The following is a 213,492-nucleotide window of genomic DNA, read 5'->3' on the forward strand; positions in this document are numbered from 1 at the left end:
GTGTACACAAATCTTACACACAAAGTGCCACGCATGCTCAGAATAAATTAAGAGACAAAAGCTATTGTCTACTGCCCCATTTATAGTCCCGACGTATGTGTTTTACGTCACCGCGTTCAGAACGATTGGATTTTCCAACAACTTTGTGTGACCGTGTGTATGCAAGACAAGTTTGAGCCAACATCCGTCGAAAAAAATCCATGGATTTTGTTGTCGGAATGTCTGATCAATATCCGACAGTGTGTACGGGGCATAAGACTAATCTATCTAACGCAGTAAAGCAAAAATTGATATACATACCTTTTCTGCAGCCAATTCGATCTGGTCCCATGCTGAGCTATCAGCGGTAGCTTCAGTGTGTAGGTGTGTGCAGGAGAGGCAGCTGAAAACAGAAGCCCCATAGTAAGTCTATTGGTGACGTCTCTTCCCAGCTGTTGTCGGTTTTCTCCTACACACAGCATCCACCACAGTGAATAAGGCAAGCCATAAAAGATACGATTTTCTTTCCTGCAACCATGGTTCAGTGTTGCTGGGGGAATTCCACCCGAAGAGCTATTGGTGGTGGTGGTGGCGGGGGGGTCACGAGGAGCTGCCTTGGCCAGAAGAACAGAGTAATTATTGCTAACAGCTATAGCCACTGGCAATAATTGCACGTAAAAGTCTGGCATGCTGGTTGTACCTAAGTTGATCGAAGGATCGACTTGGGTACAATCAACCTGCCCATAGATGGTTTGAATCTTGGCTGGTCCCTGCTGAACCAGCCGAGATTCGAACCATCTATAGATGGCTTAACAGTGTGGCTCCCAGTTGTCCCTCATTTGAAGGGACTGTTCCTCCTAAAACCAGAATCACTTTGTCCCTCTTTTTGGTCTGATATATACATTTTTATATAAAATGAAGTATTTTACTACCATAAGTGTTATGCTGCATTAAACTTTTTATCCAACTTCTAAATGACTGAATTTGTTATTTTGAAAGGCCAATATAAAGGAAAAATCGAAGTCAAAAAGCATTTGTGTGGTTTAGCGAATCAATTTTTGCATATTAGATCTTTGTGGTCCGTGTAACCAGGGGCCATGGTAGGAACGTGTCCCTTGACTATATACTGTGTGCTAAAACATGCCCCTCTTTGTCATTTCAAGAATTTGGGAGGTATGCAACAGTGTTATAATACTGGGCAGGCTGGAAGTGGAGAGACAACACAGGAAGCTGTAGAGGAAATCGTGGTGTCGCCTACTTGGCTATGCAGTATAGCAGGGGTCTATAAATCACAAGACTGGACAAACCAAATGATATATCTTGTGACCAGACCTCTGATTATACTCAGTATCTAATCACACATATATTGTAAGGGCCAAGTCTCTGTTAACCTCCCTGGCGGTATGATTATTTCGGATTTTAGGTGCTGAAAGCGGTACAATTATTTTGCATGGAAATTTGGCGTTTTATATTGTAGGTCTGTAAATCTTAACAATAACACACTTAAATCTGTCCAAACCAGAGTCTAGTAGATATCCCGGGTATGATAAAGTTTGAAACACAAAAACATAAATTATAATATAATAAATAAAAATAAATAATTAAAAAAAATTAAAAAAAATAGTAATAAAATAAATTTCCCCACAATTCACTATCGCTCAATTCTGCAAGTGTTCTAATTTACTATCGCTGTTTTCTAGCTGGTCTAAAGCCACTTTTGACGTAAAGGGACACTTTTTGGTTGCTATAGACAATCTCCAGTTTCCAGGCAGAAAGAACAGTGTATATCATGTAAAACTGCATGCAGGGCATGGGCCAGAGCACTGGGGACAAAAGGGATGTGAAATCATTTCATACAGTACTGTAATCTGTAAGATTACAGTACTGTATGTGTTATGATTTTTACTTTTTTTTTAATTTGCCGCCAGGCTCCACCCCCGTGCGTCGCGCCGCTCGCAGGGAACGGAGCCTGGCACGGAGAGGCTTCGGAGGAGGACGGAGCCCTCGGACACTGCGGGGGACATCGCAGGATCCCGGGGACAAGGTAAGTAACGCCGCCCCAGGATCCTGCAATGCGATCCCGAGTGTGGCTCGGGGTTACCGCTAATGGTACTGAATTTTAACCCCGAGCCACACTCGGGAAACCCGCCAGGGAGGCTACGGTCTGTCACCTTTAGCAGCCATTGCTTGGGAACACTATGGGATTGATTTACTAAAACTGGAGAGTGCAAAATCTGGTGCAACTGCACATGGTAGCCTATCAGCTTCTAACTTCACCTTGTTCAATTAGGCTGGGTTCATACTATTGCGAATTGGATGCGACGTTCTCTGCATCCAATTCGCATAGCAGGAGATTGCGACAGGCTCTCTATGGAGCTGGTTCACACATCTCCACAGTGGCTCCGATGCAAATTGCACAGGAGCCCTGTGCGTCTTTTGGTCTGTTTCAGGCCCAAATTCAGCCCAAAATTCAGGCTGAAATCGGACCTGATACAGTGAATGGAGATGCACTGGACTCCTGCTGAGTGTGTGAACCCAGCCTGAAGTTTTCACAAAAAACCTGTAAGCGGATTGGTTCCTATGCAGAGCTGCACCAGGTTTTGCACTCTCCAGTTTTAGTAAATCAACCCCTATATGTGCATTGCTGGTACTTGATGCCTCTAAGACTTAAGCACCAGAATCAGAAGGACCAATGAAGTTGAGCACTTTATTGAAGGTGACTGAAGCAGGTCATTGCCAGGGGTAACAAGAGATGAGTGTCTAAGCCACAGGTTTGAGCAGGGTTGTAATCAGTAACAAAGCTAAGGTCAGGGCAGAAGACTTTTAAGCTAGGTCAGGCAAGCGAGCAGTTAAATCCAGAGACATAGAGAACCAGACAGTAACCAGAAATAAAAAAGCAAACTGGGAGATGAGTACATGGGATGGAACTAAGCTATAATTGGAAAAGAAGAAACACTCTGGGAACAGTGGGGTTTATTTACTAAAAGCAAATCCACTTTGCACTACAAGTACACTGCAAGTGCACTTGGAAGCGCAGTCGCTGTAGATCTGAGGGGGACATGCAAGGGGAATAAAAAACAGCATTTTTGCTTGTACATGATTGGATGATAAAATCAGCAGAGCTGGTGGGGTCCTTTGACTCCCTGCCGCACTGGGGGTTGGGGTCTACTTAAAATGTCGCCTCTCTCTGGGGTTCAAGGGGAGGGGGGCGGGCCAGGGGGGAGGGGGACGGATAGGAGTGCAAATTTTTTGTGGAGTTTTTTCATCTCTCTCCCGCTGTTAGGTTATACAGGTTTGTGGTTCGCTCTAATGCCCCGTACACACGGTCGGATTTTCCGATGGAAAATGTCCGATCGGAGCGTGTTGTCGGAAATTCCGACCGTGTGTGGGCTCCATCGGACTTTTTCCATCGGATTTTCCGACACACGAAGTTTGAGAGCAGGCTATAAAATTTTCCGACAACAAAATCCGATCGCGTCAATTCCCACCGTGTGTGGCCTGTTCCGACGCACAAAATGCCACGCATGCTCAGAAGAAATTCCGACACGGAACAGCTCGGTCGGGTAAAATTAGCGTTCGGAATGGATACAGCACTTTCGTCACGCTGCAATGTTAAAAATGGTTTAATACGATAATGTGAGAAGAATTAAGTAGTTTTGCTGTTCATATTCACACAGACTTCTCACAAACTTATTTCTTTACTATTTATCGGGATTCCCTCAATATATTTGGATTTGTCACATCTGACAAAAATGTATTTATTTATTTTTTTTAAACGCATTTTTTTTTTAGATTTTAGGTTTGTATTTTTTCCAAGGATGATCTTTGTTTTATTTTATTTTTAGTTTTACTCCAGAATATTTTTGTGTGTTTTTTGTGTGTCAAGTTACCACAACACCATTATTATCTTGTATTATTTAATCTCAAGGAGATTGTTTGGTGTTGGTGTCTCTTGTTAATTTCACATTGTATTTTTGAAATGTACCTGAATCCTCACCAACAAACTGTCCTTTTTGAAGGAAAAAACACATAGGCAAGTATAATAGAAAACAAAAATCCTTTATTAAGGGCTCATAACCAAACAAAGAGGGAGGCAACACTGGATAAACAGCAGAAATTAGCGAAGCCTGGGACCCACAGGGCAGACATCAATTCTTTAACATCAAAATTGGTGGCCCGAGGAGTCCATATGTAAGGAAGTGCAGTCTGGTCCAGAAGTCCCAGAGATCCGGAAAGCAGCAGATGACATCTGTGTCCCCAGGCTGTGGTACCACAAGAGGCTGCATCTTTTGCCAGACCAGACTGGATCCAGGGTCATCACTTTCTGATCTTCCTTCTACGCTTCATTCCCAGCTGTGGCTCTGCTGTTCGAGATGTGGCAGGAAGAGGAGTAGGACCTGGAGGAGGAGGAGGACTAGTAGGACCTGGAGGAGGAGGAGGAGGAGAAGTAGAAGGACCTGGAGGAGGAGGACCATGTGTGAGGTCACAAATGTGGGTATCAGATGTTAGTTGGGGCCTCAACCCCTTATTGAGAGCTTCCAACATTAATGACTCACACATGAGTTGTTGGCCCTCCTCCATCTGCTGCATTTTACAGGCAATTATGGCAGCAAAGTCCTCCTCCACAGTGTGTGGTGCTCCCAGGGCCTCTGTAGCCTTCCAAAAGAGGCCTATGGCAGCCTCCTCTAGGGTACTCCTCTTCCTGCCACTTTCTCTTTGCAGGTGTAGGGGAGGGACCGGCATATCAGGCAGCCTGCTCGGCCCGGCCACCTCCTGGCTGAGACTTCCCTGTGTATGAAAAAGGGACATGGTTTTAGTTTTTGCATCATCAATCACAATCAGAAATTAATACTCCAAACTAACATCTAGTTAACATCATTGATTGGACAACCTGAACTATTTAGAGGAATGCTATACCTGGCTCAAGCTGGGCTCCTCCACATGTTGCTGCCTGGAAGGCCCATGTTGGGCGTCAGAAGCCTCAGCTGGGGGGGAAGGAAGCGTGGAAGGAAGACTGGAGAGTGATGACCTGGGTTCAGTCTGACCTGCCAGAAAATGCAGCCTGTCATAGTACCACATCCTGGGGATATAGATGTCATCTGCTGCTCCGGATCTCTGCCAATCCTGGACTTTCTGGCGCTCCCTTACATATGTACTCCTCAGGCCACCAATTAGGATCCTCAAATAGGTGATGTCTGCTGTGGGGATCACCTGCTTCACAATTTCCAACAATTGATCCAGTGCTGCCTTCCTCTTTGTTTGGTTCTTATAATGCGGGGGGTTGATCTCCCGCAGACAAGGCAGCTCCCTGAACATGTCAATGAAGATTGCCATGAAGTGGGTATCGTTCAAGATATCCATTTTCACTGCAAGACACAAGACAAACCCTAATGTCAGGCAAAACTCTCCTAATCTTGTTACAATATAGGCCTCAATGTAGAAGCAGTATAGGCCCAAGTTTGGCTCTTACCTTCGTTATCACGATCGGCGCCTCCGATACTCCTTCGTCCGCTCACAGATTGTACGTACTACGCACGCGTGTTACGTTTTATACACACTGCGCATGCGTGTAACTCCGCCCGCCCCTGACCTTCTTTCTAGTCTATTCCCCGCCCCTTTTCGTTCGGCGCAGTGGGTGAAGCGCACATGGCGGAGTCAGAGCAGGTGCGTGCTAAATATAGCAACGAGGAGGAGGAAAGCCCGGATCCGGAAACGTCCCGATCCAGAAGGAGACGATTTAAGGCCACAAATATGTCCTTTTGTCCTTTGGGGAGATGTTGGAGATGGTGGGTATCCTGAAGAAGGCCGACTATGACGGGAAGTATGGACCTTACCCCAACCCCAATATCAGAAAGGCCAAGATCATGGCGAAAGTGGTCAAAAGTCTGCACCGGCATTTCGGGGTACGACGATCGAAAGATCAGCTCAGGAAGCGGTGGTCGGACCTGAAATTAAGAGAGCCCGAGCAGTACAGAAAGATCCGGAGAGTGCTCCAAAAAAGTAAGTAGTTGTGCTGTGTTCCTATTCTTTTTGTCTTTATTACATTCGTGCTGCTCCATATGCTTTTCTTAAGTGTTGTACAGTTTAAAATGGCAACTTTAATGTTCATGGGCCCATTATTCGTTCGTATCAAACATTTTTCTTTCGGCCTATAAAAACACCATTGTTTAGGCCATATGCATTTTCCTACATTTTTTAGGGCCTACTTGTATGAAAAATATTTGGTTGTGTAGATGGGTTTGTTACTAGAATAAAATGCAAACTAGATTCTGTGTAAGGAGAGGACACTCAGCAGCTGTTTTCACATCTGGACGCTGGAGCACTAGTGTGGGACACAGAACACCCTTTTTATTAGGGGGCCCACACAGGTGTTCCAGTGTATACTATAGGGGGGTCTCCATCTGTGAAGCTTGTACAAAACAGGTAAAGTCTTGAAGCTTGACAAAGGACAATAAAAATGCTACATCTTGGAACTCTGCCCAAATAGACAATTGTACCCCACTTCCAAGCAATGTTTCATCGTTAGATTTCGGCCATTAAATATCTGTGTGCTAAGTATACCATTTTTGTTTTACATAGGGGAGAAAAGACTGGGAGGACACCCCTCATCCGAGGAGACCAGAGACCCCCCACCTCTGGAAGAAGGGGAAATACCCTCAACCCAAGCTGAGCAGGAGGAGGAAGAAGATGTGGTGGAAAATGTCACCACAACAGGTGAGTGTCTGCGACCACAGGCTCAGGTAAGAGATGGATGCCGGCAGATTTATACCTGTTTTTGTTTGGTTTCTCTCTTTTTAGGTGATCGTGAAGTTGTGGATCCAGATCCTTTCACATCAGAAAGTGCCCAGATCCTGATCAGGGAGATCATGGGGTGTAATTTGGAATTGGAAAACCTCAAGAAAAAAATAATAACATCATTGATGTTTTGGGGCGAATTTAAAACCCCTCAAAATCAATTTGTTTTTTTGTGTGCTACAATCTTAAAAATGTTTTAGCGATGTTTTGAAAAGCCAAATTTGGAGGATGCACACAGTGTGCCAACATGTGCTATCTGCCATCATGGGAGATCAATGGACGCGTTTTGGGGGTGCAACCCCTTCCTCAATAATAAAGTAGCTGTGAGGAAGGGGTTGCTCCCCCAAAACACGTCCCTTGATCCCCCGTGATGGCAGCTAGCACATGTTGACATTCGTAAATTGGTGTGCATCTTCCAAATTTGGCTTTTCGAGGGGTGACTTCACCCCATCTGAACGCAATATCAAACACAGTTCCTAAATACTCATGTCTGATATTGCCTTCAAGTTTTACCATATGTGAACTTTGTAAGTTCAAGATTTGTGTGTTTCTTGTTGGTTTTACACATGCCTGTTTTAACTTAAATGGACATTTCTATTTTTGATAATGCCACCCCAAAAATTGTTATACAACAAACATGTTGGTTTGTTTTAAAAACCTTTTCTAAATGCACATGTGATTGTGCAGGTATTAAAAAGATTGTTATCAAGAATGTGTGGATTATTGTCTCAACGCTACAACACTTTTGTGGTGATGTAATTGCTGTTTTCTGTGAAAACGGGGGTTATTTCCTAAGGGCAAATCCTCTTTGCACTACAAGTGCAGTTTCAAGTGCACTTGTAGTGCAAAGTGTCTACGCCTTTAGTAAATAACACCCAACAGTGCTTTGTATAAGGTTACACAATCACGCCATTTTCAGGACTACCCACACTGCTGTAAGGGTCAGCTAAAACAAACACAAGCAGTAAATGTCACCAAAGATTAGCTTTTTTTTATTTGATAAAGGCTTCACAAATTGTCTGGCATATTGATGGCCCCCCTACCCGCAAAGAACTCAAGGTATCTTAACCGGACATCACGGGCACTCAGGGAGGGCAAGCCAGGACGGCCACATTCAAGCGCCGTCAGGGTTGTTTCATGTAGAATTCCGGCCTCAGGCCCAACTGAGCCAGCATAGTTGGCAGAATGTTATGTAGAACACAGCACGCCAGGATTATATGATTAAGTTTATACTCCGCCATATGGATGGGTGTCAGAAATAGGAGGAACTGGCTGGCCATGATTCCAAATGTGTTCTCCACCACTCTTCTGGCTCTGGCCAGCCGGTAATTAAAAACCCTCTGTTCCGGGGTGAGGGTCCTCATCGGGAATGGCCACATAAGATGGTCCCCCGGCGCAAATGCTTCATCCGCAACGAAAACGAATGGGAGTCCTTCCACATTGTCTTCTGGAGGTGGCAAGTCCAAGCTGCCATTCTGGAGACGCCTGTAAAACTCTGTCTGGGCGATGACTCCACCATCGGACATCCGGCCATTCTTCCCCACGTCCACATACAGGAAGTCGTAATTAGCCGACACCACCGCCAACATCACAATACTATTGAACCCCTTGTAATTATAATAGTACGACCCCGAGTTGGGTGGTGGGACGATGTGGACGTGTTTCCCATCAATGGCCCCTCTGCAGTTAGGAAAGTCCCACCGCTGGGCAAAGTGGGAGGCCACAGTCTGCCATTCCTGTGGCGTGGAAGGAAACTGATAACATTTATTAACTGGGGAATTTTACAACACCAAAGTATAAGGTACACCTATCATATTCCCCCTCCCCCCTCTTATGGGCCATTTCTAACATTATAGGGGGGGGATTTTGGACAGGTAACCCTCTCCACTTCATTGAGAGATGAATGCCTAAATACAGGGTATTACTTGGAACAGCCCCTCCTTAGTTACACTATTGGCAGCCCACTGGACAGGTAAGAAGTGTCCTAATACAAAGATATAAATACACACTGTACACATTTGAGCACATTTGGACATTCTGCTATTACCTATCAAGATAATAAAAGTATCCAAAAACTTGAAACAGTACCATTTGAAAGTATACAGGCAGGCCCTTGCACTACATGCTTTGGGGAATTCATCCATACATCTGAGCACAAAAGAAATGGGTATAGTGTGTATCGGTTTGGCAAAGTCAGCAAATAGATGATTGAGGATAGATAGAGAATTGGGATCAGCTGACTTAGCAGTTGGGGGGAGGGAGGGTTAATAAAAATGATTTGGGGACACCACAAAAAAAAGCCTCTGGCACTCTGCCTGAATTTAAAGCACAAATCACATTTCAAAACATTTTAGGGGGTGTTTGGGGTAAAGCACTACTATGGAGCTGATAAAATACATTGTTAAGTGAATACGTGAGGTGAATATAGGGCAGGAGAGCATGCTGGGGAGGTAAGTGAAGGCAAATTTGTATGAAGGACTAAAAAAATAATTACATAAAAATCCAGCATGCATGAGAACAAAGGGGACATTCACAGCATATTTCAATCATGGTAATTTGGGAATGAGGAGACAAATACCATATATTAGCAAACATTCAATACAATAAAATGTGATATTAAAGGATAAAAATCTTACCTTCATATACTCCTTCTGCAGGACCTGTATGATGGCAGAACAGGTCTCCGGGATAATGATCCCCAGAGCCTGGGGGAGATGCCTGTCGAGAACTTCAAGTCCTGCAGACTTCTCCCTGTCGCCAAGTACCGCAGGGTAGCGACGAGCCTCTGCTCCGCAGTGATGGCTTGCCTCATGCAGGTATCCTGCCTGCTGATATAGGGGGTCAGCAAAGCCAGCAGATGGTGAAATACGGGGTCCGTCATCCGGAGAAAGTTCCTGAAATCATCAGGATTATTCTCACGGATCTCACGGAGCAAAGGCATATGAGAGAACTGGTCACGCTGAAGCAACCAATTCTTGGTCCATGAACTCCTCCCCACCCTGTTCATGGACTGGACTTGTGTCAAGGTCAGGACCCAACACCAAGCCCCCACACAGCACGAACTCTACGAGGAGTACGTATATGCAACATGGCTAGAAAACAGTCGGCTGCTCAGAACGAAGTAACAGAACGCACTGAAGAACAGCAAGGCCTGTGAAGAGCGACCTGAAAAACAGCAACGAGCGGGCAAGATCGCACAGAAAACTCCGATACGAACTGACTGCACGCACTGAAGAGCAGATACAAACCCACAAGCACAAACTGAACCGCAGAAAACGATCTGAAAGCCACAAGTCTGAAAAAGCGCAAATCGTCTCTCACCAAACTTTTACTAACACGAGATTAGTAAAAGGAGCCCAAAGGGTGCCGCGCTTGGTTCTGAACTGGCCTTTTCTAGTCTCGTCGGACGTGGTTGACGTCACCGCGTTGTTGGCGATCGGAAATTCCGACAACTTTGTGCGACCGTGTGTACGCAAAACAAGTTTGAGCCAACATCCGTCGGAAAAAATCCTAGGATTTTGTTGTCGGAATGTCCGATCAATGTCCGACCGTGTGTACGGGGCATAACAGTTACAGCCAGGAGGATTTCCTTTTGGCATCCTCCTTTCTTATAGTTATGTCATAATGGTGGCAGGGTAGAGGTGGCATCAGTGCACCTCCACTAGGAACCAAGTGCGCAGTTTTTGCCATTGGTTCTTTTACCGGTAGACCCAGGCATGGGACACCGGTCCTCTCAGGTTATGGGGGTAGGAAGGAGTTCCCCTTCCTACCCTGGGATATGGGGGGAGCCTAGGAGCTCCCTAATTTTTATGCAATGTTACTTGTGTTCGCAAATCTGTGTTATAATGAAGGTTGATATAACACTTGTATTTTCTCTCCTGCTCTCTTTCATCTCTTTTCACCCCCTCCCCCCCCCCCTCTTGATCTCACATGCTCACAGGTTCCGGGTCCGGCCTCGATCTCTCCTCCCAGGTCTTGACAAGATTACCTTACACACGCTTGATCGCATGGGCGCTCCGAACACCCGCCGGCTCGGTAAGATCGTTAACGCAATCCTGACCTCAACAACCTTATCTGATGGCTAATCCTCCCAAGGGGAGTATACCCTTAAGATCATTTCTCACAACACTCAGGGCCTCAACTCCCCCATCAAACTTTTTCAGCTCTACAAGCCCATGCACACAGATGTCCTCTTCCTGCAAGAGACTCACTTCCCCACATCTTACCAACCCCCGTTCCTCCATCATCAGTTTCCACAGTTTTTTCTCGCATCTGCAAATAACAAAACAAAGGGTGTCGCTATTTGCTTTGCTAAACTCATTAACATAGCTGACTCGGAAGCTGTGTTGGACCCCCTGGGCCGTTACATTTTAGTCTCGGGGACCATTGATGGGGAGTTATACACCATCGTCTCCTATTACGCTCCTAACAAGGGCCAGAAAGCTTTTTTTGACTCCCTGTTGCATAAGCTCCAACCACATCTTAAAGGCACAATTTTTATTGGTGGGGACTCCAACACGGCTTTTGATTTTGCATTAGACAGGACGGGCGCCGGTATCCCTAAGCCCAAACGCCCTTTCAAGCAAAGTGCTAAAATTGCGAAACTCCTTCACAACATGGGATTAATAGATATTTGGAGGGAAACTAATCCACATTCCAAAGATTATACCCATTACTCAGCTCCCCATTGCTCCTATGCCAGGATAGACCACATTTTTACCAAACCCTATACGATCCCGTTGGTTTTGAATTCCAAGATAGTGGACACCCCCCTTTCCGACCACTCGATGGTCACATTAGTCATTCAAAGAGCTTTGGAACGCTCTAACACCCCAAGATGGCGGCTACAGGAATCCATCTTAAGTGACCCCATACAGTGTTCCATCATAGAAGGAGCCATTAAGGAATACTTTGAAAAAAATTCCACGAACGAGGTTTCCCCCGAGACGATCTGGGCAGCTCACAAATCAGTAATACGGGGAAAACTAATCCAAATTTCAGCCCAGTTTCGGTTAGAACATAGAGCGGATAGGTTGAAACTCACAGCAGAATTTAAATCCCTCTCAAAAGCCCACAAACTAAACCCTTCACCTGAATTACTAGACAAACTGGATAAGGCATGGGCTCAGCTGAACCTGAATCTCACTACAACAGCAGAGAAACAACTTAGATGGTCGGGGGCTAAATTTTACTCCCAAAAGGACAAAATTGGTTCGAAACTCGCAGTTAAGCTTAGCCCTAAACCCAGATCCCTAGCTTTTCCAAAAGTGAAACTACAATCCGGGGAACTGTCCCAGAACCCCGTTAAAATAATGGAAGCTTTCCTCCAATACTATGCGGATCTATATAAACCACGACCACCGCACTTAGCAAAACCACAACAGGAATTCCTGAATTCCATTGTATTACCCTCTATCTCTAAGGAGCATAGTGATCTGCTGGAGAGCTCTTTCTCCCAGACAGAAGTTCTAGATACGATCAACTCTTTAAAATTAGGCTCAGCTCCAGGCCTGGATGGATTTTCCACGGGATACTATAAAAAGTTTGCCCCAACAGTAGCCCCACACTTTTCCAAGTTTTTTAACGCCCTTAGAGAAGGTTCTCCATTGGGTTCTGACCTAAATGCAGCCTATATCTCCATGATCCCTAAACCAGAGAAAGACCCCAGGGAGGTGGGAAATTATCGCCCAATATCGTTAATCAACAATGATATTAAGATCCTAACAAAAATCCTGGCGAACAGGATATCAAGCTTTATTTCCTCATATATTCATAGAGACCAGTGGGGTTTATCCCTGGACGGCAAGGTACAGATCAGATTAGAAGGACCATTGACATTATTTCACTTTTACAGTCTCATTGGGATGGAGGCCCCTCTCAAAACGGATTTCTCTTATCAATTGACCTGCATAAGGCTTTTGATTCTATAGACTGGACATACTTGTTTGACATCCTACAAAAATGGGGCTTTGGGCCTTACTGCCTAAATCTGATTCGTTCCCTGTACTCAAATCCGACGGCGCAGGTACACCTGATGGGTAGGTACTCCACTTCATTCCCTATAGGCAGGGGCACTAGACAAGGGTGTCCATTATCCCCCCTCCTATTTGCGATAGCTATAGAAACCCTAGCCATAGCTATTAGATCAAACCCAGACATTAAGGGGGTACAATGCGGAGGTCAGGAACACAAATGTGCTCTCTATGCAGATGACCTTATAATGTATATTACTTCCCCACTAATCTCTGTTCTGTGAATATATAAAGTACTCACCGCATTTAGTGCAGTTTCAGGTTTGAAGGTCAATATGGGTGAATCTACCGCGCTAAACATCTCAGTACCTGCCGACCTTCTCTCCCAACTTGCTAGCAACTTTGACTTCCCTTGGGCACAGAAGTCCATTCGATATCTTGGAGTTAATCTCACAGCGAACATCAGTAACCTCTTCAAAACAAATTATCCACCCATGTTATGTAAATGCAGGGGGGAGCTGGATAAATGGGCTAGGTGTGGTCTATCCTGACTGGAAAGGGTACACAATGTTAAAATGACACTTCTCCCACGCCTCCTGTATTTATTCCGCTCTCTCCCTATCCCAATCAAGAAAAGTTTCCTCCGCAAACTACAGTCGGATATTATACGCTTTGTTTGGGGAAAGAAGGGATATAGGTGCCCGTCCAACATCCTGTTGCACCTAAAATCCCAGGGCGGACTTGGACTACCTGATCTTTGGGGCTTTTACCAGGCAGCACAGCTAGCCCAATTATCAATGATCTTTTCTAAGGGTCCAAAACCGGACTGGCTCGCCATGGAAAGAAGAGCTGCACCTCATCACACCCTTGACTACCATTTATGGTGTGACCCCAAATTCAGACCAGCCATTATGGCTCCCACTCTTTCGCACTCCATATCACTCAGTACCAAAATATTCAGGCAAACTGCCCTGACCTCCCCTATGAAACCTCTTTCATATATTTTCCATAATCCCAAATTTCCCCCGGGAGTAGATATAAAAACATTTAAATGGTGGACTGATATAGGCCTCTACCGCATAGGACACTTCTTCACTCCAACAGGTCCAATAACTTTATCTTACTGTCGGAAGACTCTCGACATGCCGGACTCTGAAAAATTCAGATTCACACAAATTTCACATTTTCTACACATCATTTGGCGCAACAATTCGAATTCTCCTTCCATAACCCCCTACGAACACTGGTGCTCGAATATCCAGGACCAAAAAGGGGGCATTTCCCTGATCTACTCGGCGCTTATGACAAAATCGGACAAACCATTTTATACTAAGTCCTGGGAGGAGGATACAGGCCGGACGTGGACCTCAACAGAATGGTACAGATATTGGATTCGCTCATTTAAAGGTATCTGCAATATCTCTCTTATAGAAGCCAGCATAAAGGTTATCTCAAGGTGGTATTATGTCCCAACCAAGTTGGCTGTGATGTTCCCTGGATCATCCCCCCTATGCTTCAGGGATTGTGAGCTTGAGGGTTCAATGATTCACATTTGGTGGGCATTCCCTCGAATTAGAACCTTTTGGCAGAAAATTTTCCGAATTATCAGTATCTTATTTAAAACGCCTGTGTACCCCAACATACATTATGCTCTCCTCAATCAGAATATACCGGGTTTGCCTAAACAGGCACAAGTTCTCTCCTTTTTTATTTAGTTAGGAGCTAAGATCACCATTGCTAAGTTTTGGAAAAAACCCATGGTACCCCTCAAGAGTTGTATTAGGAAAATATCATGGATTATGTCTCAGGAGTATTTAGTATCTAAACTCAATGACAAAGTGGGGAGATTTATGTCCACCTGGGAGCCATGGGCTTCTTTTCAGATCATTAACCTCTTGCCGGGAATGACAGCAGGAGGAAACATTTACACCCTACCCCCCTGACCCAACCTCACCCTACTAACTCTCCCTACTTTCCCTCATCCTTTCTTCCTTTCCTACGTTTACTTTCTTCCTTCTTAGGGACTCTCTTGTCCCTAGCTTTCTGGTAATATACAGGGTTTTACAATTCTCCCTTAGGGGAAATCACTGGTAAACCTTACGTATCCGCTGGAGGCCCATTACCCCTCCCGCAACTAATAGTTATCCCCCACCCTTTGGATGGCACTGCAATTAGGATTGCACCACCTGTTTTGCCTTCCGCTATTTTTACAGCAACAATCTCTAAGGTCTGGGAAATGGACTTGGGGGGGGGTCTCCGCACACGCCTACAGAAAGTTCCCATTGGGGAGGCGTGGGCTTGACACCCTGGCTAATTCATCCCGGGATTTAGGGGGGCAGAGGAGGACCCCAAGCATAACTCATGCACCCACATAGGTTTTTTTTTCTTGTTTCCCTTTCTTTGGTTTAAGTTGAAAATTTTCAGTGAAGTGTTATAATCAAATATAGCTTGAAAATTTACTTCCACGCACCTTCTCAACTTCTCTTACGGTTTTGTTTGTTGTATATGATCTGTAAGATTGCTTTGTCTAAATAAACATGCTCATATACTGTACTTATTATAAAAACAATAAAAATATTTGAAAAAAAAAATCAGCAGAGCTTCTCCTCATTTCAGATCTTCCCCTAATTTCAGATCTTCCCCTCATTTCAGATCTAACGCGACTGAACTTCCAAGTGCAATTGCAGTGCAAAGTGGATTTGCCTTTAGTAAATCAACCCCAAATGTGTTCTCTGTTATATTTTTATTTCAAAGCACTGAAATGCAAAATTACTTTTTCATATGATATTGTTTTTTTGTTTGGAAAAAATATAGAAAACTAATAAAGCAATACATGAAATCTGAAATATGCCTTCTGCACCATTCACGGTTTTGTAGAGTCAGTTATGTTACAATAAATGGTGAAATTGCACCAGCGCACTGTTTAGGAGTGATTTTCATCCATTCCCCCCAGACATATTTCCCCAGGCTGTTCATGTTAGGTAAATTACATGTGCATACCATTCCAACTCCCATATGATATTTTAGATTTTGGTATGAAATCTCAGGGTTACATATTATGCCCCCTTTGCTCCTACCCCCCACCCCCACCCCTTCCCTCCCCTTACCCCATCCCGGCTCTGGCTGCTGTTTTCAGCTGCACCAATGCTGAAAGAATAATGACAAGTAGGATTTCTTTACAAATTTGTCATTACCTGAGATTTCAGTCAACCCTCATAAAACTTTTGTGATAAACTAAGTTCACTGTCAGAGTGGTCACATGATCGAAAACTAATCCTGCATGATAGCAATGTCTTCTCGGGACAAAAGCCATTTTCAGCAGCTCAGTCTTTGCACGCTCCTGGGACATAAACATTGCCCGCCCAGTGATGTATATGTAGGGCGTGTGAGCATTAAAGTACAGCTTTTTTGCTGCCGCACATGTGTTACTGCAGCGTAAAAGCTGAACTGTAAACAAGTATATAAAAGATAGAATAAATGCAGCTGTGTATTTATCGTTGCATAATCAAATTTATTGTTTACTGCAAGCAGTGTAAGTACTTGAATTTGGCTTGATATCATCCTCTAGCAGCCCCTGTTCAGCAGAACTGAGACTTGGAGAGGGAGAAGCAGCACATGAAGCCAATCAGGTCATGTGCTAACAAGGAACACGCTGTTGCTGATAAAAACTGACTGCGAAGTTCAATGTTTTGTTGCTTCTCTTTCACTGTCCAGTCAGAGAATGGGGAGGGACAAGGCCTGTGAATATTCCTTAAAGTGATTGTAATGCCCTGTACACGCAACCGGTTTTGCTGTCGTAATAAACTCTGAAGGTTTTTACGATGGAGTTCCGACGAAATTCCGCTCAAGCTGTCTTGCATACACACAGTCACACCAAATTCCGACCGCCCAGAACGCGGTGACGTACAACACGTACCACGGGACTAGAAAACAGAAGTTCAATAACCAGTAGCCAACAGCTTCCGTCTCGTACTTGCTTCAGAGCATGCGTTGTTATTGGTGCTTCGGAACAGCATAGAGACGAGCGTTTTTTCCGATAATATAGAACATATTCTCTATCTAAGTCCGTCTGAAATTTCGACATAAAAAGTCCGATGGGGCATACACACAGACGGAATATACAATGAAAAGCTCCCATCGGACTCTTTCTGGTGGAAATTCCGCTCGTGTGCACACTGCATTAGGGTTCTTTTTTTTTTTAAATAACCAACATATCATACTTACCTCCTCTGAGCAGCTCCTTTTGCACAGAGTGGCCCCGAACCTTGTCTTCTGAGGTCCCTCGGCAGCTCTTGCGGCTCCTCCCCACATCAGATAAACCCCTTGGAGAAGTGCTCTCCCGAGGGGGTTACCTTGCGGGTGCGCTCCCGAGTCCAGCATTCAGCGTCCATAGCCGCCAAATGTATAGCTCAGCCCCGCCCCCCACGTCATTGGTTTTGAGTGACAGCAGCGGGACCCAATGGTTGCGCTGCTATCAATCTATCCAATCAAGAGCAGAGAACCCCAGGCAGAGAGACAGCGCATCCCCGTCGGGTCAAGTTCCAGGGCTCAGGTAAGTAAAATGAAGGGGCTGGGGGGGGGGGGCGGTCACCGCCAGGTGTTTTTTCACCTTAATGCATAGGATGCATTAAGGTGAAAAAACACGAAGGTTTACTACCCCTTTAACTGAAGTAGAGAAGAAAAAATAGGTCTCCTGCCCTAGCAGACAGAGCTGTACTGTGTGGCAAAGCTGTTTAAATCTCAAAACTGGATGGACAGAAATACACATTTCTTGGCAGATAATACAGCTCCCATATATGTATTTCATCTGTATATTTAGCTGTTTGCCCGGAGTTCAGCTTAAATTTGTATTACTTTATATCTTTTTTGACATTATCTGTAATCTTCATTTTCACGGCTGACCTTTAGTTGTTCAACCTGAATAATAAGAATAATTTTTGGGAAAATGTCTCAGTTATTTTCGCAATTTAACTAGTTCCAAACCGCCCACTGTGGATATAAGTTGCTACGTTAAATACTGTTGTTATGGCAACAGCTAGCTGCCATAACCCCGGTATATTTATCCACAGCCAGCGATCCTCTTTCACATAAAAGTGGTCTCAGCAGCGGATTGGCCACAAGATCACTTTTATAGACGATGGAAGAGGCGGAAAATGATCGGATCCAATGGATGGATGGGCAGGAAGTCAAGTGAGGCAAGATGGCCCCCACTCGACTCTATGCCATTGGAGGACCGTCAAACGTCACTTCCGCCCTCCGACCTTAAAGGGTCCATTTTTTTTCTCTTATTGCTTTTAAGTGTAAATGTGAAATCTGAGGTCTTTTTGACCCCAGATCTCACATTAAAGAGGCCATGTCCTGCTTATTTCTATACAAGGAATGTTTACATTCTTTGTAATAGGAATAAAAGTGATCGTTTTTTTTTTTTTTAACCTTCCTGACGGTATGATTATGTCAGATTTTTGATGCTCAAATTCTCAAATTACACTGTTTTGCATGGAAATTTGGCGCTTTATTATTATTATTATTATACAGGATTTATATAGCGCCAACAGTTTACACAGCGCTTTACATGCTTTATATTGCAGGCCTGTAATTCTTAGGAATAACTCACTTAAATCTGTCCAAACAAGAGTCTAGTAGACATCTCGGGTGTGATAAAGTTTGAAACACAAAATCATAAATTATAATATAATAAATAACTATAAATAATTATAATAAATAATAATATAATAATAATAAAAATTATTCAATAATGTAATCAAATCAAAGACACTGAAATGTGCTCAGTTGCAGAATTGTCGCTATCATTACTTTCAGTGTTTGATGACTGATTTCCCCACAAATCACTATCGCTCAATTCTGCATGTGATTCTAATTTATTATCGCTGTTTTCTAGCTGGTCTAAAACCACTTTTGATGTAAAGGGACACTTTTTGGTTGCTATGGACAATCTCCAGTTTCCAGGCAGAAAGAACAGTATTTATAATATAAAACTGCATGCAGGACACAGGACAAACCACTAGGGACAAAAGGGATGTGAAATTATTTGATACAGTAATGTAATCTGTAAGATTACAGTGTACTGTATGTATTATGTGTATTTAACTTTATGAATTTGGCGCCGTGCTCCGTCCCCGTGCGCCACAGCGCTCGCAGGGAACAGAGCTCGGCACTGTGATAGATCCGGCGGAGGACACAGCTCGCACACACAGCGAGGAGACATCGCAGGATCCTGCGGACAAGGTAAGTAACTTTGCCTGGATCCTGCGATGCGATCCCAAGTGTATCTCGGGGTTACCGCTTTGGTACTGAAAATTCACCCCGAGCCACACTCAGGAATACCGCTAAGGAGGTTAAAGGGACAGTGTCAAAATAAAAAAGTAAAATAAATAAGGAAAAGAATAAAAAAATTGAAAGTGCCCCGTCCCTCCAAGCTCGCACGCAGAAGCGAACGCATACGCATGTCATGCCCACATATGTAAACAGGGTTCAAACCACATATGTGAGGTATCGCCGCGATCGTTATAGCGACAGCATTAATTGTAGCACTAGAACTCCTCTGTAACTCTAAACTGGTAACCTGTAGAAATTTTTAAAGCGTCACCTATGAAGATTTTTAGTACCGAAGTTTGTCACCATTCCACGAGCGTACGCAATTTTAAAGCATGACATGTTAGGTATCAATTTACTCGTCGTAACATCATCTTTCACATTATAAAAAAAAAATCGGGCTAACTTTGCGGTTTTTCTTTTTTTTTAATCTAAAAAAGTGTATCTTTTCCCCAAAAAATGAATTTGTAGGACCTCTGTGCAAATACTGTGTACTGTGTGACAAATTATTGCAACAATCTCCATTGTATTCTCTAGGATCTCTGCTAAAATATACATATATAATGTTTGGGGGTTCTAAGTAATTTTCTAGCAAAAAATACTGATTTTAACTTGTAAACAACAAGTGTCAGAAATAGGCTAGGTCCTTAAAGTGGTTGTAAACCCTTACAATCCACTTTTTACTACAGGTAAGCCTATAAGGCTTACCTATAGCTACCCCAGATATCTCCTAAAGCTGCGTGGTTTAGGAGATATCCCCTATATCAGCATGTGCCAATGTAATCGGCACATGTGTACTGAAGCAATGGCTCGTTCGTGCCGTTGCTTCAGTTAATGTGTTGTTACCTGCGGCTCCCACGCTGTGCATGCTACGGCCAATCACAGCGCCGGAGCCCGCGATACCCGGAAGAAACTCTGGGAGCGATGTCGCCGGCCGGAGCTGTGTACTGGGACCACTGCGGGGGCTTCAATCTAAGGTATTTCATAATGAGCTAGTATGCTACGCATACTAGCTCATTATGCCCTTGTTTTGCAGGGGTTTTTTTTGTGGGTTTACGATCCCTTTAAAGGGGTGTTGTTAACCCCTCGCCGTTTTTCACCTTAATGCATTCTATGCATTAAGGTGAAAATCCTCCCGTGCTGCAGCAGTGCCCCTGAGCCCCCCTTATACTTACCTGAGCCCTGTAATTCCCATGACGGGAACAAGCACACCAGCTCCGGCCGATGTCTCATGTTCTGATTGGATAGATTGATAGCAGTGCAGCTATTGGCTCCCGCTGCTGTCAATCACATCCAATGACGCAGGCGCCGGGGGCGGAGCCAAGTCCTGCTATCTGTGTCTACGGATGCAGCAGCAGGACACGGGAGCACGCCCGCACGGGTGTCCCATCAGAGAGCGCTTCTCTGACTAGACACTCGAGCCAGGTGCACCGCAGAGGGACCCCAGAAGAGGAGGATCCGGGCCAAAACCAACTGCACAGCGGAGGTAAGTATGACATATTTGTTTTTTTTAAACTGAACCTTTACAACCCCTTTAAGTAGTTAAAGTGTATTTTCACACAGCATACCTAAAAATAATATTTAAAAAAATATTTGTTTGGAACCGTCTTCTGGGCAGAGCTACTCTGAACAATTTCAAAGTGTGTCTCTTCCCAAAGACGGGGGATTCACTGAGCTTTTCCTCATTACTGTACAATACAAGAAGCCCAGCTTCTAGGTCTTTAACCCTTTGTTAGTACAGACAGTGATCAAATCTTGTTTTCAACTAATAATAGAATCCACTAGCACAGTAGAGACAGGGTTAATTATGATAAACATAAACTTCCTGATCCCTCATAACCATTACACAGAAAGGAAAAGTAAGCAGGATTTTCAGTCCTTGAGTTTTTGGAAAAGAGCATTTAGAAATGTGAACAATGAAATATTTTTTTTCAAGTGATGCTAAGGGCCCTTTCACACTGAGGCGGTTTGCATAATAGCGCCTGCAAACCGACCCGAAAGAGCCGCTGCTTTGTCTCCAGTGTGAAAGCCCCAAGGGCTTTCACACTGGAGCGGTGCGCTAGCAGGACGGGAAAAAAAGTCCTGCTAGCAGCATCTTTGGAGTGGTGAAGGAGCGGAGTGTATACCGCTCCTTCACCGCTCCTGCCCATTGAAATCAATGGGACAGCGCGGCTATACCGCTGGCAAAGTGCCTCTGCAGAGGTGCTTTGCGGTGGTTTTCAACCATTTCTCGGCCGCTAGCGGGGGTAAAACCGCCCCGCTAGCGGCCGAATACCGACGGTAAAGCGCCGCTTACAATAGCGGCGCTTTACCGCCAATGCCGCCCCAGTGTGAAAGGGCCTTAAGTGTTATCCTGATTTGGCTGCAAAAGGGGAAATGTAACCGAGTGATAATTTGTGAACATTCAAATAAAACAAAAACAAAAAATAACAAACATGTCATACTTACCGGCTTTGTGCAATGATTTTGCACAGAGCAGCACTAATCCTCCTCTTCACACGCTGGGCTCCTCTGCCCACCTGCCGACTGCCCCCATAGCATGCTGAGGAAGGGGACCAGTCCTCTGAAACGATTCAGTTGGTTTTGTCATCAGGTTGGACCTATGAGGTTGGAGGGCGGACTTCTGGTTTTTGAATTTATGATAAGCTATTATCCTATTTTGGTTTGCGAGTATAAATATTTCTGGACTAGCGACGTACTCGTACGTCACTGGACTTTAGATGGTTATACTGGGATGATGCCTGCAGCCATGGGCATCATCCTGGTACCATTTTTTAGAGCCGGCGGTCGGATCTCTTGTAAATGTAATACCAGTGGCTATCTAGCGGTTGGACTGCTTTTACAAGCAGTGGGAGAGGACGTCCTCTTCCACAGCTTGCTTGGGCTCTCCCATATGTTGGCTCTACGGAGAGCTGAACAAACCCAGAATCAGCTTAGATTGGCTCTCGCTATGGTAACCCAGAAGCGATGAACTGACATCACTTCCGGTTTACCCGGTTGTCAACGGTACCATTTAAAAAAAATCGAAAGCATTTAAAACCACAGATCTTGATGTTTTGAAAGCTTTTAAGGGCAGAGGAGCGATTTGGGGTCTTATAACCCCCAGACCTCTCCATAAAGATTACCTATCACATGCCTATTGCTGTCACAAGGATATTTACATTCCTTGTGACAGCAATACAGGTGAATACATACAAATGAAAACAACAGTTTGAAAAAATGAAAAAATAAAATAAATCAATAATTAAAAAGAAAATTTAAATTGCCGCCGTCCCCCCGTGCTCGCGCGCAAAAGAAGCATGTATTGGTCCCGCATGCTCGCAAACAGCGATCTTCCCACACATGTGAGGCATCACCACGAACATCAGGTCATGGGCAGTAATTCTAGCACTAGACCTCCCCTAACCATCTAAAGTGGTAACCTGTAAAGGATTTTAATGTTTTGCCTATGGATCGTAAAATGTATATAGTTTGTCACCGTTGCACGGGCATGCGCAATTTTAACGCATGACATGTTTGATATCTATTTACTCGACGTAACATCATCTTTTATATTTTACAAAAAAATTGGGTTATGGATTGTGGTTTTTTTTGCATTAAAATTCCAAAAAGTGTATGTTTTTTCCCAACAAACTGCATTTAAAAAAACGCTGCACAAATACTGTGTGACAAAAAAATTGCGACTGCCATTTTATTCTCCAGGGCCTCTGCTTTAAAAGTGCCAGAAAAGGCCTTGTCTGGAAGTGAATAATTTGTATCCGTTATCTTTTAAAAGAGTGTGCGGGATAATGTGCCCTTTTGTCTTTTGGTTGTGGACACTCGTGCATGCTCGCTCCCAAGCCAAGCCAAGCCGGCCTGGCCCTGTCCCTTCCTTACTGGCTGTGATTGACAGCAGCAGGAACTAATGAGCCTGAGCCAATGAGGAGGGAGCCTCTGCTCCTGTGCACATTGCTGGATCGAGATTAGGAGGAGGTAGGTGATCTGTATATGTGGGAGGAGGAGGAAGGTGATCTCTCCCATTTAACCTTTTTGTTTTTAGTTTCATTTTTATTGATTTTTTTATTTAAATATACAATTTTTGGGGAAAAGTAGATTTTTTTGGAAATGCTTATTGGTCATGGTTCATGTACTATATCTGAATAAAATTACATTGTTTTTATGATACAGGATGTTTATGGAGCCTGAAGGGGGAGAATTCATATGTATTTTTATATACAAAAATGATCTATCTTTTTTTAAATGCATTTTTTTTACTAGTTTGTAACTTGGAGATCAATTTATCTCAGACCACAAGAGGGCACCTTCTAACTTCAAATTGTGCTATTTTTCCTATAATGTGGTCTGTATGCATTATTTACAGCTAACACCTAGAGGAAGTGATAGGGATTTTTATAACATGTTACAGACTGATTTTCATTTTTTTTCTACCTATTATGTTGTTTATTTAATGTGATGGCATAAGTGTAATTTTACTATTATTCACATGATGGCAGCGGTTGACTGCTGCGGCCTCTTTACTGGGTAGTTGTGTTAAATATATTGCAGCTTTTTTGTGCTGCCGATTGTCCAATTATAACGGATCCTCTTCACTCAGGCTCTGTATATAGTGACATGGCTGAGGCATGTGTACGCGCCCCTGATGACATCACCTTTGACGAAACGCACATGGCGGAGCCACATACACATGAAGAACCTGTATTCATTTCTGGCATTTTTTTCATGCGGTCTTGCATGTTTTAATGATGTAAGTGCAATACTTTACAATTATTAAGGTGGTGTTAAAATATTACAGACTTATCAACAGCAGAGGTACACATACATTATATATATATATTATAATATATATTTCTCATACTCACCTTGGAGATGCACTGATTAATACGTGTCAGAGTGTATTTTTGGACATTTTTTCACATTGGTACTTTATTGCTGAAAATGTTGCACGAACGATTATCACTTTTTTTTATGAATTTAGCAAAATATATGCGCTGCACTTTTGTTTTATGTTATTTGATGTTCTGGGTATCATAAGTAGTGTTCAGCAGCTATCACATGTTTAAATCACTAGCAGAGATGTTTTTCCTTTTTTTTCTAAAGTATAAGAGGGGGCTGGGGGAGCTGCATACTGAGAAAGTATTATGTTTTAAACCTTCTGCCTTTAGAACCACTTTAAGAAAATCCATTGCAAACACTTGTCCCTCAGAAATTATTGAATCCTACATTGGAATAAGTGACTCCTGAATTCTATCCTAATTATCCATCCCAGGCTTCTGTAAAATATATCAACTAATCGACCAAACAAAAGGAGAACCATCTCTTGAAAAATAGTAATCACTAAGTAAAATAACACACAAATATGGCTAGAACTATATTTTTATTAATTTAGATACAAACATGGGGCCCCAGGATTTTCCTTTATCAGGCAAAACTAGAAGTCCATGGAGGACCTGTTCAGCGAACCTAAATTCATTAGATAATGTTTTGCCCAGGTGACTCAGGTCCACGGGGGTAACATCACTACAGGAGTTCAGGACATCAGAAATGACATCGCTGTTTTCTGCTTTGGAGAGAGTGCATGTAGAATACACCAGCGTTCCTCCGGGTCTAAGGGCATTGATTGCAGACCTGCGTACAATTAGAAACAAAAGCAAATAAATAACAAAGCTTTATTTGAAGGAAAGATTGCCCTGTCTGCAAAAGTCAGCAACTTTATTTAGTTATATAATGGTTAGGCGTTCCCTTTAGCAGCTGATGACCTTGCATTATTACAAACTATATGGACCCCTCTGATCTCCTGAGGAAGCAACTGGCGAAACATGTCAAGATAGAAGACTGCACCCCTATGCATCACCGAATATGTAATACAACTGTCAAAAGGACTGGCTGCAGTAATATGACATGTTTGTTAAAAGAGAAGCATAGACAAAGATTTTTTGGCCACACTTCTCTTATGGGTCTCAGGAATGCACTTACTTGCGCTCTCTTATGACCCAGATTTAGCCGACAGCGGGCTAAAGTCCACCTTGGGCTGATGTCACAGAGCCACACCAGGCTCTAGAAGGAGCTCAACCATTTTCTTGGGATCCACCCAGGTGCCTGATCAGCAGCTGGCACAGCTGCTGAGAGCCTGAGCCAGCTCCTCCCACCCCCTCACCAGCCCGCTACCCCAGTGAGAGCTGGAGGGCAGAGAGGGGTGACTGACAGTCTGCTAACAATGGTCAGAGAACTGAGAGATCAGTGGTCCTGTAATCGCTCAGTTCTCAGGCTTAGAGCCAGCGGAGGACAGCTGCAGCATCACACCAATCCTGCAGCATGGAGGTTAGCATGTGCGTTTGTTTTTTAATCAATCCCAAACTTCTCCTTTAGGGCCAGTTCACACCAGAACATGGTGCTGGAAACAATAAAGGGGTTCTAGAGGCAGAAGGTTTTTTATCTTAATGCATTCTATGCATTAAGATAAAAAACCTTCTATGTGCAGCAGCCCCCTTAGCCCACCAATACTTATCTGAGCACTATCTCGATCCAGTGATGTTGCACCAGAGATTCCACTGTCTGGGACTCTACCACCTGAATGGCTGGGACACAGCAGTGGTGCCATCAGCTCCTGCTGCTGTCAATAAACTTTAGTGAGCCAATGAAGACTGAGAGGGGCAGGGCAGAACCATGGCTCCGTGTATGAATGGACACACAGAGCAGTGGCTTGGGTGCCCCCACAGCAAGCTGCCTTCTCTAGGGGCACTCGGCAGGTGGGAGGGGCCAGGAGAGCTGGCAAAAGAATAGGATCGGGGAGGATCGGGGAGGATCGGTGCAAAACCACTGCACAGAGCAGGTAAGTAGAACATTTCTTTTTTTTTGTTGTTTAAAAATAACAAACAAGACTTTAAAATTACTTTAAGAGCATCAATAAAAATCAAATTTAATTTAAAAGTGGCTTTGTAAAACGCCTGTATCTTTTTAAAAACCCCTTTTGAAACATTTGTTTCTATCCTTGGTACATTCTTAAACGCAAAACCATTAGGCGACTAAATATTGTAATGTTGGTGAACAAACGACAGTAATTATCCGTCATTAACCTTAAAGAATAGGTTTTGTTTGTTTGGTCAAATCGCACAATTATTACATCACTTCCTAATGTCATCATTAAGCTGAAGCTGGTACTAACACAAAGAGAAACTGCAGCCAATTAAATGTAATGCTTGTTTTGCACATTATCTGGTGGGTTATAAAATCAATGTAGAGTGCAAGAATCAGAAAGTTCAGTCTAATAGCAGACACTTTCAAAAATAGCTTGTTATGAGCCCTTTTGAAAATGCTTAATGCCTGGCTGTCATAAACCTCTTTCATTACTGTCATCTACGAATCTAGTGATGTTGTGGTGGCTCACTAAAGCCTCTTTCACACAGGTGGCAATATCAGGCAGTTGAGCCACAGTTTTACTGCTTCCCGACTGCCCACTTAAAGCCTACGCTACAGCTGGAGGGGCTGTTCACATGGTGCTCCTGTGATAGCTTGTGTTAGGCAAATTTATTGCGGTATGTCCAGTTTTCACCTCTCAAACTCGCCCATTCAAGTAAATAAGGTCCCGTGCTTGCAGAACATTAGTTCCTATTTCTAATTTGCCATTAAGCAAAAAAAAGAAGAAGAAAAAAACATGTATTCAGGAGGCGACAGTGGATCACTTTTTAGAGAATAAACAAGTATGAACATAGCCCGACTGATTAGCTAGTAAAACTACATTCTCACTGGTGATTTGGCTCAGTGCAAATGACAGTGGCAGGAATCTGCCAGACAGCCATGGATAGCTGCAGGTGCCGTTGACCTGTCATCAGCAGATTCCTATGACGGTCATTCGCACCGGGCCAAATTGCCTTAACCTCCCTGGCAGTATGATTATTTCAGATTTTTGCGTCTCAAAGCAGTACAGTTATTATTTGGCGTTTTATATTGTAGGCCTGTAATTCTTAGCAATAACACACTTAAATCTGTCCACCAAGAGTCTGGTAGATATCCCGGGTATGATGAAGTTTGAAACACAAAATCATAAATTATAATATAATAAATAAATATAAATAATTCTAAAAAATGATAATATAATAATAATAATAATGATAAAATAAATTTCCCCACAATTCACTATCACTCAATTCTGCAAGTATTCTAATTTACTATCACTGTTTCCTAGCTGGTCTAAAACCACTTTTGACGTAAAGGGACATTTTTTGGTTGCTATGGACAATCTCCAGTTTCCAGGCAGAAAGAACAGTATACAGTACATCATATAAAAATGCATGCAGGGCACTGGACAAAGCATTGGGGACAAAAGGGATGTGAAATGATTCCATACAGTACTGTAATCTTTAAGATTACAGTGTACTGTATGTGTATGTGTTATGAATTTTCACTTTTTTGAATTTGCTGCCAGGCTCCGCCCCCATGCGTCATGACGCTCGCAGGGAACGGAGCCTGGCACAGCGAGGCTTCGGGCAGAGGACAGAGCCCGCGGACACAGCGGGGGGACATCGCAGGATCCTGGGGACAAGGTAAGTATACCGCCCCAGGATCCTGAGATGTAATCCCGAGTGTGGCTCAGGGTTACCACTAATGGTGCTGGAATTGAACCCCGAGCCACACTCGGGAATACCACCAGGGAGGCTACACAGAACTCCTGCAGACCGAATTTTTTTTAACAGTTTTTTTTTACCCTAAAACTGAAGAGAAAAAAGGGGTCATATGACTTCCATGCCCCCCTTTCATCCTTATGTGCACTGAATGCTGGGAGGAGTGAGGTGAAGCCAGCACAAATCCCACTGCAATAACAACTCACATTTTTCATACATTGCTCCTATCTAAATGAATATGCTCAGCTTTGCTTAGATGTGAACAGTTCAATTAAGTAAACTAGATGCTATGGGGTTCATTTACTAAAACTGGAGAGTGCAAAATCTGGTGCAGCTGTGCATGATAGCCATTCAGCTTCCAACTTCAGCTTGTTCAATTAAGCTTTTAATAATAAGGTAAAAAAACCTGGAAGCTGATTGGTTTCTATGCAGCGCTGCACCAGATTTTGCACTCCCTGGTTTTAGTAAATCAACCCCATGGGTGTTAATTTACTAAAGGCAAATCCATTAAGTTAAAGTTAACTTTAACTTAATGGATTGGTTAGTTAAAGAGACGCAGTGCCGTATCGCAAAAAATGGCCTGGTCAAGAAGGGGGTAAATTCTTCCAGGGCTGAAGTGGTTAAAGGAACAGGATTTTTTTTTTAAGGTAACAAACGCTTTAAAGGGCAGAACAGGGTGGGTGAGCAGTACAACTTACAAGTACAAAGGCCTCTTGCACACTGCAGCTTGAAAAAGCTCAGTACATCTTTTTTAGCTTTTTTTTTTTCACTGAGCTAAAATACAGTCTATTAACCGGTTCCCGACCGCCGCCTGTATATGTACGTCGACAGAATGGCACAGCTGCGCAAATGGGTGTACCTGTACGTCCCTTTGAATTTGCCGCCGTGCCATCGCACTCGCTGCCGGCGGCTCCGTGAGTAGGATCGCGGGTCCCGCGGACTCGATGTCCGCGGGGGTACCCGCGATCGTGTCACGGAGAGGAAGAACGGGGAAATGCTAATGTAAACAAGCATCTCCCCGTTCTGTCTAGTGACACTCATCATAGCTCCCTGTGATCGGGAGCGGTGATCAGTGATGTGTCACACGCAGCCCCTCCCCCCACAGTTATGCCCCGTACACACGGTCGGAAAATGTGTGATAGGACCTTGTTGTCGGAAATTCCGACCGTGTGTAGGCTCCATCACACATTTTCCATCGGATTTTTCGACACACAAAGTTTGAGAGCAGGATATAAAATTTTCTGACAACAAAATCCGTTGTCGGAAATTCCGATCGTGTGTACACAAATCCGACGGACAAAGTGCCACGCATGCTCAGAATAAATAAAGAGATGAAAGCTATTGGCCACTGCCCCGTTTATAGTCCCGACGTACGTGTTTTACGTCACCGCGTTTAGAACGATCGGATTTTCCGACAACTTTGTGTGAACGTGTGTATGCAAGACAAGTTTGAGCCAACATCCGTCGGAAAAAATCCTAGGATTTTGTTGTCGGAATGTCCGAACAAAGTCCGACCGTGTGTACGGGGCATTAGAATCACTCCCTAGGACACACTTAACCCCTACAGCGCCACCTAGTGTTAACCCCTTCACTGCCAGTCACATTTACACAATAATCAATGCATTTTTAATCGCATTGATCGCTGTATAAATGTGAATGGTCCCAAAAATGTGTCAAAATTGTCTGATGTGTCCACCATAATGTTGCAGTCACGATAAAAATCGCTGATTGCCGCCATTACTAGTAAAAAAAAAATTATTAATAAAAAATGCCATAAAACTATTCCCTATTTTGTAGACGCTATAACTTTTGCGCAACCAATCAAACACTTATTGCGTTTTTTTTTTTTACCAAAAATAAGTAGAAGTATACGTATCGGCCTAAACTGAGGGAAAAAAATGTTTTTTTATATATTTTTTGAGGATATTTATTATAACAAAAAGTAAAAAATAATGCGTTTTTTTTTTAAATTGTCGCTATTTTTTTCTTTATAGCGCAAAAAATAAAAACTGCAAAGGCGATCAAATACCACCAAAAGAAAGCTCTATTTGTGGGAAAAAAAGGATGTCAGTTTTGTTTGGGAGCCACGTCGCACGACCGCGCAATTGTCAGTTAAAGCGACGCAGTGCCGAATCGCAAAAAGTGCTCTGGTCTTTGGCCAGCCAAATGGTCCGGGACTGAAGTGGCTAATTGTAAAGTGCCTATGCACACAGGTGCGTAAACAAGCGACGTGCATTCTACAGAAAAAAAATATAGAAAAATCTGCATTTTTGGTGAGTAATTTACGCCTTATGCAAGCAAATACACGCAATTGCACACAAATATGTGCAAATGTCCATGTACATATTGTGCAGAACAAAAATGCAAGAATAAGTTTTTACAAAAATTGCGCAAACGTATATAGTGCAAATACATACAAAAAAAGTCTGAAAAAAGTAGATGCTCAACCAGGACTATCGTGTGCAAGAGGCCTTATGCTATCAGGGGTGGTTGTTAACTCTCTTAGCACCAAAAGATAACCACTCAGGGCAATATCCAGTGACTATGAAGGGAAAGAATTAAACAAGAAGCGGCAGCCCGCAGGTAATGGGATACACGCCATCACATGCAAAAATACTAACATGAATGAATAAAATAAACTTCAGTTTTAAGTTTAAAGCAAATCAGGTACTTTGCTCATATGATGTCTTTCTGGCCTCAAAAATGATGGAACTTGATTTTCACAATGGGGTTGCTAAGGGAGTCTAATTTTAAAGTGATATTAAAGGCTTTTTTTGGGCTAGAATAAAAACAGCTGTTGCGCGCGCGGTCCCCTACATCCTCTTGGGTGGTCCCCTACTGGTGCTGTCTGCTCCTCCCCTCTTCTGGGTGCCCCCTCCATAGACAAAGACAGCACCGGTAAGCCCTGCCCCCTCTCACTCCCCACAGGAGTTTGACTGACAGCAGCAGGAGCCTATGGCTCCCGCCACTGCCTCCTATGAGATCAGAAAAGGGGACAGTGGTGCTGCAACTCGGACAGCGCTGGATTGTGAGAGGAGGTAGGTATGCGTTAGGGTTGGGAGGGAGGGAACAAGTAGTGGGAAGTTTTTCTTACCTTAATGCAGAGAATGCATTAAGGTAAACAAACACTAAAGCCGACCGTAGATGGATCGAAATTCAGCCAGCTCAGCAGGAACCAGCTGAAGCTCGATCCACGTATTGGCAGGCTGGTTGTACTGAAGTTAATCTTCCAGCCCATCATCTTATTTTTTACTGCAATTTCTGCCACTGGCTATAGCTGGCAGTAATCATTGTATATAGATGGCGGGGAACCCTCTCGCTGTCAGAATACAATAGAGCAGCAGCAAGGATTCCTCCATCAACACTAAATGTGTTGATGGGGGAATCAAGCGATTTTCTTTCCTTCAGTTTGTAGTAGTAGTTGAAGGACTTTCCTGCAGTAGTTGAAGGAAAGAAAATTGCTTAAAGGATAAGTTCACCTTTTGACAAAAAATAAAAAATGCAAATTTTTTTGCAGGTAAAACAATGTGCATTTATTATTTTTTGTTTTTTGAGCCTGTAAAGCCTTAAACCATGCAGGTCTGCAGATCTGTCAGTGTATCGGCTTGCTTGTACCTCGTATGAAGAAGACAATACAGTCTGACAAGAAGACTCAATGAACAAACCACAGTGCTCTCAGTGTCGTGGTAGTTCATTGAAAACTACAAGTCGACAGCTGCAAAGGCTGCCGGACTTTGTAGTTTTCCATTCACAGAGGACTCGGAATGAGTTACACGGCCAGGTGGGTGACTTTTTTGAATTGTGGCAGCAGACACAGGGAGAAGATCCCTGGTCTGCTGTCACAAGGATGAAGGGGGGCCCGGGAACCGGTGCATTCATAACATGTTACACTCTGAATATGGGCGTAACATGTAACGTTATGAAAAGTGAACTTTTCCTTCAAAGTGGTTCTAAAGGTTGACGTTTTTTTACTTTCATGCAGTCATAGAAAGCTGCTTGCTATGGAGGTATATGAGAAGAGGTGGAGCCAGGAGTGCCGGGGGGAACCTGAGAAGAGGAGGACGGGGCTGCTCTGTGCAAAACCACTGCACAGAGCAGGTAAGCATAAAATTCTTGTTATTGAAGAAAAAAAATGAACCTTTAATATCACTTTAATGTTTGGTCATAATTAGACCTTAGAACCACTTTAAAGCATGCCACCACGACTCTACACATCCACCCTCACAAAAGTCTATCTACAGTTCTTAAAGAAACAGGACACATTAAAACCCCTGCCCAACACTTCCACACTAGATCTAAAAGGGTATTTTAAAGGCTTTCGGGAAGCTGCTGGAAGTCGTCTGAGCTACGCCTTTAAGAATGATCAAGTTCCACATTTATAAATCTCTTATTTCCTCTCGGATACATTTTGCCCTATGGATTTTATTGCCCATTATATTCTTCCTGTGTTTTCTACAAAGCAGCATGTGAACTGAATATACCAGGATGGCTACTGTTATTACAGTGGAACTGGAATAATTGGAAGGAGACTTAAAAACAATAAGAAACTTGACATAGCTGGGATTTAGCTGAACCTCTGTGTTCAAGGTTATACAGAAACATTATATGAAAGAGCTCTGCTTATTTGAGTTTTCTCCAGAACTACAACAGGCATTTATTAAACCTTCTAGCAATCAACCAGGTGCCAGAAAAAGCTTAGTAAAGTTCACTTTTTAGCTATACCTGGAAACAATATTATATTTAAAGGAAACCTCTCCCTAGGAGTAATATTTAAAATAAGCCCCCTCTACAGTACATAAATAAAAACCAATGTGCAGGCACAATTGAAAAAGTGCATGATCAACTGTACCACTACTTACCTCATACGTGAGAGATATGAGAAAAAAAAAAAAAAAACATACTATGCAGTGAGACCAGATTTAGAGCTCCTACCAACTATGTCAATAAGTAATGCACAAGGAGCAATAAAATGGTGGAGCACACCACTGTCACTTGTCAGTTTAGCAGATAAAAAATAGTTAAGCCCTTCGACTTGATGAATCAGTATTTTTTCCACCTAGGCAATTCCCAGTTGATTTTCTCCCATTACTTGGAGGGCTTCTCCTTATGCATTTAAACGTACATGTGTAAATGCTTACCTGTCTTCACCTTGTAAACCTGGATATGACTGCATTCATATTCTGTATTTTGCCTTTTTCTGTATGTTAATTGTACATTTTCTTGGGCTGTTTCTTTGTTTACTATGTGGTCATGTTCCATGTTCCTTAATGTATACTCCATTTTCGTTTCACTGGCCATTTACGCTTTTGTAATGTGAGGACAGTCAATAAACCCTAAAATAGTTAGGCCCCTTTCCCATGGGCACCCCATTCCAGTCTCCGTAGAGCATCCATAGACCGATCCTCTGCTGAGTTGGATCAGAAGGGAAAAGAGATGTCACATGTGTGACATCCAAGTCTGTTCTGATCAAAAAAACCTCAAAGTATAACTAAAGGCAAAACTTTTTTTTTTAAGTTTGGATAGAGGGGAGAGGAATTAGAACACCTTCCTGTGCCGCCATTAGGGAGAGTCACCCTCGATACTTGTCCTGTTTACCATCATCATTGAAAGTAAAAGAAAATCCCAAATTTTGGGTTGTCACCAGAACAGCAATAGAGGGACACACACATAAAATCCCAATAAATTCCATTTACGATTTTGGTTGTAACATGACAAAATGTGGAAAATTTCAAAGAGTATGAATACTTTTTTAAGGCACTGTATTTTTCTTTGTTTATGAGGGGGCTGGGCAGCTGCGTTTGCCACATTTAGCCCTGTCTGTACTGTGCAGGCAGATCTTCATTATCAATTGTAACTAGATTTGAACACTGTCTGCCCTAACAAAGAGCGAAAGGTGTAGAGACTGGCTAGAGAATGTTAATAAGGACAGACTTGGGACAGGCTAACTCTAACATAGAGCACAGAGCAGTCCTTCTCTTCTCAGGTCCCCTGCCAGCGCTCTTGGCTCCTTCCCCCTGCTGAGTGGCCCACAGCAAGATGCTTGCTATGGGGGCACTCATGCAAAATCACTCAAGCCCTGCTCTATGTGTCCATGAGACACTGAGTGGGACTCAGCCCTGCCCCCGCTTCCTTCTCACTAACTGTGATTGACAGCAGTGGAAACCAATGGCTCCCGCTGCTGTGTCTGAGCCAATGAGGAGAGAGAGAGCCTCTGCGCTCATGCACATTGCTGATTCAAGATTGGGCTCAGGTGAGTATTGGGGGAGAGGCTGCATGCTGTAAGTTTCTTACCTTCATCGATAGAATCCATAAAGGTAAAAAACTTTCTGCCTCCAGAGCCACTTTAATATGCCCTGCACCCCCCTTCCTTCTATAGTTTTTACAATTTGACCAAAAATATCCACAAGCGGCATGTTAAGGGAAACAGAATAAGAAAAAAAAATCTACAGTTATTACATTCTTAGGCCTAATGCACACTGGATGTTTTTACAGTTGCTTCTAGGGGCATCTGGTGTTTTCTATCCCTGCCTCTAAACTCCCCTGCATGTTAGCCCATGCACACATAGGCTTTTAGCAGCTTTTCCTGGTAGGAGCTTTTAGAGACAGGAAAAAAAAAACCCACTGCCAGTGCATTCAGGAGCAGCAGAGTTTGGGCAGAAAAAATACTTGAAGCTACTAAAAGCTGCTAAACATGCCTAAACATTAGTGCTTGAGCATTAATATATTTCAATGGCCAAAATAAATGATTTATTGTGGCCAATGAAATTAATTAACACCCAAGAGTCAGACGATTGTAAAAGCTCCTAAAAACTTGTAAAAGCTTTAGGGTACTTTCACACTGCCCAGCGTTAGCGGTAAAGTGCCGCTAGTTTTAGTGGCGCTTTACCGCTGTTATAGCGGTGCTAGCGGCTGAAGAAAGGGTTAAAAGAGCCCGTGATGCAGCGTTTCCAAAGCGATTTGCAGGCTCTTCGGCAGCACTGCCCATTCATTTCAATAGGCAGGGCTTTTGAGAGCACTATATACACCGCTACCGCACCGCCCCAAAGATGCTGCTTGCAGGACTTTTTTTCTCGTCCTGCAAGCGCACCGCTCCAATGTGAAAGTACTCGGGCTTTCACACTGGGGGGACATGAGAGGCGCTTTACAAGCGCTATTTTTAGCGCTAAAACAGCTGAAAAGCGCCTCAGTGTGAAAGCAGCCTTAGACACGTCTACAAGCGTCAGGCATTTTTTTATGAAAAAGCGCTGCTAGCTTCTAGAAGTTTAGAAAAAACATCCTGTATGCATGAGGTATTAAATAGAGCCTCATTTAGACAAGCGGGAAAGGAACAGCAAAAACAGGGGGTTGAAACTGCAGTTTTCCTATGACCCCAACTGTCGAATAGCAAGTGAATGTAGCCAGTGGCCATGTTAGTACAAACTGCTGCAGTCACGGTGCGGCAAAATTTACACCACACTTTGTGTTTGGCAGACAGGGCTGCACATTTAAACGATCCCTAGAGAAATCCAATTTAGCACTCATAGTTCTACTATGTTAAAACTATCTTAAATCAACAACCTCCCACATGTGTAATGATACAAACCTTTTATAGTGTTATAATAATATCACGTATGCAATGTGAAACCCTATGCTATGAAAGGTAGCAGCTGATTTATTGGAAAGTCTGTGGAATATTATGCTGTTATGTATAGTATTGATATGCATTAGGACCATGTAAGTGGATATTGTTTTTTTTTTGTTTTTGTTTTTTTAATAAAATATATAGTTTTACTCTATTATTATTTTTTTTTTTTTTTTTTTTTTTTTTTTTACAAAGTGAAATTTGCTGATGAGATATTAAAGTTGTTCTAAAGGTAGAAGTTTTTTTTATTTTAATGCATTCTATGTATTAAGATAAAAAAAACTTCTGTGTGCAGCAGCCCCCCCTAATACTTACCTGAGCCCATCTCAATCCAGCGATGTTGCATGAGAGACTTGGCTGTCTGGGACTCTTCCTCCTGGTTGGACGAGACACAGCAGGGGGTGCCATTGGCTTAAGCTACTGTCAATCAAAGTCAGTGAGCCAATGAGGAGAGAGGGGGATGGGGCTGAGCCACGGCTTCATGTCTGAATGGACACAGAGCAGCGGCTTGGCTTGGGTGCCCCTATAGCAAGCTGCTTGCTGTGGAGGCACACGGAAGGAGGGATGGGCCAGGAGAGCTGGCAAGGGACCCAAGAAGAGGAGGATCTGGGCTGCTCTGTGCAAAACCATTACACAGAGCAGGTAAGAATAACATTTTTATTTTGAACAAAACAAAAAAAAACAAAAATTAGAGTTTAACCATTTGCCGCCCGCCATATAGCAGAATAACGGTGGCAAAGTGGTTTCAATACCCTGACTGGGCATCATATGACGTCCTCAGGACATTGAGCCGTTGCGAGCACCCGGGGGCGCGCATCGCGGCGATCGTTGTTTGGCACCCCGCAACACCGATCTAGGTAAAGAGTCCCTGATGGAGACTCTTTACCACGTGATCAGCCTTGTCCAATCACAGCTGATCACGATGTAAATAGGAAGAGCCGGTGATCGGCTTTTCCTCACTCGCGTCTGACAGACGCGAGTAGAGGAGAGCCGATCGGCTGCTCTCCTGACACAGGGGGGGGGGGGTGTCTGTGCTGATTGTTTATTAGCACAGCCCCCTCAGATCCCGCCCAGGACCACCAGGGAAGCCGCCCAGGACCACCAGGGAAGACATCCACACTGGACCACCAGGTATTTTTTTTTTTTAATTTATATAAAGTTATAGCACGGAGATCTGTCTGTTTACATTTACCGATCTCCATTTTGTGACCACAGAATCGTTGTGCTATTTAATTCAGTGCTATAGAACAGCCTTTTTCAACCAGGGTGTCCAGACACCCTGGGGTGCCTTGGCAAAACGCCTAAAAATTGGCCAAAAAACTGTATACAAGGCAGTGTGTGGATGAAGCCTGCCTTTTAGTTACACAAAGCCACAGGTTTTTATTGTGCACCATTACAACCTTCTAGCTGCTGGCATCCTAATGACCAATGGCATTATCAGTTGATATGAAGAATGTCAGTTGCCTGCATAGCATCCTGGTTTGACCCTCCCCTGCCCCTCTCCATCAGTGTTGGGATCACATTAGCTGAGGGAGAAAAGTAACATTGGAATACTAGTTAGTACCAGTTTTCAAAAGTGTATTTGCTTTGGAAGAATAAGTCACCTAGGATGTCCTACGTGTGGATGTTGCTGCATTACACAAAACTATTAGAATCGTTTTTACATTTTTGAATGGTGTGCCTCAAGACTGTCCACAGTTTTTAAAGGGTGCCTTGAGATTGTCCATCATTTTAAAAGGGTGCTTTGGCTGCAAAAGGGTTGAGAAACACTGCTACAGAAAGTGAAAAGGGTGAGTGTGTTTCCATTTGAGGTGGAGGCAACGTGTGTGTGTACCAATGGATATGGTTTGAGCAGAAACACAATGATGGCTTCTAATAAATAATGTAGATTCCCTTACTGTGCATTTGGTTATATGGGACTTACTGTATTTATCGGCATATAACACGCACCCCAAGTTTAGGAGGGAAGTTTAAGGAAAAAAAACATTATAAATGCCCATCAATGCAGCCTTATCAGTGTCTACCTGCAGCCTTGCCCATCATTGCAGAATGATCAGTGTCCATCTGCAGCCTTGCCCAACAGTTTCCATCTGCAGCCTTGCCCAAAATTGCTGCATGATCAATTTAACATTTTTACTGGTACTCAATTTAGGAGGGAACGAGTGCCGCCGAGATAGACAGAGCCAGATGTCCTGTGTAATCGGCTCCTCACGGCTCGGCTCGCAGTCCCGCCCCCCTGGCCCGGCTCCTATGATGGACACAACACCGGTCCAATGGTGGGATGTAAATGCTAGGAGGTGGGACTGGGCGTGACTGCGAGCGGAGCCAAGCCAAGCCAAGTACACTCGGCTCTGTCTATTTCAGCGGTGTTCGTTCCCTCCTTCCCCTCCGAGGCAGCGGTTCGGCATAGAACGCGCACCCACGATTTTCCCCTGATTTTAAGGGGAAAAAAAGTGCGTGTTATACACCTATAAATACGGTATTTAAACAGATCATATTACTAGTTATATAACTGCTATAACAGTCTAAAAGGTTTGTTTCATTTTACACGTGGGAGGTAGATAATTTAGGATTATTTCACATAGTAGAACTGTGAACACTACATGGTCTTTATGTATTTAGTTGTGAATCAGATTATACTTGAAAATTCAATGCAGCAGTCGGGGAGTGTTGAGGTTAAGTTTATTAAGAATAATAGCATGAAAATTAGCACAGCAAGTTTTACTTTTATAAACTGGGCCATTCCCCCTTAAAACCACGCTGTCCTTGGCACTGGCCCATGAGTGCTATTATGGTAGATACAATCCTGGATAAAGGGAAAGGGGGATTAGAGCGTCCCACTCCACCCTGACATCAGACTGTTGTTCAGTGATTGAATACATGTACAGTAAACAATGATGTTAATTAAGACATATACTGCAATGCCATCCACTATCAACTTCTCAGTACGTATGGACACAAGTAAAACTGAAATGTTTTCAATGTATCTCATGTGAAAAGATTTTGAAGAGAAAAAAAAAAAATATTGTCATTTTCTAAAAACCTGATTTTTCTGTCCATAACATTTTAGAGCCTTAAATATACAGTGTACGCTAATGAATGAATAGATATGCTGTATGCCAAGAAAAGGGGCAGATTTAATGATACCATAATTTAACCATATTCAATGTTAAAAGCAAGCTGAAACAAGTCACTTCAGCTAAATCTTAAACTTGCATTAAGTAAAACATCTGTATGTGTCAACAGTGCCACCTCGTGTTCTATTCGGTGCATCGGATCCCATTACAAGCTAGCACAGACTCCATAGTATCTGTTAGATACACCTCATAAACCTGGGCAAAATACTGCACATTACACACAAGTTGATATTTGTAGCAATTCACTTCTTACTTCCAATTATTTGGTTAATACACATTTTAGCAGGTTTATTCTGTTTGCTTACTAGGAAGGTACATTCCTTTCAATTACCTTGCTTTTTTTTATACCAACCCAAAAACATTACAAGCTGTTCTTGAGATCTACAGAATATGTTCATAAAGTATAAAGTAACTGCAAATAGAAAGCATAACTTCTGAGTATTGTTGTCAGAGGGACAGTAAAATCAAGAGGAGTGAAGGATTCACTCACATTCATTACCCCTGATAGGATGGTAGACATGTTCATATCCTGCTAATGAGAGAACATTACAAGGAACGCTACATAAAGTTCCAGCTGGTGGAAAAATAAATATAAGAAGAATTTATGTCAATACATAACAAGGTAACAAACCTGCAAGATGAAACCATGAACAAGGAGATTTAAAAAACTATATACATCTGAATGCAACAGTAAAACTGCTGATGGACGACTGTCAATTAAAAATAAGTGCCGAAATCTCTGGAAGCATGGTAGTCACACAGGGTAATCTGAGTCATGGAGCCACCTACGCTGATGTGCACCCTTAGCTATACTTTATGGGATCCCCAATAGAAGGCAGCAGGCATACCTAAATGATGTAAACCAGTAGTCTCCAAATTGCGGCCCTTTGATTAACTTTAACCGGTTCTTGGGACACTATTGCTCCCACTAATTTGAGGTACTAGTCCTCCCACTGACACCACCAAGGGGACGCTATTTCTCCCACTGATGCCAATGGTGGGGCACTATTTCCACTGATACCAAAATGGGGCACTATTCCTCCTCTTACTGACTAAAGGCTCCAATTTTTTTACTCCCACCTACCACAAAGTCTGAGACTTTGTTTACTTCCACTGTTGCTGGGACATTTTCTACTTCTACTGGACACAACCTGTTGTGTTAGTTGAACTTGATGGACTTGTGCCTTTTTTTTCAACCAAGTTAACTATTTAATTACAGTGGGACAAATAATTATTTGATCCCCTACAGATTTTGTATGTTTGCCCAGTTACAAAGAAATTAGGGGTCTATATTTGTTATCATAGGTGTATTTTAAATGATAGAGCCATAAATTATCAGCCAAAATTCCAGAAAGCACGATACAAATGTTATAAATTGAGTTGCAGTTCTGTGAGTAAAACAAATATTTGATCCCCTACCAACCAACAATAATTCTGGCTCCCACAGACTGACTACAGTATATAGTACAGTACACAGATTAGTCCTGTCAATTTAAGAAGGTGCTCCTCATTATGTGTATAAAAGAGATGTCCACAAAATCCTTCTTCCATTCAAACCTCACGATCATAGGCAACACCAAAGAGCTGTCAAAGGACGACAGGGACAAGATTGTAGACCTGCACAAGAATGGAATGGGCTACAAGACCATCAGCAAAAAGCTTGGTGAGAAGGAGCCAACTGCTGAAGCGACTATTCACAAATCAAATGGAAGAAATACAAAATAACCATCAAATCGCCCTCAGTCTGGAGCTCCATGCAAGATTTCACCTCATGGGGTAAGGATGATCATGAGAAAAGTGAGGGAGGGATCAGCCCAGAACTACATGGGAGGAGCTTGTGACTGGTCCACAGTCATCAAACAAACCATTGGTAACACAATACGCTGCCATGGATTGAAATCCTGCAGCGCCTGCAAGGTCCCCCTCCTCAAGAAGGCACATGTACAGACCTGTCTGAAGTTTGCCAATGAACATCTAAATGGTTCAAAAAAGGATTGGGAGAAAGTGCTGTGGTCAGATGAGACCAAAATTGAGCTCTTTGGCATTAACTCCACTCACCGTGTTTGGAAGAAGAAAAATTCTGACTATGACCCTATGAAGACCAACCCTTCATTCAAGCACGGAGGTGGAACCATTATGCTTTGGGGCTGTTTCTCTGCTAAAGGTAAAGGTCGACTTTGCCACATTGAGGGGCCAATAGACAGAACCATGTATTGTAAAATCTTGGATGAGAACCTTCTTCCCTCAGCCAGAACACTGAAGGGACAATGACCCAAAACATACCGTCAAGGCAACAAAGGAATGGCTAAAGAAGAAGCACATTAAGGTCATAGAGTTGCCTAGCCACTAACCCTAGCCAAGAACGCTATGGGTGTTATTGTTTGCCGCATTGGACCAGCACAAATCTCAAATCACCTAGTGCACAGGAAAGGTAAGTTCCAGAAGCATTTTGTAAAATCCAGGAGTAGATTGCATTAAAAGTCACATTTAATAAAAAGTTGACACATTTGGAGGGTTAAAAATGTCCCCCTACATCAGGGCTATAAAAAGGCACACTGATATTAGTAAATATGATATCCTGATTAAAAGTTGCGTCTCTAGGCTGGACACCCAACTTTTATTTAGGATCTTCTGCAGTGTACCACAACACATAGCATGTTCTTTTTGATGTGCATCAGCATGGGTGCAGCTGTGCTTTGGGGTGCTCTTCTAATTCAATGACACTGCACCGCAATACCATAGGCATGAATGGGCCCTTTCGCTTTATTTTGTATATTCGCATAGGAAATTTATAACAATGAAACATGTGGAACTATGTTTTAGGGAATGTGTATTGTTTTAAAGCTTTGATGTTAAGGCGCTAATTTATGCCATTTTTAAAATTATTTTAAATACATTAGTTACACTATTGGAGATTCTCTGCGAACCATTTTTTTCCCCTTAAACTGTATTAAAACCAAAATCAATTACTTTTGGAATGTTTTCCATCATGTCTCACTGTTTTTTGTAAATCTTTTTTTTCCCTTGAGATCCTGCCAGTAACAACACTTGCTGCTACAGGCTGACAATACTAAGTCACTGCCTCCAAATTAAAAGCAGCATTGACAGCCTGCTATGTAAAGTTCTTTAGCTGGCCATTGGTCTGCCTATCTGATAGACCTGAGGCAGCCCAACAGCCAATAGAAGGAGCACACATGGGCAGGCTGACAACACCGATGCCAATTACAAGGCAGTGGCTTAGTATTGTAATCGTGCAAAAGGAAGTTCTGTTATTGGCAGGATTTCCAGGTAAGAAATTTTGCAACAGATTCACAAAAAAATGACTTGCTTATACCATGGAGCATGATACAAACAAACTGAAAAACAGATCTTGAGTTTACTAACAGTTAAGAAATGGGGCTAAAGGGGACAAGGTGTGAAGAAGTAACCACAGGATACAATCACCCTCCCTGGTAGGGCCATTGCCAAGGAAGATATTCACAGAGGGCGAGCGTATGGGGGTTGATTAACACAGAAGGATCTGGAAGTAGAGTAACTTACACATTAAGATAGTTTTGGACAGCCCTGTTTATCAGATATAAGTCCTGTAGCATATTCACAATAACTGCACAGGCTTGTCTTATTCTCCAGACATGGCAAAGCATTCATTCACAATGACACCAGCACGGTACATTCTGGGTAACAATGATGTATGCCTCGCCTTTACTCCAGCTTCACAAATTTTATTTTTCATGTCAAGTCTAGAGTGAGAAAATTATAAAGAAGGGTTGAGGCTTTTGATGGATTCCTCCATAAGAAATAAATGACATGATGCATTAGCCCAATAAGACACGCAAGTATTTCTGTGATCAATCAGAATGGTTTTTGAACTCAGCATTTTTCATTTTACCATGGAAAAAAAATAACCATTGTTCAAGATCCTTAGTGGCTTGATGCTATTTTATTCAGAGATCTATATATTCAGAATCATTTCAGTGTCTAAATCACTTGGCAGAAGATATTCTGAGCGTTGCTGTAAAACAAAGGCACAGAATCCGAGCAGGAAGTGGCAGCTTTAATAAATTCAACACAAATCCAATAATATGGAAAAGGCTTGTGATCTGTTCACTGCGGAGCAGAATTAGACTCGCTATGACATACTGTACATGGAAAAATCAGTAAATCAAAATTAAAAATAGCATGTCATCAAATAAAACATTAATCTGTAGAACTAATTCCTGCTGTAGATATGAAAGGGAACCTGAAAACCAAATCAATACATTTTTGACAGGACTAATATTTTTTGGTATGGGGGGTGGGGGGGTTACAGAAGTCAGTAAGTGTGAAGGATAAGATTTAGGAAAGTTTTTCTGTGAGGGTCACAGAGAGGGTCAGGTTTACAGAGAAGATCAATATGAGGGTTAGGGTTACAAAGGCCAGTGCGAGGGTGAGAGAGATTGGTACGAAAATTATAGAGAGGGTGAGGGTTAGGATTACAGAGAGGGCCAGGGTTAGGGTTACAGAGAGGGTACGTGTGAGAATTACAGAGAATGTCAGTCTGAGGGTTACAGAGAGGGTGGTTGTGTGGGGTTTAGATTTACAGAGAATGTCAATTTGAGGATTAGCGCAAAAGGAAGGGGTGGTGTGAGGGCTAGGGTAACAGAGAAAGTTGGTGTGATGGGTAAAGTTACATAGAGAAGTGGTTTGATGGTTAGGGTTACAGAGAGAGTTTGTATGAGGGTTAAGGTTACAGAGTGGATCGGTGTGAGAGTTAGGGTTCCAAAGAGGGTCGGTGTAAGTGATAAAGTTACAGAGTGGATCGGTTAGGGTTATTGAGGATTACTGTGGGGGTTAAGATTATAGAGAGGGACAGTTTGAGGATTGGCGTAACAGACAGGGTCAATGTGAGGGTTAGGATTACAAAGAGGGTGGTGTGATGGTTAAGGGGTGGTTAAGGTTGCAGAGAGGATTGGTGTGTGTGTGTTAGGGTTGCAGACAGGATCAGTGTGAGGGTTAGGGTTACAGAGGTTTAGTGTAAGGGTTACAGTTAAAGAGAAGTTCAGTGTGAAGGTTTGGGTACAGAGAAGGTTGGTGAGAGGGTTACAGAGAGGGTCAGTGTGAGGGTTGGAATTACAGAGAAGGTAAATGTGAGGGTTAGGGTTACAGAGAGGGTGGTGTGATGGTTAAGGTTGCAGAGAGGATTGGTGTGAGTGTTAGGCTGGATTCACACCGATGCATTTTTAGTGCTTTTTGCATTTTGCAGATTTGCACTACAGAACATGTTCCATAGAAAACCATGTTAAATGGACTGTAGTCAAAATCTGCAAAATGCAAAAAGCAACAAAACTGCATAGGTGTGAATCCAGCCTAATGCCGCGTACACACGACCGGACTTTTCAGCATCAAAGGTCCGACGGAACAAATCCGTCGGACAATTCAATCGTGTGTGAGCTTCATTGGACCTTTTCTGTGGAAAAATCTGACGGACCTTAGAAATAGAACATGTTTCAAATCTTTCCGACGGACTAAATTCCTATCGAACAAACCGTTCGTCTGTATGCTAGTCCGACGGACCAAAAACGACGCAAGGGCAGCTATTGGCTACTGGCTATTGAACTTCCTTTTCTAGTCCGGTTGTACGTCATCACGTTCGAAACGATCGGACTTTGGTGTGATCAAGTGTAGGCAAGTCCGTTTAGTTGGAACTCCGTCAAAGTCCTTCGGAGTTCAGTCCGACGAGAAGTCCGCTCGTATGTACGCGGCATTAGGGTTACAGATAGGGTCTTGCTTTTGGACTTTAAAAAAAAAAAAATTCCTCTATGTTGCATCATAGATTACTACCTGTTATAAGGCTATATATGTGTATCTGTGCCGATGGGCTATCGCCCACTATACTGGAGGTTCCCTGGCTAAAATTCACAGCTATACTATGGCTCTGAAACTGCCGTCATATAACGTGAAAGGTCTGAATTCCATCAAAAAACGATGGATGGCTTTAACCACTTAAGGACCGAGCCTCTTTCTGAGATTTGTTGTTAACAGTTTTTTTGCTAGAAAATTACTTAGAACCCCCAAACATTATACTTTTTTTCCTAAATAAAATGGCGATCGTTGTAATACTTTCTGTCACACTGTATTTGCGCAGCGGTCTTACAAGCGCACTTCTTGGGAAAAATACACTTTTTTGAGATAAAAAAAAAAGACAACGGTAAAGTTAGCCCAATTTTTATTTATATTGTGAGAGATAATGTTACACCAAGTAAATTGTTAACCAACATGTCACGCTTCAAAATCTCCATAGGCGACATTTGAAAAATTCTACAGGTTGTATGTTTTGAGTTACAGAGGAGGTCTAGGGATAGAATTCCTCACGTGTGTGGTTTGAACACCGTTTTTATATGCGGGCACTACTCACGTATGCGTTTACTTCTGCAAGCAAGCTCGATGGGACGGGGCACTGTACTTTAAAAGAAAAAAAAAAAAGTGTCACTTTTATTCCTATTACAAGGAATGTAAACATAGAAAAAAAAGCATGACAGGGCCTCTTAAATATGAGTTCTGGAGTTAAAAAGACCTCAGATCTCATATTTACACTAAAATGCAATAAAAAAATTAAACAAAAAAATAAAAACTTTGTCACTTGAAAAAATAAATAAATAAATAAAATGGCCCTTTAAGAGCTATGGGCGGAAGTGATGTTTTGACGTCGCTTCCTCCCTGCAATGGTATGGAGACAGGTAGGGGCCCATCTTTCCCTCACTCATCTCCATACCCAGGAAGGAGAAGGAAGCGATCGCCTCCACCACTGCCGATGGCTCCGGTAAGCGGCGGAGGGCACCGGAGAGCGGCAGGAGGGGGGCCCTCTCCCTCCGCCTATAAAAGTGATCCTGCGGTGAATCCGCCGTAGAGACCACTATTATCGGAAACCGGACCGCCTGCTGAAGAAGAGGATACCAGAGTTATCCCTCTTACTGGTGGATACCGGAGTTATACCGGAGTTACAAAGATATCCCTCTTCAAAGAGAGGACTTATATTGGCGTGCGGCGGTCCAGAAGCAGTCAACGGAGTTCAGGGCCTCCGGCGCGGATGTCATCCTGGTGCAGGAGTCTCACTTCTGTGCTGGGGGATCCCTGAAATTTGCTTCTAAGTATTTCCCGGTGTCTTATATGGCGTCCGACTCATCTGGAAAGGCTGGGGTTGCAGTGCTGATCAGATGCTCCTGTCCTCTCCAGATCAAGTCCACCCATTTAGATCCCCACGGTCGTTATATAATACTGCAAGTTACCTACTTGTCTAATTCTATAACACTAATGAATGTATATGCTCCAAGTATGGGTCAGATTAAATTCCTTATTGATGCATTTGAACGTCTGCAACACTTTTCTCAGCCTTTTATGGTGACTGGGGGAGATTTTAATCTCTCCCACTCGAGATCGGAAATCTTTATTCCATTCTACACTACCCCTCGCAACACAAACCTTGGCCATCTCCTTTCGTAAATTGACTCAAAGCCACTGTGTGTGACGCATGGAGGATCAAACACCCTACTGGTAAACATTATTCCTTTTACTCCCCCCCCCCCCCCCCCCACAAGATGTTCTAGATTGGACTATTTCCTCGTGACAGCCCCCCTTTTACCTCATACAGTGTCATCCGACTTGGGCCCCATCACCTGGCCGGATCATGTGCCCCTGACCCTGGATCTTTGCCTCTTAGCTGTATTTCCCAGGAAGTGCCATTGGAAACTCAATGAATCTCTGCTAAAACATCTTGAAACCAAAAGGTAAACTCCCACGAGCTCTAACTGAATACTTCCAGCTAAATACGGGTTCCGTACCCAGTCCATCCACCTTATAGGAGGCTCACAAGGCATTCTTCAGGGGGCAGTGTATCTCTGTAAGCTCACAAAGAAAGAAGGATGCAACCCTCTTGAAATCCTCTTTACTAACCAAACTGCTAGCCGCTGAACGTTCCCTGCTCTGCTCTCCCTCGGTGGTTCGACTGCGGGCAGTAACCTCGCTGCGCAATCAAATAAAATCTCTAGACATGTCAGCCATAGATAAATCCCTCTTATGGACAAAATTTTTTTTTTTCCAATAAGCCACATAGAATGCTGGTCTCCAGGCTGAATCCCAGGCCTTCTCTCTCCTTCCCGGATCACCTCAAACGACCAGATGGTACCCCCACCCACTGCCCACAGACCATGACCCAGGTCTTTGGTGAGTTTTACGATAAACTCTACAACTTACTCCCCAAGCTACACTCCCCATTTGACCAGGAGGCTTTCGAGGTGTTTAGGTCAGACTTGAAGCTGCCTAAACTAACCAGGTCGGATGTGCATGCACTGAATTCCCCCATTACTGGGGAGGAACTAGCCAATACTGTTAAGAGCCTACCAACCCACAAATCCCCAGACGGCCTCCCTTACTCCTACTATAAGACATTTCTCCCAATTTTATCAACTCATCTAGTCTCCTTATATAACTCTCTTCTTCAGGGCAGGTCCCCCAATCAGCAGTTCTTACACTCTTATATCAGTTATACCTAAACCGCTTCCAGATAGGTACAGGCTGATAGCACTTTTAAACTCAGATTATAAGCTATTCCCAAAAAATTTTGGCTAACTGCCTTTCCCAATTTTTGACAAAACTGATTGATAGAGACAAAGTGGGCTTTGTCCCCACTAGACATGCGAGTGACAATGCCAGGTGCACTACTGACCTCATTGATATGTTGAATAGAGTACGTAGACCTGCCTTGATCCTCAGCCTCGATGCCCAAAAAGGTATTTGATAGATTAAGTTGGCCCTACTTGTTTGCCACCCTTACTAAATTTGGTTTTCATGGCCCCTTCATCTCAGCCCTAAAAACCCTCTACTCCAACCACTCATCCCAGGTCCAAATGGCTTCTTTCATGTCACGATCCTTTCCAATGTCCAACGGCACTAGACAGGGTTGCCCTCTCTCCCCACTTCTTTTCATCCTATGCCTAGAACCCCTAGCAGAGGCTATAAGATCCCATTCTGACATTCGAGGGGGTCCCCATGCATCACAGCAATATAAACTATCTCTATTTGCGGACGATGTACTTCTGACTCTTACCAAGCTACATATATCACTCCCGTCCCTGCATGTTCTCCTATCCCAGTCTAGCTCTCTATCTGGATACAAAATGAACGCATCTAAAACAGAAGCCCTACCTCTACCGCTACATATACCACTTGCAGACCTTCTATTGCTCCAAAACTCTTACCCCTATCACTGGTGCATCTGGGTGTACCTGGGTGTACAAATCACACCATCATACTCATCCCTATATTCAGCCAATTATATCCCCCTGTTCAAGGACATCAAGGCCATGCTGTCTCGATGGAATCCCTTACCAATATCCTGAAAAGGTAGGATTAATGTGTTGAAAATATCAGTTATGCCAAAATTACTGTATTTTTTATAAACCCTGCCTATCCCTATGGCCCAATTAAAATTGCTTAAACAATGGTTTCTTAACTTTATTTGGAAGGACGGGGCACAGAGTGGCAAGCTCTGTGATATTTACCCCCAGAAGCCGTGGAGGACTAGGAGCCCCGGACATTCACATATATTACCTGGCCTCCCACCAAATAACCCACTACTTCTCAACTCTCTCCCCATCCCTTACCCTTTCCAAACCAATAACTTTTTAACTCATCTATTCCCAAGGCCCCGACCAAACACAACTAATATCTGCTTTATACCAATTTCTTCAGGAGACCCTTCCACTCTCTGAAATATAATCTGAGTGGCTCTAAAGTATCATGCACCTCATTCCGTTTAGCAAATATAAAGAGTAAGGCGGAATGGGATTATAACGGTGCTGAAACAAATGGTATATAACATGTTGAATAGAAAAAAAATATATAGTTTCTTTATTAGTACAAAAAAGGAAAAACAGGGAAGAAGGAAAATTTTAAACAATTAAAATCAATGTAGAGCATATACATAACACATGTAATGGATTGCTGGTGTCCCAAGAAAGGTGGTCATAAACAGATGTTAAATCCCAACATGTTTTACCAGAGATGGCTTCCTCGGAGGATAATGTGAGACCACCACAAATAATCCAGCTCTAACATAAAAAGGCAATATAAATACATAATGGCATAAGAGCAAACTTTTGTCATGACCTCAGGGAAATGTATGGCATGTACCTGTCAGTCCCGAAACAGGAGATGGAAAATCTATGGGGACCCCCCAGTGGGAGGGGGAAGAGATGTCAAAGAATGGCCCCAGCCAGGAATGGTGCAGGGGGAGACCATGTATGGTCGCAGAAGGTCGATAAAGACCCAGCTAAAAAAAATAAAAAGAACAGACCAGGGGGTCAATTAATATAACCACATTCTGGACAAAGAACATCGCAAGTCCAGTTAAATGGACCAGAAAGAAAAGACCCAAACAGAACACTATGCACTTACTATGCTCAAAGTCAAAAAACAGATGGGTTCAGGGGCGCCAATGTGCTGATATAGACATACAAACGAGATCAAAAATTATCCCAAACCTTAAGCACACAGCATTAGTAGCCACTAAAATACAGAAAAATATAAAAATTCCCAATATTAAGAAAGAAAAAACCAAGTTAGACTTACCGGTAACTTGTTTTCCAGAAGTCTTTCAGGACAGCACCTGAGAGATAGCGACTCCACCCACCGGAACAGGAAACACCTTCTTCCTCCAAACTTTAAAGGGAGGCGCCTCCCCACCATACCTCAGTTGTAGTAGAGAAGACCTCCGGCCCCGGCTGGAACACATAAACACATACGTTAGTCACAGCATAGTATATACAATACAATAGGGCGGGATGTTGCTGTCCTGAAAGACTTCTGGAAAACAAGTTACCGGTAAGTCTAACTTGGTTTTTCCCAAGGCGTCTTTCAGGACAGCACCTGAGAGGATAACAGAGACTTACCCCCTTAGGGCGGGACAACAGCTTGCAGGACCTTTCTGCCAAACGCCTGATCATTAGCAGATGTGAGGTCCAGCCTGTAATGTTTCACGAATGTGTGAAAACTCGACCATGTTGCCGCCTTGCAGATTTGTTCAGGGGTGGCACCAGCTCTCTCTGCCCAAGTGGCCGCTAATGCTCTTGTTGAGTGTGCAGAAATTCCTGCTGGAGGAGACACACCTGCATGCGAATAAGCCTCTGAAATGGCTAACTTCAGCCACCTTGCTAAAGAGATTTTAGAAGCCTGGCAACCTTTCCTGTTGCCCGAAAATAGCACAAAGAGAGAATCTGAACGTCTAAAGAGCTTTGTCCTTTCCAAGTAACATAACAAAACTCTTCTAACATCCAACATGTGAAAACAAGTCTCCTTCTCCCCTACTGGGTTGGGGCAGAAGGTCGAAAGTACAATGTCCTGAACACGATTTTGTACTGAAGCTACCTTTGGTAAGAATTTCTGATCTGTTCTAAGTATAACCCTATCTGGGAAGATAGATAAATAGGGTTCCTTAACTGATAAAGCATTAAGCTCACTGATCCTTCGTGCAGAGACCATGGCAATCAGAAACACAGACTTAAAAGTGAGATATCTAAGAGGCGCTTCTTCCAAAGGTTCAAAAGGACTCCTTGTTAGAGCCTGGAGGACTATCGACAGATCCCATTTCGGAAACAACTTAAGTGGTGCTGGTCTGGATCTCGTAAGGGATCTGAAAAATCTGGTTACCAACGGATCTGAGGCCACCGATTTTTCTAGGAACACTGCTATCGCAGCTACCTGCACCTTCAAGGTACTAACTGCTAGTCCCTTGTCAGCACCAACCTGTAAAAATTCCAGAATGGAAACAAGACTCCCTGGGTCATGGTCAGATGAATTACACCATGTATTGTAAACCTTCCAGACCTTGGAATAGATATTTCTAGTCACCCTTTTCCTACTGGATAATAGCGTAGAGATTAACCGGTTGGAAAAACCTTTGCTCCTTAAGAGCTGCTCTTCAGATACCAGGCTGTGAGCGCCAAAGTGGCTACCTCTGGGTGATTTACTGGCCCCTGAAATAGTAAATCGTGCCTGAGGGGCAGATGCCAACAAGGCCTGACCGCCATTTTCAGAACGGTTGAAAACCAAGCCCTTCTTGGCCAAAAAGGCGTGATTAGGATAACCGGTACTGTTTCCCCCTGAATCTTTCTTAAAACTAAGGGAATTAACTGGAATGGGGGGAAAGCGTAGCAGAGATGGAATCTCCATGGATACGCCAAGGCATCTGTTCCTAGTGACCCGTCGTGATTGCTTAGGGAAAAAAATTGCGGAACCAAGGCATTCTCCTTTGAGGCGAACAGGTCCACCTCTGGCAGCCCCCACTTCTCGACAATCATGGCGAAAACCTCTGGGTTCAGCGACCATTCTGCTTCCCGAATGGGGTTTCTGCTCAGGAAATCCGCTACCCCGTTCAGGGATCCCTTTAGATGGACTGCTGATAAAGACAGCAGGTGTCCTTCTGCCCAACGGAGAATGCTCATGGCTAGTACTTGCAGCGATTTGCTCCTTGTACCTCCCTGCCTGTTTATGTAAGCCACGGCCGTGGCATTGTCTGTTAGTATTTGAACATGCTGGGCCCGAAGCCCCTGAGCAAATGACTTCAGAGCCAAGTCGATCGCCTTGAGCTCTCTCCAGTTTGAGGACCTGGTCGCCTCTTTCCTGGACCAGTTTCCCTGAGTGAAACCCTTTTCTAGGTGGGCTCCCCAACCCCAGGAACTGGCATCGGTTGTCAGCCTTTTTTCGATTGGAAAGGCCCAGACTAACCCCTCCGATAGGATATCCTGCCTTTTCCACCACCATAGTGACCTCTTCACTTGGGTTGGAACTCTTACCTCTGAATCTAGGGATTCCAAATTGTGATCCCAAGATCTCAGAAGAAAGGCCTGCAGATGTCTGAAGTGCAGTCTTGCCCACTGAACAGCTGGCATTGACGAAGTCAGAACACCCAGGGCTGACATGACCAACCCTACCGTCAGCTGCTGGTTGGTCTGCAAAAAGGACACTGTATCCTGGATCTTTCCTTTCTTCTCTAAAGGAAGAAAAATTCTTTGGCTTACCGAATTTATTATATACCCTAGAAAGCGAATCTCCTGAGATGGTTCCAGGGAAGATTTTTGGAGATTTAGGATCCAACCTAGAGACTCCAGATGGCTGCATGCTCTGCTTAAATTGCTCCTCAACTCCTCTATTGAGGGGGCGAAAAATAGCAGATCGTCTAAGTAAGGAATTACTGCGATTCCCTGAAGACGCAGCGGAGCTAGAGCTTCTGCCATTATTTTGGTAAAAATTCGGGGTGCGGATGATAGCCCGAAGGGGAGGGCTCTGAATTGCAGATGCTGAATTCTGCCTTCCAACCTTACCGCCAACCTGAGAAACCTCTGGGACTGGGATGAGATTGGAATATGCAGGTATGCATCCTTTAAATCCACTGACGCCATGAAACAACCTGGAGTCAGAAGATTTCTGGCGGTGAAAATTGAGTCCATCTTGAACCTTCTGTATTTGATGGCTCTGTTTAGTGGCTTTAAATTTAGAATTAAACGAAATCTTCCTGTTGGTTTTTTTACCAGGAAGACATGAGAATAGAAACCCTCGTGCCATTCCTCTGGTGGCACCGGGATTACTACACCCTGTTGCATCAGTTCCTCCAGAGAGGATTTCATGGCCAGGGCCCTTAATGGATCTCGAGGAGCATTTGTTACCAGAAACCTTCTTGGGGGGCTTCTGGAAAACTCGAGAGTATAACCCTGCGAGAGAGTGGTCAGAACAAACTGATTTGTAGTTATCACTGACCACTGCGGAAGAAACTCTCGTAATCTTCCGCCGACCCGCAGAGATGCGTCATAGTGAGTTTTCGGCCTGTGAAGGAGGACGGAAGAGAATTCCGCCTTTGCCCTTCGCTTTTTGCGCGGACCAATTTTTTCTCCTGCCCTGAAACTTATTTTCCTGCTGTTGCTGTTGAGTTTTTTGAGGTCGAAAAAGACGTTTTGGGGTCTGCTTTTTCTTTTTGACCGGAAAGGACTTCTTCTTATCGGCAGTTCTGTCTAGGATATTATCTAGATCAGGGCCAAAAAGAAGGTCACCTGAAAAGGGAATACCACAAAGTTTACTCTTTGAAGCTGTATCACCTGGCCAGGTTTTTAGCCATAAAGCTCTTCTCGCAGCATTTGCTAAAGCTGCAGACCTAGCTGACATTTTGATAGCTTCAGCCGAAGCATCAGCAATATAAGCAACAGCAGAAATCAGGGTAGGAAAGGAATCTAAGATCTCCTGCTTGGGGGAATCTGCCACTATATGAGATCTAAGTTGGTTCACCCAGTATTCCAGATTCCTGGCTACACAGGTTGTGGCCATTGCTGGTTTTAAATTGCTCATGATTGATTGCCATGATCTCTTGAGCAAAAGATCCATGCGTTTGTCCATTGGATCCCTTAGAACACCCATGTCTTCAAAAGACAGGTCTGTGGATCTTGAGACCTGTGAAAAGGCCGCATCCAACCTGGGCACCTTATTCCACACCGCAGAAGGGTCCTCCTCAAAAGGGAATCGCCTTTTGTGGGCTCTGGAAAAAAAGGGCTTTTTCTCTGGATCTTGCCATTCCTTAGTAATGGCGTCAGAAATGACCGAATGAACCGGAAATGTTCGCCCCTTAGGCTCATTTAACCCTGCATACATGCGGTCATGAAGAGATAACTCCTTCTTTTCCTCACTTAAGCCAAGTGTAACATGGATAGCCTTAAGGAGTCCGTCTACCTCCTCTAGGGAAAGCTTAAATTTGGAAGGAGCCACCTCCGCTTCCTCACCCTCCTCCTCCGAATCTTTAACGGAAGGAGTAGGGGACTGCTCCTCCCTGATAGAGGGGCCTTCAGGTAAAGCTTCTACCATGGGGAAAGAAAAAGAACCCTGGGAAGCCTCAGAAGTGGATGGCTGACTAGCAGCTGGATTAACTAAAGAGTCACGAAAAGTCTGAATCGTGGCGTATAGTTCCTTCTTTACAGAGGCAACCAGATCATCACAAACCGAAGCTGATTCCTCCTTAACTAAAGAAGTGATGCATGTACTGCATAAGGCTTTTTTCCAATTTTCTCCCATTTTGGCCCTGCAAGAAGGACATCTCTTTTTTGGGTCAGAGCTTTTAGCCTGTGAGAGAAAAAACAAAAAAGGGAAAAAAACCAGGGGACCTTTTAGTGAGACCCGGTCTCAGCTACACAAGAATCACCCACAGGTGCACTAAGAAGAAACCAGTCAGCCTCTAGTGCCCAGACAGGCCCCTTGCCACTAGGGGGTAAGAAAAAAGAAAGTAGACCAAACCCAGGAAAGGAAGAAAGGCAGACTTAAACTGCTGCTCCTACCTGAGCTTTACTGGCGCCTGTGCCTGTCCCCACAGCTGCAGACGCTGAGTCCTCCATCTCTGGTGTGCAGCTCCTCACTTGTGGCTTTATAAGCCGCTTCCGGACTCCCATAGTGCATCTGCACCGGACCGGAAGCGGAAGTAGGCGCCAGTTCCTGTCCTCCCTCCTCCCCCCTTGCATCCACGCCGGAAATGACGCTTCTGCTGACCCAGCGACCCCGCCATGTCACTTCCGCCGCGCCTGCCGGCCAAAAAAACATGGCGGCGGCGCACGCGCACCGCCGCCCTATGACCGCGCGGATCACCGGGTCTACGGCTCTCACCGAGCACCAGGAGGGGAAGAGGAGCCCGTTTGCTACCACTGGCGAGGCTTGGGTAGGCCGGGAGGACAGCGGGTCCCTAAAGGAGGAAAAAAAGAAAGGAAGCCCCGTCTCCCAGGAGCACCTGAGAGAACCTGCTCCCCCTCAAAAGATGTTCCCTCCAGGCCGGAGGAAACACAAAAACTGGGGTATGGTGGGGAGGCGCCTCCCTTTAAAGTTTGGAGGAAGAAGGTGTTTCCTGTTCCGGTGGGTGGAGTCGCTATCTCTCAGGTGCTGTCCTGAAAGACGCCTTGGGAAAAAAATGTATATGGTATGTTTTATATATACCAAAATTAAGGTGACCATTGATCCAGAGAAAAAAGGCTTACTCTGGTTTCCATTGATGTTTACCTTATCATTACATTGCTGCTTACTGATTTCCCACCAAATGATCCATGATATCTGTGATATTTTGGTGGGCATGACTGGATTAATTCCATGGAAGCTATTTGGTGATTACAAAAGAAAAGTTTTATTCATATTGAGCTATGTGCCGTTTTTTTTTTTCATTTTTTTCATATATTTAATGATGTAGCTACTATATTGGTTTGTTCGCCTTTTTTCTCTGGAACAATGGTCACCTTAATTTTGGTAAATATAAAACATACCATATACATTTTTTTTCTTTCTTGATATTGGACATTTTTTATTTTTTTATATTTCAGTGGCTACTAATGCTGTGTGCTTAAGCTTTGGAACAATTTTTGGTCTTGTTTGTACGTCTATATCAGCACAATGGCGCCCCTGAACCCATCTGTTTTTCGACTTTGAGCATAGTAAGTGCATAGTGTTCTGTTTGGGTCTTTTCTTTTTGGCCCATTTAACTGGACTTGCTGTGTTTTTTGTCCAGAATGTGGTTATATTATTTGACCCCCTGGTCTGTTCTTTTTACTTTTTTTAGCTGGGTCTTTATCTACCTTCTGCGACCATACATGGTCTCCCCTGCACCATTCCCAGCTGGGGCCATTCTTTGACATCTATTCCACCTACCCCTGGGGGGGTCCCCATAGATTTTCCATCTCCTGTTTCGGGACTGACTGAGGTACGTGCCATACATTTCCCTGAGGTCATGACCAAAGTTTTCTCTTATGCCATTAGTATTTAAATTTCTTTTTTTTTTTGCCATTTATGTTAGAGCTGGAATATTTGTGGTAGTTCCACATTTTCCCCTGAGGAAGCCATCTCTGGCGAAATATGTTGATATTTAACATCTGTTTATGACCACCTTTCTCTCTAGGGACACCAGCAACCCATTACATGTGTTATGTACTGTATATGCTCTACATTGATTTTAATTGTTTCAAATTTTCCTTGTTCCCTGTTTTTCCCTTTTTGTACTAATAAAGAAACTATATATTTTTTTCTATTCAACTTGTTATGTACCATTTGTTTCAGCACCATTATAATCCCATTCCTCTTTACTCTATATCCTTCCACTCTCTGTAGACTCCCACTCCTATATGCGCAAATGGACTCAAATTATACAACAACCAATCTCCCTCCAACAGTGGGCCAAAATATGGACCTCAACTTCCAAAATATCCAGATGTGTGGCACAGAAAGAGACAGCATTTAAAGCATTATTTTTTTGGTATAGGACCCCTGAGGTGTTACATCATTTTGACCCCTCCCTCTCCCCCCTCTGTTGGAGTTCTGGTAAAACTAGAAGAACTCACTACCATATCTTCTGGCAGTGTGAATTGATTGTTCCTTTCTGGTCCATGGTGATGTCTCTGCTCCAGCGAATTTTTGAGTCCCCCATTTCGCTGGATCCGTTACATCTCCTCCTGGGCCTCCCATTTCCGGGTCTGGGAAAGACCTTGAATAAATTGGCTTCCTATATTTTATTAGCTGCAAAGAGAGTAGCTCAATTGTGTTGGCTATCTCCCCCTCCCCCCAAACCAAGCTCTGTTTCTACAAGCTATTAATGACATAAGTAGAAAGGAGTATATGACTGCTATGGTAGAGGATGCTGTTGACAGGTTTGACAAGATTTGGGATATGTGGGATCATTTTGAGTATGGTTCTCCTCCCTAAATCCCTCCAGTACCCCACATACGATTCCATGTCATCCTGTCATCACCCATCCCCCCTATATCCTTGTTGACTTAGTTACACATACTAGCCCACTGCTTAACACCTCCTAGGTCTATGTCCCCAGGGTATACCCAGGTAACACTCAAATGTAATTGGCTATAGGCCTTTTCAGTAGTTTTGCCTGTATTACGATCAACATATTTTTCCTTTTTATTTCTTTGTAATTTCTTTTTGTTTGATTTTTCTGACTTTAATATGTATAACTTGCTTTATCTGTATTCCAACAAATTTTCAATAAAGATACAATTTACAAAAAAAAAAAAAAGGGCTTTGGGTAGTTTTTCGTTTTTTTTTTTTTATTATTATTATCTGTGCCAGCAATTAGAGGGAGTGGGAAGAGGGGGGTTTTGGCGATTGCCTGGAGAGCAGCTTTAAATCTTAAATTCTTCATCTAGCTCTAAAAATCCATGGATAATCGGAAAATATTTCACTCCAGACTGTCTACAGAGATATCTTAGTCCACTACACTATTTAGATTTGCTGGCAGAATAAGAAAAATAGAGAAGCTGATGGGATGGTAATTTCAGGAGCATTATTGGATTTAGCACAGACCAGTAGAAAAGCATATATCAAAGAAGACAAAATGCTGGAACAAGAGGCCATGCTTCCAAGCTGGTGGCTGCCAAACTGGCAAATGTACGGTCACACAGGTGCAGGAGGTCAGAAGTAACAAAATACAGAACTACTGACATTTAAAAATAAATACGGTACCATATATTTAGGAATAACGAGCTGAATGCAACTTAATTAGTATTTAAAGTGACATGGTCACACAAAAAAAAAAAAAGAGCACACAAAGAAAGCTTTTAAAGCACATGTAATGATACTACCAGAAACAGTAATGCACCAGTGACACCAATTTTTACTCATTGCAGAGCTACAGACACCTCTGGAATCCTCAGCATCCATTAATTCTGAGTGTGTTAAATTCCTGTATCTCCCTGCTTGCAGTTCCACCCTCCACTCTCCAGCGGCTACTTGCCAGATGGTGAAGAATCCAGCGGTGGCTGCACCTCTGTAAAAGAATGAATGAAGGATCAAGTGTATTTGGCTTTGCGAATTTGGGGCCCTTTCACACAGCCTTGTCAGCCCGGTGGACTCCGCTTTTCTCAGCGGGGGATCGATTCGATGATCCCCGCTGAGCAGGCGGATGACAGGTCGGTCCCCACTCGCTATGCAGGGACGGACCTGTCAGAGCCCCGCTCTCCTCTATGGAGAGATCAGATGAAAACAGACCACCTGTCTGTTTTCATTCGATCCTATCATCCAGATGGATGGAAAATAGGGTCTCCATCCATCTGAATTTCACAGACAGGATTGGATAGCAGCAGGTGTCAGCAGACACGTCACCGCTGACATCCGCCACTCCATTGGAGTGAATAGAGCATTCAATCTGGTCCGCCTGAAAAACTGACAGGCGGACCTGATCGCAGAACCCGTGTGAAAGAGCCCTTAAAGTGAAGCTGTGAGGACAGAAATATGGGAATTGCCATTGCTGGCTTGCTTTCAAAACATAGGGTTCTTGCCTTGAAGACACTTCTCTACATAGTGCGTTGCTCATGTAAAAACTGGCATGCATCCATTAAAGTCTAGTAATATTTTTTTATTATACAGAAATGATATAGCGCCAACAGTTTGGCTAGGTTTAAAGTGGTTGTAAACCTAGTTACACCACTTGTACCTACAGGTAAGCCTATAAAAATGCTTACTTGTAGCTACTGTAAATATTTCCTTAACCTGCACGGTTTAGGAGATATTTACCATATATGCTTACGCCGACGTCATCAGCACATGCACACTGAAGAAACAGCTTGATTGTGATGTTTCTTTTTACCATACTTTATTGGATTTTCAAACATACAGGGTATCAAGAACCATAGTTACATAGATCCCTGGGAAGACCCCAGGGGGCATTAATAATCAACTGAAATAAGAAAACAAACTTAGAAAGGGGAGGAGGAAAGGAGGGGGAGGGGGGGGTAGGGGAGGAAATGGGGGGAGGGGAGGTAAGAGAGGGGAGGAAAGGGGGGGAGGAGAGGTAAGAGAGGGGAGGGGGCGGGGGAAGAACCAAAGTTGAGGTCTTACATGAGAGGAGCTATTATGTAGCCCAAGAGGTGGCAAGCATTTATTCAATGAAGAAATAGATGACATTTAGGTGGTATTTTAAATGAGATTTAGATGGTATCAAACACCGGAGGGGGGGGGAGGAAAAGCTGCCAGTAGTACTACTCTATAACCAGGAAAGTATAACAAAGCTCATAAGGTAGCAGCGTCCATCAAGATTACTAAAAGGGGAAGGGAGTGTGGCATCAGTTTCCGTTGAGTAGTGGGGAGGGGATGGTATAGGTCTCACCCATTGTCAGGTGGGAAGAGGCCTGTGAGAGAAATGTTCGTATTATGCAAAAATTTTGTCATGTCGAAGTCCTATTTGTTGTGAAAGCGAGCCGAGTGATTATGAGGGGGAAAATGACAGTCCCAAACTTTCTTTGCGTAGAAGACTAGTGAGTTCCATCTTCACCTCTGAGATTGTTGAGGGGGTGGTGGAGGTCCATTGTTTGAGGATGTCCTTCCTAGCAGCCATGAAACAGGTGGAGAGCCACGCTTTGTTGCGTCACATGGTTATTTGTTGAGATTTTGTATATCCTGGGAAGGAGCCATCCAGGAAACCGAACAGCATAGGGAGGGGGTCTTTACATGGTTGGTACCCCATGACCATGGTGGCAAAGCTTTCTATTTGGTCCCAGAAGTGGGAGATGAGAGGGTAGCCCCATAATCTGTGGAATAGGGTGGGTCTGTGCAGGTGGCACTGTTGCTGAGTCATAGAGGTCAAGGACAAAGAGAACGATAGGTACTGTAAGCACGGTGTATGATCTTGAATTGTTGTTCCCACCAGAATTAATTTGTGATAAAAGCACAGGTGGTGTTGTAGCCCGCCAATATGTAGTCTCTTTCTCCGAAGGGAGGAGATCTTTGTTCCGCTGGGAGGTTGGACCCGGCTGGAGAGGTTTGATGAGCCGAGAGTATAGGGGTTTGTAAATGTCGGAGATCTTGAGTTGAGCACGGCTCAGGAGTGTGTCCAGAAGGGGGGTGCGGAAGCGAGTGACTCTGGCGGGGCAGAGGCTGGCTGCAAAGTTGATTGCTTGCTGTGCATATATGAAGTGGTGGGCAGGTAGGTTGTACTGGGATTGTACTGTAGGAAAGGGGAGAGCTTTCCCAGTGGATAGATAAAATAATTGTACCAAATTAGTGAGCCCGTGGGAGGCCCATGTGGAGAAGGCCGTATACTGTCGTTCGTGTGCGAATAGAGGGTGGCCAGTGATTGGTAGGAATAAGATAGAAAAGGGGAAAGCCCCATTTTTTCCCTGATCTCTCTCCATCCTATTAAGCTATCACGTAGCAGTAGATTATGCTTTAAAGAAGGGGGGAGGGAATTTATTTTGCAGTGCAGTAATGCAGGCAGTCCACAGGGGTCTACCATCTGGACTTCAAGTCGTAATTGGAGTACCTGGATGCCCCTGACAACCAATCCAAACCCACTCTGAGGAGGCAAGACAAGTTATAGATTTGAATATTTGGTAGATTTGCGCCTCCCTCACTTTTGGGGAGAGATAGCTTTTGAAGGGATATATACAGGGATGGCGTCTGCGCCAAAGGAATACTGATAGAGCCCTATGAAGCATCTGAATATCTTTGTGCTGCAGTAGAAGGGGATGGTTTGGAGAGGGTATAGGAGTTTGGGGAAACTGACCATCTTAAATAGGTGACATCTGCCAAATAGGGAGAGTGGGAGGTCTGCCCAGTTTACCAGTTCACTAACTATTTTGGAGATGATCAGGGGGTAATTGAGGTGATAGAGGGAGGGTGATTTGCCTATTTTGATACCAAGATAGGTGATGTGGGCTTTGGCGACAGAGAAGATGGAGTGATCTGTCCAGGGGGGAGGGCGGGCACGGAAAAGGGGCAAAACGTCACTTTTGGAGAAATTAATCCTGAGTCCTGAGCAGGCTCGGAACCGTGTGAAGATATCCTGAATATGAGGCATATCTGACTTGGGGTCTGAAGTGAAAATTAAATATAGTTGGCAAAGAGGGCTGTACATATTTCCTGCTGGCCAACTGTGACTCCGTGAAGATTGGAGTGGAAAAGCAGAAAACGTGGCAGGGGTTCTAGTGCCAGGTTAAAAGGAGAGGGGACAAGGGGCATCCCTGTCTGTCCTTTATGTAGGGGCATGCTATTTGAAATATGGCCCGCAGCTACCACGTTGGCGGATGGGGCTGAGTACATGGCTGAAATCAAGTGAAGGAAGGGGCCATCAAAACTGAATCTCTGAAAAGCTAATTGCAACCAGTGGAAGCTGACATTATCAAAGGCCTTCTCGGCGTCTAGAATGATAATGGCTATGTCACTGGTGGGATTGGCTCTTGCTTGTTTTAGGACCGTGAGGACTTTACAGATATTGGATGTGGCTGAACGTCCCAGCGTGAAGCCAGCCTGAGAGGGGTGGATTAGTGATGGCATAATCAATGCTAACCTGTTGGCCATGACCTTGTCGAGAATATTTGAGTCAAGATTGAGCAGTGAGATCGGGCAGTAGGAGCCTGGCTGCCTTTTTTGGGGATCAATTTGATGAAGGCTTGAAAGCCTGAGGGAAGGTATTGGCCCCCATCAAGGATCATTTGGTAGATGGATACAAGGTTTGGAGCAATAAGCTGGGCAGACAATTTGAAGAATTCTGAGGTGTATCCATCTGGGCCAGGGGTTTTACCTGAAGCCAGTGAAGCTATCGTGGATGTCACGTCGATAATAGTGATCGGGGCACTGAGCTGGGTTAGAAGTGAGGGGTCTATCCGGGGGAGCTGGACCTGGTCAAGAAAGGCCTGTGCCACCGTGGGATCAATAGGATCAGGGCCGTACAGGTTGGCATAGAAACGTTCTAAGATAAAGTTTAGTCTTTAGGTGAGGAGAGCGTGCCATTTGGGTTTTTCAGGGCAGATATGTGGGTAGGGGTGCGAGGACCCCTGCATAGACGAGCCAGCAACTTTCCTGTCTTGTTGCCAAATTTGTGATATTGCAGATCCAAAGGCGACTGATAAATTCGCTGCTGGGGGTAGGCTTGTAGGTAGTTGGCAGCTTCCTCATGGTGTGAAAAAGATTTTGGATCACCAGCCGGGTTAGTGAATCGAACGACAGCAGGATAGGTTAGCGTGAACTTCACTCCTTTCTGGAAGAGTGCTGCACAGATGAGTTGGAAGGCCTTGCGTCTGCCGGAGACCTCCTAAAAGTAATTCGCGAAGAGTAGCAATTTTTGGCCATCCAGTTGAAGGGATTTGGCATTGCGGAAGGATCTGAGGATGGCCACTCTACCTGTGTAGTTTAGGTAGCAGATGATAACCGGGCGGGGGGAGCGGCGATCATTTGTAGGTGTCCCCATGTGGTGTGCTCTTTCCACTACACATGGCGTCGTTATCCCCAGAACTTGAGGTAAACGTGTAGCACAAATCTCCTGCAAAGAGCTGGCATTGAATGATACAGGGAGACCTATAACTCTCAGGTCGTTCTGATTCTCAAGGTCATCAAGCTTTTCCAATATGTATTGTTGGGTCTGAACATGTTGTTGGTCACTTGCCAGGGAAGTTTGCACTTCGTCTTCCAAATCTGAGGGGCGGTGCTCCAGCTCTGATAACCGTTTGGCATGTTCTCCCATTTCCTTCCTAAGCTGTGTAATGCCTGCTGCTACTGCCGCTGTAATGGTTGGGGATAGCAGTGCGGCTACAGCCTGGGCCATCTTTTGGTATTGTTCATCTAGTGGGCCTGCAGAGGCCTTGAGTGGTTGCTGAGGATTCGCAGCCACCCCCACGTTCATCTCGTCCGCCATGTTGCCTGGTGCTAAGGTAGGGGATGCGGGCTGTGGGTGGGAGGTCGCAGCCACGCCGGGACCGCTGCGGACTACGTACCGATCCACGCTACAGGTCACAGGGGGAGAACGGGAGAGCATGGGAGGTGGTGGGTGCCTGCAAGCTGTGTGTGGATGGCTTTGTATGTGGGTGGAAAGCCGTGTACCTCACTCCTTCCTCATGTGGCACCAGAACCAGAAGTCATGCCATTTCTAAAAGGTCTGTGCTGTGACCGGCGGCTCCCATGTGCTCCGGCCAATCATAGCGCCGGAGCCCGAGAACCCGGAAATAACTCTAGGAGATATGTTGCCGGTCACAGCGGTGTAAGGGGACCGCTGCAACAGCTTCGATCTAAGGTATTTCATAATGAGCTAGTATGCGATGCATATTAGCTCATTATGCATTTGTCTTGCAGGTTGTTTTTTTTTAACAACTTTCAAGCATATCTATAGCCAAAATGTAAAATAATATATTAATTTCTACACTGTATCTCTTATTTCTAGTCTACTCCTATTTATCTAAATGGTCCTGAAGTTTGTGAACTTATTACTCTGTGAAGTCCCCCTACAAATTTACTTGAATTCTTTGACATGTATTCACTATCCCTAGTGACTATGCACTGCTGTGTCACACATGTCACAGAGCTTACCTACTGAACTACATAGCTGCTGAGAGGAGGAGTTTCAGGAATCACTGATTGCAGGTAGCAAGGTACCATGGGATATGTAGTCCTTAGAAACTGAAAGTAAACAGCAGAGGGGAATGTGCAAAGCATGCAGGGAATCCAGGAAGTTGTGAAAAGAGGTGGCCAGGAGACACAGATAGCTCACATTGTGAAAGAAGAATTTTCAGTTAAGCTTATATTGGATTGTCAAATGTAACTATTGTTTGTTTTGTTATTACAATGCTGAAGTTATAAAATGAAAGTGTATGCTGTGAATATAGAACTCCTTTAACACCAAAATATTTGAACATATATCCTCTTTTGTATATTCATGTTACCATAGTACAAATAGCAAGTAAGCTTGTGTGAGAGTAAAGTGTCCCTAGCACCGATATTCTGAGGAAGGTGAAGCGAAGGGAACACAAACTACAGAAACATACAAGAGAAAGAAATAGCTGCTAAAACCAAGATATTTTACACTTTCTTCTGAAAATAATAGATCCCAGTAAGGCCCCTTTCACACGAGGCGGACTCTGTTTCCATGGAGCCCGCCTCGGTCCGCCGGCTCATCGGGAGATCAGTCCGTTGATCTCTGCTGAGCCGGCGGACGACAGGTCCCTCTCTGCTCACTGAGCAGGGAGGGGCTTGTCAGGCGCCGCTGCCGCCTATGGAGGGATCGGACGAAAACGGACAGCATGTCCGTTTTTATCAGATCTCGCCAGATCCGATCCGCCAGCAACGGACCTGGACGTAGGGCTATCCGTCTGCTTTTAGCGCATCGGACGGGGTCGGATGTCAGCGGACATGTCTCCGCTGACATCCGTTGCTCCATAGGCTAACATGGAGCGCCCGTTCAGGTCCGCCGTCAAAACTGACAGGTCCGATCGTGTGAAAGGGGCCTTAGATACTGAAGCTTGCCATAGAGGAATCAAAACTTGGCCAGTTCGGCAGGGACGGGTTGAATATTGTCCCTGTTCAACTGAAGTCAATCGTTAGATCAAAGTCTGTCAAATGGGAGTGTTGGAAAACTTTTGCCACCAGTGGCTGCAGCCGCTGGTCATGTATTCTGACAGCAGAGATTCCCCGTCAGAATACAATGTCCTGCCAACAAAGATTCTTTCATCCACCTCGCTTGTGTAATTGAGGAATCTTTTTTTTTTTCATTCAGCCTGCCTTATAAAACTCCAATTTTGACTACAGCCAAAATTATTTTTTAATATGCTCAACGACGACATGATGTGAATAACAAATGTTTAAACACCACCCCCCCCCCCCCCCCCGAAAGTACATTAACTACCGTATTTATCGGTGTATAACACGCACTTTTCCCCCCTTAAAATAGGGGGAAAATCGTGTGTGCGTGTTATATGCCGATATAGGCTGCCTCGGAGGGGAAGGAGAGAATGAGCGCCGCCGAAATACAGAGCCGCAGTCACGCCCAGTCCCAGTTGGCATAATTCAAGTCTTTACATGGGTCCAGAACACTTAGGCACAGAGCACTTTCAGGTCCCTGCCAGAGGAGAGGTCCTGGTAATGCAGATATCCCGCACTCACTTTGTACTGATCACTGGTGCTCCAATCACCTCCACACAACCTGCACAGGTCTGGTGGGCCAGTTTGAGCACCAGTCATTGAAACTTTGAGCTTGATATTAAGGAGAATATGGGGATACTGACTGAAATTCAAAAATATATTTTATAATCTGGAAAAAGTTGATATATATGTTATATAAAAAATATTTTATAGCATGGAAAAAGAAAACTAAAAATGAAAAAACTATATCTATATTTGATATATTTTTCCTTTAACTGCCTCTCACAGAGAAAAAGATGAGGAATGGATACATTTCATTTAAACCTGGATGCCTCCTTCCATACAAGAGTTCAGTGCTTATCCCAGTAATAAACTTCACGAGTTGCTGTATACCTGAGTAGTTCTGTTTGTATTACAGGAAGAATCTTCCTCTCAGATATTCGAGATTTGGCTCTTTCAGTATCAGAAGAGAATAGCCAACTTCTGTCATTAGAACAAGGGGCATCGACCAACACCTGTAGCACGAGACATAACAGGTAAAAAAAAAAAAAGTGAAATGCCTATACAGTCCAAAAATTATATAGCGTTACAATAGTCATCCCATACTTGTGTCATTTTAATTAGGGGTGCACCGATACCACTTTTTTAAGACCGAGTACAAGTGCCTATACTTTTTTTCAAGTACTTGCCGATACAGATACTTTTTTTTAAATAGGGAATAATAAAGTAATAATAATAATAAACAATAATATAGTAATATATTATATTATATATATAGTAATATAGCATAAAAAAGCAATAATAAAGTGATCTGACAGGTTTGCTAATCTGATAGAACACCGCAACCGAGTGAGGGTGTCCAAAAATGTCTGTCCATGCCTTATGACTATAAGTTTGGCACTGAGCAGTGTACCAGGGGTGTACCAGGGGTGTACCAGGATGGCCGTCGCTACCTTCTGACTGCAGGCTTTTAAAATTAAACATCAAAACAATCACACGGGTTTCTAAATACTGTATATAAACATATATGCTCACTTCATTGCTATAATGAGTCTGAAATAAAGACTTGGCTGGGTGTAGCAAGATGTCCACTGCCGCCTTCTGACTGCAGGTGTTCTGTCAGATTAGCAAACCTGCTAGCAGTGGAACGCATGCACAGTATGTATTTTTGGTATGTCAGCTGACGGAACGTCACTTCCGTTATCTGATCCGACAGGTTTGCTCATCTGACAGAACACCGGGTTCCAAGGGCGGCCCCTTCCAAGGCCTGTAAAAGGATCAAAGCTGCTTGGATCACTTTTACCAGAAAGCCCATCGCCAAGCATAAAAATCAATACTAGGATGACGGCTGATCCTGGTATATAACCACTTGCTCCCAATGATGTACAGGTACATCCTAAGCGGTGACAGTGTTTAAAGTAGTATCACTTAAATGGGTCGTGCTTGCAGAGCGCAACACCTGTTGAAAGCGACAAGGAATATAATTCCTGCCATTACCAGGAAGAAAACTATTGTGCTCACTGCATGCGTAGAGCCCCAGATGCTGCCTCAACAGCTAAAGGGGGGGGGGGGGGGGGGTTGGGTGTTCAGGGGAGGTAAAAGAGGCTCAACAGGTTTTACCACCCCTCAACCACCAGTGCGAGCAAACCTCAAAAGTGATCATTTCCAATTTCAGCATTGTAAGGGAGAAAAAAAAAAAAACACAGCATTTTTGGAGCATCGCCTGACGCGACCAACACCTGTGCAACATGTCCAAAGTGCTCATTCACAATATAGATGCGTTGATATACATTACAGGCTACGTTAAAATTCAACACCTGTGTGAAACATTGTTTATAGTCCCCTTAGAAGCATATGTGTGGCAGCTAGGCATTAAGGACCACCTATCATATACAGTATCTCACAAAAGTGAGTACACCCCTCACATTTTTGTAAATATTTTATTATATCTTTTTATGTGACAACACTGAAGAAATACACTTCTTTTTTTCAGATCCTCAGAGAGTTCTTTGCCATGAGGTGCCATTTTGAACTTCCAGTGACCAGTATGAGAGAGTGAGAGCGATAACACCAAATTTAACACACCTGCTCCTCATTCACACCTGAGACCTTGTAATACTAATGAGTCACATGACACGGGGAGGGATTATGGCTAATTGGGCCCAATTTGGACATTTTCACTTAGGTGAATTCTCACTTTTGTTGCCAGCGGTTTAGACATTAATGGCTGTGTGTTGAGTTATTTTGAGTGGACAGCAAATTTACACTGTTATACAAGCTGTACACTCACTACTTTACATTGTAGCAAAGTGTCATTTCTTCAGTGTTGTCATATGAAAAGATATAATAAAATATTTACAAAAATGTGAGGGGTGTACTCACTTTTGTGAGATACTGTATGTGTAAGGCCACCAGGAACAGGTTAAGCACCAAACAAAAACTCACAGCAGAAGCCACGTGCTGAAGAGACAGTTCAAAGGTGACATTATAAATTTAGTCTTTTGGTGGCTCTTCCAGAGCAATATAACTTGTATTTATAGGTTCACTGTTCCTTTAATGACATAAAACAATACCCACCTTGTCATAAGAGCTGGCGTATAATTTCCCAATTAACCTTCCGTCTAATTGAGTAGTTGAGAGGACATTCATGTGGGACAGCGGCACAAAGGATTCCAGTGTCTTCCTCAGCCACATGGATCTGTGCACATCCGGCTCATTACAATGAAGAAGTCCTGAGAAAAGCCATTTCAGAGGTACATCAAACACTATAAACTGACATCGCTGGCAGCAATCTTGTTTTGCAGTACTGTTATTTCCTTCTTATACTGAAAAGATCCTCTGCTAGGATTAATTTGTCTAAAAGGGGCGCTCCACAAAGCATTATTTTCAGATAAAATGGACACTGCACAGCACAAGGCTATCAAAAAAAAGGAGAAAAAAAAAATCTAGGTTGGGTATTTTTTCTTTTTCTTCATTCAAAGTGGACCTTCAACTTGTACACCCACTTTGCACAATCCTTTACCCCCTCCCCTCCTCCTTTCACACGATCGTGGATTTTTTTTTTTTTTTTTAAGTCTTGCACTTCCAGTGTTCTTGCATAGGTGAAAATGGCATATATTGTGATATATGCTTCAGCATTGATGGAAAACAACTATGGGACACTGACAACAGTGTTGTCACCCAATAACAAGAACGGCCTGAAGAGAAGGAGTATTCATTTGGATGGCTGAGCATCAGAACGGTCTCGCCATCTTGACATAATCCACAGCCAACTATGAAATGAATTGCTTTGGTAGTATTTAAGACATTATTTCTGCCCATGCTTTGGGATATCCATGAGCTTTAATTGTGTTTTCTCATTTATAGACAGGAATATTGGAGTCCCTGTTGCCTGGCCTTTCTTGGTTGGCATCTATGCTTGCCTTCTGGGATTTGTGTGTGGCTTGAAGATTGGCACTACCACCTATAAATCGCTCTATACCTCCATTATCTCCCTGAAGAAGCAGCCTATATAGCTGAGAAACAAGTAGAGTCTTCTCCATATCATCACCTACTTTGCATAATACTATGAAAAAAGACACCCTTGAAATCTGCAGTCAATCAATGCTTAAGCTGTCTATATAAGTAGTTGATGGGGATATATGGATGAAGAGTTTGCTTTAAAGTGGTTGGAAACTCTTACATATGAGATAGAAGAGTAATGGTGAATCCGCGCAGTGGAGATAAATGCAACTATAGCTCAGAATTGCTGGCTCCACAGATGCAATTGCCACCTAGGTGGAAGAAGCTGTGCTGGAAGAAAGTCAGATGTGGGTGTGGCGATATTCTGGTATCAGGCAAGGTACCATACCTCTGTGCTTATCACCTGCTAATAGACCAGTGTGAGGTTTTTGGGATGACTTGAATTCCCAAAACACTTTATCCCGAAAAAACAAAACCATAAATAATATTAATAAAAAATATATGAAAATATTGCGTGAATGATTTCCTTTAGATAGTGGCTGACTAATCCTGCTCACCATCTACAAAGTGGTACTACTTAGCAAAGTGTACAATTGTTACATACATTCATCAAAATGTCCATGAGGGAGGGGGAGGGAGGGAAGGAGAGGGGGGAAAGAGAGGGGGGAAAGAGAGGGGGGGTGGAGGAAAAATGGAGGGGAAGGGAGAAGAAGTAATATGAGGTCCAGGCAGTGATAAAGTGACTTGTGCTCAAAAACAGGTGGTGATCCAAAAAACAAAAAAAACAAATATTGTTTTAAATAGTCCAAATTCGAAAGGCCCAGGTTTTGCTGTGCCTGCAAACGTTTTCCTCTTGGAAAAACAATATTGTAAAAAACAATCTTCTTATTCCAGTGTGCTTTCGTGACTGTCCTTTAAAGCGTGCTCCTACAAACACTCACCGGATACTGTCACCCCTGCAGGGGTATTGCGCGGTCACAGTTTGTGCCACTGTGCAGCAGTCTCTGGCTTGCCGGATCGTGTTTATGTTAACAAGAAAGGGTGCCCATAGCGTAAAAACGTTTAAAACTTTTATTCAAAGATAAATAGAATGGTACTCACATTATGAAAATGTCAATATAGCATGAAAGATCTGAATTTGAACCGTCAAAAATCCTAGGTACGATCTGTTTAGGAGATGACGCAAGACGTTGGTCAGGCCACGTCCTACGCGTTTCGTCGTTGGACATCTATGGGCGCGAAACTGACGCTCCCGTAGACGTCCAACGAAAACAGAATTTTCATTGGACGTCTACGGGACAAATTTGGACTAATATTTTTTGTTTTTTTGATCACCACCTATTTTTGAGCACAAGTCACTTTATCACTGCCTGGACCTCATATTCCTTCTTCTCCCTACCCCTCCATTTTTCCTCCACCCCCCCTCCTTCCCCCCCTCTCCTTCCCTCCCTCCCCCATGGACATTTTGATGAATGTATGTAACAATTGTACACTTTGCTAAGTAGTACCACTTGGTAGATGGTGAGCAGGATTAGTCAGCCACTATCTAAAGGAAATCATTCACGCAATATTTTCATATATTTTTTAAATAATATTATTTATGGTTTTGTTTTTTCGGGATAAAGTGTTTCGGGAATTCAAGTCATCCCAAAAACCTCACACTGGTCTATTAGCAGGTGATAAGCACAGAGGTATGGTACCTTGCCTGATACCAGAATAGCGCCACACCTACATCTGACTTTCTTCCAAACTCTTACATATACCCAGTGAAGTGACTGACCTCAGGTGATCCAGAGATTAAACAAATCCTCCTACATAAGTTGTACCTGTTTATCTGTAGCTCTATCTCCTCTACAGCCCTCTAAAACACAGGGATCAAAAGCCATTTCTAAAATTCAGCAGGCAGGGGGTGGGGATCTGACATCCCACACTACACAGCATAAGACAGGGAGTTGAGTGTAATTTGAGACCTGAGTGGGGGGGAGAATGAACACACCCCCTCTACACAGTCTCATAGGGAAACTTGGATTGAGGCAAGTACACAGTATAAAGGAATATGCTCTGTTCATTTTTCATTTCAGAGGTTTGAAATCACTTTAAGTAAACAGATACTTTATACCACTTTGATTTTATGATAATCTTTAACCTTATAAATACATTTATAATTTTAATGATTGTATTGTATGGTGGGTACCTTGAAAGTTCATCTTTTCCACATTTTTTTTTATAGTATACAATGAAGCAGGAGCAATGGGATCATCGCAAGGTGGGCATGAACTCCCACTCCAGAGTGATGGGAGAATCCGGAATGGCTGAAAGATTTTACAGCTGAATTCCCCTGGAGATATAACCAGTCATGGAGTAACTCAACTCAGCAAACTCCACCTGTAACTGAACTGTCACTTAGCGTGGACCTATCCTTTAAATCTCCCCTTTTGTTGCAATGAAAAAAGTGATGACTGTGTGGTTTAAGGAATTATACACTAAGGAGCCAAAAAATAAAAAAACAATTAAGCCCAGGTAAAATGTCTGTTAAGTTTCTCCATTACACGGAGGAGAACAGAGTGTGCTGATGCAGATGGTGGAAGTGGTCATGTCTCCTTCAGCTCATTTCCCCCATAACATCCTACTAAGCAGTTCTGGCCTGACATTATGTAACATCAATCACGGCTGGAAAGATGCACTTCGGATGCAGTTATCAGAAGTCTGGGTGAGCAGAGAGCAATGATTCTGACAAGTGACTTGATTCTGGCAGCCAGATAAGCACTATTGTCTCCCATGCGCCTGAATGACTCCACTATCGCTCTCTCAAAAATGTCATTTCTAAGATCTTGATACGTCTATATAACCTACAGAGAGACAGCGGATAAAGTGTGGTCGTTATCACAGACATACAAAGAAAATAAGAATGACTGAGGAAATATACATTTATATACATTGCACAAATCTGACTACAAGCTACATTTGATTAGCTGCAATTCAGATTTAAAAAAAAAGATCCTAATTAAATGGCACTGCTGCCCAAACAATTACATATTACAAATATTCCAATGTATATATAATACAAATGTGGCTTTACCATATGTGCCTGGTTGTCCCAGAATAAAGCCTTGTGCACACCATGAGAATATCGGACGAATGATTTTCCATTTTTTTTTTTTATTTGCATGCTAGTCTCATATTGAAAACGAAGAGGTTACTAAAGTTATGAAAATTCTCGTACGACAGAATACAACTTCTGAAGTGATGTAATGTATTGTACTTTCGGAGGAGTACTGTACTGATTAACTACTTAAGGACCGCCCAACGTAGATACACTGTGGCTCTATTACGCAAAACAACCTAATTTAGTGTAATAGATACTGTGGGCGCGCACGCCCGCGGCACAGAGCAGGAGCCGATGCGCGGGTCCGACGGCCACGATTGCTCCACAGAGAGGCAGAACGGGGATCTGCCCATGTAAACAAGGCAGATTCCCATTCTGACAAGAGAGTACAGAGAGATTGCTAGGAACAGACAATCAGGAACAGCGATCTCTGTGTACTCCCTGTTAGTCCATCCCCCACACAGTTAGAAAGCACCTCCCTAGGACACACTTATCCCTTTGATCGCCCTGGTGTTAACCCTTTCCTTGTCATTTATACAGTGATCAGTGCATTTTTTTTAGCACCAATCGCTGTATTGGTGTCACTGGTCCCCAAAAAGTGTCACCTCTTACACCAACAATGGGGCACTATTCCTCCCACTTACACCAACAATGGGGCACTATTCCTCTCACCTATACCAATGATGGGCACTATTCCTCTCACCTTTACCAATGATGGGCACTATTCCTCCCACTTACACCGACAATGGGCACTAGTCCTCCTACTGACACCAATGATGGGGCACTACTCCTCTCATTAAAGATGTTGCATCGTTTACTCCCACTGACACCAGGACATTTACTGCTCCCACTGGCCCCCTTTACTCTGAAAAATAGTAAACTGGCCTCTTGTTTAGAATGTTTGGAGGGGCCAAGGAGGGGTGACTGTGGGGGGCGTGACCGGATGTGGAAGTGGATGGTGTGCGGGGTGTGAGTGAGCAGCGAGGTGAGAGTCTCCTCACTGAGTACCTGCAATTCCTGGAGCGTTTGTCCAGCTGCCATCACTGGGCAGCCTGGGACCCGGAGTGACTAGTGGCGAGTGTGGAGCGGTGAGGTGCCTCTAGACGGAGAGACCGGCACTTGAAACAGCTAACTGCACGGAATTGAACCGGCCGGAGCTGCTGTAGCTGCTGCGCCTGCGTGATCCTGAACAAGTGGAGCGGTAACAGGAGGACGCTGCAGAGTGGTGAAGGAGGAAGCCGGCGACCGCGGAGTTGGAGGGCCCCTGGAATACCGGTGTTAAGGGGGACGGCAACACTCCTGGAGGTTAGTCGGGGGGGCTAGATGCTGTACCCTGGAAACCTGAAGACCGGAGCAGGCAGGTGAGCGGGACTTTGAAATTGGGTCTAGATCTGTCAAACTACCGTGCCTGGCAAAGGGAAAATGCTCATGTGACCCTATACTACAACAGGGGGATTGAGGACTGTACATTTGATTAGTGTACTGGGCATTGCTAAATGCACTAAGTATTTAAGCTGAATAAATATGAATTCCGATTGATTGAAGGTGGAAGGGCCGCTGATGGTGCTTCTTTATTAAAAAAGGACAGTGTTTGTCTGTGCAATCAGGCTCCCACAGTTTATTGTTTTTTCTCTCCGTTTTTCCCCCCCTGGTGTTCTCTGGTACCTGGCTATATAAAGTCAACAATAGCAATGTCAAGGAGGAGGGGGGAGGAGCCGGTTAACATGGAGAATTTGGGGCCCCAATCATTGAGGTCAGCAAAGGAGAAGGGAAACCAGGCGGCAGCAGCAGCAGCAAAACTGGAGAGATTTGCACATACCCCTGAACAGACACCCACAAAAGATGGGCAAATACCGCAAGTCAAAGCCTCCGGGGATAGGAAAAGTCAGGGACAGGTGTCATCAGCTCCAGTCGGAATAGGACACAAGAACCCGAATCTTAATAAAGGTACAGGGGTGGTAGAAAAGGCCCATATGCCATTACTAGCCACCGTTTCTGTTACAGAGGCAGAACCTACCTTAAGGGAGGTATTACAAGCGATTAATTCATGTAAAATATCAATGGAGGGGTTAAGCTGTCAAATGAAAGAGGTTAAAGATGAACTGTTACTAATAAAGCAGGAACTGCAAAAGGCAATAGACAGGATAACCGGCCTAGAAGGAAGAGTGAGTCAAATAGAGGATGATGTATTTCCCCTACAGAAAGATGTTAAAACCATGAAGGAGCAAATGGGCAGAATTAATGAGAAAATGGATGAAATGGAAAACCGCCTGAGAAGGGATAACATAAGGATAATGGGCCTCCCAGAGAGATGTGAGGGGCATAGCCCTATTGCTTTTCTGGAAGGATGGCTCATAGAAATATTCGGAAGAGACGTATTCTCCCTGCAGTTTGCGATTGAGAGAGCCCATCGGGTCCCTTTTAGGGCTCCGCTTCCTGGAGGCCGCCCTAGGTCCTTACTAATGAAATTCCTGAACCACTACGACAAAATAATTTTGCTACGTAAAGCGAGAGAGAAGGGGCCTGTCTTCTACAATGGAGCAAGAATTTCTTTTTTTTCTGACTTTTCACCGGAGCTGCAGAGACGCAGGGAGGGTTTTTTGGATATTAAACGTACTTTACGAAGATTTGAAGTTAAGTATGCCCTACTGTACCCAGCCAGGCTACGAGTGGAAGTATCTGGGGAGGTCCTCTTCTTTGATTCTCCGATAGGAGCAACGTGCTGGTATGAAGAAAACAAACACAGACTGAAACCTAAGGAACGCAGCCCAGAGAGTTAGGACATCCGATAACTTGATATGGTCTATGGGAAGGAATGTGGACTTGGTATAGAATGGAAGAGGGATGTTTGTATGTTAAAGCAGGAATGTGGGTAGAGGGGGATACTACACTTAAAATATGGCATATATGGTATCACTGGTAGTGGGAGGGGGGCGAATGTTAGGTAGGGGTATAGCACTAGGAACATATGAGGTGGTCACGTATAAAGCCCCAAGGGCTAACCTGGTAAGGTGGGGGAGGGGGGATGGTAAAGTTAAGACAGAGAGAATTTAAAATGCACTTAGAACTTGGGGTGGCACACAGGGAGGTAGAAGGGGGGAGGAGGGAAGTTGGGGTAAGCACATGTGAGGCAAATATGCTAAGAACACTAGATACAAGAAAAATGGAAGATAAAGGGGGACACTTGGAATGTTCACTAGAAGATAGTATTAAAACTACAAGATATGCCCTAAGGGTTCGAATGCACATTATGGTATTAATAGAAGGGTTGTGTTTCAGCTGTCTCACGAGGTTTGGAGTTATTTTGGGTAGGGTGGGATTACTACTAGGTGTAAGGCAATATACCAGGCCTAAAGTTAGAGTGCCCATTCTGTTCGGATTTGATACAACTGGGTTTCTGGGCGCCAATTTCCTTCTGTTGTATGTATGATGCAGTCTAAGGTTATTAATATAGGCTCTTGGAACATTCGGGGGATGGGGAATCCAAATAAGAGGTCTGCCATTTTTTCGCTGTTGGAGATAAGGAGAGTGGGGTTGGTTTGCCTACAGGAGACCCACTTGACAAAGGAAACAATGAAATATCTTCCAAGCAGGAGGTTTCAGGCCCAGTACCATTCGGTTTACTCCTCCTATTCTAGGGGGGTGAGCATAATGGTGACAAGAGGTGTGGTGTTCTCCTGTAGGCAGGCCAGGGTAGATAGTATGGGTCGCTATATTTTTCTACACTGTTCAATTGAAAACAGAATGTATGTTATAGCCAACATTTATATCCCTCCGCCTTTTAAACTGGAGGTACTGTATAACCTAATGGAATTTATGCTGGATAAAATAGATACCCCAGTAATAGTTGTAGGGGATTTTAATGAGGTGATGAATAGGGACTTGGATAGATTCCCACCGAGAGCCCAAATAAATAACATAGCAGAGGGTAGGTTGGGCCAGTTCCTAGAAGAGGCAGGTCTGATGGATGTATGGAGGGTCCGGAACCCTGGAGTAAGGCAATATTCCTGTTTTTCGGCCCCCCACTCCACCCTATCCAGAATAGATATGACCCTGGGCAATGCGGAAGCGATTCCAATGATAAAGGAGGTAATATACTTTCCGAGAGGGGTCTCGGATCACTCTCTGATGGTGACCTCAGTTGGTATAGGGGGTAGGGAGGTTAGAGGATTCTGGAAACTAAGTCCATACTGGTTGGAGTTAATGGGGGATCCAGAAAGAATAATAAAGAAGTTAAAAGATTTTATAAAAACCAATGAAGGTTCAACTACAGCAGGTATACAATGGGACGCATTGAAGGCATTCCTTAGGGGTATTCTGATCCAGGGGGTGGCAGGGGTTAAAAAAAAGGCAAGGGAGTAGGAGGAAGGGATTAGGAGGGAGTTGGAGACGGCTGAAAAGCAATTTCTAGAGGACCCAACACCAGAGAGACAAAAGATATGGGAGGATAAACAGGAGGCCTACAGAACAGCAGTCTTGAAGAAGGGTGAGAATAAGCAGCTCTTTCAGAAGCAACGGTCCTATGGGGAAGGAGAAAGTGTGGGACGTATGCTGGCTCACTTGGTGAAAACCAATTCCTCCTCCTCGACGATCCCTGCAATTAGGACCCCAAATGGTGAGATATCCTCTCAGAACTTAGTAATAAGGGACGCATTTGGGAAGTATTATGAAAATCTGTACAGGTCACAGGGGAGTGCTGGAGGGGAGGACATGGATAATTTTTTTAAGGATATACGGGTCCCCACGGTGGCTGAAGAGGACAGAGAGGGCTTAGATGCGCCTATTACATTAGCTGAATTACAACAAGCGGTAAATGGAATGGCAAACCAAAAATCCCCGGGGCCGGATGGCCTTCCGGTAGAAACCTATAAGCAATACGGGAAGACTTTGCTTCCAGAATTACTTAAAACATTGAATTGGGCTTTACAGGCAGGGAGTTTGCCTGTTTCTATGACTGAAACAAATATTATTCTACTCCATAAAGAGGGGGGTGATCCGTTGGAACCGTCGGCATATAGGCCAATATCCCTGTTGTGTACGGACGCCAAGATCCTGGCGAAGGTTTTGGCGGCCAGGTTTAACAAAATTACTCATAAACTCATACACCCGGACCAAACGGGATTTATCTCCCACAGGACCACGAGTATGAACATCAGGAGGGTATATTTGAACCTCCAGACCCCGACAGAGAATATGGGATCAAGAGCGGTGGTGTCCTTAGACATAACCAAGGCCTTTGACAGCCTGGAGTGGACCTATCTCTGGCGGGCTCTGGAGGAGTTTGGCCTAGGCCCGGTCTTTATAAAATGGATAAAAATATTGTATAAGGGCCCAAGTGCGAGGGTTAAGGTCAATAAAGATTTTTCAGAGAAAATATGGCTAGAAAGGGGGACAAGACAGGGGTGCCCTCTGTCCCACCTGCTTTTTGCCCTTGCCATGGAGCCATTAGCAATTCATATCAGGTCTAGTTCAAAGATAGAGGGGTTTGTAAGAAGAACAGGAGAGGAGAGGATTGCCCTATATGCCGACGATGTCCTGCTGTTTCTTGGAGATATGGGAAACCCCCTTAGGCAGGTAATGGATACCATGGAGAGGTTTGGTAAGGTGTCAGGTTTAGTGGTGAATTGGAGGAAATCGGCATTAATGCCAATAGACACCCCTAATAGCTCTGTGTTGTTGGGAATATCCCACCTAAAAGTTGTCTCAGCAATTCGCTATCTGGGTATAATTATGACAAAAGATTCTAACCAGTATATTGAAGATAACATAGCTCCATTGTTGGGTAAATTTAAGCGTAAAATAGATATCTGGAGCCGGTTGCCCCTGTCTGTAGCAGGGAGAGGCAACCTAATCAAGATGGTGTGGCTGCCTCAACTATTATACTTGTTACATAATTCACCGGTGTGGGTGAATAAAAGGTGGTTTAAAAAAATCGACACACTATTTAGGGAGCTCCTATGGAGGAGGGGGAAGGCTAGGATCAGCCTTCAGAGCTTACAACTACCAGTTAAAGAAGGAGGAATGGCCCTCCCGCATCCAGGGTGTTACTTCCTGGCAGCACAGTTGCAGCATATAGGGGTTGGAAATGCTGACAGGGGTCTGTTAACCTTGGATGCGCCACACAAAATGGTGGTGGAGGCACTGGAGGCAGATTCTCTGCCTGGCAAGGGACCAACATCCAAGTTGATAATAAAAGTCTGGAAGGTAACTAAGAGTATAATGGGATATGCTGGGTTTACAGAATACACCCCCCTTTGGCATTATAGGAATCTACAGGAGATCATGGCCATGGGAGAATTTAAGGAATGGGCAAGATGGGGCATAAATAGACTATTCCAGCTATACAAAGGGAACGTATTAAAAACTTTTGAGGACCTCCAGAAGGAAAATGGTATTCCCAGACAAACATTCTTTAGGTATCTACAAATGAGAAATGCCTTGGGTGTACAATTTAGGGCAAGCCCCCTGGTATGGACAGACGGGGCACTGCTTCAGAAAGTGGTCAAATCTGGGAAGATAAAGGGTTTCATCTCAGGGATATATGCCCAACTGTGTAATAAGAGCATTGCAGGATCAGTGCACCTTGGCTGCAGGGAGGGCTGGGAGATGGACGTGGGGAAACTAACAGATGTACAATGGAGGGAAATACTGGAGATAGGGCAGGAGGTCTCAGTTTCTCCTGCACAGAGGTTCTCCCATTTAATGTTAGTACATAGAGCATATTACACCCCAAAAATATTATTCCGCTTTGGCGTAAGATCAGATGCCAGTTGCCCTAGGTGTGGGGAGGAGGGTGACTTGATACACATGGTATGGAGGTGCCCCAGGCTAGTTCGTTACTGGCTTGGGGTAGTAGAGTCCATTAGTAGCAGGTGGGGGATACCTTTGGAGGTAGATATTAGACTCTGTATCCTTGGCTATAAACCTTGGGGTCCAGAGGAAGTAGCGGTTAAAATAGCGGTTTTGAGATGCCTGTACCAAGCCCGAAAACTTATTATGCAAAGATGGCAAACAATCCTCCCCCCGACAGTTGAGGAATGGGTTAAGATAGTGAACGATATAGTATGGAAGGAGAGAGCCCTTTATGTTAGAAGAGGGAACCTTAAAAAATTCGAAAAGATGTGGAACCCATGGCTAATAAGTATAGGATGTCAAGACTAAGAGAATGGAGGCAGGACTTGGTCTAGGGTGGGAGGGGAATAGGGATAAGTAGGCGGGATAAGGGGAAAATGGCTACTTAATGCCTAAATATTTAGTACAAAAACCCAACCGGTGGATAAAATTAATAGATGTAACGGGATTAGGGTGGGCACGGATGGGGAGGTATATGGGTTCTTGTTTAAGTGTTTTATGCTTGCCTGGAATTGAGATTGTTTTAATATGCCTGTTGAAGGTTTGTAAATTAAAAAATGCCAATAAAGATTATTTATAAGGATAGAATGTTTGGAGACCCCCTGCTTTAAACTATAATGTTAGTCTGACATGATACGTATGATCTTAGGTGCTGAAATTTGAGGTCCAACTCATTTATTAATTATTTTACATTTTTGAAATAAGATGTACTTGAGTCAAGAATATGAAGTAAATGTTTGAATATCCACACTTAAAGTGGTTGTAAACCCCATCCATGAAATTTGAACCAAGCACATATATCTGTAGTGTTTACTTGTCTCTCTCCAAAGCTCTAAGTGTCATTTCTCTCTGGTGCTTTGTTCCTCTGTTAGCAGCATGAGTCACTTCAGAGAAGTTTTCCCGACACATGAGATAACATAAGCTAAAAATATGTGTCGGGGAGGGTGATAAGCAAAGAGCTTGTCTATTCAGAATACAGCTCTGCATGTTCCTTCGTTCATCTGCCTATGTGGAGGGGAGGAGGGTGTCCCTATCCTCCAATCAGCTCTCACACAGTGTAACTGCAGCCTCTTCTCTGTTGCTGACGGATGAAGGAAGATTTTTAACATGATGTGCACTTTGGAAGGGGTGCAGAGAGGGGAAGACTGCAATTAAACAAGTAAAACCTATGTAGGAGGAATAGTTTCATCTTTGTGTATCATCTGAGGTTATTCACTTCACTGGGTATATGTGAGGGTTTACAACCACTTTAAGGTTTTTATCCAATGGGTATATTATACACTAGATGGGGATAGATGGGGATTTGTATTTTACTGCAATCACACCGCTTCCTTAAATGCAAACAGCTGCTAGTCAAGAAGAAGTGCCATGTTTTTAAAGCAGAACTCCGGGATCGGCAAAAAAAATCCCCCGTGCCAAGGAGGAGTTGTTACAACAGGGATTACATCATATCCTCTCCTCTCTCTCTACACTATAATCAAACTACACTTCCTATCATGCTTTGGGAATTACAGTGAATGTGGGAGGGTACACTAGGCCCGTACATGATAAATGTGAACAAGCCAACTTCAACATAACCCCTTCATTCTGCAGCCAGCCACACTACTCTGTAACACACAGCAGGATACAGTGGGGCAAAAATGTATTTAGTCAGCCACCAACTGTGCAAGTTCTCCCACTTAAAAAGATGAGAGAGGCCTGTAATTGTCATCATAGGTATACCTCAACTACTGTATAAGAGACAAAATGTGGAAACAAATCCAGACAATCACATTGTCTGATTTTTGAAAGAATTTATTTGTAAATTATGGTGGAAAATAAGTATTTGGTCACCTACAAACAAGCAAGATTTCTGGCTCTCACAGACCTGTATCTTCTTCTTTAACCTGTATTAATGGCACCTGTTTGAACTTGTTATCAGTATAAAAGAAACCTGTCCACGACCTCAAACAGTCACACTCCAAACTCCACTATGGTGAAGACCAAAGAGCTGTCGAAGGACACCAGAAACAAAATTGTAGACCTGCACCAGGCTGGGAAGACTGAATCTGCAATAGGCAAGCAGCTTGGTGTGAAGAAATTAACTTTGGGAGCAATAATTAGAAAACGGAAGACATACAAGACCACTGATAATCTCCCTCGATCTGGGCCTCCACGCAAGATCTCACCCCATGGGGTCAAAATGATCACATTGAATGACCTGCAGAGAGCTGGGACCAACGTAACAAAGGCTACCATCAGTAACACACAACGCCGCCAGGGACTCAGATCCTGCAGTGCCAGACATGTCCCCCTGCTTAAGCCAGTACATGTCCGGGCCCGTCTGAGGTTTGCTAGAGAGCATTTGGATGATCCAAAAGAGGATTGTGAGAATGTCATATGGTCAGATGAAACCAAAGTAGAACTGTTTGGTAGAAACACAACTCATCGTGTTGGGAGGAGAGAGAATGCTGAGTTGCAACCAAAGAACACCATACCTACTGTGAAGCATGGGGGTGGCAACATCATGCTTTGGGGCTGTTTCTCTGCAAAGGGAACAGGACGACTGATCTGTGCACATGAAAAAATGAATGGGGCCATGTATCATGAGATTTTGAGTGCAAACCTCCTCCCATCAGCAAGGGCATTTTTTTATTATATACAGGATTATATACAAGGGCATTGAAGATGAAATGTGCCTGGGTCTTTCAGCATGACAATGATCCCAAACACACCGCCCGGGCAACAAAGGAGTGGCTTCGTAAGAAGCATTTCAAGGTCCTGGAGTGGCCTAGCCAGTCTCCAGATCTCAACCCCATAGAAAACCTTTGGAGGAAGTTGAAAGTCCGTGTTGCCCAGCGACAGCCCCAAAACATCACTGTTCTAGAGGAGATCTGCATGGAGGAATGGGCCAACATACCAGCAACAGTGTGTGACAACCTTGTGAAGACTTACAGAAAACGTTTGACCTCTGTCATTGCCAACAAAAGTTATATAACAAAGTATTGAGATGAACTTTTGATATTGACAAAATACTTATTTTCCACCATAATTTGCAAATAAATTCTTTCCAAATTAGACAATGTGATTGTCTGGATTTGTTTCCACATTTTGTCTCTCATAGTTGAGGTATACCTATGATGACAATTACAGGCCTCTCATCTTTTTAAGTGGGAGAACTTGCACAATTGGTGGCTGACTAAATACTTTTTAGCCCCACTGTAGGTAGGTTACAGCATTATAAATGCAAAGCATGTTTATGCTCTCCCCCTCCAGCCACAACAGTAGATAAACTTATTGCCCTTACTTGCTTTATGTAATCATCACTGAACTGTAGACACATGCCCATAATTATATATTTTACCCGCTGTACTCTGCTGTAATTCAGTATTACAAATATTCTTCCTCCTGCTGTAGATTTGGGATCTTTCTAGAAGCAATCAGTGCTTGCATGGTGTATATAAGCACATCCCTAGCCGCACCACAGAAAGCAAGAGCCGAGACATGCTGCTTTACATCAGCAAAGTAAATGTCGGCATGAGAAAAAACTAAAAAAGTGTAGTGCTAACTTACTAATCAATAACACAATAATGGTGGAGCCCTCTAATGTATGGAAATCTCAATAAACTTCAATAACTCCACAATACAGGTCTCTGTGATATGTAAGGTCACATATAATACACATCAAACTGAAAATAAGACAGACAAAATGAAACTTTGCAGGGATGGTGGAAACCCCTTCTACAGATATTTAGCAGTGGATGGTATCATTAGGGCAGTGGAACGTATCAATAAAGCTTATCAGTGTAGCCTCATCAGTGCCCATAAGTTCAGCCTTATCAGTGCCCATCAGCGCAGCAGGGGTCGTTTGTGCAGGAGGGATCGTGAGGAGAGCTGGCCCTATGACATAGAGCGGGGATCTCCCATTGTGACAGATCTTGTGGATGAAACTCCAGCCGCTGTAAAGTTCTGCCTCCTGGACCAGCTCCTGTGATAGACAGCACACTGGCCCAATGCCGGTCCAGGAGGTGGGACTTAACAGCGCCCGGAGATTCACCTGAAAGATCTGTCACAGTGGGAGATCCCCGCTCCGTGTCATCGGGCCAGCTCTCCTAACGATCCCATGCAGCAGTGACAGGTGGATCTCTTTTGGGTGGCCGGTGGCGGGGGGGGGGGGGGGTGTGTAGGTGACGGTGATATGAAGTGTTGGCAGGAAGCAGGGGAGGAGGACACCACCTCAATGGGCAGTACAGACCGGGGGTCTAGGAGACCCCTACACCCACTACAGCAAGCGGGGACGGAACTACATCTCTGCTTGCTGTAGATAAGACTACAAATGGGTAGTGCCAGGACCAGTGGCTGAGGGTACAGGAGGAATAGCAGCCACCGGTCTTACAAACAGGAAACCCCTGGGGATTAAGATTTTTTCTTTAAAATCATCAGGCTATTTCAGACAAACTACTGAGCTCAGAAGATGGATGCCATAGTTGGTGAAGGTAGGAGCAACAAGGACATAGAAAAAAGTTTATGCCCGGAGTTCTCCTTTGAGCAGACAGACTTTGCACTAAAAACAAGGAGCCAACCCCCCCAGTATCTGGCTGTCTCTTGCTGCATGCCTACAATTTCTGACTGTCTCTTGCAGCATGTCCCCAGTCACTGTCTGTCTCTTGCTGTATGTCCGCTGTCTCTGATTGTCTTCTGCTGCATGTCCACCGTCTCTGACCGGGATACTGCAGCATGTTCCCAGTCTTTGGCCATCTATTGTGGTATGTCCCAAGTCTCCAAATGTCTCTTGCGGAACGTCCCTAGTCAGTGGCCTTCTCCTGTGACATGTCCCCAGTCTCTGACCATCTCCTGCAGGTTGTCCCTAGTCTCTGATTGTATCCTGGGGCATTTTCCCAGTTGCTGGCTATCTCCTGCGGTATATGCTCAGCCTCTGATAATCTCCTATGGCGCATCTCAAGTCTCTAAACAAAGAAAAAAATAGAAAATATAGTTGGGTACCTGGTAACTCTTTTTCTAAGAAGTCTTCCAGGGCAGCATCCGAGAGATAGGCTCCTCCTGCCTGAAACAGGAAACATATTAGTCCACCATTATAAATTTCACAGTCTTACTTGAGTGCCTCAGTTGTATTAAAGCACCAAAGGAAATCTCAGTAAGCTTAAAACTCCCCCATTGTACCTGGTATTTGTTGTTTTAAGGGTGGGAACTAGTGCTGCCCTGTGAAGAATTCTTAGAGAAAAAATTACCAGGTATCTAACTCGAATCATCTTCCAGGGCAGCATCCGAGAGGATGTATCAAGCAATACTTACTAAGATGGGGATAGGGACTGGAGCACCTTGCGACCAAATGCCTAGTCTTGGTCAGACAGCTGGTCTATATGATAGTACCTTGTGAAGGTACTGAAGCTCGACCATGTCGCTGCCCTGCAGATCTGCTTCGGAGTTGCCCCTGCTTTCTCTGCGACCGAGGTTGCCCAGGCTCTGGTTGTGTGTGCTCTGATCCCGCCTGGAGGGATGAGGTTTTGTGCCTCATAGGTCGTCTGTATGGCCATTCTTATCTATCTGCTGATGGTATTCTTGGATACCTGCTTCCCTTTGTTAACTCCTGCATAGAGGACAAAAAGAGAGGTCATTCCTCGCCAATCCTTCGTTCTTTCGAGGTATGTTATGAGTGTGTTTCTTACATCTAGTTTGTTGTAAATGTCTCTTTTTTTGCAGTCCATAGTTTTTGGAAGCGAAGGGATGATGATATTTTGGGTTCTATGGAATGTTGAAGAAACCTTGGGTAGAAAGGCTGGGTCTGGCGAGAGAATTATTTTGTTTATATGTATTAGGCAGTATGGTTCCATCATAAACAGGGCTTGGATTTCGCTCACTCTTCTGGCCGATATCAGGGCCACAAGAAGTGCCGTTTTTAGTGTGAGGTTTTTGTCTGAGCTATCTTCTATCGGTTCAAATGGGGGAGTGAGAAACCCTCTAAGCACCGTGGACATGTCCCAAGTTGGAGTTCTATTCATTTTAGCCGGTCTGGCTCTCTTAAGTGACAATAGGAAGGAGAATGCTGCCACTTGTACCTTCAGCGTACCTTGGAAGATGTTTTTATCTGCTCCATCTTGCAGGAAGTCCAGAATTGTTGGGATTATCCCTCTGTTGGGAATCGGTTTGTTTTTGTTCCAGGAGACAAACTTTTTCCCCACTTTCTCGTAGATTGCCCTAGTCATGGGTTTCCTGCTGTGGCATTAATCACCTTGTCTGACAGCCCTTTGTTCTGAAGTCTTACCCTTTCAGTAACCAAGCCAAAAGCTTCAGGATTCTGTGGTTTGGATGGTTGACTGGGCCCTGTGATAAGAGATCTTGCCGGTCCGTCAGTGTCAGTTGAGGTTGGATGCTGAGGTTCTTCAAGTGGCTGAATCATGTCCTTTGTGGCCAGAGCGATTCTATTAGTATCACTGTTGCTCTCTCTGTCTTTATTTTTTGAACCACTCTTGGTATTATGGCAGTTGGAGAGAATGCATAACACAGTTGCCATCCCCAGCTTTGGCTGAAGGTATCTACTCCGCTGTTGCCATCTGTGGGATCCAGTGAGAAGAATGTTGGTGATTTTGCATTTGCTTTGGAGGCGAACAGATCTACCTCGGGTACCCCCCACGTCTGAGTGATTTGTGCGAAGGTTGTTTGGTTCAGTGACCACTCCGTCTGTTTTATGGTCTTTCGGCTCAGGAAGTCCGCCAGCGTATTGTCTATTCCTTTCAGGTGGATGCCTGATATTGACCTTATGTTTGATTCTGCCCATAGCAGGATTGTTTCCGTCAGTCTCATCAAGCTTTGGGACTTTGTCCCTCCTTGCCTGTTTAGGTATGCCACTGTCGTGGCATTGTCCGACGTACTTTTACGTCTCTCCCCTCTGTTGAGTGGCTTGAGGTTCAGTATGAGTCTTAGCTTGCCTGACGTTTTTTTCTTTGCAAAAATATGGGAATAAAACCCTGTCTGTTCCTCTTGAGGTACATGGCGAATCACTTTCTGATCTAGTAGATTCTCCAGGGACTCCAAAAAGGCCTTTGCCCGATCTTCGTCCTTTGGTAGCATGGTTACTAGGTACTTGGTTGGGGGGTGGGCGGAAAATTCTATCGCGTAGCCAACTGTTATGGTGCGTATGATGAATTTGTTTTTTGTTGCTTCCATCCATTGGTGGGCAAAAGTTGCAAGTCTGTCCCCCACCTGACGACAGTCGTTGTTTTTTGTTCTTTGGGTTAGGAGGCTTGAGGATGAATTCACCCTTGCCTTTTTTGTTTTGTTGTCGCCAGTGCTTCTTTGCTCCCGGCTTGTTGAACTTTTTGAATTGCCGAAAGGGCGCCTTTCCTTGCTTCTTTTTGGTTTGGGGAAAACCCTTGTTTTTTGCTGCTGTCCTGCTACCTGCACATACCGCTGCTGCCGTTTCTAGTCCAGGCCCCAACAGCAGGTCTCCAGTGAATTGCCTAAGACAGAGGTGACCCTGGAGAATCCTAGCTTACCTTGGAGCTGTCCTGGCTTGCAGGATCTGCAGGGTAGGGTGGAGAAGCGTCAGACAAGGTCAGCCACCTGGATCCTCTGCTTAGAGGAGCCTTTTTAACTGCTTCCTGCTTAAGCTCCAGCCCTGCCCCCAGCTGACCCCCTGCAGGTTGGTGGATGTACCTGCACATACCGCTGCTGCTCTAGTACCGTTTCTAGTCCAGGCCCCAACAGCAGGTCTCCAGTTAATGGAATTCCACACAGTCTGTTCTTAGAAGGGATATCACCTTCCCAAGACTTCAGACACAGGGCCCTTCGGGCTGAGTTGAGTAGCGCTGTGGCCCTTGAAGATATTCTGACAGTTTCCGCTGAGGCATCCGCTAGAAAAGCTGCCGCTCTGGTCAGTGTAGGGATGTTTTTTATTAACTCCTCTCTAGATGTGTCACTTTCCAGTAGTTCTTGTAGCTGGGTTAACTAGATTAGTAAGGTGCGGGCTGTGCAGGTGGAAGCTATTGCTGGATTCAGGTTCGCAGCCCCTGCTTCCCAGGCCCTCTTTAAAAGGGCTTCTATTTTCTTATCCATGGGGTCACTTAGGGTACCCACATCATAGAAGGCTAAGTCAGATTTATTCATGACTCTTGCCAGAGAGGAATCAACTTTGATGCCTTTAGCCAAGGTTTTGGTGTCTGTCTCTGTAAATGGATATCTGCGCTTGACCGCAGCTGGTATGAAGAGTTTTTTCTCTGGGTCTTCACATTCTTTTTTGATGATATCTTTAAGAGTTTGGTGTACAGGAAATGTTCTAGGTTTCCTGGGTTGCAGCCCTTTATACATCTTGTGGTGTAGTGTGAGCTCCGCAGCTTTTTGCTCTTTAATACCTAGCGTGTCGGCTATAGCTTTTAGAAGGTTATCCATGTCTTCTGAGAGAAATAAGTTGCCCTCAGAAGCCGGATCTTCCTCGTCAGAGTCTGAGCAAAGGCCATCCTCCAATTGGGATTGTTTGGATTTGTCCGAATCCTCCTCTTGTTCTTGTTGTTCTGCCTGTTCCCTGTTACCCTAAAGGAACGCATGTCCCGCTGGTAGATGGGGTACTGGTCAGACTGGCACTTGTTAGCGCTTCCAACTTCTCAATTGCTGAGTGTAGTGGCGCCATGGTGCTCTTTTTTTCTTTTTTGAAAGCTGAGTAGATCTTTCAGGTAACCTTGCGATTCTTTGGCCACCATTTTGGCTATGCATTTTTTGGCATAGGTGTTTTTTCCATTCAGGCGAAAACCGGTGGCCTAAGCACATGCTTTGTTGCTTTTCGCTTTCCTTTCCTCTGGGGTCTTTGCCTGAAATCAAGCAGAAAAAAAAGGTCCCCGTGAGGTAGGCAGTTAAAAAAAAACTGCCTGTAAGTAGGCAGTTTCGCAGAGAGACTAAGACAGAGGTGACCCTGGAGTATTCTAGCTTACCTTGGAGCTGTCCTGGCTTGCAGGATCTGCAGGGCAGGGTGGAGAAGCGTCAGACATGGTCAGCCACCTGGATCCTCTGCTTAAAGGAGCCTTTTTAACTGTTTCCTGCTTAAAGGGGTTGTAAAGTTATTTTTTTTTTTTTTTTTAAAATAACAAACATGTTATACTTACCTTCACTGTGCAGCTCGTTCTGCACAGAGTGGCCCCGAACCTGGTCTTCTGGGGTCCCTCGGCGGCTGTTTCAGCTCCTCCCCGCAAGCATTTACCACCTTCGTGCGAGCTCCCTCGCACGGTGGTGAGTGCTTGCGGGCGCGCTCCCGTGATACAGCCGGCGGCTATAGCCGCTCGCTGTATCACTCGGCCCCGCCCCCTGGCGCGCCGCGTCATCGGATGTGATTGACAGCAGCGCGAGCCAATGGCTGCGCTGCTTTCAATCCATCCACTGCAGCCAATCAGCGACCAGGCTGAGCTGCAATGAAGATGACGAGCACGAGCAGCGAAGATTCGAGGCGTCAGGTAAGTAAAACGGGGGGGCTGGGGGCGGCGGTACTGTCAAAAGTTTTTTCACCTTAATGCATAGAATGCATTAAGGTGAAAAAATTTTTACCTTTACAACCCCTTTAAGCTCTGGCCCTGCCCCCAGCTGAACCCCTGCAGGTTGGTGGATGTACCTGCACATACCGCTGCTGCTGGTGTCCTCCTTCCGGAGCTTCCTTTAAGGAGGGGGACTCTGCTGATATATATATATTTTTTTTTTGAATTTTTTGAAATTCCCACCTCCCGGAAATGATGTCACCGGAAGTGCCCCACTCGGTTTCCTCCTAGAAGTCTCTAGTCTCCGGAAAAATGGGCGCCGACCGGAACCGCGTGACCGGAAGTGACGTTTTTCCGGCGTCTGCACCATCTTGGTACACCCCGCAGAGCCTCCACGAGACAAACCAGCTTGCTCTGTGGGGTGTGAATGCGGCGGCCAACAGAGGGCGGGAGCGGACACTACCCCATGTAAAGAAAAAGCGGAAGTTCAACACCTACCTGTTTGGCGGCGCCTGTGGCAGGGGGTAAAGCATCTCACTCCACCTCTGTCACACTGGCGATGTCTTGCTTGTTACCTGGAAAAAGAACCCAGATGGAAGCTGCAGCAGGTCCCTCCAGCATGGAAAAAAGGTATGGGTGAAATGCCAGTGCATTGTTCCAGCTTGGGGGGATGGTTGCAGACCCCTCTGTAGGGGCGAAATCTCAGGCAGAACAAGTTTGTTCAAATTTGCTGCTCACCCTCCCAAGGCCCGCTGGGCTGTATGGGATGCTAGCAGGGGGGTCTCCTGCAACTAGCACAGAGACAATGTAAAATAATAAACGTTTCTTTGCAGCCTAAACAACTGAGGCACGCAGGTAAGACTGTGAAATTTATAATGGTGGACTAATGCGTTTCTTGTTTCAGAGAGGTGGAGCCTATCTCTCGGATGCTGCCCTAGAAGACAATTCGAGAAAAATAAGTACAGTATTAATCAATCAATGGCATTTACCTGGTGATGAACACTGCAGAAGTGTTACAGACTTTCCACCAGGAGCAGCGCACATATCCAAGACCATCTCACCATCCTTGATATCTAGCGCTAGAACTGGGAGAAGCGATGAGGCATTGAGTACATAGTAGTCTTTGATCTTTCCACTCTGATGTCGCTGAGAAGGAAACTTTCCAGGTGTCTTACTAATATAGCACTTTATCAGTTTTTGGTTGTTAGGAAAGTTGTCACTAGACAGTCTATGGTATCCCAGCATAAGCAAATGATTCTCCGTCTCCACAGTGTTCTGGTAATTATTTAGCAGCACAGCATACTGCCAGAGCCCAGGATCTGTGAGCACCTCCCTGCAGACAAGAAAAAGCAAAAGGTAATTTATTGTGGAACTCAATTTTTTTTTTTTTTGGATAGAGCTGGGAAGGGTTTAAACAAATATCAGGATTTTACTATTGTCTGTACCCCTGGGGAACGTATCCTGCGGGAAAGGACCTCAGGCAACTTTATACTGCTCGTTATGTCGCCATTTGGAGATTTTTGTCATTTCCTGTGTGGCAGTGGGGACAGGTAGTAAGTGCAATTTCCCCAACAGGGGCAAGGCCAGCATTAAAATCTGACAAGCCTTCCCTATTCCATCCAAACCTAATGAGAAGAGTATTGGCTAGAACTCCACTTTAAGGATCTTGAGCTACAATAATCATCTGCAATTACATTTATTGTCAAATAACTTATACAAATACAGTAAAAGGCAAGTTCATGGTCAGAAAAAACATATACTTACATGTGTGCACAATGATGGATAAGTGTTTCAAAGCATAATAATGAATGAATGTGATTCCCATCATGTGTTTATGGCTGTATAACCAAAGTGTGGAACTAAGTCTGCCGAATCTCCGAAGGCAGTGACTGCGATGACTGGTTCTATATTCTCTTTATAGTACTGCAGACATTGCTAGGGCTATATAAATAAATAAAATATACTGTACATTGGGTGGATTGTAACTAAGTAGTGATTTACCTTTACAGCACTGCTGTCCAACTCTAGGTTCAAGACCCACAAGGGCACCATCTGCATAGAGTTTGGAAGAATCTGATTTTACGCTCCTTGCTCTATGCATGCAAGATCCAGCAGCCTAATGACTTGTGCTATAAAACATTCACATTTGTATTGGGTCTCCCAAACCCTAACAAAACAATAGGAACTCTGTGATTCCCATTGACTTGAAATACCTACAGTGCTCCTGTGACCTGAGGAATTTCGGCCACATTTATGTGATAGGTCCACTTTAAAACAAAGCTGATGTCAAGGCTCCAGTTGCTCATGTTATCTAGGACCAGGATGCTGTACAGTAGTGTTTTCCAGCCTTTTTTCACATACATATGTCTTGGCAGCCTATTTCCATAAATTGTACCCCAAAACAGTAAGTACTGCACCAAATGGTAGATGTAACCAAAGTGCACTGTGGGGGGCTTAAATGTGTAAAGTAAATAAAACCTAATCTTACACTGCTCCGGGCCATGAGTGTGTAATGCAAAAAAGAGTGCAGAGTGCAGGTAACAGAAGTTAGTAATGCACAGAGCATAGGGGCCGGGGGTAAGTAATGCACAGAGTGCAGGAGTCAGGAGTAAGTAATGCACTCTGTGCATTACTGACCCCTGAACCCTGCACTGAGTGCAGGGCACCAGAGTAAGTAATGCACAGAGTGCAGGGGTCTGGAATAAGTAAAGCACAAAGTGCAGGGCCCCAAACTAAGTAATGCACAGCGTGCAGGAGTCAGGAGTAAGTAATGCACAGAGTGCAGGAGTCAGGAGTAAGTAATACACAGAGTGCATGAGTAAGTAATGCACAGAGTGCAGGGCTCCAGACTAAGTAATGCACAGAGTGCAGGAGTCAGAAGTAATGCACAGTGTGAGGGAGTCAGGAGTAAGTAATGCACAGAGTGCAGGGCTCCAGAGTAAGTAATGCACAGCATGCAGGAGTAAGTAATGCACAGAGTGCAGGAGTCAGGAGTAAGTAATACATAGAGTGCAGGAGTAAGTAATGCACATGGTTCAGGGGTCAGGGGGTCAGTAATGCACAGAGTGCAGGGCTCCAGACTAAGTAATGCACAGAGGGCAAGAGTCAGAAGTAAGTAATGCACAGCGTGCAGGAGTAAGTAATGCACAGAGTGCAGGAGTCAGGAGTAAGTAATGCACATGGTTCAGGGGTCAGGGGGTCAGTAATGCACAGAAGGCAGGGCTCCAGAGTAAGTAATGCACAGAGTGCAGGAGTTAGTACTGCACAGAGTGCAGGAGTCAGGAGTAAGTAATGCACAGAGCGCAGGACTCCACAGTAAAGCAAAGAGTGCAGGGGTCAGGAATTAGTAATGCACAGAGTGCAGGGGTCTGGAATAGGTAAAGCACAGAGTGCAGGGCACCAGACTAAGTAATGCACAGAAGGCAAGAGTCAGAAGTAAGTAATGCACAGAGTGCAGGAGTAAGTAATGCAAAGAGTGCAGGGCTCCAGAGTAAGTAATGCACAGAGTGCAGGGTTCAGAAATTAGTAATGCACAGAGTGCAGGGGTCTGGAATAAGTAAAGCACAGAGTGCAGGGCTCCAGACTAAGTAATGCACAGAGTGCAGGAGTCAGAAGTAAGTAATGCACAGAGTGCAGGAGTCAGAAGTAAGTAATGCACAGAGTGCAGGAGTCAGAAGTAAGCATACCTCCCAACCGTCCCGGATTGCCCGTGAAAGTCCCGCTGTGGGAGGTCTGTCCCGCGTCCCGGGCACCTTCATTCCGGGACAATACAATGTCCCGGAATTGCCCCACTGGCCGATCTGATGCCCCCCTAAAAATTGCCGCAGCATTGCCGCTGTCCCTCACTGCCCACTGTACTAGTTTTGGCCGAGACCGCTTCATTTCACCCCCAGACACAGCCTGGCTCCCTGCCAAAACAACTGGTTGCTAGGCATGGCCCGCCTGGCGTCTAACAACCAGTGACGTCACGACAAGGAGAGTGGAGCCCCAGCATTTAGCCAAAGGAGGAGTCCTCTTCGCGCCTAAGCTCCGCCCCCGCCCCTGACTCCGCCCCCGACTCCGGGTCTTCCCTGAGTGGAGCCCCAGCATTTAGCCAAAGGAGGATTCCTCTTCGCGCCTAAGCTCCGCCCCCGGCTCCGCCCCCGACTTCGCCCCCGACTCCGCCCCTGACTTCGCCCCCGACTCCGCCCCTGACTCCGCCCCTGACTTCGCCCCTGACTTCGCCCCTGACTTCGCCCCCGAATCCGGGTCTTCCCCGAAGGCTGTTCCTGCGCTGGAATAAAGGTAGGAGAAATGCTCCCTGCACTGCCCTGACTCTGAGTACACTCATGATCACTCTGCTCCCTCCCATACACTGCCCCTCTCCAGTCATGCTGTACAGTCCCCCCATACTGCCCTCCACTACCCCCCCCATTATACTGCCCCCCTCCCATTTTACTGCCCTCCACTACCCCCCCAATATACTGCCCTCTACTACCACCCCTCCCATCATACTGCCCCAATCCCATCATACTGCCCCCCCCTCCTATTATACTGCCCTCCACTAACCCCCCCATTATACTGCCTTTCACTGCCACCCCCACCCATCATACTGCCCCCCTCCAATTATACTGCCCTCCACTGCCACCCCTCCTATTATACTGCCCTCCACTAACCCCCCTCCCATTATACTGCCCTCCACTACCACCCCTCCCATGATACTGCCCTCCACTACCACCCTTCCCATCATACTGCTCTCCCTCCCATCATACTGCCCTCCACTACCACCCTTCCCATAATACTGCCCTCCACTAAACCCCCTCCCATTATATTGCCCTCCACTACCATCCCTCCCATCATACTGCCCTGCACTAACCCCCCCTCCCATGATACTGCCCTCCACTACCGCCTCCTCCCATCATACTGCCCTCCACTACCTCCTCTCCCATCATACTGCCCTCCACCCCATCATACTGCCCTCCGCTGCCTCCCCTCCCATCAAAATGCCTTCCACTGCCTCCGCCCCCAACATACTGCCTTCCACTGCCACCCCTCCCATCATACTGCCCTCCACTGACACCCCCTCCCATCATACTGCCCTCCACTGACACCCCCTCCCATCATACTGCCCTCCACCCCATCATACTGCCCTCCACTGCCACCAACTCCCATCAAAAACTCTAAAAAAAACTCTAAAAAATAAAATGGATAAAATATAATGGTAAAAAATAATAACAAAAATAACATAACAACAATAAAAAAAAACTACTGATCCTGTCCACTGCCCTGCTGATTATGTCTACTGCCCTACTGACCACGTCCACTGCTCTACTGACCATGTCCACTGCCCTATTGACCATGTCCACTGCCCTACTGACCATGTCCACTGCCCTACTGACCATGTCCACTGCCCTACTGACCATGTCCACTGCCCTACTGACCATGTCCACTGCCCTACTGACTGACACCATTCACAGTCCACACTGACACCACTGGCGGAACTACCAGCAAAGGTTGCACTTGCAACTAGGCCCTGGCCTTCTGCCACCATGGCCGGGTCCAATCTGCTGTGGGACCATGAAGGGTGATGGGATCAGTGGGAAGGGCTCTGGGCTCGAAGGGAATGGCCCAGGCTGGAGGTCGGGGGGCCCTTCATGGTTTCTTGCACCAGGGCCCCTGAAGGTTCTAATTACGCCTCTGCTGCACCCTGTATATAGCTCATCCAGTACCCTGTGCCCTGTATATAGCTCGTCTCAGAACCCCGCACCCTGTATATAGCTCATCCCAGAACCCTGCACCCTGTATATAGCTCATCCCAGCACCCTGCACCCTGTATATAGCTCATCCAAGAATCCTGCACACCCTGTATATAGCTCATCCAAGAACCCTACACCCTGTATATAGCTCATCCCAGAACCCTGTATATAGCTCATCTCAGATCCCTGGACCCTGTATTATAGCTCATCCCAGAACCATGCACACTGTATATATGCTCATCTCAGAACCCTGCACTCTGCACATAGCTCATCCCAGAACCCTGCACTCTGCACATAACTCATTCCAGAACCCTGCACTCTGCACATAACTCATTCCAGAACCCTGCACTCTGCACATAACTCATTCCAGAACCCTGCACTGTTTACATAGCTCATACCAGAACCCTGCACTCTGTACATAGCTCATCCCAGAACCCTGCACTCTGTGCATAGCTCAACTCAGAACCCTGCACTCTGTGCATAGCTCATCTCAGAACCCTGCACTCTGTACATAGCTCACCCCAGAACTCTGCACTCTGCACATAGCTCATTCCAGAACCCTGCACTCTGCACATAGCTCATTCCAGAACCCTGCACTCTGTACACAGCTCATGCCAGAACCCTGCACTCTGTACACACACAGCTCATGCTAGAACCCTGCACTCTGTACACAGCTCATGCCAGAACCCTGCACTCTGTACACAGCTCATGCCAGAACCCTGCACTCTGTACACAGCTCATGCCAGAACCCTGCACTCTGTACACAGCTCATGCCAGAACCCTGCACTCTGTACACAGCTCATGCCAGAACCCTGCACTCTGTACACACACAGCTCATGCAAGAACCCTGCACTCTGTACACAGCTCATGCCAGAACCCTGCACTCTGTACACAGCTCATGCCAGAACCCTGCACTCTGTACACAGCTCATGCCAGAACCCTGCACTCTGTACACAGCTCATGCCAGAACCCTGCACTCTGTACACAGCTCATGCCAGAACCCTGCACTCTGTACACAGCTCATGCCAGAACCCTGCACTCTGTACACAGCTCATGCCAGAACCCTGCACTCTGTACATAGCTCATCCCAGAACCCTGCACTCTGTACATAGCTCATCTCAGAACCCTGCTCTCTGTTAATAGCTCACCCCAGAACCCTGCACTCTGAATGCAGCTCACCCCAGAACCCTGCACTCTGAATGCAGCTCATGCCAGAACCCTGCACTCTGTACACACACAGCTCATGCCAGAACCCTGCACTCTGTACACACACAGCTCATGCCAGAACCCTGCACTCTGTACACACACAGCTCATGCCAGAACCCTGCACTCTGTACACAGCTCATGCCAGAACCCTGCACTCTGTACACAGCTCATGCCAGAACCCTGCACTCTGTACACAGCTCATCCCAGAACCCTGCACTCTGTACACAGCTCATCCCAGAACCCTGCACTCTGTACATAGCTCATCCCAGAACCCTGCACTCTGTACACAGCTCATGCCAGAACCCTGCACTCTGTACACAGCTCATGCCAGAACCCTGCACTCTGTACACAGCTCATGCCAGAACCCTGCACTCTGTACACAGCTCATGCCAGAACCCTGCACTCTGTACACAGCTCATGCCAGAACCCTGCACTCTGTACACAGCTCATGCCAGAACCCTGCACTCTGTACACAGCTCATGCCAGAACCCTGCACTCTGTACACAGCTCATGCCAGAACCCTGCACTCTGTACACAGCTCATGCCAGAACCCTGCACTCTGTACACAGCTCATGCCAGAACCCTGCACTCTGTACATAGCTCATGCCAGAACCCTGCACTCTGTACATAGCTCATGCCAGAACCCTGCACTCTGTACATAGCTCATTCCAGAACCCTGCACTCTGTACATAGCGCATCCCAGAACAATGCACTCTGCACATAGCTCATTCCAGAACCCTGCACTCTTAACATAGCTCATTCCAGAACCCTGCACTCTGTACATAGCTCATCCCAGAACCCTGCACTCTGTACATAGCTCATCCCAGAACCCTGCACTCTGTACATAGCTCATCCCAGAACCCTGCACTCTGTACATAGCTCATCCCAGAACCCTGCACTCTGTACATAGCTCATCTCAGAACCCTGCACTCTGTACATAGCTCATCTGAGAACCCTGCACTCTGTACATAGCTCATCCCAGAACCCTGCACTCTGTACATAGCTCATCCCAGAACCCTGCACTCTGTACATAGCTCATCCCAGAACCCTGCACTCTGTACATAGCTCATCCCAGAACCCTGCACTCTGTACATAGCTCATCTCAGAACCCTGCACTCTGTACATAGCTCATCTCAGAACCCTGCACTCTGTACATAGCTCACCCCAGAACCCTGCTCTCTGTTAATAGCTCATCCCAGAACCCTGCACTCTGTACATAGCTCAACCCAGAACCCTGCACTCTGTACACAGCTCATGCCAGAACCCTGCACTCTGTACATAGCTCATGCCAGAACCCTGCACTCTTAACATAGCTCATTCCAGAACCCTGCACTCTGTACATAGCTCATCCCAGAACCCTGCACTCTGTACATAGCTCATCCCAGAACCCTGCACTCTGTACATAGCTCATCCCAGAACCCTGCACTCTGTACATAGCTCATCCCAGAACCCTGCACTCTGTACATAGCTCATCCCAGAACCCTGCACTCTGTACATAGCTCATCCCAGAACCCTGTACTCTGTACATAGCTCATCCCAGAACCCTGCACTCTGTACATAGCTCATCTCAGAACCCTGCACTCTGTACATAGCTCATCTCAGAACCCTGCACTCTGTACATAGCTCATCCCAGAACCCTGCACTCTGTACATAGCTCATCCCAGAACCCTGCACTCTGTACATAGCTCATCCCAGAACCCTGCACTCTGTACATAGCTCATCCCAGAACCCTGCACTCTGTACATAGCTCATCTCAGAACCCTGCACTCTGTACATAGCTCATCTCAGAACCCTGCACTCTGTACATAGCTCACCCCAGAACCCTGCTCTCTGTTAATAGCTCATCCCAGAACCCTGCACTCTGTACATAGCTCAACCCAGAACCCTGCACTCTGTACACAGCTCATGCCAGAACCCTGCACTCTGTACACAGCTCATGCCAGAACCCTGCACTCTGTACACAGCTCATGCCAGAACCCTGCACTCTGTACACAGCTCATGCCAGAACCCTGCACTCTGTACACAGCTCATGCCAGAACCCTGCACTCTGTACACAGCTCATGCCAGAACCCTGCACTCTGTACACACACAGCTCATGCTAGAACCCTGCACTCTGTACACAGCTCACCCCAAAACCCTGCACTCTGTACACAGCTCATGCCAGAACCCTGCACTCTGTACACAGCTCATGCCAGAACCCTGCACTCTGTACACACACAGCTCATGCTAGAACCCTGCACTCTGTACACAGCTCATGCCAGAATCCTGCACTCTGTACACAGCTCATGCCAGAACCCTGCACTCTGTACACAGCTCATGCCAGAACCCTGCACTCTGTACACAGCTCATGCCAGAACCCTGCACTCTGTACACAGCTCATGCCAGAACCCTGCACTCTGTACATAGCTCATGCCAGAACCCTGCACTCTGTACATAGCTCATCCTACAACGCAGCACTCTGTACATAGCTCATCCTACAACGCTGCACTCTGTATATAGCTCATGCCAGAACCCTGCACTCTGTATATAGCTCATCCTACAACCCTGCACTTTGTACGTAATGCACTCCAAACACTGCATTCTTTTATCCTTTTTTTTAAATGAATGTGCTGGGGTATGTATGTATCCATGAGACTCTTGCTTGTGGAACAATAATAAAAGCATATTTTATAGATACAAGGAAGCCCAAGTTTTGTTTAATGATGCCCATTAAGCCCCTCCCACTGTCAAAAGTTTGACCACGCCCACATTTGCCGCAGCGCGCTATGCAAGGTTACTTCCTTCCTCAAGTGTCCCTCATTCTGAAGTTCAAAAGTTGGGAGGTATGAGTAAGTAATGCACAGAGTGCAGGAGTCAGGAGTAAGTAATGCACAGAGTGCAGGGCTCCAGAGTAACTAACCGTTCCGGGTTGAGAACCACTGCTGCAGAGCCTTCTTTTCCTATCTGTTAGTTCAGCCTTTCAGACCAACACCTGGCTTCCCTAATGCATAACTGGATGATTAAAGTGGAACTAAACTCTCTAAATCAACATTAAAGTACAACTAAAGTCAAAACTTTTTTTTTAGTTTTGGATAGATCGGAGAGGGATTAGAACACCGGTCAGGTTTTATTGCTGTCTGTGCCCCCATTATGGAGATTCACTCTCTCGATTTGTCCTGTGTTTACCATTATTGGTGAAAGTGAAAGTAAAAGAAAATCCCAAATTTTTGGTTGTCCCCAGAAAAGTAATAGAGGGGAAATCTTCCAATGTGCACACTAGTTCTGGTGACCTGGGGGAGGTCCCCTAGGGATTCCCCTAATTTGCAGGGATTTCCTCTCACTTCCTGTTTGGCTATGGGACAGGAAGTGAAGGGAAATCCCCCCCCCCCCAATGGGACACAGATGGCAAAAAATAAACTGAAAAGGGTTATGACCCTCCCTTTCTCTATCCAAAATAAAGAAAAAAGTTTTGCCTATAGTTCTACCTTAACTACTTTTTATCCCTTAAGCTGCTAGCCTTAGCAAATAGATATGAAGTTATATTTTATTTACTCATTTCAACCTTTTTTTTTTTTTAATTTCTTCAGGTTTTTTTTCCAGTTTGTGGCCTAGGCCAGAATGATCTCGTACATCCCAGGAGTCTTGCATCTTTTTCTTTCGTCTGGAGGAGGGGCTTTCTCAGATAAGCACGCCCTCCTGCCTGTATGCCTGTGCTAAGGGCAAGTGGATTCCATGAAGAAAAGACTACATGAATTACCCATTGATACTTAAGATGGCCGCGTGAGGTCACTCCCACGCATGCGAGCGGGAGCCATTAGTCATGGCACATACTGGGGGAAAAAACGGCACGGTGGTTCGTTTCCTCACAGCACATACACCAATGACGAAATCGGCGCACTACAAGTAGGAACAACAATATGTCTCCTCCCCCAGTCAGTTCTATCCCACCTACAGTTAGAACACATCTAGGGAACACACATTTAACCCCTTGACCGCCCCCCTAGTGTTAACCCCTTCCCTACCAGTTACATTTACACAGTAGTCAGTGCATATTTATAGCACTGATCGCTGTATACTCTAAATATCAATGGTCCCAAAAATGAGTCAAAAGTGTCCAATCTGTCCGTTGCAATGTTGCAGTACTGCAAAAAAAAAAAAAAAAAATCGCAAATCACCGCCATTACTAGTAAATAAATAATAAAAATGCCATAAATCTTTCCCATAGTTTGTAGACGCTATAACTTGTGCGCAAACCAATCAATATACGCTTATTGCGATTTTTTTTTACCAAAAAGATGTAGACGAATATATATTGGCCTAAACTGATGAAGAAATGTGTTTTTTTTTTTAAATGCAAGAACATATTTGGGGGGCACACCCTACAATGCGTTTAAATTCAAGATGGTGCTGCTATAAGACCTACAAACAGTACAAAATATTTTACAGCGCACACATACAAAAATGACATTTCCTGCAAGGCTAGTTAAAAACACCTGAACATATTCAAAAAATACGGGGCTTTGGTCACACTACATGGTCATATAGTGCTAAGCCCACTTACTGCGACAAAGTTTTGAATATGTTCAGGTGTGTTTAACTAGCCTTGCAGGAAATGTCATTCTTGTATGTGTGCGCTGTAAAATATTTTGTATTTTTAAAAAAAATGGGGACAAAATTGTCAGTCTTTTTTTGTTTATAGCGCAAAAAATAAAAACCGCAGAGGTGATCAAATACCACCAAAAGAAAGCTCTATTTGTGGGGAAAAAAAGGACACAAATTTTGTTTGGGTACAGCATTGCATGACCGCCAAATTGTAAAAAGTGCTCTGGTCAGGAAGGGGGTAAAATCTTCCGGGGCTGAAGTGGTTAAAAATGGATTAAATCGTGTTTTTGGTTTGTGGTACTCATATGTGGTGTAGTTCTGTTTTGAGTACATTTTACTTACCGGACAGTATGCCAGTGGTCTCCAAGTTCTTTTGAATACACTTGATCAAAGTAATCTAGCACAAATCTGCAGATCTGTTTCCTAAATCGTCCCATCTGATTGCAAAGAAAAAACACAAAATCCGAACAGACATTTGATGGTCACCGAGACATCCTGGCCAAAATCTGCTTTCCACTGGAGATCCCAATGACCAGAGCATTACCAGCTATCACTCCAGAAACTAACTTCGCTGTCATGTTCAGCAGAGCTGTGTAAAACTTGGAACTGCAGAGAAAAAAAAAATGATGATTAGACTTGAAGGTCAGAGGGAAATTATCCAATTTATCAATATAAATAGGATGTGCGGCTCACACATCAAGACCAAACCAATAAAATGTAGCTTTTATTTATAACGTAAAAAATACCTTTGACAGATATATAAATGTACTTATACTTCAGCTCAGTTTATTATCCTTCTGTCATTTACACTAACAGAATGGAAGAGAATGGGAACAGGGTTATTAACCACTTAAGCCCCGCACCATTTGGCTGGCCAAAGACCAGAGCACTTTATGCGATTCGGCACTGCGTCGCTTTAACCGACAATTGCGCAGTCATGCGACGTGGCTCCCAAACAAAATTGGCGTCCTTTTTTCCCCACAAATAGAGCTTTCTTTTGGTGGTATTTGATCACCTCTGCGGTTTTTATTTTTTGCGCTATAAACAAAAAAAGAGCACCAATTTTGAAAAAAAAAAACGCATTATTTTTTACATTTTGCTATAATAAATATCCCCCAATAATATATAAAAAAACATTTTTTTTCCCTCAGTTTAGACCGATACGTATTCTTCTACATATTTTTGGTAAAAAAAAACAAAAATCGCAATAAGCGTTTATTGATTGGTTTGTGCAAAAGTTATAGCGTCTACAAAATAGGGGATAGTTTTATGGCATTTTTATTAATATTTTTTTTTTTTTATTAATGTTGGCAGCGATTAGCGATTTTTATTGTGACTGCAACATTATGGCGGACAGATCGGACACTTTTGGCGCTATTTTGGGACCATTCACATTTATACAGCGATCAGTGCGATTAAAAATGCATTGATTACTGTGTAAATGTGACGGGCAGTGAAGGGGTTAACCAGGAGGGGGCGCTGCAGGGGTTAAGTCTGTCCTAGGGAGTGATTCTAACTGTGGGGGGGATGGGCTACGTGTGACACGACACTGATCACCGCTCCCGATCACAGGGAGCTGTGATCAGTGTCAGTGTCACTAGGCAGAACGGGGAGATGCTTGTTTACATCAGCATTTCCCTGTTCTTCCTCTCCGAGGGACGATCGCGGGTATCCCCGGGGACATCAAGTCTACAGGACCCACGATCACACTCACGGAGCTCACGGCGGCAAATTTAAAGGGATGTACCTGTATGCCCATTTGCCTGTCCATGCCATTCTGCCGACGTATATGCACATGCGGCGGTCGGCAAGTGGTTAATGCATTCTATTACTATATGGGAATGTATATTTTTGGTTGAACTAGATGGACTTGTGTCTTTTTTCAACCTGACTAACTAACTATGTAACTATGTAATTACCCTTCCAATAGAGTTCTCTTATCATTTCATATCTCTTATCAGAATCCTGAACTTTGATTTGCTTATATTTTCCTTTCCTGGTTCCTTTTCTCCCCCTCAACATGTTAATAATTTTTAAATACAATCTGTTTTCATTACATACCTTATTTTAGACAGAGTAATGTCTTCACTGTGTCTCTATGCTTCTCTATGCAATGCAGGAAGCTCATGACTAGTGGGAGGGGCTGGTAGGTTGCTGTACAGTGCATCCAGAAAGTATTCACAGCGCTTCACTTTTTCCACATTTTGTTTTGTTACAGATTTATTCGAAAATGGATTAAATTCATTATTTTATTCAAAATTCTACAAACAATACCCATAATGACAACGTGAAAGAGGTTTGTTTGAAATCTTTGCAAATTTATTAAAAATAAAAAACTAAAAAAATCCCATGTACATAAGTATTCAGAGCCTTTGCTATGAAACTCAAAATTGAGCTCAGGTACATTCTGTTTCCTGGGATCACTCTTGAGATGTTTCTACAACTTGATTGGAGTCCACCTGTGGTAAATTCAGTTGAATGGACATGATTTGGAAAAGCACACACCTGTCCATATAAGGTCCCACAGTTGACAGTGCATGTCAGAGCACAAACCAAGCCATGAAGTCCAAGGAATTGTCTGTAGACCTCCGAGACAGGATTGTATGGAGGCACAGATCTGGGGAAGGGTACAGAAAAATTTCTGCAGTATGGGAGGTCTTAATGAGCATGGTGGCCTCCATCATCCGTAAATGGAAGAAGTTTGGAACTACCAGGACTCTTCCTAGAGCGGGCCGCCTGGCCAAACTAAGCGACCGGGGCCTTAGTCAGGGAGGTGACCAAGAACCCAATAGTCACTCTGACAGAGCTCCAGCGTTTCTCTGTGGTGAGAGGAGAACCTTCCATAAGAACAACCATCTCTGCAGCACTCCACCAATCAGGCCTGTATGGTAGAGTGGCCAGATGGAAACCACTCCTCAGTAAAAGGCACATGACAGCCTGCCTGAAGTTTGCCAAAAGGCACCTGAAGGACACTCGGACCTTAATAAACAAAATTCTCTGGTTAAATGAACTCTTTGGCCTGAATGACAAGCCTCATACACCTGGCCAATACCATCCCTACAGTGAAGCATGGTGGTGGCAGCATCATGCTGTGGGGATGTTTTTCAGTGGCAGGAACTGGAAGACTAGTTAGGATCAAGGGAAAGATAAATGCAACAATGTACAGAGACATTGGTCACGGTGGTCATCGTGACCACTGGCCATGCGCATCATGTCCCCCGCTATCGGTCGTGCCAACCTGCCGCCGTACAAGGACGGCGGCTGGTCGGCAAGCGGTTAATATTATTATTATACAGGATTTACATTGCGCCAACAGTTGGCGCAGCACTTTACGACATGAGGGCAGACAGTACAATTACAATACAATTTAACCACTTGACCACTGGGCACTTAAACCCCCTTAATAACCAGACCAATTTTCAGCTTTTGGTGCTCTCACATTTTGAATGACAATTACTCAGTCATGCAACACTATACCCAAATGAAATTTTTGTCCTTTTTTTCACACAAATAGAGCTTTCTTTTGGTGGTATTTAATCACCACTGGGTTCTTTATTTTTTGTGCTATAAAATAAAAAAGACCGAAAATTCTGTAAAAAAATGAATTTTTCTTCGTTTCTGTTATAAAATTTTGCTAATTTTTTCTTCATATATTTTGGCCAAAATTTATACCGCTACATATCTTTGGTAAAAATCACCTAAATTGGTGTATATTATGTGGTCTTTGTGAAAGTTATAGAGTCCAATAGCTATGGTGCCAATATCTGAAAACTGATCACACCTGAAGTACTGACGGCCTATCTCATTTCTTGAGACCCTAACATGCCAGAAAAGTACAAATGCCCCCAAATGACCACTTTTTGGAAAGAAGACATTCCAAGGTATTTAGAAAGATGCATTATGAGTTTTTTGAAGTTGTCATTTTTTCCCACAATTCTTTGCAAAATCAAGATTTTTTTTTTCTTTTTTTTTTTTTTTCACAAAATTGTCATATTAGCAGGTTATTTCTCACACACAGCATATGCACAAATTACACCCCACAACACATTCTGCTATTACTCCCGAGTACAGCGATACCACATGTGTGAGACTTTTACACAGCGTGGCCACATACAGAGGCCCAACATGCACGGAGCACTTTCAGGCGTTCTGGAGCACCGAGGCCAATTCTGACATTTCTCTCCTACATGTAGAAATCATCATTTATTTGCTAGAAAATTACATAGAACCCCAAAACATTATATATGTTTTTTTCTAGACCCTAGAGAATACAATGGTGGTCGTTGCAACTTTTTATCTCGCACGGTATTTGCGCAGCAATTTTTCGAACGCGTTTTTTTTGGAAAAAAAAACAGTTTTGTGCTTTAAAAAAAGAAAAAACAGTAAAGTTAGCCCAATGTTTTTGCATAATGTGAAAGATGAAGTTATGCTGAGTAAATAGATACCTAACATGTCACCCTTCAAAATTGCACATGCTTGTGGAATGGCGCCAAACTTCGCTATTTAAAAATCCCCATAGGCGACGCTATAAAATTTTTTACTGGTTACATGTTTTGAGTTACAGAGAAGGTCTAGGGTCAAAATTATTGCTCTCGCTCTGCCGATCGCAGCGATATCACACATGTGTGGTTTGAACACCATTTTCATATGTGGGCGGGACTTACGTATGCGTTCACTTCTGCATGCAAGCACACGGGGACACAGGGGAAAAAAAATATATTTTTTTTTATTGTTCATTTTACTTTATTTATTTTAGTTTGATGCTTTTTTCCAATAAATTTTTTGATCACTTTTATTCCTATTACAAGGAATGTAAACATCCCTTGTAATATGAATATGGCATGACAGGTCCTCTTTACAGTGAGATATGGGGTCAATAAGACCCCACATCTCACCTCTAGGCTGGGAAGTCTGAAATAAAATTAAAAAAAAAAAAAAAAAAAAAGATCCTGGCTTCGATCGTAGCGGTGAGTCGGTAGAAGCACCTGAGGGCGGCGGGAGGGGGGGACGTCCCCTCTCGCCTCCAGTAAGAACGATCAAGCAGCGGAACAGCCGCTACGATCATTCTTATGGTGTAGGGAATCGCCGGCTGAAAAAGCTGATATCTGATTGATGCCTGTAGCTGCACCCATCATTCAGATATCCCCGCACAAAGTCAAGGACGTCATATGACGGGCAGCGTGCGGGAAGTGGTTAAAACGCATTTTTTTTTTAACACAAAGTTGTCCATTTATACAATATTTCTAACACATAGCATGTACATACCAAAAATGACACCCCAAAATAGATTCTCCTACTCCTCCTGAGTACGGCGATATCACATGTGTGAGACTTCCACAGCCTGGCCACATACAGAGGCCGAATACAGCCGAGTATGGCAGAGTATGGCTGAGCATGGCAGAGTATGGCTGAGTATGGCTGGGTATCACCAAGTATTGCAGAGTATGGCTGGGTATTGCAGAGTATGGCAGAGTATGGTTGGGTAGAGTATGGCTGGGTATGGCAGAGCATGGCAGGGTATTGCAGAGTATTGCGGGGTATTGCAGGGTATTGCAGGGTACTGCAGAGTATTGCAGAGTATTACAGGGTATTGCGGGGCATTGCAGAGTATTGCAGGGCATTGCAGGGTTTTGCAGGGTATTGCGGGGTGTTGCAGAGTATTGCAGGGCATTGCAGGATATTGCAGAGTATTGCTGGGTATTGCAGAGCATTGCAGAGTATTGCGGGGTACTGCAGAGTATTGCGGGGCATTGCAGACTATTGCGGGGCATTGCAGAGTATTGCGGGGCATTGCAGGGTGTTGCAGAGTATCGCTGGGTATTGCAGAGTATTGCAGAACGCTGTGAGCACTACACATCCAGCCCACAGAGCTGCTGCCATCCGATCTCTCCCCCCTGATGCGGTGTGGGAAAGGCACAGGAATTTCTGCAAATCCCACACCGCATCAGTATGAACCGGCACTTAGGGAAGTCCACAGTTTGTTTATACTTTGCTATAGTGATGGGTGGCAGCTCAGTGTTCTTAATGCGGTGGGCAGTCAATCTAGCCCACCTTTGAGAAAGTCCGGAGGATGCGGTGTGGCTTCTGACATCACCGCAGACTGACAGGTGAACAGCAGGGACTGCAACGGACTCGGCTCTTATTATTTGGAGCGCTTGTATTTTTTCTGTGCAATTATAAGTTCAATTCTCTTTTTAATGCTTTAAAAAATTCTCCAGTGAGCACTATGAGCTGTTTATGTTTTTTATGAGCTTATATGGCAATTGATCTAGTAAAGCTGAAGATACCAGTGGTTTTTGAAGTGGATCTTTGAACATTCATATCAAGCAGGAGTCCACGGGATAGCTGCTTTAGTATTAAAAAACGTTTTGTGACCTCCTATTGCTTGCTGAGGTCCGTCAGTATATGTGAGAGTACACCTGATTGAGTATAGTGGCCTTAGAAGAGCACAGTTTGAAAATGTGGAACTAGGGGTCGACCGATATCATTTTTTCAGGACCGATAATGACTTTTCGGATGCCTTTCAGGCCGACAGCTGATATTCTGTAGATGTAAACCTATTTTTACACTGTCCTTTTAAGTTTTTTTTTATCACTGTTACTGCTATCACAAGGAATGTAAACCCCTTGTGACAGTAATAGACAGTGACAGGTACTCTTTATGGAGGGATCTGGGACCCCAAACCCCTCCTCTGCACTTGAAAGTATTCAAAACGTCAAGATCGGCTTTCTATTTTTTTAAAGTGGTGCCGTTAGGATGCCATTAATCCGGAAGTGATGTCATGACATCGCTTCCAGGTTACTAGATCCGAGACCCGAACAAAGCTGATCTGGCTTTTTTTCGGGTCTTCAGCCAGCCGGCGGACATGGCGGCTGGTTGCTCAGGCCTCCTGGGGGGACGGGAGACCCAGGCGGAGTGGCAGAAGAGGGGGGGGTGCCCCCTCTCACTGCTTGTAAAGCTGACCGTGCGCTCTAAAGAACGGTATCGGGGTGATGCTGGCAGCTGCATGCATCGCCCCGGTACAACCCCTTGAAGCAATATCGGTACCATCGATAAGTTTGTGACTGATATCTATGCTAGAGGTCGACCGATATGGGTTTTTCTCTGGCCGATGCCAAAGCCGATATTTAGAAATCGTGGTGGCCGATGGCCGATATATGATGCCGATTTTTTTGGGCCGATATATTAGGCCGATTTTCCCTTCATCGCATAAAATCTAACAGTTAGACCCCTTTCACACTGGGGCGTTTTTCAGGTGCTTTTGGGCTAAAAATAGCGCCTGTAAAACGGCTCCCCTGCAGTCTGTGTGAAAGCTCGAGTGCTTTCACACTGAGGCGATGCGCTGGCAGGATGTTAAAAAAAAGTCCTGCAAGCGGCATCTTTGGAGCGGTGTATACCGCTCCTCCACCACTCCTGCCCATTGAAATGAATGCGCACCGCTGCCGAAGCACCTGCAAAGCGTTTCGGCAGCAGCGCTTCAGGAGCGCATTTAACCCCTTCTTCGGCCGCTAGCTGGGTTATAAGCGCCCCGCTAGCAGCCGAATAGCGCCGCTAAAATGACGGTAAAGCTCCGCTAAAACTAACAGCGTTTTACCGTCAACGCATGCCCGCTCCAGTGTGAAAGCAGTAATAAGTGATACAGAAAATTTTTTACAGAAAATTTTTTATATTTAAACATTTATTAAACAAAACAAACCTCCAATCAGTTCACTTGTATGTATAATTTAGATTAAAAAAAAAAAATAACTATCTTAAATATTAAATACACAAAAACAGGTAATCAAAACTTTTGGACGAAAAAAAATGGGCTAACTTTACTGCTTTTTTTTTTTTTTTTTTTTTATTTCATTAGTGTATTTTTTAAAAAAAAAATTGCGTTTGAAAGACCGCTGCGCAAATACCGTGTGACATAAAATATTGCAACAACCGCTATTTTATTCCCTAGGGTGCTAGAAAAAATATATATAATGTTTGGGGGTTCTAAATGATTTTCTAGCAGAAAATACAGGATTTTTACTTGTAAGCAACAAGTGTCAGAAAAGATTTAGTCTTTAAATGGTTAAACTGAGAACTTCTCCATGGAGTTCAGTCTATTGATAAAAGAACCCGAAGAGATACAATGTATCTTCTTATCAGACTTGGCAGGCTGCCCAGAGGAGGAGAGAAGAAAACTTCAGACAACTTGCAATTGACTTCTATTACAGAAGTCATTTGCAAGTCCCGCTGAAGTTATAATCGGCTTTTTTTATCAGCACAATCAGCCGATGCCGATTAAGTAAAAAAAGCCAAATATCGGCCGATATATCGGTTGACCTCTAATCTATGCTTCAACAAAGGTGAATATCAGCCGCCGATAATCGGTCGCTCTGATAATCAGTCGACCCCTATGTGGAAACAACAACATATCACATTGTATTTCATTTAATGAAAAGTGGATTTTTTTTCACAATGCATATATTGTAATTTATCTTTTAAGTAACTTTTTCACTATTGGCACCTTTTGTAGCATTTTATTTTTTTGGTATTTATTTACAGCATATACTCATAGCTCCCAACTGTCCCTGATTTGGAGGGACTGTCCCTGATTTGGAGGAATGTCCCTCTGTCCCTCATTCCTCCTCATTTGTCCCTCATTTTGGTCTGATCTCTATAGATGTATATAAAATGCACTTTTTATCTATCAAAAAGTGTTTTCCAAAGCTAAACCTTTCATCCAATTTCTAAATTGCTGCATCTGAAAATTCCAAAAGACAATATAAAGGAATAGTAGTGGTAAAAAAGGACTTGTGGGTTCAACCAATCTTGTTTTTTTTTGTACAATTCTCCTTTAAGGGGGCGTGGCAGGGGGGTGTCCTATACCTACATACTTTTGCTGATAGGTGTCCCTCATTCCCATCTCAAAAAGTTGGGAGGTATGATATACTCATTGTAATCTCATCGGTCACAGTAATTATACCGCTGCACCAACTATATTATAATACTTGTTTATATGCATTTGATCTGGTTTGAATACACAGTAATCAGCAGGTGTCTGTATCTGCACACAATGTTCAGTCTTCCAACACAAAGTAGAGCAGGAAAGGCAGAGCTTTGCTACATCCTCCGGCACGCTGGGAGGTTGAGGTTTTGAAAACATGGCTCTTTTATCTCTGTAATACATAACAATAGAATTACAGTATTTAGATTTTAAATGCCTGTTGTAATTTCCTGATTCCAGGTGCCGTGTACAGCCTGTCATACAAGTGAATGGCTGTGCTTTGCCACGCTCTTGTAAACATTGATGTTTCTACACACTAGTGGGAGTATGGGGTGGTTTAAAATTATTATAATTTTTTTTTTACAGTGTGTTACTATATTTGTTTTGTAATTTTTACGTCTATCATATAGGTAGCTAATGCCCCCCTATGTAATAACATACCATATAAAACAGGTCCCCTTAAAGAAGACATTAGGGGTCTACTGTTTTTGCACCCCACTGAAGCTAATCAAGTACAAAAAATGAATAGCCTAATAAAAGATAAAAAAAAAACAAAAAAAACAAAACAAATTGTGTTTGTTACAATATTCACTTTCATGCCAGAGATTTCCCCCCGCAGTACTTCTTTTCTGCCACTAGGTGCCTTCAGTAACATGGACAGTAGGGATGAGCCGAGCACCCCCCTGTTCGGTTCGCACTAGAACATGCGAACAGGCAAAAAATTTGTTCGAACACGCAAACACCGTTAAAGTCTATGGGACACGAACATGAATAATCAAAAGTGCTAATTTTAAAGGCTTATATGCAAGTTATTGTCATAAAAAGTGTTTGGGGACCCGGGTCCTGCCCCAGGGGACATGGATCAATGCAAAAAAGTTTTAAAAACGGCCGTTTTTTCGGGAGCAGTGATTTTAATAATGCTTAAAGTCAAACAATAAAAGTGTAATATCCCTTTAAATTTCGTACCTGGGGGGTGTCTATAGTATGCCTGTAAAGGGGCGCATGTTTCCCGTGTTTAGATCAGTCTGACAGCAAAATGACATTTCAAAGGAAAAAAAGTCATTTAAAACTACTCGCGGCTATTAATGAATTGCCGGTCCGACAATACACATTAAAGTTCATTGATAAAAACAGCATGGGAATTCCCCACAGGGGAACCCCGAACCAAAATTTGAAAAAAACGACGTGGGGGGTCCCCCTAAATTCCATACCAGGTCCTTCAGGTCTGGTATGGATATTAAGGGGAACCCCGGCCAAAATTTTTTTAAAAAAATGGCGTGGGGTCCCCCTCAAAATCTATACCAGACCCTTCAGGTCTGGTATGGATTTTAAGGGGAACCCCCGTGCCAAAATTAAAAAAAAAAAAAAACAGCGTGGGGTCCCCCTAAAAATCCATACCAGACCCTTATCTGAGCACGCAACCTGGCAGGCCGCAGGAAAAGAGGGGGGGACGAGAGAGCGCCCCCCCTCCTGAACCGTACCAGGCCACATGCCCTCAACATTGGGAGGGTGCTTTGGGGTAGCCCCCCAAAACACCTTGTCCCCATGTTGATGAGGACAAGGGCCTCATCCCCACAACCCTGGCCGGTAGTTGTGGGGTTCTGCGGGCGGGGGGCTTATCGGAATCTGGAAGCCCCCTTTAACAAGGGGACCCCCAGATCCCGGAAAAGAAGATGAAGAGAAGAAGATGAAGAGAAGAGCGGGAGCCTCCCTCCATGCCATCATGGATGCGGAGCAGCCTGAGGAGAAGAAGGGAAGAAGACGCCGACGCCGCGGAGGAGATGCCGGACAAGAACACCGGAGGAAGAACCAGAAGAACCAGAAGGAAGACAGAAGATAGAAGAAAGAAGAAGCATTTAAATAAAGGAATTGTCAAAAACTGTCTCTTGTCATTTTTAACATTTTTGACAGTTTTTTTGTGAAATGGTAGGGGTACTTTTGTACCCCCTTACCATTTCACACAGGGGGGAGGGCCGGGATCTGGGGGTCCCCTTGTAAAAGGGGGCTTCCAGATTCTGATAAGCCCCCCACCCGCAGACCCCCACAACCACCGGCCAGGGTTGTGGGGATGAGGCCCTTGTCCTCATCAACATGGGGACAAGGTGTTTTGGGGGGCTACCCCAAAGCACCCTCCCAATGTTGAGGGCATGTGGCCTGGTACTGTTCAGGAGGGGGGGGCGCTCTCTCATCCCCCCTCTTTTCCTGCGGCCTGCCAGGTTGCGTGCTCGGATAAGGGTCTGGGATGGATTTTTGGGGGGACCCCACGCCGTTTTTTTAAAAAATGTTGGCGCGGGGTTCCCCTTAAAATCCATACCAGACCTGAAGGGCCTGGTATGGAATTTCGGGGGACCCACCACGCCACGCGCCCCTTTACAGGCATACTATAGACACCCCCCAGGTACAAAATTTAAAGGGATATTACACTTTTATTGTTTCACTTTAAGCATTATTAAAATCACTGCACCCGAAAAAACGGCCGTTTTAAAAATTTTTTTTTGCATTGATCCTTGTCCCCTGGGGCAGGACCCAGGTCCCCAAACACTTTTTATGACAATACCATGAATATAAGCCTTTAAGATTAGCACTTTTGATTTTTCCCATAGACTTTTAAAGGGTGTTCCGCGGCATTCGAATTTGCCGCGAACACCCCAAATTGTTCACTGTTCGGCGAACTTGCGAACAGCTGATGTTTGAGTCGAACATGAGTTTGACTCGAACTCGAAGCTCATCCCTAATGGTCAATTTCATCCAACTCCTTTTCTCTAGGCCCAGGTCATCCTGGACCCACCCCAGCCTGTGACTGGCTGGTAAGGAAGAGTTCATCTCGCTGTCACTCTGCTTTCTCCTCCTATCAGCATGCTTCTTGTCAGCACATGAACTAACTGGCTCCTTGTACTGCTCCTTCCTCTCATATTCCAGCTCTGCTGTACAGGGACTGCAAGAGGCTGATACCAGGTCATATTCAAATACTGACACTGCTGACATTTAAAAGATAAGTGCACTGTAGGACAATGAGCACTTATTCTTTTTGCCCCGCCCTTTCCTTCCACAGATGTATATTTACCTCAATCCAATGGCTGTGACTTCAGGTGTTTGTTTACATCCAGCACTGCAAGTCTGACTCTCCTGACTGCGCCTGTACTAAGGCTGAGCTGCGGTGTGTTTGCACAGCCCACATGCAGAGCCCGCCAGGAAGTCAGCACTGTGCTATTCACAGGCAGTGAGACATTTCCTGATCTCTGCAGCCGCGCATCGGGACAATGTCTCACTGCCTGTGATCAGCACAGTGCCAACTTCCTGGCAGGCTCTGCACGTGGGTTGTGCGAACATGCCGCAGCTCATCCTTAGCCTGCATATTACAGCCCCCACACACTTCAATGAGCCCGTGACCATGGCTGGAGATGAAGGAAGACAGCTCCATAGAAGTCTATTGGGCTGTGATGTGCAGGTGAGGCCAGGATGTAAACAAACACCAGAGGGCGTGGCTGTTGGATCCAGGTAAGTGTACATCTGTGTAGGGGGGGAGGGTAGGTCAGGTCAGGGCAAACAGAATAAGTTCACTCTGTCTTAAAGTAAGGTTACCAGATTTTAAAAATAACATTTTTATAACCACACCCACAAAACCACACACCCCTTCTTCGTAGCCACACCCACAAAATACAGAATGCAGGGGTCAGGAGGAGTAATTATCACAGAGTGCAGGGGTCAGGAGGAGTAAGTATCGCACAGAGTGCAGGGGTCAGGAGGAGTAAGTATCGCACAGAGTGCAAGGGTCAGGAGGAGTATCACGCAGAGTGCAGGGGTCAGGAGGAGTAAGTATCGCGCAGAGTGCAGAGGTCAGGAGGATTAAGTATCGCGCAGAGTGCAGGGGTCAGGAGGAGTATCATACAAAGTGCAGGGGTCAGGAGGAGTAAGTATCATGTAGAGTGCAGGGGTCAGGAGGAGTAAGTATTGCGCAGAGTGCAGGGGTCAGGAGGAGTAAGTATCATACAAAGTGCAGGGGTCAGGAGGAGTAAGTATTGCGCAGAGTGCAGGGGTCAGGAGGAGTAAGTATCATACAGAGTGCAGGAGTCAGGAGGAGTAAGTATCGCAGAGTACAGGAGTCAGGAGGAGTAAGTATCGCAGAGTACAGGGGTCAGGAGGAGTAAGTATCGCACAGAGTGCAGGGGTCAGGAGCAGTAAGTATCGCACAGAGTGCAGGGGTCAGGAGGAGTAAGTATCGCACAGAGTGCAGGGGTCAGGAGGAGTACGTATTGCACAGAGTGCAGGGGTCAGGAGGCGTAAGTATCATACAAAGTGCAGGGGTCAGGAGGAGTAAGTATTGTGCAGAGTGCAGGGGTCAGGAGGAGTAAGTATCATACAGAGTGCAGGAGTCAGGAGGAGTAAGTATCGCAGAGTACAGGGGTCAGGAGGAGTAATTATCACAGAGTGCAGGGGTCAGGAGAAGTAAACATCATACAGAGTCCAGGGGTCAGGAGGAGTAAATATCATACAGAGTGCAGGGGTCAGGAGGAGTAAGTATCGCACAGAGTGCAGGGGTCAGGAGGACTAAGTATCATACAGAGTGCAGGAATCAGGAGGAGTAAGTTTCGCACAAAGTGCAGGGGTCAGGAGGAGTATCGCACAGAGTGCAGGGGTCAGGAGGAGTAAGTATCGCACAGAGTGCAGGGGTCAGGAGGAGTAAGTATTGCACAGAGTGCAGGGGTCAGGAGGAGTAAGTATCGCACAGAGTGTAGGGGTCAGGAGGAGTAAGTATCACACAGAGTGCAGGGGTCAGGAGGAGTAAGTATCGCGCAGAGTGCAGGGGTCAGGAGGAGTAAGTATCGCGCAGAGTGCAGGGGTCAGGAGGAGTAAGTATCACACAGAGTGCAGGGGTCAGGAGGAGTAAGTATCGCGCAGAGTGCAGGGGTCAGGAGGAGTAAGTATCACACAGAGTGCAGGGGTCAGGAGGAGTAAGTATCGCGCAGAGTGCAGGGGTCAGGAGGAGTAAGTATCGCGCAGAGTGCAGGGGTCAGAGGAGTAAGTATCATACAAAGTGCAGGGGTCAGGAGGAGTAAGTATCACACAGAGTGCAGGGGTCAGGAGGAGTAAGTATCGCGCAGAGTGCAGGGGTCAGGAGGAGTAAGTATCGTGCAGAGTGCAGGGGTCAGGAGGAGTAAGTATCGCGCAGAGTGCAGGGGTCAGGAGGAGTAAGTATCGCACAGAATGCAGGGGTCAGGAGGAGTACGTATTGCGCAGAGTGTGGGGGTCAGGAGGCGTAAGTATCATACAAAGTGCAGGGGTCAGGAGGAGTAAGTATCGTGCAGAGTGCAGGGGTCAGGAGGAGTATGTATCGCGCAGAGTGCAGGGGTCAGGAGGAGTACGTATTGCGCAGAGTGCAGGGGTCAGGAGGAGTACGTATTGCGCAGAGTGCAGGGGTCAGGAGGAGTACGTATTGCGCAGAGTGCAGGGGTCAGGAGGACTAAGTATCGTGCAGAGTGCAGGGGTCAGGAGGAGTAAGTATCATACAGAGTGCAGGGGTCAGGAGGAGTAAGTATTGCGCAGAGTGCAGGGGTCAGGAGGAGTAAGTATCATACAGAGTGCAGGGGTCAGGAGGAGTAAGTATCGTGCAGAGTGCAGGGGTCAGGAGGAGTAATTATCACAGAGTGCAGGGGTCAGGAGAAGTAAACATCATACAGAGTTCAGGGGTCAGGAGGAGTAAATATCATACAGAGTGCAGGGGTCAGGAGGAGTAAGTATCGCACAGAGTGCAGGGGTCAGGAGGACTAAGTATCATACAGAGTGCAGGAATCAGGAGGAGTAAGTTTCGCACAAAGTGCAGGGGTCAGGAGGAGTATCGCACAGAGTGCAGGGGTCAGGAGGAGTAAGTATCGCACAGAGTGCAGGGGTCAGGAGGAGTAAGTATCGCACAAAGTGCAGGGGTCAGGAGGAGTAAGTATCGCACAGAGTGTAGGGGTCAGGAGGAGTAAGTATCACACAGAGTGCAGGGGTCAGGAGGAGTAAGTATCGCGCAGAGTGCAGGGGTCAGGAGGAGTAAGTATCGCGCAGAGTGCAGGGGTCAGGAGGAGTAAGTATCGCGCAGAGTGCAGGGGTCAGGAGGAGTAAGTATCACACAGAGTGCAGGGGTCAGGAGGAGTAAGTATCGCGCAGAGTGCAGGGGTCAGGAGGAGTAAGTATCACACAGAGTGCAGGGGTCAGGAGGAGTAAGTATCGCGCAGAGTGCAGGGGTCAGGAGGAGTAAGTATCGCGCAGAATGCAGGGGTCAGAGGAGTAAGTATCATACAATGTGCAGGGGTCAGGAGGAGTAAGTATCACACAGAGTGCAGGGGTCAGGAGGAGTAAGTATCGCGCAGAGTTTAGGGGTCAGCGTGAGTAAGTATCGTGCAGAGTGCAGGGGTCAGGAGGAGTAAGTATCGCGCAGAGTGCAGGGGTCAGGAGGAGTAAGTATCGCGCAGAGTGCAGGGGTCAGGAGGAGTAAGTATCATACAAAGTGCAGGGGTCAGGAGGAGTAAGTATTGCGCAGAGTGCAGGGGTGAGGAGGAGTAAGTATCATACAGAGTGCAGGGGTCAGGAGGAGTAAGTATCGTGCAGAGTGCAGGGGTCAGGAGGAGTACGTATTGCGCAGAGTGCAGGGGTCAGGAGGAGTAAATATCATACAGAGTGCAGGGGTCAGGAGGAGTAAGTATTGCGCAGAGTGCAGGGGTCAGGAGGAGTAAGTATCATACAGAGTGCAGGGGTCAGGAGGAGTAAGTATCGCACAGAGTTCAGGGGTCAGGAGCAGTAAGTATCGCACAGAGTGCAGGGGTCAGGAGCAGTAAGTATCGTGCAGAGTGCAGGGGTCAGGAGGAGTACGTATTGCGCAGAGTGCAGGAGTCAGGAGGAGTAAATATCATACAGAGTGCAGGGGTCAGGAGGAGTAAGTATTGCGCAGAGTGCAGGGGTCAGGAGGAGTAAGTATCATACAGAGTGCAGGGGTCAGGAGGAGTAAGTATCGCACACAGTGCAGGGGTCAGGAGGAGTAAGTATCGCACAGAGTGCAGGGGTCAGGAGGAGTACGTATTGCGCAGAGTGCAGGGGTCAGGAGGCGTAAGTATCATACAAAGTGCAGGGGTCAGGAGGAGTAAGTATCATACAAAGTGCAGGGGTCAGGAGGAGTAAGTATCGCACAGAGTGCAGGGGTCAGGAGGAGTAAGTATCGCACAGAGTTCAGGGGTCAGGAGCAGTAAGTATCGCACAGAGTGCAGGGGTCAGGAGGAGTAAGTATCGCACAGAGTGCAGGGGTCAGGAGGAGTAAGTATCGCACAGAGTTCAGGGGTCAGGAGCAGTAAGTATCGCACAGAGTGCAGGGGTCAGGAGGAGTAAGTATCGTGCAGAGTGCAGGGGTCAGGAGGAGTACGTATTGCGCAGAGTGCAGGAGTCAGGAGGAGTAAATATCATACAGAGTGCAGGGGTCAGGAGGAGTAAGTATTGCGCAGAGTGCAGGGGTCAGGAGGAGTAAGTATCATACAGAGTGCAGGGTCAGGAGGAGTAAGTATCGCACAGAGTGCAGGGGTCAGGAGGAGTACGTATTGCGCAGAGTGCAGGGGTCAGGAGGCGTAAGTATCATACAAAGTGCAGGGGTCAGGAGGAGTAAGTATCGCACAGAGTGCAGGGGTCAGGAGGAATACGTATTGCGCAGAGTGCAGGGGTCAGGAGGACTAAGTATCGTGCAGGGGTCAGGAGGAGTAAGTATCGTGCAGAGTGCAGGGGTCAGGAGGAGTAAGTATTGCGCAGAGTGCAGGGGTCAGGAGGAGTAAGTATTGCGCAGAGTGCAGGGGTCAGGAGGAGTAAGTATCATGAGAGTGCAGGGGTCAGGAGGAGTAAGTATCATGAGAGTGCAGGGGTCAGGAGGAGTAAGTATCATGCAGAGTGCAGGGGTCAGGAGGAGTAAGTATTGAGTGATCACTAAGTTGCGAGAGACAGCGGGCTGGGGAGGGAGGCCAGTAAATGCTTGTTCATAGAATTCCAGAGCTGCATATCCGGCACTGGGTGCGTCCTACCATCTACAGACTGGATTGGAGAGGACAATGGTGTCAGAAGATGAGGAGGTAGGCCTTTTTCTGGGGAATAGATCACAGTGTTTTAACATATTGGGGACACTGTAGTGAATAGGGACCATTTTGGCAAGATTGTGTAAAGGTGAACTTACTCTAAGTCTCAGTGAACTCATCACCCTCCCTATGAAGAGCCCCCAATGTGATGCTGCTAAGACACAGCTAAACAACAGAAAGACATCACACCTATGGGAGTCTCCCATCACCCTCCGCTGGGTACTCGGTGCCATGGCAGTGTTGGCTCAGGAAGTAAAACGGTCATGTCTCCCGAGACTCAGCAGAAGGAAGATGTGCCATCCACACATGTATAGAGAGCACACGGCTATGTCTGCGGAGGTTGTACATGTATAGCAGTGCAGATCTTATTTGTGAAGATCCCCCCAGACACAATACATTCTCTTATGTTTGGCCAAAACCTTTTTTTTTTTTGTGATGGGAAACCCAAACCTTTACAGATGTCACGAGAGGTGAGGGCACATCATCCAATCAGGACACGTGTTCCAGTTACACCCGTCTACGGACAGCCATAGATCAATCATTTCTTTTTTCTGATCATCCAGCAGGCTGATGGGAAAAAAATGAACAGATTTCCCCATCCACACTAGAGAGATGGATAGAGGAATCCTCCCCGCTGTGTCAGGCTTCATATACACGGGACGTTTTTACAACCTCTCCTGAACGATTTAACTTGACAGATAATAACCCACGTTTAAAACGTCCGTTTTGCCACGTTTACATGCCACGTTTAGCGGCGTTTTGCCATATTTGCATTCAGAAGCGTTTGAGAACGCAGCTAAACGCGGTAAGCGGCGCCTTACCATCGTTTTAACGGCGCTTTTTAGGCCGCTAGCAGGCACTTTTAACCTCCGATAGCGGCCAAAGAAAGGGTTAAATGCGCTCGAAAAGCGCCGCTGCCGAATCGCTTTGCAGGCGCTCATGCATTCCAATGGGCAGGGGCAGTGGAGGAGCGGGGTATACCTCACACTCCTAAAATTCTGCTTGTAGGACTTTTTCTAACATCCTGCCAGCGCACCGCTCCATGTGAAATCACTCGGGGTCTCACATAGGGGCAGCAGGGAAGGCGTTTACAGGCGCTATATTGAGCCCTTTATTGCCTGAAAAACACCTCCAGTGTGAAGGGGTCTTACTCCATCAAAAATGGGAAAAGAAAAGGTTTGGCCTATAGTTCTGCTTTAACAAGACATGGTGACCAGAGGGGGTGCCACAGCAAAAATGACATCACAGGGCAACATATCACCTCCGATCTGCCAACCGCACAGCAATGACAGCCACAAATGTAAAGGAGTCCTAAAACACTAGATTTCTTCTTTTGTAAAGATTTTCTTTAACTTCCTATTGTGTCACTGGGACAGGAAGTGACGTGAATCTCCCCAATGGATCCTGTGTCTGATATCAGGGTAGAGAGCTCAGATTTCATGTAGTTTGATATAAAAGTGTCACTGTGTGAAAATCACTGACTTTCCACAGCTGATCACTCAGCATTGGCAGCATGTACAGTAAGAAAACAATGCCTGCAGGGTGTCATCACACAGCACCATGACAACGAGAAATAAAAACAGATATTGGGTAAGTACAGAACATAACACAATGCAGCTCATCAGCTTTCATACTACAAGTCCCAGCATTCCCCATCAGACACGTCACACCTCCCTCCATGACACTCCCAGCTCATCCTCTCATACATGGAAGTCCTCCTCACCTTCTACTGGCACAAACCACGTGGGTCCTCCCTGGTCACCATGACTGTCCGGACGGGAAAGGGTCAACCAGCGCCACCACGTGACATCTCCACACTGGTCCGTCTAATCTTCCTGCAGCGAGGCATTCTGGGAAGTGTAGTCTGATTCCGGTGGCATGTCTGCCAGGACCTGTCTGCTGAGGTCGGCGCAGTGCAGTGAGGCGAGTCATGTGATGCTCGAGCCGCCATCTTTACTGAGGGAAGATTTACCAGCGTTATCGGTATAAGTTCCAGTTTATGTAAACGAATAGACCCAAGTTTACAGCAGCAAGAACAGCTGGGAAAGGTGCAGTATACGAATTCAGGGGACACAATCCTGGATTTGCAAAGAGGGAACCTAAAGAGAGTGCCTAGAACTTAAAGTGTTTAATAAAACCCAGGACCCTGCATTCACTATATTTGGTCCCCCACAGTACACAGAACATAGAAATGCAATAGTTTTAGTAAATATAAACTGCTAAATACATTTTCTCATCAGCAGTATATAGCAGTCTTGTGACTTCTATCAGTGTCTGGTTAAAGCTTGTAGGAGGAGTTTTCATTCTACTCTGATTGTCCTATGAGGCTGCAGGACCCCTGACCCTCTGTCTGGACAGTGCTGATTGGCCCTGTGCTGATCACATGCACCAAACTCTCTAGCAATATACACCAAACTGAGCATGTGTAGAGTGCCTCCTAGGGCTCTGTACTATCAGGAGATGGATTGAGGAAAGTAGAAGAAGGGGAGGATCAGAGAAGACAGGATCAAACAGCCTTTTTGCACAATGCAGAGGATTAACCCCTTAGGTTCCACAAAGAGTATAACAAGCATGTTTTACTGCATATATACAGACTGATTTTATTGTTGTGGGTTTAGTAACACTTTAGGACAAACTTGTTTTCATTTTGGTTACAATCCCTTTAAGATTTTTTTTGTAATTTGTGTTCCATTTGGGAAGATTTCCCTTCACTTCCTGTCCCATAGTCAGAAGAGGAAGTGAGAGGAAATCCCTCAAAAGTGAGAAAATCCCTGAGGCCTTGTTCACATGAGCTTTAGTCTGTAAAGAGCGATCTGCGCTTGGATTGCACTTCAGAGAGCAGTGAGAAGGCATTAGGAACAAGGGACACCTATTAGCAAAATGATTTAGTTGAAGTGATATTAAAGGCAAAATTTTAAAAGAAAAATAACAAACACGTCATACTTACCTGTTCTGTGTAGTGGTTTTATACAGAGCAGACAAGATCCTCCTCTTCTCGGGTCCCCTGCCAGCACTCCTGGCTCCTCCCTCCTGCCAAGTGCCCTCACAGCAAGCAGCTTGCTATGGAGGCACCCAAGCAACCTTGCTCCCAAGCCGCTGCTCTGCGTGTCCATTCACACACAGAGCCGCGGCTTGGCCCCACCCCCGCTCTCTCCTCATTGGCTCACTGGCTGTGATTGCATGAAGTTAAAAAACCTTGAGCTCCACAAGTGCTTCTTTTTCTTTTTTTCACCACTACTATTCCTTTTTATTGGCTTTTGACATTTACCATTACAAAAATGTAGAAATTAGATGAAAGAAAAATAAAGAAAAAAATAGCTGGATCAAGGCTTGATCTAGGTCAGGGTTAGTGTTAGGGTCAAAGGTCTGACACTGACCTAGAGCAAGCCTTGAACTAGCTATTTTTTTCTTTATTTTTCTTACAATTTTATTATTAACCACTTGCCTTCTGGAAGATTTACCCCCTTCATGACCAGGCCATTTTTTGCGATATGGCACTGCGTTACGTTAACTGACAATTTTGCGGTCGTGTGACTCTGCACACAAATAAAATTTATGTCCTTTTTCCCCAAAAATAGAGATTTCTTTTGGTGGTATCTGATCACATCTGCGGTTTTTATTTTCTTGCGCTATAAACAAAAAAAAGCCCGACAATTTAAAAAAAAAAAAAACAATATTTTTTACTTTCTACTATAAAACACATCTAATAAAATAAAATAACAAAATCTAATTTAGGCCACTATGTATTCTGCTACATATTTTTGGTTAAAAAAATCCCAATAAGGGTATATTGATTGGTTTACGCAAAAGTAATAGCATTTACAAACTATGGAATATTTTTATTTATTTATTTATTTTCACTAGTAATGGTGGCGATCAGCGACTTATAGCGGGGCTGTGATATTGCGGTGGACAAGTCGGACACTAAATGACACTTTTTTGCGGACAAGTAATACTAATACAGTGATCAGTGCTAAAAAAATATGCACTATCACTGTACTAATGACACTGGCTGGGAAGGGGTTAAAGTGGAGTTCCACCCAAAGATGGAACTTCCGCATATCTGGTTCCTCCCCCCCTCTGGTGTCACATTTGGCACCTTTCAGGGGGGAGGGGGGAGCAGATACCTGTCTAATACAGGTATTTACTCCCACTTCCGGCGAAAGAATCCGCGGTGATCCAATAAAGGGCGCACGGGCGCTGCCCTCTCTCTCCTGCCAGGGCGTCTTTTCACATGGGCACACTGGGCAGTTTCCCGGGGGCCCCACTTGCCCTGGGGGGCCCTACCAGCCAAGCATCATTCACATGTCACAAAGTTCGCTGCCGCATTGTGGCAGTGCAGTGCAATGGCGTCACCAGCGTGGGGCCTAATGGAGCCACGACCCCCCCAATTTTACTCTGTGCCCCCCATTTGCCCCCCCCCCAATTAAGTGCTGTACTGTTTTTGTATAACCAAAACAATGACCTTCGGTGGGCACTGCGGCTGTCCGAGTGTCTGCCCACTGATCACTGAATGACTCATTATTGAGTGGCATTCTGTCAGGTGACGTCGCATGATGGCCGCCGAACAGCGCAGCCAGCCTACCGCGTGCTACTACTCCCATCGCCGCGGTCAGAATCCAGGATATTTTGCCTGCCCCAGTGCCTCTGCTTGGCTGTACACTGTGTAAAAACACCACATGACATGGCTGGCCTTGGCACGCCGCTGCTGGCTGGTGGTACAGTAACAGTACTGTGGAGTAGATGTGACCCCCGGCCAGGAGAAACATCATCACCCACCCCCTAGGACTGCAGGAAGCCGTGGAGAAGGAGGAAGAGAGGACCTGTCCTGCTGCTGCTGAGCACTGAGTCTGCCGAGCAAGCTGAGGTGAGAGACCCTGACACCCCCACAGGATCAATCATCCCATCGATCTGCCCCCCATACACCTCATTTACCTTGCCTATGGCCTGTGGGTCCTGCTGCGAGCTGCCCATGGCCTACAGGCCAGCAGGATCCACATGCCATGGTCAGCTCCCAACAGGACCCACAGACCATGGCCAGCAGGACCCATAGGCTATTGTCCACTCCCAGCAGGACCCACAGGTCAGCAACCAGCTCCTGGCAGGACCCACAGGTCAGTGGCCAGTAGGACCCACAGGTCAGTGGCCAGCTCCCAGCAGAACCCACAGGTCCGCAGCCAGCTCAGAGCAGGACCCACAGGTCAGTGGCCAGCAGGATCCACAAGTCCGCAGCTTGTGGGTTCTGCTGGGTTCTGACCACTGACCTGTGGGTCCTGCTGGCCACTGACCTGTGGGTCCTGCTGGCCACTGACCTGTGGGTCCTGCTGGCCACTGACCTGGCCAGCAGAGCCCACTAGCCTAGGGTGACCAGAAGTCCCCAGCACCGCCAGATTACAAATATCTCCTGCTTACACGCTTACAATTAATTAGTGCTTTTGTACTGTCCCGTTTCAATCTGTAATTTCTTGTTTTTCAATTTCTTGCTTTCCAAGCTTGTGTTATATTGTCCGAACATTGGGTTAATGTTTAAACACTGATTTTGTTGGAAGTACCAATAAATATAGCCTTATTGATAATTTGCATTTTTATTCTGGTGCGTGATTGTGTAGACAGGGCCCCAGTGCACTGTATTGCCGGGGCCTATAATGCTCTTAAGATGGCACTGTCTCCTGCCACCCCCTCTATGACCAATGAATAGATTCATGCATTGCATGCATCTATGGCCGCTGCTTCCACCCCCTATTCAGGGGCCTGGCCCCTTTTCGGGCGCAGGGCACCTGAATTACAGTGGCGGGGGTGTTTTTGAAGCATAGGCTCTAATAGGCGTCAAAAAGGTGACCTGCGAGCGCCATCCTGGGCACTCGCAGCTCACTCAGCTGTGTGTTAGAAAAGTGAATCAATATTCGCTTTCCTAACACTAAACCGCCTCTCAGCGAACCAGGTGCTCTGATCTGTTACCGGTCACCTGATTGGCTGAAACAACAGCCGCTGTGATTCAATGCAAGGCGTCCAATCATAGCAGAGGACTGGAAGAGAAGATGGGAGAAGACATCGCGGAGCTGTCCCACCGAGACAGGTAAGTGCAGACGGTGGGCCGACAGGGGGCACACTGGCAGCATTTGATATGGCACAGTGGCTGCGTTTGATGGGGCACAGTGGGAGCAATTGATAGACACGGTGGTGGCAATTGATGGGCACAGTGGTGGCAATTGATGGGCACAGTGGCGGCAATTGATGGGTGCTGTGGCTGCGTTTGATGGCACAGTGGCGTCAATTTATGGGCACAGTGGCTGCATTTTATGGGGCACAGTGGCTGCATTTAATGGCACAGTGGCAGCAATTGATGGGCACAGTGGCTGCATTTTATGGGGCACAATGGCTGCATTTGATGGCACAGTGGTGGGAATTGATGGGCACAGTGGCTACGTTTGATGGCACAGTGGTTTCAATTAATGGGCACAGTGGCTGCATCTTATGGGGCACAGTGGCTATGTTTGATGACACAGTGGCGGTAATTGATGGGCACAGTGGCTGCATTTGATGGGCACAGTGGCTGCGTTTGATGGGCACAGTGGCTGCGTTTGATGGCACAGTGGCTGCGTTTGATGGCACAGTGGTGGCAATTGATGGTACAGTGAGGCTGCAATTGATGTTTTTTTTTTAGACTTTTTTCAGTTTGTTTGCGCCCCCCCCAAATATTTTGAGTAGCAGTCACCACTGGCACTCTTATGCCCTGTACACACGACAGGATTTTTCAACAGAAAATGTGTGATAGGACCTTGTTGTGGGAAATTCCGACCGTGTGTGGGCTCCATCACACATTTTCCATCAGAATTTCCGACACACAAAGTTTGAGAGCTTGCTATAAAATTTTCCAACAACAAAATCCATTGTCGGAAATTCCGATCGTATGTACACAAATCCGACGCACAAAGTGCCACGCATGCTCAGAATAAATTAAGAGATGAAAGCTATTGGCTACTGCCCCGTTTATAGTCCCAATGTACGTGTTTTCACCGCGTTCAGAACGATCGGATTTTCTGACAACTTTGTGTGACCGTGTGTATGCAAGACAAGTTTGAGCCAACATCCGTCGGAAAAAATCCATGGATTTTGTTGTCGGAATGTCCGATCAATGTCCGACCGTGTGTACAGGGCATAAGGCCTTATGCTGGTGGGCCCTGATCACACCGCTACCACATGCCTAATGTGCGAAACGCGGCTGTGGCTAAAGCCATTGAAAATTACCGTTTTCCCAAAAAAAAGCAAAAAAAAAAAAGCCATTCAGCAGACAGTGGTAGAAACTTCTGAACTTCTAAACTTAGCCTAAGTGAAGCCTTTGCCTGAACGGGATTGCTGGTCCCAGTTTGCCACTTCGTCATTTTTTAGAGCTACAAGAAAGGATGATTTAAAGCAGTGCAGTGTATGGAAATACTGAGAGCTGAAAAGTAGCCAGGAAGGTGTGTAATGTTTGTTCCTGCCCAGCTGTCCTTTATCTCACTCGCAGGCCTCATATGTTTAGTTTCCTTTCTATTCCAGGTAACTGACTAACCAGGTGTTCCCTCTTATCATTATTCTGCACCAGGTCATAAATCCTGCTGTAATGTACAATTCATCATTTTCAGTTGGTCTCAGAAATGTTTTCAACTGTTCAAGTGCAATAAAGTTGTTAAAGCAAATCTGAACATTAACTACTTTAAAGCGGTACTAAACCCAAAATGTAATATATTGCAGCTTACCAATCATTTGACTTTTTCCCCTTTCTTTTCACTTAGAGATCTGACCAGTAACACACCTCCTATATTAGTGAGCGCTGTTAGTCTGTTAGCAATCTGAAAGTAGATCTGTAAACAAAACATTCCTCAAATAGGAAGGCTTTTCCTTTCGGCCAATTGGGAAACGGGTCTCACCATCCGCTTCCTCATTGGCGGGGAGGAGAATCAGTGAGATAATAGCGAATTTTCATTTGCTATTGTCACACAACTGGGTGAGCTAGGAGCAAAGTGCTCTGCGCCCCGAGCCCACCCTTTTTTGAAGCCTATTAGAGCCTCTGGCTCTAATCGCGTGCTTCAACCCCCCCCCCCCATTGGAATACATGGTCTCCCTGTATGTAGATCAGGGGGTCGGACTCATGGACGGGCCGCCACTGATATCTATTATATATATAAAAGTGTGGAAACTTTTGGAAGACCCCTCATAGTTCAGGTTTCATATAGTTATATGGAACAATGACTGACAATGTCAGAGGTAGCAGGCCAATGATAAGGTTAGGCAAAGACAGGTTAAGTACAAATGCTGTCCAAATTTTTCACAGACAAAATGGAATACAAAAACAGAAAGAAGTCAGACAGACCTAAATCCAGAGCATGATCAGACACAGGCAGAATGTCCAGTAGTCTACGTAAGCACCCTAATGAGTACAGGTGTGGGCCAACGCATTGGCTCACGCTGCTGTCAATCAAAGTCAGTTAACTAATCAGGAGAGAGAGGGGGTCGGGCTGAACAGCGGCTCTGTGTCTGAATGGACACACAGAGGTGCGTCTCAACTTGGGTGCCCCCATAGCAAGCTGCTTGCTGTGGGGGCACTCGACAGGAGGGAGGGGCCAGGATCACAGAAGATTGACCCGAGAAGAGGAGGATCCGACTCTTTGCAAAACCACTGCACAGAGCAGGTAAGTATAACTTATTTGTTAATTTTAAAGAAAAAAATTGAGTCTTTAGTATAACTTTAAGAGTTCCCTTCACTGGAACTAAGGGACCAAGAAAAACAACTCCACACCATAATCCCCCATCCACCAAATGATTTGGACCAGTGCACAAAGCAAGGCCCATAAAGACATGGATGAGCGAGTTTGGGGTGGAGGAACTTGACTGGTCCTGACCTCAACCCGATAGAACACCTTTGGGATGAATTAGAGCGGAGACTGCGAGCCAGACCTTCTCCGTAGAGTTGCCACCTCATCCCTTTAAACCTGAAAACATATGAAATACACAGGTTCTGAGGCTTATTTAATGCAGATAAGGCACCAAGTGAGTTTAATTGCCACATTAATCAGCCACAGAACCGGTGTAATTAATATTTGTTTGGTTCTAAAGGGATGAGGTGGCAACCCTACTTCTCGTCCAACATCAGTGCCTAACCTCACAATTGCGCTTCCGGAGGAATGGTCAAACATTCCCATAGACACACTCCTAAACCTTGTGGACAGCCTTCCCAGAAGAGTTGAAGCCGTTATAGCTCAAAGGCTGGGCCAACTCAATATTGAACATTACAGACTAATGTCCTGTACACACGATCGGACATTGATGGGACATTCCGACAACAAAATCCATGGGTTTTTTCCGACGGATGTTGGCTCAAACTTGCTTTGCATACACACGGTCGCACAAAGTTGTCGGAAGACTATAAACGGGGCAGTAGCCAATAGCTTTCCTCTCTTAATTTATTCTGAGCATGCGTGGCACTTTGTGTGTCGGATTTGTGTACACACGATCGGAATTTAAACGATCGGATTTTGTTGTCAGAAAATTTTATATCCTGCTCTCAAACTTTGCGTGTTGGAAATTCCGACAGAAAAAGTCCGATGGAGTCCACACACGATCGGAATTTCCGACAACACAATCCGATCGCACTTTTTCCTTTGGAAACTCCGACCGTGTGTACGGGGCATAAGACTGGGATGTCATTAAAGTTTATGTGCGTGTAAAGGCAGGTGTCCCAATACTTTTGATGATATAGTGTGTATATCTATCTATATCTATCTCTATATATATATCTATCTTTCTCTCTCTCTCTCTCTCTCTCTATATATATATATATATAGTGTGTACAGTGTAAGCTTTGAAAATACTATACATTCCCCTCAAGGACTGTCAATGGGTGAATCTTCTTGGACAAAATAGTGCATTTATAATGCATTACTGAAGGAGACAGAGGTTTACTGTATGTGATCTGTATATTGTAATTGATTTACAGCCCAGTCATTAAAACTAACAAAAGGATGGTGTTTGTGCCATGATAAAAGGCAGCACTCTGGGCGTTACTTCTACAATCGCTAACAGAGGATTTCACTTGTTAGTAGTTTGAATATGAAAAGAAGGCGAAACCAACATTGTTGTATTCTCATGTACCCAGCCAGAAGACACACCGGTGTAGACTACATTGTCTGTACATGAAACTCACAGCTGATTATGTTGTATTCACAAATCACAATCAATTAAAAGAGATCTCCCAGGTTGCCAAAATATGGATAATGGGTGGTGCTCATTACCAACTAAAAAGGGAAACTCCGGTTTCGCAGGACCTGCATAGGGAAGGTTTCTTTTTAACTATATAATGGAGTCTGATGTGGATTAAAGCGAGCACATCCATACTTATTATTTCTGCACATACCCTTCTACATTCCAAGCACTGCTGAACCCAGGCATATGCAATGGAGATTGATTTGCCAAAGGCAAATAGTCTCTGCACTTTGCAATTGCAGTTTTACTCTGCAAGGGCGTTTGCTCCAGAGCTTAATAAATAAGGCGAAGCTTCACTTTGCAAAGAATACCCATTTATACTGTATGCAAGGAATATTAAAAAAAAACTGCATTTTTTGCTTTCATGTTATTGGATGACGGAAGTCAGCAGAGCTTCTCCTCATTTACTAAGCTCTGGGGTAAATTCCCTTTAAACTGCAACTGCACTTGCAAAGTGTGCAGTGTATTTTCCTTTAGTAAATCAACCCTAATTTGTAGACCTTGACTTTCTAAGATATGTAATCTGTCTTCTGAAGCACATAGTTGTCTGCGCTCATTAGGACTGATAGCAATTTTCTAGTACGTAAAGACCTTCTCTGGCAGCTCAGCAAATATTGCCTTTCTGCTTAGAAAAGGGAACTGTCCTTGCAGAGTGTGTGCACTCATAACCAAGGTCCAGTATAAAACAGTATGTCCTTGTACAATGCAATTCCAGATTAGAGGAGAGATCTCTCTATGGATAACCTTATGATGCTTGCGTCTAAATCTGCCTTTTCTCTGAAGCTCGATCTGCATTCAGGTCACACTTCAGAGGCTACTGACATGTGATGAGGAAGGATTGTGATGCCTCTTTATTGCCTGTTTTAACCCCATTTTTGCCAACAGTCATGTTGCAACTGCATGCATTGCACATAGTTGTGGGGCGTTTGCAACGCTTCCCCATTTGCTTGATTGTATAGTCGCTACATGTCAGGGAAACTTTGCCATTGGCGTGAAGCAAAGCATTGCGACCACAGCATATAAACACTTCTAAAAAGAGAATAGAAAAAAGAGGGCGCAACAGCCTTGTGCATTATCCTTTGATATATTTATTAGAAGAAAAAAACTACTCACAAAGATGGAAAGAAAACCACACTGTAACAATCTTTGGCTTGTGACAATCCATCTAATGATAGCAGTCTCCAGATCCTGAAGAGAGGATGTGGGAACCACTGCTGACTGACGCGTTTCGAAGGATTACCTCCATCCTCAGAGGAATAAGGTAATCCTTTGAAATGCGTCAAGCCAAATATTGTTACAGTGTGGTTTCCTTTCCATCTTTGTGAGTAGTTTTTAATTTTTTCTTTCTAATAAATATATCAAAGGATAATGCACAAAGCTGGTACGCCCTCTTTAATCCATTCTCTTTTTTGACTGCTAGGATATCCCTATCCTGGAGGGCAGCAAGGCCTAAAGATATTATCCATTCTGAACTTTGAATTGCCTGGTTAACACATTCATGCACAAGAGTATTTGTTTTGCTGCTATTTATAAACACTTCTGTCTGCTGCCTATTCCAGCTTAAGGGGGGGGGTGGTGGTTGTTAGGCAGCAAAATGGTGGCTCAACCACACATTTTTTTCTGCACCCCAACCTCACGTCTGAAGCCTAAGTTCTCTAAAACTGTATTTTTCAACTCCAGTCCTCAAGGCGCCCCAACAGGTCTTTCCCTCAGATGAAACAGCTGTGGTAAAGACAGTGAAACTGATCAAATCACCTTTGCAAAATAATGGAGAGCCTGAAAACATGACCTGTAGGGGGCGCCTTGAGGACTGGAGTTGAGAAACACTGCTCTAAAAAATGGGCTTCTTACAGCATAGGTGAAAGTGATACAATGCATTACATGTAAGAAGGGGATTAGAACACAACCTTGTGACTAAATAGAGGACTACATTTTATGCAATATTTCACACAAAAAAAACATTCTTCACAAACATGAGATGCTATCTGGCTTTGTTAGTTGGCAAGTGTTCATGTTCATGCAAAATGCTACCTGGAAAGACTTTAGACTGGGTCTAGATGCCTGCGTTTGATGCCTACCTATGGGCACCTTTGATGTTCACCAAGTGTGGGTGTTCTTGTGATACATGTGAGTACCCAAGTATGAAGGCAGGCAACTTCATTACTCAATTTATGAGAGAGAAAAGAGTTATCAGTCAAAACATTCCAAACTAGCTGACTACCAATTCCCAATTGGTCTGGGCTGTGATGGACAGTCATCTTCACACAACCGGACCATCCTCAACTGGCAAAAATCATCTCTTGTTTATGTGTACCTTCAGAAGCTGAAATGGCTGGTGTTGGGTAGTGTCTGTAGGACCATGTGGAATCCCTGTATAAACACTATCCCAGAGATAAAGTGATGATTTGACAGTGGATTCCTAATCACATTACAATGTGCATTTCCAAATATTTGCTCTTTCCTATCCAGATAATATCTGGTAATGGAGACTTGAAGAATGTTTGAAAACAACGTTAGCTTTGAAGTCAGGAACTTTGTCTGGAAAGGGAAGACGTGAGGAAAAGCATGATTCCACTTAATCTAGACAATATATGTGGAAAAGGGCTAAAATATTGACGTACTAGAAACAACACAGTATAAAGCCTAAAGTACATGGACTGAAGTTCAGCCAGATCAGCAGGGACAAGCCGAGGTTCGAACCATCTATGGGTAGGCTGATTGTACCCATGTCGATGCATTGATCGGCATGGGTACAACCAGCCTGTTGGATTTATCTACATGCGATCACTGCAGACGGCTATAGCCACTAGAAGTAATCATTGTATTCTGCCTTTCAGGAAGGCTCCCGCCTTCATCTATGGGCTGCCTCACCAAGGAACTCCGGCCAGGCTTCCATTTCCTTGCTCCTAGAAGCAGTACTTGCATATCTCCCAACTGTCCCTAATTTTGAGGGACTGTCCCTGATTTGGAACAATGTCTCTCTGTCCCTCATTCCTCTTCATTTGTCCCTCATTTCGGTCTAATGCATATACCTATATATAAAATGCACTATTTATCTATCAAAAAGTGTTTCCCAGTGCTAAACCTTCATCCAATTTCTAAATTGCTGCATTTGTACATTTAGAAAGCCAATATAAAGGAATAGTAGTGCACATACCTCCCAACATTTTGAGATGGGAATGAGGGACACCTACTAGCAAATGCATGTAGGCATAGGACACGCCCCCTGCCACACCCCCTAGAGATGAATTTGCCAAAAAAAAGGTTAATTTAACCCACAAGGGCTTTTTTTTTACCACTACTATTCCTTTATATTGGCTTTTAAAATTTACAAATGCAGCAATTTAGAAATTGGATGAATGGTTTACCACTGAGTGGTAAAAAAAGCACTTGTGGGTTTAACTAATCATTTTTTTTTTGTATAATTCTCCTTTAAGGAGGCGTGACATGGGGGTGTGTCCTGTGCCTACATACTTTTGCTAATAGGTGTCCCTCGTTCCCATCTCAGAAAGTTGGGAAGTATGTACTTGTTCAGGGTGAGGCACACTTCTTCAGCATCATGAACAGTGACATACCTGGCCCAGAAGTAGTGCATCCACCACCTTACAACTAACAGACAAAGCAATGCTTTGCTTTGAGGCAAAAATGATCCCCCTGACACATTCAAGTAAATAATTAAATGGCGAAGTGCAAACGCTTTTTTTTCTAGTGATATCAAGAATAATATTATTATGCTTATTATTTATTTTTTTGGTGGAAGTTACCACAACACCATTATCCTGTAGTTTTTAAGATCAAAGATACAAGCATGTTGGTGTCCCTTGTCAATTTTACATTGTATTTTTTAAAATGTAACTGCCTACTCCCAAACTGTCATTTGAAGTAAAACACATAGCCAAGTATTATTCTTCACAATTTTTTTTATTGTGCATTAAAAAAAGAAAACAAATAAAATTAGACATGCTATCTGTCAATAGAACTTAACCAAAAAATGCATTCTATGCATCCAAAAATATAGAAAATATAACAAATCAAATCATTATTATTCAACCAACAAATAAAATAAAAGCCTCATGCATGTGTCCTGCTTCTTAATATAGGGGGTCAACAATGCCAAGAGTTGGTGAAAGCAGAGGTCCGTTATCCGGAGATAATCAGGAAAATCATCTGGATTATTCTCCTGGAGCTCCCGCAGCAAAGGCATATATATGACATAATTGGTCACGATTAATAAAGCAACCAATTTTTGGTCCAAGAAATCCTCCCCCTCCTGTTCCTGGACTGGACTTGGGTCAAAGCAATAACTCCAAGGCCAATAATAAATAACTCTCCTCCGATTCCGCAACATGGCTGGTTGATGAACGGCCATTCAGAAACGAAATGAAAAGCACGAAATGAAAAGCGTGAAATGAGAAGCGCGAATCAACACTCACCAAACTTCTACTAACGTGAAATTAGCAGAAAGAGCCCAAAGGGTGGCACCTGACAATTGAACTTCCTCTTTATTGGCTCGTAGTACGTCTAGTACGTCACTACATTCGGGTTTGTTGGCCGACAATTCCTTGCCGTTTGTATGCAAGACAAGTTCCTGGCCAACGCCCTCCAAAAAGTCTGACGTTTTGTCTGTGGAAAATCCGATCGTGTGTACGAGGCTTTAGGGCTCATGCACATGGGCATTCATTAATCTGTGTTCAGATGCATAATTATTAAGGATCTGAATGCAGAAGTATTTTATTACATGCTTGTATTTTACCTGCACACAGCTGTTCAAAGCTCTGTAATATGAAGCTGTGTTAAGCTGAGCAAGAAAAAAAAGAGAGAAATCAAGAAATCTGCATCCAGGGTCCTGTAGGACTATGAACTCTCACACTGCCAAATCTAACTTTCTATGTGCCTGTTCTCATCATATATACAGCATGTGTGCATTTTTATGTGGCACAACTCGCCACACATTACCATTCTGTGGTGTATAGCGTTCAATGAGGTGTCGTTTTGTGACAGCATGCAGGCTGCTGTGAATAAGCCCTAAAAGCTACTAAAACTAGGTAGGAAGAGCACATGGGAAACAAATAGTGGTCCTGCACAGCTATAGTAAATCAGGCCATTTGATCTGCGGGTTTAGAAATACTTAAAGCAATATTTTGGATCACTCAGACATTATTCCTTTTAGAACATTCTTGTTTTCATTCCCAGAACTGACACAATTATTATTGTTATTGTAAATTTCCACACCGGTGACAGCTGACTTTTCGGCCAACACAGGACACAAATGATTCCTCTGTTCTCATTTCAATCTAAAATAGTCAATAAATGAACTGACCAAACCGGTCTTATATATCTGCCTCTTAAAGTGGAACTTCAGTTGTTTTTTTCAACTTTCCATTAAATCTTCTGCCCTTGTTGTTTTAACTTTGGATAGTAAAATTTTTTTTCTCTGCCAGTAAATACCTTATACAGCCCACTTCCTTTTTCTTGTCTGTTCTTTAGCCTAGGCTTATGACATCATGCACAGCTCTCTCTCTCACTCTCTTGAGAGTTTGCAAGGAAGGGGGGGGGGGAGTCATAAGAGGGCCAATGGTGTGAGCTGGAGGTGTGCCTCTGTGTGTCTGTGTAAATCCAGGAAGTGAACAGGCAGCAACTTCAGCTGCCCACAGTTAAAATGGATGCAGCCAGACTCAGTAGAGGGAGCTTTCTGCAGGATATTTGGCAAGTACAGAATCACAGTATATATAAAATAATATGCAAAGTGTTTGGAGGGAAGCTTCAGAATGGCAAATATGTTTTTACTACAAATTATGTGAGCAGACTGTAGTTCCTCTTGAAGTATAAAGACAAATTCACCTGGTTGTCCAAAACTAAGATCATCAGGGTGCGGGAAGACTTCCTGGGATGTGCATCGCGTTATCCCAAGTGGCTTCAGGCGCTGAGGACTACGTCATTCTTAGGAGAGGAAAGAAGAACCGGGAGCGCGTATCACGAAAAATGTTTCTTGCTTAACTAGAAAAAAATAAATAAACTGTCTTGCTGCTAAAGCGCCACTGCGCATAGCTGAGATCATCAGACTGCGAGGAGATTCCTGAGATTTGCGTTGGGATATCCCAGGGGGCCGTGGGTGGCAACGACTACGTCATCCTTGCCTAGGCGAAGAAAGAGGAAGTAAGAGCGAATATCAAGAAGAGGGCTCCACTAAAAAATAAAGCAAGCCCTCTTTTTTTTTTTTCAGTATTTTTCAGTTTGTTTGTGACCCCCCAAAAGTTTTGAGCACCAGCCGCCACTTGTTACAACATAGGCACTCCCTTGCCCCACACTTATAGTTCCCCTTGACATGTAACCAGGTGAATGATTTAAGGGTTCCTTACAAAAGAAAATGGGGGATAAATAGCGACCCAGGGTGGGGGCTCTACATGAAACCACAGTCACCCCCATCCCGCAGAATATCATCTGAATGTAGGATGGGCAGGTGACTATTGAAAATTCTCTTCATTTCGTTGAACTCATTATTGTAGGGCGTAGAGAGGGTGAGTTTATTTTGTTGTTTACTCCTGAAGGGGTCTCTTTTCCCTAAAATGTCCCCTCTACTCTTCCGTTTGGCTATGGACAGAAATCTGTCCAACATCCATCTGGGGTATCCCTGATCCAAGAATCTCCTGTATAAAGACAAAGCCTCCTGTTTAAAACATTCATCATTACTACAGATACGTATAACTCGCAGGGATTGGCCAATGGTGATACCCCTGATGGTGTGCCTCCGGTGACCTGATTGGGCAAATAGGAGGGAGTTACCCGATAGGGGTTTTGTATATAGTGTTGAAGACACCCTACCCATCACCTCCAGTTAGGTGAACATCCAGGTAACACAGCTGTTTGTCGTTCGCATATCCAGGGAAGAAAAGGTTTCTATCATTACAGCTTTTACAGTTTTCATTTGGACTGTGCGGGTTCCTGCACAGATGTCTATTGAAATCGCCCTCAAAGTCGTCAAAAGTAGTGCAGGAACTACTTTTGGAAATCAGTGCGGCGCAGTCGGTGTCGCACTGATTAGGACCCTCCTATTGCTGACAATAGTCTCCCATTTGACATGCGATTTGACCTGCCAAATCGCGCAGATGTGAACGGGGGCTCAGACCCCCCCATAGTTCAATGCCTGAAACTTAAATTGGTACATGGGTTACTTTTGAAGCAGAACTGGGAACGTCTTTGATCTCACTGGTTTCAATGATAGCACACGAAAAAAAAAAAAAAAAACGTGCAAGACCGCATGTTCCGCAAGTTTTTTTAGGAGCACTCATATAAAAATTTGATGGGCCATAAACACACAATCGTACCTTAGGGCCAGTTCACAGCATAGAAACACAGTCCAGATGCGTTCCAGATGCTTTTCTGCATGCGCGTTTTGACCAGTTTTGATGCGTTCCAGTGCGTTTTTACCGCAGTAAAGTCCTTTTTCTCCCCCTCTTTTTTCTCAACCTTAAATAAGGACATGTGTGTTCCAGCATTTTTGGTGCGTTCCATTGTGTTTTTGATGCTTTTTACAGCGTTCCAGTACAGTCCAGTGCCGGAAAAATACAGCATGTTCTACTTTTTTTTCTGCAACTGGAACGCACTGGAAATGCAAGCACTGGTGTGAACTATGCCATTAAAAACCATATATGATGCAAAAAAAAAAAACCTCACTGGACTGCATGTGGTGTGAACTGGCCCTTAAAGGAGCGCCTGTATGGCACTTCGAACATAAAGCTGCGCATGAAGAGGCAGAAAAAAAAACGCACGTAATGCCTCAGATCCATTGCTGGGACAAGGTCATCTAGAGCCCAGGGCAAACATGCCAAATTGTGCACCCCACCCCCTAAGATGTATAAGCATTATGTGTCAGCAAAAGTATCCTCCCCCTAAAAAAGAAATTGAGAACCAATCTATATGCTTACCCCCTGAGCATAAATCCTCCCCCCCATACAAATCCGCCCCTGCTGAAATCCCCTTCCCAGCAAAAATCTTTGCCCCCCCCCAGCTCAAATCCTCTCATTCCCCCCTTATTACAAATCCTTTACCCCTCAAATTTTCCTTGTGAACACAAATCCTCTGCCCCCATTCCAAATGCCCCTCCCAACAGAAATTCTCCCCAATGCCCCATCCTAGCACAAGTCCCTCCCAAATTTTCACTCCTAGCACAAATACCTCCAATCATCCCAAATCCTTCCCCCTCCCAAAAAAAAAAAAAAAAAATTCCCTCCTAGCACAAATTCCCTCTCATCCACCTTTTCTAGCACAAACATCTTCCACTATTCCCCCTCCCAACACAAATGCCCTCAATTCACCACTCCTAAGAGGGGAAATTTAGGGAGGTGTGCTATTCTTATCCCCTGCCAACCCCCAAATTCCCCCTCTCGACATAAATTCCCTCCCCCCAACCTCATTGCAGTGCCCCCCCACCATCTGACATGATACCACAGTGCCCAGGGCGATCAGCAGCACCGTATCCCGGAAGAAGATACCTGTGGGCTTCACATGCCCACAGGCAAGATGACAACCGGCAAGATTAAAATGTATAACTTTTTTTTTTTAATGAGAAAACGGACAGCAGTAATCACTGAAAATAGAACAAGTGAGTTCTATATTTATACATCATAATCTTTGTCATTTTGCAAAAAAAAAAAAAAAACTTTGGAGACAGTGAAACTCCACTTTAAGCAAAATTTCTCAAGCTTGATAAAAAAAAAGGCTAAAACTCACATGAACCTGCTCAAGCTCAAGTGTTCATTTATTATTTTAACAATGGAATCCCAAGTAGGAAAATATTGATACTAAATGAATTGCACACATGTGGATCTCTCAGTTTTGTCTGAAAGCAGAGTGACAACATTCCTATTTAATATCAAGTTTGCAATTCAGGAAGAATAGATTGCTGAGCTCTTCTCTGATTGGCTGGTGCTAAGCCTGCCCTATTTCCATACAAAAAGCAGGCGCTTCTAACTGGCAGAACTAGAATCCTGGCAGTGACACTAAACACACAGCCCTGCAAAGTCATACTCTCTACAGTGATCCTGGGAATTCTCTTCTTCTAATGAGTCATAATGGACTACAAGTCTGAGAGTGTTCCCGGCTCGTGATATAAAGGCTTCCACAATAACCGAGGACATCATCACTGACACTGACAAGGTAAGTGGATCACATTGTTGCTTTTAGGAACTTGTTCAGATGAGGTTTTCAGAATACTCCATCATGTGATAAAGCGATGGAAAATCCTTGCAGGTTTCATCCCTCTATTGTGTATGTGAGTGCTTGGGGTTTGAAGTTTCCTTTGCGCTCAGATGTAGGGCTGCAGCATCTGAGTTGGATTTGTTGGCCATTAAAGGGTCATCCCAACCCACTATGTCAATTTTGGTGGATGGGGATCGCCAGCCTTGGAACATTAAATTTGTATTAAACCCAAAATGTAATACAGTGATTCTCAACCAGGGTTCCTCCAGAGGTTGCTAGGGGTTCCTTCAGCATTTGGGCAATTTCTGCCTCTCAGATAAGTTCTCACTGTTCCCAAGATCCCATTGATCTTTTTAACTATCTGTAAGGATGTAATTCTTCCCAATGACCACAAGTGTAAGGACCTTTCTTCCCAATGACCACAAGTGTAAGGACCTTTCTTCCCAATGACCACAAGTGTAAGGACCTTTCTTCCCAATGACCACAAGTGTAAGGACCTTTCTTCCCAATGACCACAAGTGTAAGGACCTTTCTTCCCAATGACCACAAGTGTAAGGACCATTCTTCCCAATGACCACAAGTGTAAGGACCATTCTTCCCACTGACCACAAGTGTAAGGACCATTCTTCCCACTGACCACAAGTGTAAGGACCATTCTTCCCACTGACCACAAGTGTAAGGACCATTCTTCCCACTGACCACTAGTGTAAGGACCATTCTTCCCAATGACCACTAGTGTAAGGACCATTCTTCCCAATGACCACAAGTGTAAGGACCATTCTTCCCAATGACCACAAGTGTAAGGACCATTCTTCCCAATGACCACAAGTGTAAGGACCATTCTTCCCACTGACCACAAGTGTAAGGACCATTCTTCCCAATGACCACAAGTGTAAGGACCATTCTTCCCACTGACCATAAGTGTAAGGACCATTCTTCCCAATGACCACAAGTGTAAGGACCATTCTTCCCAATGACCACAAGTGTAAGGGCCATTCTTCCCAATGACCACAAGTGTAAGGACCATTCTTCCCACTGACCATCACACTAATGTTAAGGTAGATTTCTAATTTTTAGCAGGGGTTCCCGAGACCGGAGAACTATTTCAAGGGTTCCTCTGTGTTGAAAAGGTTGAGAAAGGCGATGTAATATATTGCAGCTTACCAATCCTTAGATGTGGCAGCTACATTAGTTTTCTTTTTTTTACGTTTTTATCCGGTGATCTGGTGTATTAAACTATCTACACTCTGAATGAAGGAGCAAAAGAGATACCTTTGGACAGCAGCATTGTCAGTCTGCAGGGAGGGGAGTGTTAGATGTATTAGCAGGTTTATATTTTTTACACTAACAAACTCAAGCCAAACTCCTGCTCACACTGCAATTACAGCAACAGTTATTTTTTTTTCGTTTTGGGATAAAGGGTTTACATGAATAAATAAAAGCTGAGGGGGTAAGTACCTCCCAACTGTCCCTGATTTTGAGGGACTGTCCCTGATTTGGAGCAATGTCCCTCTGTCCCTCTTTCCCCCTCATTTGTCCCTCATTTTGGTCTGATCTATATACAGTAAGCCCGGGTTCACACCTATGCGAATTAGATGCGGCTTACACCGCATCTAATTCGCAGGACATTTTAAAATACATTTATATGAATGCATCTGGTTCACATATGTGCGTTGCATTCGCACTGCGCATTGCACAAAAAACGTGTGCGTTTTTTGGGCATTGCGGTGCGAACTACAAGCCTATTATCTCCTATGGGAACGCATCTGATTCGCAGATGCATTGCGTTCTGAACAAGGATTTTCTCTTTCTCCTCACTACACCTCCCCCTCTCCCCCCCCCCCCTCCCTCCCCCTCTCCCTGCTCTCTAATCCTGAGCAAAAACGCAATGAATCCGTTGAACAGGAGATTTTTATCTCCCCAGTGAAACCTGAGCTTCAATTCGCACCGCACATGTGTGAAACCAGGCTAAAACCTTGGACTGCGAGCATAATTCGTTCCAGAAGCATGCTTGTAATCCAAAACACTTGTAAATCAAAGCAAATTTCCCCATAAGAAATAATGGAAACTCAAATGATTCATTCCACAACCATTTATTTATAAGTCCTTCAGTTTATAGTCCATATAAAAAGATTATAGTAATGTGATGTCCATCCACACATGGCAGCCTCCACAAGGGGATTAGAAGCAGGAGCTACAAAGTATACAAGAGAGGAGAGGTGCCTCTAAGTGTAGTAATATGTTGCTAAATGTTGTACCTTCATCAAATGTAACCATATTGCTACACTTAGAGGTGCCTCTCTTCTCTTTTTATACTCAGTTGTGATATGACGCTACTTGTATATCAAGTCAAAATGTATTTAAAAATTTTGCTTGTCTTGCAAAATGCTCTCAAACCAAGGTTTTACTGTAGTTGTATATAAAATGCACATTTTATCTTTCAAAAAGTGTTTCCCAGTGCTAAACATTTCATCCAAATTCTAAATTGCTGCATTTGTAAATTTTAAAAGCCAATATAAAGGAATAGTAGTGGTAAAAAAAAGCACTTGTGGATTTACTGAACCTTTTTTTTGGGGGGTTAATTCTCCTTTAAGGGGACAGGGGGGCATGTCCTATGCCTACATACATTTGCAAGTAGGTGTCCCTCATTCCCATCTCAAAATGTTGTGAGGTAGGTAAGTACTAATTGGTTTGTCTCAACAGTATTAACTTTATTCATTTGCTGGAGAACTTGTTGTTTTGAAATTTAAGGAAAGAAAGCCTAAAAAAGAAAACTAATGCAGCCATCAGATCTAAAAATTAGTAAGCTGCAATATAATAAATGTTTGCTAATGGGTTTAATACTGCTTTAAGCTGGCTATGCACCTATAGATTTCTCTTGTTCAGCTCACAGGCTGATTCCTCCATGCACGCTAAACAGAATGGATAGAAGAATCTCCTCCCCTATTGTACCCAAGGCCGTCAGAATACCCAGAGGCAGCATCTTGGGTCATGTGACGTTACCACGCTCACCAGTCGGTCATTATACTGGATAGAAACATTGATCATTTTATCGTTCTATTGGACATATATGTGCTTTTTACTAAGATGTGTGTGATTATTTTGGCTTTTATTATGCTCAGAATAAATTCATACTGCGCAATGACGTTTTCTATGCCTATTTCCATGATGGCCTAAATGAGACGAGAGTCTGTCTGGGAGGATCCTATCGATGGTCATACAGCTTATCCTTTCATGTGTGGAGATATCCGAGGGGATGATTCCTAAGTGTGTTTGACCAAGTTGCATGCTTTGTTGCGTGCTTTTGATTAAGTAGTCCATTGGTTGGGGTAAAGCCCCATACACATTATCAGATTTTCTGCTGATTTTTGTCTTCAGATTTACCAAAACCATATAATATGAGGTCAAACCTTAAGAGTTTCAATTTGTATGCAATCAGGCAGGCCCTTGCACTACATGGTTTTGGTAAATCTGATAGTGTGTATGGGGCTTAAGAGTCATGTGAACCTTTCCTTTTTTGGTGGCGGTTCCCTACCAGCACTTTGTGTGTGTGAACTACTACACCCATTGGACTGCTCATATGGATATTTTTCATCTATTGTTATTGGGACTTTCTATCGTTTTTTAGTGCTGCATTTGTGTTGTATGTTATTTGGATTTTCTTTTTACCAGGAGATTTGTGCCAGCTGCTTTGTCATTATTACTGATATTATTCACTATTTCAGCGCAGGTATTTGTGGTTTTTTATTTTGTAGTGACTGCATCTGATTAGATGTAATCACTATTCGACCAGCAACTATCCCCCTAGCTCCTTTAACAAAAGTCAGTTGAAAAATCAGCTTTTGTTGATCCGAGTGATGCCCGCAGGACCACCAATGGCCTGAATGTAGGTAGATTCAGCAGGAATTATAGAAAATAGAGCCATCTATGGTAGTCTTTAGGTCAGTGGTGGCTGGTGCTTAAAATTTTTGGGGGGCGCAAACAAACTGAAAAATACTGACCCCCCCATCAATTGCAGCCTCACTGTGCCCATCAATTGCAGCCACTGTGCCCATCATATGCATCCATTGTGCTCATCAAATGCAGCCACTGTGCCCATCATATGCAGCCAGTTGTGCCCATCAAATGCAGCCACTGTGCCCATCATATGCAGCCACTTGTGCCCATCAAATGCAGCCACTTGTGCCCATCAAATGCAGCCACTTGTGCCCATCATATGCAGCCACTGTGCCCACCGACCCCCCCCCCACTCGCCGGACTCGCGGGTCTGGGAGTGCATCCAACCCCGCATGGCTCTGGCTCTGGCATACCCCCATGCGGCTCTTTTAGTGCATCCACCCCCCCACGTGGCTCTGGCAGACCCCCCTGACACTTACCAGGCAGCAGCTCCTCTCCAGCGCGTGTCGCTCCTTGGCTCCTCTGTGCCAGGCATCCAATAGGGTGGCCTGGCGCTTTGACCAATCAGGAAACAAGTCTGACGCCCTGCCTCCTGATTGGCAGGGAGGAAGGTGTGTGAAATAGCGAAAATGTATTCGCTATCATCACATAATTGGGTGGGATCAGGGCTCACTCTCTGCGCCCGAGCCCACCCTATTTTGAAGCCTATTAAAGCCTCTGGCTCTAATCAGGTGCTTCAAAAAATACCACCCCCGCCATAGGAATCCATGCGTCCAGCGTCCTGAAAGGGGCCGGGCGCATGGATGGGGGGGCGGCGCCCGTGCACCCACAATGCATGGGCCGCCACTGCTTTAGGTCTGTTCCAAAGATTGTGTGGTGTTCCCGCACTCTCTGTTAGATTGTGTATTTGTTTTAAATCAGAATGCTGCAAGAATAGTGAGGCTTCCCGTAGCTGTAACAAGAGGAGTGAGACTTTTAAGAGAGCAAAGCTAAGACTAATGGCCCATACACACGATCTGAATATCGTACGACAGATCGTATAACTTTTTTCGCTTAATAGTCACAAGTAGACTTGAATAGGTTACTAAAGTCACTAAAATTCGACAGACAAAAAAAAACGGAAGTGATGTCATGTGTTGTAATGTATTTTTATTCTATTTTTGGACAACAACTGTACTGACTAAATGAAAATCGTACGATCTGGTATCGTACGAGGAACATTTTCGCGCTTGTCCGGTCAAATAATATCAGATGAATTGTCGTGATCGGCTCTCGAAAGCTTTGTACTAACGATCCGATTATCAGACGGTCGCGTCGAAAGCAGTATTTTTCGCCCGATTTTTGGATCATATGTACGGGCCATAAAGCTGACCATACATTATACAATTTTCTTATTTAATTTCCTTTAGATTTACCTTCAACCATGTAGTGCAAGGGCCATCCTGATTGCAAAAAAATTTAAAGTGGTTAGGTGTGACCTCATATTAGATGGTTTTGGTGAATCGAAAGGAAAATTGTACAAGAAAATGGCATAACGTATGGCCAAATGAACATATGGGTGTCACCGGCGCAAAAACATTTTTTTATAGTGTTTTAAACCTGTGCTTAGGTACCTAAAAAATCGATTACTGTTATCGAAAAAAAAATATATATATATAAAATCAGTTGCTGCAATCAAAAAATTCACCAATAAGTGAAAAAATAAAAATAAAAAATTAAATTTGTGTTGACTGCGCTAATCTAACCTAAATACACCACTCTCTTGAAAGTCATACCTGTGCAAAAAATGTATGCTTAAATCATGTGTCTCATGCAATGGTGTACAATTTTTCTTACATCCTTATTAATCAAACAAATGAATATACCCTAGGTATATTTCAACATGAAATCAATATACAATTAATAATAAACATTTACATCCAAAGTATCAAAACTGTGATGTTCAAATTCTTGTGCAATATACAATGTGCCAATCAATATAGAAATCTCCTTTGTGACTGTCCTTTATAGATATGTTGTACTTTAAGATATTAATCATCTGTGATTCTTTGTGACACTTCCACCACTCTAGTGACAATACCACCACCACATGGATTAGCCACTCACCAGATGCCAATAAAAATGCGCCTTTGGTTCATTTAGTAGTGATAACCACTCCACCTGCAACGTATTCCTTGCTGACCACAATGTACTATATGTGGGCCATATCCATCCTCATGGAAAAATAGACAGCGATCATTGCGCAATATATAATAGCTGTTTATTTAAAATTAAGTAAAAAAAGGACTATACACTCACATTTTGTGGTGCTCGCAAGCCGGCACCAAGCTGTTCCAGCGTAGTGAAGAGGCTGCTGGGAAAATTCACTAAGTCATTACGTCATTTCCGGCCGGGGGTAAGCGAGGTTTGAAGCACAAGCCGGGTAGAAATGAAGAAATGAGGCTTGCACCGCACGCCGGCATAGGAACCATACAATGCCATCTTTACACCTATTTCAAACCGCTGGAACAGCTTGGTGCCGGCTTACGAGCACCACAAAATGTGAGTGTATAGTCCTTTTTTTCCTTAATTTTAAATAAACAGCTATTATATATTGCGCAATGATCGCTGTCTATTTTTCCATGAGGATGGATATGGCCCACATATAGTACATTGGGGTCAGCAAGGAATACGTTGCAGGTGGAGTGGTTATCCCTACTAAATGAACCAAAGGCGCATTTTTATTGGCATCTGGTGAGTGGCTAATCCATGTGGTGGTATTGTCACTAGAGTGGTGGAAGTGTCACAAAGAATCACAGATGATTAATATCTTAAAGTACAACATATCTATAAAGGACAGTCACAAAGGAGATTTCTATATCGATTGGCACATTGTATATTGCACAAGAATTTGAACATCACAGTTTTGATACTTTGGATGTAAATGTTTATTATTAATCTTATATTGATTTCATGTTGAAATATACCCAGAGTATATTCATTTGTTTGATTAATAAGGATGTAAGAAAAATTGTACACCATTGCATGAGACACATGGTTTAAGCATACATTTTTTGCACAGGCATGACTTTCAAGAGAGTGGTGTATTTAGGTTAGAGTAGCGCAGTCAACACAAATTAAAAATTTATAACGTATGGCCAGCCTAACGTGGGGACAATGTACATCTAGAAATCCTTAAGATATAAAAGAAAGTAGTGACTGATTTAATTCTTTATCATCTAGCAAAAACTGAAAAACAAAATTAGATGGCATTGGGCCTCATTCACACTGGCATTATCAGATCTGCATTTATACGCACTTAGAGGACATTTCTAAAAACATATTATTGCAGATAATGATTTTGTTTTGTTTTGTTTTATTTAAATGTGTTTGGCAGAGGTCAATTTAGCTGTGTTCAGTGAAAATAGAATTTTGTGCGCTCAGGATTTGATCATGTATGTAAAACGCAGCTAAGGCTGCTTTAAAGCCGGAATATCTAAACGCAAGTAAATAGTGATCAGAGATGCACATGGAATAAAATAGGCAGATTGTATGCAGCCGTACACTTGTTCTTTGCATCAGCATCTACCTGTGTATGTGCATACAACATAATATAACAACATAATGTGTTTGAGGAAAACATTGAGGCTCGGATCCCCGCATCCAATTCACAATAGCAGGAGATTGTGACCAGCTCTCTATGGAGCAGGTTCACATAACCCCGATGCGGCTCCGGTTCGAATTGCACAGGAGTCCTGTGCGTCTTTTGGTCCGTTTCAGGTCTGAATTCAGACAAAAATTTGGGCTGAAATCGGACCTGAAACAGTCACTGTCGCAGACAGTGACAGCCTGTCATTGATTTGTGCAGGCTTCCTGTCCACTGCTGACCAGAACACCTACCCGTACTAGTCACATAAATACACTGATCCAGATAAGGTATGGCCCTAATCATTGGTGTGGATGATCTGAGATGTTATAGAGTGTGGACTCACATCTGAAGGGTTCAAAGAGACCCAATGAAAAATAAAAAACAGTCACGCCTAGGATAACAGTGAACTAACAAAACCTCCATGCAGCAGCTGTTTCAATCTAGTGATAAAGGTGAAAACGGTGTCTTAGTAAAATCCTACAAACAAAACAGCGCTAGCAAAGTGCCTAATACTATATGAACGTAAATGGTGAAACAATCCTCTCAAGAAATTGACATTTAACAATCTAAGCAAAATTGTATATACAATGAGTGTAAAATATGTATCCAGTGAAAAAAAGTCCAACCAAAAAGGATGGTATATGTAACAAAAAGGTGAAATAAACGTCATTGCTTAAATATGAATGTGCTGTACATCCCACAGTGAAAGAAGCAACAAAACAGAGATCAAGCTACCTAGATGAGGCTTGCAGAGGACATCCCGGTGTTCTGCCGAGAAAGTTCCGCTCGGCGTATAAGTTCCCCCCCTCTACTGCGCCTGCGCAGTAGGTATCGGCGGAAATAGCCGAAGCAGAACAGCTGAAAATCAGCTGTACACAGCGCCTGTAAGAGGGCCCCTCGCGGGCTCGCTTCGCTCGCCACGCTTCGGGCACGGCCTCACTGCGCTCGGCACTTTTAGATTCCCCCTCTAGGTCCACTTGGATGGTGGGGAAGGAACCTGGACCCAGAGCGCAGGCACCGTGTACAGCTGATTGAAGCATTTGAGCTTCGGCTATCTCCGGCGGCTGAGAGTAGTATGTACTGCGCAGGCGCTGCTCCTGCGCAGTACAGGGGGGAACTTATCCGCCGAGGGAACATTCTCGGCAAGACACCGGCTCCTCGCAGAGTTTAGTTGGATCCCAGGGGGGAGTAGATGATTTTTTGTTTGAAAACTTTGCAGAATGCACAGAACCTTTCCCCCCAAAGGACCTCACAATCTAATGTCTTTTCCACACTTATACGTGCTATTTGTATGTTTGGATTAGGGAAACCAGAGTCCTCCGGAGGATATCCACACAAACAGAGGAAGAACATACAAATTCCATGCATAAGAAGTCTGGAGCCCAAAACTTCAAGGTAAGAGTGCTAAGCACTTAAGATCTTGTACCCGGCCTGTGTGATTTACTCTACACTCTGTCTTGTTGAATATACCCTGCTGTATACTGTATGTTCTTTTGACATATCTGTACTTTGCATGGGCTAGGGAAATTCAAAGGTTAGCTAAAAGCACAACATTTTGTTTCATTTTGTCAAAGTTTTTTTATCAATGTCTGTTCCTCTGTTAGCCTGGGTTCACACCTGAGCGCTTTTTCCAGAAGGGCATTAACAATACCCTATGTTGCCTGTTTGTACCATGAGCTTCTTTTGGGCAGAGTTCAGCACTTTTGGTCCTAAAAACTAAAAGGGAGAGTCTGAAAATGCCTTAAAATGTACATACAATTTTTGTACAACAAGCATTTTTAGTACAATTCTCTTGCCCCTTTTTCCAGTAACTAGGTTTCTATTGGCTAAAACAAAACACATGCTTAAAAAATGCTTGAAAAAACTCAAGAACGAGCCTAGACTTAGAGGAAACACTCTCACTTATGCCGTGTACACACGAGCAGACTTCTCGTCCGCCAGAACTCCGAAGGACTTTTTGACGGAGTTGCAATGGAGTTCCAACGAAACGGACTTGCCTACACGCGATCACACCAAAGTCCGATAGTTTTGAACGTAATGACGTACAACCGGACTAGGATAAGGAAGTTTATAGCCAGTAGCCGATAGCTGCCCTTGCGTCCTTTTTTGTCCGTCGGACTAGCATACAGATAAACAGATTTTTTGATTGGTCTTGAGTCAGTTGGAAAGATTTGAAACATGTTCTATTTCTAGGTCCGTCTGAATTTTTGACAGAAAAGGTCCGAAAAAGGTCCGATGAAGCCCACACACGATCGGAATGTTCGACGGAATCGTTCCGTTGGACCTTTTCTGCCGGACAGTCCACTCATGTGTATGCGGCATTAGGCAGGCCATAGATGATGGGATTTTCTTTCCTGAAATCACAGGTTGCCAGATTCCCCCATCAGCACTGACCCCCTCCCATTAACCTATTGTGTTCTCCTGGCGTGGGGGGAGCCATCCCTGCCGGGAACAAACAGTGAGTATTGCTAGTGGCTATGCCCGCTGGCAATAATCACATGCCGAAAATCTGACATGCTGATTGTACCCAAGTCAATCAGTGGATCGATCAAATCTTGGACGGTCCCTGCTGAACCCTGCTGAGATTCGAACCTATGGCCAGCTCTACTGTCCAGATGACAAGGGTCACACAATATAGGAAGTGATGGAATATCTCCCTGATGGGGGCATTGTAAGCAAATGTGATGCACTCAGTGGTACTTATGTATAGACAGTATAGGCTCAGGGCAAATGTCCAGAACACAGACGTTTTGCGTTCCAGGTATTTGTCCCTGGGCACCCACTGCCCTAAAAGGAAGTACTGCTAGGTGCACCGCCCGGCCTTAGCAGCTGTCAGGCTCTCATAAAGTTCGAATGGCCAATGGCAATGGGGCTGGACGGTGCACCTACGCTAAGTGTTGTGGCCTTGTGCTCTGGGGTCAAAAGCCCAGTGTGCATGGGACCTAATTTGACGGCTGCTGAAAGGATACTGTATAACCTCTGTCAGTTTTGTATTGCTCTGTCTGTCTTCAGGTCCTGTTAAAGTGCACCCTCCATGGCAAACAGAAGGTCTGCTATTTTTACAGCCTCCTGCTCCCAACACAAACAACTGTGAAGAGCCATTTGTGAGCAGGGCCGGGACAAGGGGTGGACAAGAGAGGCGGTTGCCCTGGGCGAAATGGTTTAGTGTAGGGATGAGGATACCTTCCTTCTGTTAAAAGGCTGACAGGAGTAGTGACAGCAGAAGTAATTTTGACAAGCTGGTGACTGTTGAGCGTAGGATCCCCTAAGCTTGCACATCACGAATAGAACAGGGGGGCGTAGTTTGATCCTGGGTGCTGGATGACCTTGTACCGGCACTGTTTGTAAGGAAACTGTTACCCCCCCAAAAAAAAAAATTCTCCCCAGCTTATGAGGCATCCAGGAGGCATGGTAGAGCAAAGTCCCACAAGAATGCATTCTTGCAATGGGCTGGTTATGATGCCTCCAAGAAGCATCAGAGGCTAGGACGAGGTAAGTTTTAATTTGCCTTGGAAGGTCCGCTTTTACCTTTCTCTCATTTCTTGTTCTGGTGTCACCAAAACAGGAAATGAGGGGGGAAATCCCCCCAATGAGGACAGACAACAATAAAAACCAAAGTTCTGTTTCTTACCTGATCCCTCACAAGCTAAAAAAAAGTACAGAATTGCTTTAAGATTTGAAGTTGAAGCCTAGGTTCACATTGATGCGATTTGACATGCAATTTGACTTGTCAAATCGCATGCCAAATCGGCGGCTATTTCCGGCAATAGCACCTTCTGAATCGGTGTGACGCTGACTTTGCGGTGCTGCACCGATTCCAAAAGTAGTTTCTGTACTACTTTTGGCGACTTCGAGGAGCGATTTGTATAGAAATCTGTGCAGGAACCCGCACAGATATCTCTGAAATCGATCCTGAAGTTGGACTGACATGCGGGTATGAAATCGTGCAAGTTCAGCTGAACGATTTCAATCCCGCTGTTAGTGTGAACATAGGCACAATGTTCTCACATCTGTGGAACTCAGGACCCTGGAGAAGTGCCCCAAGATGGAATGTTTTTAGTAACGCACACTGGCCCATTACTAAATACAGCCTGCTGATGCCTGATGCCTGTTGACGTTTAGCAGGCAACTATCCAAACATACAACCCATGCCCTTGTAGAGTAAAAAAAAGCACCATGTACACTGTGCATTTAATAATATATATGTTAATCGTAATAGTACTATTAAACACTCATAGTTTTTTTTTTTGAATGTTTGCATTCCAAACAACTAGAGAAACATTCTGTAAAATTATTTATTTCTCAATAATGAAGCCCCCAGATCACAGAGTGTTACAGTAAAACCTTGATTCACCTGATAGTCACCTGATCTGAGAGCATTTTGCAAGACAAGCAAAATTTTTAAATAAATTTTGACTTGATATACAAGCGATGTCTTGATATACAAGTAGCGTCATGTCACAACAGAGAGAAGAGAGGCGCCTCTAAGTGTAGCAATATGGTTACATTTAATGAAGGTACAACATTTAGCAACTCACATGGTTGATGATTAAAACAGGCACATCCAAGTATGCAGGCATCCGGGGTAAAGCTGTCCACATAGACCATCCTCTGCACCGCCATTGACGTCATGCCTTCCACGATGCGCTCCATGAGTGCTTCAAGCCTTGCTTTCAGATCGCTCTACTGCAGGGTAGTCTTCCTGGTCACGATTGCAGATTGACAGCGGTGAGAGCCGGCGGTGAGGAGGATGGTCTATGTGGACAGCTTTACCCCGGATCCCTGCATACTTAGATGTGCCTCTTTTAATCAACCATGTGAGTTGCTAAATGTTGTACCTTCATTAAATGTAACCATATTGCTACACTTAGAGGCGCCTCTCTTCTCTTTTATACTCTGTAGCTCCTGATGGATTTTGCTTCTAATCCCCTTGTGGAGGCTTCCATTTGTGGATGGACATTTTATGGTTACACAACCAATCACATTACTATAATCTTTTTCTATGGACTATAAACTGAAGGACTTATGAATAAATGGTTGTGGAACAAATCATCTGAGTTTCCATTATTTCTTATGAGGAAATTTGATATACAAGCGCTTTGGCTTACAAGCATGTTTCCGGAACAAATTATGCTTGCAATCCAAGGTTTTACTGTATGTGTTTATATAATATAATAGAACATCATAATATGATGTAAGGTAACCTAACAACAAACATAATAAAATAATAATAGACGTCTTAGGGCCAGTTCACACCAGCAGCCGTTGGTGTGCGGTAGGATGAAAGCAGTGCGATGTGCTGATTGCGGTGGTGATATCTCCTTAGATTTTATTGGCTGCAGCGTAGTGCAGGGTGGTGGATTGTGCTGCACTCTGGTGCACTGTGGTGGTGTGAGCCAGTACTTGCGGTGGGACTACACTGGAATATTCGCCAGACCCTAATAAGCCAGAAAAGGATATTAAAGCGGGATTCCGGCCAGGACATTTTTTTTTTAAAAGTCAGCAGCTACAAACACTGTAGCTACTGACTTTCAATAAGTAGACTTACCTGTCCTGGGTGCCCGCGATGTCGGCTGCCCGAGGCCGTCCCGTCCCTCGGCTCTCGGGTCCCGGCACCGCCATCCTAACTAAGGGAAACAGGCAGTGGAGCCTTGCGGCTTCACTGCCAGTTTCCTACTGCGCACGCGCGAGTGGCGCGGCGCTCTGTGAATGGCCCAGTGGTTTTCTGGGGACACACACAGTTCCCAGAAGGCAACGGGGCAGCTCACCGAGTAGCAGGACACGCCGTGGAATAGGAAGAGGCAGATTAGGAAGACTGCCTAGCAACAAGGGTTCAGGTAAATTTTAAAAAATTTTTTTTTTTCAAATTTTTTTTTTTGTTTTTTTTTTTTACGATTTTTCATGCTATTTTTTATTTCAGGGTGGCCCTCCACTTTAAGTGCCTGTTGTATTATATGAACTGATTAGAGTGAGATTGTTGCTGTTGCTGTTTTCACTCCCAGCTACCGGGTGTGTGATAGTATGATGACTCTCCTTGTGACATATATTATATCATACACTATGTAGATTGCTCCACTTCTAGAAGCGATAGTAGATGAGTAGACTACGTCATGTACAGAAATAAGTCTCTGTGATCATCAGGTGTTTACATAGAAACCTGGCTCCTGTGACTTTCACATAGCTGAAACCACAGCCTTGTCCTTATCTCGTCCTCCCTTGTCCCTGTCAGTGTTGTGTGTATGTATGCTAATCTGCACTTTATGTCTGTAGGGAGCAGCTCCACCTTTGTGCTCCCTTGTATAACAATTAACCCATTATGAATGCGAATGGAACAGACTATCATTCTTTATCCACCCTATCCAAAAATAAAATAATTTTTAAAAATCAGGAGACGGCTGACAGCAGGGAGCAAATTCCCCTTCAGGACTGTGTTATTCCTAAAAAAAAATCAACACTTTTAATTAACATTAGGGAAAGCATGATCATTGGTTGAATGCTGAAAAGATAGAGTGGAGAAAATGCTGTGATAATCAGTGTTAATTTTGGCAGCAAATTTCGATTTAGTTTTAGTCTTAGGACTAAAATGGCATTTTTGTTTTAGTCCCATTTTAGTCTTCCGCAATTGTTTTAGTTTTAGTCGTATTTAGTCCACTAAATCTCCAGTACATTTTAGTCAATTAAAACTTAAAATCTAATGGGTGTAATTAAATTGTAATGCATTAGTGAACATTTCTCTAAAATTTCCAAACTCATTATATACTGCTGGAGTGAAAAATCTCATATGTTCTTATTTATGGTAATGAGGTATGAACATGCACTACAGACCAGTGTTAATTTTGAAGTCAAATTTGAATTTAGTTTTAGTCTTAGTCTTTTGACTAAAATGCCATTTTAGTTTTGGCCCCATTTTAGTCTTTTGACTAAAATGCCATTTTAGTTTTAGTCGTATTTTAGTTATCTCAATTGTTTTAGTTTTAGTCGTATTTTAGTCGACTAAAATAGTATTCATTTAGCCGACTAAAATGTTTTAGTCGTTTTAGTCGACAAAATTAACACTGGTGATAATTCACAATATATTTCTTTATTAAAGAGGAAGTAAACCCTGATGGGTTTACTTCCTCTTTGTTTCCCTGCAAAGGTAAAGCATAATGAGCTACTAAGCATCGCATAGTAATCCATTATGTGTCACTTACCTGACAAAGGAGCCTGCAATGTCACCGCTGTCCCCTCTGCTACGGAGCGTCCATATTCTTTCCAGGTATCGTGGCTCCGGCGATGTGATTGGCCGGAGCCACGATGACGTCACTCCCGCACATGTGCACGGGAGCCGCCACTAACGGCATATCGCCGTTAGCAGCGGCATGCTCAGTGCGCCTGCACGCCGCTGTCTACGGCGCATGCGCGCCGCTGTCTACGGCGCATGCGCCGTAGACAGCGGTGCCTGTCTTTTTGCAAATATTTCCTAAACCATGTAGGTTTAGGAGATATTTCTTGGACCTACAGGTAAGCCTTAATCTAGGTTTACCTGTAGGTCAAAGTGGTCTGTAAGAGCCGGTTCACACGGGGGCGACTTGTCAGGCGACCTAGCCGCCTGACAAGTCGCCTCCCATTCTGTACAATGGAACCGTTCTAATCGGAGCGACGCACTTAGAAGAAAGGTTCCTGTACTACTTTGGGGGCGACTTGCATAGACTTCTATACAGAAGTCGTCTTGCAAGTCGCCGCGGCAGTCGTGTGCAGGTCGCCTCGGTGAGGCGACCTGCAAGTCGTGCCGCTTCTAATGTGAACCGGCGCTTAGGGTTTACAACCACTTTAAGGCGGTAGTAAATCCCGCTTGGTCATTTTTACCTATAGGTAAGCCTATAATAAGCTATAATACCTACCTAATAAGCTATAATACCATTTTTACCTATAGGTAAGCCTATAATAAGCTATAATACCTACCTAATAAGCTATAATACCATTTTTACCTATAGGTAAGCCTATAATAAGGCGTACCTGTAGGTAAACTGAATATCTCCTAAACGTGCGCCGCTTAGATGATGTTCACCCTGCATGCAGCCAGTGACATCACTGGCGCATGCACTCTGAAGGTCCGGCATAGCTTTCTGGAACTTCAGAGCTTTGTGCCAGAACCGAGGGCTCCCAACATCATCCTGGCTCTGGCCAATCACATAGCCGGAGCACGCAAACCCGGATGAAAGACAGGGGGACGCGTCAGTCCTCTCAGCGGTGACAGTACAGCGCTGGAGGGCTTTGTTCCAAGGTGCGATGCATATTAGCACATTATGCCATTGCCTTGTGGGTTTTTATTTTTATTTTTTTACAGCATCAGTGGTTTACAACCTCTTTAACAGATTACATCATTTAATATAATGTGTTATTTACACCAGCATATAACAAGTTCATAAAGACATTTTTTCCATTAAATAAATTTTCATCTTCAAAAACACGTGTTAAAAAAGTGTCCAAATAAAACTGGAACTTAATTTGATCTGTACCTGAAAAACTGCAAACACTATTTACTGTATTTATTGGCGTATAACACGCACTTTTTCACCCTGAAAATCGGGTGCAAATAGTGTTGTGCGTGTTATACACCAATACTTCAGGTTTAGCTGCCTCGGAGGGAACAGGGAGGGACGAGCTCTGTCAGATTACATACAGTGAGAATCTTCTGTTTACTTGGCGGCCTCTGTAATAGGAAGTCCCGTCTCCTGGGCCACCATTGGACCACTGTTCTGTCTATCATAGGAGATTCTCACTGTATGTAATCTCTCAGTGCTCATCCCGCCCCCCTCCCTGTCCCCTCTAGGTTGCAGATGGGCATCGATCAGGCGGCACTGATGGCAATGGTGAGGCTCCTGCATTGATGGAAATGGTGAGGCTGCTGCATTCATGGCAATGGTGATGTTAGATGTGACTTTTTAAATAAGTCACTTTATGTTTATATTGCTTTGTCAAATCTTAACCCTTAAAGAAGTAGACACGGAGGCAAATTCGTCTGTGTCTCATTCCACGGTCTATGAGCCCGCAGTGAGTTAACTGTCTTGTTTTATTGGGTCTTTATATATATTTGGTTATACAATCACAAGAATCAAAGTGCAAAATAGTTATCAAATAATAAAAAGCAGTTTTGACTAATAATGTCGTATCAGCAGCCAAAATGTTACAATACACGCAGTTTCATCGAGAATAATGTTGTCAGCAGGCAAAGGTTAGTTTCGTAAGATATTGCTACGCAGGCATTTCATAACAGATTTTACACGTAGGCATTAGATTTAAGTAAGAACTCTGAATCAAATCCCTAACCCTATCAGTGAGGCTGCATTGACGTGGACTGATGAGGCTGCATTCATGGCACTTATGAGGCTGCAGATGGGCATTGATCAGGCTGCATTGATGGCAATGATGAGTCTGCAGATGAGCACTGACCCTTATTTTGCTTCAAAGTTCCTTATTTAAAGTTTAAGTTTTCTTCCTGAAACTTCCATCTTAAAATTAATGTGTGTGTTATACGCCGATAAAAATCCTTTTTAAGGCAGAATATCAGCCATTATTTGTAACTTTGCACCCCCGTGTTTGTGATCATATTATAATGTCTCCTTGGACACTTTTTTTAATAATATAAATACCTTTTTTTTTAATCCAAATCTTCAGCTTCGGATGTGGCTCGCCACGGTGAGGTATGTCATGTCCACCCTCCCATTTGCTCCTGGCATATGAGTGTCATCAATCCCAGGATTCAATGGGCATCCGCTGCTTGTAGCATGTAACAATGAGTGGGCCGCGCTTTGTATGATAGCCAGCAGCATGCGTGAGATCAGGAGGTGCATGCTGGGTAGCCAGCAGCGCCGTATCCCGGAAGGAGCAATAAGTGGGCTTCAGATGGCCACACTGAAGATTGAAGCATGCTTTATTTTGTTGAGAAGTCACTTTGGAAAACACCTCCTAGAATTTCTAGCGGTGGCCATCTTGAGTAAGGGCAGATGATTCATGTAACATTTTACTTACTGGAATCTGAATCGATCTGCCTTTAGCTCAGGCATGCAAGCAGGAGGGTGTGCTTAGCTGAGAAATCCCCTCCGCCAGATGAAAGTAAAATGCTCACAAAAACTCCTGGCATGTATGACATCATTTTGACATAGGCCAGAAACTAGGAAGCAACTGAAAAAAGTTTCAAACAAGTAAATATAATATACCTTCTTATCTATTTACTAAGGCTGGTAGCAAAAGGATTAAAAATAGTTGATGTTGATTGAGAGAGTTACAAATGTCTTTCCTTCAAACACCACAGACAGTGTTGATGTGGGAATCCCTCCTGCCGTCCCTGCCAGGAGAAGTCAGTGATTATTTCTAGCAACTATAGCAGTCGCTAGCCACAATCGCATGTAAAATCCGGCAGGCTGGTTGTGCCCAAGTTGATCGATCGATCAACATGGTACATTCAGCCTGACCATACATGGCTTGAGATTTAAACTGTGTATGGCCTGCCTTAAATTCTTTTTTAAAGTGTGTGTAAGGCCCCTTTCACACAGGGGGGAATCCGTCCAAGTGGATCTGCCTGCTCAGCGGAGGGGCTCTCTCCACTGATCCCCGTTAAGCAGGCAGATGCCAGTTCCGTGTGCACTCAACTATGCAGAGCAGACACGGACACAGCCCGCTGTTCTCTATGGGGTGTCTTCGGATGGAAACGGACTGCCGGACGGATGGCGAACGTATCCCTATCTGTCTGTTTTTAGCGGACTGGATCGGATCAGATGCCGGGAGCGTGACAGCGGCATCCGCTGACATCCGCTGCCCCATAGAGAACTATGTGGGTCTGCCTGAAAAACAGACAGGCGGATCTGATTGGTTCGCTGGTGTGAAAGGGGCCTTGCTGGGACCATCAGTCTGGGGTCTGTGCCATGAAATTTGGCTGTTAGCCTATGTCTTTTTTTCCAAAAAAATGTTAACATTGAGGAACCCTTGAAATAACCTTTGGTCCCAGGGAACCCCTGCGGAAAGTAGTGTATTTGCAGGTTAAGGTATTTTAGTGTGATCTGTAAGGTTTAGTGAGAATAGAATATGGTGTATATACTTTACATAATATAGAGAAATGTCCCCTTACATTGGAGATCAGTAGAAAAATGTCCCCTTAGAGCCCTTTCACACTGGGGCGGTTTGCAGGCGTTATTGCGCTAAAAATACCGCCTGCAAACCGACCCAAAACAGCCTCTACTGTTTGTTCAGTGTGAAAACCCGAGGGCTTTCACACTGAAGTGGTGCGCTGGCAGGAGAAGAAAAAAACTCCTGCAAGCCGCATCTTTGGAGCAGTGAAGGAGCGGTGTATTCACCGCTCCTAAACCGCTCCTGCCCATTAAAATCAATGGGGCAGTGCAGCTATACCACGGCAATACCGCGGCTATAGCCGCGCTATGCGAGCAGTTTTAACCCTTTTTCGGCCGCCAGCGAGGGTTAAAACCGCACCGCTAGTGGCCGAATACCGCCGCAAAAACGATGGTAAAACAGCGATAAAAATAGCGCTGTTTTACCGCCGATGTCCCCACCGCCCCAGTGTGAAAGGGGCCTAAGTGGTGCTCAGTGGAGAACTCACCTTTGCCATTGGAGGCCAGCAGCAGATAAGCCCCTAAAGCCTGGTACACACAGTAAGTCTCAAAACAGTTACAAAGCGGTGCAGTTCTGCAAGAGATCATTATACTAACGATGCGATGTTAGTACTGCGATCTCCCTGCAGAGCTATTGTGCTCTGACAGGGGGACTGCCCCCGCCCCGCACCAGAACACATTGGTCAGCGCTCGCAGCCATTGGCTGCGAGCACTGATCGGCTGCTAGTTTTCCAGCAAGCTCGTTTGACAGAAGCCATCTGTGAGATCAGTTTCTTACAAACAAGGCCCCGTACACACGGCTGAATGCTGGCCAGTATCTACTATACCGTCTACTATACTTCGGCCCATGTGTACAGGGCTTAACATTGGTGGTCAGTGTAGATGTACTTCTTAAATTTGTAGTGGGTGGATAAGTAGGCCCATACATTAGTGGTCACAATGTAGTACACCCTTGCATTGGTGGTCACTGTAGAAGTAATATGTAAGTGGAAAATTTTGCCAATAATATTTGTCATGGGTGTAGATAAGAGTTCAATGTGCCACAGCTCAAGGAACCCCTAACGACTTCTAGAGGAACCCTGGTTCTGAAAGACAAAATATACTGATAAGGGCAGAAATAGTCAACAAAGAGCACCACATCCCATAATTAGATACGTACAAAAGGGCAAATTGCCAAGGGAAGGGGGTTTGGATAAATACCCCAGGGACTTTTAAGGTGCTTTTAAATATATGGTGGAAAGCAGATAAATCTGTACAATCATTTCATAAAAAATCTAAAATTTTTTTTAGAAAATCATTGTTTAAAACCGACATCATCATTCATAAAAATAGGTACAGATATGGATCAGCACATTAACCCATTTGGGGCACATAGAAGTAGAGCTACTTAGTTCCATGACAATCTGCTGCTCGACATGTTTCGCTCTGAAAACGAGCTTCTTCAGGAGTTTATGGCAAAGATTGTAGTAGACTCTAAACAGTGAATCAAAAACAAAAACAATGAATACAAAAATCATCATAAAAATAAATACATTATTAAACAGACTGCTGGACTACAGAACTCCTACCCCATATGTTATGAAGATAACATATGGGTTAGTCCAGCAGGGAATAAATCAGGCAGGGTTGATAATACTGCTCGTGATTTTAGCGTGTACAAAGAAGTATGTGTGCCTCTTGACACAGTTGGCATCCAGGGCTCACTGCCCTCACTGCCCATCTGTAAACGCTCGGATGTACAGTTACCAGCATGCAGCAGAAGCCTGTCATTGACTTGTACAGGCAGCTGATCGCAAACATCTGTCTCTCCCAAATGCATAAACAAACGTCTGCCTTGCGCCAAAAAGACCATTACACCCATGTGAGTGAGCCCTAACTAAAAAAAAAAAACCCGTAAAAGAATGAGTTCAATCTTTGCTGTCAAGAGCTAAATCATGGAAAGATCTTCTCCCAGACATTTCATAGCATTATCTGAAGTTCACATTCACATGACCTTTTAAAGAACTTTTCAGGGAAATTACAAACTTAGTAGCAGGATAAGTAATTGTGTTGCTGCTAGGTTTGTGTTGCTGTGTTATTTTATGAATTTGAGTGGAATGGGAAGGGTTGAACCCAATGTGTGTTCACAAGCTTTTCCTGCAGCCTGGTGAACACAAGTGTCAATGCTCATAGACAGTTTGTTCAGAGCTAAACACAGAATGTACTGGCTGAATGTTTGGTCTAGGTTAGTGAGTCATTTAGGAAGTTTACCAAAATGACAGTTCTTGAGCCCGTATCTTCAATAACAACTAGTTAGCAATGGCGGCTCCTAAATGTATCTTTAATGCCGCGTACACACGAGCGGACTTCTTGTCGGACTTTTTGACGGAGTTCCGACGAAACGGACTTGCCTACACACGATCCCACCAAAGTCTGATCGTTTCGAACGTGATGACGTGTGACCAGACTATAAAAGGAAATTCAGTAGCCAATAGCTGCCCTTGCGTCGTTTTCGGTCTGTCGGACTAGCATACAGACGAGTGTTTTTTTCGATAGGAATCGAGTCCATCGGAAAGATTTGAAACTTGTTCTATTTCTAAGGTCCGTCAGATTTTTCAACAGAAAAGGTCTGATGAAGCCCACACACGATCGGAATGTCCGACGCATTTGTTACGTCGGACCTCTTCTGCCGGAAAGTCCGGTCGTGTGTACGTGGCATAATAGATCTCTTTTGTCTTCATGAAGAGTACCTGTTACTGCATCTGTTCTATTGAATTGGGGGCTTGTCAGCTCTTTGTGACCGTGAAGAAATTGAAAACAAATGCAAACACATACAGTTTGAATGGACATACATACATAAACTCTTATTGCACTCCCTTGCTTGCCAAAGGTAGAAGATCAATCTTAGAGTCAGCATTAGGTTTAAAGGAGAAGTATGGCCAAAGCCTTTTTGGCCATATTTCTTCTATGGATCACAGGAGTGTGGTTCGTTCTGCACTCCTGTGATCCATTTTCAGGTGACAGCGGGTTGAAGTCCACTGTCAGCTGACGTCACAGAGCCAGTCAAGGCTCTGAAAAGATCCTGACCATATAATCGGCATCTGCTCAGAAACAAAAGGAGGATAGCCTACCAAGAAGGTCACTTCAGTGGTACAACACGGTTGAATACACATATTTTATTATAGAAAAATGTACCATCAATATTACAAAACAGCAAAAAAAAGCTGCAGTGAGTGTTGGAGGGGAGAGCAGAGAGCTGGTGACTGACAGCTCTCTGCTCAGAGTGACCTGAGCGATCAGTGATGTTTGATCACTCAGTTCTCACTACAGAGCCAGCGGGGGACAGATGCAGCATCAGATCGATGAGGCGTCCACCTAGGTGAATATAAAAGTTTTGTTTTTTTTAACCCTGAACTTCTCTTTTAAGACTAAGGTAGTGAACTGTAGGTTTTTAGTGTGTTGCCTATTTATTTGTTTTTTTATTTTTCGTTTGTTTGTTGTAAGCACATATAATTATGTGTCTAGACATATTTGGTAATTATGTATTTCTATTGAAAATATCAAGAGCAATTGAGATTTGAGTTGTGGATATTTCTTGATATTGTACTTTTCACAAGATAAAAAATATAAAAATGTAGATTTTAGAAACATTTGAGCAAGTTTTCCATTTCTATTTTACAATACCTTTTTTTTCATCCCACACCCTAGAAAAATATTTCTGGGGAGTGGTATTGGGGGCATGTGACCTCATTCTATTTTTCAGTGCTCAGGTCTAGGAGCGGAGCATTAGGCTGAGCAATGTCACATGACAGAGAAGGGTGAAAGCATTGGTTTCTCTAGACTCCGACATTAGCCAGCACCATGCCTTTTGTTGGTGGCTGTGATAAGGGAAGGAGCAGAAGGGAAATCACTGAAAAGGTGAATATCAATAGGTCAGGGGTGGAAGGGAGTTCTTTAGATACAGAGGGGGAGATTTACTAAAACTGAAGCACTCAGAATCTGGTGCAGCTGTGCATGGTAGCCAATCAGCTTCTAACTTCAATTTGTTCAATTAAAGTGGTTCTAAAGGCAGACGATTTTTTTTTTATCTTAAAAGAGAAGTATGTGTTTTGTTTTTTTTTGCTGTTTTATACTTACCTAGGTGATGCAGCATTGGTCCGATGCTGCATCTGTCCCCCGGCACCTCTACACTGAGAACCGAGCGATTGAACATTGTCGATTGCTCGGTTCTCCCAGATTTCGGAGCAGAGAGCTGTAGACTGTCAATCAGCAGCTCTCCGCTCTACTCCTCCACGCTCACTGGAGCACTGAGCTGTGGAGGGGTGGCAGGCCGGTGTTCTGCCGAGAAAGTTCCGCTCGGCGGATTAGTTCCCCCCTCTACTGCGCATGCGCAGTAGAAGCCGGCGGAAATAGCCGAAGCGGAACAGCTGAAAATCAGCTGTACACGGCGCCTGTAACAGGGCCCCTCGCGGGCTCGCTTCGCTCGCCACGCTTCGGGCACGGCCTCGCTGCGCTCGGCACTTTTAGATTCCCCCTCTAGGTCCACTTGGATAGTGGGGAAGGAACCTGGACCCAGAGCGCAGACGCCGTGTACAGCTGATTGAAGCGTTTGAGCTTCGGCTATCTCCGGCGGCCGACAGTAGTACGTACTGCGCAGGCGCTGCGCCTGCGCAGTACAGGGGGGGAACCTATCTGCCGAAGGAACTTATTCGGCAAGACACCGGCTCAGGCTCTCAGTGGCTCGTTAAGATGCTGAGACGGGTATCAGTTCAGGCACCTGGCGGATCCAGACTCCCATTGTGAGGATGGCGCGGTGCCTGGAAGTAACCCCCTTAAGAAATATTGACGGCTGGAGGGGGAGACGAGGACAGCTGCGGGGGCTTTGATCTAAGGTAAGTAATTCATAATGAGCTAGTATGCTATGCATACTAGCTCATTATGTCTTTGTCTTGCAGGTTGTTTTTTATTTATTTATTTATTTATTTATTTTTACCAGGGTTTACAACCACTTTAGCAGACAATTGGCCATGCCACACTGTACCCAAACAACATTTTTGTACCTTTTTTCCCACAAATAGAGCTTTCTTTTGGTGGTACTTGATCACCTCTGCGCTTTTTATTTTTTGTGCTATTAGCAAATAAAGACTGACAATTTTGAAAAAAAAAAAACAATATATTTTACTTTCTGTTATAAAACATACCCATTAAAAAATTTTAAAAAATCTAATTTATTTATACATTTTCTGCTACATATTTAAATCCCAATAAGTGTATATTGACTGGTTTGCACAAAAGTTATAGTGTCTACAAACTATGGGATATTTTTATTTTATTTTTTTATTTGTAATGGCGGCAATCAGTGACTTATACTGTGATATTGCAGTGACTGTGATATTGCAGCGGACAAATCGGACACCTAACTGACACTTTTGACACTTGTTGGGGACCCGAATACAGTGATCAGTGCTAAAAAAATGATGCACTGTCACTGTACTCATGACACTGACTGTGAAGGGGTTAATTAGGTTAAGTTCCTTAATTAGGTTAAGTTCCTTAATTTAGGCCAATGTGTATTCGGCTACATATTTTTGGTAAAAAAATCCCAATAAGTGTATACTGATTGGATTGCGCAAAAGTTATAGCGTCTACAAACTATGGGATATTTTTATTTAATTTTTACTAGTAATGGCGGCGATCAGCAACTTGTAGCAGGACTGTGATATTGCAGCGGACAAATCGGACATCTAACTGACACTTTTTGGGCCAGTGACACTAATACGGTGATCAGTGCTAACATATATGCACTGTCACTGTACTAATGACACTGGCTGAGAAAGAGTTAACATCAGGGGCGATCAAAGGGTTAGCTGTGTGCCTAGGTTGTGCTTACTCACTGTGGGGGAGGTGCTTTGACTAGGGGAAGGCAAAGATCCATGTTCCTGCTCAGCAGAAACACAGGATCTGTACCTTCCCTTCTGACAGAACGACAACCTGCTTTGTTTACATAGGCAGAATGTCATTCTGCCTGTGTCCTGTTTAACTAGCGGGTGGCGGTGAACATCGAGTCGGCAGTGCATGCCGCTGGGCTCCCGCTGTGTGTGATCACAGCAGGAGCAGGTCGCCAGCGGCACACACCCCCCCAGACCCCAAAGTTTCAGATCATGTACTAGGTACATGATCTGATGCAGAGCAGCCGCCCTGCCGCTGTAAATGTACGGTGGGTGATCCGCAAGTGGTTAAGACAAACTGTGTGAAGCAGCCCCCCCTCAGCCTTACCTGAGCCGCATCTCAAAACAGCAATGTTGCATGAGAGCCATGAAGTCCAGGGACTCTCCCTCCTCATTGGTTGAGACAGCAGCAGGTAGCATTGGCTCCCGCTGCTGTCAAAGTCAGGAAGCGAATGAGGAGAGAGAGGGGGCGGGGCTGATCCGTGGCTCTGTGTCTGAATGGACACACAGAGCAGCGGCTTGGCTCGAGTTCCCCAATAGTAAGCTGCTTGCTCTGGGTGCACTCGGCAGGAGCGCCGGCGAAGGACCCGGGAAGAGGAGGATCGGGGCTGCTCTGTGCAAAACCATTACACAGAGGAGGTGAATATAACATGTTTGTTATTATTAAACAAGAAAAAACAAGACTTTAATATCACTTTATGCTTTGACAATAAATCCTGGAAGCTGATTGGTTTCTATGCAGAGCTGCAGCAGATTTTACACTCTCAAGTTTTAGGAAATCCCCCCACAGTGTCACGTAGCGTTAAACTTGCAAAGTGAAAGTGTCACTTTATATTTACTGCACAGAATAAATACTTAGTTTATACCTTCTTTAATATTCTACTATTCTGTAACCAGCAGGGATGCAAATTACACGAGTATCTCCTCTCGTAAGCACATTTTTAAAACTTTTTTTTTCTTTTTTTATTTCTAGGCCTTGAAGGCTATCTGGACAGACACTTGCTTCACCACATCACAGTCAAAATGAAGGATCGCCTTCAGGAGCTAATGCAGAGGGCAAAAGACCTTGAGGCTTCCCAGGAAACGGAGAATTCTAGAGAAGAACCTACAGACCTACATCAGCAAGCTGTCATCTTTGAACGGGAGCCTGTCATCGACGGCTACTTACATGACATTAAAAAACTTCAAAATCACATTAATGAGCTTTCACAGAATGTGGTCAAATTTGACAAGCAGCAGCAGGTCCTGGTCTCCTCCATGAGAAGATTCAGTGTTCTGAAGAAGGAGAGCAACATTACAAAGGACATCAAAGTTCAAGCGGAAAACATTAAGAAGCGCCTGGACACTTTATTACTACAGGTGAAAAAAGCAGAAACAGACTTTGGCCAGTCATCCAGCGTTGCCAGGATTCTGAAGACCCACCATGCTGCACTGTTTAGAAGTTTTCAAACAGCAATGTTTCAGTACAATGACACAATTGCTAGAAAGCAAGGAAAATGTAAAACATTTATCATAAGACAACTGGAGGTAGCAGGGAAGGAAGTAAGCGAGGAGGAAGTGAACAAAATGGTGGAGCAAGGCAAATGGGATGTCTTCAATGAGAACCTGCTCACCGAAGCAAACATCACTAAAGGACAATTAAATGAAATTGAGCAAAGACACAAAGAGCTGCTTAGCCTAGAACATCAAATGAAGGACCTAAGGGACCTCTTTCTCCAAATTTATATCTTAGTGGAGGAACAAGGGGAACTCTTGAACAATATTGAAATGGCCACACAAAATACAGAAGAATATGTCCGAAAGACCAACGAGAAGTTTAAATTGGCTGTTAAATACAAAAGGAAAAACCCTTGCAGGATGTTGTGCTGCTGTTGTCCTTGCTGTTAATGTTTCACTGATATTTGACTTACCATGTTTACATTATTTAATTTTGTATTAAACCAAGATATCCATAATCTTAACAGAGAAATTGTGTTAAGTGATAAACCTGTTTTTACACAACTTAAGAGCTTGATCATACAGGTAGGCGGTAAAGGGCTGATACAGCTAAGCTGTGTAAACAACAAACAACTTATGATGTTACAAGGTGAAGAAACCAATCAGTGATCACTGGATGGACTTCAAAAACAAAAATATGGGTGACTGTAAGGAATCATTATACTTTGAACATTATTGCTGCAGGCACTGATTAAATAAGTCCAGTTGTAAGCTAAACAATCTAAGCTAAGGCCGGCCATAGACGGTTTGAATCTGATGGGGGGATCGTGCAAATTTGCACCATCTATGGCCTGCCTAAAGCCCGGTACACAGTTTTTTGACTGACAGCTCTGGTCGGAGCCACTGTACTAACCATGCAAGGTTAGTTCAGCGATTCCCCCTGCTGAGCTGCTGTGTTCTGACAGGGGGACGGCCCCACACCAGAACACTTTGATCAGCGCTCTTTGCCATTGGCTTAGAGAGCTGATTGAGAGTTGGTAGGCTGCTAGTTTTCCAGCATGCAAGTTTGACAGAAGCCAGCCAAATGGTCAGCTTCTGACAGACCGACATACACACAGGCCGAATATCTACTGTTTTTTTTTGTTTTTTTTTTGAACCGGCCATTGTCTCCCGACATTCAGCTCATGTGTAAAGGGCTTAACTGTACACATTGCAATATGATTGTACAATCGAATTTGATTTACTGACAACTGTGTAGAGCAAATCCCTGCCCAAGCAATCTGTCTGATATATTTAATTCAGCAGGTCCTCACGCTACACTGTTCTTAGTAAAAGTGTAAGTTCACCTTTTAAGAAAAATTGAAAAGGTGAACTAACAACATTCCAGATAGCAAACAATTGAGCTACATGTTTGCAAATGACTTGCTCAGCTATTGCTAGACTTGACAGGCTTCACAAGTTTGTTACACAAATGCAGCAAGTCTGCATCGCATGGCTCCAGATCAGCTTTCTCTGCAAACATTCCGCAAGTCTGCTGCAAGTTCTGGTTCAGTTATGTTGCCCACCACAGTCATCCCACCACAGGGGTAGCTGTGGCCGAATTTTGAACTTTGCTCCTTGTTGTAGACTTGCAGAGCTCTTGTTGTAGGCTCACCACTGCAACTTTGCTCTTGCTAGAGACTTGCCATGCAAATTTACTGCAAATTGGAAATGTGTCAACTAGAACTTTTGCTTCAAGTGCTCTGCAAGTGTACAACTTGCCAGGGAAAATGGGCAGCAAGTTAACAGGCTTACAATTCAACACTGCCACAAATTTGTGGCAAGTTATCCTTGCTATCTCGGATACACCCTCTCCACCCCCAGTTATCACTGTACCTCCATGGATGATGAACTGTCAGTCCCCATGCAGCCATTGTAGCGGTCCAGGGATTTGAAATTCCCATTTTTCTCCCCTTTCTTTCTGCAGGGCTTCTGGGACAGATCTGATCGATTCTAATTGGTCAGTGCCAGCACAGAGTATCGTTCTGATCTGTCCTGGAAGCCCTATAGAATGAAGAGGGAGAAAAGCGGGAATTTAAAATCCTCTGACCACTACACGGGCTTTGGGCACTGACAGCTCATCACCCACGGAGGTAAGTACAGCGGGGACTGGGGCTGGGTGGGGTCAGTGTACAGTGTTCAATTACATTTTTTTCTGAAAAGGTTAAATAACCCTTTAAAGCAGGGGTACTGAATTACAATTCACAGAGGTCTGGTTAGTACGGTAATTTTTTCTTCCAGCAGAGGTCCGAATCACATTTTTGTGATATGACTCAGATCCTTTACAGCACAGAGCCCTCTCCTCCTGAGCCTTTCCATCTCTGCAGCTGGGGAATGCAGGTAAAATTGCACATTTTCTCGACCCGCAGAGGAACACACCACACTTTAGCACATGCGTGCGCCAAACTGCATGGTCCTGCAACACCATGCAGCTTGGTGCTGTGCAATATAAAGAAAGGGTCAGGGACTTTCCCCCACATTTCTCATGGGTAGTGCAGCCCATTAAAATGAATGGGCTGACCTACCTCTGACATGCACACACAAATGCGCATGCATGTGTAGCGATACCCCAGAAGGAGCTGCTTAAGTCTGTTCAGTGTACTTGCAAACAGTAAATCAGACACAAATGAAGTGAACAGGAAGTTTGTTTACCGGGAGACTTTCCACATTCAAATTTGATCTGGTAACTCAATAGTCAAGAATGGCAAACTGGGGTCTTTAATAGTGTTAATCAAACCCAAAATGCATACTTCAAAATAACACAGTCAAACAACCTAAATAGATCTAGAGTGGCCTATACCCTCAGGCATAAAGAGGAACTGATCTGACTTAACAATGGTCAGTCTGTTTCCCTCAATTCCTGAAATCACAGACCCAGGCAGTTAAATGTGAGGCAATAGGCCACAAATGCAATGTATCACTTTAATAATTAATGTGAAAGTTCCCTTTTAATGGTAGTCACTGGAATCACTACATTACTGATACTGAAGGAGTAACAGAAAGGGTCCTCGCAATGGACATATCCAGGATCTTCAGCTAGCCTGGCGTTGGTGCTCTTGTGTCCTGTTGAGCAGGATAAACAAAGGGTACTTGAAAGTATCCTGGTAGGCAAAGTAGGATGTGGGATGCTAGCAGTATGCCAATAGGAAAGTAAAATGTAGTGACTGTTCAGCAGGGTGCATGTATTCCTACAAATGTTGGCACTGGTGAGGCAATGTTGCTTGACTATCGTATCTTTAAAGATGGGCAAATGCCCACTCACCCATCCTGCGACCAAAGGATCAAGCCACCAGTTCCCTTAAAGGCCCGACTGGCCACCTTGTAACCGCATCTGCCCACGCCCTCAGGAACACCTGGAGATATAGCTGGGATCCCTCTCAGGCTGGATATCCATCTCCGTCCAACTCCTGGAACCGTGGCAGGATCAACACACTGACCTCTGGAGCTGTGGCAGGATCAACACGCCGACCTCTGGAACTGTGGCTGGATGAATCCCCTTCGTGGGTAACAGCAGCCCCTCAGATCACATCTGTGTCTCTTCTCTCACTACCTCATCTACTGAGAATCTCCTCAGAACACAAAATGGAGTCTTTAGCCATCCCTCTGTTTTGCAAACATCTCTGGGATTTGTAGTTTCTCCCTGTATACCAGTCTATGCGGCAGTTTTGTGAGGGAACTGCATTTCCCAGAATCCATTGCAGCTCTTCCTGCAGTTCAGTACCGTCTCTCCCATTGGCTGCTGTAACCATGCCTTTAATTGGCTTTCTATTTCCTGCCAATAGGGCACAAGAGAGGCTACTGAATCACAGCTCTGTATGTGTCAACTCAAATTACAGTAAACTCAGTCAGTGAAAACAAGAAGGAGGGGGTTTGAAAAAGCCTATGCAGACATGACAGCCAGTTCTTGCCCCTCTTTCAAGCTGGAAAGCCTGTGTACATGCAGTCATCTGTGTTAATGTACATGCAGCCCATCTGTGGTAATGTAAGTCTTTGGCTGCAATACCCGCTACACACAGATCTGAACTGAGCCCCATATAACAATCCCAACTTTACATTAGTTCTGCAGTGCCTACTACACATCACAGTTTCCTTTACATTAGGATCACCCCTTTCACACTAATGTTCTCATACTCCCTTGATATCAACCCCCTCCAACAGTACTGTCCTCAGTCCCCCACATTACTATCCTCAGCCCCCCAATACAGTCCTCAGACCCCCCATTACAGTACCCAACTCCCCCACATTGTCCTCAGCTCCTCAATACAGTATTTAGTTACAAAGAGAAAAAAGCGGCACATTCAGAGATGAAGAAAAATGTGTTGGTTTATTGTAGAATCAAAGGCTAAAAAACATAACACACGAGGGATCCACACTGTTCAGCAGACGCATTTCACACAAAGTGCTTAATCATTGCTTAATCATAAGCAATGATTAAGCACTTTGTGTGAAATGCGTCTGCTGAACAGTGTGGATCCCTCGTGTGTCAGGTTTTTTAACCTTTGATTCTACAATAAACCAACAAATTTTTCTTCATCTCTGGATGTGCTGCTTTTTCTCTTTGTTGCATGGATTTCCCAGGTTGCAGACCTTGGCAGGCACCCAGTCTTGTTGCCACAGCAGTATCAAGAGATCTTTAATTTGCAGATAGCCTTGGAGCGGTCTACATTCTACTTCCCTTTTCCACAGTATTCAGCTCCCCCACATTACTGTCCTCAGCCCCCCCATTGCTGTCCTGAGCCCCCCACATTATTGTCCTTAGCCCCCCAATACAGTATTCAGTTCCCCCACATTACTATCCTCAGCCCCCACATTACTGTCCTCAGCCCTCCATTACAGTACTCAGCTCCCCCACATTACTGTCCTCAGTCTCCCACATTACTTTCCTCAGCCCTACCCCATTGCAGTCCTCAACCCCCCATTACAGTCCTCAGCCCCCAATGCAGTATTCAGCTATCCTTATTACTGTCCTCAGACCCACCTGTTTACAGTACTCAGCCCCCCCTCCCAACATTACATTAGTCAGTCTAACCCCCCCACATTACAGTACTCAGCCTCCCTCATTACAGTACTCGGCGCCCCCCCACACACACATTACTGTATTTAGCTCACTCTTCCACATTACATCCATTCACACTAATGTCCTCAGCCCCCCTTTCACATCTCCCCTACCTTACACAGACAGGAGGACTGGAGACACAGCAGGTCTGAATGGAGGATGGGAGCTGCAAGCTGGTGATTGGTTTCTTGGACCGGGCTTCATCCTAGCAACCAATCCCTGGTTTGTTTACCTCTAGCAGCTTCTGCCCTCCCTTCAGAACTTGCCTGCCCCAGCTGTTGGCTCTGCGAAAATGACAGCGGTGACAGCTGAGAGAAGAATAGGCTCCTAAATAGCGTGACTGCTATGGTCCGGGTGGGATAGTGATTGGGTCCGGACCACGGTCAGCCATTTGGTGATGCCTGCTTTACAGCAAAGAAAGAAAATTTTTTTTTTTTTTTAATTTTAATCTGTTTCTACATTCAACTTCTTTATAAATTTAAAAATTGTATGAGTAGTACACTATGGGAGGTGTATTCAGCAAATAAAATAAAAAAACAAAGGACCAGAACACACCCTATTAATCAGCAAAAAGGACATGCCTATTTGTTTCGAGTTAAAAAAAACAAGATCTTAGTTGCATATGCCTACAAGTATATGTAAAGTGCATTATGTTCTACAAGGCATGTACATCTTCCACAGATCTTTGTTTTGAAAGTAGAAAACTGACTGGACAAAATCTCTATGATGATTGTTAGGGCATATGATGGAATTTTTTATTTTTTTTACTTTTGAGCACTTTTATTCAGCCCCATAACTGTGAATGGTGTGTTGTCCAGAACAGCCAACAGATTGCAACTGTAATTTGTGACTGTTTCAGCAGATAAAGCCATCATGTTGCTGTCACGGATTTCAGTATTATTTAGTCTATTTTCTATCAGGAAATACATTGAGAAGTATCACATTACCTATTAAGATTTTATCACTATTCTTTAAAAAAGTGTAGCACAAAATATGTCTTCCAGACAGGGCTGGTGCAAGGATTTTTTGACATCTTAGGCGAAACCTAATGTTGCCGCCCCCATTGGCTCTGCCCTTAACTCCACCCCCTTTGCCCTGCCCATGTAACACATGTGACCTTCCTGGCCAATACACTGACCTACCTGACCAGGGCCAGTGCTAGCCTATTTTGTGCCCTAGGCAAGACCAGCTAACTGAGGGGAGGGAAGAGGGAGGGCTGAGAGAGGGGGGCTGAGAGAGGGAGGGCTTAGAAAGAGGGGGGCTGAGAGAGGGAGGGAAGAAGGAGGGCTGAGAGAGAGAAGGGCTGAGAGAGGGAGGGGAAAGGGAGCTGAGAGAGCAAGGGAGTTCAGAGAGTCGCAGCTAAGAGAGGGAGGCTGAGAGAGAAAGGGGGTTCAGAGAGTCGTGGCTGAGAGAGGGAGGGCTGAGAGAGGGGGGCTGAGAGAGAAGGGAGAGTTGAGAGAGAATGGTGGGCTTTGAAAGGGGGGCTGAGACATTAGGGAGAACTGAGAGAGAGGGGGCTGAAAGAGGGGGGCTTGAGAGGGGGCTGAGAGAGAAGGGAGGAGGGCTGAAAGAGAAGGGAGAAGGCTGAGAGAGAAGGGAGGGGGCTGAGAGAATATAGAGGGGGCTGAGAGAGAGGTGGGGCTGAGAAAATAGGGAGGGCTGAGAGGTGGCCTTAAAGAGGGAGGATGGCTGAGAGAGAAGGGAGGGCTGAGAGAGAGGGGGGCTGAAGGAGAGGGGTGAGAGAGAAGAGAGGGCTGAGAGGGGGCCTGAGAGAGGGAGGAAGGCTGAGAGAGAAGGGAAGGCTGAGAGAGAGGGGGGCCGAGGGAGGAGGGCCGAGGGAGGAGGGCTGAGAGAGGAGGGAGCTGAAAGAGAACGGAGGGCTGAGAGGGGGCCTGAGAGAGCTAGGATGGCTGAGAGAGAAGGGAGGGCTGAGAGGGGGCCTGAGAGAGGGGGGAAAGCTGAGAGAGAAGAGGGGGGCCTGAGAGTGGGGGGCCGAAAGAGCAGGGGCTGAGAGAGAGAGGGGGGCTGAGAGAGAAGGGAGGGGGCTGAGAGAGAGGGGGTGAGGGGAGTGAGAGGGGAGGGGCTGAGAGAGGGGGGCTGAGAGAGAAGGGAGGGGGCTTATATAGAAGGGAGGGGGGCTAAGAGAGAGGGGGCTGAGAGAGGGAGGATGGCTAAGAGAGAAGAGAATGTGGCCTGAGAGAGGGGGGCTGAGAAAGGGGGGATGAGAGAAGGAGGATGGCTGAGAGAGAAGGGAGGGCGCTGAGAGGGAGGGGATGTGAGGGGGGGTGAGAGAGAGGGGGTGAGGGCTGAGAGAGAAGGGAGGGTGCTGAGAGGAAGGGGGTGAGAGGGGGTGTTAGAGAGAGGGGGTGAGAGGGGGAGGGCTGAGAGAGAAGGGAGGGCGCTGAGAGAGAGGGGGAGGGCTGAGAGAGAAGGGAGGGGGGTTTAGAGAGAGGGGGCTGAGAGAGAAGGGAGGGTGGCTTAGAGAGAGGGGGCTGAGAGAGAAGGGAGGGTGGCTTAGAGAGAGGGGGGCTGAGAGAGAAGGGAGGGGGGCTGAGAGAGAAGGGAGGGGGGCTGAGAGAGAGGGGAGGGCTAAGGGGGCAGAGAGAGAAGGGAGGGGGAGATGAGAGAGACCCCTAACCCTGTTCCTGCAGTCCCTCCTCTTTTCCAGTCTCTGTCTGCAGAGCTGCAGACCAGGTCTGTGTATGATGACAGACGGTACCTTCCATACCATAATGCCAGTCTCCATGATGCTAAAGCTCCTGCTTCCATCCATTCAATTCCAGCGGCTCCCTCAGCAGCCTGTGCCTCCTGCTGTCCTCTGTGACAGCTCTGTGCCCCCAGTAAGCGGCGAGCCTGTCCTCCAGCCCTGGGCTGCACGTTGTAGCGCGGAGAGGAAATTGGAGCAGTCTATGCTCTGGAAGCACGGGGTATGCTGCACCTGTTGCTTCTTGCTTCCTGGGGGGGAGGGTCAGGGGGGCTAGGTCAAGGAGGAGGGGATGCCGCCGTGGAGCTCTTCTCCAGAGTCCTGGACTCTCAGGCTTATCTGCCCTCGGCCGGTGTTCTGCCGAGAAAGTTCCTCTCGGCGGATAAGGACCCCCATCTACTGCGCAGGCGCAGCGCCTGCGCAGTAGGAACCGGCGGAAATAGCCGAAGTTAAATACAGAACAAATCAGCTGTACACGGCGCCTGGACCTAGGGCGCAGGCGCCGTGTACAGCTGATTGAAGATTTTCATCTTCGGCTGTTTTCGGCGGCTCCTGGTGATTCGTACTGCGCAAGCGCAGCGCTTGCGCAGTACAGGGGGGAACTTATCCGCCGAGGGAACTTTCTCGGCAAGACACCGGCCCCTCGCTGATCACTGCCATGTAGTGATGGATGCCCAGCCGCCCGCACCTCCCCAACGTAGCTGCTGATTGCTGCCTGCTGCCACATACATTTCTGGTGCTAGACAGCTGGGTAGAGGATGAGGCGCATTGACAAGCTCCAGGTGCCCTCTCCTTCCAGCAGAGAGTAGATAAGCCAGCAGCCGTGGCTGCGCCCTAGGCGGCAGTGTGCCCAAGGCGGCTTCCTAGTTTGCATAGTGGTAGCCCCAGCCGAGCTTGCAGATAAAAATGAGAGATAAATGTTTTAACAGAATAAAACTCAATGTTTTTTTCATTGGGAAACATTGGGAAACAATGCATATCTAAAGGCAAAACTTTTTTCCTCATTTTAGGTTAGGAGAGGGTTAAAATTGCTGTCAGATTTTTCTTTTTCTATTTACCATCTGTGTCTCATTAAGGAGCTTTCCCTTCACTTCCTGTCCTGTCAATGCAACAGGGAGTGAGAAGATATCTTTCCAATATGAAGAACATCCCCTCTTAAGCCTCGTACACACGATCTGATTGTTGGCCAACCGAGTGTCTGATTTTTGTCCAAAGGGCGTGTGCCAGGAACTTGTCTTGCATACTAACGGCACACAATTGTTCGGCCAACAAACACGAACGTAGTGACATGCTAGATGTACTACGAGACTACAAAGAGGAAGTTAATTTCTCAAGCGCCACCCTTTGGGCTCCTTCTGCTAATTTCGTGTTAGTAGAAGTTTGGTGAGTGTTGATTCTCGCTTTTCAGTTTGTGCTTTTCAGTTCATTTCTGAACGGCCGTTCGTCAACCAGCCATGTTGCGGAATCGGAGGCGAGAATGTGCTATTGGGCTTAGAGTTATTGCTTTGACCCAAGTCCAGTCCAGGAACAGGAGGAGGAGGAGTTCTTGGACCAAAAATTGGTTGCTTAATCATTTCCAATTATGTCATGTGCCATTGCTGCAGGAGCTCCAGGAGAATAATCCGGATGATTTTCGGAATTATCTCCGGATGCCGGACCCCTGCTTTCACCAACTCTTGTCATTGGTGACTCCCTATATTAAGAAGCAGGACACATGTATGAGGCTTGCCATCACTCCAGAGCAAAGGCTCATAGCCACTTTGTGGTACTTGGCAATGGGAAGAAGTCTCCAGGACCTCAAGTTTACCACTGGGATCTCCCACAGGCTCTGGGACTCATTGTTCCAGAGACCTGCTCAGCCATTATTCAAGTACTGCAGAAAGACTATATTAGGGTAAGTTTTTACCTTTAAGATCACATTCTATGTATAAAAGTTTTCTAATGTATTGTATTCATTTGTTGATTACATAATTATCAATATTGTAATATGATGTGAATGTCCTCTTTGTCCTCATGCATGCTGTAAGCTTTTCCTGCTCCTTTTTTGGCATACATGCATGTTTTCCATAACTAACCTCCCAGCATGCTATCCTGGGCCCATACACACCTAGCCTAGTAACTTTACAATGTTTTTTGTCAGCTACATTTTGGGGCTTACCCTAAACAACCCCTAAAATTGTCAGAAACCATGAATCAGACTGAGACAGAAGTACAGTTAAATCACACTTGTTTAGTAATAATAAGTAAAGGTAAACAGAGTAAATGTAGTCAAAACATAGCCAGAATTCAGGAACTGAAACAGATTGTCAGACAAGGCAAAACATCAGGGAGCCAGAGATGAGCATAGTAGAACAGCAAGCAGGATCTGGAGCCAGAAGGAATGTTAGCCAAGCACGTCTATAACAGGAACACAGGAGAGCATCTCTAGAAATGTGGCCAAGGCGAAGGCAGAGATCATCTGGACTGGACGGCTTAAGTAGGCAGGACTGACGAGCAGGATATCATCAACAGGTGAGTCACTGTGAAGATATAGGAGCTGGCAATTAGCTGACAGCTGAGCGGCCAGCTTTGAGAAGAAAGGGCTGAGCCCAGCCCTGAAAAAAATATGTACAAATTTTATTTTTGTCCTCAAATTCAGGAAGAGTGCAAGAGACCATTTTTTGGGGCCCAAACTCATTTAGAACCCTCCCCCCTCCAAAAAATGCTAAGTCAACAGATACAAATACTCTATCTGCTGACTTTGCAAAATCCATACACACTATCCCTCTTTTGTGTTTAAATTTCTGTATAAATTCACCAAACCATGCAGTGCAAGGGCCTGCCTGATTACCTACAAATTGTAACGTAGAAAGTTTTTGTCTCCTATTATATTGATAGGTATTTTCAGAATGTCAAAATGTGCTGCAATTTGGATTCAGATTTTTAAATTATGACACTTCTTACCTGACCACTGGGCTGCCAATAATGTAAGTAAGGAGGGGCTGGCTAAAGTATCACAGATTATTTATGCAAGCAGCTCTCATGGGAGTGGAGAAGGGGGTTACCTGTCCAAAACATCTACCCATTCCCCCCCCACACCCTAAAATTTTGCTAATGTACCACCAGAGAGGGAGATGAATCAGATAAGTTGACCATACACTTTTGTCTTTAAATACTCATTTAAGTTTTATTCTTTTGTTGGCTAAGCATGTTTGTGTCAAATCTGCTTGCAATGTTATGTGCAGAAGTAGTAATCTCTTTTTTCTTTTTTTAATGCACAGTTTCCTTCCAACCCAGAGCAATGGTAGGACATTGCAGCCCAGTTCCACCATCAGTGGAATTTTACCAACTGTGGTGGTGCTATTGATGGCAAACATGTCCACATTGTCCCACCACCCAACTCTGGCTCATATTATTTTAATTATAAGGGCTTTTGCAGCATAGTCATGCTAGTTGTGTCTGCCAACTATGAGTTTTTGCATTTGGACGTTGGGAAGAATAGCCGCAACTCTGATGGAAGAGTGATTATGCAGAGTTCAACAAGCAGCTCCAGAATGGCACCTTAAACTTGCCACCTGCTGAGGAGAATGTTGAGAGCCTCAATTTTGTTTTTGTTGCAGATGAGGCCTTTGCTCTGGGGGAACATCTGATGAAGCCGTTTCCTATGAGGAACCTTACCCCAGAGCACTGAATATTCAATTACAGGCTCTCTCGTGCCTGAAGGGTGGTCAAAAACACCTTTGGTATCCTATCGAGTCATTTTAGGCTGTTTTTGACTCCAATCAACCTGGCACTCTACAAGATCAACCATGTGGTCCTGTGCTGTTGCTTTCTACATTATTTTTTTAAGGAGGAATGCTACCAGCTACCTTGCATCACTGCCAAGTGACATGGACCCTGCAGTGGCAGGCCCAGCTAAAGAGGCTGCAGCTCAGCTGTCTCTGGGCATGCTGATGCCTATTGAAAATGCCCATGCTGGATTCCCCTCACAGATTGCCAGAGATTTACGGCAGAAATACCTTGATTATTTTGTGGGTATAGGGGCAGTGGCTTGGCAGCAAATTGTAGCTGATTATGCCTAATATAATTTTGAGATCATAAACTCATATTTCATTTGAACTACTGGTGTCTGTATTTCTTATATGTCTAATATGTGCAGATTGGCTTTATTTTGGCCACTTGCTCCAATAGTGCAAATGTACCTTATTTGCTACATGAGGTGACAATATCTTTTTTAGCTAACTATTATGGTGTGCTGTGGGTCTGCTACACACACACAATGTTTTTTTCCTAATAGATCTAATGCATGAAGTTAAAAAAATTTGCCTTTTCTCTTCTCTTTCTCTTATAATATTTTTGAGGAATAAAAATTGCAGGAGTTAGCCACATTTAAGAGCACATTGTCATTGTAACTACAACAACTTAACAAATACACTGGTATTGAGCATTGAAATAATAAGCCACACATTGTTTAGTGTCACATACCTGATGGCGGAGCCCAGAATGCAGGGAGCGGCGTCTCGTATGCCTCTGGCTCAGGAACCCCTGATAGAGGAAACAGGGACTCAAGAGCGCAGAGGGCCACAAGTGCCTGGCAGTGTAGGGGCTGATCCGGACCTCTGACATGGCTTAAGGAGAGCTAGCAGGTACACTGGAGGTGGAGGTGTTCTGCAGTTTGGCAGGAGCACTGGCACAGCAGACTGCAAGGAGATGCACTGAAACTTGGCAGGAACACTGGAACAGCTGGCTGCAAGGAGGAGCACTGTAGCTTAGCAGGAACTCTGGAACAGCAGATGGTAAGGAGGTGTTCTGTTGTTCGGCAGGAATACTGGCACAGCAGACTGCGAGGAGATGCACTGGAACTTGGCAGGAACACTGGAACAGCTGGCTGCAAGGAGGAGCAGTGTAGCTTAGCAGGAACTCTGGAACAGCAGACAGTAAGGAGGTGTTCTGTAGTTCGGCAGGAATACTGGCAAGTGTAGACAGGCCGGGTCAACACTGGTGGGCAGAGCAGGTATTAAATGGAGGCAGGAGAGTAGTCGGGATACAGACCGGGTCGGCAACAGGCAGGCAGCGAACAAACCGAAGGAAGTGGCAGGAGAATAGTCAAGACAAGCCGGGGTCGGGGACTGGCAGCAAATAGCAGTAGTCAGGAGCAGGCCAGATAGACATGAATCAGGTAGGCAGGTAACAAGTAGCTTAGGGTCACAGGAAACGCTGTAGACCGGACAGCAAGAAGGCATGATGACAGACTCCATTAAATAGGCCTCTTGGCGCCAAGTGCTGTCACACTGTGCGTCTGTGCGCACTCGCGCTAGCGCGCACCCGCGCGTGCCCGCTGACTCCACTGACAGGGATTCTGCGCACAGATCTTCCACAAGCAGCTGGATTACCAGGACGTCTTTCATGACATTTAGTAAAAAAACATTTTACTCAAAGCACATTCACATGTGCATTTTAAGGTTTTAAAACAAACCAACATCTTGGGGTATAACATGTATGTTTTGCATTAATTCTCCCTTTTTGGGGCTAAGCAGGCATGTTCTAAAACATTAGATACACATCCCAAACTCAGGAACTTACAAAGTTCGATTTTGGTAAAGTGAAGGCCAAATGAGACATTAGTATCTCAAGACTGTGTGGATGTTGCCTTCTTCATATGTGGTGATCTCACTCCTCTAAAAGCCAAACTTTGAAGCAACGTACATGTAGAGGCATATAATTTAAATTTCCCTTATGATCCCATGCCCCAAATGTGTGTAGTTACAAACATCTTTTTTTCTAAACCCACAAAACACACAGTGGGGATTATTTATGTAGCGCTGACAATTTTTGCCTGTCTTTCTAATGTAATGTTAAAAGTATGGACAATGCATTCTTTGGTATTTGGCACCATCTAGTGGCCAAAATGGGAAATGGACTTTATTTTACATTCTGTTTCAAGACCATTATAGGAAGGTTACAGGAAGTGACTGTTTGTTTACATTTTACAAAGAACTGACCTACCCACAATACCAAGTGACCTCTCATGGACACTCAGCACTGAACTGCATGCTGGGTAGGTTATAAAAGGGCCCTTGCAGCCATTTTCTTTCTCTTGTTCCTGGGACGCATGGCCTGCCAGCAGGGCTCGGTGGGTGTGTGTGTCCCACAGAGTTGCGGCCTACACTGTGCAGAGTGGAACAGCAGCCAGCGATCCTGCTTTACATCGCAGTGTGCTGGAGCAGCAGTGTGATCATTCCAGAGACCCTTGAAGGAGGTAACCGAGGACTCCCGGTCGTCTGTGAGATGGAACAGCGTGACAGCATGGCCGCAGCGAATGAACTGAGATACTGTGGAGCGGAGGCATCTATCTGCCTGGATCCAGTGTGGTGAGAGGGCTGTTGCCCATAGTTTCTTGATGCACCTTTTCACACTTAGACTATAAACACAGCGTTGCTGGGACCTGTAGTCCCACAGAGAAGATCTTAAGCAAAAGGACTGAGTTTGAACAGGCCTATAGCCTATCCTTCACTGCATTACTGACACTATGTTGCTAAAAGCCAAATTGCACCGGAGGCAGTTGCAGGTGTGCTGCACTACAAGAATAGTTCTAACATTCGTTTTCCTTTGACCTTTGTTCAACTGTCGGATTACAATTACTACAACACTGATAGCTAGTAGAAGACTAAAGACTGCATCTCTTATTGCAAGGCCTTGCATCCTATTGGTATTAAGAGGTATTGCATCATAAAGTATTTATTTATTTATTTTATTTATTTATTTCAGGTACTTATATAGCGCCGTCAATTTACGCAGCGCTTTACATATATATATTATACATTCACATCAGTCCCTATACCCTCAAGGAGCTTACAATCTAAGGTCCCTAACTCACATTCATACCTATACTAGGGCCGATTTAGACAGGATCCAATTAACCTACCAGCATGTCTTTGGAGTGTGGGAGGAAACCGGAGTACCCGGAGGAAACCCACGCAGACACAGGGAGAACATGCAAACTCCAGGCAGGTAGTGTCGTGGTCGGGATTCAAACCAGCGACCCTTCTTACTGCTAGGCGAGAGTGCTACCCACTGCGCCACTGTGCCGCCCTAGGGGGAGCTCCCTAGTAATTGTATTACACTGTACTGATGGCCTTACATTTCTGTGGTTACTCAGGTGTGCTGGAAGTGGGAAGGTGCCCAGTGCTGAGGTTGTTGCCTGAGCATTAATCCCACTTGGAGATGCACTCTCAGGGGTCATCTAAGACAACTTTATGTGTACAGATTGTTGTGAATACCCATTGGGCTGTTGCATCACGTTTGTGTGACAGTACTAATATTGTAATACTACTTTTATACTGATCCCAGTAAAAATACGTTCCTGGTTAAGTACAATTGGTGTGGAGTGTTCTTCCTTTTCCAGCAGGTGGAACATTGGATACCCAGGTAGATACAGTATATTATTGTTATACTGCACATTGTGGGGTTATCCTTCACTAATTGCTTCACACTAACATTGCACCACAGCTGTGTCAAGGGGACTGAGCCAAGTTATTGGGGGTGGAAGAGCAGAGTACAGGCCCAATCAAATACCAGCAGCTCCTTCGGGGGTAAGTGCTACATTTACTAAAGGAAAATCCACTTTGCACTGCAAGTGCACTTGAAAGTACACTGAAAGTGCACTTGGAAGTAAAGTCGCTGTAGATCCGAGGGGGACATGCAAGGAAAATAAAAAACAGCATTTTTGCTTGCACATGATTGGATGATAAAATCAGCAGAACTAACACTCATTTTATATCTACCCTTTAGATTTAGAGCGACTGCACTTCCAAGTGCACTTTCAGTGCACTTTCAAGTGCACTTGCAGTGCAAAGTGGATTTGCCTTTCGTAAATAACCCCCAGTGTGTCAACATGTGCTATCTCCCATCACGGTATATCATTGGACGTGTTTCGGGGGTGCAACCCCTTCCTCTGAGCTTCTTTAGTTATGAGGAAAAGGTTGCGCCCCCGAAGCGTCCATTTATACCCAGTGACGGTAGATAGCACATGTTGACACTGTGTGTTTTGGGGCTTATGACAAACTAGATGTATGGAAATACACACATTTTAGGCATGGGATCATGAGGGAAATAAGAATGTTAAGGCACAATTTGGGGCACCTTCAAATTTTGGGTTTTATATTCTTAAAAACACAGAAACATTACAATTCACATTAGTTAGGGCAGTGTTTCCCAACTCTCCTCCTCAAGATGAAAACCCAGCTCATGTTTTCTATACTTGTAGAATTTGGCACTGGTGATGTTGTCATGTTCACTGTTAGTAATTCACACAGTCATTTTTAGACTGAGGAAAATACAGAAAACATGACCTGGTGGGTCACCTAGAAGAGTGGAGTGGAGAAACACTTGAGTTCTGTCCCTAAACTTTCTCATTTCAAAGTCCGAAAAACATGGTAAATATTTAAAAGGCAAACAGGAGCCAACAAGTGGAACAAAAAACTTCAGAACAGGCAAAAGGAAATTAAAATTTGGCAAGCATGTCTACAAAATCTCTGATTCTTCGCTGTAAAGCAGTGGCAGCCTCCTTGATTTGCTCCAGATCCTTCAAACAATGCAACATATCTGCACTCAGTATTAAGGGAATGATGGTGAAATGGCTGAGGCCCTACAAGTTACTAGTCAAATTCAGGAAATACTTACCTACCCAGTCTATTGTTGCTTGCAACCTGCTTGCCCTTCAGACACCTACACTATTAGGAATGTACACACTGCAACTACTCTGTAATCTTGGCCCTGGTGCCTGGGTTTCCAAAACTCAGTACCTAGCAACACTGCCAGCTCCTTCCACCTCTTCCTTCTCCATGCTAATTTTAATGCACTACATACTTTGCTAATGTGTGGAGTGGGTGTTTTGTTTGGACATCTAAACACTCGACATGTATACACATTTGAATCCAGATTCCAACAATACTTACTTGCACAAACAAGAGGCTCCCGAATACTTTCTTCTTCTTCTGGGTCGCTTGGGCCCTTAGTGTGACTCGCGTCAGGGGATTTGACGTCCACAATGGTAAGGTCTGTGCTGGGTCCAGGAGTCAGATCCCATGCAACCAACCTGGGTGAGCTCACCACACTCTCTTTCCTCTAAAAATAAACAATACACCATTCATTAAGCCACCCCAAGTCCCATCTGTTTCTAGCATCCATTTTGCTACATTAGTTGACCAACCTTGTACTTGCTCCTGACTTGCGGATTCCACCATGCTGCACTCTGGTTGTTTTTCTGTGAAAAATGCAAAGAAAAGGGATGGTGATGTCATTTTACAGAGGGCAAACACTGGACAAGTGCAAACATTTAAAAAGTCCAGCAGTTGTCCCCCACCCCTCTTATCTCCTATGGGAAAGGGGATATAAGATTATCATCCAACCTTATATATAATTCTCTAGAGCTACTTGGAGAAAGAACATATATAGGCAACTAAATTACACATATACATATTGGTTATATCCAAATATTGCTTACTTTTTTATGATCTGATGTATGTACGCCATCTGGTCTTGTTCACAGTGCTTGAAATTAGACCATCATTTTCGGATTTGGTCCTTTGATCGTTCCACTGAAAAATCACTTTGCAAAACGGCAATGACCTTCTCCAAAATTATGCCCTTCTGGCTGTTGGGCCTTTCGTAATTGCGCAGCTTGCAGTCGTAATCGTGCTTCTCTAGGATGCGCACCATCTCTACCATCTCACCCGTGTTCATGGGGGTTGCTTCGTGCCTCCTATGAGCTCCACCACCGCGGGACTGCCTATGTTCCGCCAAATCAGCCATGTTGTTCCTCCCGAATGTTCCGCCATGTGTGTCGCATGCAGAAGAGAGATGGTCACGCCCCAGGGTCATGACGCACTGAGAGCAGAGTTCCACACATGCGCAGTGTATATAAAGCCAGAACGCATGGTCGATGGAACAACCATAGGAACGATCTTAGAGTGGAGGACGAACAATCGCCAACGCAAGAAAGGAGCCATAAAACAAAGGTACAATTGGAAATTGGGGCATTGGTGGTTAGTGGCCTATACTGCTTAGATTGAGGCCTATATTGGGACCAACTTATGAGTTAAGACATTATGGTTTGTCTTGCGTTCTGTCTTGCAGGCATCATATCATATATCATGATGGATAAATTTACTGCGTCTAATTTTTTACCCCACATCATTGACCTATACCGGGAGCTGCCCTGTCTCTGGAAGGTCAAGAGTAGAGACTACTTCAATAAAATATTGAGGAAGGCAGCTTTAGAGAAGCTGCTCAAGTTGGTGAAACCAGTGTACCTCAGGGCAGACTATGTCAACTATGTCAAGACAAAAATATCAAACCTGAGGAGTACTTTTAAAAGGGAGCTCAACAAGGTCATGGACTCACAGAGATCTGGAGCAGCAGCAGATGACATATATGTCCCCAGGCTGTGGTATTACCACAGCCTGTGGTTTTTGACTGACCAGACAGAACCCAGGCCATTGCTGTCTACACTCCCTTCGACATCTGCTGAGGCCACAGCTCCTGAGGTCCACACAGGTCCTGCTGCACAAGAAGAAAATGGGGAGGATCCCAGCTTGACCCAGGTATAGCATTGTTGAACATATTTGTATCCAAAAATACAATGATGATAACTAGATGTTATTGTTAAAATATTTCTGCCTTAACAAAGTGGTTTCCATATCAATAGACAGTGACCAAAACTTATTTGAACAAGAATTAAAAATGCTGGGGTCGGAATGATAGTCTTTTCTATTTGTCCACATTCAATTTGCAACAGTGAGGAAATCAAAATTGTGTGTGGTTGATGACAGTGGTGGCTGGTGCTCCAAATTTTTGGGGGGCGCAAACAAACTTAAAAATACTGAACCCCCCATCAATTGCAGCCTCACTGTGCCCATAAAATGCAGCCATTGTGCCCATCAAATGCAGCCACTGTGCCCATCAATTGCAGCCATTGTTCCCATCAAATGCAGCCACTGTGCCCATCATATCCAGCCATTTGTGCCCATCAAACGCAGCCACTTGTGCCCATTATATGCAGCCATTTGTTCCCATCATATGCAGCCATGTGTGCCCATCATATGCAGCCACTTGTGCCCATCAAATGCAGCCACTTGTGCCCATCATATGCAGCCACTGTGCCCACCAACTCCCCTACTCGCAGGGCTTGTGACTCTGGCAGCACTCCAAACCCCCCCACGTGCAGCTCTGACAGAGCCCCTGGCACTTACTGTCAGGCAGCAGCTCTCTCCAAGTGCACCAGAGCGGCAGGGACCTCCGCTCCAGCATGTGTCTCCTCCGCTCCTCTTTCTAAGCGCCAGGCATCCAATAGTGTGGTCTGGCACTTTGGCCAATCAGGAAACAGGTCTGACACTCTGCCTCTTAATTGGTGGGGAGGAAGGTTAGTGTGAAAATAACAAAAATGTATTCGCTATCGTCACACAATTGGGTGGGATCAGGGCGCACTCTCTGCAATAAATAAATGATAAATTAAGGGAGATGGACAGTGAGAAAAGGAGCAGGTGTGAGGAACTCATCCTGCAGCTTCTCAACAAGGGGGTGAGGGGCCAAATTTCAGAAAACACACACCTGTGTCATTTTGTGGCCCATCCACCACCTCCACAGCCACCCCTCCCACCACAGCAGCATGGCGGTCAGTGGCAATACCAGCCACAAGACCCCCAACAAGGCCGCTGGACTGAAGATTTTCACCCCTTCACCAATTACTAATTTCCTTTTTTTTGTTTTGGAATAATGCTTTTATTTGTTTTATTTTCTATATTTTTGTATGCATAGATTGAACTTTTTGGTTAAGTTCTTTGAATTTGGATGACAGATAGCATCTCTAATTTAATTTGCTTTATTTTTTTGATGCACAATAAAAAAAATTGTAGAATAATACTTGGCTATGTGTTTTACTTAAATGACAGTTTGAGAGTAGACAGTTACATTTAAAACAATACAATGTAAAATTAACAAGGGACACCAACATAGTTGTATCTTTGATCTTAAAAACTACAGGATAATGGTGTTGTGGTAACTTGCCCAAAAAATAAAACAACAAGCATAATTATAAAATGCCTTTGAAAATACGTTTGCCATAACTCCGTCAGTATCACCAGCAAAGCAGCTTCATTATTATCCCATTAAAGAAGAAGAGAATGTGCTCTGCATTTCGACATTTCATAATTTGCCGCATCACGAATGTTAATTCTCCATTACGAACACTAGTTTACAAGACCGACTGCTTCTGGCTGATTCCTTGCTTCCGATCATGCGCGTTTGTACTTTTGACTTTTGTGTGACGGACTTGTGTACAGACGATACGAAAATCAAACAACAGACCGTTGTCCACCAAAAATTTACTAGCCTGCCATCCAACATTTGTTGGCTGAAAGTTGGACAACAATTGTCTGAAGGAGCATACTAACGGTCTGATTTTAGGCCAACAGTCTGTCATCAAACAATCCCCTGCCAACAATCGGATCGTGTGTACGAGGCTTTAGAAAGCTGTCTTTGGAACAAGTGTTCCCCATTGGAAGATTTTCCCATCATTCATTTTTTTAGTGGCAAATTGAAATTTTGCACAATTTTGTGAAATTGGCAATCTGGACAACAAGACAGAGTGAATCTCCCTAACATGCACACAGCAATAAAAGCCTGACAGCGTTCTCTTACACCATCTCTAATTTATCGAAATAAAAAAATTTAAAAAAGGTTTTCCTTAGGTTGGCAGGGGATTAAAATTGGTATTGAGCAGGCACTGTTCTTCAGCTGAACCAACAGATTGCCAGAATTGTTGGCCCAACCCCCCCCCCCCCCCCCCCACAATGGTGGCCAAAATAGTACAAATTGTAAAAGACTCTTTGGTTTATTTTGAAAATATTCCATTATCAGACACATTATGATTAAGGGAGACCTTCCATTAAAGGGATGTTTAAATGTGAATCATGCAGGCTATGTTCATACCTGGAGAGGATAACTTTCCAAAGCTGGAACATAAAAAGGCCAGTGCAAAAGTTGAGCTACTGATCAAAGCAACCAACTAGGCCCCATTCTAAACATTACATTTACAGTGATTAACCACTTGCCAACCACCCACTGTACATTTACTGCGGCCGGGTTGCAGCTCACGTGATCTGACAATTCTGGATCTGGGGCACAAATGCTGTGGTTCTACACAGTGGAAGCCCAGAAGTGGGTACCGCAAAATCGATGTCCGCCAGCACCCGCTGATTACCTAGGGCACAGGCAGAACGACAATCTGCCTATGCAAACAAGGCAGATTGTCATTCTGTCAGAAGAGAAGACACAGATCCTGTGTTTCTGCTAAGCAGGAACATGGATCGTTGCCTTCTCCTAGTTAAAGCACCTCCCCCACAGTGAGTAAGCACAATCTAGGCACACAGTTAATCCTTTGATTGCCCCTGATGTTAACCCCTTCCCAGCCAGTGTCATTAGTACAGTGACAGTGCATATTTTTTAGCATTGATCACTGTATTGGTGTCACTGGTCCCCTAAAAGTGTCAAAAGTGTCAGTTAGATGTCGGATTTGTCCACTGCAATATCACAGTCTTTCTAAAAGTCGCTGATCGCAGCCATTACTTGTAAAAAAAAAATATCCCATAGTTTGTAGATGCTATAACTTTCGCAAACCAATCAATATACACTTATTGGGATTTTTTTACCAAAAATATTAAGCAGAATACATATTAGCCTAAATTGCTGAATAAATTCGATTTTTTACATTTTTTATTGAGTATGTTTTATAGCAGAAAGTAAGAAATATTGTTTTTTTTTTTTTAATTGTGTTTTTTTGTTTATAGTGAAAAAAAATAAAAATCTGTAGAAGTGATCAAATATCACCAAAAGAAAGCTCTATTTGTGGGGAAAAAAAGGACAAAAACGTTGTTTGGGTACAGCGTTGCATGACCGCGCAATTGTCAGTTATAATAACGCGATGCCGTATTGGAAAAAATGGCCTGGTCATGAAGGCGATAAAAACATCCAGACTTGAAGTGGTTAATGAAATACAAGGAATGTGACTGATTGCAATAGGCAGCACCCACAATTCTACCTCATTATGCTCCATCCAAGGATTTTCAAATTGTTGTCTATTGAAGTGGTTAATAAAGACAAAGAGACTGTACACTTTGCAAGTACAGTTGCTCCACAGCTTAGTAAATGAAAGGAAGCTGAGCTGGCTTCCATCATCCAATCATATGCAAGCAAAAATGCATTTTCATTTTCCTTGCATGTGATTGGGTATTCTTTGTAAAGTAAAGCCTTACCTCATTTACCAAACTCTGGCGCAACAGCACTTGCAGAGTGCAACTGCACTTGCAAAGTGCACAGTCTATTTGCCTTTAGTAAATCAACTCCTATGTGTACTGCATAAGGTAATTATTACAATTAAATCTCAAACTACACTTAAGCAGGGCTTTTTTTCTAAGAAAATAGGTGCAGGAACTCGACCACGACCCCCCCCAAAACCAACCTTCGCCCCAATACACACACCCTTCAAAACGCATCAAACAGTGGGTGTGGTCAAATTTCACTAACAGCGGAAGGGTCTTAAAGGGTCATTAAATGCCCTGAGTGCATTAATTACAGAGTGCAGAGTTCGGGGGGAGGGGGATGTTGCACACAGAGTGCAGCATTCCAGGGGTGCACTACACACAGTGTAAAGTTCAGCGGTGCACTACACACAGAGTGCAGAGTTCAGCCTTCTTCCGCAGCTGCTTACCTCTGCATCCCCCATCCACATCTCACGTTCACCCCTCTTCAGCTCTGACCTCTGCATGCAACCTCCCATCCACTGCCCCAATCTTCTCCCTCCCCCTTAAAAGCTTCACCATTTTCCACATGTCTTACTTGTGTTGCTGTATTAAACTGAAGCACCCTGTTGGCTCTAGTACCTCCCCACACACTATAGGTGGCTCCTCTCTCACTTGTAGCGAGATGATCCAGTGGGGGAGTTGTGATCTGTTCTGCACCTGCATCTTCTTTGGCCATTCAGGAGATCAGATCTGTGGGAGCCATTGAGAGACAAGTTGTCCCCTGTAAACACAGAAACCAGACTTCAATGTTTACAAGTAATAGTGGTGAGCAGGGAGCAGAGGACCTGAGCCAGAGGTGGTGGAACTGAATTCCACCACTTTCCAGCTGAAAAAAAGCCCTGCACTTAAGTCATAAGAAAGTCCTGAAGTCTGGTAATTTTCTTGCAGTTCTTCAATTGCAATTGAACAATGAATGTTCCAATAAACCGCTGGACTGGTGAGACTGACCCTGACTCCTCTGGTACATGCTCCTTCAACCTATCAAATTGGTAATAGCTGTGTCAAGGTTTAAATGATGTATATGTCTCTAGAACTATGCCTCTCCAGGAGCGACAAAATGTATTTTACAAGTGTTTATTGAAAATGAATCAAGGTAACATGTAGCTCATGTTAATTTGGATATATACAGATAGTCAGCTGCATACAAGTAGTAAAGAGGCAGTAACAATAACTTGTAAGGCCCTTTTCATACGGGACGGATCCGTGTTGATCTGACCCGTGAATATCCGCTGCTCAGCGGGGATCGCTCCGTTTTTCCCAGCTGAGCCGGCAGATGACAGGGCGGGATCCGCACACTGTGCAGGGACCACCTTGTCATATCTACGCTCTCCCCTATGGGGGATCGGATGAGCATGGACTGTCTGTCCGTGTTCATCCGATCCGCTCTGCAGACGGATAGAAAAATAGGATTTTCCTCCGTCTGCAGAATCAGACGAGAGCGGGGATGGATGATATCGGGTGTCAGCAGATGTTCATCCGCTGACACCCGCTATCCCATATGGATGCATGTATGTCCGTATTTCATCCGAAAATGGATGGATGAAATACGGACATACGGTCCGCACGTGTGAAAGGGGTCTAATACAGTTTAGAATATATTGAATAAGGGCCCCTTGTAAAGTTCACTAGTATAGTATTAAAAATATGCAGCTGCATGTGCAGCTCAATGTGCATTCTAAAGAAGACTGCAAGCAGGCAGATTGGTTTATTGCAAGACTGCACGCAGGCAGTTTTTTTTAAGAATACATACCTAAATAGATTTGTTTTAAACTAGAGTTTAGTGTCACTTAAAGTGCAGCTTCCCATCAGGTTTGGTATGCCTTTGTAAGTAGGAGTTAGTGCCCTTTTAAGTGAGGTCCCTCCTTTTGGTGGGTATGGTGAGTGGGGCTAGTATGTCTTATGTATTCTAGACCGAAAAATCACTTGGCAGAGGATGATGAGAAAAGGGTACCCCTTGCATACTGATATGTAACAAAATATCTATATAAAAAATACTGATATGTACAGTAGGCCCATGACAGACCTGATTGGAGAACCCATCTATGGTGGACCTACAGTGAGGGCAGTGGAAGAGTTGGGCAGTTACCTTGTGTTTATGTTGGATATGTACTGTGTGGAATATATATGTCGGGTCTGGAGGAGTGGAGATGAAAGCTGAGTAAAGAACTGCACATTATACTTCTACTACAGTAAAATAGTTGAAAGGCTGAACATGTAGACATTCCTTATTTCCAGAGGTGGGCTTCAAGCCTGGAGAATGTAAGTAACCAAAGATGGTGGAGTTTCTCCTTTTTACAACTGGATGGGTTCCTGTTGCAGGAGGACGGAAGGAGGTGCCCTTAGCCAGCATGGCCATTACTGGCAGTAAATCAGGGTCGCTTTCACCCTAGCAATAATTTGTTTAGATGACACAACAGAAGCACAAATCAAAGAGATTATTCGTGAAGAATGTGGACCAGAGTGGCATTTACTTTCAAAGGGAGCAAGCACAAAAGTAGGAGTAATTGTGAAGGATGGAGAGTATAAAGTAACTAAGTTGGACAAAGCAAAAGTGGTCCTGTTGTGGAATGTTGTGCAATGTGCAGAGGTGCTGAAATGTAACTTCTGTTAAAGTGAGCAGGGAAAAAATATCATGAAATTGCAATCATGTTACCACCAATACTGGACAATCCTTGCCAGGGGGAAACAGAACAGTGAAGGAATCTAAGCAAAAGGAGGTATTGAGAAATATGGCATCCAGAGTATACAACCAGGTCCCAGAGCTGCAGTATGTGAGTTAGAATGGAATTTAGAGCTTTTTAACAGTGTATCAGTAGAAGGCAGGGCAGAGAAGCTATAGTGGTTGGATAACAATAGGATTTAGGGAGGCCCAGAGGGTGAGATTATGAGTGGTGTGAGGTTGGGATAAAGGCACAAGGTTTGCTGCTAGGTACTATTGGTAAATATTGGGTACTATTGGTTAACCTCCAGTTAATTTTGGGGCAAACATAATGTTTATTGACTCTACTGGCTCTGTTGAGCTCTATATAATTTGCAGGAGCCTGCATTGTTGTATCTGAAAGATATGAGCAGGGATGAGGACCAGAAGAAAGCATACAAAGCGACAGTATTTTATGGCTATAACTCTAATTTAGGCTGTAGTATAAGCCCTCCATGACCAGAGATCATCATTGAAGGCTAGATTTCCAGAGACAATTTAGAAGCTTCAAACTAAATTGGTTTATTTGAGGAAATCTGTAAGACTAATCTGCCTATCCAAATAATTTATATTGTTTTTATAGGATATATAAGGCTTTTATTGGATGCACTATTTTTTTTTTTCCTTGTCAAAAGAAGTTTATTGAGTATACAATGTTATAAAAATACATAAAGTAAGTTTACAAGGATCTATAAAGTAAGCTCATTGTTTTACAGTAGGGTTTATATAGGTAAATATCATGAAATTTCAAATATTAAACATTGGGTTCACGTAAACCTAAATTAAAGATATATATAATTTCCTTAGTTACTTTTGTAGGTATTTAAATGATTTATACCTACTATACATATTGTTTACAAGTAGAGTGTATATAGGTCAAATAAATTCTGATAATGAGCTTTAATCGTAAGGTGGAGAAAAGGAAAGAGAAAGAAGAAAAAGGGTTGAAAGGTAGAGGTATGGTCCACAAGGTTGTCCCGCTCGTCAGTTTATTATTCTTTTTAGTTCTCTTTGAAGCCTTAGAATGGGTGTCTCAGTAAGTCATTTAATCTGTTACCATGGCAACAGGACAGAGTCATTGAAGTTTGACAGGAACTGTTGTTTTATCCAAGGATGCCAAAGTTTTTCAAATTTTGGAATTTGATTTTGATCGATGGCTACCATCTTAGCATGGGACATTGTATTATTCATTCTGTGAATTGTTTCTGCTAGTACCAATGTAGGAGATTTCCATGCCTTGGCCACTGTTTGTTTTGCAGCCGTTATTAGTTGGATCATAAGTTTGAATTGAGAGAGTGTTAACCATTCCGGTTTTAGATTAAGTAAAGTTAAATATGGATCTGGTTGTATTATTTTTTTAAATATTTTAGATGCAATCACGAAGACTTCCTTCCAGAAGGTTTGGATTACTGGGCACGTCCACCATATGTGTAAATATGTGCCTATTTCTGGGCATCCTCGAAAACAAAGAGTTGAGGTATTAGGTGAATATTTTGCCACTCTAGCGGGTACAAGGTACCAGCGAGTTAGGACTTTATAATTTGTCTCCAGTGCTAAGATGTTGGGTGAAGATGACTTAGATGTGAGCCATATGTTAGACCAGTCCGTGTCTTCTAAAGTTCGTCCCAGGTCCTCCTCCCACCTCTGAACGTAAGAGGGTCTATTAAGATTTGCTACTCCATATAATTGATTATAAAGTGATGAAATTGTACCTTTAGCAAATGGATCTTTTGTACAGATTGATTCAAAAATGGATAATTGGGATAATGGTGTATCCCCCTTTAGGAATGGTGTATAGAAATTTTTGATTTGGAGATATCTAAATATCTCAGAGTTTGGTAGATCATATTTTTCTCTAAGCGATGGGAATGAAAGGAATGATTTAGATGCTATGAAGTCATTTAGTGTCTGAATGCCTGATGTTGTCCAAGCTTTAAAAGAATTTGGGTAGATCCATGCCGGATAAAAGGCTGGATTTCTGATAAAAGAAAGGAGAGGATTATGTGGAGATTGTAACCGATATTTGGTTTTTAGTTTATCCCAGAGAGATAAGAAGTGTTTAGTTATGGGATTATGAATTTTAAAGCGGTCTTTAGGATCAAGCCATAATAAATTTGATATTAATAGAGGGTCATTTTCTGAAGCCTCTATAAATACCCATAATGGGATTTCCTGTTTTGCATGGTATTTGGACAGACTGGCCAAATGTGCTGCTCTGTAGTAGTTAGTAAAATTAGGGTATCCCAGGCCTCCTTTATTTTTGGGAAGATGTAGTGTGTGTATAGGTATACGTGGTTTAGAAGAGCCCCATATAAACGAAGTTGCTCTTTTTTGTACTATTCTAAAAAAATAGGAAGGAATTGGAATAGGGAGGACTCTGAATAGATAAAGCAATTTGGGTAGAATAGTCATTTTGATTGCATTAATCTTCCCTATCCAGGATAAAGGAAGTTGCGACCATTGTTTTATTAGATTTGTGATCTGTCTTAATACAGGAGGATAATTGGTTGAGAATAAGTCAGAATAAGATGCTGTTAAATGAATTCCAAGATATGGGATTGATTTTTCTGCCCATGTGAATGGGAGTGCAGCCCTAGCCGGGATCAATTCCATGTTTGTGAGTGAAATATTAAGCACTAGGCATTTCTTAGGATTAATCATAAGGCCGGATAGGGCTGCAAATCCATCAAGAGCTGGTATTAAGTTAGGACCAGAGACCTGTGGTGATGATAGAAAAAGTAATATATCGTCTGCAAATATACATAATTTGTGTGTAATACCTCCTACTTCAATGCCAGTTATAGTTTGGTTTGTTCTGATGTATTGGGCCATGGGTTCGAGTATAAGGGCAAATAATAAGGGAGATAATGGGCAACCCTGTCGGGTACCTCTTTCGATATTAAAGGCTTCAGATTTGTATCCAGCATATTTTATATAGGCTTTGGGTTTATTATATAATGCTTTGATCCATGTTAAAAAGTGGGGTCCAAAACCCCAACTATTTTTTTTTTTAAATATGGATTGTTTCACAAATTTGCGTGGCATCCTTGCGCAGGCGCCATGCAAAATTTCTCTGTATTATTTCAATTTTAGTATATGTCCTGCTGAAGCGAGGACATTAACAAACACCCTGCTCATGTTTTTTGTTATATTCTGACAAATTTATAAAAATGTCAAAAATGCATTTATGGTTATTTTACACATAACAAGCTTGTTAGCTTTATTGCATAGGTTTACATGCCGTGGTGCTATCTAGCATTATATTTCTTCTTCCTGCAGATGGCGTTTCTCTCTCTTTTTCTCTCTCTATGTGAAGAGAAGCACAGTGCCATTTGTATGCAAATTTCCATTCACTGTCATGATGATCACATGATCGTCCACATACTGCAGAGGAAAAGCTGTTAAAGCAGAACTCTGTGCATTACAAAAAAATTATCCTTGCAGTGCCCCCCAAACAAGAGACTAGTACACATCCTGGGTATGATAAAGTTTGAAACACGAAATCATAAATTATAATATAATAAATAACTATAAATAATTATAACAAATAATAATATAATAATAAAAAAAAATATTCAATAATGTAATCAAATCAAAACACTGAAATTTGCTCAATTGCAGATTTTTGTTTTATTATTATTATTATTATTATTATTTTTATTTTTTTATACCCACACTTTTTTTTCTATCTCTTCAAGGACAAAGAAAGATATGCTGTATCTGTCTCGTCCATTCACAAAGACAGAAAACACGGGGCGGGCTTCACTGTGACTGATCACTGTGATAGCCAATCAGAGGCTATCACAGCAATCGGGTGACCCGGTATCGGGAGATCCGGGTGCTGATCCTTAGAACAGGACCCAGGAGTCTCTATATGAGACCCCGTTGGGAGAGCGCCACACGGGAGATAAGCAAAAGTGCGGCCCACGGAAAAACCTAGTCTAGTGGGGCCGCATATTTGCGTACGGTCGGTGTGAAGGGTTTAAAGTAGAAGTTCAGCCTAAAACGAACTAACTCTAAATCTACTGGCAACCACATTCTAACACTAACCTATCTAGCCCTGTAAAGCAGAAATCGCTATACATACATTTTCTGCAGCAGCCCCGGTTCAGTCCCACTCTGAGCTGTCAGCAGCGGCTTCTTTGTGTAGGCGGGTGCAGAGGAGGCAGCCGACAACGGAAGCCCCATAGTAAGCCTAAGGGTGACGTCACGTCCCAGCCATTTCACAGCCATTGTCAGCTGTCTCCTGCACGCAGCTTCCATGGCTGGAGACTGGACCGGATTGGCTTAAGAAAAGGTATGTATAGCGACTTTTGCTTTACAGGTTAGATAGATTAGTCTTACGGTCGGATTTTTCGACGGAAAATGTGTGATAGGACCTTGTTGTCGGAAATTCCGACCGTGTGTAGGCTCCATCACACATTTTCCATCGGATTTTCTGACACACAAAGTTTGAGAGCAGGATATAAAATTTTCCGACAACAAAATCCGTTGTCGGAAATTCCGATCGTGTGTACACAAATCCGACACACAAAGTGCCACGCATGCTCACAATAAATAAAGAGATGAAAGCTATTGGCTACTGCCCCGTTTAGAGTCCCGACGTACGTGTTTTACGTCACCGCGTTCAGAATGATCGGATTTTCCGACAACTTTGTGTGACCGTGTGTATGCAAGACAAGTTTGAGCCAACATCCGTCGGAAAAAATCCATGGATTTTGTTGTCCGAATGTCCGATCAATGTCTGACTGTGTGTACGGGGCATTAGAATGTGGCTGCCAGTAGATTTAGAATTAGTTCGTTTTTGGCTGAACTGCCGACTGCCCACAGTACATTTACGTCAGTAATTTGACGTTAAATACCGTTATTATAGCTGTAGATAGCTGCCATAACCCCGGTATCATTTTGTAATGTGGGCGATTCTCTTTGGGATAAAAGTGGTCCCAGTGGCGGATTCACCACGGGATCACTTTTAGAGGTGGCAGGAGAGGTGCCCCCGCCCATCCTGCCGCTTCCCCATCATCACTGAGCTTACCGGAGCAGTCGGTAAGCCTGGAGCCGATCCAATCCCTCTGACGCTTGGACAGGAAGTTGAGTGAGAGCAAGATAGCCCCCACTCAGCTCTATGCCCTTGGAGGACCTGAGCGTTGTCTGGCGTCATTTCCTCCTCTCGGGCTTAAATAGATGATTTTTTTTTTTTTGGTAAAGTCAAAGTGTCTTTTTTTTTGCTTTTAAGGGTAAATGAGAGATTTGGGATCTTTTTGATCTCTCAATAAAAAGGACCTGTCAAACTTATTTTTTTTACAAGGGATGTGTACGGTGCCTTGAAATTAGTATTCATACCCCTTGACATTTTCCACATTTTGTCATGTTACAACCAAAAACGTAAATGTATTTTATTGGGATTTTATGTAATAGATCAACACAGTGGCACATAATTGTGAAGTGGAAGGAAAATTCTAAATGGTTTTCAATTTTTTTTACAAATAAGTATGTGAAAAGTGTGGCGTGAATTTGTATTCAGCCCCCTTTACTCTGATACCCCTAAATAAAATCTAGTGGAACCAATTGCCTTCAGAAGTCACCTAATTAGTAAATAGAGTCCACCGGTGTGTAATTTAATCTCAATATAAATACAGCTGTTCTGTGAAGCCCTCAGAGCTTTGTTAGAGAATGATAGTGAACAAACAGCATCATGAAGGTCAAGAAACACACCAGACAGGTCAGGCATAAAGTTGTGGAGAAGTTTAAAGCAGGGTTTAAAAAAAAAAAAAAAATCCTAAGCATTAAAAATCTCAAGGAGCACTGATCCATCATCCAAAAATGGAAAGAGAATGGCACAACTGAAAACCTACCAAGACATGACCGTCCACCTAAACTGACAGGCCGGGCAAGGAGAGCATTAATCAGAGAAGCAGCCAAGAGGCTCTAGATCCACAGCTCAGGTGGGAGAATCTGTCTACAGGACAACTATTAGTCAGGCACTCCACAAATCTGGCTTTTATGGAAGAGTGGCAAGAAGAAAGCCATTGTTGAACGAAAGCCATAAGAAGTCCCTTTTGCAGTTTCTGAGAAGCCATGTGGGGGACACAGCAAACATGTGGAAGACGTTTCTCTGGCCAGATGAGACCAAAATTGAACTCTTTGGCCTAAAAGCAAAATGCTATGTGTGGCGGAAAACTAACACTGAACATCACCCTGAACACACCATCCCCACCATGAAACATGGTGGTGGCAGCATTATGTTGTGGGGATGCTTTTCATCAGCAGGGACAGGGAAGCTGGTCAGAGTTGACGGGAAGATGGATGGAACCAAATAGGGCAAGCTTAGAAGAAAACCTGTTAGACTTGAGACTGGGGCGGAGGAAAAAAGTAAAAAGTAAAGTAAAAAATAAAAATGAAGGGACAGTGTAACAATAAAAGATAAAAAGTAAAATAAATTAGTTGTTTGGAAGTAAAGTGAATTAGCCAAAATTAAGTGGAATAAGGCACCACATCCCAAATTAGCATGCATGAACTTCCAAAGGTAAGTGAAGGGTTAGTGTGTGGGTGTGGCGCTGTCCTAATTTATAGAAATACTTGGTAAATTGTGTGTAGCCAAATCCCATATGTAAAGTCGCATAAACCAAAATTGCAAATAAAAAATTCAACGAAAATAAAACCAAACATAAAACAGCAAAGTGACCCCCTTTGGAGTGTGTAGGTGTAACGTTGTCCTAGTGGAGAAAAAAGTAGAGAAAATGGAAAAAAATGGAAACAATGGAAGAAATCGCATAAAGGACTGCTGCCTCCACAAATGTGATTTCCACCAAGGTGGAAAAAACAGAAGGTAAGTGAAGGGTTAGTGTGTGGGTGTGGCGCAGTCCTAATTCATAGAAATACTTGGTAAATCGTGTGTAGCCAAATCCCATATGTAAAGTCGCATATAAAGTATAAACCAAAATTGCAAATAAAAAATTCAACGAAAATAAAACCAAACATAAAACAGCAAAGTGACCCCCTTTGGAGTGTGTAGGTGTAACGTTGTCCTAGTTTAAAAATACTTTGTAAATCGTGTGTAGCCAAATCCCACATGTAAAATCGCATGTAAATTATAAACAAAATATAAACAAAATCGCATATAGCAAATTTAACGGCTAGGTTGGCCCCCTTTGAATTGGGGGAGGGGGAAGGGGAACAGGGGATGAAATCAAAAAATGACTTTAGCCAAAGCTATTCCATCCGCATAAAAACCCCATATAGTGATTCACAAACATAACATTGCTGAATAATTACATAGGTTAAATCGTGACTAGTGCTCAGTGCAATTTAAGTGAAAAACTTGACATCTTTGTAAAACAAGGCAGGTATTTGTATTAATCTTGGTGACCAGGTGCTCGTGTCTTGTGATCATGCGGACACTCACCAGCTTCTTTAACCCCTGCGGGGGTAATGCGCAGTCACAGTGTATGCCACTGTGCGGCAATCCACAGGCTGTTTCTGGGTCACGGTGACGTTTTAGGCAGCTTCTTTAACCCCTGCGGGGGTAATGCACAGTCACAGTGTATGCCACTGTGCGGCAATCCACAGGCTGTTTCTGGGTCACGGTGACGTTTTAGGCATAAGAGAAGAAAGAGGAGATTCCATAGCGTAAAACCATAAAACACTCTTTATTGAACGCAGATGACAGAATGGTACTCACATTTAAGCAGTTTATAATAGGCAACCAAATGTCATCAAAACAGGAGAGCGTCAGATTTAAGTTAGTGATCCTCTGGGAGATGATGCAAAAGCGTCAGAATAGGCCACGACCTACGCGTTTCGTCATAGGGACGTCAACTGGAGCGTGCCCCCTTTGCGTCACCTCCCCTCCTTTTATACTGTGCGATGTGCTGCATGCCTGCACACCGGAAACCTCCGGCGGCCATTTTCCCTTAGGTTTTTGCGTGGCCATCTTGCATGTGGCTATTGCAGACCGGAGCCATGTGTATAAACCTTTAGTGGAATATCCCTAGTGTTGTAAAAACAGGGAATGACCCTAGTGTTGTAAAAACAGGAAATAAACCAAAGGGAAATCCGTGGCCATTTTGTGAGAGATTTTGCAGACCGAAGCCCAATAGAGCAATTGATAGGTATATGCTATTTTGCAGGCCGAAGTCCGCGGCCATTTTCTTGTAGGTTCTGCAAGATCTATGTAGGTTATATGCCTGAGTCCGCGGCCATTTTCTTGTAGAATGTGCGGGGTATATTTGGATTATACGGTGACCCCGTACGAAAAAACTTCTCCGTTCGAGTATGTGTCACTTTGAGCCACAGATTTACTCTATCAAGATGGAAAATAAACCCGTAAAGAATCATCATAGGCAGGGGCAGTATTAATTATTCGCACAGTATAATTAAATATACCTGACGAATTATACATAGAAATATAAAATATAAAATTTAAAATACATATACACAGAAATGTTTAATATTTATTGCTCCAAAGTACTAAAAATAAATTGCATATCACTATGTACATGCAATATTATAAAATAAAAAGTTAACTAAATATGAAACATTTTTTTATAAAAATGTAATAATAAAATTAAAATAAAAATAAAAATGATAAAAAGGGGGGTAAAATAAGAGGGGTGGGAAGGAGACCGAGGAAAGATGGTGTTTGTGTCATCATGGAGCCTAAAATTAATGTCATACGTCAGGAACCTTTTTTATTTTTCACGTCAAAAAAGATTAAGCTAACTAATAGTGGTAGTTTACTGGTAGAACTAATAGTTAGTGAGAAAGCAATTTAGGTCGACATCTATATTCATTCCTGATGGTTGTAGTGTGTCTAGCTGGAAAATCCATCTAGTTTCGTTTTGCGAAACTTTAATTTTCTTGTTGTCGCCCCTCCAGTGCCCTTTGATTTTATCAATAGCATAAAAAAACAAGGCCTGAGGGGTCCCTGTTGTGGTGGTCTCTAAAGTGTCTGGATACACTGTGCTTTTTAAACCCGTTTTTTATATTTGTAATGTGTTCTCTGATCCTTATGTGCAATTTTCTAGTTGTACGCCCCACGTACTGTTTCCGACATGGGCATTCTAATACATAAGTGACGTGTGTATTATTGCACGTGATCAGGTCCCTGATGGTATATTCATTTCCATTAGATGTCGACCTAAATTTAGTTGTCTTTTTACTTGTTTTCTTACTTACTCTACATGGTAAACATTTACCACATTTGTAAAAGCCTCTAAGGTTATTCCCTATTTTAATTTGTTTTGGGGGGGTCAAGGGCATTGTGCACTAGTTTGTTCCTAAGGGTTGGGGCCTTCCTGTAAATAAAAATAAGTTTGTTTGGTAATATTGGTTTAAGAATCTGATCTGATTGGAGAATTGGCCAATATTTTTTAATGATTGATTCCATAGTTTTATATTGCCTGTTGTATCCTGTCAGGAAAGCAAAGCCTATATTTCTATTCTTTTCTTGTTTACGTGAATTTTGTGTTCCTTCTATCAGCCCGTTTCTATCCATACTTTTCACTTTTTGTTTCAATAATAATAGGTCCCTTCTTTTATATCCTTTATCGGTGAACCTGTTGATTAAGACGTCTGCTTCTTCCTCAAAATCAGTGATGCTACTGCAATTTCTGCGTATTCGCATCAATTGCCCCTTTGGGATGTTACCTATCCACTTCGGGTGATGGCAGCTACTTGTTGGTATGTAGCCGTTTCTGTCTGTATTCTTGAAGAACGTTTTTGTATTAAGCTGCCCGTTTTCTTTGTATATCTGGAGGTCGAGGTAACTTATGTCTTGTTTACGCCAGTTACCAGAGAAAGTTAAACCGTAGATGTTATGGTTAATTTCTTCGAGAAATACTTGTAGTTCTTCTTCTGTGCCTCCCCATACTACAACGATGTCATCTATATATCGTCTATATAGCTTCATATTTGGCCTATTGGTACTATAGATTTGTTCTTCTTCCCATTTGGCTACACACGATTTACCAAGTATTTCTATGAATTAGGACTGCGCCACACCCACACATTAACCCTTCACTTACCTTCTGTTTTTTCCACCTTGGTGGAAATCACATTTGTGGAGGCAGCAGTCCTTTATGCGATTTCTTCCATTGTTTCCATTTTTTTCCATTTTCTCCACTTTTTTCTCCACTAGGACAACGTTACACCTACACACTCCAAAGGGGGTCACTTTGCTGTTTTATGTTTGGTTTTATTTTCGTTGAATTTTTTATTTGCAATTTTGGTTTATGCGACTTTACATATGGGATTTGGCTACACACAATTTATCAAGTATTTCTATAAATTAGGACAGCGCCACACCCACACACTAACCCTTCACTTACCTTCTGTTTTTTCCACCTAGGTGGAAATCACATCTGTGGAGGCAGCAGTCCTTTATGCGATTTCTTCCATTGTTTCCATTTTTTTCCATTTTTTTCCATTTTCTCCACTTTTTTAATTTTCTGTTCCGTTGCGCGGATACACCACTCATATTTCATTACTATTTGACTTGGGCCCTTAGAGTACCAAGTAGTCATCTGCTGCAATGGACATTTTCAAATATCTAAACAATAGGAATATCAATCTTACTGAAGTCTTTAACCAGGAACATGTAGTCAATAAAAAAGATATGGATAGCCTTTTTAAACAGCTCAGACATACCATAGAAAAACAGATCAGAGTTTGGTGGGACACATCCACGATAGAAATGTATATTACAGAGAAAATCACCCCTAGGAGGCTCGGGTGGGATGTCTCACCTAACGATGCGATTAATGAAAAAGGGCTAATGGAGGAATGGTATAAGTTCTTCAATGATAGCGAAATCGCATTACTACGCAAAATAGTGGTGCGGAGACAACACAAACTGAAGAACATCGAATCAGAAATATTACAAATAAGAGATCAATTATTACCATTCCATGAAACCAGAGAATATAAAGACAAAGAAAACAACTTACAAGAAGCAGCAAAGAAATATGATAAGGAAATACAATTAAAAAAATAAAAGAAATTTAAAAGAGACGTACTAGATTACAAAAATCAACAGGTATATAAGTGGCAGACCGATGAAACGTATATGGAAGAAGACCTGAATATCTCAATGGTAGATGACACTAATGAGAGCATAACGGAAGAAGACGCAACCATATGGCAAGAAACAGAACCTGTACCAGTAAGAAGTATGAGAGAACCACTAGGGCAGACACCGACATCTGAGTATAGAAGAGGAGGATACAGTCCAGAAAGAAGAAACCATAGACAACAAGATATACATGGAAATAGAATACATGCAAATGCTCCAACACCAAGAACGCCTAGGTATAGGAATAGGTATTCACCTTTAAGGCGTGAACAAGATTACACACCATATAGAAAACCCCAATACAGGAGGGGTTTTTTTCCCAGGGAATACAGAGGGAGACCCCCGGCCCCCAGAAGAAGACCATTTCTACACAGGGAAGACAGAGACCCTCAAGGTTGGAAACCCTTCAGATTCCCAGAAAGGAACCGAAACAACAGATACCCCTACAGGGGGTGGAACCCAAGAAGTACCCGAGACACAGAAGCGGGAATGAGGAACAGAGCACCAGAAGAAATGCAATGGGGAGAGAGAATGGACCAAGAATACAGAATGCAGAGAGGAGGAAGAGAAAACGGACCAGAGGAAAGAGAGGAGGGACAAAGAAAAAGAAGGCGAGAGTATTAGGTGGTGGTATCTTCAACTTAAGCGAAGCGACCTTCAACGAAGAAGAAATGAAGACACTTGACCTGGGACTTAATTATGCTCCAGAAAAATGCCTGGACCCTTTTGAAGCATACATCGACCTGCAAAAATTCATTAGAAAATTAAACATAAGGAAATTTTTTGCAATGAAAGGAGAAAATAAATTACCCCCCTGAAAAAGAAGCCCCAATTTATAAGCACTCGCAGTTGAAGAACAACTCCGTATTCAATCCCAATACTCAACAGAATGAAAGCCTTACAACTTTTAAAAAGATGGTGGAACAAGATATAAGAAAACTAAAACCAAAGAAGGTAAAAGCAAAAATCTGGAAGACCATCAAAGAAATAGAAAAAAAGAAAAATATTGTCATACGTCCGGCGGACAAGGGCGGTGGACTTGTTATCCTAAACAAAAAGGATTATGAATCAGAAATGGAGAAACTGCTAGCTATTCCTAACACATACAAAAAGCTAAGGGGCAACCCGAAGGCAGAATATAAGAAGAAGCTCAAAGCTTATATACAGAAAGGAGAGAAAAAAGGAATCCTGAATAAAAAAGAAGCAAAATTTCTATTACCTGAAGCAGCCAAGACCCCCGTAAAATATTATGTCCCAAAAATCCATAAGAACCAATTTAACCCCCCAGGTAGACCCATAATAAGTGGGATTGATGGCCTATTCTCTAGACTGGGGGCATATTTGGACAGCTATTTGCAACCGTTGGTAACCAGAGGGAAATCCTACCTGAAAGACAGTAAACAGCTGATTAAGGAGTTAAAAAATTTCAACATAAAGGAGGAAGACATACTTGTGACTATTGACATCAACTCCCTATACACTAACATCATACAATCAGATGGCCTCAGTGGAGCAGAATGGGCATTACACCAACATGAAAGAAGAACAAATAAAATACATATTAGAAGGTTTAAAGTTAGCCATGAGCCATAACTACTTCTGGCATAAGGGAGACTTCTACACGCAAGAGAAGGGAGTGGCCATGGGGGCTAAGTATGCCCCCAGTGTAGCCAACCTGCTCCTTAACAAATGGGAAGAAGAACAAATCTATAGTACCAATAGGCCAAATATGAAGCTATATAGACGATATATAGATGACATCGTTGTAGTATGGGGAGGCACAGAAGAAGAACTACAAGTATTTCTCGAAGAAATTAACCATAACATCTACGGTTTAACTTTCTCTGGTAACTGGAGTAAACAAGACATAAGTTACCTCGACCTCCAGATATACAAAGAAAACGGGCAGCTTAATACAAAAACGTTCTTCAAGAATACAGACAGAAACGGCTACATACCAACAAGTAGCTGCCATCACCCGAAGTGGATAGGTAACATCCCAAAGGGGCAATTGATGCGAATACGCAGAAATTGCAGTAGCATCACTGATTTTGAGGAACAAGCAGACGTCTGAATCAACAGGTTCACCGATAAAGGATATAAAAGAAGGGACCTATTATTATTGAAACAAAAAGTGAAAAGTATGGATAGAAACGGGCTGATAGAAGGAACACAAAATTCACGTAAACAAGAAAAGAATAGAAATATAGGCTTTGCTTTCCTGACAGGATACAACAGGCAATATAAAACTATGGAATCGATCATTAAAAAATATTGGCCAATTCTCCAATCAGATCAGATTCTTAAACCAATATTACCAAACAAACCTATTTTTATTTACAGGAAGGCCCCAACCCTTAGGAACAAACTAGTGCACAATGCCCTTGACCCCCCAAAACAAATTAAAATAGGGAGTAACCTTAGAGGCTTTTACAAATGTGGTAAATGTTTACCATATAGAGTAAGTAAGAAAACAAGTAAAAAGACAACTAAATTTAGGTCGACATCTAATGGAAATGAATATACCATCAGGGACCTGATCACGTGCAATAATACACACGTCACTTATGTATTAGAATGCCCATGTTGGAAACAGTACGTGGGGCGTACAACTAGAAAATTGCACATAAGGATCAGAGAACACATTACAAATATAAAAAACAGGTTTAAAAAGCACAGTGTATCCAGACACTTTAGAGACCACCACAACAGGGACCCCTCAGGCCTTGTTTTTTATGCTATTGATAAAATCAAAGGGCACTGGAGGGGCGACAACAAGAAAATTAAAGTGTCGCAAAACGAAACTAGATGGATTTTCCAGCTAGACACACTACAACCATCAGGAATGAATATAGATGTCGACCTAAATTGCTTTCTCACTAACTATTAGTACTACCAGTAAACTACCACTATTAGTTAGCTTAATCTTTTTTGACGTGAAAAATAAAAAAGGTTCCTGACGTATGACATTAATTTTAGGCTCCATGATGACACAAACACCATCTTCCCTCGGTCTCCTTCCCACCCCTCTTATTTTACCCCCCTTTTTATCATTTTTATTTTTATTTTTATTTTATTATTACATTTTTATAATTTTTTTTTTATATTTAGTTAACTTTTTATTTTATAATATTGCATGTACATAGTGATATGTAATTTATTTTTAGTACTTTGGAGCAATAAATATTAAACATTTCTGTGTATATGTATTTTAAATTTTATATTTTATATTTCTATGTATAATTCGTCAGGTATATTTAATTATACTGTGCGAATAATTAATACTGCCCCTGCCTATGATGATTCTTTACGGGTTTATTTTCCATCTTGATAGAGTAAATCTGTGGCTCAGAGTGACACATACTCGAACGGAGAAGTTTTTTCGTACGGGGTCACCGTATAATCCAAATATACCCCACACATTCTACAAGAAAATGGCCGCGGACTCAGGCATATAACCTACATAGATCTTGCAGAACCTACAAGAAAATGGCCGCGGACTTCGGCCTGCAAAATAGCATATACCTATCAATTGCTCTATTGGGCTTCGGTCTGCAAAATCTCTCACAAAATGGCCACGGATTTCCCTTTGGTTTATTTCCTGTTTTTACAACACTAGGGTCATTTCCTGTTTTTACAACACTAGGGATATTCCACTAAAGGTTTATACACATGGCTCCGGTCTGCAATAGCCACATGCAAGATGGCCGCGCAAAAACCTAAGGGAAAATGGCCGCCGGAGGTTTCCGGTGTGCAGGCATGCAGCACATCGCACAGTATAAAAGGAGGGGAGGTGACGCAAAGGGGGCACGCTCCAGTTGACGTCCCTATGACGAAACGCGTAGGTCGTGGCCTATTCTGACGCTTTTGCATCATCTCCCAGAGGATCACCAACTTAAATCTGACGCTCTCCTGTTTTGATGACATTTGGTTGCCTATTATAAACTGCTTACATGTGAGTACCATTCTGTCATCTGCGTTCAATAAAGAGTGTTTTATGGTTTTACACTATGGAATCTCCTCTTTCTTCTCTTATGCCTAAAACGTCACCGTGACCCAGAAACAGCCTGTGAATTGCCGCACAGTGGCATACACTGTGACTGTGCATTACCCCCGCAGGGGTTAAAGAAGCTGGTGAGTGTCCGCATGATCACAAGACACGAGCACCTGGTCACCAAGATTAATACAAATACCTGCCTTGTTTTACAAAGATGTCAAGTTTTTCACTTAAATTGCACTGAGCACTAGTCACGATTTAACCTATGTAATTATTCAGCAATGTTATGTTTGTCAATCACTATATGGGGTTTTTATGCGGATGGAATAGCTTTGGCTAAAGTCATTTTTTGATTTCATCCCCTGTTCCCCTTCCCCCTCCCCCAATTCAAAGGGGGCCAACCTAGCTGTTAAATTTGCTATATGCAATTTTGTTTATATTTTGTTTATAATTTACATGCGATTTTACATGTGGGATTTGGCTACACACGATTTACAAAGTATTTTTAAACTAGGACAACATTACACCTACACACTCCAAAGGGGGTCACTTTGCTGTTTTATGTTTGGTTTTATTTTCGTTGAATTTTTTATTTGCAATTTTGGTTTATACTTTATATGCGACTTTACATATGGGATTTGGCTACACACGATTTACCAAGTATTTCTATGAATTAGGACTGCGCCACACCCACACACTAACCCTTCACTTACCTTCTGTTTTTTCCACCTTGGTGGAAATCACATTTGTGGAGGCAGCAGTCCTTTATGCGATTTCTTCCATTGTTTCGATTGTGTGTACCTGTCCATCGATTACGTTTACATTTTGTATGCCAATTATTTGTATATGTGTACATATATGAAATTCCTTTACTATATCTACTATGATCAATAAATGTATTATTTTAACCCTCCGCATTTCAACTGCTTCATTTTAAAGTCCCAATCCCTTTCTATATACGCCTGTCGGCAATACCGGGATGGAGGCGACTAATGCGCCTCATTTAAAGTCCCAACCCCCCCCTCCATTGTACAATTTACAAACCGGGATGGAAGCATTTGGAAGAGTTGGATTAGCAGTGTTCCCCTGCTATCTACGCAAGAGGTTTAATATATGCCCTATGTGGGGCCAAATTTCTGGAATGTATATATTTGATACATATTATGCAATTTTCCTTCTATTCTATATATTGTTACTATTTGATGGCATTTCCGGCACTGGTTGCGCTATATATATAATACATTTTTTTCTTCCCTGTTATTAATAATTCCTTTTCCCTGCCATCCATCCAATCCTTATCGCTCTGCCTTTGATCCGCAATTGCGTGTGCGCTTGGTATGGTTCTGTGTTGGGGTTTGTTTGTCCTCTATGCGGGAGCTGCGATGCGCCCTGCGGATCCTCCCTCCCCTCCCCTTTGGGAGGTCTGGGCGGATGCCCCTCGGCGCATCGGCGCCACGTCCCCTACGTCATGCGCGGGATGTTGATTTCGACGTCACCGCGCTGACGTCTGGAGTACCATCTGCGTGATCGCCATGGGGGAGGGTCGTTCTGGCGCCAAACACCGAGCGGTCATCTAGCTCAGGTGCGGACGCCGCTCCCCTCCTCCCACAGGCCTCACGCACGTGGCGCTGGCGGCATGTATTTATAGGTCCCCCAGTGGTAGCGGGCTGCTCACACGGCCAGTCTCCTCTGTTGGTTTCTGCACACTAGCTGTTTCCACCTTGCTAGTTGTGCATGACATGCAGCATCAGGTAAGCACTTTGTGTCTACACCTACTTTCACTGTCATGATCCCCCACTGTCACAATTTGTTTTTTGCACTAACTTTGTACAACCCTCCATACCACCTTCCCCTTTTTTAACAACTCACCCACACGTTTAGATCTTTCATTAGCCATTCTTTAATTGGATTCCCCTTACCACACGATCTCCACCACATTTTTCACCAACACTCTGTATATATAGGCATTCCTGGATATATCATTTATACTTTATTATACGTAATCCTTTCATCTTTTAACATATAACTCACATATTACTTCCAGTATTTTATTATGTCTTTTTCTTTCCCAGACATTCCTCCTCTTTTCTCTGACTAGTCATGTTACATTGTTGCCTTTACAAATACTTCTTTATTCAGACTTTTTTCATTATATATTTTATTATACTAGCTACCAGTACTCTCTATTTACGAGTATTTCTGGGTACAATATTTACATATTACTTTACGTAATCTAATTTATCTATTTTTATAATATATACTGATATACTATTTTCTAATATTCATTCCCAGATTTTTTCTTTCTCTGTGACAATTTATGTTCCATCAATGGAGATCATCTCACTACTCATATAGTGTCACTTCACTACCTGATGCCATTCAGACACCACATGCTGCCTCAGCTCCCGCCGCGAGGCCCACTGCCCCCGGCCTACTCCGTGCCATCCGCCATGCGCTGCGCCCTATGTCAGGGTTGGTAAGTGTAATTTTGGGCCAAACTTTTCCAACATTTTTTCAATTCCTCCCCTACGGATTGAGGTTGATTACATATACATATCTTACAGGATTACTATGCATCAGCTCCTGATGAGTGGAAAAGATCACCCACGAAACGCGTCGAGCTATACTTGATGCCTACTCTATCCATTGTACCTTGATGCCATCACTGTTCAATATTATGATTACACTATTCCTGTGTGCAACATTGTCAGTCGCCGGGCATGCCACCATTGGCATCTACAGGCTATATGCTTTGTTTTACCAATACCATTGTGACTACCCTCTACTCTGTGAAATCATGTATTCGATTGTGTGTACCTGTCCATCGATTACGTTTACATTTTGTATGCCAATTATTTGTATATGTGTACATATATGAAATTCCTTTACTATATCTACTATGATCAATAAATGTATTATTTTAACCCTCCGCATTTCAACTGCTTCATTTTAAAGTCCCAATCCCTTTCTATATACGCCTGTCGGCAATACCGGGATGGAGGCGACTAATGCGCCTCATTTAAAGTCCCAACCCCCCTCCATTGTACAATTGTTTCCATTTTTTTCCATTTTCTCCACTTTTTTCTCCACTAGAACAACGTTACACCTACACACTCCAAAGGGGGTCACTTTGCTGTTTTATGTTTGGTTTTATTTTCGTTGAATTTTTTATTTGCAATTTTGGTTTATGCGACTTTACATATGGGATTTGGCTACACACGATTTACCAAGTATTTCTATAAATTAGGACAGCGCCACACCCACACACTAACCCTTCACTTACCTTCTGTTTTTTCCACCTAGGTGGAAATCACATCTGTGGAGGCAGCAGTCCTTTATGCGGTTTCTTCCATTGTTTCCATTTTTTTCCATTTTTTTCCATTTTCTCCACTTTTTTAATTTTCTGTTCCGTTGCGCGGATACACCACTCATATTTCATGAACTTCCAAAGGGTCAAATCTCCCAGACTCCAAACCAACTAAATCTCTGCTGCAGATGTCAATGTGGGGCTCCTGGGTGAACGCATGGTGGATGGTCTTTAGATTTGGTTGGTTTGGAGTCTGGGAGATTTGACCCTTTGGAAGTTCATGCAGTTTTGAAAATTGATTTTGAACTGCTTCTATCTTCTCTGCTGTGAATGGTTATAAGCTTTTCTGTTTGGCTCCCTCCGGTGGTTGTTAAAAGAAATTGCAGCTTCTTAATCTTCCAAACCAGCTTTTTACATGCTATAGAGATCCTTATATGGGCACTTTGGTTCTCCTATGACACACTTATATCCTCAATAATTAGCGGTCCGGTGGCCCTGGTGTGTTCACATGCTGACCTAAAATTAGTTTTGGGTGAATATGCTGTACACAGACAATTAGGAATTTCCTGAAGAAGCTATATATTCTAGCAAAACATCTAGAGAATTAAGTTTTTTTGTACAGTAGTTATATTTCATTCTTCAATGTATTGGTCTGATCATGCACTTTTAAATAGAAGATTATTATATCTTTTTTAATAAATGTATTCAATAAAAAATTGCTATTTGTTACTATATATGATATAATTTTTCATTGTTTCAGGCACCTTAAAAAGTCCCCTTACTCCATTTTTAAAAAATAAGTCGTTTGTGGCCATTCCAAGAGCATGCGCACTTTTAAATCATGACATGTTAGGTATCTATTTGCTCAGGCTAACATCATCTTTCATATTCTACAAAAAAATTGGGCTAACTTTAATGTTTTGTTTTCCAAAAAAATTGTGTTTGAAAGACCGCTGCGCAAATACAGTGTGACATAAAATATTGCAACAATCGCCATTTTATTCTCTAGGGTCTCTTCTAAAAATATATATACAGTATCCCACAAAAGTGAGTACACCCCTCACATTTTTGTAAATATTTTATTATATCTTTTCATGTGACAACACTGAAGAAATTACACTTTGCTACAATGTAAAGTAGTGAGTGTACAGCTTGTATAACACTGTAAATTTGCTGTCCCCTCAAAATAACTCAACACACAGACATTAATGGCTAAACCTCTGGCAACAAAAGTCAGTACACCTCTAAGTAAAAATGTCAAAATTGGGCCCAAAGTGTCAATACTTTGTGTGGCCACCATTGTTTTCCAGCACTGCCTTAACCCTCTTGGGCATGGAGTTCACCAGAGCTTCACAGGTTGCCACTGGAGTCCTCTTCCACTCCTCCATGATGACATCACAGAGCTGGTGGATGTTAGAGACCTTGCGCTCTACCACCTTTCGTTTAAGGATGTCCTACAGATGCTCAATAGGGTTTAGGTCTGGAGACATTCTTGACCAGTCCATCACCTTTACCCTCTTGTAGGTGTGTTTGGGGTCGTTATCATGATGGAATACTGCCCTGCGGTCCAGTCTCCAAAGGGAGGGGATCATGCTCTGATTCAGTATGTCACAGTACATGTTGGCATTCATGGTTCCCTCAATGAACTATAGCTCTCTAGTGCCGGCAGCACTCCTGCAGCCCCAGACCATAACACTCCCACCACCATGCTTGACTATAGACAAGACACACTTGTCTTTGTACTCCTCACCTGGTTGCTACTACTCACGCTTGACACCATCTGAACCAAATAAGTTTATCTTGGTTTCATCAGACCACAGGACATGTTTCCAGTAATCCATGTCCTTAGCCTGCTTGTCTTCAGCAAACTGTTTGCAGGCTTTCTTGTGCATCATCTTTAAAAGAGGCTTCCTTCTGGGACGACAGCCATGCAGACCAATTTGATGCAGTGTGCGGCTTATGGTCTGAACACTGACAGGCTGACTTCCCACCCCTTCAATCTTTGCAGCAATGCTGGCAGCACTCATATGTCTATATCCCAAAGACAACCTCTGGATATGAAACTGAGAACGTGCACTCAACTTCTTTGGTTGACCATGGCGAGGCCTGTTCAGAGTAAAACCTGTCATGTTAAGCCACTGTATGGTGCTGGCTACCATGCTGCAGCTCAGTTTCATGGTCTTGGCAATCTTCTTATAGCCTAGACCATCTTTATGTAGAGCAACAATTATTTTTTTCAGATCCTCAGAGAGTTCTTTGCCATGAGGTGCCATGTTGAACTTCCAGTGACCAGTATGAGAGAGTGAGAGCGATAACACCAAATTTAACACACCTGCTCCCCGTTCACACCTGAGACCCTGTAACACTAATGAGTCACATGACACCGGGGAGGGAAAATGGGCTAATTGGGCCCAATTTGGACATTTTCATGTAGGGGTGTACTTACTTTTGTGGCCAGCGGTTTAGACATTAATGGCTGTGCAGAAGACAGCTGACAGAGGGAGAAGAACCGGAGAGGGGAGAAGACCTGGCAGAGGCAGAAGACATCAGCGGAGGAGACAGAAGAGCCAGGGAGAGGGGAGAAGAAGTCGGAAGAGACACCGGAGCTGCTTAATAAATTACTTTAAAAACCTGTGTACTGTGTTTTATTTTTGAGACTTTTTTTAGGTGAATGGAAGGGGGTACAATGCACCCCAAACCCATTCACATAGGGTGGGGGGCTGAGATCTGTGGGCCCCCTTGTTAAAGGGTACAAAATATTTTACAGCGCACACATACAAGAATGACATTTCCTGCAAGGCTAGTTAAAAACACCTGAACATATTCAAAAAATACAGGGGTTTGGTCACACTATATGGTCATATAGTGCTAAGCCCACTTACTGCGACAAAGTACCCCGAATTAGTGGGTCCTACACTAGTAATAGAATGGAAGATCCTTTGTCTCAACCATGGGAGCTAAACTCCTCTATGTGGGAGAACTAAAGGGGATACATCCTATACACTGGTGGCCACTAAATAAGAGGTAATGAGAAGGGGGAGGGGTACTTTGTCGCAGTAAGTGGGCTTATCACTATATGACCATATAGTGTGACCAAACCCACATATTTTTTGAATATGTTCAGGTGTTTTAACTAGCCTTGCAGGAAATGTCATTCTTGTATGTGTGCGCTGTAAAATATTTTGTACTGTTTGTAGGGCCCTATGCCCCTGTTGAAGACCCCTAGGTCGAAACGCGTCAGGTACATACACCACTCTCTTTGTTGCCCATTTGTTTTTATCCACCGTGATCACGCTTTTATTTGTGTATGGTTGTTTTTGTCAATAAAAACACCCTTTTTTATCTGCACCATGTGGAGGCACATTCTTTTTGTTTCCACATTTACCGCATGAGATCCAGTCCCTCCAACTGCTCCTTTCGGGGGACCGTTTGTGAAACTTCTGATGCACGCTGGGACGGTTCGGTGTGAGGACGGTTCATTGTGAGGACCCATCCGGTTGCCGGCCGAGATCCATACAGACCACCATCCAAGAGATTGGCGATTCCTGAGCTCCCATTCCACGTCATTTGTGACAAACTGCGCATGCGATTCCCTGTCGCTGACATGGGAATCCACAGGATCTGGTAAGAGGCTTTTTTGCACTTTCTCTGAATGACCCATTGGGACCCGGTTTCTCGGTTGGGAAGTCGCTGTATGATGCCAGGTGTTTTCTGACAACCATCAGACCATCACCACCCCTTGGAGTACTTATACCTCCTGTGCGGTTGGACATTCACATCCATCTATGGACGTTTGTGTTTCAAGGCACCTGTGGTCAATTAGTTATTTCTTGATTGTTTCACCATTTTAAAGACCTATATTCATTTGTACATGCGCTGCATTTTTCCATATGCCTATTTTGGGGTTTAGAGATGCCAGCTGCTATGCTGCCCTCCTCTTGACCAGTAGGCAGCATTAAACGTGACAGTGATGTCCCTACAAACCAAAAGATGTCAGCGACTTTGCCTCTAAGTGTCCCCGACGCTGCAGCAAATCATCCCTTTAAGTATAACTAAAGGCAAATGGTTTTTTTTTCTAGTTTTGGATACTGTAGAATGGAGAGGAATTAGAACACTTGTCAGTTTTTATTGCTATCTGTGTCGCTGATACGGAGTTTCACCCTCTCTTTTTGTTCTGTTTACCATTATCTTTGAAAGTGAAAGTAAAAACAATTCAAAATTTTGGGTTGTCCTCAGAACAGTAATAAAGGGGAAATCTTCCGATGGGGACACTAGTTCTGGTAAACTGGGGGTCCCCAAGGAATTCCCTTAATTTTATGTGCAATTTGATTTCCTCCCACTGTTTGGCTATGAGACACGAAGTGAAGGGAAATCTCCCCAGAGGTTATAACCCTCCCTTACTCTATACAAAATGAAAGAAAAAAGTTTTGCATATAGTTTTACTTTCATCATCCCTTTAATCCAGGGCACACATTCATTACACAGGTTCTGTGGCTGATTAAGGTGGTAATTAAACTCACTTGGTGCCTTATCTGCATTAAATTATCCTCAGAACCTGTGTAATTAATATGTGTCCTGGATTAAAGGGATGATGTGCAGCCTGCTGCATGGCGTGTGCTCTACAATTTCCTCCCAAAGACTGCCTTGAGCCCAAGAACAGTCCTTCCTTTTCCTTCCCTGCAGAGCTTTAGTAATGCTGGGATCTGTAGTTCCAAAACACTCCATAACACCGGTTACAGTCTCTCTGGGAACTACATCTCCCACAAGTCCTTGCTCCTCCCAGCAGGCTTGGTCCTTTCCCAGGCTGCACAGCAACAACATTACTGCTTCCTTTGTGTTCCTGGGTGGTGGATGAGGCTTTCCTCTGCTCTCACTGTGGCTGCACATTGCAGCACTGGCTGTGTATGAGTGGCTGCAGCATGTGTGACACTGTCAGCGACAATCTGGTCTGTGCAGCTGTAGCTCAGAGTATGCCTCTGACTGGGGCTACATATGTGTCATACCTGTGGGATCCCTGTGGAAGAAAGAAATCACTGTACTAAACACCGCTACTACAGTAATTGCCGCTAGCTTCCGGGGCCTGTGTAGAGCAGCTGCTAGTGAACACGGGAGGTGTCAAGGGAGCCATTCAGAGAATACTTTGCATTTTCTCCATGTAGCAGGTGCTGCTCAGCCCGTCCGCGGCCCCACACCACCCGCTGGCCACTGCTGGGATTGACACAGACACTGACAGGCTCATTGCAGGGAGAGCGTGCCTGTCAGTAGCTGCAGGTGAATTCCCCTCCTCCCTCTTCTCACTCAATACAGTGAGTGAGCAGCGCTTGCAAGGACTCTATTCCCTCCCTTTGTTCCTCATTGGCAGGGGGAGGGAACCAATGGAGAGACAAGCACTGCAGCAAAGCATCTTGGGACATGTAGTTCCCAGCACAGGTGGCCCCATAGTAATCACAGTGGTGTAGTGGGTAGCACTTTTGCCTAGCAGTAAGGAGGGTCGCTGATTTGAATCCCAACCACGACACTACCTGCCTGGAGTTTGCATGTTCTCCCTGTGCCTGCGTGGGTTTCCTCCGGGTACTCCGGTTTCCTCCCACACTCCAAAGACATGCTCATAGGTTAATTGGATCCTCTAAATTGTCCCTAGCATGTATGAATGTGAGTTAGGGACCTTAGATTGTAAGCTCCTTGAGGGTAGGGACTGATGTGAATGTACAATGTATATGTAAACTGCTGCGTAAATTGACGGCGCTATATAAGTTACTGAAATAAATAAATAAATAAATAATCCCTGAGGGCAGAACTACACAGCCCAACATATCTTGGAGGAAGAGAAGGACACCACAAGGCTGCCTGGGAGATGGGCAGAGACCACCAGGCAAAAGAGCAGACCAGACCCAGTGGAGAGGTGTTGCCTTCTGGAGTCGGTGTGCCGTTCCTCCCACAGATCCTTGGTCGGTCAGGGACATCCTCCTTGAGAGGGGGATCCCAGGTGCATTCTCCAGGCGCACCTGTACAGACGGCGATAAGCATTCCAGTTGTGGGATAGCAACCCGAAGAGCCTGTCTGTTCCAGGACACTTCCCTTGGGCCTTGCTCGCAGGATTGGTGATCAGGCACTTGTCTATCTTACAGAGACACTGCATGCAGACAATGTTGCATATTTTCTCCCTACACCAGTAGAACACTGCACTGCACTCATCCTCAGCCAGACAGTAAGAGTGTTCTTTAGCCTTCAGGAGTTCCATAGTACACTTTGCATCACTCCTGCCAAACAGGACACCTAAGTGCACCAACTAAAGTAGCTAGCTGAAGATTCAGGGCCTTTTTCTTCCAAGGGATTTAAGTCACTGTCCCCATAAAAGCACATAATACTCCCAGGGCTTAGAATATATAGTAAATAAGCGGGGTCATCTGAATGGGAAGTTACATTATTGAACTAGGTACAGTGTTTGCAGTTCTTTGGGACTGTGGTGTAGGGGGACAGAAGGGAGTGGACTGACATAAGAAAGGGTCATTGCTCTGCACCTGTAGCTAGAAACTGCAAAACCTGCTAAGGAGACCATGTTCTTGTTCACTCTCTATTGGTTATTTTAGTATAATAAAAAGTTTGCTCTCTACCACTCCTCCAAATTGGGGGTTCTGGCCATAGCCTATAGCATATATGAAAAAAGAGGTCTATCCTTTGGGAGGTCCATAGATTTGAGCGTCCCTGGGATAGGAAAAGACAGCTACTTTTGGTCAGAACGGGTATTAAACGAGATCAATGTAAAACATAAAGTATCAAATTTTATTATGGTTTAAATACCAGAATCATCAATATAAAAATAATAAGTTACTTTCCCTGTCAGTTAGTAACTTCAAGCCCTTAAATGACACATCATTAAAAAGAAAGATACATCAAATGTATATTGCATACGATGTATCAAAGTCACAGATGACAGATCTAAAGACTAACAATACACACATATAACAAATAACACATAGCACACAATGCAGGCGCCTGAAGTGATCCACTTCTGCCTAGCAGTCCCGGTGGCTAAATGCCAATGTTAGCAATTTAGACAAAAAAGTCTGATTAAATAAACTAAGTTGGGAGTGCTGTGCAGGAGTGGTCCCCGGGGATATTGTTGTTCTAAGTTAACTGGGTGATAGGAATTTTAATGTAATGTGGGGGGCGGTAAATGGGGCGGTAAATAAGTTGGTGAAAGAAACTGCAATGTCTAGATCTGTATGTGTCCCGCAGAGATTTGTTGGAAAAGTCCTCTTTAGTTATTCCATTGATATTGGTGTAATCTGAATATGGATATACGAGGGATTGCTCAGGGTATAAGTCACAATTCCAATCAGGTAAGTTAGGCTGTTGTTAGATGTGCTTGTGTGCATATAGGTGTTCGGTAGTAATAGTAAGGCTGAGCTGATAGTCCGCCGTTTCTCGAGTCTTCCAAGAGCCTAACATGACCCGCTGAACATGCAAGCTTTTCTAGACATATCAATCACATTGATAGAGATGGGGTACTGTAGAATAAGTAAAATAAATGTTTGTTAGTACATTACCACCTTCGTTTCTTATGTGGACTCTGACAAGCTTCTTGTCTTTCCCGGCTGTTAGTGTTTGAATAATGAGGCAGCTGATAGAGAGTGTTGAGTCACTGATATGGCAGCCCTGCATATACACTGCGCTGAGTAGTTTGTCTCTCTGTCCTGCTGCATTCGATAGCCTCTCATTCATATGTGGATCAGAAGTTCAGATTGTAAGGCGGTTGATCATTCACTGTCCCACAGTTTCCCCTTCAGTAATGATTTATAGCTTGTAGTAAGCTTGCTTCCAGCTCCACTCACTTTGTCATCCCTTACGGGATAGCTCTTTGCTTCCCCATTCCTCCGCTACAGCGCGGTACCTCGGGGATCACTGACACGGCAGCCCTGCATGTAACTTACGCCAACGCGTTTCGCAACATGTGAGTCACGTAGCTTCGACTGGGCGTTAACTGACAGGGAAAGTAACTTATTATTTTTATATTGATGATTCTGGTATTTAAACCATAATAAAATTTGATACTTTATGTTTTACATTGATCTCGTTTAATACCCGTTCTGACCAAAAGTAGCTGTCTTTTCCTATCCCAGGGACGCTCAAATCTATGGACCTCCCAAAGGATAGACCTCTTTCATCATTGCTCTGCACTCCTCCTGCCTGGACCCATAGAGCTCAATTCAAGTAGAGTTTGTGGACAGACTGTTAAAGTGGTTGAAAGTGGTTGAAAGGTTGAAAGTCCATTTTGTCCTTGCTATTTCGTGATCTGTCATTGTCAGAGTGTTTGCCTCTGCTATCGGAGTTATTCGCCTTGAGGAGTCCCCTGAAAGCAGCCAGACAGTATCACTGAGTCCCACTGGTCTTAATCTTCAGTCATTATTACACAGCTGATTTACTTGAAATATATTTGTCTACTATTCCATTATACTGTTACTGTTTGTTCCATTCTTAAGAAATGTCACAGTAAAGATCATTCCTGTGTTTACTACAATTTGTGTCCTTTTACTGGGTGTTCGCACTAACATTATTGCCAGGTGGGCCGAGACTGCTCTTGGGGTTGAGAGGCAGAGTACAGAACCAAATATACTCAAGTGGCTCCTACGGGGGTTAGCGCTACATCCGTAACTGCAAAATGTTCTCTGGTTGAACAAAGGGGAAACTTTAAGGTCACTGCCCCTCCTCTCCACCTCATCTAGTCTAAGATTATTTTACATTTAGTGTAAAAACGTAAAATGTTCCTTGAGTGCCAAGCGGGCAACCTCCTGTGTTCAGTGAGCAGCAAGGAGCCACTTGACTAGGAACCTGGAAGCTAGTGTAGATCACTGTAGTAGTGGTGTGTATTACAGTGATTTCCAGCTTGCACGGGGATCCCACAGGTATGGCCCATACATTGCTCCAAGCTGGACCAATGTAACTAGGTAAAAACTGCCATACCTGGAAATCAGTTGCATATGAAAAGTATAAATCATGGCCAGAGCTGAAGTTCCTCTTGATCTTTATAC

General features: G+C 44.1%; 2 protein-coding genes and 1 non-coding gene across 6 annotated transcripts; 1 reads left to right on the forward strand and 2 right to left on the reverse strand.

The window, feature by feature from the left end:
• Nucleotides 1–24,436: 24,436 nt before the first annotated feature.
• On the reverse strand, nt 24,437–212,374 carry NSUN3 (NOP2/Sun RNA methyltransferase 3). Of its 3 annotated transcripts, XM_073616997.1 has the most exons (7): nt 117,536–117,697; nt 99,088–99,351; nt 88,213–88,556; nt 66,926–67,080; nt 64,742–64,863; nt 44,850–44,896; nt 24,437–24,704 (listed from the first exon to the last, which is right to left on the reverse strand). In XM_073616997.1, the coding sequence occupies exons 2-7, from the start codon at nt 99,180–99,182 to the stop codon at nt 24,607–24,609; spliced, it is 861 nt and encodes a 286-aa protein (XP_073473098.1). In that variant the 5' UTR covers nt 99,183–99,351; nt 117,536–117,697; the 3' UTR covers nt 24,437–24,606. The 3 variants fall into 3 exon arrangements, with proteins under 3 accessions (XP_073473098.1, XP_073473097.1, XP_073473096.1); XM_073616996.1 differs by lacking the exons at nt 44,850–44,896; nt 117,536–117,697 and adding an exon at nt 212,014–212,374; XM_073616995.1 differs by lacking the exon at nt 44,850–44,896 and having other exon boundaries at nt 117,536–117,699.
• STX19 (syntaxin 19) lies at nt 135,006–161,767 on the forward strand. 2 transcript variants are annotated; one of them, XM_073618047.1, is made up of 3 exons: nt 135,006–135,210; nt 144,082–144,172; nt 160,786–161,767. In XM_073618047.1, exon 3 carries the CDS (start codon nt 160,836–160,838, stop codon nt 161,697–161,699), a length of 864 nt encoding a protein of 287 aa, XP_073474148.1. In that variant the 5' UTR covers nt 135,006–135,210; nt 144,082–144,172; nt 160,786–160,835; the 3' UTR covers nt 161,700–161,767. The 2 variants fall into 2 exon arrangements, with proteins under 2 accessions (XP_073474148.1, XP_073474149.1); XM_073618048.1 differs by lacking the exon at nt 144,082–144,172.
• Nucleotides 189,096–189,202, reverse strand: LOC141130707 (U6 spliceosomal RNA). Its single transcript, XR_012242475.1, has one exon. It is a non-coding gene; the product is annotated as a U6 spliceosomal RNA (small nuclear RNA).
• Nucleotides 212,375–213,492: the final 1,118 nt, after the last annotated feature.

Source organism: Aquarana catesbeiana, linkage group LG02 (assembly GCF_042186555.1).
Source record: "Aquarana catesbeiana isolate 2022-GZ linkage group LG02, ASM4218655v1, whole genome shotgun sequence".
In the NCBI taxonomy this organism is placed as follows: Eukaryota; Metazoa; Chordata; class Amphibia; order Anura; family Ranidae; genus Aquarana; species Aquarana catesbeiana.

Excerpts from the sequence above, each read along its gene's own strand:
- NSUN3 (XM_073616996.1), bottom strand. The coding sequence starts at position 99,182 with ATGGGACGATTTAGGAAACAGATCTGCAGATTTGTGCTAGATTACTTT. Across the intron at positions 67,081-88,212 it reads TCTGCAGTGTTCATCACCAG|GACTTCTTCATTGTAATGAG; the intron begins GTAAATGCCATT and ends GGCTTTTCTCAG. Across the intron at positions 24,705-64,741 it reads ATACAAACAGAACTACTCAG|GTCTGCAATCAATGCCCTTA; the intron begins GTATACAGCAAC and ends AATTGTACGCAG.
- STX19 (XM_073618047.1), top strand. The coding sequence starts at position 160,836 with ATGAAGGATCGCCTTCAGGAGCTAATGCAGAGGGCAAAAGACCTTGAG.